This window comes from Homo sapiens, chromosome 5, assembly GCF_000001405.40.
Source record: "Homo sapiens chromosome 5, GRCh38.p14 Primary Assembly".
NCBI lineage: Eukaryota > Metazoa > Chordata > Mammalia > Primates > Hominidae > Homo > Homo sapiens.
Window position 1 is genome coordinate 124,576,226 of NC_000005.10, and position 278,204 is coordinate 124,854,429.

The 278,204-nt window shown below is 40.2% G+C and overlaps 1 protein-coding gene, 1 long non-coding RNA gene and 1 pseudogene across 12 annotated transcripts, besides 25 other annotated features; 1 reads left to right on the forward strand and 2 right to left on the reverse strand.

Moving 5' to 3' along the window:
* Positions 23,264 to 23,478: a silencer, noted in NCBI's record as "fragment chr5:123935182-123935396 (GRCh37/hg19 assembly coordinates)". NCBI's record gives its function as "represses an EF-1alpha promoter that drives an FKBP-Casp9 reporter gene in an ReSE screen in K562 erythroleukemia cells {active_cell/tissue: K562}" and the evidence as "EXISTENCE:reporter gene assay evidence [ECO:0000049][PMID:32094911]".
* Positions 23,582 to 23,641: an enhancer, noted in NCBI's record as "active region_23010". NCBI's record gives its function as "activates an Ori minimal core promoter by ATAC-STARR-seq in GM12878 lymphoblastoid cells {active_cell/tissue: GM12878}" and the evidence as "EXISTENCE:reporter gene assay evidence [ECO:0000049][PMID:35858748]".
* Positions 54,999 to 55,048: an enhancer, noted in NCBI's record as "active region_23011". NCBI's record gives its function as "activates an Ori minimal core promoter by ATAC-STARR-seq in GM12878 lymphoblastoid cells {active_cell/tissue: GM12878}" and the evidence as "EXISTENCE:reporter gene assay evidence [ECO:0000049][PMID:35858748]".
* Positions 55,911 to 56,205: a silencer, noted in NCBI's record as "tiled region #9682; K562 Repressive non-DNase unmatched - State 13:Ctcf". NCBI's record gives its function as "represses a minimal TATA promoter and a strong SV40 promoter by Sharpr-MPRA in K562 cells {active_cell/tissue: K562}" and the evidence as "EXISTENCE:reporter gene assay evidence [ECO:0000049][PMID:27701403]".
* Positions 60,690 to 172,599, reverse strand: ZNF608 (zinc finger protein 608). 10 transcript variants are annotated; one of them, NM_001385620.1, is made up of 11 exons: positions 169,970 to 170,414; positions 167,859 to 168,947; positions 124,789 to 125,044; positions 73,385 to 73,472; positions 70,454 to 72,908; positions 68,019 to 68,436; positions 67,286 to 67,458; positions 65,027 to 65,180; positions 62,908 to 62,989; positions 62,557 to 62,598; positions 60,690 to 61,681 (listed from the first exon to the last, which is right to left on the reverse strand). In NM_001385620.1, the coding sequence occupies exons 2-10, from the start codon at positions 168,762 to 168,764 to the stop codon at positions 62,595 to 62,597; spliced, it is 4,536 nt and encodes a 1,511-aa protein (NP_001372549.1). In that variant the 5' UTR covers positions 168,765 to 168,947; positions 169,970 to 170,414; the 3' UTR covers positions 60,690 to 61,681; positions 62,557 to 62,594. The 10 variants fall into 10 exon arrangements, with proteins under 10 accessions (NP_001372549.1, NP_001372548.1, NP_065798.2 ...); NM_001385619.1 differs by lacking the exons at positions 62,557 to 62,598; positions 169,970 to 170,414 and adding an exon at positions 172,308 to 172,599; NM_020747.3 differs by lacking the exon at positions 62,557 to 62,598.
* Positions 72,288 to 72,796: an enhancer, noted in NCBI's record as "H3K27ac-H3K4me1 hESC enhancer chr5:123984206-123984714 (GRCh37/hg19 assembly coordinates)". NCBI's record gives its function as "activates a minimal SCP1, AML or CMV promoter by ChIP-STARR-seq in naive H9 embryonic stem cells {active_cell/tissue: H9 hESC(naive)}" and the evidence as "EXISTENCE:reporter gene assay evidence [ECO:0000049][PMID:30033119]".
* Positions 75,809 to 75,858: an enhancer, noted in NCBI's record as "active region_23012". NCBI's record gives its function as "activates an Ori minimal core promoter by ATAC-STARR-seq in GM12878 lymphoblastoid cells {active_cell/tissue: GM12878}" and the evidence as "EXISTENCE:reporter gene assay evidence [ECO:0000049][PMID:35858748]".
* Positions 84,078 to 84,771: an enhancer, noted in NCBI's record as "OCT4-NANOG-H3K27ac hESC enhancer chr5:123995996-123996689 (GRCh37/hg19 assembly coordinates)". NCBI's record gives its function as "activates a minimal SCP1, AML or CMV promoter by ChIP-STARR-seq in naive H9 embryonic stem cells {active_cell/tissue: H9 hESC(naive)}" and the evidence as "EXISTENCE:reporter gene assay evidence [ECO:0000049][PMID:30033119]".
* Positions 86,211 to 86,728: an enhancer, noted in NCBI's record as "NANOG-H3K27ac hESC enhancer chr5:123998129-123998646 (GRCh37/hg19 assembly coordinates)". NCBI's record gives its function as "activates a minimal SCP1, AML or CMV promoter by ChIP-STARR-seq in naive H9 embryonic stem cells {active_cell/tissue: H9 hESC(naive)}" and the evidence as "EXISTENCE:reporter gene assay evidence [ECO:0000049][PMID:30033119]".
* Positions 132,869 to 133,608: an enhancer, noted in NCBI's record as "NANOG-H3K4me1 hESC enhancer chr5:124044787-124045526 (GRCh37/hg19 assembly coordinates)". NCBI's record gives its function as "activates a minimal SCP1, AML or CMV promoter by ChIP-STARR-seq in naive H9 embryonic stem cells {active_cell/tissue: H9 hESC(naive)}" and the evidence as "EXISTENCE:reporter gene assay evidence [ECO:0000049][PMID:30033119]".
* Positions 157,000 to 157,572: an enhancer, noted in NCBI's record as "NANOG hESC enhancer chr5:124068918-124069490 (GRCh37/hg19 assembly coordinates)". NCBI's record gives its function as "activates a minimal SCP1, AML or CMV promoter by ChIP-STARR-seq in naive H9 embryonic stem cells {active_cell/tissue: H9 hESC(naive)}" and the evidence as "EXISTENCE:reporter gene assay evidence [ECO:0000049][PMID:30033119]".
* Positions 161,205 to 161,814: an enhancer, noted in NCBI's record as "OCT4-NANOG-H3K4me1 hESC enhancer chr5:124073123-124073732 (GRCh37/hg19 assembly coordinates)". NCBI's record gives its function as "activates a minimal SCP1, AML or CMV promoter by ChIP-STARR-seq in naive and primed H9 embryonic stem cells {active_cell/tissue: H9 hESC(naive and primed)}" and the evidence as "EXISTENCE:reporter gene assay evidence [ECO:0000049][PMID:30033119]".
* Positions 162,423 to 163,030: an enhancer, noted in NCBI's record as "OCT4-NANOG-H3K27ac hESC enhancer chr5:124074341-124074948 (GRCh37/hg19 assembly coordinates)". NCBI's record gives its function as "activates a minimal SCP1, AML or CMV promoter by ChIP-STARR-seq in naive H9 embryonic stem cells {active_cell/tissue: H9 hESC(naive)}" and the evidence as "EXISTENCE:reporter gene assay evidence [ECO:0000049][PMID:30033119]".
* Positions 165,928 to 166,622: an enhancer, noted in NCBI's record as "NANOG-H3K27ac hESC enhancer chr5:124077846-124078540 (GRCh37/hg19 assembly coordinates)". NCBI's record gives its function as "activates a minimal SCP1, AML or CMV promoter by ChIP-STARR-seq in primed H9 embryonic stem cells {active_cell/tissue: H9 hESC(primed)}" and the evidence as "EXISTENCE:reporter gene assay evidence [ECO:0000049][PMID:30033119]".
* Positions 167,266 to 167,315: an enhancer, noted in NCBI's record as "active region_23013". NCBI's record gives its function as "activates an Ori minimal core promoter by ATAC-STARR-seq in GM12878 lymphoblastoid cells {active_cell/tissue: GM12878}" and the evidence as "EXISTENCE:reporter gene assay evidence [ECO:0000049][PMID:35858748]".
* Positions 167,706 to 167,785: an enhancer, noted in NCBI's record as "active region_23014". NCBI's record gives its function as "activates an Ori minimal core promoter by ATAC-STARR-seq in GM12878 lymphoblastoid cells {active_cell/tissue: GM12878}" and the evidence as "EXISTENCE:reporter gene assay evidence [ECO:0000049][PMID:35858748]".
* Positions 167,846 to 167,915: an enhancer, noted in NCBI's record as "active region_23015". NCBI's record gives its function as "activates an Ori minimal core promoter by ATAC-STARR-seq in GM12878 lymphoblastoid cells {active_cell/tissue: GM12878}" and the evidence as "EXISTENCE:reporter gene assay evidence [ECO:0000049][PMID:35858748]".
* Positions 168,013 to 168,706: an enhancer, noted in NCBI's record as "H3K27ac-H3K4me1 hESC enhancer chr5:124079931-124080624 (GRCh37/hg19 assembly coordinates)". NCBI's record gives its function as "activates a minimal SCP1, AML or CMV promoter by ChIP-STARR-seq in primed H9 embryonic stem cells {active_cell/tissue: H9 hESC(primed)}" and the evidence as "EXISTENCE:reporter gene assay evidence [ECO:0000049][PMID:30033119]".
* Positions 168,546 to 168,615: an enhancer, noted in NCBI's record as "active region_23016". NCBI's record gives its function as "activates an Ori minimal core promoter by ATAC-STARR-seq in GM12878 lymphoblastoid cells {active_cell/tissue: GM12878}" and the evidence as "EXISTENCE:reporter gene assay evidence [ECO:0000049][PMID:35858748]".
* Positions 170,655 to 171,653: an enhancer, noted in NCBI's record as "OCT4-NANOG-H3K27ac hESC enhancer chr5:124082573-124083571 (GRCh37/hg19 assembly coordinates)". NCBI's record gives its function as "activates a minimal SCP1, AML or CMV promoter by ChIP-STARR-seq in primed H9 embryonic stem cells {active_cell/tissue: H9 hESC(primed)}" and the evidence as "EXISTENCE:reporter gene assay evidence [ECO:0000049][PMID:30033119]".
* Positions 171,347 to 171,526: an enhancer, noted in NCBI's record as "active region_23017". NCBI's record gives its function as "activates an Ori minimal core promoter by ATAC-STARR-seq in GM12878 lymphoblastoid cells {active_cell/tissue: GM12878}" and the evidence as "EXISTENCE:reporter gene assay evidence [ECO:0000049][PMID:35858748]".
* Positions 171,654 to 172,652: an enhancer, noted in NCBI's record as "NANOG-H3K27ac hESC enhancer chr5:124083572-124084570 (GRCh37/hg19 assembly coordinates)". NCBI's record gives its function as "activates a minimal SCP1, AML or CMV promoter by ChIP-STARR-seq in primed H9 embryonic stem cells {active_cell/tissue: H9 hESC(primed)}" and the evidence as "EXISTENCE:reporter gene assay evidence [ECO:0000049][PMID:30033119]".
* Positions 171,654 to 172,771: a biological region, named in NCBI's record as "NANOG-H3K27ac hESC enhancer GRCh37_chr5:124083572-124084570".
* Positions 172,532 to 172,771: a silencer, noted in NCBI's record as "silent region_16278". NCBI's record gives its function as "represses an Ori minimal core promoter by ATAC-STARR-seq in GM12878 lymphoblastoid cells {active_cell/tissue: GM12878}" and the evidence as "EXISTENCE:reporter gene assay evidence [ECO:0000049][PMID:35858748]".
* Positions 174,945 to 175,543: an enhancer, noted in NCBI's record as "OCT4-NANOG-H3K27ac hESC enhancer chr5:124086863-124087461 (GRCh37/hg19 assembly coordinates)". NCBI's record gives its function as "activates a minimal SCP1, AML or CMV promoter by ChIP-STARR-seq in naive and primed H9 embryonic stem cells {active_cell/tissue: H9 hESC(naive and primed)}" and the evidence as "EXISTENCE:reporter gene assay evidence [ECO:0000049][PMID:30033119]".
* Positions 219,797 to 219,916: a silencer, noted in NCBI's record as "silent region_16279". NCBI's record gives its function as "represses an Ori minimal core promoter by ATAC-STARR-seq in GM12878 lymphoblastoid cells {active_cell/tissue: GM12878}" and the evidence as "EXISTENCE:reporter gene assay evidence [ECO:0000049][PMID:35858748]".
* On the forward strand, positions 220,641 to 225,873 carry LOC105379156 (uncharacterized). Of its 2 annotated transcripts, none has more exons than XR_948725.2 (3): positions 220,641 to 220,738; positions 224,191 to 224,306; positions 225,350 to 225,873. It is a non-coding gene; the product is annotated as an uncharacterized LOC105379156 (long non-coding RNA). The 2 variants fall into 2 exon arrangements; XR_948726.2 differs by lacking the exon at positions 220,641 to 220,738 and adding an exon at positions 223,116 to 223,237.
* On the reverse strand, positions 232,683 to 233,030 carry RPL28P3 (ribosomal protein L28 pseudogene 3; annotated as a pseudogene).

Sequence of the window (278,204 nt, forward strand, 5' to 3'; positions counted from 1 at the left end):
TCTTCATCTGAGTTTACTCAAAGCCAATCTAAAAGCAGTTCTATGTGGTGCATGACCTTGTCATTATAGGACAAGAATTGAGTTTGCTTTATCTGACAGTTTGCTCTGGATTTGCTTTTATACCTACTCATCAACCCCAAAGACAAAGAACTCTGTTTTAAGTGATAGAGGAGCAACTGAATGAGCCATGTTTCCCCGGGAATGCTCTAAAATTACCTTAGATGTTACATTTGATTTATTGATTGCTTCAAACCCAGAATCACAATTCCTCTAGCTTCCAATAAGCACTACCAAAGAGCACCTCAAACACATTGCCAAGATTTTCAGAGATGTTTTTCAGCCTGATTTTCTCTTTTGAGCTCCTGTGGGTACAAGAGCACGCCGTCTGGAACCACCAAGGGAAGAAAATCTTCCCTCTCTTGCTCTTAGGCAAGGCTATATTAAACAGAGTCAGACCAGCCTGGTGCTTAAGACACTAAAAGCAAATACACAGAGAGGAAGAGAGATAAGCTTAGCTTTAATTAATTTATCTAGAATTAGCAATCAGAAAATATAAAAAGAAATCCTTCTAATTTCAAAATACTTGCAAAGCTTGTGTTTTACAGCTTGCACTTAAGTTTTATTTCAAATCACATGAGAGACAGATATCAATTCATCCATCTAAACTCAAGATTTGTGCAGGTTACTGTATGCATGCTACGCCTCGATAAAAATGACATGGAGAGAAGGCCAAAAATGTCACCTGAATTTGTCATTACTTTGGGCTTCTGAAGGCCTTCCTCTTTATGGGAAGGCAATGAGCATTGGGGAAGTTACTCTGCCACTTTCAGCCCACCTTGAGCTCTAGGTTGGAGGCTTTGGGTGACTGACTTCTAAGAAAAGTGCTTGCATTCCCTGCAGGTTATTGTCTCTTAAACATCACAGGAACTTGGCTATATTTAGGGCAAACCACACAGTGGTTACACTACACTCTTGGTTAGGGCACACAAGTGGTAAGTATAGCATAGACCTGCCCACATGTGCCTCAGAACTGACCGTTCAGAGTGTGAAAGCAACAAACTCTTCTTGACATGGGCTCTTTGTTATCCACGGGTAGTTTTGGCAGCCTGCATGTAAAAACTGCCCATTTGCAAACATGTTATACATCAGCAAATGACCAAGTGGATTTTCTCAAGTATCAAAACCCACTGGGAGCCATTCAAAGTGTATAAATCCATTCATGCTCTCTTAAGGAAAATAGAATACACAAATATTTTCACAAATGATACTTATTTATTTTAATGAATGATATTTGTTTAAAATGATTAAACCTGCTGCTTTCCAGTCGTAAAGGCAAAGTTCTTGGACCCCAATGTCTCCCAGAAGCCTTCCCAAAGAGTAACTGTTCATTTTGGTAAGCAGTTCAGTAAACCTGTGTTAAATTAAAATGGAAACTAAAAGAGTAATGTCATTTGGAAGACTCTTGGTCTGCTGTCAGCATTTCTGAACACTTCACTTGGTACTGGGAAATCCTAAATGGTTCCCAATCTTTGATGGAGATCATCAAGGCACTGCTGGTACTGAAGATGTTCTAGCTTCTCACAAGTGCACAGACATGGCTTCAACCACACTTCTCTGCAAATCACAACTTGAAATTCGGTCTCCTCTTATCTTCCAATTGGCACTAAGCATTCTTTCAACAGTCTCATAAGCCATTTCTATCAAGAAGGAATTATTGTCTTTAACTATGGAAACGTAAGTCAGCTGCATTACATAATAATAACAGCAGTTGGCCTGGCACAATGGTTCATGCCTGTAATCCCAGCATTTTGGGAGGCCGAGGCGGGCAGATCACTTGAGGTCAGTAGTTCGAGATCAGCCTGGCCAACATAGTGAAACACTGTCTCCACTAAAAATACAAAAATTAGCCAGGTACGGTGGCACATGCCTGTAATCTCAGCTACTCGGGAGGCTGAGGAAGGAGAATTGCTTGAACCCGGGAGGCAGAGGTTGCAGTGAGCCAAGATCGTGCCATTGCACTCCAGCCCGGGTGACAGAATGAGATTCCATCTAAAAAAAAAACAAAAAACAAAAACCAAAAAAAAAACAATAACAGCAGTTATGTTATTTAAGGACATTACCACATAGGAGCAAGGGTATGCTCTGAAGTCCCTAGACTCACCAATTCGTATTTGAAAATTCAAAATTGGATGAGGGTGGAAGTACTACCACTTGGATATAAGAAAAGCTGGTTATTGAACAAGAAGATTTTTTTCTTAACAATAAAATTCACATGGAGCAGTTACTGGCACATCAGCATTCCCTCATGTAATCCCCCTAACAATGTGATTTAGGAAGCATAATCCCCATTTTACAGGTGAAGAAACTGAAGGTCAGGGAGGTCACAGAAATTCCCCAAGATAACACAATAAGTAACACAGTCAGGACTTCAGCCTCCCCATCTCTAAAACTCATTTTTTTCCCACCGTGTCACATTCAAGGCTCAGCTCCTCCATGCCCTTTGACCTATAGCCTTGACCTATTGTAGGAGAATTGCCCACATGGTTGTTTGGACTCTCTCAGTATTCTACATGAACTTCTTCTGTGGTACCTATAATACTTCACTGCAGTTTTTGTTTATGTGTCTGATAGACCATGAGTTCCCTAAAGACAGGTGTCTTGTCTTGTACATCTTTGTATTCCTGGCACTTACCACAATATCTGGCACAGGCAGGAATTTATTGAAAGATAACACTGATGTCAAATAAACATATATAAAGACACTCAAGTGCTCACGTAAATAAATGCAAAGTAAAGCAACAATGAAATTTGAGGGTTTTTTTAGCTACCATACTGGCTACTATGTTAGAACATTTTCTAACATTTAGTGTTTTCCAGGATGAGAAAAAAACAAGGACTCTCCTACTTCGTTGTTTAGCATAAAAATTAATACAAGTTTGAATAAATTGTTGGCAATACCTAGCAAAATTTTAAATGTACGCACCTCTTCTAGACATTTGTCTTTCAGATATACCCAAAAAATAGCACAAATATGTGTACAAGAATATTTATCATAGAATAGTTTGTAATACAAAAAAAAAAATGAAAACTTCCTCAATATCCTTAATAGGAAGCTGCTTAAATTGAATGATACATTCCTGTGTCAGAATACGACTATCTGATTGAGGGGCAGCCCAGTTGCTAAAAAAAAAAAAAGTTCTTTGTGTACTATGTACTGACATGGAGATAATATTTATATGTGTGGAAGTCTCCATAAAGTTATACAAGAAACTGATAGCTGTGGTTGCCTCCAGGGACTGGGATGCTGAGAGAGATTGAGTAGGAAAACGTTTTTCTTTCATTTTATATTCATAGTTATATTAATGATTTTACAACACTCATGTATTAATTTGATCATAATTATGCAAAATGTGGAATTTGATGAATGACATTATTGTTTTAAAGTCTGTAAAATGTTTGGCTCAATAAATGTCTATTCCTTACACCAATCACCAATAATGCTTTAAGACACAATGTGATGTTCTGAGGAGCACCACAGGACTTGGGGGTGGAGAATCAAGAGTTTTGTTTCAAATCCACTACTTGTATAAACTTATGAAAATCATACTAAACCTATCAGCTCCTCGTTTCATCACCTGCACAACAGGCAAAGTATCACCTACTTCATATGATCACTGACAATGGTCAGTGAATGAATAAACAGAAAAGCTATAACTTAACACCCAGCATATAGTAGATCACTAATAATGATAATGAATGCTCTACGTGCTTTGTTTCCCACAGACAGTCACTTTATTTCTTAGCCTTCTTCCCATGGGAGGAGCTCAGAGACTTAAAAAATAGAAAGAAAATCTAACTAGTTAATTTTGATACTTACAGTAGATGTGTTTAAGATCTGGAAATCAATGAAGGAGGACAAAGAAATAGCAGATTATAAAGAGATTCTTTTTTTTCTTTTTGGAGACAGGGTCTTGCTCTGTTGCCCAGGCTCAAGTGCAGTGACTCGATCTCGGCTCACTGCAACCTCCACCTCCTGGGTTCAAGCAATTCTCCTGCCTCAGCCTCCCAGTTAGCTGGGATTACAGGTGTGTGCCACCACACCTGGCTAATTTTTGCATTTTTTAGTAGAGATGGGGTTTCGTCCTGTTGGCCAGGCTGGTCTTGAACTCCTGACCTCAGGTGATCCACCCACCTCAGCCTCCCAAAGTGCTAGGATTAGGATTACAGGCATGAGCCACCCACACCCGGCTTTTTTTTTTTTCTTTTTTTTTTTTTTTTGAGACAGGGTCTTACTTTGTCATCCATGCTGGAGTGCAATGGCACAAACACAGCTCACTGCAGCCTTGACCTCCTGGGCTCAAGCAATCCTCCCACCTCAATCTCCCGAGTAACTGGGACTACAGATGTGTACCACCACACCCAGCTAATCTTAAAATTTTTGTAGAGACAGGGTCTTGCTATGTTGCCCAGTCTGGTCTCGAACTCCTGGCCTTAAGTGATCCTTCTGCCTCGGCCTCCCAAAGGGCTGGGATTACAGGCGTGAGCAACCATGTCCAGCTTTTAACAAGATTCACGGTGGATTTTATCGTTTCCACAATGGACAATGATTCCTGTTTGCCTTCTAGCTGAGAAAGTTAGGGGTAGCAAATCATTCTTAACTAGGGTGACCAACTTGTCCCAGTTTGAGAAATCCTGGATCCCAAATCTCCCCTCAGTCTTCAGGACAGTTGGTCACCCTTTAACTGCAATGACTTGCCTGATACTCAATCTCCTCCCCTCCCCTTCCCCAAAGCTCAGCTTCACCTGGGCTCATCCTGGCCCTTCCCCTTGAGGTGCTTTTCCAGCTTGAGAGAACCTCAGAAGAAGGCATAGCGAGCCCCTGTCCCATCAGGCAGCCTTTCCCAGCGGGGCAGGCAGGGCTTTTCTGAAGCCAAGCAGGGTGCCCCGGGCCTCATTTGCATGGCAATGCCCTTTCAGCAGTGCAGTGATTTCGTTGCTGGGCTGGTCTCTGAGCTCTGGGAACAAACGGAAAGGTTTGTGTGCGCTTGTGAATGCATGCCATTCTCTTTGCTTTGCTTTGCTATCTGTCACCTCAAATGGTGAGGGTTAGACAAACAGTTCCTTGAACTGTTTAAAGGAAAACTACCCCTGCCTAAACAAGGCAGACTTGGATTTTCTCATCCCAGGGATAATGATAAAGAGATTGGACTTTGGCCTGTGAATCCACATTCAGTGCCTATAGAGGGATTGAAAGTGAATTCACTTTTTCTTAAAAGTGGCCACCAAATTAAATAGAGAAAAGGCTTTGTTTAGGTTTGGGTTTGTGTTTCAGCTCCTCACAAGCCAGGCTTTCATGCATTCTGACTGTCCAGGTCAGCAACCAGAATGTGCCTGGCTCCACAGCTGGGCCTCTGCACGGCTTGTCTGGCTAAGTCCAGGCGCGCATATTATCCTATCCAAGCATCAGTAGGTATTCAGAGCAGACAATTAGTTCTTTGAAATCAACTGGAAAGCCAGCATTCCTGTGCTCCAGTGGGGAGGAGGGGGAGAAGAGGGCAACTTTTAGACTATTAAAACATCCATCATACAGCCCTTTGCTATCAGGGGCACCTCACAGGAAAGCAAAGGCGACAAAGCAAAGAGTATTAAACAGCTGCTTGTTCGTGATTCTGCTATGTCTCTAAAACCTCTCTGGCTCCTGCACTCCAAGCCCCAGTTGAATGGAAGAGAAGTGTCCTGTGCATCAACGTGTTCTTCAGGACACTTGTTCTTCTCTGCACTGACCAGGAATTTTCAATGCCGCCATGCAAGAATGGCGCTTTACTTAAAGACACTGCATTATGTTAAGCAGACAGTCTGTCATTACTTAGCAGCCACACTATACTGTGGATGCAGTCCTGTTGTTTTTATTAAAGGGGTTGTCAGGATCTATAATTCACACATCATTAACCGCTTCATTAAGAAGACAGCAGCCCTGTGGGCCCTAAACTTGTAGCAGTTTGAAGACAAAGCAAGTAAACACTCTCCTTAACTGAGCCAGAGAGGCGACCCCCACAACCCCCCACTGGTGGGAGTGTCTGAAGAAGTGCTGTTTTCTAGGAAGAAAGTTTTTTCAAACTCTGGAGCATAAATGTGCAAAACATATTCACTTAAAACTGATTTGATTTAAGTTAAAAGCATTACTTTGCAATGAGCTGCGCAATCCCACATCATTCATCAAAACCAAGCCATCACGGGCCGCAATGTGTGGTTACTTAAGCATTTTCATATGCCCTAGACTTTTTTTAATGGAACAAAAAGCAAGACCATGAAATACACAGAAGGGAAAACATCAAAAAATTTGTACATGGCCCATGACATTGGTATTCCTCTAACATGGATTTTACTAAGCATCACTTATATAAACAATGGCGCCAAATCCTGTTTTCTTTCATAATGCATGTTTTCTCAGCAGTAGTACTGCAGATCTTGAAATACAATATGGGGGCTCTAGTTTCCCAGTGAAATCATATGGTTGGTGTATTTCCTCAAAATAAGCTTGCCATATGGAACCAGCCCTGGAACAGGCCCAGATCAAACAGAAGTAGCTAAAGATCCTGCACCTCTTGAACCAGCCAACACAGCCAGTGAGAAGACCAGTCAGCCTTAATGATTTCTTTAGAGTCTATGCACTTAGGTCTCTGTATTGGACTTTCTCTAAAGTTTTTGTTTGAAGAAAGAATTCTGTGACTAAAATGAGTTGGAAATATACCGTGATGGGACTTTCTTGATTTTTTTTACCCTATCAAAACCTTCCTGTTCTTAATTGCCTTTTTTCTCGGAGCTCTACTAGGTAATTGGCTAAGTAAACCATACTATGCTAAAGCCAATGTAAGGGATAAAACATAATATGTTTGTGCTTTTCTGGATAACATTTGCATTTATACTTTAGTCTTCAACCTCCTAACCAAAGAGAGTTAAGCATGAATTTTAGGTTCCATGGCAGGGCTACTTGGCAAAATAGTTTTGCCGTAGGCATGAAGTACAGAAGAGACTTCTCAGTGCTTGAAATCATACCACCCAGCAATCACCAAGACAATGATTCTCCAAATGTGGTACCCATACCAGCAACATCAGCATTACCTGGGAATTTGCACATTCTTTGGCCACACCCCAGACCTACTCAATCAGAAATTCTGAGATCTGTGTTTTTAACCAGCCTTCCAAATGATTGTGATGCACGCAAAAGTTTGAGAACCACAGACATAGATTCATGTTCTAAGTTGTGTTACCTAGAAGCAGAGCCTGAGATGGGGATCCTTATGAAAGTGATTTATTAAGGACCGCCTCTCAGTAGAAATCTGTAAGAAAGGAAGTGGAGCAAAGAAAGGGACAGAGACAAGCAAGCACGTGATGTAAATTCAGGTGAAGCCTCTCCTTGGCCTGATTCACAGGAAGAGGATTCTAGAGCGCAAACCATGCAGCAGAGTTATCTCCCTTTGAAGCAAAGGGCTAACCTTTGTCATAAGCCCTTCTTAGTCACTAACTATAGGAAGGACAGAGGCTTCCCCAGTTGATGCCAGTTCTCTGGAGAAGGGAAAGTGGTTGTCATTAGCAGCCAAAAGTCACATAGCTGTGGGACAGGGGGGCCTGGGTGAGTGCTACTACTACCACCAATATAAAAAGTCAGCTTCAGCAATATACAAGCTCCACTACTTTCACTATGAATCAACTAGAGAATGACTCATCTACGCACTCTCAGTACCCAAGACAGTATTGGTTATGCAAATATGAAGCAGGAAACGCCTTAAACTCCAATCTGCACTGAACAGCCACCAGAAACCTAATCCACTTCAGTCATCTTTGAGTACTATCAACACTGGAATAAAGCTGATTTCAGAACCTGAAACCACAAGCCTCATAGTGCAGTGAGAGAACGTTTGAATTACTAGTTCCACACAACATGAGTTTTGGATGCTTGCATATCTAGTCCTCCTTTTGTAAATAAGAGCACCCTGATTTCCCTTGGGGTACTTAGCCCTTCCCCATTGTGTGCTGATCTTGGTGAAGCTGCAAATCACTGTGCCTGTCTTCTGCTAGACAAGGTGCAGGCGTGTGGCTCAGTCTGGGTTGACTGATTGCTTTCCTTGTAATTAAAATCTTAATTAGAGTGACACAACTGACTACGGTCAGAGCACATTCATAGCAGTGCTTGAGACTTGAAGAAATTCTTCATCAGTTCCTTCTGCCCAGGCCCTCAGAGGGCCTTTTTAAGTGGAATTGTTCTTAATTCCTCTAGATCCTTCCAGCCCCATATCCTGCCAGTAAATTCTCTTTTGCTTAAGTGAGTGGGTTTTGGTTGCTTGCAACCAAAGAATCCTGGCTGACCCTAGTTTCCAAATTCCTTGAGTTTGATGGTCTATTTTGTTTTAGTGTTATGGTTTTTATTCAGGTAAGAAGAATCCTGTTTCCATTATTTTCACTATGTAACAAACTACCTCAAAGCTTCATGGTATAAAATAGCTATTTTAATATGCTTATAGAGTCTGTGGGTCAGGACATAGCAAGGATGGTTTGTGTCTTCTCCAGAATTTTTTTTTAATTAGCCAGGCATGGTGGCACTCACCTGTATTCCCAGCTACTTGGGAAGCTGAGGAGGGAGGATCTCTTGAGCTGGTAAGTTTGAGGCTGCAGTGAGCTATAATCACACCACTGTACTCCAGCCTGGGCAACAAGGCAAGACCCCATCTCTTAAAAAAACATAAAAGAAAGTACATAAAGCTAAAAGGCAACTTTATGAACCCAATCACAATTTTAAAGGAATTTCTTCTAATTTCTCTTAATAGGATACACATACATTTAACATAGTATATATGTATGTGACATTTCTTTTTACTGGTAATGAAACAGGAGAGTTCCCTGATCCCCCTCATAGGACATGTAACAGATCTGTGACTCATCTGTTCCATCACTGCTGCTGCTCAAACTCCTGACTGGAGGGGGAGTACACAGACAGGCAGGTATAGTAATCAGGGTGAGTGCTGTGGGCTCCAGCCCCGTGTTTGGGGGTGTGCCTGCAGCCCCAGTGTTATAATGCTCCTTTAGCCTTGCTGTCTACAGAGAGCTTAAGTGTTAACCAGCTCAATGGACCCTCTGCCTTTTCACAAGGGCAGAAGGCCAGTGTGACAGCTTTCTGTATCCTGAGCTCTTGCCCAGCATCCTGGAAGAATCAGGTCACACACAGGCTTGAAGGATGAATGAGAGGTTTTATTGAGTGGTGGAGGTGGCTCTCAGTGGGAAGGATGGGGAGCTGGAAGGGGGAATGGAGTGGGAAGATGATCTTCCCCTGGAGTTTGGCCATCCAGCAGCTAAACTCCCCTCTGACCGCCCCCAGCCAAACTCCTCTCAGCATTCAGACATGCCTTCCCTTCTCTCTTTCTCTGCCACACCGTTCTGCTGTTCGTCTGCTTGTCTCCTGGTCTCCTTGTCTGCTCATCTCCTCATCAGCTTCTGGAGCCTGGGGTTTGCAGTTTACATGGGTACAGGATAGGGGGGTGTGGTGGGCCAAAAGGCAACTTTTTGGGCAGAAAACAGAAATGCCTGTTCCAAGTCAGGGCCATGGGTCTCCAGGCTTGAGGGTGGGGCCTTTGCTGGGGAACTGCCCTCTTCTACCCAGTATTTCCCTGTCTCCTGTCCATATCTCCATATCAGTAACACTCAGAGACCACACGGATTCATGCTCCCCTTTTGCAATAATACCCTGTGCTCCCCACTTTCAACCCTAAGAGTACTTGACTTTTCAGAGTATGAATAGCAGCTATAGAAGATTCACCTTTGGGATCTTTTAAATACAAAATGTGCTAACATTTAACATAGTTAAGGGAAACATTACATCGTCCCGAGTCACAAGCTACAATAATCGTGTCAGAAAGCAGAGTTTGCAGTCACTATTCTCCTGTTATTCTTTCTTGTTTCCTCTGAAGCAGAAGTTTTTATCCTACTGCGGCAGGTAAGCCCAGGGTAGTTCTCTGCCACATAGAAACTGAACATGGCAAGAATGGCTATTCTGTAATTTCAAGAATAAGATTGACTTTGCTTCTGAATGAAATTTGAATTTAATACATTTGCTTGAAGTAAACCGAATCCAGGCTAAATAAGAATCCATGTTGGAATTTTTTCAGAATGGCCTTCCAGTTTTCAGAAATGGTCTCAGCATCACCCTCGCAGCATTTCTCTCTGCTCCTTTTTCATTGAGGTGGATTGCAACTGAGTCAAATGAACTGAAGCGGAGCTTTCTGGGATGTTTACTTCATCTCTCTGACATTTTCACACTCATCCATTTCTTCCTGCTTTTTGGACTTTTATCCTTGAATTTGGTTATTTTGAACTTTAATTTTTGTCTTTTTTTTCTTTATCCGAACCACCAAGGGTCAATATTGGTTATTGTGGAGACATGCACCTTGTCCCAGAGACAAAGAAGCCTGTGGGAACAATCCCTGGTCACATCTCCTCAGCTTCTGCTTCGTCACTGTCAGAGTCACTCTAGTCTAGAAGGGAGAGATCAGGAAACCTCTGTAGCATGTTTTATGGGACTGCACACAAAGAATGCTAAGTAAAATGGATGATGTTGTATTGTATACTTTGATATTAACCTAAGAGTGCCAGGGAGAACGTAATTGATTGATGATATGCCGAAGATCCATTTGAATTGTGCTAAGCTCATTCATTTCAGCTTTGCTGACAATCTGAACAGAATATTTGTTAGCATAAAGTCAGTCTCTGCGTAAATGTAGTGTCAGCAGTGATATCGTACAGCCTTTTTGAGGCGAAATGTAAAAATTCTATCAACAATTTTTTTTTTTTTTTTTTGAGACCAAGTCTCACTCTTGTCCCCCAGGCTGGAGTGCAATGGCGTGATCTCAGCTCACTGCAACCTCTGCCTCCTGGGTTCAATCAATTATCCTGCCTCGGCCTCCCGAGTAGCTGGGATTACAGGCACCTGCCACCACTCCTGGCTAATTTTTGTATTTTTAGTAGAGACAGGGTTTCACCATGTTGGCCAGGCTGGTCTCAAACTCTTGACCTCAGGTGATCCACCCACCTCGGCCTCCCAAAGTGCTGGGATTATAGGCATGAGCCACCGCGCCTGGCCTCCATCAACAGTTTTCAAAGTAAATAAATCTAAATTTAAAAAATTTAAATCCATCCCTGTGAGCCCCTGTTGACATGGGTAGGTGACTCATACAACTATTTCTTTCTCTTTAATCATGTTGTGGCTGGTCAGTGTTATAGTCTCCAGGGGGAACTAATAGTCTGAAAAAATATATACACCCATATAGAGAGTTTAGTGATATGGGGAAGGGGGATTCTGATCAGAAAAAAAAAATTACAATAAAACGTGGATAACTACTTCACTTTGAGTCTTTTGTATATAGGTCACAAATTATGATACATCCTTGGTATAATTCATCAAAATATGCATGCTACAAAATTGCAGCTGGTGCAAAGGTATCATTAACCTTCATTTACAAACAATGTGTTCTCTTCTCCCTGAATCACCTCAAGTCATTCTATTTTATTTTCATGAATTGGCCTTTAATCTTCCACTGATACATTTATGTTATGCGAAGTCTGACAAGAGGAGATTACTGAAGATTTCCTATTTTTCTTTTACACAGCCTACTGAATGATGACTGTATTTGCTCATCAGAAAATCAAGTATGAGAACATTCTAATATTTGCCACTTTGAGGGACGCGTAAAGAGAGATTGGACTACCCCCCATCTTCCCCCAGCATGCACACACACACACACACACACACTCTTGCCATTGGCTTCAGTCTTAACCTAGAAACATTATTCCTAGAAAGAAGAGAAATAAACCTAGTGACATTAGTTATGTGGCTTTTCGTCTGAGAGAAGTAGCCAGAGAGTGTGTTGTTTCCTGATATAACACTGATTCACCCATTTTTATGTTGTAAACCAAAGTTGAGACAATTTCTCATAGTGCAGAAAATGTGACTTGATACTCCTAAATATCAGCTAGCAGCTCTGGGCTTAATTGCTGCTGCTTTGGTACTTCTACCGAATATATAGTTATGTTGATTTTGAAGTGTTTTCAAGATGCTCAGCAATTGCACAAAGATACTTGATTACAAAAATCAAGGAAGCTATTTCAAACTATAAGTAATAGCAAAATGTAACATCTCCGCCTTATACCAATAAGGTAAAGAGTACCTGAAACATGTTTGCACTTTTCAAAGATTTTCAGACCTTGATACTTCCAAGGCTTATTCTATAGGGTTTTTGTACTTAATATAATACAATTTTACAAGGCTTAGAGGCAAACCGTTAGAAACATATATTAAGCAGAAAATAGGAATACTTGTATCTTTTTTCTATGTGTTAGTTTTACCCTCTAACTAGATAGCTCCTTGGCATCTTGAAGTTTAATCTTCATATATATTTTGATGCAACACAAACTACTTATCACAATGTTATACTCAAAATTGCTTCTCTGTATTAAGTCCTTGATTGAGTGGATGCTGGTTCTGGCACTTCTGAGAGTAGATGGCATCTAGATCTTTTCCTGCTTCTTTGCTTTCCTTCCTTACTTTATCTAGTTATTTTCATATATATATATAATTTTATATATATAATTATATATATAATTTTATATATATAATTATATATATAATTATATATATATGTATAATTTCAACTTTTATTTTAGATTCAGTGGGCACATGCACGGGTTTGTTACATGGGTATATCATACGATGCTGAGGCATGGAGTATGATTGATCCCATCACCCAGCTACTGAGCATAGTACTCAATTGTTACTTTTTCAGCCTTGCTCCCCTCCCTCGCACCTCTAGTAGTCCCTAGTGTCCATTATTGTCATCTTTGTGTTTATGAGCACCCAATGTTTAGCTCTTACTTATAAGTGAGAACACATAGTATTTGACTTTCTGTTCTTGCCTTAATTCACTTAGGACAATGACCTCCAGCTGCATCTATGTTGCTGCAAAGACAGACATGATTTCGTCTTTTTTATAGCTACATAGTATTCCATGGTATATACGTACCACATTTTCTTTATTCAATCCACTATTGATGGGCAGCTAGGTTGATTCCATATCTTTGCTATTGTGAATAGTACTATGATTAACATATGACTACATGTGTCTTTTTGGTAGAACAATTTATTTTCTTTCGGATGTACACCCAGTAATGGGATTGCTGGGTCAAATAGTAGCTCTGTTTTAAGTTCCTTGAGAAATCGCCAAACTGCTTTCCACAATGTCTGAATTAATTTACATTCCCACCAACAGTATATAAGCATTCCCTTTCCTCCACAGCCTCGTCCACATCTATTGTTTTTTGACTTTATAGTAGCCTCTCTGACTAGAATGAGATAGTATCTCATTGTGGTTTTGATTTGCATATCTCTGATAATTAGTTATCAAGTGACTTTCAAATTCTTCTTTGAAACTTGGCAGATACATTTATAGGTAGAATGGGTCACTAGAAACATTTTCAATAGATGCATACAAGATAATTTTAAAGATGTGGGAAAAAGCTTATAAAATAACCTTAATCAATGGTGCCACAGTGTACAACTGGACAAGTCTCTTCATTTGCCAACCCACGGTTACTGAACCACTCAAAACCTGGAGAAACAGCTCAGAGCTCTGCTGAGGAATCATCCATCATTGGACCAACATTGTAATCTGACCTGAGAAGTGTCAATTATATTTTCTGTCTTACTGGAATTGTTTTTCGACTTCCTTTTTAACATTTTTCAAAATTTTAAAAATATACATACAATAAAATCATTCTTTTTAATGTAAAATGCTATGACTTTTGACAAATGCATAGAGCCATGTCGCTACCATCACAATGAGGTGACAGAACATTTTCCTGATCTTCTTCACTCTAAAAACCTCCCTTATGCTTCTCCTTTTCAGACAATGTCCTCATCCACCCCTAACTCCTGGCAACCACTGACCTATTCTCCATTTCTATAGTTTTACCTTTTGGGGAGTGCCATATAAATGGAATCATATAACATGTCACCTTTTAAATCTGGCTTATTTTACTAGCATAGTGCATTTGAGACTCATTTATCTTGTTGCATATATCAGTAGTTTACTCCTTTTCACTACTAAGTAGTATGCCATTGTATTGGATGTACTAAAACTTGATTATGCACTTCCCAGTTAAAGAACATTTGTTTTGTTTTGTTTTCTAGTTTGGAGAAATTATAAATAAAACTGCTATAAGCATTCATGTAGACTTTTTATTTGTTTTTATTTTGTTTTGTTTTTTTTGAGACAGAGTTTCACTCCCGTTGCACAGGCTGGAGTGCAATGCTACGATCCTGGCTCACCACAATCTCCGCCTCCTGGGTTCAAGCGATTCTCCTGCCTCAGCCTCCAAGTAGCTGGGATTAGAGGCATGCACCACCAAGCCTGGCTAATTTTGTATTTTTAGTGGAGATGGGTTTCTTCATGTTGGTCAGGCTGATCTTGAACTCCCGACCTCAGGTGATCCACCTGCTGTGGACTCCCAAAGTGCTGAGATTATAGGTGTGAGCCACTGTACCCAGCCTTCATGTAGACTTTTTAAAAAATCATTTCACTTGGTAAGTATGTAGAAGTGGAATTTCTGCATCATACAGGAAGTGTATGTTTAACTTGATAGGAAATTTACAAACTGTTTTCCAGAGATAAAAAAATTTCCAAGATAAAAAAATATTTATCTTGCATTTCCACCAACACTGTGAGAGTTCTAGTTGCTCTGCATTTTTGCCAGTGTTTTTTTTTAATAAATGTGTAATGTTAGCTTATTGTGGTTTTAATGAACATTTCCCTAATAACTACTGATGCTAAGCATCTTTTTGTGTGTTTACTTGCCATCAGTATATATTGTACCAAGAACAAGCTTAATAAGGGGGAAGCAGAAATGAGAGCGATCCTGTGATCACTGAGGTTGTGAGTATAAACGTGGGTCTTTAATTTCCCATTCTACTTCTCCTGAAACCTGTCTTCTCTTCTTCTCATCTGTAGATATCCATGAAATTGCCTTTTGGGATTCTTAAATTATCCCTTACTCTGTTACCTGAGTGAACCTTAGGGAGTTTCTGATCTTTGCCAACAAAACAACTTTAACAGGAATAACTCTGTACCCAGTATGATGGTCTTACTGAATGTGCGTGTGCATGCACAATTTTAAGTAACACAATGCAGGTAGATGGAGAAAACATGTAATTTCTTTCATCTATGGATGATCTGTTCCTCCCTTCCAGTACTCAGCTATCATTATTTGGGAAAACATTAACTAAGTGTCCTGTCAGGTATAACATTTAATCTGATTTTATAAATTAGACTGCTGCTTTAAGTAGTATGGAATAGAAATGCTAATATCTCAAGGTAAGAGGGGAGAGGTGAAGCTTACTCACCTCAGGGCAGAAAAGCCAAGTCAATTTCTTTCAGTTCTTCGGCCTCCCTTGCGCTTGGAGCAACGACCTCACCCCCTAGACACTACAGCCCCAAATGCCATTCATAGCATGTATCTGGTGGAGCTGGCAACCTGGTCTCTCAGCTTGGTTGGATAAGCTTGACATTCTAGACTTCTCTCAGGTCTTACATTTCCCACTGAGCCCCAGCTTGAGCTGTCAGCTCTACATCTTTTGTGACAGAGACACCCCGCCTCCACTCTGGTAACCCCATTTGACAGTCTCCACAGTCACGCTGGGTCCTTCTTTGCTCCACAGGGACCAAGGACTGCTCCAAAAAGATAAACTTGAAGACCTCTCTCTGCCTGAGCTTGCTGTACCACCATTTATTTTGCTGTGGCTTCACGTCTGATTGATACACAGTAGCCGGTGTGGCAACCTCCCCCATTCCCAAATGGGCATCAGGTGGAGAAGGTGGGAAAGACTCCTGTTATTCACCTCACTTTTCTAACTCACAGCGCATATCTGATGTTTTCTCTCTCCCAATTCTCTTTCCTTCTTTTTCCCCCAAACTCCCTGGACTGGAAGAGTGTTGTAATCTTCCTGACAGGCCCTCTATTAAGAAATTACCTATGGTCTAGTTCACTAAGTGTGGATTTTGACATGCTAAAAAATAAGGAAACAAAGTAATTTTGAATTATTTTTCTCCAAGAAATATCCTGATTTTCAAGACTATTGACTTGCTGTAAAATCATATCTTTGAATATCAAAAACTGAATATCACTGTGTTCCCTGTCTGCATTCCTGATAGATGGATAGGTGGGTACATTAGGCAGAATAAGGCCAAGGTCAAGTGCTTAGAAAAATAAAAGAAGCCACATCAAACAATTTTAAACTATTATGACCACCACACCCCTCTTACAGGCCCACTTGCATACATGCCCATACACACACACACACACACACACACACACACACACACACACACAGAGAGAGAGAGAGAAGTAAATACACATATTGAAAATTCCAAAAGACAACACATCAAATTGTCAATTGTGGCCGCCTCTGGGTGGTATGATAATAGCTGATTGTTTTTTCTTCTTTGTACTTTACAGAATTTTCATGAAATTCAATGATGTGCATTTATTCTTTCTGTAATTAAAAAAATTAAGATTTCCAAAACTCGACTGAAGTCTTGCTTCATTCAAGAAGCCTGGTCTATTAACTTCCCCATCCTAAATCCTAGTAATTACATTACGTGTTAAACATCCACCTAATATTTATTGTGCACTACTTAAATGGCAGTCTCTGTGCTGGGTGCAGCAGATTCAATGCCCAACAAGTCCAGTACACAGGGAGGATATTCAAACCATCAAGCAATCTTTATGGCCCAGATGACAACTAAACAGAATGGCCCCAGGCCAAAATGCTGGAGCCATGCCTGCAGGGCCTCAGTCTGTCCTTAGTTGCTGAGTCTGTGGGAAATAGCTGGGGCTCCTGGGGTAGAAGGGACACTGAAGTCATCACCTACTGGTACAGGAGTATTTCAATGTTTTAACAACTGGAACAGTCATACCAGTGTGTGCTAGCCCTACTCTCACACTCTGCTCTTACAGTGACGTAAACACTTTGCGGTGCTCAATGTGGCAAAAGGGCCAGTAAGGGAGCTAGAAGAACCCAGAGCATCTGATTGAGATGTCTCTCCTCCTCATTCGCACAACTGCATACCAGTAGATCTAGCATAGTTTTGGGGTTTTTTTGTTTGTTTGTTTGTTTGTTTGTTTGTTTGAGATGGAGTTTCGCTCCTGTTGCCCAGGCTGAAGTGCAATGGTGCGGTCTCGGCTCACTGCAACCTCTGCCTCCCCATTTGAAGTGCTTTTCCTGCCTCAGCCTCCGGAGTAGCTGGATTATAGGCATGCGCCACCACGTCTGGCTAATTTTTTGTATTTTTAGTAGAGACAGGGTTTCTCCGTGTTGGTCAGGCTGATCTCCAACTCCCAACCTCAATTGATCTGCCCGCCTCAGCCTCCCAAAGTGCTGGGATTACAGGCGTGAGCCACCCTGCCCGGCACCCTGACATAGTTTTTATTATGACTAATATATTACTTATAATTATCGTTGATTTACTTGCCTGTCTCCTCCCACCGGATTCTAAAATTCTTAAAAGTGCTGAAAATGTATTATTTATTTAAGTGTCTATCTGGCACAGTACCTGTCACAGGGTAGGCCTTTGAGAAACATTTGTTGAATAAATGAATTAAGTTTTAAGATTATGATTCCCCAAATCTGAAAGGAGAAACAGTTTTCCAAATGGAGTCCTCTGAGAAATAACCAAAGGATTCTGGATTAGCAATATTTGCTAAGATGCAACAGTTTGTTGGACAGTTGCTTGGGAAGTAGAAATGGTGCTGAGAGATAGGGCACCAGAAGATGGCAAGAACAGTAGAGAGATAATCAGGGAAGAAGGCAGGGGGAGCAAGTGTGGGGAAACAAGGGAAAAGAATTGTTCATTGTTGTGTGTGGAGCCACCATTCCACTTCAAAGCTGTACTGGGGATCCAGGGACAGACCCTACTGGAACACACACATGCATATGAGCACACACCTGTCCCAAAGGACAGCCTAAGGTGAGTTTTAAATTCTCAGTATGATATCGAAGTCTGGGTGTACTAAACCAAATGCAGTAAAAGCATATCTGAATACAAGCAAGAAGCCCGTTGCTTGATTAGCCAAGTGACCTTTCCACTTCATTTAGGGCATGGTGAGGAGAAAACTGCACCTAGGAGCTGTCTGCTGTCCCACACCCCCAGGGTTGGTGCAAGATTTATGTCCTGAGAGTCCTGCATAGCCCACAACAGCCTTATGTCCAGGACCTTTGAAATGCATGGATATGTGTCCTGCTTCTGGAACCTGGAAGGAGAGCGTCCTCACTAAGATAGATAAAAGCTGCCAGATTCCATGATTAAAGTCCTTCTCACTAAAGAACTGTATCAAAGAACTGTTCTTGCAGGGCGCAGTGGCTCATGCCTGTAATCCCAGCACTTTGGGAGGCAGAGGCGGGTTGATCACAAGATCAGGAGTTCGAGACCAGCCTGATCGACATGGTGAAACCCCGTCTCTACTAAAAATACAAAAATTACGCGGGCATGGTGGTGTGCACTTGTAATCCCAGCTACTCAGGAGGCTGAGGCAGGAGAATTGCTTGAACCTGGGAGGCAGAGGTTGCATTGAGCCAAGATCACGCCATTGCACTCCATCCTGGGCAACAGGGCGAGATTCCATCTCAAAAAAAAAAAAAAAGAACTGTTCTTTAGAGAGTCCCCCTGTTCTGATTTCCTATTTGGTGTCTGTATTTCATTCAGAAGGCTAACACTGTGGCCAAGCGTGGCCAGCAACTTCTCTGAAACGAGTTGAAGGCACAGTCAATGGGGCACTCTTGAGCTGTGAGCCACTGGGCACCCCTTCACTCACGTGGATTTCACTTAGAGCACTTTAAATTTCCAAATGAAATGCAACATTTTTGTTTTTTATGAAATGCTAGACTTAAAAGCTGGGAAAAACAAGACACCAGTCATGTCACCAAATCTAGTATTATTTTACTCTCAAAGATTATCAAGCCCAAAGCACACGGCACTGCCTCATTATTTAATCAATATAATATTCAATCCTCAAAGGATTTGTGGTGAAAAAATATTAAGATTATGTATTTTTTAAGAATGGTAAACACCAGGAGGAGGAAAGTACATCCTTGAAATACTCAATATATAAACATACACACACACACACACACACACACACACACACACACACACATATATATAATACATATTATTTATGTCTTCTAACCCCAGTTCAAGTTAATCTGCTTTCTTTGTATTCCCCGTAATGCCTTGCACAAATGATACACATGATAGGCATTCGATAAATCCATGTTGAATCTACTGCCACCTACTATCTGGTCCAGACAGTAGTTAAAAACATTTCTCATTGTGTGAGACAAATGCTATTGAAGGTGTGTGAAATGAAGTAGATCACAAACACAGCATTACATAACGCTAACTTACACAGTGAGCAAGTTATTCTATTTTCAGTTTTCTCTCAATCCTTCTGAATACATCAAGGAGAAAGTTGTTTTTCTTTTTTCCTTTTTTTTTTTTTTTTTTTGAGACAGAGTCTCACTCTGTTGCCTAGGCTGGAGTACAGTGGTGTGATCTCGGCTCACTGCAACCTCCGCCTACTGGGTTCAAGCAATTCTCCTGCCTCAGCCTCCCAAGTAGCAGGGACTACAGGTGCATGCCACCACTCCCAGCTAATTTTTTGTATTTTTAGTAGAGGCAGGGTTTCACCGTATTAGCCAAGATGGTCTTGATCTCCTGACCTTGTGATCCACCCACCTTGGCCTCCCAAAGTGCTCGGATTACAGGTGTGAGCCACTGCGCCTGGCCTTTTTTTTTTTTTTTTTTTTTTTTTGAGATGGTATCTCACTCTGTTGCCCAGGCTTGAGTGCAGTGGCGCAATCTTGGCTTACTGCAACCTCTGCCTCCTGGGTTCAAGCAGTTCTCCTGCCTCAGCCTCCCCAGTAGCTGGGACTACAGGCGCCCACCCACCATGCCCTGCTAATTTTTATATTTTTAGTAGAGACAGGGTTTCACCATGTTGGCCAGGCTGGTCTCGAACTCCTGACCTCAGGTGATCCACCTGTCTCGGCTTCCCAAAGTGCTGCGATTACAGGCGTGAGCCACCACACCCAGCCAAGGAGAAAGTTTTAGTTTGGCACTGGTATGCGGTTGCCACCTCTCTAACCCTGACATCTCTTTCAGAAAAAGAGAACAGGCCTCAAACTCAGATCCTTTTTAGCATTTAAAGTCTAAACTCCATTGTTTTGTCTCCACAGTTTTGAATGGAGTCTCCTATTTATAGCATGGGATATCTTGTTTCCTTCTATAATACATTTATTTAAATTAAAATGTAGGTCAACTTTTTTTAAGATTTGGTAAATTTTAGAAAAGTGGGTTCACAGATAACCCAAGTGGGTGAAGCACTGCTTGAAAGATATATTTTTTAAATTGTTTATCTCTAAACCCTGGTGAACATCTTTGGCCTGGAGCTTTGCATGCACAATCCATGGATCAACAGTAGTCAAGCTAGCACTAGTTCTGGAAAAGGGGTGAGGAGCAGGAAGAAGGAAGCAGTCTAGACAGTGATGCCAAAAACCAAAAAACCCAAAAACCCACGAGTTTCATAAACACACAAGTCCCCCATAAATCAACTCAAATACCCAGGCATGCCTCACTCACCCCTACCTCACAGACTGCTCTGTGGCCTGTCTCAGATCATTGCTTTACCTGATTTCACCGGAGTAAATGCTCAGCTGTGGAAGGGGCAGACCACATGACTCATCCTAGACAAACAGCCTCTGAAGATTTGGACCTCACTTTTCCTAACCATGACTCAACATATTGAAGCTCATTATTTGTATTTATCTTTGAGCTATGTTTGAAATGGAGATCACAGCCTCAATTTGGTGATCTTAAATGTTAGCAGAAACTAATCTAAATTCCTAGCGTTAGGAATTCCTGGGGAAATCAAACCAGGGAAATTACATGACACATGGCCAAGAATGTATGTAAGAAGTAATTACGCTGAAATTCCTTTGTTATCTATTAATATCAACTGCATGGCACTGTGTCAGCATGGGGATAAACAAGTGGCCCTGCTGGTTCAATTGTTCAATTCTTTCATTCGAAAGGAGATAAGACAAAACAATAGATTCCTCTTTGGGGAGAAATGGCCTCTTATTTTTGTGGTAAACAAAATAGCTTTTTGGATAAGTCCTTTCATCATTTGATCCATTGACGGCTGAGGTTAGAATTTCAAGATATTTATCCTGAACAGAAGTGGTAGGAGAGAAAAATAGCAGATGTAGAGTAAAAGGTGGTTCCAAATGTTAGGAATGAGATTTACAAGGGAGCAGGGTTAGAGCCAAAAGAAGTAAAAGTAAGGCAAGAGGACTAGAAATGAAGCTACCCAGGCTGACTGTCTTCAGGTAAAGATTAAAGGAGCTTAGACACTACCATAAGTCATTTAAATAATTGCACAAGAAGTAATTATTAAATACATTTTATTTGATTAATAAATATGTACAGATATATAAAATTGGTGCATGCTTAATTCTTCAAACCAGTCTTTTAGACTTTGCATTAATGGGATGCTCTAGCTAGTCTCTAAGAATAAAGCCGGTAGAATCCATGGTCATAATCCTGTCTGGTCTGCCAAAGACCTGGGTAACCCCAGTAACACTGACAACACAGCCAGGGAAGAAGTGGACTGCCACTTGCTACTTTGACATTTCAAATTTTATATTTTCAATAAAAACTGTGCTGTTGGCCGGGCACGGTGGCTCACGGCTGTAATCCCAGAATTTTGGGGGCTGACGTGGGTGAACTGCTTGAGCTCACAAGTTTGAGAACAGCCTGGGCAATGTAGCAAAACCCCACATGTCTACAAAAGATACAAAAATTAGCCGGGCATGCTGGTGCACACCTGTAGTCCCAGCTACTCAGGAGGCTGAGGTGGGAGGATGGTTTGAGCCCGGGAGGTGGAGGTTGAAGTGAGCCAAGATTGTGCCACTACACTCCAGCCTGGGTGATAGAGCCAGACCTTGTCTCAAAAACAAAACAAAACAACAACAACAAAACTGTGCTGTCATGGTTTTTGGAAAATATATTCACATACCACATGAGAATATATTTGAGATAAGTCAAAAGATCTTACTTATTTAAAGTAAGCCAATGGAAACCTTTCTTTCTTTGTTACCAATAAAGCTGCAGTAGAATAACTTCTAAATACAGACTAAATATACTTAAATATCATCCATATTATTATAAAGTTAAAATGAAGTTATATAAATAGTAATAAATACAACAAAGACAGTGACCAAGAAATTGATCATTTCTTATATGAGCTAGCAAGCATATCTCAAAGTCCTACACTGTACACTATAATTTGAATTTATTCCTCTGTAAAAAGTCATAATCCCACATTCCAGAGGTTTAAACTCCCCAAATCTGAGTGAGCAAATACCATGTAGTGAGGCTATTCTATACTTTCATAAATTTGATTTAAAAATTATATGTTAATATTTATGGTAAACTGTGCAATGAGGCAATGTAGATATCTATGCATAACCACAACTATAAAAGGGTAAGTCTGAGTCTTTTTTATTTGTTGACATATTTAAAGTGATTTTCATATGTTCAGATTTCACAAATATTGAATTTTACAAATGGAAATTACCTTGGAGATCCTCCTTGAAAAGACAGAAATCCAATAAAGTATAATTGTTAGACCTGGGAAACACCCTAGCTGGTATGCTACGCATTAGATATCTGACTTTGAGCAAAGTTCTTAGTTTGCTGAGATTCCATAGGAAACAGCAAAGCTAACTGTATTTACCTTTCAGGGCTTTTTTGAGGGTATGATGGAGTATTGCGTGTCAAGCTTGTAACACTGCCTGGCACAGAATACGGGCTTAATAAACACAAGCTGTTGTCATCAGTATCATCAACAATAGCTTCGTTAACCTAGAAAGGTTAAGTGAGGACTTGACCATGATCAAACAGCTGTAATAGTAAATGGCAGAGTTAGGGCTTGCATTAAGGTTTCCTGAATTTTCATACAGTGCTATTCCCACTAAACCACAACTGCCACTGATGTTTCATCCAGTTTTTAAGATCACATTTTTAAAAGACTGATTAATGTGGTGTACCCTGCAGCTTCTGTTCAGCTTCATTTCAACTTTTCAGTGAAGCCACGGGAACCGTGTGTGATGTGAGATGAAACTGCAGTTGAACGGGGTCTTTAAGCCCGTTAGAGAAATTTCTCTTGTGTTCCATTAGTTTAATTATGACATAGTTAAACAGACGCTGAGAAATTTCAAACCTGGGAACATTTGCCCACAGAGGCACGCAGGCCCTGGCAGTAGCTCTTAATCACATTCCTCAGTCAGGTGTCAAGCAGAACAGAGGCACAAGCACACAAGCAAGTTTTGTTTAGTATACCTCAAAAAGCCAGCCAAGTGGCAAATGTGGACATCTGTTCTAGACTGTGGCTGTCCTGTTTTTTCAGTCTAATCTGTCAAGATAACCATTTCCCCATTCTCTTAAACAAACACAGACTTCCTTGTTTAAACACTATAACAGTTCTAACAGAACACACAGCTTTTAATCATTCTGTGTTAAGTACACTGGCAAGAGTCTGAGAAAAGAATCAAAACATCTTAAATGTAAACTGGCTGATTTTGCTACTTTGCAAATCCCAGGAAACAGAAAAAAGAAACCTGAAATTCCAGATAAAAGGAGTACAACATTGTAGGAGAGACTGCAGTGAATTTTACATTTTTAATTGAATTGGAAATGCAATTGTGAACCCAGTTCAGCTTCTAATGAAAAGAGCGATCTGATCATGTTTTATTTTTTCTTCGAAGTTTTGCAAATTTAAGTTCATTTGTTCCAATGGTTTTGTATATATTTATAAAGGCAACACTAACGCTTGAGCAGAGTGATATTTTCAGGAAAGCTATTTAAACACAGAGCAAAGTTACTTCTCTACTAACTCTCTTGAAAGCCCTTTAGCATAAAGCTCTGTCATAGTGCAGAGCACATTTTTTTCCATATAATATTTGAGAATAAAAATGTGAAGGGTGGGGAGAAAACCTGTCACGGTGGAATAAGCAGGAATATTGACAACACTGAAGTTCGGGTGTGCTTCCTGAGCCTCGATACTTACTCTTCATTTCACTTGCAAAATATCCAGGCTCACCCTGAGATATGAAAAAGTTAAAATTTACATAAAACCTGTTATGTTTTCTACTTGGAGAAAAATGAGGGTTAAATAATCCAAACTCCGCTCGTGGCTCACGCCTGTAATCCCAGCACTTTGGGAGGCTGAGGCGGGAGGATCACTTGAGCCCAGGAGTTCAAGACCAGCCCTGGCAGTATAACGAGACCCCTGTCTCTACAGAAAATTTTAAAAATTAGCTGGGCACAGTGGTGAGCACCTGTAATTCCAGCTACTCAGGAAGCTGAGGTGGGAGGGTGGCTTGAGCCTGGGAGTTTGAGGCTGCGGTGAACTATGATTGCACTACTGCACTTCAGCCTGGGTGACAGGGAGACACTCTGTCTCTAAAAACATAAAAATAAAAATAAAATAATAATTCAAATTCTACATTGTCCATGCTTGAGTGTGGTTCATGGACAGGTTTTCATCCCAACCAACTTAAGGTCATATCCCGGTTCTATGACTTAATTGTGACTGTACACAAGTTAATAAACTTCTCTGAGCCTTTTCTATGAAATGAGGATAAAAAAGTATCTTACAGAGTTCTTGAGAAGATGAAAGAAGACACATTTGCAATGGTAAGTGCTTGATAAAGTTAGTACTTTTTTTTTTGAGATGGAGTCTCGCTCTGTCACCCAGGCTGGAGTGCAATGGTGCGATCTTGGCTCACTGCAACCTCCACTTCCCGGGTTCAAGCAATTCTCCTGCTTCAGCCTCCCGAGTAGTTGGGATTACAGGCACCCACCACCACACTCAGCTAATTTGTGTATTTTTAGAAGAGATGGGGTTTCGCCATGTTGGTCAGGCTGGTCTCGAACTCCCAACCTCAGGTGATCCACCAACTTCAGCCTCCCAAAGTGCTGGGATTACAGGTGTGAGCCACCGTGCCTGGCAAAGTTAGCACTTTATTTTATTTTATTTTATTTTATTTTTGAGATGGAGTCTCACTCTGTCGCCCAGGCTGGAGTGCAGTGGCACAATCTCGGCTCACTGCAAGCTCTGCCTCCTGGGTTCACGCCATTCTCCTGCCTCAGCCTCCTGAATCACCGGGACTACCGGCGCCCACCACCACGCCCAGCTAATTTTTGTATTTTTAGTAGAGACGGGGTTTCACCGTGTTAGCCAGGATGGTCTCGATCTCCTGACCTCGTGATCCACCCACCTCAGCCTCCCAAGGTGCTGGGACTACAGGCGTGAGCCACTGTGCCTGGCCAGTACTTATTATTAAGCAGAATATCCATTAACACCTGTCAAAATTGGACAAAGTCCCAACTGACATAAAATTCAGGTTTAATAAAGATTATATACAACATATGAATTACCAACTTCATAAAATTAGAAAATAATTTAACAGTCAAAAACTAAACCTGTTTAAGAGATTTAATGCCAGGAGTGTAAGTCTCATGTCCAATTCCTTAGGTGAATAAGTGGCCAGAATTTGCACAATTTTCACAGTCATCCTAACACCGCTAGCTGGGCCACAGTGGGACACAAGTGGGACCCCAGTCTAAAAACTCTGGCGTTTGGCTGCCTTGTAGACTGTGGTCCAACCACAGATGGCTTGACGGCACTAGTAGATTGGGACTGGCTGGCCAGTCAAATCTTCCACTTGAATGACAAAGTCAATCTTGACAGCAGTGGTAGCAAAGACCAACGGAAGCTTAGTTTCCATAATGGCAAAGTTCAGGAGTTGGGAGCAACAGGGTCCTGTGCTGAGGAGCCAAGGAGAAACTAGAAAAGAGGTAAAAATTCTGGTCCTCCAGGAGCTGGGGCAGTGTGGGAAATGGATTGTTTTTAATCATTCTTCATTTCCTTTTGAATCCTTACAATATATAGCCTAATTGAAGTAGCCTGGATATATATTAGTTGTTTTGCAACCTGAAAGAGTCTACCAGATCATTTTATCTTTGATGATTCGGAACACACTTGAAGATCTCAAAACACTTGAGGGTCAGAATTGTTTGCATCAGTTATCACGTAAGTATAGATGTCTAATTACTTCCTCTTGAGATTTTATGTCTATATTCTGATAGCTGCTACTAAGCGGTAGATCAGGACACTAATTGGGGTCTCTTGGGTCCAACCTATATACTTGATTTAAACAAATATTTATTAAGAAACTGCTATATGTAAGGCACACTGATAAATATTGTGAGCAGTTAACAAATAAATAAGAAGTTTCTCTGCCATCAAGAATATTACAACTTAATGGTATTTGACAAGTTCACAAGTACTATGAGATAGAATGTGATAAATGCTTTAAGAGAGAAGCAAAACTTTCACCATGATCCAGAGGAGGAAGAAATTACAGGCACTTGGGAGGAGAAACATGTCAGGAATCAGGAAAAGCTGTGGGAGGGCATGACTCTAAACACCTTGAAATCCAAGTGAAATTTTGACAGGAAAGGTGAAACCCATGATAGGGAGCAGGAAGAAGTATTGTTTGAGGAATAGCAAGAATCACTGATTGGCTGCTGTGTAGAGAACTTCTAGTAAGAGATAAAGATGGAAGGAAGCTTAAGGCCAGAAAATGAAGGACTTCAAGTGTCAGAATAAGGAATTCAGAATTTATTTAGTAAGTAATGGAGTCTGGTGAGGGTTTTGAGCAGGAAATGATACAATCAGCTGAGTTGGAGGCTGACACATGCTTCCACACTTGAATAACTTTTCTATAAAAGTATGACTTTATCAAAATCTTTATGAATAAAATAACACATACCTATAAAATATGAAGAGGCAATAGAAACACAATAGAGACTAAGACTGTAAATAGTATAACATCTAGGCATAATGTGTTATCCAATTTGCCTTATCAGAGAAAGATGTCAATTTTCTCTCCTAATAATCACTTGAAGCTGATTTCGCAACCATTATTCTCTTCTTCACAGAGCATGGAAAAAACTGGTCCTTCATCAGCTTCTCTCCCTAAGTTGCAGGATAAAGTAGTTATAAAGATTAGGAGCTAGATTGCCTTGAAACTGGAATTTTCATTCATAATTGGCTCAGCCCTTTTGGAGAGCAATCTGGCATGTGTATTAAAAGCTATGGATTAGCCATACCCATTAACCCAGTGTATCCACTTGCAGGTCTCTAGCCTCAGGACATTTTTAAAACAAGGAGAAAGTAATGTGAATTAATATAATCCAATATTATATAGTATAGGAACATATATGGCAATATGATTCACATAATATATAGTAATAAGATAGTATAGTTTACTTATATATATGTAAAAATCAATAAAAACTTAAATTTAAAAAAATAGGAAGACCTCTGTATATAAATGATGAACCATCTATTTCATGAACTGTTATACAGCTGTTTTAAATAATAATTATGAAAACTGGATTTAAAAAATCCAGCAATATGTCTAAGTATTAAAAAAAAGCATGATTACAAATCTATGTAAAAACAGATTTATACAAAAGAGACTTGATGACAACATATATTTTTTAAAAATACCAATTGTGTTGGAATAATTTTATTAAGGGGATGGGTTTTTTCCCTCATTTTGTTTTCCAAAATGCTATTATGTTGTCATAACTATCAAAGAGTTTTTTTTTTTTTAAAAAAAAAGGGATTAAGAACTGGGTGCAGTGGCTCACACCTCTAATCCCAGCACTTTGGGAGGCTGAGGCGGGCAGATCACCTGAGGTCAGGAGTTCAGGACCAGCCTGGCCAACATGGTGAAACCCCACCTCTACTAAAAATACAAAAATTAGCTGGGTGTGGTGGTGGGCACCTGTAGTCCCAGCTACTCGGAAGATTGAGACAGGAGAATCGCTTGAACCTGAGAGACAGAGGTTAGAGTGAGCTGAGATCATGCCATTGCACTCCAGCCTGGGTAACAGAGCAAGACTCTGTCTCAAAAAAAAAAAAAGGATTAAAAATAGATCTCTAAAAAGAAGCTAGTTAGTCCCTTTAAGGCATGTGAAGAAAGAATCAAGTGGCTGTGAGGGGTTTCTTTCCTGACAGATCCCATGGGAACTTAAGTTCCAAGAAAACCTGAAGCTGCCAAAGCCACATAGCACAGGATGAAAAATGAGCTCCACGATGATTTTGTCCTCTTTGATTCTTGCATGACAGTGCAATCAGAAGGGGACATGAAAGGAAAGGAGGACATGTGTGTGACATTTCATTGAGCTGTAGCTCTAGTGTGCACGAATCATCAGACTCCACTCTCCAAGGTCTACTCTCAAACGCTAGGCAGATTCTTGCTTCCTCCTTTCCTTTTCTTCCCTTAGGAATGAGAAATAGGAGATGAGTAACAGAATACTAGGAATAAAATCGATTTACTGGCTGATATTAGCAACATACATTTAGAAACAGAGCTATTTCATTCTCTTTTTAAGTAAACCAGTAAAAGTAAAATGTTTTCTGATCAATTAGGTCATCAGTTGAGACCATGATAAAGGCCTGCTTAAGTATTTTGTGAGTAGCAGGATGCAATATATATTTAATTGCTGGCTACAAATAGTCAAAGTATTATCTCTACGTTTCTTAGAATAATCTTATCTATAGAATAATTCATAATTCTACAATATGTACAGCAACTAAAAGAATTTTAAAAAGCATTACCATATAAAACACAGCAAATTAAATTACTATTTCACAAGGATTTAAATATTACTCCATAATTAATGTTCCCCATGTACTAAAACAGTTTTAAAGCAAAGATCTGACTCAAAGGCAATTAGTACTATTAAATGAAAGTTTTTGCTTTTGGGACTTTTCTTATTTACAAGATATTTTATCATTAATTTAAATTAGGCAACACTTAACTAGGTTGCTGACATGTATATTGTATAAGACAGAAACAAATATTCTTTTCTGAATTCACTTCTATGTGCAGCCACTTTCCACTGGTAGTTGGCTGTTCAGACCTGGTCCTGTGTGCTGGAGTTATTTTCTGGGTGTGCAAACATCTTTAACCCTGCTCCTTCTGACTATTGTGAGGAAGATATACAGAAAGAATGTAGAGTCTCGGCAGTATTTCGCACTTCATTCCGAGGAGGAGGCAAAGGTTAAGAATGAGGAAAATTAGGCAGACAACCATGTGTGGCCGAAAGAAAGGCTTACTATTCTGCAGAGGCCGATTTCCCTGACACAAAGAGAAGAAAGGCCCATGAATGAGATCATGTCAACTTCCTCTGCTTACATAGTAATGCTGGCCTTCTTTCCTTTCGGAAAAACAAGTCATCCATGCACCAGAGTTCAGGGCTGCATTGTAAAATGTTTCCGAACTCCCAGTGACAGCACACTGACACAGGTCCAAGGGACAGGTCCAAGCAAGCTTTTCCAGGCCTGGCCTAAGAGCCCTAGAGAATTCTCAGAGCCTATTTTCTGCATGTTGATGAAATCTAAACCTCTGATTATCCAACAGTCAATGAACTTCTGGAAACATGCTAAATGAATGGACTTGATTTTTCAAGGAGAGTCTTTCAAGAATCTCAAGATGGTGTTGGGCTGGCTTTGGGCTCAGTGATAAATTTTTACATGTTAAAGGGAGGTGATTCCGGTTTTTGGCAGTGTCCCTACTCACGGGGGACGAGACTCAGTAAAATCATTTCACAGATGAACTCTAAGTCAGAAAGAGTTTTTAAAATTATATTTTAATCCATGGATTAGTACACTCAATTTCTTTTATGATTATTTTTCTCGATAAATTATTTTTGCTCTCCAAGAGTGATTCTAGTTAGGGAATATGACATCAATTCCCAGAGTAGGCATTAACTCATGGTAGATTGGAAGGCTGAAGATCATAATATTTCATATAAAGAACGAGGTTCCTATAATCTAATGCTGAACAGCATTACACAATTGTTTTATGGGCAAATGGGCCTCTAAGTTACTGAACATTAAACAATAAGTAATATGTTGCTATGGAAATTCTACATTAAAATCAGATGTGTATAAATGTATTCATTTCAATATTTTTGTATGAAATTTTTTTTTTTTTGCTAAGTCTCTCTTTAAAAAAAATTGAAAAGGCACTGTAGCATTTTCATTGCTTTATGTCAGACTAATGCCCATCTCTGCTAAGGCAGAAATTACTGATAAGGGAATAGGGCATTATTCTAACAATACTTCCCACATTCCCTCCTCAAAGTAAGCTTCCCATGAGGTCAGGTATCCCTACAGACTGAGAGTGGTATTCTTTAGGGTTTCAGAAACAAAGCTATCTCACTCCAGGTAATTTGACAATACAGTAGATGCTCTGTTAACTCACCCCTAAATAGCCAAATTCCCAGACTAGCTGATATGTTCCCAGCCCTGATTCTTGGCCACGGCACACACATGTCTTGTCTCATCACAAACAGGCTCCTCTCTCCAGACAAAGTATCTGAACACCTTTGCTCTCATCATTTGTGTTATATACTTAGCAAGATAGGTTGTGTTTGTGCCCAAATCTGTTTATACGGGTTGTCTTTGTTATTATAAGTAGATGACTTATTTACTATTTAAAATAAACTGATAAAATTAAAGTGGTGGAAGAAAGAGATTTGTATTTTCTGTGAAAGAGGTGGGTTTTTTGGGTGTTTTTTTTTTTTAACATCATCAAATTAGGTGTGGAGGGCCGGGCGTCGTGGCTCACGCCTGTAATCCCAGCACTTTGGGAGGCTGAGGCGGGCAGATCACCTGAGGTCAGGAGTTTGAGACCAGCCTGGCCAACATGGCAAAACCCCATCTCTACTAAAAATATCAAAAAATTAGCCAGGTGTGGTGGTGGACACCTGTAGTCCCAACTACTCGGGAGGCTGAGGCAGGAGAATTGCTTGAACCTGGGAGGTTGCAGTGAGCCGAGATCGTGCCACTGTACTCCAGCCTGGGTGACTAAGCAAGACTCCATCTCAAAAAAAAAAAAAAAAAAAATTTGGTGTGGAGGAGAAAGCTATAAATGGCTGCTGGGATAGTATTAAAATTTAGGAAAATTTTGTTCTCATATTGCTTCAAAAGTTTCTTTAAGTTCTTGCTCCACTTAAAGGAAACCAAACCAAAGAAATCATGCAGTTGAGATGTGAATGCAAAAAAAGATGACGCAGAATATGAGTCAATGGGCCAGAAAGTGTTAGATTAAGGCATATTTATATGTTTTAAGGTAAAAGAAAACATGTAAGATATGCATGTACCATCTGATTCTGTTTTAATTGACTTTGTTTTTATTAACCCACATACTACCTACCAATTCTGATATCTTGAAACAGGAGGATTTCTACTGTAGTGTGTATCACACCCTAGAGTTTAAGAGCTAGAAAGCAGACATGGAATTCAGGAAGCGATTTCACTCAAAGCAAGAAAGGAGAACCTGAGCCTCAGTGATGACAGGAAAGTAGGAGGTGTACATAAGAGAAATTACAGAGTAGAAGTAACCCATTTGTGACCGTTTATGAGAAGGCATTAAGACTCCAAGGTTTGAGTGTGAGTGGGAGGTGGCACCTTGGAAAGACGTGGGGAGACCAGGAGAAGCATCTGGTTTAGTGCAGGAAAGGGGACTCAGGTTTTTGATTGATCGAGTTTGAGATGGACAAAGACCTTCAGGTAGAGATACGTGGATGCTGTTAGGAGGGAGTTAGAAACATAGTTCTATGGAAACATAGTTCTAGAAACATAGTTCTTAGGAAAGAGGTCAATAGTAGAAATACAGGTTTGGAAGTGGCAACATAGACAACAGCAACTGAAGTCCCAAGGATGAAAGAAACCTGAAGGAAAACCAACAAGAGAAGTGGCCTAAGGAAAAAAACAAAACAAAACTATGTTTGAGGGCAAACAGTTTAAGAAAAGCTGTAATACTAAGGAGATAAAAGAGCTGAAAAAACAAAGATGGGAATTACCATTGGACCAGGTCTCAGCATCCAAGGGAGGGGAGAGTTGGGGAAGGGGAAGATGGTCAGGGACATATGCTTCAGGGAAGTGTCACTTAGCCTGTCACCAGGCTCCAGTCATGGAAGCACTCTCAATAGAACATTAAGGGAATACACCAGATTTCAAAAGGTGAAGGATTGAGTATCTGGTGAGGAAGAAGAGTCAAGGGCCATTGTAAGCTCAAGAAGCTCAGAGTGAAGAGAAGGCAGATGGCATTATGCCTTTGTGGGGAAAGTTTGAGTGGTAGTGTTTAAGATAATGAAGGCTTTGGCTGACCATGTTTATGGGAGAAGGGAAGAAAGCATTAAACATACAGTTGGTGAGACAGTAAAAGAGAGGGACCCCGTGGGGGTAGACGAGGGAGAAGCAAGAGAGCCAGAAGGGGCAAACTTGGCAAAAAGGAAAGGGTCTTCTTTCTCCAAGATAGGAGCCAGGAAAGAGAAAGGGTAAAGAGAGGAGGAAAGTTAAAGTGTTCACATCCGCTAGCCTCCATTTTATTACTAAAGTCTCCTCACACAGTGGCCAAATCAATGTTTACTGAATAAACGTGTCTAAAGTCATCTGCTAAGTGAGATTATCAAGGATAGGACTGGGGATTGGAATTGATGCATAACATGTAAGAAGCATACTTACCAAATGGACAACTGATTGATTAGTACATTCAGTGAGATAACCTTTCAATGCCACATAAAGAATAAATTCCTGGACACGTACACCCTCCCAAGACTAATCCAGGAAGAAGTTGAATCTCTGAATACACCAATAAAAGGCTCTGAAATTGAGGCAATAATTAATAGCCTACCAACCAAAAAAAGTCCAGGACCAGATGGATTTGCAGCCGAATTCTACCGACGTACAAAGAGGAGCTGGTACCATTCCTTCTGAAACTATTCCAATCAACAGAAAAAGAGGGAATCCTCCCTAACTCATTTTATGAGGCCAGCATCATCCTGATACCAAAGCCTGGCAGAGACACAACAAAAAAGAGATTTTTAGACCAATATCCCTGATGAACATCGATGCAAAAATCCTCAATAAAATACTGGCAAACCGAATCCAGCAGCACATCAAAAAGCTTATCCACCACGATCAAGTTGGCTTCATCCCCGGGATTCGAGGCTGGTTTAACATATGCAAATCAATAAACTTAATCCATCACATAAACAGAACCAACAACAAAAACCACATGATTATCTCAAAAGATGCAGAAAAGGCCTTTGACAAAATTCAACAACGCTTCATGCTAAAAACTCTCAATAAACTAGGTATTGATGGAATGTATCTGAAAATAATAAGAGCTATTTATGACAAACCCACAGCCAATATCATGCTGAATGGGCAAAAACTGGAAGCATTTTGAAAACTGGCATAAGACAGGGATGCCCTCTCTCACCACTCCTATTCAACACAGTGTTGGAAGTTCTGGCCAGGGCAATCAGGCAAGATAAAGAAATAAATGGTATGCAATTAGGAAAAGAGGAAGTCAAATTGTCCCTGTTTGCAGATGATATGACTGTATATTTAGAAAACTTCATTGTCGCAGCCCACAATCTCCTTAAGCTGATAAGCAACTTCAACAAAGTCTCAGGATACAAAATCAATGTGCAAAAATCACAAGCATTCCTATACACCAATAACAGACAGACAGAGATCCAAATCATGAGTGAACTCCCATTCACAATTGCTACAAAGAGAATAAAATAACTAGGAATCCAACTTACAAGGAACGTGAAGGACCTCATCAAGGAGAACTGCAAACCACTGCTCAACAAAATAAAAGAGGACACAAACAAATGGAGGAACATTCCATGCTCATGGATAGGAAGAATCAATAACGTGAAAATGGCCATACTGCCCAAGGTAATTTATAGATTCAATGCCATCCCCATCAAGCTACCAACGACTTTCTTCACAGAATTGGAAAAAACTACTTTAAAGTTCATATGGAACCAAAAAAGAGCCCACATCGCCAAGTCAATCCTAAGCCAAAAGAACAAAGCTGGAGGCATCACACTACCTGACTTCAAACTATACTATGTGGCTACAGTAACCAAAACAGCATGTTACTGGTACCAAAACAGAGATATAGACCAATGGAACAGAACAGAGGCCTCAGAAATAACACTACCCATCTACAACCATCTGATCTTTGACAAACCTGACAAAAACAAGAAATGGGGAAAGGATTCCCTATTTAATAAATGGTGCTAGGAAAACTGGCTAGCCTTATTTAGAAAGTTGAAACTGGATCCCTTCCTTACACCTTATACAAAAATTAATTCAAGATGGATTAAAGACTTAAATGTTAGACCTAAAACCATGAAAACCCTGGAAGAAAACCTAGGCAATACCATTCAGGACATAGGCATGGGCAAGGACTTCATGACTAAAACACCAAAAGCAATGGCAACAAAAGCCAAAATTGACAAGTGGGATCTAATCAAACTAAAGAGCTCCTGCACAGCAAAAGAAACTACCATCAGAGTGAACAGACAACCTACAGAATGGGAGAAAATTTTTGCAATCTACCCATCTGACAAAGGGCTAATATCCAGAATCTACAAAGAACTCCAACAAATTTACAAGAAAAAGACAAACAACCCCATCAAAAAGTGGACAAAAGATATGAACAGACACTTCTCAAAAGAAGACATTTATGCAGCCAACAGACACATGAAAAAATGCTCATCATCACTGGTCAGAGAAATGCAAATCAAAAACCACAATGAGATATCATCTCACGCCAGTTAGAATGATGATCGTCAAAGTCAGGAAACAACAGATGCTGGAGAGGATGTGGAGAAATAGGAACACTTTTACACGGTTGGTGGGACTGTAAAATTAGTTCAACCATTGTGGAAGACAGTGTGGCAATTCCTCAAGGATCTAGAACTAGAAATACCATTTGACCCAGCCATCCCATTACTGGGTATATACCCAAAGGATTATAAATCATGCTACTATAAAGACACATGCCCACATATGTTTATTGTGGCACTATTCACAATAGCAAAGACTTGGAACCAACCCAAATGTCCATCAATGATAGACTAGATTAAGAAAATGTGGCACATATACACCATTGAATACTATGCAGCCATAAAAAAGGATGAGTTCATGTCCTCTGCAGGGACATGGATGAAGCTGGAAACCATCTTTCTCAGCAAACTATCACAAGGACAGAAAACCAAACATCACATGTTCTCACTCATAGGTGGGAATTGAACAATGAAAACACTTGGACACAGGGCAGGGAACATCACACACCGGGGCCTGTCAGGGGGTTGGGGGCTGAGGGAGGGATAGCATTAGGAGAAATACCTAATGTAAATGATGAGTTGATGGGTGCAGCAAACCAACATGGCACATGTATACCTATGTTACAAACCTGCACTTTATGCACATCATATACCCTAGAACTTAAAGTATAATAAAATAAATAAGTAAATAAAACACTACAAAAATAATTGTTATTGATTTTTTTTCAACCTGGGTAAATATTACATAAATGATCACAAGTACTGTTAGGACCAGAAAAGACTGAATTAAAAATTGCTGGTTTTCTCTCCAGGCTCTCTAGTCTGGTTGGGAAGAATGGATACCTAGAGACTCACTTTTCACAGTGACAAAAATGTTGGGACATTGGCCTAGGTAATAATAGCACAGTGGCTTAGGGAATCCATTTTAATGAATAAATTGCCCTTCTAATTCACACAGCATCGGCCCTAGCTCTTCTGCAAAAGGATTTTCTATAGTTATAGTTGGTGTTTTTAATGAGGCCTCATCAAGCTGTGTGAGATTTGCTTCTTGAAAAGCAGAGCCTTTTCTTGATAAGAATGACAATGTCCAGCTCCGCCTGTCAGAGAGGCCATCCAGCAGACCTTCCCTACTTATTCTCAGCCACTTAAAAAGGTGTCCAATTTAAACATGAAGCGGTTGGATTTGATTTTCCTTTTTAGAAACGTTGAACAGCCGAGACATTTAGAAGGTAATGTGATAGGACTCAGCCTTTACTAGGTTATTTCAATCTTATGCGGAAGCATTTCAACTGCATCGAGTAATCATGTAAGTTGAAAGAGACATTCTGTTTCTGGTGTACATGAACACCGCCCACACTGATCTTAAACGGATAGAAGGAAAATATGTTGTATGATTTGAAGAAATGGGAGGCCTTCCGATGCCCACCTCTCCCAAGATATCTCCCTCATAAGGCTGCCCAAGTCCCAGATAACCTTATTTCATTCCTGCTGAGGAGGTCACTGTAGTTTTATGAGTCACCATTAAAATGAGAATAACCCCAAGGGAGAAGATCATCGTTAACACTTTATATATTGGTATATCAAATTAATCAGCCTGTGAGCTGAGGAAATTAGACCCAGAACAATTAAGTACAGAAAGGCAAAGGAAGCAAGTAGTCTGACCCTAGATATACCAAGCAGGGGAGTAGTTCTGAGTGGCAAACTACCAGGGTGGAGGATCCTGAGCAGCCAGCCTGGTCCCCCAGAGCAGGTCTAGAAATAATTACATCAGCTGAACAGAGGAGTGCTTCCTTAACTTCCCACCCTAAACGCTGGTAGATCAGGTCCATTCCAGAAGAAACATATTTCATAAGGTCAGTTACCTTGTACCCCATAGTTAGCTTCACAGATGAAATTCAAGTCAATGACTCCCCTAATCTGTTTTCTCCTTTGGTTCAGATAAGACCAAAGCATAAGAAAGAGGGGATTAGGACAACAGGTGGACCATTAGACCAGATGATCCTTAGAATCTCTTCTAACATCAAGATCCTAGGATTGTGTAAAATATTGCTGAAAGTGTATGGGCCAAAGCTTAGAATTTCAAAGGTGTTTGGTTAGATAAGACAATCTTGCAATTGAGATTTTGATATTTTGTAACAAAGAAATTATCCTGCTTAATTTTCTATTATTTCTTGACTGATTTTGAGTAAAGAAATCAGCAGTTTGTAACTATATTCTATTTAGCAGTTGAGAGATTCCAACTCCTTCATATACCTTTTGTTTGTTTGTTTGTTTGTTTGTTTGAGACAGGGTCTTGCTCTGTTGGCCAGGCTGGAGCAAAGTGGCGTGATCATAACTCACTGTAGCTTCAATCTCCTGGGCTCAAGTGGTCATCCCACCTTAGCCTCACAGGTGGATGGGGCCACAGTCACATGTCACTACACCCAGATAATTTAAAAATTTTTTCGTAGAGGTGGGGTCTTGCTTGTTGCCCAGGCTGGTCTCAAACTCCTGGCCTCAGGTAATCCTCCTGCCTCAGCCTGCCCAAGGGCTAGGAAAGACATGAGCCATAGCACTGGGACCCTCGTGTACCTCTTCATGTTATTTTGAGATAGAAAAAGGAATAGGAAGGAGAAAATAATGTTTATTAAGCAACTATTAGGCACTTTAAATTAATTATTTTATCTAATTCTCTTTAATACACATTTTCTTTTGTTATCTCCATTTTATAGGAGAGATCATTGGTCTTATGGAGGTTAAATAACTTGCCTATGAACATAGAATCAGAGGGCACAGATTTAGAGTCTAACCAAATTTTTTATACCAAATCTCATGCTTCTTTAATATGCATTGTGTTCTATCTCATACTTTGAGTTGTAATATAGTTTTTTTTATTGATTCCACCAAATCACTCCACTTTCAAGGATGGAAGTCATGTGAGTTTTAAATGTAGCTGAAACCCAAGGACATTTCTGACCCGTATACTGGCCTTGCTAAGTACCCTTTATCAAATAAGGAAGTTTTATGGCTGTTCTATTCATATAAATAATTTCAATTCATTGAAATATAAACTATTAAAGAATTTTAAGTGCTAAATATTGAAATACAATCCTGTTTGTTTTAAAACATATGTTAAAACAAAGCAAAAATGCCATGGGGTCCTTTAGAAAAGAATGTAGTACTCTAAAATATTTCCAGTATGACTAATGTTGCATATCTAAATAGGATGCTTAAAAAAATGACTCTAGAAAGGTTAAGAATTCCTATTCATGTCACCATTGCAGATCTTTATTTACTTTGGTATTTAATTTAAATTTTTACTAATGTAATAAATAGATTACCCACAAATACGGTGACAGGCTTGCTAGCAATTATAAGATCATTTTTATTTTGTATTTCTTTTTAGAGACAAGGTCTCACTCTTGCTGGAGTGCAGTGGCGTGATCATAGCTCACTGCAGCCTCCATCTCCTGGGCTCAAGCTATCCTCCTGTCTCGACCTCCAGAGTACCTGGGATTATAGACTTGAGCCACCACACCCAGCTATAAGTCATATTCTCTGATACAGAGCAAACTAACAAAGTAAGCCATGCCTTTCCTTAAATTAAAGAAGAAGTATATTGTACCCCCCACACAATTTGAAATCATTTTTAAGAAACCTGTAGAAAGAAAATGATGTTCATTAAACTGGTTGACTCCATGAGGTCTGAGTCCTATAACCATGCTTCTCCAAATGTATGATTTTTCCTACAAGAAGAAACAAATAGAAATTGAGTAGTAATTACTTGAGGTTTTAACCTCTCTTCTGTAAGACTTGCTAAGAATAATAAGGCTCTGATCTTGCTTTAGTTCTTAGATTACATCCAGCTCTAGAATGTAACAGCCCCTTGAACTGCAGTTACCACATTCAGACTGTACCACCTAATGTGGTCCACCTCTATCCAGCCTTCCATTAATAAGCCCAATATGCTGAGTTTTTAGATTAAGAAGTGATAAAGCACAGAATTCATCTACTTTCTACGGATTTAAAGTGCTTAAACCAAAGGAGAAGGGGAGCTTAATTCCAAGAGCTGCTGATCTTTCTTGGGCCTTAACCAACCTTTTCTGAAAAAGATAGGTTCCAGATGAATCCCAGAGGTGGGATACTCATGCCAAATATTTCAAAATTCTGAACACACTTCTAAGTATCTACTGCTGTCCTATAACGATTTTTGACTTATTATCTTGGAGAAATTCTTATCCATGGATATATATCTGATTTCATAATAGACATCAATAGAGAAGTGGGATTTGCTTTGCAGAAATTCACTTTATAGCCAAATTTGCTAGCTGCACATATTTGATAAAGTGAGAGATAAGTTTATTTATGTTCATATTTATCATCTCTATATCTGCTTACCTCTCTGGGGTTCCTTCAGACAGAATCTGACAAAAGAAAATTGATATAGAGGAGAATGTGGTTAGTTCAAGAAATATGATAGACCTTATTTGGGAGAGCCCAGCATAACATTTATAACCATCTAGTAGAAGCCTTTCAAAGAGAGTGTATCATTTCACTGCCTCCCCACTTCCAATCTTCTCCACCTAAAAAATAAAGCTAACTAATAAAGAAAGTACTATTCTCATTGTGTTATTCTCGCCCCTATTTTACAGACTAGGAGATAAACGTTTAGTAATGTTATTTGATTTCCTCAAGATCACAAATTTAACAGTGCAGCAATAATCTTTTTATTTTTATTTTTATTTTTTTAAGTTCAGGGTTACAACTGTGGGTTTGTCATATAGGTAAACTTGTGTCACCAGAGTTGGTTGTACAGATTATTTCATCACTGAGGTATTAAGCCCAGTACCCATTAGTTATTTTTCCTGATCCCTCCTTCCAACCTCCTCCCTCCAAAAGGCCCCAGTGTGTGTTGTTCCCCTCTATATGCCCATATGGGTTCTCATTATTTAGCTCCCACTTATATCTTAAGGGAAAGATTCTTTCAGGCCTTTTAACCCCAAATTTTACCTTTCTTTCTCATTCATGAAACCACATTGTCTTGTTGGTTTCATCTAACAACTTAGTGACCATTTTTCTTCTCTTTCTTACATACAGTTCTACTTTCCTTTCCTTCTATTGAATTTCTCTTCTTCCTTCTTTACCCAACTGAGATAAAATAGTTTCTTGAACTCCAAACACTCTTTGTCTCTAAATTCTCTGATTAGAAATAAGATGCTAGCCAAGCTTTATTTCAGGTCAGAGCAGTCTTTATTCTGATTTGGAAAACTAAAACTGTGTGTAGTGGGGAGGGGCGGGAAAAGTAGGGGTAGAACAGTCCAGACATGCAGGTGGGATCTTTAAGTAGGACTCATAACAACAGCCCTTAAGAAACAGGAAGGAGACCTGAAGCTGCAGAGTCATTCATTTGAGCTTCAGATTATTCGCTTTCCTAACTAATCAATAATTGTTATAATTAAAATTGATAGCTGCAAATAACATGACAGAGGGCTTCTGCCAGAATACTGATTGTGTCTTTGGCTTGGAAAGATAGGCAGCAGCGTGGAACACTTATTTTCCAATTTGCTTTTAGCTGTGTGCAAATTGCTTTAGCTGTATCCAGCTGATTTAGACCTTGCCTGGAGGTGCACTAGATTAATTGGGAGCCACACATTCATTGTTTACAGAATGGACTCTGTAATTGGCGAAATTTGTTAGTGCCAGTTATAAAATAACTATATAGTTCTGTTTTTAGCTGTCATTTCATTACTCTTTCTGTTAGAGGGGAGGGGGGACAATTAGAACCCATCTGATGATTAAGATGGGCGCTTTTACATAAGGATTCAAAGGAACATGTCTACAGTCAATATTTTATCCAAGCAAACGTTAGTGTGAATATGGTATTGATTTTTTTCAAAAACTGAAAAAGTACTTGAGCACATAAAAGAATTTTTTCATCTTTGTTGTGACTGAGCCTTAGATAAGAGAGCCTATTTTGTTAGAACTATCAGCAGATTTTTCAAAATGATTCTTTGTTCTCTCTTCTAACTTCATTGGGTTAAATAGAACGAGCACTCTTTCTTGCTTACTGCAAATGAAAGAAATAAGAAAAATCCTGAAGTCACACTCAGGTGCCCTCCAGTTTGTCTTGTTTCTCCCACTTTCTTCTTTGGGTCACAGGGTACCATGGGGACATCCACACTGCCGACTTAAAATACCAGATGAATATGAATGAATATGAAAGTCATTTTTGGCAGAAGGGCATTTTTTAAGAGAAAAACCAGGTAGGCCAAGGACAAAACATAAGTTATAATTACAGATTAGGAAAACAAAAGTTTTTTTTTAGTCCCTTAAAAAGTGTCTTATGTCAATAGACTTAAATATGCGAAATGGTAAATTACATCTCCCACACAACTCGTAGATGTTGCAACGCATGCCAAATTGTACATGCTATTCTCACACATATTCAAAAACCATATATATACACAGAGATGTCACTCAGGACTCTGTCACCTGAGTGACAAAATCCCAACTCAAACTCATTTAAGTAAACAAACAAAGGAGTGGAAGAAGAGTGTGTTTATTAGTTTAGGTAACTAAAAAGTACAGAAGGAGACTGTTAGACACTACCGGATTTATGGGTTCAAAAAGGTATCATGACTCTCTTCTTCCATTTCTTGGCTCAATCTTATTGCCTGCTAGCTTCACTTTCAGAAAAGCTCTTACCCCATGGAGGTCCCTGTCAGACCCAGATTTATATTATATCTGTTCAGCAACTGCAATAAAAAGAAGATGATTCTTTCCTAATAGTTTCAGCAAAATCTCAGACCTATAGTGAGTTACTTGCCCACTTCCTGAACCACACATTATGGCCAGAAGGGTAGAGTATGCTTATCAACCACACCTGAGCCATGTGCTCGCCTGGGCTTAGAGTGAAGGAGGGCAGTCCCCCAAAGGAACACTGAGGTACTGTTACCAAAGAAAGTAGAAATGGACACCAGGCAGGGACAACAAAAAATGGCCACAACCCTACCCACACAAAAGTTACAGTAAACTATTAGGATCCTTAGTAGTACTGCTTAAACTTTTCATTCATTGGTGTCTTTGGGATCTCATTAAAACTAAACATCTTTTCCTGCAGAAAAATGCCTATGTGACCATGTCATGCAAGATGTTGCTTGCTATTTCAGATGGGTTCATGAATCCCTAGAGCCCAACCAGTAACACAGAAACTAGAAATCTTTCTGAAGGAAAAGATGCTTTTTAAAGTATCCCGTATTGTATCTAAGTCCCACAATTTTAGGTTTTTCTTTTCCTTCCAATGGCCTTTTTTCCCCCGAAGTAATTTTGTTTGTGAAGAATTCCTCCTATGCAGGTATTTGTTATCCTTATTATAGAAGGACGAAGGAGGGAGCAGGCCTTCAGTTCTTGCTTTCAGATTTTAGAAAAGAGAGGGGTTTGAAAGAAAACTCAGAAAAAAAAAAGAAAGAGAAAATTACCACAGTCCTAATGTTCAACTTTTATTGAACACTTTGCCCTTGAAGATAGAAGGAATTGTCATATTTCAAGACTAATAATTCTTATAAAAATGTATCATGTTCTGTAGCTATAGAATAAGATCAAAGTTAATGATAGGATGAGATAGTATCCTAAAAGTGAGTATTAACAAAAGACAAGATTAAAGATATGAATTTAAAAATATATAATATCAATTTCATACATGTACATAGAGAAATATCTAGAAAGTTGTATACTAACCAGTTGTATACTTACCAGGATACTAAAAGTGATCCTTTTTAAAGAGTTTAGGAGGAAGAATCAAAGAGACTTCTATTTCCTTCATTCTCACTTAGTTATATATGCCTTGTGCAATGAAAAAACTGTTTAATAAAAGTGAAAATGTTTAAAGTATGAGAGTAAAGATTTCTGATACAAACAAAATGACAATTTGGCCCAGAATTTCTCTTCTCCTGGAAACTGTATTGAGTAACAAGGACTATGGAAACAACTTTTTGGTAAAACTTGGGTACCAAGAACACTATATCAACTTATTGTTATTATTGCTGTCCCAAATAGCAGAGATTAGGCAGAGCCCCAAAGGAAGATGTTCTGGAAGCATCAGGGAACAGCCCAGCAAGGGATGAAGGAGCCCAAACTCACAGCACATCCCAAAAAGCATAAACATACATGAGCTGAAAATGAGAGGGATCCACTAAGAAGTGAAAAACGAAACAGAAGACTGCTGTGAGATGAAACAGAGCTACGATCATGCTATCAGGTTCAGAGAAGAAAAGAGAGCCTGCCGAGCACAGAGATATCATATTGAAGCAAAACGTCTCTAAGACAGCAAAAAAAAAAAAAAAAAAAAGAAGAAGAACCATTACAAAGCCTGGAATTTTATCTTGCCCTATTTCCTACTCCTAACAAAAACATCCTTTAAATAAGTGGTCTAGGAAAATGTAACCCAATCAATTACGTATAACATAATTAGTACAATGTGGTTTTAAAAACATTTTTACAGAACTAAAACTTAGAAATAGGTTTAAAAAAACACTCGTTAAAAAGATATTGCCATAGAGTAGATAAAATTCATAATCACAAAAGTATCGTGACTTTTTAAAGTAATAAAAAATTACCTCCATAAAGCAAGACTACAAAATAAAAATATAAGAACACAGAGAAGACTAAGCACCCAAGGGAGTATAAAATATCACTGATAGAACTTAGGAAATAAATACAAGAAAAAAATTAAAGAAATGAATTTTTCTAAATGGAAGGAGCAAAGGGGGAAATGGAAAAAACGCAAAAAGAAATATTAAAGATAGAAATGCAATAAGCTAACAAGATAGAAATTTTTTAAAAAATTAAAGACTTGTACAGAAAATAATGGTTATAAAAGACAAAATGTATCTAATTCATCTAGAAATCAAGGATATTCAATGTACACATAATTGGAATCTCCAAAGGTGGGAATGTAAAACAGAGCAAGTATTCTGAAACCATCAGCAAATAAACTTTCCTGAAATAAACAAAGATTTGTATCTACACATTCAAAAGGCACATTTTGTATTAGGGAAACCAAAATAGAACAATCAACACTGAGACATAACCTTTTCTTTTTTTTTTTTTTTTTTTTGAGACAGAGTTTTGCTCTTGTTGCGCAGGCTGGAGTGCAATGGCATGATCTCAGCTCACCACAACCTCTGCCTCCCAGGTTCAAGTGATTCTCCTGCCTCGGCCTCCCAAGTAGCTGGGATTACAGGCATGTGCCACCACACCCGGCTAGTTTTGTAATTTTAGTACAGACAGGGTTTCTCCATGTTGGTCAGGCTGGTTTCGAACTCCCAACCCCAGGTGATCTGCCTGCGTCGGCCTCCGAAACTGCTGGGATTACAGGCGTGAGCCACCATGCCCGGCAACATAATCTTTTTAACTCTGACATATGAAGTACCATAAGAGGGTACTTAGCCTATTATTAATAAAGATATCTATTCGTTTGCTACTCCATCTGAGCACTTTTCTAATAAAGTTATGGGAATTTTAAGATAAAGAAGTAATATTCTGCACAGCTAGGCAAAAAGATCACATCATTTACAGTAAGAATTTGGTTTCATTTTGTTTTAGGTGTGAACATGTTTTTATAACCTCTTAAAAATAATAAAAATTGAGAGGAGAAGGTAGAAGATAGAAAACAGGTGAGGACAAGGGAATGTTATTTAATATTGACCAAGTGGTGGAAGGGTTAGCACTACAAAGGCGACAACAAAAATGATAAGACTAAATTTGGAGGAAGGAGAGTACACAGAGAAGGAAAAGAACATCAACTAATCGTATCATGGATGATGGTAAGGAACAAAGAGGATGGGTGTTACTAAATAAAGGGAGCCTTGTACAAGGGAGGCTTTGGATGAAGAAGCCTTTGTATGGGGTAATTACACTTTTATATAACACAAGCAAGTTGTGCAAAATATTTGCACAAAAATATAAACCTTCTCAAATATCACAAGAATTACAATGTCAAAATTAGCAAAAAGATAACATAGTACAAAATAATATGACAGAACAGAGACAAACATATATTTTAGAGCCATAAATAAAATGAGCTAAATTTGAGTATTCAAAAAAAGTTTCTAAGAAACTTATCTCTACCCTTCCTAAAAGAGACACACCCAAAACAAATGATTCAGAAAGCTTGGGATGAAAAGGTTGGGCAAAGGTATTCAGGCAAATACAAAATACTTGCATATATATACAAAAGATCTAGGCTTGCCTCCATTGACATAGAAATATATGAGTATACGAGATGGCAATACAAGGCAATTGTTTTACATCAAGAGCTATCTTAAGCCTGCTTACCGTTCCTGGTCCCATCAGTGACTCCCAGTCCCTAGAGACTAAGCAGGAGAAAAGCAGGGAAGGTGGAAGGAAGCCTTTCTGTTACTCTGGGCATTAACTAATCACAAGTCCCTCACCAAACTCATTTCTCGCTAAACACGTAAGGAATATAAACTGCTCTTTTCAAAGCAGCAGCTCACAGTGCAGAGGAGTCCACTACTTGCTCCTAACTGCCCATCACAACGCATTCTTAAAATGATAAGACTTTCTCCATTACTTCAAAATAAGACATCTGCTAAAAGAACGTTAGATAGACAGCTTCACAATTGATATATTTAACTCCAAGATGTCTATTTTTAACTCTGAGATATTAAGTACCATAAGAGGGTACTTAGCCTATTATTAATAAAGATATCTATTTATTTTCTACTCCATTTGGGCACTTTTCTCATTAAGCCTGTAAGAATATGCATATAATGTTATGCTAGAATAAAATATTAATCGCTAATAGCCAAAGACAAATTTTGTATAAATCAAAGCCATTACCATCACGGTAAAAGATTATATAACTAATAAACATTCTCCCTTTATTTAATATATATTAAATTAATTGAATAGAAATAAATTAAATAGAGGTAGCAATACCAAAAGAGATAGAGATAATTTGGAGACACATCATGCCATATATTGTTGGTGAAAAAAAAGTCAGTTTATTTTTAAAGCGATTCATGTCTTTCATTTTAAAAAACCATAGTTCATAATTATATTAATTAACAATATTTCCTCCCCCCCAGACTACTTTTTTCCACTTCCCATTCATCATAAATCTCTGCTGCTAACAGTTTGAAATACTTTGCTTTCCAGGTTTTTCTCTCCAAATATAAATATACTGCACAAACACACGTACACATCTACACACAAACATACACATATATAAACATGTATTCATTGTTTTTTGTCTCTACAGAAATAAGATTGTACTCTTATAACCCTATACATAGTATCTAGCGAATTCACTTGTTAACAATATGTGATGGCCACTGTATCGTGTAAATACATGAAGACTTATTTCATCCTTTTCAAGGCAGTATACTGTGGCCCTGCTGTTACTAGAACACACTGATGGACATTTAGGTAGTTTTCAGTGATTTAAAATGATGCAATGAGCATTTTTGTACAGTGTCTTTGTGCAATTGAGGGTGAAGGGCTATAGACTATTTCCGAAAAGGAAATTATTATGTGCATTTACATTTTTGACAAATAGTGCCAAATTTGTCTCTAGTAAATTTCTCACCAACGGTGCAGGAATTTGCACCCACACACTCACCAACATTTAACCTTTGTCATACTGATAGATGAAAAAATAATCTGTTGTCCTTTTAATTCACTAAATGACCATCTTTTCATATTTTTCTCAGTCATCACAGTTTCTTTTCTGTTAACAGTTGTCTATACCCTTTGCTCATCTTTTCTGTGAGGTTGCTGGCTCAATGCTTTTTACAAATAATTTGAGTATAAAAATTGGCCGTTTGCCTGAGGTATATTTTGCAAATATTTTCCCGTTTCCTGTTTGCTATTTGACTTTATTTATGATGTTATTCCCCAAGTGCAACTTAAAATTTTTAAAATGTAATCAAATTATCCATCGTTTCCTATGTGGCTTCTGAATTTCATGCTATGCACAGAAGCACTGCTCCAATTCCAAGAATAGAAATAAATTCATCCACATTTTCTTCTAGTAGTGTGATACTTGCACTAAAAGTTTGATCCATCTGGAATTTATTTTGTTGTAAGGCATTATATAGGATTCCAGGCTAATTTTTTTCCATATGGCTAACCAATGTGTCAAGGTATATTTAGGGCACTAACATCTCACATTTGCTGGTCAAGTAATGTTTTATTACAAATACAGATAAAATTACCTTTATGTTTTCATGTATTAATTTTACTTATTAGTTTTATTTGCTTGTTCGTTTGTTCATTTGTTTTCTTAGACAGGGTCTCTCACTCTATTGCCCAGGCTGGAACGCAGTGGTGTGAACACGACTCACTGCAGCCAGCCTCCACCTCTTGGGCTAAAGTGATCCTCCCACCTCAGCTTCCTGAGTAGCTGGGACGACAAGCGTGTGCCACCATGCCTGGCAGAAACATTAACAGTACACTCTTGTTGTTTCATAAGTTTTATGATTTTTTTAAGAAACATATTCTGCAACTTACAAATAAATAAAATGCAATTGCTAGTTCTGTGTTACAGGAACATGAAAAAGGAATATTCCCTTAATTTCTTTTCAACAACAGACTCCAAAAAAAAGAAAAAAATGAAAACAATTATACTGCACAAAAACATTTTTAATTGACTCTTTTAGTAGATCTTAAATTGGCTTTCAGGGTTTTATATCAGATGAGATTGTTATGCCCTTTTGCTTCATAAACAAACACTGCAACACTGCTTTCTTTTTTTTTTTGAGACGGAGTTTTGCTCTTGTCACCCCAGGCTGGAGTGCAATGGCACAATCTCAGCTCACTGCAACCTCTGCTTCCCAGGTTCAAGAGATTCTCCTGCCTCAGCCTCCTGAGTAGCTGGGATTACAGGCACCTGCCACCATGCCAGATAATTTTATTTATTTATTTATTTATTTATTTTTGAGATGGAGTCTCACTCTGTCACCCAGGCTGGAATGCAATGGCACAGTCTCAGCTCACTGCAACTTCCGCCTCCCGTGTTCAAGTGATTCTCCCACCTCAGCCTCCCAAGTAGCTGGGACTACAGGCGTGTGCCACCACACCCTGCTAATTTTTGTATTTTTAGTAGAGATGAAGTGTCACCATGTTGGCCAGGGTGGTCTCGAACTCCTGACCTCAGATGATCCACCTGCCTTGGTCTCCCAAAGTGCTGAGATTACAGGCGTGAGCCACCGCACCTGGCTCAACATTTCTATTAGTAGGAAATATGTTGGTGTTCTGTCCCAGCTAACTCAAATCATGAAACTAGTGCAAAGTATAAAATATCATATTATTCAAAATATATTCAAATGGGCAGAAGGAAATAGATAAGGACTAACTGAAACAGGACATCCTGGGGGAAAAGCCAATTTTATTGTAAAAATTGAACAATCAGTTAAAAAGCAACCGTGTCCCTTGATCTTAAAGGTGCTAATTTATCTCCTCCTGTCTTGCAAACTTCTGCCATTAAACTTCCTTCCAGAGCTGGCTGGATCTGTTCTCTAGGCTGACCCATGGCTGCTCTTGCCCAGTCCCTTCTTTCACCCTGGGGTGGCTGCCTTATCCCACACTGTCTTCTCACCTTGGTATCATTGCAAAATCGAAATGACTGGTAGGCAAACAAGTGAAATTAATACCCATTATCCTTTCCCCCGCCAACCACCCATAACTCACATTCTCAGCAGCTTTTATAAAATACCACTCTACAAAGAAGCAGCTGGCACCATCTTCTATAATTTTTCTTACCTCCTGCCTTTCCTAAAATCTTCCATGCATGTGATAACGAATCATCTAAACAAGCAGCTCCTTCATTCTCTTTAAAGTAAAAATGAAGTTCTTACAAGAGTTTACAAGATCGTAATGAATGTGTCACCTTCCCCACCCAAGCACACACACAACTCTTGGGCTTCATGCAATGACCATTTGCTGAATTGAGAATATTCAATTCTGTTAGAGAAGGCAAAGAAATAAATGAAATTGATGCAAATCGTTAGATGTGTTAAGCATAATTAAATTATTTACCTGGGAGATACCTTAGAGGGATAAAGTAAGTAGAGCATATATGTGTGAACCTAGTTAGGAAGGAAAGGAAGAACCAAGTAAATACTAAATATTCATGATACCCCAAATATACATGAGAAACATGAAGCACTAAATATTTATTGTATCCTAAATATTAAATGAGGTCACGAAGCACTCACTATCCGTGAAGTCTTATCTCAGCCACTCAGTGACAACCATGCAGGGCCTCAGCTGCCCCCTACCCTGGAGATGCAAATAAAGCCCTTAACTGCTCATCAGGCTAATGCTACAGCCCTTGGCCAGGCTCTCCAATAGAGCAGACATGTGCTCACTCCAGGCACCTTCCGTCTTCTTCGTCCTCTACTTGGGCCCTCATAACCACATTACCAGAAGGAAAGCCTGAGGCAGCACAAAGACCGACAAGATATACAATCATTGTGTAACCCTATCAGGTCCTGTGGCCCTTCCATTTGCTTGTACTCCCCAGCCTAGGTGCATTAACTTACCGCATTGTTTTTTTTTTTTTGAGGCAGGGCCTGACTCTGTCGCCAAGGCTGGAGTATAGTGGTGCAATCATAGCTCACTGCAGCCTCAAACTCCTGGCCTCAAACAATCCTCCTGCCTCAGCCTCCCAAGTAGCTAGGACTACAAGTATGCACCACCATGCTCAGCTAATTTTTTAGTTTTGTTTGTTTGTTTGTTTGTTTGTAGAGACAAGGTCTCACTACATTGCCCAGGCTGGTCTTGAACTCCTGGCCTCAGGTGATCCTTCCACCTCGGCCTCTTGTGTTACTGGGATTACACATAAGAGCCACCATGGCTGGCCTCCACTCCATTTTATTCAACTTGCTTCTCACTATATGCTTTAGTTTAAATGCTTCAGCAAACTCTGATCTGTGCATTTTAAATCTGTGAGCTGCCTGTCCCACAATTACAGGATAGCATGCCTGGCTGTGTAGCTGAAGGTTACTGTTGCCTCAAGGTTGTGTCCACACGACACCTCATCTGCCATTCTGCCCCTCACCTGTATTCCAACCACAATGTTTCCCATGCTTTCCCTTAAACACTTCAGACACATTCTCACCTCAGGACCTTTGCACCTGCTCTTCCCTCTGCCTGAAACATTTCCTGAGACATCTGCATGACTTGCTCCTTTAGTGCCTTCAGATGTCTCTTCCCTGAACCTCCTACAGAAAATTATGTCATTTTCCCAACAACAATTTCCAATTCTCTAACACCAACTGGGTGTCCTACAACCCAGTTCAATTCGGACATTACTTGGAGTGAGTGCAGATCCACAGAGTTAAGGATTCAGTCCCACAAGACTTCCTTCACTTCAGGTGCCAGCCACAAACGGGGTCCCCAGACTACCTGCATTTCTGCCCAGCCAACTGCAAATTTGAGGCTTCTCATGATCCCCTTGTGGTTCAATAATTTGCAAAAGTGACTCACAGAACTCAGGAAAGAGTTATAATCTCAGTTTTATTATGAAGAATACAACACAGAACAGCCAAATAGAAGAGATGTGTAAGACAAGGTATGGAGACAGGGGTGGCACAGAGCCTCCATGCCCTCCCCAGGCATGCCACCACCCAGCACATGGGTTCAGCAGCCCCGTTCACCAGCTCCCTAAACCTTGTTTTTGAAGAGTTTTTATTGAAGGGTCATTATATAGCCATGGCTGATTAAATCACCAGCCATTGGTGACAGGACTCAATCTCCAGTCCTTCTTCCCTGCAAAAGTTCCAACCCTCTAATCACGAGGTTGGTTCCTCTGATGACCGGCCCCTTCCTGAAACTACCTAAGGGCCCGCCAAAAGTAACCTCATTAGCGTAAAGTCAGGTAAGGTACAAAAGGGTTCATTATGAAAAATAAAACCTTCTAGAGGTTGTGGGTGAGGCAAATTCTCAAAGAAAGGAGGCAGATCAATGGCATCTCTACTGTATCCTGACATGACATTTGCTCACTCATTCATCTGACAATACTTAAGTGCCTGTTTTAGGCGAAACACTGTTCTGGATGCTGGAGACAGAATAGTAGGAAAAAATGATTAGGTCCCTGCTCTTATGGAGTTTATATTCTAATGGCAGGAGAGGCCATAATCAGATACACGAACAAATATTTAACATGTCATTTGATGGTAAACAAAATGGAAAAAGTAAAGTACGACAAAAGAGGAAGCACTCAGGGAAAAGGGGGACATTTCTATTTTGTGGTATAAAAAATAAGTGTATATATATATATACTTGTATACACTATATATACACTATATAGTATATACATACATATATACACTATATAGTGTATATACATACATATATACACTATACATATATACATATATGTATATATGTGTGTATATATACATATATGTATATATGTGTGTGTATATATACATATATGTATATATGTGTGTATATATACATATATGTATATATGTGTGTATATATACATACATATGTATATATATACACATATATGTATATGTAGACTATATATACATATATATGCACATATATATGTATATGTAGTCCCTCTAGCTGACCCGAAAAGACCACTTGTTCACATGTATATATGTATATGGTCTTTGCCACCCCACAATTGCTGGCACAGAGCTCCTAAAACCCTTGGAATCACAGGAGTGTTGACAGTCCTATATAATTCCATACGCCTCTCCCAAATCCGGCCCAGCCACATTTGGTTATTCCTTGGATGGAAATCCACTGCACTTGGCACAGGAATTTGGAGTGCAAACTGAAAGGCTAGGTCAGTTAAATGATGGTGAGAAACGAGCCCTCGTGAGCTCCATAGCAATTTCAGGCCACGTTCAATTACAAGAATAGGGAAGTCACAAAGAGGTAGAAACGGTCTGTCTGCAGAAGCGGGAGAACGGGACAGAGACACCAAGAGAAGAAGGGGTAAGAGATTATGTGATATTTGAGCGAGATTTAGGGATTTTCTAGACACCAACAACCACTATGACCTGCCAATTCCCTTCCTATCCTTGGATAGTGAGACGGATTCTTATACGCTTTCAATAAACCTTCTTTGTAACTAAGCTGGTTTGCGTGAACTTCTGCTCCTAGTCATAAATATTCCTTCGACAAAGGGCTTAGATGAAAGTGGTGTGGGGAGTCAAAAGAAGCCAAAAATAGGAGCCAGCTTAGCAACTGTTCCCGCCCCACACTGCCCAGCCTCCACTCCCTCAGCAAGTTCATTCTATCCTGTGGCCCCTGGGCCTGGCCACTTCCATCCTTTCTCTTGAGAATCTGCAATTAGAACTGGAAGATGACAGAGAGTATTGCCAGTCAGGCGAGGTCATGTGTTTGGAGAATCAGAGAGAGCCAGTGTGCAGAGAGAGGAATGAGGCAGAGGAGGAGTAACAGCGACAAAACAAACCACGATGTGTGTGAGAGAGAAGCTTCCATGGTGCCTAGACCTCCCAGGTCCCACCAGTGCCAGCCCCTAGGAAGCTTGGACACACTTGCCACCCTTGCTCCTGTAAGAACCCCTCTGTTCTTACATCTGTCTACTTTGCTTACATTTGCTTGAATAGATTTCTGTGATTTACGCCTTAAACATCCTTGACCAAGGCACAGTGGCCCTGGAAAGCAGGAGGTACACAGGGGAGCCCTGCTAAGCATTCAGAGGGAGGCTTCCAGGCCTGCGGAGTTGCTGACATCGAGTGGGACAAGATTAGAGATTCTCAGCCTCCCAGGAGGATATCGCATTCATGTTAGGTGCCAATTCATCAATTTCCACCACTGGACGATGACAAGGGAGTCCCTCTAGCTGACCCGGGAAGGCCACTTGCTCACCCACCACACCCTGAGCACACCTCATCCACTGGAGTCAGTCAGAGGAATGTCCCTGGGCCCCATAGGCTTCCAGAAGCTACATTGCCACAGTGTGAGGACTGTCAAGCTGGAAGCCATTTAGAGGCTGGCTGCTCACAGGCACCGGGCGAGCTCGGCGCTGGCTCTCTCTGCTTCTGACTCCTCAGCTCCCTGCCAGTGCCTGACAGGGGTGGAGTGACTCACCGCATATCCCTACCTCTGAGCACATCTGTGGCTCCCCAGTGTCCCGTGATGGCCCAGCCCACAGCACCGCAGGGTCAGAGGCTTCCTCGGCTGTCTGCTGGGGCCTCTCCATGAGTCATCCCTGCTTCAGCCCTCAGCAGCCCTCAGCAGAGGGAACGGTCTGGTCACCAAGCTGTTGTCACAAAATCCACCTTTTATGGTCTGCCTCCCAGTATCTTATCACTGAGGGGATGGTGGGGGCTGGGGATGGCAGACACACGGGCACCTGGGGGTTTCTGAGGCTGAGCACAGCAGGCTCCCAGGTTTATGAGCTTTCGAGGCAGAGTCTCACAGTGAGTGCTTGTCTTCATGGCAGACCTTCTTGGCCAGCACTAGGTCTGCAGAGTTCAGCTTTGCTCAGCTTTACGGAGACATCTATGTGCTCATCCAGAGGTGGGAGGGGGTGCCCCACTCTGTCTATAAGTGGGAGAGGGCAGGGCCTGGGCACCCTATCCCCAGGACACAGGACCTGGGCACCCAGTACCTAGGCCCCTCACAGGTACTCAGGAAATACTTCCTGAATGAATTCTGTCTCATGACCTGCTCACCCACTTTCAAAATTCCTTCTTTTGAAGGAATTAACCCTACCCCAAGGGTTTGCAGTCACTAGATCTGCTGGGTGGGTCACTCGCCCACCACTCACCCAATCAGGGACAAATTCAGGTTGGTAGAGGGGCAGGAAAATGAGGCCAGTCCTTTTTCTTCTTCCCTACCAGACACATTCTGCTCTGCTGAGAGTGGAGAGAGGGCCAAAGGCAGAGAGGATTATGCCCCCACCCAGCTGGAAGTTCTAGGGGTTGCCCACCCATTCTTTCCCTTCCAGCAAGAGTGAGATGGCTTTCTGAGACTTGGTCAACGCCCTTTCCTAACGTTGATAACTCTAAGTCAGAGACCCCAAGCTAAAGCCTGGTTTCTCTTTCTCCTGAAGGAATCTCCCTTGTTCCTGATATGGTGAGATTCTCCCTCTGCCAGTGGGCTAATTTGTTCTTTCTCTTTCCAATTTTGGTATACCAGGGCTCAACGCTTGCCCTTCCTAACATTCCAGTCCCTTCACCCCTCCACCCACCCCTCCTAATTATGTCTAAATTCTAGTAAAAATGGTCCTGAGTTCCTCTTTTCTGTCCAGAGTGCAGAACTTGCTTTGGGGGAGAAGGTAGGTCCCTGTTCTTTCTTATAGGCTGTAAGTTCTGGGGAACCTCTGAAGAGCAGAGTGTGTGTGTGTGTGTGTGTGTGTGTGTGTGTGTGTGTGTGTGTATGCATGTGTGCGTGTGTGCTAGGGAATGGTGGAAGAGAGTGGCACCTTTCCTCCTACCCATAGAGTCTTACTCAGCTGTGTCATGGAAGAGAGAGAAAAGAAAGACGGTAGGTTTCTGAATCTCTTCATGTTCCTTCGGAACAGTGCGTTCAGTGCAGCCCTGTGCCCGCTATCCTAATTCTACCCAATCACCAGATTCTCTAAGGAAAAATCAGTTACAGCGGAGGGTCTCTGTGAGTTCTGCTGGAGTGTAAACAACTGTCTGCCTCCCACCAGCACCCATCCCAGACTCACACCTCAGGAGAACCCAGAGGACACTAAGAGATTCTACCACGTTTCACTGGCCTCAAAGAAAGTTTCATGCCTCAGACAAAACATTCATCCCCCCCTTCGTTCTCCCCAACAGAATCCTAGTTCTAAGCCATGAGCCACTCCTCCCATGCATGACTCAGGGGCAGATTCTCATCCTTCTTAGCCTGAGGAACTCATGGCAATCCCATTCTCTTCCTGTAATGTTTCAGGAGTCACCATGTGGCCTGGTTCTGGCCAAGGATATGGGAGAGATGCCTGCCAGAGGCATCTGAGGAAGGTTTCTTCCCTCCTAAGAGACACAGGAAGACACAGTTCTCTCCCCTGGACACTGATGTCTCCAGAGAGAGATCTGGAACTCATGTGGCCATAACACAGGGGACAAGCCCAAGGAAGACTGAGCAAAGAGTATCACAGAGAAGCAGAGTCAGCAGCATGCGGGATGATGTCTGGAGATTACCCTGCTCTTGGCTCAGCATTGGGGAGAGAACACATTTCCTTGCAGTTGATGGCAGTTTCAGTCATGGTTTCTGTTACAGGCAGCTGAAAACATCCAGCTGTACAGCAGCCTTGCTAGAAACAGTCTCCCTCTCCATGGTTATTACGCTGAAAGGTCATCCCTACTAGGCTAGGGATTCCACCCCACTTCCCCCACCCTGGAAAATTCCGATCTGGTCTAGGTTGGGTGGCTGGACTACCTTCTCTGGAGAGTGGTGAGGAAGATGGAACTACTTTCTCTTTCAGACCTATAGTTCAGTGACCTCCAGTGATTAAATGGGGCCAGGATGTCTTGATTCAGTGGCCCCTGCCACCCTTATTAGGAAGAATTTTTCAATCAATTTCTGTATTTTGCCCCAACACATACTATTTAGAGCAAAGTCCTCTGAGAAGCCAAGAAAAATCTAGGCATTCATTTTTTGAGGCTCTCACCATATCGAAATAAAGAAGCAATTTCAATATAACATTGCAGAAATTATAATTTAAATGTTTACATCTTGCAAGTAAGTATGTTTCACATATTCCCTTGTCCCTCAGTACACACAAAATACACTGGAGAAGGATCTGGTTAGGGGAGGGTATTTAAAGAGTTAAAGCTGAGGTTTGAGCATCCTTCTTTCTAATATTTTCAAAAATCCCCTGAGACAGTGAGAATGACATCATTTGTAGATAATTGAAAGTACAAATTTGGGGCCCTTTGTCAGAACGTTGGAATGACCCTTTGTAGGAGCCCATGATAGTCTCTGCCAGAATCACAAAAGCATCAGCCTTCCCACCAGCCTCTGACACCCAAGCACCAGTTCCCGTGAAGCCCAACTCTTGTATTCTGAGCTTCTAGTCATCAGATACATATGGTAGAGTATTGAAAGAGGCAAGGGCTGCCATGACAATGAGAAAACAAAAAAAAAGGTAACCTTTTCAGCAACCTCTGCCAGCAATGCACTGAAGAGCCGCTAGGCTCTCAGGATCCTGGGCCTGGAATGTGGAGTTTAACAAGGGCTTGATGCCTGGCTCCAGCACAGGCTGCACAGAGGCTTTGTCTCATAGCAGCCTGGAGAGACACACCATTATTTTCCCCTCTGAAATAATAAGCACTTTAGCAAAGGAAAATCTTGTCAATTCCCTAGGGAGTGTATTATCCCTTCTCTGAAGCAGTATAACATAGGGGTTATGGTCCTGTCACTTACACAGTGGTGTGAACTTGGGCAAATTACTTTAGCTTGATGCCTCAGTTTTTCCAGCTCTAAAATGCGAATAGTAATTGGGTGATTATGAGAACTAAATGAGTTCTTACATGTGAAGTGCAAAGTAAATATACTATAATTTTGATGATGGTCATTATACCAGTTGTAATATTGTATATTATACAGTAGAACTATTATACTATTGTTATTGTGTTAATACTGCCCAGGCAGAAAGGGATTTGTGTTGGGTGGTGTGGCAGGTAGAGTGGTAGCCCCCAAAGATGTCCATGTCCTAATCCCCAGAATCTGTGAAACGGTTGTTACGTGGCAAAGGGGAATTAAGATTGCAGATGGAACTAAAATTGTTAATCAGGTGACATTGAGAGAAGGAGATGATACTGGATTATTTGGATGGATTCTATCTAATCAAAGATCATTATAAGAGGGTGGCAGGAGAGCCAAAGATGTGATGATAGCATGAAAGTAAAAGAGAAAAAGATAACACCTCCATAAATCAGTAGAAAGTTGGGTCAATAAGTAACGATTCTGGTTCCCCAACTTTTCTGACTGAAGAAATCAGTGCTTTAAAACACTGAAGGTAAATAAATAACTTCCAAAGTTTCCAATAGTTGAAAGGAGGAATAGTGCCATGTTAAGTCTCCTTGCCTGAAATTGGGGGGTTGTGAGGGTGACACCCTTGAAAGTTATAGGGGTCATGATTTAGTCCCATAAGAGTTTAGTTTCTTGCAGAGGTGGCAAACAGCCTTCATGTTGCGTGTCAACTTTGGTCTGTTTTTTAGGGACTACTGGGAAAGCTGCACTGAGAAACTTGTTATGAGGTCTCACACACATTCAGGTGGAGAGAATGCGGCAATGATTAGCCACGTCCGTTATGGACACAGGAAAGAAGCTTTGTTCCATCGTACTACTTGCCATTCCAGGTAGACAGGAACATGACAACAGCTGGCCAAGGGTCAGGCTAGTCTGATCAGACCTAAACCTAGACTTGTCCATGGGTGTTATCATGCCTTGTGTTCATGATAGCCCTGGATACTTTAACTTTCTCCATATTGCAGATTTTGATGTTTCCTTTCATTTTATTTTCAAATGTCTAAGTGAAAAAAAAAAACTTCACTGAAATGTATAGTGTATGTGAGAATCTCTCAAAGTTTGTTCCTGTGTATGAAAGAAATGCCTCTCCCTGTGTGAAGAAAATCTGAATTCAATCCCAGCAACTCAATTAAGATTTATCCATTTTTTTCCAGGTTTTCCACTGACAGCCTTCATTCCAGAAGAAATAATATGTATTTTTAGTGGGCTAGCACTGCTAATTGACGTGCTGTGAAATGAATCCAGCCCTCAGATGTGGTTTTAAAATTGAATTCATCTTCAACCTAAAAGAACTACTAATTATTATGTTAAAATCTGGGTCATCCAATTCTTTTTAAAGAGCTAGAGGTCTGGTCCAACTTTATCCACATTGGTCAAATGAGCATCCCCATTCTGTTTACATCGAGTTACAAGGAAACATCGATGGCTTTCCTATCTCCAAAAGCAACAAAGAACGATAGAACTCAGCACTCTACCTGTGGGGCAGGGGCTAGGCATGAGTTCTAAATTTCATACGACCTGTTGGTTGTCACAATTTGTTGGGGAGGTTGCTACTGGTATCTCCAGAGTAGAGGTCAGGAGTACTGCTAAATATACTACAATGCACAGAACAGTTCCCCCACAGCAAAGAATTATCTGGTCCCATATGTCAATAGTGCCAAGGTTGAGAACTCACCCCTTGCTTTAAAGAGTGATTTTGTTAAGAAAAATGAAAAGTCAGACTGGGGGCCTTGCTTTGTTTTCTCTTCTAAAGTTAACTGAAAGTAAACAACATTTATGACTCAGGCTACTGCAAAAAGCAGGGAATGGATGACTGTGGTTAGTGACAAAAACAATAATAAATGGCTTTGCCTGTCTTGTCTCTTTCAGAGTCAGGGAAGGAATGAAATGACCAGTAATTATCATTTAAACTGCTGTTTTTATCCTGCATCAATCAGAGCTATTCATTCTGGTTACTCACAGACCCTTGGGCTGAAACCACACTAAATCAGGGTCACAGCCAGTGTGAATGTATAAGGCCACACGTTTTACTCTGCAAGTGTTAATGACCTGGGCTGAACAGCAATGGCAAGTTTCCATGAAAAAGTCATCTGAGATTGTAATCTAGGAATAAATGGTTCTGTATGGAGCCTATTACCTGGTTTTTAATATTCTGTATTCAAGGGGACCACAGCTGTAAACAACTCTTCACTCCCATTTCTCCATGAAGTTAATTTGCACTGTGTCAGCACTGCAGGCTTTTTGCATATGTTCAGGACAAGCTGATATGAGCAGGCCTGGAATGAGTAATGTTTAGTAAAATCAATAAACCCTATTATTAGTCACTAAGGGGACTGATTTTATGTCTATAAAAGTAAAACAATTAGAATGTATTAATGGCAGATTCATCATAGTAATATAATGGAGCCAAGTACACTTGTCTTTTGGGAATCTTTAATTTACCACTCGGTACTGACTATATACTCAGCCAGAGAAATGGCACACGTAATATAAATAAGCCCTGGCCTTTGGCAATTCATGTTGTCATCAGCAAAGACAACACTGTAACAGTAAGAGGAAGAAACAAAACTTCATTTAGTGATTAATGTAAACCAGTCACGAATAATGTTCCAGTAAAAGCCTAGGGGAAGAGCCTATTCAAATTGCAATGTGCTTTTGGTCATATATCTCTTTGTATTTATCAGCATTCCTGTTTATTACAGGAGCAGAGTTAAACATGGTCCAATGCAGCTATTTATAACCTGTTTACTTAACCACCTAATTAGAAGTGATTTTAAAAAGCCTGCTATGTAATAAACATACATCTAGTCATTTTGCAGCTGAAAGGTAAGATTGGCTTCCATATATATTATTAAGAGCAAGAAAATCATCAGGAATCCACAGTATCACCCAGCTACCAACAAGAACATGAAAATTCAGCTAGTGAAGATGTAAGTTGACCTTAGTTCTGCTTCTGTGCTTTGACAGTTAAGGGGTTGGTTAAGAACTGGATCAGCATGTAGGCAACCAACAGATACCCTGCCAACTATAGTCTGAACAGAGAAAACATACTTGCTTAACTGGTATAAGACAAATTACCTCAAGTCTTCAAGGATAATCAAGATGTCGTATAAAAACGAAAAAGCGTTGATAGCTTAAAAATGATGAAAAATATGTGAAATACTCTTATGTATAGGATTAAACACCACAAACGATATTTTTATAAATAACAGCTTGGATGAAATTCAAAAGAAAAACTGAAAACTAACAGAAAAATATCTTCTTACTGAAATCTATTAAGAACATAGACTAGATGTGTAAGCCAAGCAGCAAAGGCAATACTCTAAGGTGGTCTTTCAAAATCAAGGGAAACATTTCTTTTTGATTGCAAAATTCTATTCATTTCTGATGCAAAGGCCTCTAGGTAGAACTAACCAAATTATACCAAGACAAATTCCGTCAGCTTAAAGAACTTTTTAGTAAACCACGTGGTAGCACTGTCATTAGCAATTATAGTAAAATAATAAAAACTTACAGCTGGAATGGAGCACTGAAATCAACCAGTCCAAACATACAAAGCACACTCCCACCTTGGGGCTTCGGTACTTGCTCTTCCATGTCACTGCAGTGGTGTTCCCCCAGATGTCTGCATGGATCCCCCCCATCTCTTTAGTGGCCACTCTGTTTACAGTTACAAACTCCAGCACATATTCACTATGCCCCACTCCCATGCTTCATTTCTCTTCATTGCATTTATCAACCATCTAACATGCTCTATATATTATTCAGATATTTTATGATATGTTTATCCCACCCACCAAAAAATGAAAGCTCCATGAAGACAGGAATTTGTGTCTGCTTTGTTTACTGCAATATGCCAGAACCCAGTGCAGTGCTTGGGATAAAGCAGGCACTCAGTAAGTGTTTGTTCCAAGCAAAGAAGGGAGAGAAGAGGCAGTTAAAATTTGGCATAAAATATTCTAGTAAATCAATGTAATGACAGCTAACTGACTAAATGACTTTTTACATATTTTTCCTGTTATCCACATGTCATAACATTTGCATCTTTGAAGTATCATTCCATACCATAGAAACCTGTATCTACTAATTTCTAGTGATATCGTGCTCCATGTTTAGGGTAAATACCCTGTAAATGGGAATACATTCACCGAATTAAACACACTATTTGGTTGTTATACCTATGTATCCTATAAGAAAAGTTAATATCTGTTTACTGTATCTTATGCATTGGATATTAATAATATTAAGAAACCCTTCTTTGAAAATTAGAATGACTATCAGCCAGGTAGAAAATAACATGAGACAGACAAGAAGCCATTATTTAAAAAAAAAAAAACTTTTTAATTCTGATTGCCAAATTATTTAAGGCAGGTATAAAAAAGGAAAGCATTCAATATACATTTTACATAAAATAAACTAGATTACAGCATAAAACAAGTAACCAGGCAATGGCGTTAAAGTCTCTCTCTTCTAAAACTGGATAATTGTAAACATTAAAAAAAAAAAAAGACTGTAGAACTATTCAAGTAATAGAACAATCACAGATGTCTCTGGTACGCAGGCTATTGGGTTATTTGCCATTCAAGATTATCAAAAAATGACACCTCATTATTCACAGATGCTCATTATTTCCCCATTTTAATCTTTACATTATATACAACACAGTTTTTGTGGTACTGGCAACCCCATGCCTTCCAAAAGTACTTTTTCCACAATACACAAGTACAAACAGTGACTACAGGAACATTTTACACTGGTGCGTCTTTAACAGGAGCCACCAAATAGACATCTAAATTGTACCAAAGTGTCATCATCACAGTTAGCCTTTCTGAGGGGCTTATGGGAAATATGTGAAGGATATGCAAGGTTCAGGCACACTGATACATAACATTATTTATTTACAATTTTAAAGGAAAAGGAAAAGAAAGTAAGTAGCCTTTTGTGGCTAACACTTTTTAACATGACAAATACATTTTTAATTTCCTTTACTGAGTGGTTTGCGACGTGGCAGCAGACCCTGTGTGTGCGAGCCTGGTTACTGATACAAAAAGTAAAGAATATATTTATATTTATATATATATATATGTATATATACAGATATGTATACGTATATATATATAAAACAGAAGTTTAATTACAGCAACATTTGTTACTCTGTGATAAAATCTGTAATTTACAAAAATGAAATGACTGGTTTTTGCCTGCCATTAAGGCATTTCAAATTAACACCATGGAACTGATGTCTGTATAAAGCGCTTCCCCATGTGATCCAGTCACATGACAATGTACATGTCCAATCTTGTTATTCTCTGCAAAAGAAAAGCAAACCTTAGCACACGGTTCTATCAACATTTTGTTTGTTTGTTTTTTGAGTCGGAGTTTTGCTCTTGTTGCCCAGGCTAGAGTGCCATGGCTCAATCTCGGCTCACCGCAACCTCTGCCTCCTGGGTTCAAGTGATTCTCCTGCCTCAGCCTCCCGAGTAGCTGGGATTATAGGCATGTGCCACCATGCCTGGCTAATTTTATGTTTTTAGTAGAGAGGGGGTTTCTCCATGTTGGTCAGACTGGTCTCAAGCTCCTGACCTCAGGTGATCTGCCCACCTCGGCCTCCCAAAGTGCTGGGATTACAGGCATAAGCCACCACACCCGGCCAACAGTTTTTTTTTTTTTTAGTTTTGAGACAGAGTCTCACTCCATCACCTAGGCTGGAATGCAATGGTGCAATCTCAGCTTACTGCAACCTCCACCTCCTGGGTTCCAGCAATTCTCATGCCTCAGCCTCCCTAGTAGCTGGAATTACAGACGCACACCACCACGCCCAGCTAATTTTTGTATTTTTATTAGAGATGGGGTTTCACCATGTTGGCCAGGCTAGTCTGGAACTCCCGACCTCAGGTGATCCACCTGCATGAGCCTCCCAAAGTGGTGGGACTACAGGCATGGGCCATCATGCCCAGCCTCTATCAACATTTGGCACTGTAAACCAGAAAACCATAAGACCGATAGTCTTATTTTAATTCCATTCAAATGTGGAATTCAATTCCAGAGAAAGTGAATAAACATAAAGTAATGATATACATTGTGAAAAATATTAATTTTATAATATTAATAATTTAATTCCTTTAAATCATTTTCCTTCATAAAACTTAGGGAATAATTTAAAATATCAAAGAACAAACATTACCTTTAGCATTATGAAAATAAATGTCTCCATTTGCGACTTTATCTTTAAACATAATAAAACAAAGGGAGTCATGGTGAATTATTTTAGAAATGCCGTAAGGATAACCCAAGAAAATTTCAACTGTCTAAAAAACTAATCAGTTAATTACTAATCTATGTAACCCTTACAGAATGAGGTTCATGGAATTTAAGTTGCATGTGAAGCAACTTATATTGGCATAATAAACACATTCATTACAATGATATAAAACCCAAGGAGTTAAGTTTTTGGTCTAAAAATCCTGTACTTGCTTCCTCCCAACCATTAAGATATTTCTATCTACAACTAATTAAAAATGTAGAGGATATTTACCTTCTTTGTCCAGGAAACATTCCAGATGCAGATGCCTGGGCAGCCACCTGCTGAGAGGCAACAAGGGCAGCAGAGGTCAAGCCTAATGGGGAAAAAATGTAGAGTGTCTGTGATCTTTAGAAGGATAAGAGTAGATACAGGCCCAGTGGAGAAGGGCCGCAGACCTAGTAGCAGCATGGTGTCCTCTCCTAAACACACACATGAACTGTTTCATGCAGCAAGGACACAGTACAAACCATTTGGTCTATCTGCTATCTATCCTTTCTTGAATACTCTGCAGTTTTCTTAATAGCTATTCGAAGGAGATACAGCATTCCATCTCTCCGGCTCTGCATGGTGCTAAATGGTTTGCATGCATTCCCTGAATAGGAAGCTCAGGAGAAATAACAGATACCAGGTAACAACAGGAATCAAAAGTCACAGTGAATTACAGAAGCGGCATGCTATTTGCCTAGAATACAATACTTTCATAATAATTGTTATCACTTTAACATTTTCCCCAGTGACTGAACACAATGCATCCCATAAGATACACAGAATCAGTAAATCAAACTTAGAAATGCTCTTAACTTTCACCCTGCAAGACAAAGGTAGCAGTCAGAGACTGTAATAGCTCCAAATGGCATGATGTTGCCTAACAGAGAATTCTTTTAAATTCTATAGAAGACAGTCCTGGGGAAAAATAGAGTAAACAAATGCAAACCTAGGGAAGATTACTGTCTCCTTCTAGGTCTTTTATTTGGATATATTTTCTTTTCCCAGAGGTAACTTAAGACAGTACAATAACAATAATATTATCTTAAAAGAGACAATTGTTTTCTTCTCATATATACTTTATTTATATATAGATATAATGTGTTAGACTAGAAATAAAACCTCTTTCTCTTCCAAGTTCTTATTACACTCAATACAAATTGTTTAAGAAATAGGAAAGCTCTCTTTTAACACTACTAGATGACATCAACTAAAAAGACCTGAATAAATAAAAATGACCCCTTCACATTTGTATATCACTTCCCAGTTTTGGAAACACCTTCAAACATATTATCTTACTTTCTATTCACACAGTAGCATAAGAGGCAACTTGGCAAGTGCAATAGACTAAATTATGTCTCCTCAAAATATGTTGAAGCTCTAATCCACAATGTGATTAGATTTGGAGATGGGGCTTATAAGGAGGTAATTAAGGTTAAATCAGGTCATATGGGTGGGACCCTAATAGGGCATGATTAGTGTCCTTATAAGAAAGCACACGAGGGCTCCCCCCTGCCCCTTCCCCACCCACCAGCTCATGCACAAAGAAGAGGTCATATGAGCGCACAGCAAGACAGCAGCTGCACACAAGCCAGGAAGAGAGGCCTGAGCAGACGCTGGCTGTACTGGCACCCTGATCTTGAACTTCCAGCCTCCAGAACTGTGAGAAAATAAATTCCTGTTGTTTAAAGCCATGCAATCTGTGGTATTCTAGCAAGTTGTAAAGATGGTGCCACCACCCACCTACTATGAGATGACAAAGATGGGACAAATAATACATGCTCAACTAATGAACTACAAGGTGAAGATTCCCTCATATCAATCCTATGGCTTAAAACATGTTTCTCTTTCTCAATTCTCCCATTTAGTGAAGTCGCAGCAGTGAAGGGCTGTGAAGAACCCTCGAATGAGGTTATAAAAGTGTTAAACCTGATCACATTACTCCCATGATTTCCATGGGAAAAGAGCAACTTAAAAGGCATGCAGAAATCAGAACAAGTAATTTCACCAAAGCTTCCCACCATCCCTCCCTTTTTCTACAATTTTCCTGAAGTAGATATCTGATCTTCTGATTGTTATATTCAGTGCCCCAGACACTGGCCACCGCCCTCAGTCTGTGAGATAACAGTAAGCTGCCGATAACATCAACTGGTGACAATTATTAAGTGGTAGCCATTTCATGTCTCAATAGAATACAAAGATGTGGGAATAGCCTTAGCTGTGTCACTAGAAAATAAGTGTTAAAAACCCTCCTGAGAGCTAATGTGAACTCAAAGCTCAATATTTTTAAGATGTGAAATGCAATTTTAGCAACTGTTTTCCAAAGCAGAATGGACAAAGACACAGTAATGATAGAGCTGCTGACCTTGAAAAGGGTCATATTGACCCGGGATTAGCGGGTAACCCATGCCAACGTGGGTGTGGTGGTGCGTGTGCAGGTGCCGCTGGCCGAAGGGGGAGTGGCGATCCCTTTCCCTTTCTGCCTCCCGTTCCCGCTCAGCTGTAGCCTTTTCCACAGGCTGCAACAGAAAAGAGAAATTTTCCCCCTTCATGCTCTGAAAATCAACTTTTAAGAGTACTAAACCACCTTTGTCCCTTCGACAATATTGTGTTAATGATTAAAAAGTAAATATAAAGATACAATTCTTTAGTAACTAAAGAGAATTTCAAAAAACATGCATTAGTTTCAGTTGGAATTAAGCCAACACAAAAGAACTACTCCACCCAAAGTAAACCAAGTGACACCAATGTTTTCCTGAAATGACGGAAATAAGAGGATTTCTCTCTATATTCATTCATAATTGCAGGTTAAGAATTTACCCAATTGCTTCCCATAAACAACTTTTACAAAATAAGTAGTTTTGGAGATATCTTTAAGGTCAAGTTTTCTAATTACACTTGTATTTTGTGGAGAGAACATATCTCACAGTTTTAAACGTGTCTGTATACATTTTGTTCTACTGAAAAAACATGCTCTAAAGTTATATGCCAATATAAAGCACAAGAAATCACTGTCCTACACCCACATTTTGAATCTCTCAATTTTTGAACTCTCAAAGAGAAGGCCCCATCCTCCCAAACCATAGTTTGGGGTAAGGATGGTTCATTTCCTATGACTTTCTACCTTTACAGCCTAACCACCCTTTAACTAAAGTTATACTTCTCACTTAAAAGAAATCCTTGTACTAAGAAGGAGGACTCAGAAAAAGATTCAGAAATCCCCTTTTCTGGTTTCTCTATAGAGTTTCTGGTAGACTCACACACATTGCAGATACTATTATTTTAATTTACTTTAAACTCTTTCCTAGCCAAGCACCATCCTATTTTTGTTTAGTCTCTCTTCACAACAGTCTCTAGGACTAGAGCAGTCACCTTTTTTGGGGAAGAGCCATCTTTCACAGACATTGTATTACTTCAGCAGAGTTAAAGGGACATGACAAAGAGTCAAGGCCAGAAAACAGCAGACACAGCTCTCACTCCTAAGCCACATGACTTACTCTTGCAAATGAGCCTCACACTGTACAAGGCTCAAATTTGTGCCTTATTACATGTCACGGGCACTCAGCTTTGCTCGTGATGAACCCCCAACCATGAACACTGATGATGTGAATATGAAGGGTCAATACAAGTAGCAGAAACCTCAAATCTCTCCAGAAGTCAAGTTAACAACAAAGATAAGTGATGCAGATTAGGGAGCTTCTATTTATATCCATGCACATTGATGGGGAGCAGCACATCTGCCTAGATGGGGCTACTAGTTCCCATCAGTTACTGCCATGTCATTTTGAACCAGATTTTCTATTGTCTTTTTTTTTTTTTTTTTTTTTTTTGAGACAGAGCCTTGCTCTGTCGCCCACGCTAGAGTGCAGTGGCACAATCTCTGCTCACTGCAACCTCTGCCTCTCGGGCTCAAGCAAATCTCCTGCCTCAGCCTTCTGAGTAACTTGGATTACAGGTGCCCACTACCACTAGGCTACTTTTTGTATTTTTAGTAGAGACGGAGTTTCACCATATTGGCCAGGCTGGTCTCGAATTCCTGACCTCAGGTGATCTGCCCGCCTCGGCCTCCCAAAGTGCTGGGATTACAGGCAGTGGCTCACTCCCGGCCCAGATTTTCTATTGTCTTAAGAGAAAGAGGTGATCTGAACTTGCATGTAAAATGTCTGATTTTTAAAAGGTATCCTGCAAGAAAACATTTTTTGAAAAGCTTGATTTGCCCAAAAAGTCAACAGTTTGTAGCCTCTGAACTACTTACTTACCAAAATTATATAAAATATACTCCTCTGTTACCTAATTCCTCAATGTCTTATCAAACATATTTTGCACCAAAAGTTGGTTCCTATGAATTTAAATTTCCACCTAACAACCATCCTCCTGGGTAAGCAAGGTATACTAGATTTTGCAACAGAAAAGCTTGCTACTGCCATACGTGCTTTAACAATTTTCTCTCATGTGTGAAAGCGTCTTACTTTTGAACGCTCCATTCTTTACGTATTAGGATAAAACAGCATCCTGAAATCACAGCTGGGTTCCGAAACCATTTATATTTCAAGACTGTTCTCTAGCTTGTTCCCCTTTCTCCCCAAATCACAGTACTTTTAAATAACAACAAAAGGAGGCTTACAGCAGGAGACTTGCTGCGGTATTGGTTAGCATGCTGCTGGAGCAAATCCAGTGCTTTAGATTCAGTGGTTGTTTTCGTGTTGACGCTAGGGCTGGTATTGACTTTCTCTGTCTCTTCTCTCCCTGACATCTTCCCATAAACAGGATAATGAAATCCTGGAGAGAGATATGCCCCTGCAGATAAACAACAAATGCCACATCAAGTTACAGGCTATATCTTTAAAAAAAATCATTTGGGTTACATGAATTTGGGATAAGAGTCAAAGAGATCTTAAAATAGGGGGTTACATTAAGAATGGGCTACATCATCATTAAACTGTGTCTAGCTTCTCCAATTTTCTTCTCCCAGTTAATTCATCCTGATGAAGGGAGGTTATAAACAGAATTGAGCTTATAGCCATTTCATACATTTACGTGTCCGCTTAAGTGAAAGGAATAGTAACTATAATGATTATGACAGTAAGTGCTTAGAATATTTTTATAGGCAATAAAGTATCTGTCAGCCTAACAGCTATAGCAGACCATCAGAGACTATGGAAACTATGGCTGAGGATTCTTGACATTTCATTAAAAAAACTTATATTAAATCAGTTTTATCTTTGGGACTTTAAACAGCATAAAAACAAGGAAAACAAATGTCACTCTTGAAGCTTCTAATTTATCTTGAGTTTTTAACAGCTAATATTTGAACATCGCCTCTTTCCTCCAATATAGTCAGAACCGACAACACGTACCAGGATAACTGTGCATTAGGACGGGAGAAACAGCCCGGTATGCAGGATGGCTGGGGTCGTACATCTGTGGGTAAGGATAAGCATGCAAGTACTGTATGTATGACTGATGCTGACTCATGGGTGAGGAGACAGCCACTCTTGTTCCCCGAGAGTCCTTCCAGTTCACAGGAGTCTTTCGATCATCATTTTTCAGCTTGCTCTCCTCCATTGATTGAGAATCAGGATGCTTGGCCTCTTTGGGCTCCTCTTTAATGCTTGTTAACGATACAGGAAGGCTGGGCACACCACTCTCTTTATTAGGAGTTTTCCTCGGACTATCCTCTTTTAATTTCTTCTCTCTATCAAGTTCTTCTGACTTTTGCTGATCCAGATATTTGGGCTGGTATACATAATGATGCCATGTTCTTGAATCTGGGTCCTGATTTTTTTGTTTTAAAGAAAAAAAACCCAACAGATTTGTTTTAAAATTTCAATTTTAAAGAAAACTTGTTAATAATCATGACAGCACTAGCACTCTTAATTTTAATGCTAAGTTGACATTTATTTCTGTGCTAGACACTGTGCTAATTGCTTTACCTCCTTCTCTTACAAAGTAATAATGTCCCAGGTAGGCATTATTACTGATCCCCTGTACAGAAGATAAAACCAAAGTGTTTAAAGTTCAGGCAACATCAAGGTCATGCTGCTGCCCAGTCGTGGAGCTGGGCTTCAAACTCAGGTCTGCTGAAATTCAGAGCTGGGCCCTTAATGTCATTTCTCAACACTAAATAACATCCTCAGACATATTTAATTCTGTCTTCGTTTGCCTTTTAATATCTCACACAGGTGAAAAGAATGTTAAAAACTCCAACTCAAGCTAATAATAGTAAATTTAAGTAATTGCTATAGCTATTAACATCACTTAGGAGGAAAAACTCTTGGTTTCCTAATACATTTTCCTCATCTACTGCAGCTGAGGCTTAATATATTGGCTCACTTCTCATTACGTGTTAACATCTTAATCAAAACAAAATTTCAAATTAATAGCACACGTTATGGCTTCTCTATTGGAAAACAAAGCCATCTATCTATAAACCCCCAAAATTATATAAATCTTCTGCAGCCCTGTGAATTGACAGCCTGATTTATGCCTCTGTAAGTGGGGAAACTGAGAATCCTAAATGGCCTTTGTGATCCCCATCCCATTCATGATATAAACCCACTGGGGATTCAGGTTCTCAGAGAACATGCAAAGTTGTGCCTAAGTAAATGTGTGTGTGTGGGTGGCGGTGGTGGGGGCTGGTGGTTCTTGCTCTAATGCACCAGGGATTATCTAAGCATGGGGGTGAGGGTGGGAGTGGGGATGTGCAGTGCTGGGAAATAACCAGGATTAATGCTCACGGGGTTGCAGTGGGTCAGGATGTCTGAACCATGACAGAAGGTGCTAGTACATTTGTGGTTTCGTGGTGACCAATTTTCAGGTGTTCTCAAGCTGACTGACCCATGGGGCTCTGGGACAGCTGTTGAGGCCTGCCACCCAAACCTCCTCACCCTCCTCACAAACATTCAGCACTGAGCTCTGAGTTTTGGGGTACTTAATATAGGGAGTAAGACTGAAATCTAGGCATCTCTGACCCCATGTGAAAGAAATTTGGGCCCCAAATTCTATTAAAAAGATTAATGGGAAATGTGAATTCAGGGACCCAGTTTTTATTATCTTCAAAGAAGATGCTAGTAGAAATTTGAAAATGGAAAATAAATATTTCAGAGATAAGACTCAGAATCTCAGAGTTAGAAGAGAATTCAGCAGCCCCATTGTGGAAAGCCCTCGCCTTGGACTAAGAAATTAAGGGATCCTGGCCAGGCGCGGTGGCTCACGCCTGTAATCCCAGCACTTTGGGAGGCCAGGGTGGGCGGATCATGAGGTCAGGAGATCGAGACCATCTCGCTAACACGGTGAAACCCCATCTCTACTAAAAATACAAAAAATTAGCCGGGCATGGTGGCACGTGCCTGTAGTCCCAGCTACTCAGGAGGCTGACGCAGGAGAATCGCTTGAACGGAGGCGGAGGTTGCAGAGAGCCAAGATTGCACCACTGCACTCCAGCCTGGGTGACAGAGAGAGATTCCGTCTCAAAAAATTTAAAAAATTTAAAAAAAGAAATTAATGGACCTCATCAGAGTCACAGAGCAAGTTAGTGGCATGAAACACAAATCTGCAAAGCACCCATCCACAGTTCCTTTTACTATACACCATGACAAGAAAATACTGATAATGTACATTTTAGAGCTACATAGTAACTCCTGAGAATCTTAAGATATTTTTCAAGAGCAGAGGAAAAAACTAATATGGGTTTCTTTCCTGTGTCAGAAGTCTAACCAGATCAAGCCCAGACATGTATAATACAAGTCTCAGACTGCTCTCTCCCTGTTGGGGCCACGCTCCACAATCTTACTTGTTTAAATCTCGAGGTTGGGTCTACACCTGTCTGCTTCATAGAGTCCATGACAGACTTCATTTCTACAGCCTCCTTAATAAGCTGGTGGTTTTCCATCTGCTTAGCTTTGAAGCTGTCGGCCTGAAGCTGCTGCTGGTGATTGGAGAGAAGCTGCGATTTACCTGTCTCCTCAGTTTTATTAGGCACTGATGGCCCTAGTTTAGAATGGTTTTTGTTAGGCTCCGGAGTAGAGGGAGCTTTTGAGATTGTGGCCGATGGCATATTTTTCTGTTTAGTTTCCTCCTTGCCCAGCTCTTTCAAGGGGAGCTCACTTTTCCTTTCACAGTCTCCTCTCCCAGTCTGGGCCATTTTCTGCTCTGCCAGCCTCTGGTCCTCATAGTACTTCTCATACTGCTGTCTATAGGCAGGGCTGGTGGCCATCAGAGACTTCTGGTCCATATAGAGCCCATATGCATACTGGCCATAATAAAGTGACTGAGCCAGGGCAGGATGTCTTTGTGTGATCACCGACTGGTGCTGAGGCTGTAAGGATGCAGAATTGTGGTCCACTTTCTTAGAATCTAACTGCTCTGCCTTGTCTTTCTTTTCAGCATCTTCCTCAGACTCCTTCTTGATCTTCATTCCCTGCGTGCTCCCACTATTTCCAGCTGCAGGGGCACCGACCTGCCCAGGGTGCATGTAACTTGGAGAATAATAAGGATCATAGCTGTGGTAATAGGGAGAATGGGACTCTTTCAGTTGAGATGATTGTGCTGTAGTTGAAGAATGCCCTTTTACAACACTGTCCTTACTAGAAATAATATCTGATGGGGAACTGGCCTTTGATCTCATACCCTCCGACCTGCTGTCAGAACCACCATCGTCAGCAGCATCAGATATGTCTGAATAGGCCGGGCTGCTTGTCTTTGCAGCTGAACTCTCTGCCCCATTCTGGGTCAACACATGCAGAGGTGCCATTGGTGCCTGCCCGTTCACCAAAGTGCTGCATTCCAGCCTCGAGGCGCTCCCTATGGAAGGGCTGGGAGCGTTGTCTGTGAAAGTGTAAACCTTATCGGCCTCAGCTTTGATACTGGCCATGCGGCTCTCCTGAGACTCCGACAGTCCATTTGCCAGCCCTTCATTCTTGTTGAGATGATCCTTTAAAAAATGCCCAGGTAAATCTTTGCTGGCCCCCTTGGAGTCCTCTAGTTTCCCCAGCTTGGCATCCATTTTTGGGCTTCCCGTCTCTTTCCCTTCTTTGTCCTTTAGCTTTCGCTTCTCCTTTTTCTTTTTGTCTTTGAGTGACACCAGAGCTGGGTTCACGGTGATGGGCTCTCCCATAATTGTGGGCTTTGGTTGAATGGGTTTTAACGGAGGACTCTTTGGTGTAGCCTGAACAACAGTTGTTGTGAGGGAGGGCAGTCCGGGTATTGTCCCAGTGGTGGTCGTTGTAAAGGTTGCAGTGGGTATAGCGATTAGCTGCGGGGGAGTGGGGGCTGGGGCAGGGGCAATGGGCCGGGCACTTTTCAGTTTAGAGAGGTTTTTGTCCGTTTTGCAGTTGGTAGCTTTTTTGCCCTTTTCTTTATCTCCTAAATTTTTCTTGTCAATTAATCCTTCTGCTTCCAGTTTAGGCATCTCAGCAGCCAAACTGCCGTCTGCTGCCGAGCAACTGTCTAACGCAGCCGTCATGTTGGAGATTACTGGAAGGTTGTTCAGTTCATTGTTAAGGCCCTTCTTTTTGCCAGAATTCTTCCCAGCTTTAGCACCAATAATGGAACCTGGGCCATTGCTCATCAGCTCTCTCTTTCCCTTTGGGGTCCCAGGTGGGTTTCCAGCACCAGGGGATGCCGGTGCCTTCAACTGGTCATAAGCAGATACACTTGTGCTTGGCTCACTGCATTCAAGTGCCACATTACTCAATCCTTCCTCACAGTCCGAGATCTTGTCCTCACTGTCAGGCTCGAACTCCAGCTTGTTTTCTGGGTCTAAGTGTGCATGAGCCTGGTGGTACCTCAGGCCGTTAATGTGCTTGTACTTTTTGTTGCAGTTTGGGTGGGGACAGTCGATTAACACTGGAGAAGAGCAGCCTTGGTCCAAAAAAGTAGTCTCTGGTTTCCCTTGAGGGGTAGTGGGAGTGCTTCTGGAATTTGTGCGGACACGCTTTCCAGGCTTATTGTCCTCAGAGCTGGAGTTCAGGTCCAGCTCCATTGGAGGCTTGTTTTTCCTTTTGTTGGTGGAGGAAGGGCTGGCTTTGATATCCTCAGCAGCACAATTTGGGGGTGTCCTTCGTCCGCTGGCATTGAGGCTGCCCCGCCTCCCTTTCCCATTGGCCCCCCCTCTGTTCTTATTCTGCAGCCCTCTGGACTCTGTGAAGCTGGCCTCGGAGCCCGGGGCAGCAGCAGCAGACCTCGCTCTCTTCCCTCTGCCCCGGCCCCCTCTCATCTCCAGGTCACTTGTCGGTGACTCACAAAACCTATGGAAGCAAGTAACAGATGTGAAAATGAGCATCCCCAAAAGAGCCAGGTGAAATCACAAAGTACACAATGCAGTAAAGAGGAGTCAACACTCCAGTAGCTTCAGGGCTGGGCCCAGTCAAGGAAAAGACTGACAATTTCCAACACCTGCAAAAGAACAGGCGACCAAGGGCTTATATTCTTCCTCAGAAAAACCAAAGAAAAACAGCTCAAGTAGCTAGCTTCCAAACCAGTTCAAATTCCCACTTTGAGAAAAAATGAAAACAAAGACAGGAGAGAAGGGGTGGGGAGCAGAGATCTTCTGATAGAAAAGAAATTTAGCATCTGCATTTTACTGCGTTCAATCCTAAATTGCTCATTTCTCCTTTGCCTGGTTTCAATTACAGGCACACTTTTATGTATTATGAATCTCTCTCTACAGTTTCCCTGCAAAGAGAGGATGGGGAAGGAGAGAAATAAAAGGCCCTGTTCATACCTGGGAGGGGCCCAGTCGTGCTTGGTGCAGTCCAGTAGGGTTCCCACGTACGTTTTGTTCCTCCACGTGACATTGACCACTAGGACACCTGCAGGAGGCAGGGGATGAAAAAGGATCATAGTTACCACTGATTACTGTTATTTCCAGTTCACTTATTATTTTTTTCTCTTTTTTTTGCCAGCAAGTTCTATTCTCATTTGCTTTTAAAAGCTGTGGTTTGCATTCTTCCTCTTTCTGGTTTCAGTGACCTCAAGTTAAAACCCACAGGAAATAATGTGTGTTGTGCATTCGTGCGCGTGCGCATGTGGTACAAAGGAGTGAGACTGTGTGTGAGAGTGTAATCAAGATACTGCTGACAGAAGGAAATGGTTTTTGCCATGTCCTGCTGTAAAACAGCAACACTCACCTCTTAATTTTTCTATTATTACACATAATTGCTTTCGTTTGGCAAGCAGCCAATATAAACTAGCGCCAGTTACCAGTGCTTAAACCAGAGGGTGACTGAAAGGAATCGGTTTTGTTTCCAATTCAACAATATAAAATGATGGTGATTTTTATTAAGAAAAAATAATTATGCAGGTGCATAAAAATAGGCATAGACAGGAGAGTGGGGACTCAAGAGTCCAGATAGCAGACAATCAACTACGATTTCACTTCCCTAATCCTCCCCTCTTTGACTTTGTGAGACAGTAATCAGCCTGGGTACCGTATCTGTTTCAGTGTTTGGTTTTGTTTCATATTAAGGACTCCTAAAATAGCCCTCTTAAGAAAACAAATGTGCACAATAGATTTACTCTTGGGGTTATCTTTGGAGTCAACTTTGGTACGCATTTGCCTCAGAGGATTAGAAAAGAAATCTCAAAACTAACACACTCGTTTCCTGCAAGCCATTCTGCTTTTTCCAACTGCTTTTCAGACAGACAATTTAATTTAGCACTGCATCTGTGAATTACTAAACTTAAGTGTGCTTAGTATACCAAATGTCACAGAGAAAATATAATATCCTCTTTATTTCTGAGAGGACAAATGCCAAATTACAAAAATCACTTCTTTAAAGCATATTTTAATAGAACCTTGATTTTGAGACATACATAAATTATTAGGGTAAAGAAATAAAATATTTAACTGAGCCTTTGTTTTCTTTTCTGCATCTACCCCTACTCTTTCTTGGAAGCACCAGAAGACATTAGTCAAAATCTGTTTCTAGCTAGTTTGCTCACTTGCATTACCATTGCCATTGTGAATTTTACAGAAAACCTGTAGTGGGCTCCTTTACAGTAAGGGAAACCTGACAAGGTAAGACTCATTTCCTTGGGAACCTTTTAACAGCAGGTAAAATATTTCAATGGTTGGGACTCAAGTAATGGAGAACGATTTCTTTCCAAAGTCTCAAAAGGAGATTTTAAAATTGTTTCCCATATGGTCTATGTTGCTATTACTTAGGCAACAGCTGAATTATTTACTCTGTGTTAATTCAGTGTACTGTAGCAATAGGCTAGCAGGGGAAAGGCTAGGATGGAGCAAAGCAAGTATTTCCTCAAATCATAGCTGATTCCAATGAAATTCCCTCAGGAAATTTTTTTAAAACCATTGTGTATAAAATTTCCTATTGCGATGAGAATCCATGGTAATTAGGCATTTGGTCAAAATCTGCACAAGACAGAACAATTGGAGGAAAGGATTCTTTATGAACACATCCCTTCAGGAAAGGGGAGGGGGTGGGAGAGGAGGCAAAGGGGAAGACTGAGCTGGTTTTCTCATCATCTTCTCTCTGGGGCACTGTGTGTGGTGTCAAAGACCTTTGCAGCTGCTTAAAATTCTTTAGCATGTCAGCTATATTTACAGTGCAGGAATATATCTGTACTGCCAGAAGGTTACTGCATTTTAGCTTTAGATCCAATAGGCTGAATCACTGCGTTCCAGAGTCCCTGATGTAGCACAAATATATAATTAAAATTGCTTGAAAGGAAACATGAAAGAAACAACAAACCTTCCATTCTTGCAGTAATAAAATTAAAAACAGGAAAAGTCTGCACAGACACTTAACATTTGTCTGCAGTGAAAGGCTTTTGTTATTGCTTTTCCCCTAAGGGTTTCGCGTTTCCAGAGAACGCTGGCCGCGGATTGGCCGGCGCCCGCTGCGAGCACTCGCGTCTGATTGGCTGGGCCGAGGCGGCCGCCCGGAGCACAGAGGCAGCGGTCGGGTAGAGGTGAGCGTGGCGGAGGCAAAGGGACGCATCCCCCACGGCGCGCTGGCCGTGCGGGGCTAGAGGGCCGCCTGCGCTGCTCGGCTCCCTCGGTGCACGCGGGACACAGGCTCATTCGCACTAACGAGTCCGGCCGTGCAGTGAAAGCTTCGGTCTGCGTGACCGTGCTGCGCTCCCCGCGCCACGCGGCTCCACACAACACGCCGGCCCACGCAGAACCCTCAGAACGAAATTCACCGTCTCAATACAGGCTCAAGGGAAACCTGGAGTCTGAAAAAAGGAAGGGACCCAGGGCAGGCAATTAATCACTGGTTATCTGGGGCCACAGGTTGAAGCTGTCACAAAGGCTAATCTGCAGTTGCAACTTCCTCACTGTAAAATTATTCACATCTCCTGCTGCTCTTTCTGGAAGCCACACAAGCAGACCTCTTATCGAAGTACAAGTGATGCCGTTGTTATTTGCACTCGGAAGGAATCAAGTCCTGGAAAGAAAAATCCATTTTCAACCTCAAAGGGCCTAAATAAGTAACCCTTATTTTTCCAGAAGCACTCCGTATTTAAAATGCTCAAAACAAATGCTTTACACCCAAGGAGATTTTGAACAGTCTCCATCAAGCAGTGCTAATTAAATATGTGTGCTTGTGTCTATCTTTCTTTATATGTACGAGCCGCTTCACAATGCCACAGAGTGTTTAAATCTGCCCACAATTCACATCCGAATATATACAGGCACATGTTTACACAGCCAAATCTGCCACTCTATATTGGAATGAAGGCTTAAGGAATGTTTCTCATATAAACTACACAGTGTACTGTTTCTTTGTAAGAAGGTCTATGTTTAGACAACACCCCATTGTGAAGGGCCAAGTATAAAGGCGGTGTTTAGGTTCTAAAACTTGTAAATGATTTATCATTTTGCTGAAATCTCAAAATCTTGAACATTTTATAACCCACAGTCACATAAAGCAGACTACACTTACTGAAGGCATAAATGCCCATGATGAAAATTAGTTCTTTAAAAGTGCAAATTTGTATTTTATAAATCTGGGCATAAAGTTCTATTTCTCACATGTGAATTGGAAATAAGTGTACACTTATTCCAGAAAGATTAGTTTCTTTTCACGCACATTTATTCAAACATCTAGCCAGTGAGCTAGGTGTTGGGGACGTTCTATACAGGTACTTTTCATCTTTATATTCAAGTATTCTACCAGGTTTATTATTCTTCCCTTTCCACCCATGGACTGGGCCTGGCCTTTGTCAGAGAGCTAATGCCCTGTAACATTTCATCTGAGGCTTATTACTAATAAAGTAAGAATACAGCTGAAGAGTACAATGGATGGTTTGAGAGTGTGCTGACCACACACAGCTTTCTTCTTTGTACTGTTAACACTTTGTCTAAGATGCTGCCCCCAAAGGCCTATTACCTACAGAACATTTAATAAGAACAAGGTCTTTATTATATAACCTGAGCCTGTTACTTCCTCAAGCCAAAAAAGCCTGAGACCTCATAAGGATTTCAGTCAGTGTTCTGTTATGTCCTTTGTAAAGGGTTTCCAGGAAGATGTCAAGCCCAACAAACACTTATTGTGTGTGTCTACAGGGTACACATTAGGTGCCTATTTAGTGCTATGGAATCAACCATGTTTTACTTGGAGCTCCATCCAAACTCTGTACTTCAAGAGTCTGTGCATGAAAAGAACAGAAGAGACACAGGCATACACTGTGATGCACAAGTGGAAGTATAGTTTTGTCTATTACCTGCATTTTTACAGTAGGCCCCTTATGCTATCACGTCAGGCTAGACCCTGGATTTCATGTTCATGGTGCCCCCACCTAGACCAGTGATCCTAACCCTGCCCCCATCTGACTGGACCAGTGATGGGCACCTGGAGCAAAGGCAGCCAGCCCAACAGGGACTTATGTTGGGAATCTGAATGAGAAATATGGAAGTTCCAAAGAACTGGCAATAGGAGTAGAAGCCTAAAGCTTGCAAGATAGTAAGAGGCGTAAAGAACCATGATGGGCCAAAGTTCCAAGGGCGCAATAGCTATAAGACCAGGAAGCCAACTGCACTGTTGGTGCAACACCCTCAGGACTTTGTGTGCGTGTGTGTGTGTCCTTTTTCTCTCCAGCTTCATCACTGATAGAAGATTTCACCAGCACTCCCCCAGGATTGCCTATTTTCCAGCCATCTTGTTAAAAAGTTGTTCCTTGTGTTAAACTAAATTTGTCTTTGAATACCTTGGTCCTGGCTGAGCCTCCTGATACCCTGCAGATGCAGTCCACCCATCATCCACTCAACAGCCTTTCATCCAGGCAAGGATAATGACCATGTTGGCATTCTCCCCACCTCCTGCTCACTGTCTTTTTCCTATTTTTTTTTAATGAGATGGGCTCTCAGTATGTTGCCCAGGGTGGTCTTGAACTCCTGGCCTCAAGCAATCCTCCCCCGTCAGCCTCCCAAAATGCTGGGATTACAGTGTGACCCACCACACCCAGCCTCTATGTCTTCTTTACTCTCCAGCCTAGACAAGTTTCTTCAACCGTTCTTCATGTCACATTTTTAATTCCCCTAAAAGAAACCTTGAAGATGCCTTAGTCCAAATCCCTAGGGAAAGTTAAAGTTCCTAATGAATTAGAAGCAAATGGAGACAAATGCAAAGGTTCTCACTTCTGTGAATCCTTGCCCTAGACACACGCATACCAGGCACACTGCCAAAAGACAGCCATTCTCTCCTGGATCCCCACAGCACTGCATACACAGTTCTTGCCCTGATGGAAACGTACGAGCCATGTTTCCCTCCCCTTTCTGAGCTCACAACTAGACTCCTTCTCAGCCTCCCTATCAGTCCGATGCAGCCATGTGACTGAGTCCTACAGAAAGCAAGTGAGAGAACTGATGAATGTGGGCCACTTCCAGGCCTGGCCCATAAGAACCTCTCATCCCTTTCTGTCTGGCTGCAATGGAAATGGCTATTGTGATCTCGAAGTCCTCAGGATAAAGGTGGCAGAGTCTCCTTCATCTGGGACCCTGAATGACAAGGAGAACTTCCCAGGTCTGAACTTAAGGCTATTTGTCCTACCGTAATACATGGCCCCCATAATATTTTACTCTGCTTGTATACACAGTATGCCTAACTCTTCCAACTAGATGACACTCCTTGAAAATAGGAGCAGTGTCTGCACCCACAACCCCTGGCGGCACAGTGGCTACCTAATAGTGAGAATTCATTAAACACCTAGGAACTAACTACACGAGGACTGACGAGAGAGAGAGTCTAGACTGAATCCTACTCAGTGACTTCCTTTTATTACTACCATACTTTTTCAATAAGCATAATCTCCCACTAGTTTTATAGATGATAGACATTCTCTGTGGAGAGGCTTTGCTCCCAAGATGTTATAAATGTGGTTTATGAATTATTATTTCTGGTATTTGTGAAGCTGTTTCCTCAAGAACGGGGCAAATGCCTGATTTCCCAGTGGATTGACATAATTCTGTTTGTATTGAGTTTAAAGACTGCTTCAGAGTCTTTAAAGTGCCTCATCCCCGGGACAGAAGTCTTTGCCAAGCATCGCAAATGCTGAGTTTGGAATCAGACAGAAGTTTTTTTGAACTCTCTCAGACTACCACATCTGGATGCATTTGATGTGCATCCAGGCAGAAAACAGAAACCTCATTCGAATAACACCAAATGGTAACCCATTCATGCCATATGCCTTTAAAAAAGAAAGTTTACACATTTCTTTCCTTTTATATATTTTTTTCTAGTGAAACATTGGTGACAAAATGTCACAATATGCTGATTTCATGAGTACAGGATAAAATTCATATATTTCAGATATCATATTACCCTCCATTTTTACACAACGTGACTATTGTGCAAGGTATGATTTATCACCATTTCTTTGTTCAGGACTCCCTCCCCCCATTATTATGTTGTCGTCACTCTGTGGTATTCAATACTGGTACTTTGTAAAGGCTGAATCTTGTATAGCACAAGCTTCGCTGTTCCAGCCTCGGAGCTTATAACCTTCAGACAGATCCTTCTTCAAATATAATTATTTGGGAAAATTTAAAATGTACAACTAAGGTTGCTCATAAAATACCTGCCAGCCAAAAATCAGAGGGACTTTCCCATTACCTGTGCCAAGTATATATAGAGCACTAGGACAGGAAAAGTAAGTGTTGTCACATGACCATAAAATGCAGTATGTTTTTTTTTTAAAGAGCCCTACCGCTGGGCTGAATGTTTGAAGAGTCACTTTAAACACATCCTGTAATCAAACCATCTGGAACACAGTGCTGCGATTAGTCACCCTGAACATAGGGCTTTATCTGAACAAATAGTGTATGGCAATGGAGCTTGGGAGATAGGGCAGTACTAACAAAAGGAAGTGTAATGAAACACTTTATGCCCTAGTGTGCCGCCACCCCAGTCATAAACCCCAGAGACACACTGCTCTGGTGTTAATGTACTACTTTATGAAAGCACAGTGAGCTTAAAGATTAAAGGACTGAAGGGCTAAAAATTGCTGGTTTGGATAGATCTTCTCTGTCAGCGGCTGGAATATGTTGGCATCACTCTATCTGCGTTAATTATAACCTCTCAGATGACAGTTGAGCATTCCTATTAGGGTTTGGTGTTATTTTCAGGGCATTAGGAACAGGGTTTGTTTATGGGAGGGTAGTTACGATTCTTGGTTTGCCAGAGGTTAATCTGAACACAGACTTGTTTTTGGTTCATCTAAACCCAATCCACATACAACGACAACAAAAAATGAAACCTTAAGCAATAACAAAAGCAATGGAAAAATGCTGTTCTACTCTGCATTTTAAAACATGATAATCTTTCTTACTTGACTGTACTTATCTCTTTCAAAAGTACATTTGGTCATTGGTATACAATCTATGGAAATCCTTTTTTAAAAAAAAAATCTGAAAGGATTTTCCCCCTAAATACACAGAATAAGCCCTAAACACACACACACACACACACACACACACACACACACACACACACACACACACAGCTAAAGAAACCTTGTTTCCCCATGGGCCTTATGGTTTAATACACAAAAGAACACAGAGCCACTTCCATCACTGTCACCTCCCCTGCAGCCTTTGTTCTGAGGCCTGATGAGCTGTATTGATTTGGGAAAATCATTGAGCTTCTTTGGAAAACTAGACTCTCGCTTATTCACTGCCATCTATTTCTTTCCCATGAAGACAGGTGGTCAATATCCAGCTGACTGGTCAGCTAAAAGAAGCCCAAGCTGCTTTTTTCTTGCTTCCCTAGTAACATTATCATTTCCCACTTCTAGAAGATACAATGGCCTGTTAAGGAGTCTTGTGAGTAAGAAGAGGGAGCAGAAATAAGACTTTTATAAGGCACCACCGGTAACACTAAGATGCTGTCCCATATGTTCACGTGGGAGGCTGCACCGCACATATAGATGGTGACGATATTTTCACTGACCAAGTTTAAGCATCAGTGAAAACTTACAGGGCCCAAGATATAACATGAAAAGAAATACTAAATCAAAACAGATCATTAGAGACCAGGTGCAGTGGCTCACGCCTGTAATCCCTGCACTTTGGGAGGCCGAGGCGGGTGGCTCACGAGGTCAGGAGATCGAGACCATCCTGCCCAACACAGTGAAACCCAGTCTCTACTAAAAAATAAAAAAATAAAAAAATAAAAAATAGCCGGGCCTGGTGGTGGGCACCTGTAGTCCCAGCTACTCGGGAGGCGGAGGCAGGTGAATGGCGTGAACCCGGGAGGCAGAGCTTATAGTGACCTGAGATCGCACCACTGCACTCCAGCCTGGGCGACAGAGCGAGACTCCATCTCAAAAAAACAAACAAACAAACAAACAAAAACAGATCATTAGAGATCAATTAATGTTTACTGTGGAAAGACATGCTTTACTTCTTTTAAATAATCAAAACATATGTTCTACCAAGCAAGTGTCCTAGTTACAAAATGTCTTAGGTGTAATTTAGACATTTTAAGTAACAAAGAGCATCATAAAAAAAAATCACATGGAGATCTTTAGAAAGTAATTTTTAATCAGGAATTTTGATCAGTAACAAAAATATTTGCTTTTAAGTTAGGCAAACATACATATCCTAAAGCAACATTGCCCTTGATGACTTGAGGCCAGCTTTAAAATAAAATAAAATATATGTACTGCACCATTCATATACAATATGTACCCCTTATTGTGTAGACCGTTCCTCTAGTAGTTCCTGCTAAGGTTCCTGGAGTCCCTACTTTGGGGACAGGCAGGCAGAACAGGTTTCAGGTGATAGTGTTGGGGGAGGAGGGAAGAAGACAAGTCCCCTGAGCTTGCTTCAGCAAGGTCAGCAAGTCAGACATTTAACTGGGATGCATCAAAAGCCACCCCCTGTACCCCAAAAGGGATGGCCTTCATGCTGTGGTCCCTCAGCGCTCAGTCAACACACAGCAGGATGCAAGGGACAAAGGAGGACAGGAAGATAGAATCAAATAAAAAAATACAGTCTTCTGAGACAGACATTTGGAGCAATTCAAATGCATAAACTGAATATGTACATGTATAGAGTGTGTGTCTGTATACATTTGTACCAAGGGGTTTTATTTCTTGTCTTTGATTAAACTTCCTAGTAAGTAGCTGCCTCCTTTGAGGCTTAGTGCCACCAAACTAAGCAACAGCATCACTCTGATTTCTAATGCCAAGTTTGAAACTTAATTTTTCTCCTGCTCCTTGTCAGGCACCACTGGTTGGTCTGAAATCTGATGAGTTTGGATGACGATTTCTAGTGTGGGGCAGGTTTCTCAAACCCTCTCCTTTTTTAAAGCCAAATTTCCTCATTAGAGTAGCAGAATGCTTTCTCCTTCTCTTCCTCCTCCCTCTCTTTGTGGGAAGACAAAGGTTCAATGCCCACTGTAACAGAATTGACTCCCCTCCCCAATCCAGTCTCACAAGCTTGTATCATTAGCTTGTTAGGACACATTTTTCTTCTTTTAAATAAAAGTGTTAAAAAGTTTGGGAAAGGTATTTTGTAATTATTGAACTAGGCCTACTATGAGCCATAATAATGACACAGATCTTGTGGTATTACCTCCTAATGGTCATTCCTTTCCTAAGAGTGTTATTTTAGAAGACGGCTATTACAAGTGGCCCTGGGCACATAGCACAGGGCCAGGGTCTGTCAAAATGAGAGGGAAACAGCTTTCACTTACTCCCACTGTCAGACTCAGGAGGTCACTGAAGATAAGCAACTGAAAGAGTGCAGCCATTCAAATCATTGGTCCCAGTCCTTTCCTGCACTTAATATTAATTACAGGATTTTTTTTTTTTTAAGTTAACAACTCAGATACCCAAGCTCTCCACGATGCCATTACTTCGACTAGAAAAAAACAGGTAAAGAGAACAGCAAGCCAGACAAAAATAAATCATCCTTCAGGCAAAAACTCCCCCTCCATGCCACTCACCAAAAGACGAGTACTCTAGGACTAAAAGGGCGTAGAAGGGTGTAAAATGCTCTGAATTTGAGAAGTCATTAACAGCTATCTGCCACTTCCGTATTTTCTGTATCTGGCAGCATAGTCTGTTTCTTGCCCAATTCTTCCCCAGTGGCAGGAGCAAAGGAAGGAGGAGCAGGCAGGAAGGCAAAGTAATTACCAAGATGAATGAAACTGAAAGATGCAAAGGAAATAAAATGTAAGAATGAAAAATCTCATGCCTTGTGGGGAGGGATAGGCAAGGAAAAGGAAATAGGAGCTATTGTCTTCCTAACTCCTCTCATCACCTAGTTTTCCTCACAAACCCACCACCTCTTGTAGATCAGTAGGTCATGGGTGATTAGCAGAGTTCCAGGTTTAAATGCCATTGAATTGCTTGTCAAAATATGTGTAATACAACTACAGATTATAGGACTGTATCTTAAAGTAATTTCTTACCATCCCCAGTCCTTGAGCTGTAAGGAGACAGTGGGAACCAATTGACAATTATGCTCCACATCAAAAAGCTGCTACTGATCCATGTGTCTCACTGGGATTGAAGAGCCAGGCTTCCTATAAATTATGATGCTTTATTTAAAGTCAGAGCGCTTATTTGCTTTTGTGCCAGCTCTGGGCCCTTTTCATCTCTAGCTATACCGGGCCCAGGAGAGCATACATTCCTACCGCTCTGCTGGCCACCAGCTGTGTCCTCTGTAAATCATAAAACCTCTGAACAAGCTATTCTTTACAAAGGCCAACAACATTTACTGGAAATGATCACTCTGCTATTATTCCATTCACTGAAATTTAAAATAGCAATTTACAACAGCAGCCGAAAACAGAAGAACTGCCTCTCTTAACTCTGTGTGTGTGTGTGTGTGTGTGAGAGAGAGAATGGGAGAGATCTGCATGTATATGGCACACAAAGGGGTACATTTTGTGTGTCACCAAAAAGCCACCATCTTTGCAAATCTAGAAAGGAAACAAGGAATATGAATGTCAGAGAAACCAGACTCAGTTTCACCTTTGGCGGCAGGGTGAATGAGGCTTAAGTTGTTGGTGAACCTCCCTGTTCTTCCTGGAGGTGGCCATGCCCTGCAGGCAGTGTGGGAAGTAGTTCCCACATTCTGGTAGAGAAGCCACAGCATGTGGCTCAGGTTCAGAATGCAATAGGGAAAGCTGAAAGGATGAACTCTGCAGTCATTTCTGAGGAGTAGGAAGGAAGAAAGAATAAACAGTGGCCATCAAATGGAGCACCCTAAGCACCTGAAAGCATGTCTCTGGAGACAGAGGCAGACTCACCTGTTCACAACCAGCTTTGTAGCCGCTTCATCTTGAGCTAACCTAAACCTACCTGAGCCTCAGTTTCCTCATCTATAAAATGGGAGTAATATGGATATTAAATAAGATGTGATTTATGTAAAGTATTTAACATGAGCACTGGCATAAAGAAGCCACTCAGCATATGTACTACGGCGTCCTCATCTTTTAAACTCTCCTGTAACTCACCCAGGTCATAAGCTGAAGAATGGAAGGAGATGCCAAAATGCTATGAATTCCACACTCAGAAATGCAGCTGGCAGCAAGCCCTCCCGCATTCCTCCCAGGTGAAGCAAACTCAGTTATGCGCATCTACACTAATTATCCCACATTGCTGGTGACCAGGCTTACTATAAATGTGGCCTATCTTTCTTTTAGAATCTTAAGGGCTGCAAATTCCAACCTGAGGGACTTCTTTTATTATTTCTATACCCACCACCAATTTCAAATGATATAAAATTTATCTTTCCTAACCCATCCATTGTTTAAAGCAAACATTTCCTCTGACTACTCAATAGTAAAGGCAACTGAGAAATGCAGTTCTAAATCACTGAAGCCTCATCTCTGGACTATTTCAGGGTAAGAAAACCTCATTTCATGTTTTCAGGAACAGCTAACTGAATGCCTGACATTTGTCTAAATTACAAAAGCCAAAATTAAAGCTCCCCAGTACCGTGACAACAGAAATGAGACTCTGCAGCAAGGCTCTGGGGATGCAGATGGACAGAGCAGGTTAAACATGAACTCATCTTTCCAATTCCCATCTGGACCCACCAGTTTTCTTGACAGCACTCAGAGGCTGCCTTCCCACCCTCCCCCATTCCACATTCCAAAGTTCTTATCTTTCAGGGAAGAAAAAAAAAAAAAAGCCCCACAGAGTTACAAGTATTTCAATAACGTGCTTAGAGACCAGCTCTTTTCTGTAAACAAGCCTAATGAAGTGTGACTAATAGTGCTCTCCTCCAGCACAGGGAAGGTAAAAGGGCCTTTGTTAGCACTTACTGGAGCAAAGTCGTCATTTTGCTGGAGCAGAACAAAACTTAGCTGGTTATTGATTGACCAGCCTGCTCGGTGTCACTGCTTTACTGTCTATTTCTATATACTCTGTGTGTAAATACGTGTGTTTACACAGACACTGAGATCGTCTGTATACACACAGTCACACACAGCCAGCTAACCTTTCTCTGCAAACAGGATGAAGTGTTCAAGGCATCTAACTGAAATCTAATTCCTCTCCGATATTTGTATCTCTTCTAGTCCTTGATATCACCTAACATTTCTCTCCATGTTGTTAGTATCATAGTATCATGAACCTCAATTTCAGGGCCTGTAAACCAACCCTCCCCATGGACACTTAATAGTTTCCGAAGTCACTCTGATTTAACCTGACCTGGTTATTACATTCTAGAGGTGATTTTGTTTTTTCATGAATTCAAAATTGCTGCTGTTTCCTTTCCCCATTTCACTGATCAATTCTGAAACTCCTGAAATTTGGCTCCAAATGTTAACTGCTAAATAAATACTTCATGATGACTTAAATTGTCTTCTTCAATTGACGTTTGTCTTAAGTATTAATATACACAGCAGCGATGTTAGCAGGAAGATCTGAAGTTGGCTCTGACTTCTTTCTTGGATGACTGAGGAATTCAAGTCAAAACCTGCTTTCCTTGCGAATCTGAGCACAAATTTCCGTATAAATTATTGACTGCACTTTGGCCTCATCTGAAACATTAGCCCCACAGGCTGATAAGTTCTGACCCCAGGTGGCACATCAGCCCTCTCAGAAGAGGCAGGAACATTAGTGCTTCGCACTGGGGACTAAGGCGTGTGAGCCAATCAATCACACTCTCTGACAGCTTTTACTGCCTCTGTGCATTAGGCCCAAGTCAACCTCCAAGACTCCTATTGTTCGCATTATTCTCTTATTCTCTGGTCTCATGAAGTTAGGGTTAAGTCCAAGGCTTTAGCAAGAGAAAGGCTATTGTTAGTAACTCAGTCTTTATTGACTCTGACCTGCAGGGCAGCCGACTTCAAGCCTTTTCCAGAAAGTAATGCACTGTTAATTGCTGCTCATCATCAGCGTGTGTTTTATACACCTCTCTTCACTGAAAGAAAACCTGACCAAATATTTCAGCATCCTCCCAGGTTGCCTTGTAATTCTCTCAAGAGTTACAGACACACAGACACACACACACACACAGACACACACACTTCTGGACAAAAATCTGATTTGTACTCGCCACAGTCCCTGAACCAGTAAATCTAATACCAATGCAAACAGAATGTTTGGCTGGACAATGCTAACACTTGGGGGTTGCCACCTGGAACAATAAATAAATTTTTTCATGGCAAATATCTGTGGGGATTAGTATATAGGGCAGGAAAATGCCTGATGGAAGAATGAGGTAGAAACCTATTATTTCCTTCTGATGTCCTTTGCTTAAAATAACTAAAGATCTTTTTCAGTGGAAACTAGTAGCTCTATTTGTGAGCAGCCAGCAACAGACTGGATAGCCTCAGGGTGAAGAGTACAGCATTCCATTCAGGCTTCCTTTGAAGAAATTCAGCACTCTAAAGGGGTGGCAGAATTATTGGTCCAAAGGCTTTCCGGTTTTCTTTGAAAGAGAAAACAGGCAGCCCATTATCTCTTCTTACCCAAACAGGCCTCTCAGGGGAGACAGGAGGGAAAGGCGAGTGGTGTGGCCGTAGAAGGTACACACCAGAGCGTCCAGGTCTGTTGCTCACTGCAGTGGGGACCCAGACCTGGCCTACCACACAGCATGCACAAAACCTGCCCCACCCCACAAAACCTTGCTGTTCAAAGTGGTAAACGACAGGCTACAATGTGAATGCTTCAAGTGAGAAAGCACATGTTGACATTTCGGAAATCAAATTTCTTGGGTTCAGGGAAAAAGCACAAAAACCAAATGGTTTGGTTTTATACACAGCTTTTGATTGAGAAATTTTCAGCCACAAAAGACTTTGACATTTAGCCAAAGTATTATGCTATTAATACTTTATTTAGTACATCTCAGCATATGAATTAGTATATATGAATTAGTGCACACTTTCCCAAACCGGTGAGCAGAAAGCCATTTTAAATTCTGTTCCATTTGTGTGCTAGATAATGGATTGACTCCAAGATATGTGAAAGTAATACTAAATTTGATAAGCTTTCCAAAAAGGTACTGGTTAGGAGAACAATGCTTTCTGTCTTGATAAAGTCTCCTGGTGCGGCCGATTACATTTTCTGGTGCCATTCAGTTCTACTTAATTTTAATATTAGAGAGAATTAGATCAAGGAAACCTAAAATTTGCAATTAACCTTTTCCCTTTAAATTGTAGTCCTGTATCTGTAGCTTAAATTTTTAACAAATCCTTAATTTTTAACAAACAAGAATGCAACATCATAGCACATTAAGCTCATAACTACGATGGGCTAACAGGACCAAAACATATTTTGTAAAGCATTCAAAACAAAATAATAGCCTGTTCTTATATAATGAACTTTCTTGAGTCGTCCTATTTCTTATAGCCTAGAAATAAGTTAGGAAACAATTCAGAGGAAAAAAAACAAAATATACAAATAGCTGCTGAAAAAAGACACACTACAAATTTTAAGTCTTGAGTTAATAAAGATGGAAACTGCAGGAGGTCAAAATTGAAATCACTAAAAATGTAAGCCTATGGACAAACTGAACTCAGGATTTGCTCACTGAATCTTGGTGAAGTTGAAGTTGGGGCTTCCTCTGAAGCTTAAAAGAAGGCAATTCAAAACTAATAAAATAAGCATTATTTTACACACTAGGCAGTTAACATTTTTGTTATTGTCCCCAGGGGATAAAGACAGAAAATAAATATTAGGAACATTGATTGAGTGCTTTGCTATGCTATGTGTAGGTCGCAAGAATAAGTGTTTTTTATACAGCTTATCTCATTCATTCCTCAGAGCCTGTGTGTCAGGTCCTTTTATTATTGCTATTTTACTGATGAGCAAAGTAACTCTTGGAAAGCTTAACTGGCTGACTTGCCCCAGGTCAGAAAGTCAGAGATTTGGAGCACAGGCAGTCTGACTTCTGATACCATACTTCTAAATGCACTTTATAAGTTTACATAAACTTATTTATAAATAACACAGTGTCATGAAGGAATGGTGCATGTATGGATGGGGACCCACAAGGCTAAGGTCATCTTGATGATGATAGTGGTATGTTGGAGGCATGTGCTGCAGGTGGCAAGCATCTCTTCTCAATACCATGTTCAAGGCTGGGCGCAGTGGCTCACACCTGTAATCCCAGCACTTTGGGAGGCTGAGGTGGATGGATCACGAGGTCAGGAGTTTGAGACCAGCCTGGTCAACATAGTGAAACCCCGTCTCTACTAAAAATACAAAAAGTTAGCTGGGCTTGGTGGTGGGTGCCTGTAATCCCAGCTACTCAGGAGGCTGAGGTAGGGAGAATGGCTTAAACCCAGGAGGCGGAGGTTGCAGTGAGATGAGATTGTGCCATTGCACTCCAGCCTGGGCAACAGAGGGAGACTCCACCTCCCCCCAAAAAAAAAAAAAAATACCATGTTCAGTGACATCACACTGGAAACTTGAAACTGACCACGGTGGTGATATAATCACCAAAGAAAACAGCAAATGTTACAAATCAGGGCTCTCTCCCTGCAACTCCCACCACAGAGCCAGGTGTTAAATACTTACTGGCACACCAATGGTTATAAATTTAATTTGCTGAACTGCCATGCTTCAATCACATGAAATATTAAAATAAAGTACAACAGAGCCAAAAGAGCTCCTGCATTATAATTATGTTCCCCAGTCAAATATAAAAGTAAAAACTGGAAAGGTGAAAATTGTTCATCAGCTGCTTCTGATATCTTGTAAGTGAAGGAGCCTGTCTCAGTTGGTTCTTTCCTTTTTTAAAATAATCTGACGATATAGCTGTAAACAATTTGGTTTTATGTATTTCTATTTTTTTATTAGAAACTTTTGTGGAATAAGTAATCTCACAAGTCAAAGAAATCAGGAATCTTCCTGAGATTTCAGTAGCCATCCAGTTTTACTGGACTATTACAAAAGCAATTGATGAGGTACATTTGTCTCTCACCTGATGTAGAAGCTCTAAACACAGCCCATAACATGCCCAGCCATGGCAGATCCAGACTGTTGGCCTCTCCCACTACTCCTTGCAGTTTAATGAACAGTCATATCCAACAAATCTCCTCCCAATAGCCTGCCAGTGGTTATTCTCCCAGACTCTGGGCCCCAAAGAGGGATTTGTCATTGCTTAAAATAAATTTTACAGATGTAATAGATAAAGGCAATAAAGAAAACAGAGCTTTTATAAAACAAAGTTGACAGAGCAGAAAGCTATCTCTCCATAATGGGCATGTACGTTTGTGCGTACTAGGTTGCTTGTGTGTACCAAAGGGAAATAGACAATGAAGGTTAGGAGGCATGAAATGACAGCCTTCTTTGCCTTTCAGGGAACGTAAATTTTATTCACTGAACGTAAATCTTAAAGCCATAGTTTTCAATCTGCATGTGTGATCACCAGAAATTGATTTCAAAGAGATACAAAATTATTTAACGTGTTGCTTGGCAATGCAAATCCCAGGCTAGATAGTCAAGATTGTCAATAGTGGAAAATTCAGATGATGTTTCCTGTTGTGATCCTTGTTGGTACAGATTATTTTCATCTGCCTTTTGGTGAATGCGCCACTACTGGATGCAATCCATGTCCTCAAGCGGCCCATTGCTTCTAATAGGCACTTCCCTTGTACTAGCTGAAATACTAAAAGATAATTTTCTTTCCCAGTGTGCTTTTGGGTACCTCATGCTCTCCAAATAATACAAATAGAGTAGTTTCTTTTAAAATGTCAGGTCTTTAGGCTACTAGCAATCATGTACCTGGCTCCTAATACAAGGGAAAGAAATGGAAAGAAAAAAACTTCAATTTTCTTGCCTTCATAATATAGCAAAGGCACATTCCGCTCCCCCAGCCCTGGAAGATTAGTAACTCAATGTGACTACTTTTATCACAACTCAAATATCAAAATACAAACTGGGTTTGCTCTGTGTGTGTGTGTGTGTGTGTGTGTGTGTGTGTGTGTGTGTGTGTGTGTTTCATCTGTTTAACAATTTATGGCCTTTAATGCTTAACCCTAGTTAATTAAATTAGCCTAATTTTATGTAAAGACATATTTCAAAATAGAAACTTGGCAAATATGTAGAAATCCCAGTATGCAAGCATATATTCTATAAAATAGAACACAAAATAATGAAAAAATTTAATAAAAATTGTCATTCCAAAAACACATGGTCACAGTAACCAACAATGTAGGTGCGTGGAATCAATATATGAGTAAATATGGCCAGTACAGATGCAGAAGGTATCCTCTGGAGCAGCAGATTACAGAGACATAAATTTTCATCTACTTAATATAAATTAGCAATTCAATTCAAAGTAAAAATGAACTGCCTGATCCCTGAGTGCATGAAGTATTTAAGATCAACTCTTCAAGATAACATCTACTTAGACCGTATTCACAACCCCAGTCATTACATTAAAGAAATAAAGTTATTGGTATGGGTTTGGAAGTTAGGATGGCAGGAGGAATGGTGGGGGGCAAGAAATATCTTTTACAAAGCATTTATACATAAAGCACTGATCCCAACTACATGTGTTCCTATAGTTTAATTCCACCTGACCCCAGAGGAAAGCTGCTTCTGATAATCAGTGAAACTGGGCTCCTGGGGACAGAGTGTTCATTCTGTGCAAGTCCTGCACTGCATTCATCCCCTGAACACAGCTTCCTCCCACCCCCACCGTGGCTGGAAGAAAACAAGTGGCAACATCAACACCATTGTTGATAACTGTAAGAAGATCTACAAGTAGCAGGGTCTTCGATGTTGAAATTCCAAATTATAGACAGCATGCTGGCATGCTAATGACAGACACCCCTGTCTCTGCCTAGAACAAATATTATAACACTGGGAATTGCCCTTTTGTTTGTTTAATTTAACAAGTGCATATCATGCTGACTATGTTAGGCACTATTCAAAATGTCTTCCAAATATTAACTCTTTTAATCCTCCTAACCACCCAAACAAGAGGTACTATATTATGGTATCTCTATCGTACAACCGAGGTACAAGGAAGGCAATAAGTAACTGCCCAACATCACATAGGCAGTAATCTGTGGAACTAGGAAATGGAACCCAGTTTGTGACAATTACCCAGTATTCCCATGTAGAAGACACCGGTGCAAAGAGAGTGAACAGAAGACTCCTGGCCCTCAACTCAAGGGCTTTGCCCCTTGCTCTAGTTGGTCACGTGCTAAATATACATGACAAGGTACGTGAATCACACAATAAGCTTCACCATATCACATCTAGAACTCATATAAAATAAACACCAACAAACAAGCAACAAAGGCCAGGCATGGTGGCTCATGCCTGTAATACCAGAACTTTGGGAGGCCGAGGCAGGAGGATTCACTTGAGCTCAGGGGTTTGAGACCAGCCTGAGCAACATATGGAGACCTTCTCTATGCTTAAAAATATATATATATATATATATATTATATATATATATATTTTATATATATCTATATATACCGCAGGATGTAGTGGCTTGCACCTATAGTTCCAGCTACTTACAAGGCTGAGACCAGAGGATCATTTGAGCCTTGAGGTGACTGAGGTTGCAGTGAGGTATGATAATGAGACCCTGTCTCAAAACAAAACAAAACACCACACAGAAAAAAAAAAATCACGTAATTTTCAAGCACAAAAGAATCTTGGAGATCACTTATTCCATATTTGTCCTCCTTATCAAGAAGGAAACTAGGGCCCAGAGAGGTTAAATGGCTAGTCCTGGGCCCTAAAACTAATTGGAACAGAGCCAAAAACAGAGCCCAAACCACACTTGGATCTCTAACTTTCTTCTCTTCCAGTGATCCTTTGCCCCCACACAGCAGCCTCTGGGGTAGGTGGCCATCAGGACACCAGTTGCCTGGCTCTCAGCACTTCTCCAGTGAGCATAATGTTCCTTTAACGCCCATCACACAGCTGGGAGGCCTGACCCACGCCCAGGAGCCTTTCGGGAATTTTGCCCCAGTAAGACTAACACAAAGCTAAGTGATTAGAAATTGCTTTGGAGAATAGGGGGTTTAAGACAAGACTTCCTTGAGGTCTGGGTAAAGAAGGGGCCAATACACTAGGCAATAACCAAAGTCCTTCAGTTGGTGACACAGGAAGCAATTCATTTAATCAATCATTCAACCAATTCATTTAATCCTAAACTTCCTCATTAGCAAGACAGCCAAACCCAAATGTCTCAGATTTATGGCACATAAAGTAATTGAAGAGAAGGAACCAGAAGACTACCTATTGCAAAGGGCATACTGCTAAAATATAACCCATTTAGCACCATATTTAGTGCACTGAGAAGAAAAAAAAAATCGGATGGAGCAGTAGTGACTTTACTGCCTCTGGTAAATATGACCATAGACTTCCTGGGATAGCACCTTCATAAGACAGGGACACGTGGCAGACAAGAATGAACCTACTGACTCAGCATCCCCCACCGAAATCACATTACAAAATAGAGTTTATCTAAACTTGCATTGCAAGCCTCTTGCTCTACTTGCTTCATTTTATCACAAGGCTTACATAGCCACTCTGGCTGAAAGGTGGGGGGCTGCATCCTCAGATGCACACTGTCTGTGCTTTCCACAATGGAAGAAGAGGTGTTCTCAGCATGGCATCAGCCACCACACGGCCTGCTCTCATGGAGATGGTTCAGCACCCAGGGACCTGACGGGAACAGTGGACAGCATACAATACAATACTCAAAACAAATGGGCTGTCCCTGCCAAGTGAACGCTATAGGCTGCAAGGCACTAGCTTATTCCAAATGTTAAGAATCAGCTTCCATTTTTGGAGGAACTATAGCGTAGGTTTCAGAACCTGGGTCCCTGGTTCAAAAAATCCATGAATCCCTTCTCCCAAACACACACAAACACACACACACACACACACACACACACTCCTGGAGGATGGTATAGATGGGTTTCATACCTAGGCTTATCAGACTCCTGTGTTTTCCCAAAACTCGCCAGATGATAAAAATACACCTGAGTCCTTATTACAGATACTAATCCCTAGCTCTCCCCTAAGGATCCAAGGTGATTCTTATCAGAGCCACTAGGCTAACAGACTTTAAAGAAAAATGTACATTATACAAACTAAGATATACATAAACTGTGTTGAGTTTTCCCAGGAAAGAAATGGGGAATGATAATTTTGATTAATTACTTTCCAGTATTTTGGGGACTGGGTTGCAGGTGGGAGTAGGATATATTTGACTATTCCTTTAGAAGTCACTAAGGAGCCTGGAACAAGGCTGAGAGCTTTTTATCTGCCTGAGTCCTATGACAGGAGTATTAATACAACAGCTTTACTTGGTTTAAAGAAAGAATTATTTTACCACCCACACTAATCTCTTCTGGCAAGAGGCAGAATTCTGCTGTGGCTACTCACAAAAGATGACGGAGCCCAGCAATCCTTTCTTCACAGAGATAGAGGGGAATTTGGGACTTTTCAAAATATTAATATAATCTCACTTATTAAGATAAAATGATGTGCTAAATAAAGCACTGGAAATTTTCACAAGTGCAGCTATCCTTTTTCTTTCTTTCTTTTTTTTTTTAATGGAAAGGCTCTATAAGACTGCCCATTTTCACATCATAGCCTAAAATATGAACGTCTTGATATGCTATGTAAATGTGTGCTATTTTACCAGAAGTCAAATAACTGGACGAGTCACCACGCAAGATAAAATAAATTGTAGCTAAGAGAAAAAACTAATAGCAAGGCTCGCTTCTTCCTTGTCATAGGCGTGGATCCTCTGCCAGGGATGCCTATGTATGACGGTGAGTGTGCCTGAGGGTAACTCCTAACTCCACCTAATCACCCTACTTTAGAATCAGTTAACCAGTACACTTTTCATTAAGTTTATCAAAGGCCCTTTCTTTTCTTTTAAAACTATAAGAGACAGAGACAGAGAAAGGAAGGAAGAGAAGCAAACAAGCTTGCCTTTTCTATACCGTTCCATCACACAAAACCCTTCTTGTGAGGTCTTCAGAAATAACAATTCAGCAAAAAGTGACAGCAGAGCAACCACTGGGTCAGCCCTTATAAGTCGTTTTCAAAAAGCTGCTTTCAGTGAATCAATTTTCAATGTTGTTTCAGTTATTCTTAGATAGAAAACTTTCTACCCCCTCCCCTTCTCCTTTGGAAATTTGGTAACCATAGTTTCTGTATCCTGCTGAGACTTGATATGTAGAGCTGTATTCTACCTGCTATTAAGCTGCTGATAGCAGTGTTTCTGTTGCAATTTATGAGCAATGTCAGCTGAAGGCAGAGAGTATTGTACACACTATATTTTCCCAGCTGGAGATCTCCGTGAATGGAAAGCAAAAACATGAATACACATGCACTGTGGGCTTGAGGGAATAAAAAGGCAGAAAAGAGTCAGCAGGCTAAAATCAGGTGGGTGGTCCTGATTATAAACTAAGTAGATAATAAAATATTCAAAGGAAGCTCTAACTAAATAGTCAGAAATAGAGACACACAATATAAAGAGAAGCCCAGAAAGGTCTTTTTCTGCCTGTGTATCTCCTGCCCAATTCCTAGATCAGTAATGTGCCAAGACTCACCTTGCCACCTGGGGTTTTAAATAACTCACCATATCCGAAAGGTCATTTGAAACCACAAAAACAAATCCCATTCCACATTAAGTTTCTAATAACTACTACAGCACATGGTGAGAACACCAGATTTAATTTCTCAACCTTCTCTTCTAAATGTGTCTACCCACACAATACCTCAAGAGTCAAATTTGTCTCTTTTCCCTTAAACAAAAATATTTTATATGGAGAAAGAAACTAGGCTCATCTTTGGGGCTAAGAAACAGGCACATCATACTGTCCTGGGGCTTCTCTTTTTTTTTTTTTTTTTTTGAGACAGGGTCTCACCCCAGAGTGCAGTGGCAGGATGACATCACAACTCACTGCAGCCTCAACCTCCTGGGCTCAAGCCATCCTTCTAGCTCAGCCTCCCGAGTACCTGGGACTACAGGCATGAGCCACCACACCTGGCTAATTTTTTAAATTTTTTGTAGAGATGGGGGTCTCCCTATGTTGCCCAGGCTGGTATCGAACTCCTGGGCTCATGTGATCCACCTGCGTCAGCTTCCCAAACTGCTGGGATTACAGGCATGAGCCATTGTGTCCAGCCCCCTTGGGCTTCTTTATCATCAAGTACACAGAAAAGGTAACAGGCCTCAGAGAAGCCCAATTCTACAGAGAAAAAAAGAATCAAATAATGAATTAAGAAAGTATCCAGGAAAAACATTTTTAAAAAGTCATTCTTTCCCTAAGAATTCTACCGAGTAATACAACATAAAATATTAATAGGCACCTAGTTAAATAAACTTGATTTAACTCTCTCTCAGCCAAATATAATACAGAACTGGTTTGTCTGTGTCAGTGATTTCCAATCCTAGTGCTCATTAATTATAAGGGAGGTTTTGTTTCATTTTGTTTTTAAATAACCACAGCATGGCTGACTCCTAAATATTGTGATTTGGTTGATCTGGATCCCAAAGGCCACTTATTAAAAAAAAGGAATTCTTATGTTTAACCAGAGTTGAAAACCACTGGCCTATGCTCTTCCTCCATGGAAATAATGAATCTCTAAAGAACTAATAAACTAATCTAACTATGCCCTCAATTACCTCAGTAAGGCTAAGTTGACTGGGAAACAGGAAAACTGTCTCCTGATACTAAATGAAAAATGCATGCAAAATGAATAATTACAAAAAGCAAAAGGACCTTCACTTATTTTCACTGTAACATAGTTTAAGATGTTTCTCAAGTAACACTGGAACAGATCTTCAGTATAGTTGTTCAACTGTCTTCCTAATCAGAATTTAGTGTTTTGATTCAGACACTCATCTCATAGTACCAATAAAATAAAAATACTGAGCCTATTAAATTTACCAAGCCCAGAGCTAAACCAGGGGAAAAGTGATTACCAATTAAATAGCAACATGACATTCTTTGAAGGAACAGCCTTTTGATGTTACCTTCTCAAATGCTAAAAGGCAAAACTCTCAGATCTTAACCTTGTTCAGAGGAAGTCCAGAGAAAACAACTATGTCTCCTAAAAATTATTTCATCGGAAAAAAGTATGAGCCCAAGTCATTTATCATAGGCTTGTAGTGAGTATGAGGTGACAACAGTAAGTTCCTACTAAGTTAAGGTGACTCTCAAAGAAACAGGAAAAAAGGGTAACTGCAGTGGACTGGCTATTCTCAAACTGCAGAAAAAACATAACCCGAAAGACTGGGTACATGCAATTAATACATTTCTGGAGCCTCCAATAGCCAATGAGGGGGCCTAACTTAACTATCAGGTCCCAATACCCACCCCGCATCCCCACCATCAGTATGAGCATAGTTTGTGCATCCTTTCAAATGGATTCAGCACAAAGCTGCAAATGCTTGTTATTATTAAACTCAGTGTACTTAACTCACACCAGGAGAACTTTCTCCTACAAGAGATTGGAAATCTCTTACAAATGATTAGAAACACCAGACAATATGATGGTTATAGATAGAAATACAGATACGTAGATATCTCTCCCACTCTTAATTATTATGCAATTGGTTAACTAGTTGGTGGATTAAGCAGTTTGTACATTTTTTGGACACTGTAAAACATTTATATTTATCCTCCAACCACAAGAGATGGTCTTAAACTTTTAATTTATTTCCTAGTAAAAAAAATGTATAAACATTCTTACACAATGCTAGGCACATAATAGAATTCGATAGATTCTATTGAATGAGCTCAGCTTTTCATCTTTTTTTTTGTTGTTCATTTCTCTTTTTTAATATAATACTATATCTGAGTATGTCCTTAAAACAAAAATCATGAAAACAAAATAGAGTTAAACACAAACCAGACAACAGCTCAAAATTCAAAAAAGCCTAAATAGAAAATGGAGTAGGGGAGAGGAAACCTCAGGTATAATAAGACTTCTCATCAGTTTTGATGCATATTCCTATTATCAAATGCTTATCTCTAAATCGGCTGTTTATTTCAAGGATATATACAGCATGTAGTTTATGATCATTTAACTACAGAAAGAAAGCAATTATAATTGTTTCCTCACATGGCATAATTTGATGCCTTTTGCTGCTTATATACGTTTTCACTAAATATGAAATTTTTTTTTAATTATTCAAAAGATAGTATGTACTTGCAAAGCAAGTTTCTCTGCTCAGAGGCAAACCAGGTAAATTATGAGAAAATTCACTCATAAAGATAATAATTCTAGAAGTGGAATATTTACTGGGCCATGTTCCCCAAACTTGCATTATCATAAAAATCATCGTGGAGCTTGGCATTCCTCTAAACATTCTCCTGTAGATTCTGGTGTGGTATCCAGGAATCTGCATTTTAGCAAGCACTACACATTATAGGTAAATTGAATCATCAGGTAAAGTCAGACAAGGGCTAACCTATCTGTGTCTGGTACTATGTTCAAAGAGCCCATAATTGAGTGCAGTGGTTCAAAAACCGCTGCACATTGGAATCAACTGGGTGGTCTTTTAAGCTTTGATGCTCATACCCATTTAAATCAAATTCTGTGGAAATGGGGCCCAAATATCAGTAGGTTTTAACTTGCCTAGGTGATTCCAGTGGGCAGCCACATTGGTGAACTAATGTTCCAGCCTAGTTTAGTGGTTCTCAGTTCTCACTGCTCATCAGAATAACTTGTAGGAAGTTACAAACTAACTCATTAAAAAAATGCATAGACTGCATATTAAATCAATTAATTCAGAATATTTGACCATTAGGGCTGAGCCAATGCATTTTTTTTCTAAGTTCCTAAAATGATTTTGTGTGTTTGTTTTGCTTTGAGACAGAGTCTCCCTCTATCACCCAGTGTGGAGTGCAATGGTATAATCATAGCTCACGGCAGCCTCAAACTCCTAGGCTCAAGCAATCCTCCTACCTCAGCCTCCTGAGTAGCTTGGACTACATATATGCACCACCACACCTGGCTAATTTTTTTATTCTATTATTGTAGAGATAGGATCTTACTTTGTTGACAAGGTTGGTCTTGAACTCCTGGACTTAAGTGATCTTCTGCCTCACCTCCCCAAATGCTAGGATTACAGGGGTGAGCCGCCACACCCAGCCCTAAAATGACTTTAATATGCAGTCTAGATTGAGAAGAATGGGCCTAATCGATTCTAAGGTTAATCAAAAGTATTTAAACAACTTAATAAGCTTTTATCCAAACACGCTTTCTCTGCAAAGCACATGACTATGTTTGCCAAATACAACAACTAATTAAAAACAAATAAATTAAAAACAAAACAGTCTCTCCTTTGAAGGAGACTGCAACTCAGCTAGTCAGATAAAAATACACCCTGATGAAAAAACAAGAGGATATTAAAGAGTATCAGCAAGGGTGAAATTTACAGAAGGCTGAACACCTAAGTGCTAAGAAGAAAACTAAAAATGTTATTAGTAAGTTTCCAGTACATGTTAGCTAAGTGACAAATCATTCAAACGTGTGCAAATTCTTGACAAAAATTACTCAAGCTGACTTGGAGATCATGGATTTGAAATATAAAGTCTTCTGGAGCCTTCCAACCTAACTGATCCTTTTCTATTTGAAGACTGCTTTCTTCCTGCAGGAAAATTTACAAAAAACACTTTCAATCCACATTCCCTTCACAAACATTTAGGCTAGTATGGCCAGTGGCAGTTTAGGTATCTGTAACACATTCTCATAATAATGTTTCCATTTTTTATAGCAATATTGTATCCGTTAATATTTTATGTTTACTAAATCCTTAATCCCATTTTATAGACAGAAAAATAAGGCCTAAAGAGTTTAATGACTTGTTTAAATGACTCTTGTCCCTGTCAGGATTCATTCCATGAGACTACGGCCATCATTTTTTTAGAAATACCCTTAATCTATCTGTTATTTAAGGGAAATTCACTTTCTCCATCCATTTTTATGCTCTGCCCCCTCACGGCGTTAGGCACTTCTAGGTGCTTGGAATACAGTAGCGGACAAGACAGACTCCATGCCCACATGGGGCAAGAGAGATAATAACCAAGCAAGCAGCTATAATTTTAAGTACTAAATTCTTGATGAAAATAAGGCAAAGGTTTAGGAAGTAATAGGAGAGAGACTATTTTGGAAAAGGGAGTCAAGAAATGCCTTTCTGGGAGGTAGTATCTCTGCCAAGAGCTAAAAGACATGAGACAGCTGGCCACACAAAGGCCTGCTGGCAGCAAGGAGATGGGCTGCAGAAGTAGAGATGTAGCATTCTACTTGTTCAACAAAGCCTGTCTCAGAAGTCATACTTGAAAAATGGTACATATTTATTGAGAACTTAGTGTGTTCTCAACATTAAATGAAGTCAAAGAGATGTCATCAAAGGCCTTTGGTGAATGCTACTGGAGAGAAGTAACCAGAGAAGCCTAGAGCCATCTGAGGGGCGAGTGCAAACAATAAACGCTCTGTGAACCCAAGAAGGAGAGGTGAATGCAGCATATGGAAATGAAGTAGGCACTTCTTGGAGGTTTTCTTTTCCTTCTGTTTATCTTTCTGATCTTAAAATTCCATTTGACTCTTCAAGCTGTAGTTTTAACAAATATTAATGAAATGCATTTTGCAGAAGCAATGACTTATCTAGACCGCTATTAAGAGCAGACAAACAAAGCTCCTGTTCCTTTACACTATTGTGTAAATATGGAACTTTCTTTGAAGTGTGTAACAAAGTCATTTTATAATCTATAATACCTAAAATATTTTGTGACGTACCGTGTTAGCAAAACAAATCTTTAAAAAAAAATAGCCGCACACTATTTAAAGTAGATTGGTTTGTTTAACAACTGGCTTAGATACCAGGAGAAAGTGTGTGAAATAGTAAAGAACTGGCCACAACCCAAAAGTCCATGGGCACAAGAATGGATAAATAATAATGGTATATTCAAACAACATGATGCAGCATTAACAGTGAACTCATGCTTCATGTTGAGTGAAAAAAGCAAGTTGGAAAAATATACCATATGTGATTCCATTTATGCAAAGTGCAAAGCCATGCAAAACTAAGCAATGCATTATTTAGGAATTTAGAGGTATATGATAAAACATGGGAATAAAAACCACAAAATTCAGGATAGCGGCTATGTAGGGAGGGCAACAACCACAATAGGGTTAAGGAAGGATCACTGAGGGGTTAAAAAAGTCCTGAAAGTGAAATTTTCTATTACTTAATCTAGTGATAGGAAATATACGTTTGCTTTCATGTTGTTTCTTATATCTTATGCATATGTTTTAAAATATTATTTTGCATATATATTTAATGTTTAATAAGACAAGATTTTAACTGATTTAGGAAGAACTCAGATCTTCACCCAGATACATTCATGCTTGTTTCACATTTGTCTATAAATTCCTTTTCTTAAGCTTAAATTTAACATCCTTTCTTGCATTTATTCAATATTTTGGTGAACACAGCCTGAAGGAAAAGAAAAATAATCCCCCCCTTTGAAAGGGAAAACATCTTAAAACACAAAGTAAATTGTGAATGAAAACAGTTTTTCCCTGAGGAGCCATGGGAAACTGGAGCGAGAACTCTCCTCTTCTCCTCTTCAACTGAACACACAGTCTATGGTGTCCTGATCTGTTTGACATAGGACACAGCACAGGGTCTGTAAGGAACACTGCAGCAACATTCGCGTACAAGGGTATACTTTACAGGAAACCAAGGATTAATTTTCCCAAGGCTCACAGGCAAGTACTTCCAAAAAAGGGAAAAATACAACTATTACATATCCGTGCAAATCAAAATTCATAGAACAGTGGCAGGCAGCCAACCCAACTATTTCAGGTCTGCTCTCCCATCTGCTTGGCCTGTTAACTGTCGGAAAATACAAGCAAATCGCTTCTTCTGCAACTAATTCTCAATAGGGCTCCTAAAAACCAGACTCCATGATGCAACTTTAATAAGACAGAACAGCTTATTATGATCAATAGAGCAAAGCCTTCCAGCAGTTGCAAAGCCAAAAGCTAGCTCAAATGCCTCTTTGGTGGACACAGAGCACGAACACCACCCTTGCCCAGCACTGCAGAAGGCCCCGAGCCAGAAACACTCAGACACCAGGAAGCAGCTCTCAGTCCTTATTCCTCTCTGCAGATGAACCCAAAGGCGTTCTCATCCTGCTAGATTTTATTAGCCCCAATATATGGTAATTAATTTACTGCAGGCTCTTAATTCATAAATGGATCAAATAAAGCCTTACATGGCTTTTGGCAGCCAACCCTTACTAAATTATGGTGACTAGAAGTTTGTTCAAATGCTGCCCGTAAGTCAGCCCCTTCAGCTTGTAAAGTTCAATTAGAGAGTTCTTAGCTTATTGTGTGCCTTAAAGCTTCAAAGAAGGCATTATTCATGCCTTTTCCACCACCAAAAAAGGAAAGCTGGCAATGAAGCAATTCCTAGAATGTTGATCCAGGCATTACCAAGAAATCTTAAAACTTCAACTCTCAGTACCCAAAGGCCTCCACTTTGGGACAAAAATCCCATCAAATTGTAATAGACTAAAATTAATCTAATTAACTATGGAAATCCACATAATAATGAAATGGCTGACCAAGAATGCACAAATAGAACCACCTGGCAGAGTTTCTTTTTCTACATTCCCCTTCTAAGTGCCACTGATAGGTTCCTGTAAATGTAGTCTAAACAGACGGGGGACTTAACCGGAGGCCAGAAAAGGACAACTTGGAACTGCCATTCCCACCACAATGGGCTGCCATTCCGTTCCCATGCTCACATCTAGACTGGCAGGCAAAGCCAGGGGTGTCACTTGCCAAAGGTTTGAGTCTGGCTAGCATTTTCTGAGGGTGCGTGTTAGTTGATGTGTGTTTCCTTTGTATGCTGTCTACTTCTGCCAGGGCTGATGACAGCTCTGCCCAGGGCCCATGAGCCAAAAGCTTTCCCTCTGATTCTTCCTTTCCCAACAGGTAAGTGACTGGACTCTAGTGCTCCTTCCTGTGGGCTGTTCTGTGGTTGCCCTCAGATATGAAAAAAGATTGGTGTATTTTCCCAAGAGTACACCATTAAGTCAGAAAAGTCCTGGGCAACAAATCTCCAGGTCTGTCTGCAAAAAGAAGAATTTGGTCCTGCCAGTTCAGTAAACACCCCGGCCTTTCTTATTGCCGTGCAGCAGACTTACATGAAGGAGCAAGAAAACAATTCCACTGTGAGCTACTGCCGGGGAAGCCAAGGCTCTAAATCTCCTTGAAGTTGAAAACAAATTAGCAGCTTTGCCTGCATCAAGCTGGCCATCTGAAAGGAGGCTTCTTTTCACTCCAGCATTACAAACTGTGCTCCTCGAAGATAACACTTTTAAGGATATAAAAACGTTTCCTTCAGTTTACTGCCTGTCACCTATTTACTCAACTGGCAGAACAGCACGGACTCCATGCAACAAGCTCCCTCTGGGTGCCTGTGTAGGACTTGAGCAACATGGGAGGGAGCGGGGACAGAAGTGGGAAGATTGTTTTCAGTCAGGTTGAAGTCAAGTCATGAGTTCACTTGACTTCTCCTTCCTTCCCTTCCCTTCCTTCCTTCCTTCCCTCCCTCCTTCCTTCTTTCCTTTCTTCCTTCCTTCTTTTCCTCCCTCCCTCCCTCCTTCCTTCCTTCCTTCCTTCCTTCTGTCCTTCCTTCCTTCAGACAACACATATTTATTGGTAACAGCCAATGTGCTGGGCACCGGGGCTACATACATGGACAAGAGAGAGAAAAATCCCTGCCTCAGAGTAAGATATCAATGTGATATTTAAAATCACCTTTTACAGTCTCCACTCAAGGAAGGCAAGCAAGTACCTGTTATTATTCTGAAGTAGGTAGACTAAAGGAAAAAGCACCTTTCTAGGCTGAGAAGAAAAACTTGAAAATACAGGTGACTGAATGTGCTTTGGTTAAGATAGCAGAGTGCTTTGGAGCTCTGGGGAATACACCCTGCCCCGTGGCTTGGTGTTACCACAGAACATAGCAGTGTACCTTGGTTTTAAGGAGGTGTCTTCCATGCATCTGTCCCTTGTAGAAGGAAAGTGCTTATGAGATCTGTCTTTTCCTAGGACTTTGATTCTTAGAAGTGCAGATATTAAAGGGCTGGTCAACATTGAAAGAATTTGTGAAAAACCAGCTTGGCGAACAGCTCATGTTGATAAGTAAAGATAAAAACAGAGCTCAAGCCCAACATAATGATCTGGCAAGGACCTATAAGGGAGGGAGGTAGGGCTGGGTTAGGGGGACTCTGGCCATTCATATGCTGCTGTTTTAAGTCCCAAGCTTATAGTCTTCTGAAAACCAAGCATCGCTGAAGCCACATTTGAAAAAAAAATAGGCCAAGCAAACCACAATAATGATAAATTAAATGACTAGATCTCCGTAGAAGGATAATTATGATGGCACATTCCATATTGACTGAAATTATCTCTATTTCAGGTCATGGAATAAATAACAGCTATGAAGAAATTACAACAAAGAAATGTAAAGCTCTAAAAATTTTCTTATTTGTAAAATGGGGATATTATGGCCACAAAAAAAAAAAAGGAAGATTTAAGTCATAGTTTATAAAGTTTATATAATGAAGAGTGAATCCTTCACTCTCTTTTTTTCCAAAATTGGCACCAAGAAAGTTGGCTGCCAGCTGATCAGTGAAGCCTTTTCGGGGAAAACTGATAAAAGCAAGAGAAAAGGAATATGGGAATTGCAACTCTACAGAAATAATTGATCCAGGTCTGCCTATACCATCAACCAGTTCTACTGAAGCATGTAGAATTTCAAACTAGCTTCTCAGCGCACCACTCATAGAAGCAGACAGCCAACAGTCATAGGCATTTGAGGAAAGTCTCCAACAAAAAATACACATGACAAATCACACACATAAACAAAAAAGAAACTTAGACGAATTAAAAGCAATGCTGACAATAAAAAGAAGAAATTAGAAAAGCTAATTAAATATCTTCAGAGAAATGAGGAGATGCTTCATTCATGAAACTAGAATAGAAGGCTTTTTAAGAGAGCAATGCCAATAACCAAAATAGAAAATAAAAAGCGCTTAGAAATTAAAAACTACATGAGGGAAATGAAAAAGCAAAGATAAATTTGAAAAACTCTCCAGGCAGAAAATACAAAACGCATATAAACCAGAGTTTTGAAAAAGAAGGAGAAAGATCAGAAAAGAAGATTGGTAGAGGAGGTTCAACTTCTACATAAAATGAGTTCCAGAAAGAGAGAGCATGGAAATGGAAATTAATCCTTTCTAAAGAAATACATCTATAAAATTTCCAAAACTGCAGGACTTGAGTTTTCAACAAGAGGACCAAGCTCAGAACAACAGATTAAAAAAAGAATCCCAGGCCAGGTGCGGTGGCTCACGCCTGTAATCCCAACACTTTGGGAGGCCAAGGCGGGCACATCACTTGAGGTCAGGAGTTTGAGACCAGCCTGGTCAACATGGTGAAACCCCGTCTCTAATAAAAATACAAAAAAAAGTTAGCTGGGCGTGATGGTGGGAGCCTGTAATCCCAGCTACTCAAGAGGCTGAGGCAGGAGAATCACTTGAACTAAGGAGGCGAAGGTTTCAGTGAGCTGAGATTGTGCCACTGCACTCCAGCCTGGGTGACAGAGCGAGACTCCATCTCAAAAAATAGAAAAGAAAAGAAAAAAAGAATCCTAGCAACTCCGGAGGCTGAGCTGGGAGCATCACTTGAGGCCAGGAGTTCAAGACTACCTTTAAACTCCTAGGAAGATCCCATCTCTACAAAAAATAGAAAGAAAAAAAATTGGCCTAGCATGTTGGCACATGACTGTTAAGTCCCACCTATTTGAAAGCCTGAGGCAGGACGATCCCTTGAGCCTGGGAATTTGTGGCTGTAGTGTACTAGGACCATGCTACTCACTCTAGCCTAGGTGAAGGAACAAGTCCCTGACTCTAAAAAAGGACTCATGCTAAAGGATGGCATTGACATATGTCAGAATACTGGAAACAAAGAAAAGATGAAAGTTTCTGGGGTGGAGCAATAGGTATCAAATACAAGATCTGAAATCAGGAAGGACATTGGACTCCTCGGAGACAACACTGGGGAGCTCAAAGCAAAGGAGCATAATCTCCAGAAGTCTGAAGAAAAATGATTTTCAACCAAGTCTTCATGTGACCCCATTATCAATCAAGCATGAGGGTAGACAGAAGACATTTTTACGCGTTACATTTTTTAAGCATCTGAGCTTTCAAAATGTTGACTTCCCATGAATGCTTTTCTTTTCTTTTCTTTTTTGAGATGGAGTTTCGCTCTTGTTTCCCAGGCTAGAGTGCAATGGTGCAATCTCCTCTCACTGCAACCTCCGCCTCCCAGGTTCAAGCGATTCTCCTACCGCAGCCTCCCCAGTAGCTGGGCTTACAAGCGCCTGCTACCATGCCTGGCTAATTTTTCTACTTTTAGTAGAGACAGGGTTTCGCCATGTTGGCCAGCCTGGTCTCAAACTCCTGACCTCAGGTGATCCTTCCGCCTTGGCCTCCCAAAGTGCTGGGATTACAGGCGTGAGCCACTGTGCCCGGCCTACCATGAATCCTTTTTTAGGAAGCTATTGGAAAATGTGCACCACGAAAATGAAGGGATGGACCAAGAGAAATGAGTCAGGAAATAGTGTATCCAACATAAGAGGCAATGGCATCTTCAGAATGGTATACAAGAGATATTTCAGATTTTTATAGCTATGAATAATGCCTAAGCAATCAGTCCAGATTGGAGAAGGTCAGAAAACTCTGGGAGAGACTATCCCAAAAGATAAAACATATAGAACTTATACTTGGTGTATTTCAATACACCCAGAAGCAATTTATAATTCTGGCATGACAGTTGATGGTGAATCAGTGTGGATGCACAGAACACTAAGCAAACAAAAAAATAAGTTATTAACTTGTGGAAAAGAGTTGGATTAGAAAAGGTAATCATAGAACATGACTGTGCTGTAGTCATAATGTAAAAACTGAATATTGGCCTAACCATAATTACTTGTGGTGGGCAGCCTCATAATTACTTGTGATGGCCCCTAATGACCACTGCCTCTTGGCATTCACACTCTTGTGTGATGCCCTCCCCTGAGTGTGGGCTGAACTTACTTATAACGAACAGAAGTAATGAGCTATCATTTCTAACATTAAGTTATTCCAAGACTATGAATTCCATTTTGGGTGCTCTGTCTCTCTCTCTCTCTCTCTCTCTCCCCCTCTCTATCTGATCTTGCTGGGAAGCAAGCTGCCATGTTGTGAGCAGTCCTATGGAGAGGCCCACATGGCATAGCAAGTCAAATTGCCCCGTGAGGAATTAAAGCCTGCCAAAAACCATGTAAGGAAGCTTAGAAGTGGCTCCTTCATCTCCACTGGATGGGGTCTTCAGCTGACAGTAGCACCTGCCTACAGCCTGATTGAAACCTTCTGAGACAACCTGAGCCAGAGGCACCAGCTAAGTTGCTCCCAGATTCCTGACCCATGGAAACTGTGGGATATGTTTGTTGTTTTTAAGGTACTATCATCTAGAATAATGTGCTACATAGCAATGAAGAGCTCATAACTCATAATTATATTGGAAGTATGGGTGGTGGTAAAATATATTTGTGTTGGGGGAAAGGGTGAGTAAGGGAGCTAAATCATCACCTTCCATAATAAAAAGTTACTATAAAATACCTAAAACTGAAAAATAAATCAAGAAATATCCACATAAACATGTGTTTTCAAAATATAGAGGAAAATGCCAGTTCAAAGAGTTTAGTGAGTTGCTTCCGGAAAGTAGAAATTGGGTGAAGGGAAAGGTGAAATATGAAACTACTGTTCTTTGTTATGGGCCTTGTAGAGCTATGTGGCTGTTTAAACTATATAAACATATAACCTGAATAAAAGTTAAAAAGAAAATTCAACTACATTTATGTGTTAACTCTCGTGCATCCAATAAATTCTGTATTTCACAGTGGTCTTTTGAGCATTCTAAGGAATCTTAATACAAGGTATATATAAGTAGCACTAGAAGTCACTGGATCTGGTACAGGCACGTTAGACCAGGGGTTCCAAAACCTGCTAATGAAACTGGTAAGACTCTACCACTTAGGAATCTTATCAGATAATGTCTTTAATGGGTTCATTCTTCTTTGGAGTGTATCAGAGCATAAAATAAATGTCAGTCTACTCAAACCAGACCCTGCTTTACCTACAGAAGTGCTACTAGTTTAATAAATGATGTGAGTAAACAGAGTCCTAGAAACAGATCTATTTTTGGAGACTCAAGTCATGGCTACTCATTCAACAGGACTTTGCACTATGGCTAATGCCATCAGGGCTGACTATTTGCTAATAATTTTGTTTAGAATTCTTTAAGTCTGAAACGATGCTGGCATGAAGAGCACCTTAAGATCTTTACCACTCCTTTGCTACCTGATTCTGCCATGAAGAACACTCTAATATCTTAACACTCCTTTGCTACCTGAATTTCAGGTATCTTCAAGAGATTATTATGTACTCCAACCTCCACCCCTTCACTGTACACATGAGGAAAGTGAAGCCAGAGCCAAGAAAACACAGCCAGAGGGTACGAAAAGGGAGGTTGCAGCCCTGTTCTCTTGACACCTGATCCAGTGCTTTCTTCCAGGGTTCTTCTTTTCCCTTATAACTTATCAATCTTACCCATAAGTCCTAAGGCATTTCTGAACTACATCATATTTAGGTTATATAAAATGCATTAGTTTTCACAGTGGATGGGGGATAATGTCACCAAAAGGAGAGGACGCAACAGCAGGAATACTCTGAAAGAACTTCGTTAGGTCATCATATGTACATATATTTTTATAACAAATGGGCGTAGTGGGAAGTGAGAGTTCCCAACAGAAGCTCACCACTTAGTTTTCCTTTTCCTTTTAACTGGTCTCCCTTTTCCCTTCTTTTAAAACCAGTACACTATAGTAACCTCAAAGTTACAGCAATCACGCCATTTTGTTTTAATTCGGTTTTTCTCATGGTTTAGCTACAGGTCTTTTCTCAAAAACAGTTTGTCCAATAGTAGTCATAACTGAAATACCAAGAACTGTTGAGGATTCTGCAACAATACATTTTTTAAATCTGCTAAGTGGATAGCTGCTAGACTATTGCAGCCAAAGAATAAAGAATTTTTAAGCAAAATATTACAGATGCTTCTTGATTTATACAATCATGCCCTTTCAGAGGATCTTAATAAACACAGTATTTTGTATGAAATATAAATGCACTTTTTGCTTAGTTGTCATGAGGTATTATAAAGGCAAGTAACTTCTCACATGCTTTTGAAGTCACACACTATCAACTCCAAATACTTTTCACTATTCATGTATCCAAAAAAGAAGTTCATACGTAATAGAATTAAGGCTTTGGCTGCCTTCAAGTGAGTTTAATGTTTTCATTTTGGGCTCTAATCAATCTTATTATGCCTACCAACTGGCCTGGCACTCTTGCTACACTTTTGTTGCTTTTCATTAATGATCGGAATGAAATAAACGGGGGAATGACATAAAACACTGAACCATAGCAAGTTGTAGTGCCAGAATTCACAGAGCGAAAGAACAACACAAAATTAGGCTCCCTGACAATCCCCTAATATTCTTCTGTAAACACCAGACTATTCTTTTTACTTTCCAAAATACACAAACAATTTACCCCAAGGAATGCATGAAGTGACAGTTGCATACCCACTGGTAGAGTATCTGCATCTCCCTTGGGTAAAGTGTAGTGTAAAGCCTGACTCTCCTGATCAGGCGTAGTCAGGGTAGAGTCAAATCTAGAGGAAAAAAAAAAAAAACAACAACAGCAACTTATCAACAGACCCCAGGGGATCTGACTTAGCTGCCAGCCTGATTCTCCAGAGGAGGAACTCAGTACGCGGCCAGCCCACCTGATCCTGAAACCTTGAGGTGGGTATATGTGGTTAGAACAACTAGATCCCTCCCAAGCCATCACTAGAGCCACAGACCTCTGTGCTGTTAATTCTCCTTTGGACTCTGCCTTGATTTCTATGCAAGTCATAGATTCCCCCATACTTCATTTTCCTCACTGTGAGAAAATATAGATGGTGATGCTAAATCACAGCCTCAAATACTTAACAGTCACACTCAACATATGATGTGCTTTGTTGAAATTCCATACTTGGAAATGTGCTACTTGCAAGAAACTGCAAGCTAAGGAGGACTGGTATGGCTGATGATATTTATTTTAAGAAGACTTTTAATTCAAATGCCAAATATAAAGGGAGATTTCCTAGAGGGTGTATACTTCAGGGATTCTCTAGTAACTGGGAAATTTAAGGTAATGCTCTCCTTCTGAATCGTGGAAGATTAATGTGCAACCAATATAATTTTAAGTAGCTCACTCTATTCTGCTTCTTTAAAGCTGACCCTCCATTTCCTTAATCCCATTAGATTCTCTGTCCCTGTGAATGGGATAATGCCCTTCGGTCACCCTATCAGGCAGGAGTCTACGAAGAGACAAGTTCAACATGGTGCTACTGCTTTGCCATGAAGATTGTCCTGGTTCCTGGTCTATGGCCTCCTAATGTGTCTGCCCTTGAGTATTCAGACTTTTTGAACTGAAAGTGACTCTCACACACTTGCTTACTGCAGCCAGCTTCAAGAGGGAGCCAAGCCAATGCCCCAGTCCCAGTTGTGGCTCTTCTGTGTTTCTGGTACCCAGCCACACATGTTTGTCTGGACAATAAATAATTTTATATGTGCACTGTGTGCACTGTCTGGAACTGGCTGGCTTTTTGTATTCTGAAAAGTGACTAGGTCTTCTCATGAAGCTGAGGAAAACAGTGGAAAGCAGCTTTTGCAGGTTCTCTTTAAACAAGTTGGCCTCTGCTGCTGCTCAAGTGAAATAAGACACATTAAATGTTCTCAGTCAGCTCTGTCAACTTGAGTTACTTCAAAAGTTGTCTGTCAACATGGATATGAGGAAGACATCCACAAGACAGTATACAAACTGTGCAAAGGTACAAGTAAGTCCTCGAAGAGCTGGCAGGATCAAAACTGCCCACTGGGCCAGGAGAATACAAGGCATTGACTCTCTGAGGCACAGGAAGTGGTGGGCAATTTTTTTTCCTTGTTATGAAATATATAGTTGGAAACTACACTTGGGGTGTTTTTGTAAAAATATTTGGTGAATATCAAATTTTAAAAACATTTCACTTAATAAGCTGAATTAAGTTTCCACATTTCAGTCAAAACCTCAAACGGACAAGCAAATGTGTATTTATTTCCCTCACAGCATATTTTTTAAATAGCTAGTTATATTCATACACACGTAAACAGACTCAAAACTAGGAAAGACTAATAATATTAGATAAAACTAGAAATCCAGAAAGAACATACTTCCCACAGTCATTTTCTTTGGATGGTCTGTATCTCAGTTTTTCCATAAGAATAATGGGCCTAATTATGGGACTCATCTCCGTAAATGAGAAAATGCTAACTAGATGGTGTTGACAGAGCAACAGAAGGTTCTCCAGGCAAAAGTGTTTAATTGTTCAGATGCACCAAATGTGTCTTGTGTCACATAAAGGAAACAGCCACATTTCTGACACCCAAGGACTCAAATACTGTGAAAGAGTCTCAAATATATATATTGAAGACTTAAATATGAATGAATATCTATGGGTATAATGTGTATGTATATAATAAATGCTCAATTTACTATTCAATTCCAAGAAATTATCAAATGAGCAGTAAGCACCTTGCCTGCCTCACAGCACTTTTTTAACCTTCTTAGGTCTCCTGACTGGGTTATGTCAGACTTCGCTAGATACCCTGCAATTGTGCCCACGAGCCGAATTCCCCTTACTTTCTTTGTTGAGGACAGCTTTTGAAAATCCATGATATGACTTCTGTCATATTATAGTTCATTTTTCTTTTGCCAGGAAAATACCAGCCAAACTTATTTGAGATCAGAAAGGCCCCAGAAGGGCATATAGGAATGCTTTCGTAGATACTACTTTTAAAAACTACCTTGATGGTTCTTCCTCCTGCTGTAGTTATATACAGAAGAAGACAAGGGAAAAGAGACTACAAGAGGAAATAAAAGTAGCAGGGGGCAGGACAGCACTTGGGCATGCCAGGGAAAACTGCACACTGCATGCATCAAGTGACACATTATATATTATAAACAAATCATGAGACGCAAAATGCTTTCTAGAAAATCCTGTCCTTCATCCTTCTTTATTCTGAAAAAGCAGAATCCCAAAGAAAAATGTTTGCAGAGACAGCAACAAAAGTAAATCAGATTCCTTCCAGTTCAGAATGGATGTTTGACAGACTAATTTTCTCCCTTGAGTGTTTGAATTCTTCATATTTAAAAGTATCTTTTAACTTCCTTCACTTGGGAGAAAAAGAGCTGTAAGAGTCATTCTAGACACAAGCAGAAGTTAAGTCCCAACCTTTCTGTCATCCAGAGCAAAGCCCTCCATTGAGGCAGAGCCCAGCCGTGTGGTCTCTTGGGAGCATCACTTGCCCGCTTGCTTCCTCCTGCTGAACAATTTTGATTTTTACTATAAGGAGAAAGTCTCATTCCCTTTCTACCTAGGGTAGGACCCTGGATATGAACATTGAGAGCTATACATTTGACTTACAACTTCATCCCTTTGTCATCAAAATGTCAGCAAGTCCAAAGTTGGAAAGAATAACTGAGATGGGCAGTCTCATCCAGGAAATATAAACTGGTACAACTCTTAGGGGAAGCAGTTAGGCAATATGTGTTTCTACTACATTAGAAATGTTTGTATACTTCAACTCAGCAATTCAGTTTCCTGAAAATTGATCCCAGCATACAAATTCCAAATTCATAAAACAAAACAAAAAAACTTCATACACAAAGATATACTATGTAATCCTATTTATATTTATCTAAGAAGTTGAAAGCAATGTAAATATCCATTGTTAATGGAATTTAAATTAAATTAATCTTTGGTGTGTCCATTCCATGGAATATTTGATATTTTAAAAAATGCTTCCTAGAAAGTGTTTTCATAACATCAGAAATGCTTGTGTTTTAATGTTAAGATTAAAAGAAGGCAATATTTAAAAGTGTATCTACCTAGAACTACTAAGAAATTATAGCAAGGATGCAGGATATAAGGTTAATATACAAAAAGTCAATCAATTTCCTATACACCAATAATAAGTAGAATTTGAAATTAAAAACACAATAATATTTACATTAGCAATGAAAAAGGTGAAATACTTAGGTAGTATAAATGTAAAAGAAATACGTATAAGATGTATATGAGAAAAGCTAAAGACCAGGCATACTGGGTCATGCCCAAAATCCAGTGCTTTGAGAGGCCAAGATGGGAGGATCACTTGAGCCCAAGAGTTCAAGGTTACAGTGATACGCTTGTGATGTGCTTGATATGATTGTACTACTGCACTCCAGTTTGGGCAACTGAGCAAGACCCTGTCTCTAAAATAAATTTTTTTTAATTAGCCAGGTGTGGTGGTACACACCACCTGTAGTCCCAGCTACTCAGGAGGCTGAGAAGGGAGTATAGCTTCAGTCAAAAAGTTCAAACCTGCAATGTGCTATGATCACACCACTGCAATCCAGCATAGGTGACAGAGTTTAAGACCAGAGTAAGACCCTGTCCCTCAAAAAAAAAAAAAGAGAGAGACAGAGAGAGAAAGAACTGAAGAACTAGTTTCCAAAATATTCAAAGACCTTTTCAAATTCAATAATAAGAAAACAACTCTGTAAGAAAAATGGGCCAAAAACCTTAACAGTCAGCTCATCAAAAAAGATATACAGATGGCTGGTAAGTACCAGCAAAGAGGCTCCACATCATAAATTGTCAAGAAAGTTCACATTAAAACAATGAGATACCACTACACACCTATTAGAATGGTCAAAATCCACAACACTGACAACACCAAATGAACTCTCATTCATTTCTGGTGGGAATGCCAAACAGTATTGCCACTTTTCCAAAAAACAGTCTGGCAGGTTCTTACAAAACTAAACATACTCTTACCAGATGATCCTGCAATTGCACTCCCTGGTATTTACCCAAAGCAGTTAAAAACTTTATGTCCACACAAAAACCTACAAATGGATGTTTATAGCAGCTTTATTAATAATTGCCAACCTTGGAAGTTACCAAGATGTCTTTCAGGAGTGAATGGACAAATAAACCATGATACATCCAGACTCAATGAAATAATATTCAGTACTCCCAAGCATTGAGTTATTGAGCCACAAGAAGACATGGAAGAAACTTAAATGCATATTGCTAAGTAAAAGAAGCCAATCTGAAAAAGGCTACAGACAGTATGATTCCAACAATATGTCATCTTTAGAAAGAGCAAAACAATGGAGACAATAAAAAGATCAGTAGTTGCTAGGGATGGGGGAAGGAGAGATGAGTAAGTGGAGCACAGAAGATTTTTAGGGCAGTGCAAATACTCTGTATGAAACTACATAGTGAATACAGCTTATTATACATTTATCTAAACTCACTGATTGTATCACACCATGGGCAAACCCTAATATAAACTAGGAGCTTTGGGTGATGGTGTGTCAATTAGATTCACCAATTGTAACACATGTACCACTCTGGTGGGGAATGTTGATAATGGATACGCTATGCATGTGTAGGGGCAAGGGATATATGGGAAATTTTTGTACCTTCTTCTCGATTTTTCTGTGAACCTAAAACTGCTCTTACAAAACAGCCTTTTAAAAAAGTGTATCCAGGTCGGACACAGTGGTTCATGCCTGTAATTGCAGCACTTTGGGAGGCCAAGGCAGGAAGATCGCTTGAACCCAGGAGTTGAAGACCAGCCTGGGCAACATGGTGAGACCCCATCTCTACAAAAACACAAACAAAAAAAACCTTATCCACTGAATGATCTGAACTAAAGACACTAAGACAAAGGCAACAAAAGCAAAAATCGCCAAGTAACTAACAAGTAACATGTAACTAAAAAGATTCCACAGAGTAAAGGAAACAATGAACAGAGTAAAAGGAAAAAGAATGAAAAAATATTTATAAACTCTGTTTCTGACAAAAGGTTAATATCCAAAACAGGGACTCCTTCAAAGCAACAGAAAAACACACACACACACACACACACACACACACATAATGGAAAAGTGTGCAAAATTTTTTACACAACTTTTTTTACACAATTTTTCATTGGGTTATTTGTTATTTGCTATAATCCCAGGAACTCAAGAGGCCAAGATGGTAGGATCACTCGAGGCCAGGAGTTCAACACCAACCCGCACAACATAGTGAGACCCCCGTCTCAGCCAGGTATGGTGGCACACATCTGTAGGCCCATCCCAGCTACCTGGGAGACTGAGGCAGAAGGATCACTTGAGCCCAGGAGTTTGAGGCTGCACTCCAGGCTGGGTGACATAGCAAGACCCTGTCTCTTTTATTTAAAAAACAAAAACAAAACAAAAAAAAAAGGTGAGGGCTGGGGGAACCCTTGAATAGACTTTTCTCCAGAGGAGATACACAAATGGCCAACAAGTATGTGTGAAGATGCTCAGTGCTCAGCATCACTATCCACAAAGGAAATGCAATCAAAACCATGAGACACCATCTCATACCTGTTAGGATAGCCATTATTTAAAAAATCAAAAGATAACAATTCCACTTCTGAGTTATTTATCCAAACTGAAATCAGGATCTTGAAGAGATGTCTGTATTCCCATGTTCATCACAGCATTATTCACAATAGCCAACATATGAAAGCAACCTACGTGTCCATCAATGGGTGAATAAAGAAAATGCGGAATATACACACACTGGAATATTATTCAGCATGTCAAAAGGACATCCTATCATATGTGACACCATGCATGAGCCTTAAGGATATTACATCAAGTGAAATGAGCCAGTCACATAATTATTACACATATATGATGTATCTAAAGTAGTTGGCCAAGGCAGAAGCAGAGTGGAATGGTGGTTACCAGCAACTGTCGGTGGGTAAAAGGGGAAATTGCTGCTCAATAGGTATAAAGTTTTAGTTGTTCAAGATAACTAAGTTCTAGAGATCTGCAGTACAACACGGTACCTATGGTTAAGAATAAAAAAAAAAATCAAGAAAATGAACTAACATATGAAGTGGTCACCTAAATTGTGAGATTATAGAGTTTTTTCCCATCTACATTTTTACTTTTCTTCCCAAATCTCCTAAAATGGCATGTATTCCTTTTATAATTGAAAAATAAAAACCGTATTGAGGATATGAATGATTTGAGGGAAAAAGTATGTCAAATATTTTGTTCCTCCTTCCTTGTGCAGATTAATCTTACAATAACAAGGTTGGAAGCTGAAATATAATAAAATGTAATGAGATTTTATAATGGATTTTTAAAAATCAGTGACAAAGTAGATTTCTCTATTTTCAATTGTCTAGACCAAACTTAATTTAAAAGTAGCATATTCCTGACTAGAAAGCTACACTACTCAAACAGGTATCAAGACCATATCACTTTGTTCCACGAATTTATTCAACATTCAACAAATATGTATGGCGCACTGACTCTGTGCCAGGCGCTGGGGATCCAACAGTGAACAAAACAGATGGAATTTGTGCACTTAAGAAGCTCACAGCATAGTGGGGCTGAAAATGATGGTTTGTATACATCAACCCAGCTGAAGCTGATTCAAATACTACTGCCAAAATCAGATGCTAGAATTATAAAGAAATTCCTATCATTCCATGTTTAAAAATAAACTCCAGTTATTACATCACATTTGACTCCCTTTCCAAAGAGCACTTTGTAAAATAGACAGGAACTTTTGTGAAGGGGTAGACAGAAATCCAGAACACCCAGGAATTGTATGAAGAGCAAGGGCTCTGAAAGTCCAACCACAGTGTGTTCAAATTCAGACTCTCCCCCACTTGCCAGGTGTGCTGCCTGGCACAGATGAATCCCTTTCTAAGTCTCCTTTATTAAAATATAGATAATGACAGTGGGCTTATTTTGGCTTTTTTTCTGAGGATTAAAGGAAATCATGACCTGACAAGCATGCCTAGCACAATGCCTGGCACAAAGTAAGTACTCAACAAGCTAGTCCCTTCTATTGTCTACAAAACATACATGTTTACACATAAAAACAACAAAGAATCAAGGACAATGATGTAAAAGTCAACAAAATGGGGGGATTGGAGTAAGTGGTAATGACTGTTGAGGGTTACAGGGTTTCCTCTAGGGTGATAAAAAATGTTCTGAAATGAATTGCGGTGATGGTGGTACACCTCTGAATACACACAGAAAAAAACACTGAATTATACACCTTAAGTGCGTAGATTTTAAGTTATGTGAATTATATCTCAATAAAGCTGCTGTGAGAACTTATTTTTTAAATGTCAGTGGAATACTTTAATCAAATGCCTACCTATGATTACAAGCTATTCTTTGCAGCCAATGAGACCATCTCCATTTTGTAATTAGAAAATACATCTTCAGCTCAGTCACTATAATATTAAGACACTCAAGATTTTCTTACTAATTCCTTCTTTACAGGAAGAAGATTAAAAAGCAGAACAATACCACATATACACACAAATATTACAAGATAGCGCTTACATCTTTTACTATAACTAAGTCCTAAGAAAAAAAGTTTTAAAGTTTTCCATTATATATTCACATATAATAATAAACCTGGCTACAATATCAACCAACACAAAAAAAGAGGTAACAATGTCTTTACACAGTGAGTTTTAAACCTATTGGTTCATTACTTAGCACCTAATGTCACCACGAAAATATATACACAAATGACACCAAAAAACAAATATTTGATCTAAAAACATTAAACTGAATCCTACTCAACAGCAGCTTATTTTTCACATTGACAAGAGTTAAAGTGACGGTCTATGTTGTTGCTTTCCAACAAAATACACAATCACTCATCATATCCAAATTTGGCTGCATTCCCTCATCGGGAAAGCATAAAACAAGTAGGTCCAAGAGTAAAGCAAATCCAGGAAAATGGCACAAAACCCCGGACAATTCCTTCCTTTCTCTCCATTCAGTACGCCTTTGTTGACTGTCTATTGTACGCCTATGTGAAGACCTGTCTTCCATTTTTTTTTACCTTCTGTATTTTTCTGTGAAGCTGGTAACATTTCATTAATCTTTTTTTTTTTTTTTTTTTGAGAGAGAGTCTCGCTCTGTTGCCCAGGCTAGAGTGCAGTGGCGCGATCTCGGCTCACTGCAAGCTCTGCCTCCCGGTTTCACGCCATTCTCCTGCCTCAGCCTCCTGAGTAGCTGGGACTACAGGCGCCCGCCACCACGCTCGGCTAATTTTTTTTTTTTTTTTTTTTTTTTTGTATTTTTAGTAGAGACGGGGTTTCACCGTGTTAGCCAGATGGTCTCGATCTCCTGACCTCCTGATCCGCCCGCCTCGGCCTCCCAAATTGCTGGTATTACAGGCTTGAGCCACTGCGCCCGGCCCTCATTAATCTTAAAATGAAAATACCCTGATGAGTTTTGTTGTTTATTATGTATCCTTAATTCAATTTTATTTTTACTAAAAAAATTTTTTTTCATCAATGTACTCAGAATAGAGGTAACTAAGATGGTATATGGTCCAGTAAATATACAGATTTGATTCACTATTTGGGTTGCCTTTTCCATGTGAAAGTGGGTAGCACTTGTGTACTTCAGAAGTCCACTGCTACCCTGTGCTGCTCTGTTGACAACGGTGACGAACCTCAAGGAACCATCCACACCTTCTTTTTTTATTATTATACTTTAAGTTCTAGGGTACATGTGCACAACCTGCCAGTTTGTTACATATGTATACATGTGCCATGTTGGCGTGCTGCACCCATTAACTCGTCATTTACATTAGGTATATCTCCTAATGCTATCCCTCCCCCCTCCCCCACCCCATGACAGGCCTGGGTGTGTGATGTTCCCCATCCTGTGTCCAAGTGTCCTCATTGTTCAATTCCCACCTATGAGTGAGAACATGCGGTGTTTGGTTTTCTGTCCTTGCGACAGTTTGCTCAGAATGACGGGAACCATCCACACTTTCACTGACAACTTCCATGGCAAGATGGCCCAGGAAGCCGAGGGGAAAGTTCACAGCCAATACAGAGTGGCACTAACTAGTAGTTCTTCCAGCCCCTCAGAACTTCTGTAGAGTTCATGTTGAGGCTCACCACTTGACCCTTTTTCTCATTAGCATGGTAATTAAACAACCATGCTCACCTGCCCAACTCACACATTGGGGGCTGATTTATCTCCATTTAGCGCAGGAGTCATAAGAAGCATGCCCACTAGACATCTCAAGTTCCCCATTACTGCACTGTTATAATCGCCACTGACTTGGATAGGGGTAACGAAATACAGACATCTTATTCCTCTTGAGAGTCAAAGTTGAATTGATAAAGTCACTATGATATACCTCAATAAATAATATTTCACTCTGTAAAGTACTGTACCAACTCCATGCTGTTACTGAAAATACAAAGTAAGCCTGGATTAATGTTTAATCTCACCTCAAATTAATCAGAATTTCAAAAGAAAAGTTCTATTTTCAGTAGTAAGATTGGCAAGTAATACTGCAGAATGAGAATAACAATACCACAGATTCATTTTCCATTACATAGGATCATTTGCCTTTTAAATAATTAGCTTGAGGCTGAGTGAGATACCTCACTATAATCCCAGCACTTTGGGAGGCCAAGGCAGGTGGATTGCTTGAGCCCAGGGGTTCGAGACTAGCATGGGCAACATGGCAAAACCTCGTGTCTACAAAAAATACAAAAAAAAATGAGCTGGTGTGGTGGTATGCACCTGTGGTCCCAGCTATTTGGGAGGCTGAGGTGGGAGGACCACCTGAGCCCAGGAGATCAAGGCTATAGTGAGCCATGATCACAACAACTGCACTCCAGCCTGAGCGATGAACTGAGACCCTGTCTCAAAAAAAAAAAGAATTAGCTTGAACCTCCTCCTACATTGCACATTTAAATACTATCATCTTTATGACTTTGGAGATATAGGAGAAGCAGAAGAATTTTAGAACATCTCTGGTGATTTAAAAGAGAATCATTTCGGCCGGGCGGGGTGGCTCACGCCTGTAATCCCAGCACTTTGGGAGGCCAAGGCGGGTGGATCACCTGAGGTCAGGAGTTCGAGACCAGCCTGACCAACATGGAGAAACCCCGTCTCTACTAAAAATACAAAAATTATCGAGGTGTGGTGGCGCATGCCTGTAATCCCAGCTACTCAGGAGGCTGAGGCAGGAGAATTGCTTGAACCCGGGAGGTGGAGGTTGCAGTGGGCAAAGATCATGCCACTGCACTCCAGCCTGGGCAACAAGAGTGAAACTCCGTCTCAAGAAAAAAAAAAAAGGAAAAAAAGAGAGAGAGAGAATCATTTCTTTCTCCAATTAACTACCCTGAAAACACGGATTCCCAAAATCAGTTTCCTTCCTTGAAAAATGCATCAGGTGAAGAAGGTCCTCATACAAACAAGCATTCATCCTCTCACACCAGGTGCTGAGTCTTCTCATTAAAATGGTAGTCACTATCATAAGTTGCCCTTTGTATTTTCATTGCCCGCCAAAAACTCTGATTCTCTCAGCACATTCTATATTTGCTACATTAACAACTTTCCTTAATACTATGGGGTTCTGAGTCATCTAAAAAATAATTCAGCAGAGGCCACACAGAAATAGAAGTATTGCATTGGACTCACTTGAGAAATCAACAGTAGGGTCCACTCTTCCCATATCAATAAATTAGGAAGAGTGGTACTACCAGTTGTTTGTTAAGCCTCTTAAATCCTCTGTGGAGTTCATGTTGAGGAGCAAAGCCAGACCCTCTTCCTCATCAGCACAGTGATTAAACAACCCTGCTCACCTGCCATAGCATCTTGATAGACACTATCTGCTCTGTGAGGTAAGTAGGACGGGTGTCCCTATGTCCATTTTATACCTGGGAAAGTGAAGCAATAATACATGTGTCTTCCTTACAGAGAAAAAGTCAAGGAACTTGCAAAGGGCTAAGACATCAACTCTTTGCCATGAGACAGTGGTTCTCAACCTTGTTTGCACATTAGAATCACCTAGGGAGCTTTGACAAAACACCAATACCAAACCAGACCAAAATGCCAACCCAGACTAAACAAATGCCTGGGGTGGTGCCTGGGCATTAGTGGGTTTTAAAAGCTCCCAAGGTGATTCAAAGGCACAGCACCGAGAACCCTCTTTGGCAAGTACCACTTTTCTTTCTCTCACTTTCTTTTCTTCATGGCTTTACTTAACCAGTAAGAAAGTAAAAGCGTCGTGAATGATAGAGTGGCAGAGCAGTAGTAAATAACGGTCGGAATAACGGCGACAGATGCAGCTAAACCAAGTATGTTCTCAGGTAAGGCCAAAAAAAAAAAAAAAAGCCAATAAGAAACATGATTCAATAAAAATCAAAAGGAAACACATTCATAAAGGCTAAAAAGCCAAGTTCAGCACATATGTATTTACACATATTGCTATATACACCATGTTTTTTCTGGTTTGTTTTGTTATTTTTTTTTTAAAGAGCAAATTTTCAAACAAATGACTATACAGAGGCATGTGTGTCCCAAATGGCAGGAATAAATGCTAAGGAAATTCTTTCCAACATCTGTGAGTAATTTTGTACCATACATCATTGGTCCTATGCATTTACCTTAAAGAAAAAAGATCAGAGTAGAATTACCAAACATCCAAATGCAGTAATAGTTTTTCTCTCCTATTAGGCATGATCTGAAACCCACTAATTTTTTCCAGAGGGAACTTCACTAGTAACACTTTATTCCTGAGCACAACTTGGTTCTTAGACAACCAGTACTTCATGTACTGGCAGTAACACTAGGGGAAAGACTGACTAAAAGAATCCTCCTCTAATGAGAAACTCCAAACACAAGAAACAATTAAGTATTGAATGGGGATCCTCCTAGTCCAGTCTTGCGATTCCCAACCATCCAAATAAATCACAGTAATATTCAATATTCCCCCCAAAGAGTGCAGGCATGAACTCTTAAAATTCTAGGATCTTAAAACACACACACATATATGACCTTCACAGACATATGAACGCACGTAACAAATTAGGTTTGTGGAAAACACTACCAGTTACACAATACTCTCTCTCCAAGTGAAAATACCAGGGACGGGGTTTTATTCAACTCCATCTACAGGACATTAGTCAAAGGCACCTGACAGTTTTATAAATGCTCAACTTGAAGCTCTTTGTTAGTGAAACCTCACACTACAAAACTATTGTAGCTTACTCTCCCCTCCCCTTCTCCTGGAATCCCTCTCTTTCAGCTCTGCCAAATAACTGGCTCCCAATGTGTTTGTTCTGTGTCTCTCTTTGTTTCTCCCAAAAGGAAAAAATTAATGGTCAAGTGGGTTTAATTTTTAAATTGGTACAAGAGCTTTAAACACACTATAGTGAGAAAAATGCAAATGGAACGCTCTTGCAAATGGTTGCACATTAAACATACATCTTATGACCCAGGCCTTTACTAAGATGAGTTCTTAAATTCTTTGGAGGTCAGAAGTTTAGTTTATTCAGCAAGAATAACTCTATTAACAGCTCCAGCTCCTTCTTGTCACCACAGTAAACATCCACACATTCCAAATCCTGGAAAATGTGAGGCAGTAAAGAGAAGGCTGGGGCTGCCAACAGCCTGAAAACCTTCTAAAGCTATCAGTCCGCTGTACGAATGTACAAAGATATTCACAGAAATGGATGGAACAGAGCACGTATAAAGGCAGTTGGACTCAGGAGACCAGTTTTTCAGAGGACAGAGTGGAACTGGTGAGGCTTTATGTATATCACTATCAAATAATAACAACAGTAATAATACCTTACAGCTCTTTAAGCATATGCCCAGAATTCCACACCAACTTATGTACTGCTATAGTTTTTAAACCCAGATTTTTTTCCTAAATAATCTTATCTTTGAGAAGAGGCTAAGGTTAAAAGTCAAAACTAAGCAGACTTCTAAGCAAAGTGAAAAATAACCCAAGCTTTACAGCTGTTCCAGAAAGTTTGTGGCTAATTTTATAACATCTACCACCCAGTGAGGTCACACTGCAGGGACTTAGTCCTACTCCACACTTGAATAAATAAAATCATGACAAGCAATAAACTGATGGGAGTGCTAAGTCATAGCTAAGAAATGGGAAGACAGCATTTCACGCTAATGAGTAAATTATCCAAGTACAAAAAAATCTGATGTTCAAGTTTAGGGAAATTACCCTTACACTTTCCAAATATTTTTCTGTTCCTGAAAATGTGCACCTAAACAAATTCACTGTGACCTTATTAAGATCTTCAATACTTTTTTATACTTTTCACACTGAGTGTCAGTCTGAACGCCTTATCCACCATTTCCCTTAGAGAAAATCTAAGGGAAGGCAAACTGCACAACCCAAGAGAATAACATGATAGAAGCTTGCTCCCCACATGGGACCCCTTGTACTGGAGGGTGGCTGAACAGACAAGCAAGATGAGACAAATTCTGGCTCCTCCTACATCAGTTCCTCCCAATGTGGTTCCACAGTATAGTTTCAAATGGCTTCCCAGAATATCTGAAAAACCCAAATTAAAAGTACAAAATGAAAGAAGAGACCCAAAACTCAAAAATTTCTAAAGCCAAAAAAGTAAATTTTAATCACTTCCCTCTGAGCAAACAAAAGCTGACCATAGCTACTTTCAGTCCTTTTCTCTGATTCTTTCTTGTGTATTGTCTTTATTTATACTTACCAGTGCTATCTACAAATATTTTTATTTAACTACGAAACATATCGCACAAGAGTATATTTAATGTAATATGTAGAATTCAGAGTTCTCTAACAACCTTTGTTTTCTACCTTGAAACAGCTTGAGCTGTTTTCTATCTTTTAAGAATTATACTCAACACTTGTCATCTGATTTTCATTTATTTTTATCTTCTTCTTTCATTTCCCAGTTTGTCACTATCCTTAACTATTTTTTCTCAACTACTTCTTGCCCAGCAATTACCCTCAATATTCCCCATCCACTCAGCCACTTTTGAATACATTTCACCTTCTCCCTTTGAGTTTCGGCCCTCAGTTTTTCTCCCTTGATTCAGAGGAATCTGATGAATAATTGTGAGTCTCAGACCCTTCTTGTTACCCTCATCCTGCCCTTACTCCTCTGGCAAATGACCATGATATCAACAACTGTCATCTCCCTTATCTTTGACCGATCTAACTTACAGAGAAAAAAAAGTTCCCCCACCCCTTCATTTTTCTTTGTTCTCTGGTCCACTCTGAAGCACCCTGGAGCATGCTTCTTCCTTATCTCTTCTACTCTACTCACTCCCCAATGGAGCACTACAGATCTTCTTGGTAGTTAGTTTTCAATTATTGGTTGGCTTGTTAGTGACACTGGCCATATGAAACACTTCATACCTGGTGGTCATGTGCTATGAGACATGGTCAACCATGATTTGGATCCACTATCAGCATGGCATATGCTCTGATTTATATTCCAATAGCAATGATAGATTAATCCTGATCCATTTCCTTTGAACCTTGTTTCTCTTGTGGCTAATGGATTGCATTTGCCAAATGGCTTGCCGAGTTAAGGAACAGAAAAGGTTTTACGTCTCTGGCCATAGAAGAGAAGTGACCGGCTTACTAGGGCTTAAGTCTTTGGCCCTGGCCTCATTACTTCTGAGCACCAGCTGGCCACAGCCACATCATGACAATGATCCTCACTATGTGCAAGAACCTTGGCTCAATTCAGAAAGTAAATATAAGCCTCTACAACACAAAAACAACCATGTCAAGACAGACACATTTGTTGGCACCCTAAGAATTAAATAAACTTGAGATCTATCTCCCTTCCTAATTTCCACAATACCTTTTAGGGGAAGAGTAAACCCTCACCTGCTTCTCACAGTCCTTCCATGTTAGCACTTAAAGAGGAGAATCACTTTTAGAAACACCCAACTCATCTGCAATTTAAAAGCAGCCATGCACAAGAAGACAAACACGGCTCTTACTTCCAACACAAATCCAGAGAGCGGAAATAAAAAACACTTTCCATTCCTCTCTGAATACCGCAAAACAAATTCTCCTCACAGGTGGACATAAATACATCATGGGGAAGAGGGCATCGGGAAATATATAAAAATAAATTGTATTTACCTTCTTCTGTTTCATGCCACACGATCCCTTCCAAATTCACACTGGTCCCAGGTTCACAGGGCCCAAGACACTCTGGCTCTGTCACTACTCCAACTTCACATGTATTGACACCCACAGAACGAGTCCGAACCAAAAGCTGTTCAACCGGTGCTGCAATATTGGATGAAGATGGGGAAAAGTAGGAGGGTAGAATCTGAGGCGTGAGACTGCTGGAAATCGGCGGTGGTGGCGCTGGCACTGTAAACAGGGGGTCAACCTGAAAGACAGACAGGCTTACTGCAGTAGTGCTGCATTCCGTGAATTCCTTTTAATGCAATTTGCTTATATCACTTCTAGAATATATCACCATTCCAAATTCCATTTGCAATTATAATATGCTTTGAGTGTTTTAATGGTGCCAAAATATAAAGGAGAATAGAAATGAGCATTTTGTTTTTTCATGCCAAATAAGCTAAACATGAGAGCGCTAGCTCCCTGAATCATAAGCAGGTTTTCAGTGTCCTTCTCCTTCTAAATTCATCATTGGACAACCGTTAGCCTCAGCAGACGTGAATGAAACATGTTTTGCAAAATTAAGGCTACTTCTCACATGTAATGAAATCTCACTTTAAAAATTATAACAGTTTCTAAAGGAGAAACTCCAGTAAACACTAAAAATTTAAGTATAAGAGATGAAATAAAATTGTTTTCAAAGAACTTTATAAACCATAATGAATTAAATCACTACTAAAATATATTAGCTTTGCTGAATATATAAATACATAAACTTTACAATCTACACCGAAACACAAAAACTGGATATTGTTAGCATGTATTAAGCATCAACTCCTAATTAAGCATTCTATTGCAAAGTTTAGCAGAATTCATATAAGGGGGGAGATAAATGCATGTGCCCAACATCAACATAACTTGAGTTTTTCCAATGCACAAATTCTTCCGTGGTTAAACTGGTAAAGATCCCTAATGAGTTTGATTAAGGCTCAGTCACCACCTCTCTAAATACAGGAAATGTAAATCGCAGCCAACTACAAGATCTTGTGGTGCAATGGCATCCCCTTTGCACCGCTATCCCCAGGAGAGCAGCAAAAGAGTTCTTCATCACAAAAAGTTTAAAAGTCTGGCCATAATGAAACCAAAGGCTATGCCATGTACTAAACAGTACATTCATTTGGCCCATTGTAACAACTGCTAGGACTGCTACAGATAGCTTTGACCCTGATTATTGGTTGTGAAAATGCCACACACAAAGCCCATTTGTACCAAGACTCCAGATTACCTATGTCTTTGTGTTGCACATAGAAACGGCCTACATTTAAGGGATGACACCTTGCATGTATTATCAGTTGGGCTAACAAATCCTATATGTAAAAAGGGCGCATCGAAGATCATTCTGGTAAAATATTATCTTATTCTGCTGTTCACTGTAAGTTATCTTTTGTAGCCACTTGGCTGCAGGCGTAATAGTATATAGTCTTTGTTGGGTTTTGGTTTTTTTTTTTGAAAAGAAACAAAACAAAAAGAGTGTATTTCAAGAGTCATATGAGGAAGTGTGCTCCTAGTTAAACAGCTGAAGCAGTCATCTGTGTGGGCTCCTTGTTCATATGACTGTAGGAACTATTTCTACAGTTTGCATTTCACTAAAATGATAAACTGACGTTCACTTGCCTGAGTGATCCAAGATGCAACAGAACAGCCTTTCACCCATCTGCATGTTAAAAAAACTTAATTTCCTGCTCTCAAAGCTGCCATAAAACTTCTTTTGCTCCACGCTTTTTATTGTTCTGCATTCTTGATCACAGAGCCCAGGAAAGAAAAGCATTTAACAGCCCCAAACCCCAGATACTGTGATTTATGCTTTTGTGTAAATGTAGCTTAATGTGGATCAAAGTTCACACTGATAGTTCTTATTTTAAAACTGAGCTGACAAATGAACAAAGGGGTTCTGAGAGAGGAAATTTAAGGGGGGAAAAAAAACAATGCTACCTAGTAGTCTTTATTACAACTAAAAGACTGTCTGAGATTAGAATCACTTTCCAGAATTAAAAGTAAAGACCAAAGAAAATTATAAACCAGTGGTTTTTTTTTTGCATGCTTTCCAGCTTCTTAATTTGTATAGTTAGTTGTAAACTGACTGCAATTCGATGTCACATGTATAAATTGAAAAGAAAAAATAGAACATTATTCTGAAAATATTCTTCACATCACCTGATCAACAGCCTACATTAATACCAAGAGAACAAACGTAGCTTGAATAGGATGCATAGGAAAATGAAATAAAATTAGAGATGAGTCTTATAGCGTATCAGTTCTCTGATTTGGAGGTGAGAACACAATGGGGCAATGACAGTTATGGTGGCAAGACATACTAACACTAGGATTGGCGCCAACTCTGATATTAACTAGCTTATGACCCTGGAGAGTCATTCAACCTCTCTGAGGCCCATTTTCCTCAACTAGAAAACACATTCCTGGCCAGGTGTAGTGGCTCACACTTGTAATCCCAACATTGTGGGAGCTCCAAGAAGGAGTATCACTTCAGGCTGGGAGTTGGAGACCAGCCTGAGCAACACAGCAAGACCCCCATCCCTATAAAAAAGTATTTAAAAATTAGCCAGGCATGGTGGCATGCGAGTAGTCCCAGATACTCGAGAGGCTGAGGTGGGAGGAACAACTGAGCCCAAGAATTCAAGGCAGCAGTGAGCTATGATCATGCCATGGCGCTACAGCCTGGGCAACAAAGCAAGCCCCTGTCCCTTAAAAACAACAACAACAGCAACAACAAATGCACTTTTCAGCCGCCTAATATTGATGACATATCCTATCACAACAGCTTCTAGACTAAATCCTTATTTCAACATAACTCCATCTATAGATATATTTGCATGCAGAAACACACACACACCCCTCTCTCTCTCTCTCATATTTATGTAATTTCCAAGTTCAAATTTCTATGGAATCTGGATGCCTTGAGGGGAGAAGCCAGAGTACTCTGGGCCTACTTGTAAGTTAATTGTGTTTGTTACCATTAACACAATTCAAATGTAACATGAAAGTTGAACTGATATTTATAGCAAGAACTTTTGAGTCCAGTTCAACATGTTTTAAAATGAGAAAGCTAAGGTTCAGAGAGTTTGACTATAAATATACACTTAATCATAAATAGCACTCCGATGTGATAATAGTCTTTAGACTATTTAAGGCTTTTAAGGCTTAAACCTGACAGTTACTATTGTTTTGAGGTTCACATCTTTGACTTGCACAAGTGAATTTCTTCGTTTCTTCACTGTAGTATCGGCTTCTCATGGTGGCTCAGAACTGCCACTCCCATAGGTACCAGACCAGCACTACCAGTGAGAGGAGAACCAAATGAGAGGAGAATCGCAGTTTCTCCCCATTCACTGTGAGATGTCGGGATTGGGGAGGAGGTGGAGCACAAAGTCTCCCCGTGTGGTCTACCATAGGCCCCTCTTCCTTAGAGGTCGCCAGCAAGAACAGGATTTGCAGGTGGGGATTACAGCCACTCCCAGAGGTGTTTTTATTTGGCAGGTATGTTACTTTTTAAAACATTCCAGTTTTTTTTAGCAACACTTTAATAAATTAGGAAAGAATTTAAATTTCTCCTATTTCGTAAAATAATTATTGGATTATGTGCTCTCCTGGGCCCACATTCCTCATGGCATCAACTGACAGAACTGAGCTTCACTGCAGCCTTGCCACGTGACTTGCCCAACCAGAGAATGCTGGAGTTTGTGCTTCCACCCTCTGCCTGAAACAATCACAGAATGTCGCCTAGCCCAACCTACTCAGTCGAGAGAAAACTGTGGCCCATATTTGTACAAGTGTAATAAGCTGTCTCTAGTGGCAGCCTAGGTACACATAAAACGATGGCATCCCACAAGCAGAAAATTGACAGGAGTTCAACATACACTGGGAAACAGAAGAAGGGTGGAAGGGAAGTAATTCAAAGAGTGTGGCCAATTCTTTCTGCTAGGTAAGAATTTCCCCCCAAAAGGTTTCAGTTCTCTTGTGTATCTCAGTGTCAAACGTGAAGTCACATGTATCATATGTAAAGGAGGATTTTAAAGCATTTTCAGTAGTTATTTTTGCCTTATACAAAAGATCAACTCCACTGCACCCTGGTTTCTCAGGTCAGTGATCCATACACTGAACCATAATTTCTTCAGCCAATGAAGGTCATTAAGGCAGAGGGTGGCAACAGTTTCCACAAGGACTCCCTCCAGTGAGGAGGCAGCATACCAGGACTTGAACCTCTGGTTCTGTTAGCAGACAGAATTGGGTTCAAATGCTGACCCTGTCAGTACTTGCTGTGTGGAACCCTGAGCAAGTTACCGCGCTTCTCTTCTCTAAGACTCAGTGTCTAGTTCTAAGAAATGGGAGTAATAATAACAATTACCCCCACAAGCGTTGCAGTGAAGACTCAGTGAGATAATCCGTGCAAAGTGAATGCTCAGCATAGTGCTTAGGTCAGTAAACACTGGCTTAAAAGTCCCTGGTCTGATATTATAGTTCCCTAACCCTGCACCCAACCTTCCAAAGCTCCTTTTTATATCCTACTATATTTAACATAAATCTATAATCCCCTCCAAATGCATGGTTAAGTGCAATTAAAGTATGTTAAAAATACAAGAAAGGGGGCTTAACCTTGAGAAGCTCAGCCTGGGGAAATACTGCTTCTTTCATACACTGACATCTGGCAGCAGTCAACTGGCTTAACCCACCTCCATTTTACAATTTTATGGCAATGATGGGATCACCATGAAGGCCCTGATGAGTCCCGTACTACTACAGAATCTCCTCCTCCTAATCTCTAGTTGCAGCTTTTTCTCATGCACTGCTGCCCTAACAGTCAGCTCACCTCAACTCTTATCACACATCCACCCAATAATTACTACACACCTGCCATTTGCCAGGCACCGTGCAACCTGCTAGAACAAGAGTGGCCCAAACAGACCAGGTCCCTGCCCTTCTGGACTGACTGTGTAGTGGGCAAGACTGTGACACTGGTCAGATAATCATACAAATATAGCAAAATTACAAGGATAATTGTAGAACTACAACCAAAGGAACTTTCATGGTGGCCTGAGAGCAAAAAGTAGCGTGTTAATGGAAGACAGGGTGGGGCAGGGATCTGTCTTCACTGGGGGTTGGAATCCAGCTCTACTGTTAGCTACAAAACCTTAAGCAAGTAGTTTGATCGCTCTGGGGAATCAGTGCCTTCATCTGTAAAACGGAAATAACATCTGGCTCATGTGACTACTACAGAAGATCATACAAATAACTTTAGCTCAGGGCCTGGTAGAAGGTAGCACTCAATAAACAGGGGCTATTGCTATTGTCAATATTAGTATCATTATTACAAATATATCTGAGACCTGAAATCGATAGGTGGTTTGGCCCTATGGGACCAAATGCTAGTATTTGCTACATTCAAAGGCAATTCACAAGAGGCAACAACAAATCCCTTTCTGAGGGGAGAAACACTAATATAGTTCTAATCAGATATTCCTCATTTAAAAATCAGTGGGGGATTATTAGTCTAATAATACTAACAACTGGAATAAAATATCAGAATAGAGAACTGGCCTGTTTTAGCAATGGTTTCTTTGTCAAAGCTCTTTTCTGTCATCTTGATAGGACACTGATGTAACCTATTAGAACCCAAAAAAAGAGGAAAGCAGGAAAGCAGCCATCTCCACTGGAAAAAAAAGACCCATAAGTCTAACAGCTGGTGGTGGCAGCCTGTCAAACCGAGGAAAGTTAATGTCAAGAACAGACGCGCGGCAGTCTCTCACTGTTATTTTTGCATGATTATTCCCAGGTGTTAGTGCATGCTGAGCAGTAGCCTGGCTATTTATCACGCGAGAGAGCCTAAGAGCATGGGAGGGGGAGCAGGGAGGCTGAAGGGAGGCAGGGAAGAAAAGGTTATTTACACAGAGAGCGGCACTTAGTGTGTGTAATCAGAGGGCTGGGTTGGGGGCGGGCAATCTGCAGGGAAACCCTGGCAATATTTTCTCCGTTCACCTTCTTTCAAGGGCTTCCTGAGTGCTGATGGGCAAGGAAGGATCCAAAGCTGGAGTGTTGGTGGGGACAGCTTTTCATCACTGGGGCATTTCACTGTGTTGGTCAGTGATGCTTTCAGTACCAGGAAACCGACAGCCAGTGAGGATAGGTGGCCAGGGTAGGGCTGGAGAGTGCTCCCTCGAGCACTCCTGCTCCACCCAGACCCAACAAAGAGACATTCAGGTGGCTCTGCTGCCAGGTAGAAGGAGAAGGCGAAACCCAGGACTGCCGAGAAGCAAGCCTCCAGAAGGCAGAGAGATTCCCTCCTTTACCTGGGATCAGGTCTAAACCCTGACAGGGAAGCTTGCCACAGCTTTCTCACGTCTATTGCCAAAAATATCCACACCGATCCTGCTATTAACCCCTCAATCCCGGGATCACCAACAACCAGAGGGGGAATGGTGTTTTACTTTGCTCAGAGCCAATATTGTTATAGTCTATGAGAATGCTGGGGCACGATTACTTAATGTTCACGTTTTCTCCATATCCTGGTATTGGGCTGTTTTATGAGATTGCCCATAGTCACCTCTTCATTTAAAAAGCATTAGAAAGAGACTCCACTACTACGTAGGGGAAATCACAGCTCTTTAGAGGCGACCACTGCTGCAGTCTCTTACTTTGCATTTTAACCACCCTTTTTCTGCCTGACGTCACTGCTTCTTTAGCAAAGCAGGGGAAGCTTTAAAAACCATTTCCTTAAATTAGGCACTGATCTTTTCTCCAGAACTAATCATTGAGGCTGAATTTCCATCCCTAAAGGACAAACCTGTAACAACTGAATTTTGGTCACTTCTAATTCTGCCTTTTCGTAAATGTGATGGAGACAACTCTTCCTTTCAGAACCATGATCAAAGCAATTTACGCTTTGCAGCTTGCTGAGAAAACAACATGGGCAAATTCTCACAAAGGGTCTAAGGTACCAGACTTTTTCCGCCTCCTTTAATTCTCACAACATTCCTGTTTTATAGAAGCAGAAACTGAAGATCTCAGAGGATGGGCCACTTTATCTAAGGAGCTGAAATTCAAGACCAAAGCTCTCTGATCTTAAAGTCCATGGGCTTTCTCATAAAAATAGTAACATCAGCAGCTACTTTTTAACACATACAACATAGAGGAATTATAACTGTCTTACCACATATAGTGTAGGAGGGATTATACTGTGCATTCTCTCTTTTGATCTTTACAAAATTGTTAAGGGAAGTATTTTACAGATGAGGAAAAGGAAACGTGGGAAAAGTTAAGTAACTTAAAAGGTCACTCAGGGTCGGTGGCTGAGCCAGAATTTGACCCCACATTGGTCTAACATCAAACGCAAACCCTTCTAAATGTAAAATAGAAGATGAGATGGAAAGAAATCTTTCTCCATGGGTAATTTCTGGCCCTTTTCTGTATGTTGGAAGCAATATACCTGAATCACCCTTTATTACCCATAGTTCAGAATAGTGAATCTCAGGCTTGCAAGCAAATAATACAATCCCTTCAGAAACCTCACTTTAAAACCTTACTGAAACCAAAGCTCAGCTTTTGTTTTATTGTTGTTGTTTTAAATCATCCAATTCTAAAACTACCGTTATGCACAGACTGGGAATTATATTGCCATTTCCACTTTCTCATTATCAGGTATGAAGACCAACCCTGCCCTCAAGTGCTGTTCAGGCTTAGCAGCTGATCTGGTAGGACTTGGCCTGGGGATGGACCAGGGCTCTGGCCCCAAGGCCAGTGGGGCCAAGACGGATGCTTCCACCTCCAGCCAGAACCCCCACCATGCCAAAATTCCAGAATGCCAAAAATCCAAGGCCCGGTGCAGTGGCTCACGCCTGTAATCCCAGCACTTTGGGAGGCCAAGGCGGGTAGATCACCTGTGGTCAGGAGTTCAAGACCAGCCTGACCAACATGGAAAAACCCAGTCTCTACTAAAAATACAAAAATTAGCTGGGCGTGGTAGCGGCTCCTGTAATCCCAGCTACTCGGGAGGCTGAGGCAGGAGAATTGCTTGAACCCAGGAGGCGGAGATTGCAGTGGGCCGAGACTGCACCATTGCCCTCCAGCCTGGGCAACAGAGAGAGACTCTGTCTCAAAAAAAAAAAAAAAAAAAAAAAAAAAATCTGGGTTCTGCATGGTACTGCTTTGGGGTGGAGAGGAAAGGGGGTCACTGACTCTTCGTGTCTGACTGCCAGAAGGATCCCTATATGCAGGTCACAAAGCAAGAGAATGTACACAGCTACATGTGTAAAATACGCTTTAAACAGCAGTGACTATTTTTAACTTCATTCTCTAGCCATGACAGTTTTCAAAGCAAAACAGAAGGTACTGAGTATGTAAAGATGGAATATAATTAAACTACTCTACTCAATGTCTTAAATTTCTTTTGTTATGAAGCCAAATTAAATTCCTCCCTCAAAGGCCTTGAACTGTGTAGAGTTCCATAGCTAAGCGATATTGGTGGAGGCGGAGCAGACACAGGGACTCTTTTCTACCACACCACATCAGTTGTCACATACTTAGCCTCAGTTGTGTTCTTTGAAAACCTGTCCTACTGCTGAGCCACAGATACTTAATCTGTTTCAAAAGTGCCGCTGACATCTTTCACTGCTCAGAGAGCTGTGTGTGCTTTAAATAGTGGCAGTAAATGATCAGTGTTTTCATATCTTGTTCATAAGAGTTCTCTGATTTCCTCTCATCCCATTTCCAAAGACACTTAAAGCACAAAAATAAGCCACAAAGAAAGGAGACCATCGTAAAGGCACTAAAAAAGCCTGTGTTCTTGGATTAATCCTTTGCACAAGGCCCTTTGTACAAAGCTGAATTCCTGAAAAGTTCCATGCAAATTCCATTTCTATCAATTAGATCTTGTTCCCAATCCCTTAAAAGTGAAAGTTTTTAAAAAGAAAGTTCAGTGGTAAATTCTGGATGTTGCTAAACATGGTTGCGCCTACATTAGCCAATAAATCAATTTCAAAACACATGAATAATGCATGTATCTTAGTTGATATTGGTCATTGATAAATACATTGTCCTTGTGTGACCCTTATTTCTCCTTGAAATTAGGTTGAAATCAGGGAAAGGTTAGAAGTCTCTCATCCTTATGCTTCTGGATGCAGACATGATTTTAAGAAGAAAGAAAGGCAGGAAGAAAGGAAAGAAAAGCCCATTTTGGAAACCACCGTATTCCGATTTCTCTCAGCTTAACATCAGTCATTTTTCTTACCTTCTTTTAGGGAATCTCACTTGCAACCACCTAAAAGGAGTATTTTCAACTAAAATTTTACACATTTGAATTACAAACTCAAAACATGCTGGTCATAACAAATTAAATGACAAGGAAGTGCCTGAGTCACACTGTATGGGAGCTATGTGGTGTATAAAGCTATGCGGTGAGCTGAGATCCATGTAAAGGGAAGGCCACAGAAGCACCCAAAGCATCGTGGGTCGGCTACAGAAGAAGACAATTTTGACTCCCTGTACAGGACACTATCTTGGTACCACTCACTTTCCTCCCTGCAAAATCTGAATATTGCTCACATATATTCAACATATGTCCAAGAAGCTTCTTATGTATGTCTCCTGCCTCTTCTTTCCATACCTCCCAAATGTTGATCCAAAACACTGATCAATTTTAATAAATTAAGCAAAGTTTTGAAAATGTGATTTCATTCTGAATCACAGTTAAGCAACTGGGTAAAGCTCTCCATACTTTATCACAGAGATGGAATGGTTAGAGAGAACATGACAAAGCTTCCCCATACACCATCTCTATACATGCATGTATATGGTATTTCCATCCATATGTAATACTTAGCTACATATCTATTGTCAAGGACTCTTTAAAGAAACATTCATTTTTACTACAGCTCTAGAGAAAGGCAAGGGTGGGTTTTCTCATCTGATTGTGTAAACTGAAGAAACTTAGTCTTAAGAGATAAGTTACTTCTCAGGGTCAGGAGCAAAAACAAGAGGCCACAGCCTGTCCCAATGAGGTCTATCATGCCCCCTACCAAGTTCTAAACCATAAACCACTTTTAAAAGTTTCTTCTCACAGAGGCCTACACAAAAAAAAGCTGCTTGCTCACAGGTCCAGAATTCGGTTTCCCCACCTTGAGAACACAGCAGATTTTATTAATAAAAGTCAACAGATCACTCTCCAGAGAGAACCTCTCTTCTAACAGTTTCTTGTGTGTTCTTTCAGAAATTTTATACATATAGAAACATACAGAGGAAGAAGGAATAACTTTTCATTTTATAGCCTTCTATGCTGCTTAAATTTTGACATGACCATATACTATTTTACCATTTTTTAAACTAACTTTTTAATGAAAAGATGCTAAGGCATTCCACTTTAGAGTAAAAGTAAAGCAGAGAGGAGAGGGTAGATGCTTGAAGACTATTATTTCAACTCCTCATGCAGAGGTCCTGAAATCCACAAGTGAGTCCAAGGTGGCATAAGGACCTAGTTTGTGTGACAGGAATCATGTATTAACCCCAGGCCCTCCCCTTTAGATGGGTTGCCGTTTAAGCCGCCTCACTGTTGGGGAAGTCATTCCTTCATCCAACAAGTTTTTGCCAGGTGCCACAATGTGCCAAAGGTGGGGAGATGAGCAGTGGCCGCAGAGCCAAATGTGGTCAGAGCTGAAGGTGGTCAGTTAAGCCCAGGGCATTGTGGGAGCACCAAGGGGGTGGGGCAGGGACAGGGAGAGCTGAGGCTGGAATATCAGAGAATTCACAAGAGCCCAGGCCAGGCTAAGAATCTGGGGGGTTATTATGAAGTTGGAAGTGGGCACTGAGGATTTTAAAGTAGGGGCACGGAAGGATTCGATTGTTAATGTGGTAAAAAGCACACTGGAAGCCATGGGAAAACAGATGAGACAGGGCAAGACTGGAGGAAGGAAGACAAGAAACCATTACCAATTAGCCGGGTGTAGGTGTGTGCCTATAATCCCAGGTACTCGGGAGGCTGAGGCAGGAGAATCACTTGAACCCAGGAGGCAGAGGTTGCAGTGAGCTGAGATCGCACCATTGCACTCCAGCCCGGGCAACAAAGCCAGACTCCATCACAAAACATAAAAAAAGAAGCCATTGCAGTACTCCAAGAAGACCTGGCACCCGTGGTGGGGTGGGGGGATAGGGAGGAGAGATCAGACTCGGGAAGGTGGCAGAAGAGGACAAACTCAAGATGTGCCCCAGCGGTCTGTTTCAGTTGGTGACAGTGTCATGGCCTGGGATGGGGAGGATGGGCAGAGGATCGCCTGTTGGGCAACGTCTATCAGGCGAATGGACAGAATTAGATCATTCTAGATCATCTCTGTGACCCCTGGCAGAAAGAAAGTAATGAAGCCAGTGGAGTGGCTGAGTTGGCTCAGGGAAAATGCAAAGAATGTAAAGAGAAGGGCCAAAACCCTGTAGACCCCAATAGTGATGGGGCACAAAGAGTGAGAAGGAGCAGAGTGGCTGGAGAGGGACTGGCAAACCTGGAAAGTGGGGTGACTAATCTATGGAGTGGGGCTCTAAGAGTACCAAGGTCTGGGCAGTCTGGTGTCCAATGACACCAATGGAGAAGCCACGAGGAGACAGTGCCCACCCACCCTGTGGAGTTGGCCCAGGGTCCCTGCTTTCCCTCCAGCTACCAGAAGAACAAAGCGGCTGGCTTTTTAAAACCTGTAGATTCCTAATAATTCCCTTAATTTTACCCTAACAGCCACTGGCAGCCTCACAGTGTTGCCCCTACACCAACCTGGAACCTTTTGTTTCAATTTAGGTGAAAAAATGACTCCACACCATGCTGCAAGTCACCTATTTTTCCATTAGATGACTCATGATCTTTGAGAAACCAGATCCCATCCCAAATGCCATGTCCCTTAATCTTTGTATGTCACTGATGGCCAAGATAATGAGCCCTTCATTTCAGGAAGCTAAATAACAAAAGTAATGGGGATCCTAAATAAGCTTTTTCAAACCTCTATCCCCACCCACCACCTGATTCGGGCCTTCCCAGCATGACGTCCAAGGCACATGCCCCTTAATCACCACTGGTCCCTGAACAGAGAGAAACTCTCTCTCCTTCCCTTCTCTCTTACTACTCTTCTATCTTTATGTTCACTAGTTCCCTAAGGTGGTTCCACCCTACAAATCCCATTTGAACATCTTCCCTTTCCAGTCTTAGAGCAATGAGCCTTTATGAGAAGGAATATCCAGGGCAAGTAACCCTGCTTAGGGATTTCTCAGTCCACAGTCTAGTTAAAAGGTCACCAAATGATGGCCCACGGTCCAAATCTGGCCCACTGTCTGTTTTCCTAAGGCCTGAAAGCTAAGAATGTTTTCTACAGATGAATTTTTGCAGTCAATGTAATGACAGCAAACATTAACTTTGAACACTTATTAAGTGGAATGTTATTCTCTCCCACAAAAAGAATTTCATACTTCTCATCAGTAGATCTGTATTACCAAAAATTGTGCTCAATAATTGTCATTGGATTTTAAATTTTGTCAATTAAAAAATTCTGTGGAAATTTGTTTTCTCTCTTGTTATCCAAGTGCCTACATAATATCCGTGATGTTGCCTCTTGGCCTGCAAAGCCTAAAGTATTTACTATCAGCCATTTACAGAAAAAATTTGCCAATCCTTGCTCTACTGAATTCAAGAGCTCATTTAGGTTCACTCTTGGACGTTAATATCTGTTGGTGGAGAGGGGGAGGGGAAGTTAACAGTATGTTGGAACAGGGCAGGAAGGAAGTGAAAAAGGAAGTAGGGAGTGGACAGAAGTGTAGGAGATTTTAAAAGTAAACATATAGATCCATCTCTGAATGAAAAATAATAATAAATGTACCTACTACTACCTAACTCTCTTAAAAAAACCTAGGAGTCATAAACCAAAAGAGATATGAGGAGCCACATTCCAGTTCTAACTTAAGCAGTCATAACATAAAACATTAAATATTTATTGAACATCTTTTTATTATACCAGCCATTGTGCTGGGTGCTAATGACAACCAAGACAGACAAGATCCCTCCCTTCACGGAGCTGACAAAGAAGTAAACTTTTTTAAAAAAAACAACATTGTCAATCTATGATACGTCTCTATTCCCAAAAGAAGAAACAACCATCCTATGTAATTGCAATGTGTTTTTGGTAACATTTTCAGTTTGAAAACCAGGATATTTTATCTTAATTGCCCCATAAGTGAATGAATTACATGAAAAAATCAAGTTCTCAAACACATTCTGTTGAGGACTAGAAATGAAACAAGCCCTCCTAGAAACTTGGAGTTCTTTCATCCAGAAGTCTAGTCATGGATGCACAACTAAGACCATCAGTCCCAGAAGCTACTTCTCACAGAGGATGACAGGTCAATGTCACACATCACATGTCTCACTAATGCTTTTGAACTGGGTAATATAGTGTAATAAATAGGAGTGTGGTCTCTGTGCTTCAATCTCAGATCATTTACTTACTAGTATAATCTTGAAAATTTACTTAACCTTTCTAAGCCTCAATTTCCTCACCTATAAAGTGGAGATTATAGTATTACCTAATTGTATTTAATGTAATAGACATATCAAACAAGAGATCCTACATAAAGCCCGTCGTAGTATCTCTATCATATAAGTGCTCAACAAATGTTAGTTATTATTGTCCTTGCCAATACCAATCTCAGTAACACATGTTCATAGGGCTTGCTTAATTTGTCACATGGCTAAACCAACACATTAAAAACATACTGCTGTAGTCTCTGAAAACCAGATGACAGTTTTCAAATTAAATGAAACACTTCAAAATACCTGGGGATGAATTTATAATTGAATATTTAAGGTTCTTTAGAACCAACTACATAGTAAGATTTTATTTGGAGGTAACAGTGATTTTTCTTCTTCTAAAAGCTGACATCCTAGGAGAAATCCCAGCCTAAGAATGAGATCAGGATCTTCTGCTTCTAGTGTTAACATCCATAAGAATTAAGAATGCTTGCTTCAGCTATTTCATAGGGGTACTTCAAGAATCAAATGAAATGGACTCTATGAAAATGCTTCCTCAGCTATTTTATAGGGGTACTTCAAGAATTAAATGAAACAACCTCTATGAAAATGGTCTCAAAAGAATGCCCAAATGTAAATAAAAATAAATGTTATTAACCATTTATTCTTGCACAGTTACCAAGTCAGCTCATTTACTCTTTAACACACAAAAAAAAATGATGCCACAAAGAAATGAAGGATAGCAGGGGTGGTAAACAGGATCACGCTCTCTTGGCATCACGTTTCCAGAATATTTATTATTTATTTTTACAAATGTGTCTAATATCCAAGTACAAGCACCCCACGGGTGACAGAGCTTGCCATATCTGCAGCAAAATAATTATTTCTATTATGCACTCCCTTAACCATTAAAATAATTTCTAGCTAGTTGACAAACACCTGCAATATAGTTTTAGCATTATCTAGACTACATTTAAATCAAGTTGATTTGAATCATGATTTAAATCAGTCAAGAAAAACTATTATCTTCTAAAATTAAAAAATGCATGCTTATTTTTTGCCATAATGGTAATATACACACTTCATAAAGCTCATAGATACATGTACGTATACTGCTTTTAAACAGAAAATATTATTTTTAAGTGGTGTAAAAAATCTTTTCAAATGTTATCATTATTTTTATTTTTAATATTACCAACCAGCCCTTACTTATGCATACATATCTTACGTAATGAAAACCATACTCCATAACTTTTAATGCATTTTTCTCATATTTTATAGCTGCATTACTCTAATATAGGCCGGGCGCGGTGGCTCACGCCTGTAATCCCAGCACCTTGGGAGGCCGAGGCGGGCGGATCACGAGGTCAGGAGATGGAGACCATCCTGGCTAACACGGTGAAACCCTGTCTCTACTAAAAATACAAAAAATTAGCCGGGCGTGGTGGCGGGCACCTGTAGTCCCAGCTACTGGGGAGGCTGAGGCAGGAGAATGGCCTGAACCCGGGAGGCGGAGCTGGCAGTGAGCCGAGATCGCGCCACTGCACTCCAGCCTGGGCGACAGAGCGAGAATCCGTCTCAAAAAAAAAAAAAAAAAAAAAGAAAAGAAAGAAACTCTAATATAGTTGCTTTACGTATCAAAACTAAATGAAGCATCTATTTAAATCACTGAATGGCTATCTTCTCTAAGTTAATCATGGGTATTTTTCCATAGCACATTAAAATCTAATAACCATAACCAAAACAACTTAAATTTAAATTGTTTCATTTAATAAAAAAAAAAAGAGGGGATTTCCTTCAACCACAAGTCATTTAAATAAGCAGCTTAGTTAAGCACCTTTGTTCATCAATGTTAATACTTATCAATAAACATTTATTCCCTGACTATAGTGCTTATTTTAATTACAGCCCTAAAATATACTAGGAAAAAGTAGTGCTCATGTCAAAGCCACTCTTAGGAAGTTGGGAAATAAACTTGCCACCTAGATTTAAGGTCTAAAAGTACTGGATATAAAAGGAAGTACTCAGTTAAATCTTACATGACTTTTGTTTTGGTGGAGTGGGGTAGGGTAGGATAGGTGAAATTTTTTCAGGTAGCTTTAGTGTTAAGTGCATTCTCCTGCATTCTTGCATTCTAGAGCTCTAATAACTCTTTAAACTTTAATAAGTTATTATTAGCCCCACTCCCAATCTTGGTCACAGAACATAATTTTATTCTGAGTAAAAGTTGTACATTTTGGCCGGGCATGGTGGCTCACGCCTGTAATTCCAGCAGTTTGGGAGGCCGAGGCAGGCGAATCACCTGAGGTCGGGAGTTGGAGACCAGCTTGACCAACCTGGAGAAACCCCGTCTCTACAAAAATACAAAATTAGCCGGGCCATGGTGGTGCATGCCTATAATCCCAGCTACTCAGGAGGCTGAGGCAGGAGAATCACTTGAACCTGGGAGACGGAGGTTGCAGTGAGCCAAGATGACACCATTGCACTCCAGTCTGGGCGACAACAGCAAAACTCCATCTCAAAATAAAGTAAATTTTGATTAAATATTTACCCTCTGACACATTTTAAAATTATATAAACTTCTCTTAAAAGAAATGTGATTTTTAAAATTCATTTTTGCTGGCCAGGAGCAATGGCTCATGCCTGTAACCCCAGCATTTTGGGAGGCCTAGGTGGGCGAATCACCTGAGGTCGGGAGTTCGAGACCCACCTGGCCAACATAGAGAAACCCTGTCTCTACTAAAAATTAAAAAAAAAAATTAGCCAGGCATGGTGGCAAGCACCTGTAATCCCAGCTACTGGGGAGGCTGAGGCAGGAGAATTGCTTGAACCCAAGAGGCGGAAATTGCAGTGAGCCAAGATTGCGCCACTGCACTCCAGCCTGGGCGACAGAGCGAGACTCCACCTTAAATAAATAAATAAATAAATTCATTTTTTAAAAATCACAAACCATTCTGATTTAACCATTTCTTTGCAATCTAATATTTGATCTCAAAAATTAAGCAAAGATTAACTAATGTTAGCAAAAAGGCTTTTTTGAGGCTCTGAAACAATACAGTCCAAGGACATGCAAAATAAAGAGCAATAAAATGAGCTTAGATATCATTTAGTCCTTTTTTGTTGTTGTTTTAGTTTTATAAATGAGGAAAGTTAACTCAAGACCACAGGAGTTTGTAGCCAATAAAGACCCAAAACTTAGCAGAAGTTCTCAAAGCCCACCATGTGCATGCGACATGCAACCTGGTTTCATCTCTGCAGTACACAGAGTTCTGGACAGATGGGGGACTCTGGGTGTGTCTGTGGCCAGGCAAGTGTCCCTATAGGGGCAGCGAAGGAGGAAAATGAATCCTATGGCTGGCACCTTTTCCTCTTATAAATCCTTTTTGCTTTCTCTTGCCTGTCTATAAAGCAGAATCACACCTTGACGCAGGGGCTCAACACATAACATGGCTGAGCAATTGGTGCTCTCTCACTACTCCACCCTGTCACAATCTGAGCACAGGCCCACATTCTGCAAACTTCCTTGCTGGTGGCCTCTTCTCTTCTTCTTTCAAAGTGGCATGGCACCAGATGCCATGGCCCCATTCCATTTACCTTGGAGTAGGTAGCAAAAGCAAAACTGGGACCTGCCATCCCAACTTGTACATCTTCCCACTGAAAGCAGGTCATCTTTCTCTGCTTAGCACTCTTTAAATGCCTTGTTAGGGGAACAAAAAAATTCTCTTTCACATGCGTTAAAAAGTCTAATATTTTGTCAAACAGAAATGAAAAATAAACCTAATCTAAGCTGTCAAAGAATCATGAAATGCCTCTGGCACTTCCATCAAAGTATGCAGAATTGTACGAACTCTTTGAAGAAATGAAACTGCAGTTTATCAAGTGTGATTTATAAGCAACACTGATTTAGCTGGTAGATAACACTGCTGTCTAATCATTAGTAGTCAGACAACAGCCATGTGAACACATCAATTATGGGCCACTGCCAAAAGCCCTTGAGATCTTGGAGATTAACAGCCAATCCTCTGTTTTACAAGCTCACATCAAAAAGAATATTAATAAGAGGAGGGGCGATGTGAAAGCTTGTCAGAGTAATTCAGCCACTAAAACAAGGCATTTTTTTTTCCTCTCTTCTCTGTTGAATTGGCCCAAGGAAGAAGCTGGCATCAGCTACAAAGTGCAATGCTGCCAATTTCTTGGAAAATGTTTTTCACTAGCATATGGGAACTTGTAAGGGTCTGCAAAACCGCTATTTGGTGAATAAAGACAGGCAAGCCTTCTCCATGTCCCTTTTTAATGCTGGAATGAAACAAATGGAGTCATTATTAAATTATTTTTAAATTAACATGCACAATAGGAAATCCACTGGCTTTTTCTCTACCCTCAAAATCAGAAATTTTGTAAAATCTCATTACATATATGCCATTTTTAATACTTCTGCCTTCCACCAATATGTAACTAAGAGAAACTACTAGTACGGACCTGCACATTAATGAGTTTCTTGAAATTAACATGGTTCTTTTCAATGTAGAACAAAAATCAAAATGTGTGCCAAGTGCTTACATTTTTTCTTTCCAACTATTTGAAGAAGACAGATATAAATCCCACTGATATTTCTGCAATTAGAATTAAACTAGCTCTGACAACCCATACATAGAAAGCACTTGCAAAAATGTATGTCACAGGCACAGCGTTCGTTTCAGTGATGTCTGTATTTAACACACACACCAGTGAGGATTGCTATATTTTTGTAAATGATCAGACTAAACCAAACAGCTGGCAACTAACAGTTTAGTGGGGTTCCAGCAGGCTCCCTAATGTATGAACATAAGCCACACTGCGAAATGTGTGGCCTGGGTTTCCCTGCCACTTACAGATTTGTTTGCATTCATATCTGTAGAACACTATATTTACAAAGTGTTTTCCTGTTACTTCATTTGTTGTTCACCACTTCAAAATCAGCATGGGGTGGTGGGAAAAACATTAGGAGAGGAAAAAGAAGCATGGGGTTCCTATTGCTTCTCAGTAGTTAAGCTATTTGCCCCCTAAGTCAGTTACTTAATTCAAGGGCTTGTTGACAAGCAATGGTTAAATCAAAGATTCTTTATGTGGGGATCAAAGATTCTTAATCTGGGGTTCAAAGATTTGTGGGGCCTCAGAAACCTTGTAATTACAGAAGCAAAGGTTTCTGCGTTTGTGTACTTTCTCTCTTCCTTTTCCTGGAGAGAGAGTCCATACATGCCCAGTAAAATCCTAACCTACCTAGGAGATGAGAACTGACCCAGTGGCAAATTCAAGGGCAAGAGCTGTGCTTCTTCTTCATTACAATGCATACTCAATAAACATTTGCTAGACTAAAAGCACAGGCATTCATTCTAAACCTCAGTTTCTTCACCTGTGAGCCAGAGCAATGACATACTCTCTTATGATCGTTGAAGTCTGTCAAAACAACAACAACAACAATAACAAAACAACCAACAGGAGTATGGCTTTGGAAGTACTTAAACATAATTTAAGGTGCTACTGAATTCAACAAATGTTCCTTGGGCAGCTAGATGCCAGGCACTGTATAGAGATTACAAATTATTCATTGTATTTTTTATTTTAGAAAAGAAATAGCCTTCTCAGTAAGTAATTTATCTGAGCGAATGTATTTGGGGGCAAGCGGGGTGTCTCAAAAAGGAAACTCTTCCTAGGCTTTGTTGATACTGTATTAGAAGCTCACCACAAAAGATGTTAGATTTCTTGTTAATAGGTGTCATCATCTTCTTTTATAATATATCTGACTATGAGGTTTCTCTATCACCTTTCTGATTATGAAGTTTCTTTTTTCTACCACTTTTCTGGCAAAAATTGTGAATGGTAAGAAATATAAAACTTAGTAGAGGCTCTACAAAAACCACAACCATGCTATAGCTATCTAACACAGCAACACCGGAATTCATTCAGGTGAAACAGACTTTCATGGTAAACATGTATAGCTTCAATCTGTTAAATGTATACTGAAAAGTATACTTTTTGGAAAAATAAATTTTAATAACATGTTGTGTTTAACGGGCAACTTCCAGGTAAAAATAAATCCAACCACTGTTCTTTTCAACAACAATTATGGCTATGAATGACCTATGATTAAAGTGTCAGAATGGGCCGCACTTCATGTTCTTACACAAATTTCAACAGAGATAAAGGGGCCAAATTCATGCCTGAGCTCATAATATCTAATTACACTCCCAACTCCTGGGCTGGCTTTTTTTTCCTTTTTCTTTATCTTCTCCCCCACCCCCACCCCGCAAATTAAATCATTAACTTGGTTTAAACAACTTTCCCAAGGTCACACCTAAGCTATATGTTATAATAAACGCTTCTCTCTTACTTTTGAATAATGACTTAAAGAAAAAAGTAGCATTTCATTTTAGCCCTGAAAGTCATGTGGATAACAAAGAAATCATCAGACAAAAATCTGCCTAATGCAGATTTTTGCAAACAGGATGCCATGACAGTTTGTTATTCTGAGAGCATGACCCTTCTGAATAAGTCATCTTTATTCTTTAAAACTCAATAGGCATGCTCTACCAAACTGGGGAAACCAGGTGCAATATAACTGATTATACAGATGACAATACTGTTAAAGAATTAAAAATGTCACATAAATGCAAGATAGATAATTCCCATCAATGTTTTTGCCAACGATCTCTACATGGAAGAAAAGACAAAAGATGTGGACCCCATGGAGACAGTTTTAAGGCTCTTTTTTCCTCTGTAACCCTACTAAAAGAGAATCCAATTCAACAAATATTGACTGAGCATTTCCTGTAAGAGGGCTCAGTGCTAGGCGCTGGGGAGATAAAAACAAATAAGATGGCATCCATGCCCTCAGGGGTTCCAGGCTGGCAGGGGAAACATGCGCTCACACACCACAGAACAAAACAGCAAAAGTGTAGATAAACGACATGTGTTTCCAGAGCAATAAATAGAAATGGGGGAAATTACAACTGTTTTGGAACAGTAAAGATAGTCAGACAACATAACCAAGAAGCAACTAAGGCTCAGAGCCAGTAGCTGTTGCCCAAGGGTCATAAAAGAACTCAGAGCCAGGCCGGGCACAGTGGCTCACGCCTGTAATCTCAACACTTTGGGAGGCTGAGGCGGGTGGATCGTCTGAGGTCAGGGGTTCAAGACCAGCCTGGCCAACATGGTGAAACCCCATCTCTACTTTAAAAATACAAAAATTACCCAGGCGAGGTGGCGGGCGCCTGTCATCCCAGCTACTCGGAAGGAAGGCTGTAGCAGGAGAATTGCTTGAACCAAGGAAGCCGAGGTTACAGTGAGCCGAGATCGTACCACTGCACTCCAGCCTGGGCGACAGAATGAGACTCTGTCTCAAAAAAAAAAAAAAAAAAAAAAAAAAAAAAAGAACTCAAAGCCAAATCATCAAGTGGGACCAGTCCCCCAATTCCCAGTTCTAGAGCTTCTCTCCCTGGATCATGACCCAGGTAGAAATCAAGAGTAAAAGGTCTGCAGGAGGGAACAATCTACCTAAAGGCCACATGTGGCCAACATCAGCAGGACTTACTGGCTACCTCCACACTGAGAGCACAAGAGCAACATGGCAATTTTCTGAAGCCCAGCTGACTAGAAGAGATGACCTGCATAGATCAGACCTATAGCAGTAATACTTACAACTTCATGCTTTATACACTCCCAAAACGTTTCCCCCTGCCTCCATGGCAATTATCTACATTCTACTAAACCAAAATGGCTAACTAAGCAAAGCTATGGCTCATCTTTACTACTTAAGCAATTCATTTGTGCAGGGATGTTTCTGCCCTAAGATTCCGGGAAACATCAGTAAGTGTATTTACCGGCTGTAAATATTCCTAGGGCTGGAGCTGCAAATCATTAGTCCTTTTGCCTCCCATTTGACCAAGTACACTAATTAACCACCTGTAAAACACCTTAATGAAGTCATATTTAAAGCAATACTGTGATGATTTTTCTATAAATAAACCCTTAAAATACACACACACACACACACACACACACACACACACACACACACACGCAAGAAATTCTAATAACTATTCCTAACATCTCCCTTTTGAGAAAGGGCAGGGAGGTGGGGGTTGAGGGTTGGAGAAGATATCTTCAAATAAGCTATCTGAAGCTTTTGCTAAATGCATACAAAGGAGCCAACCTTTAGAGTTGGAGAATCAGAATAGGGGTTAGGAAGCCTGAGACTGAATATTTGTGGAAATGAAAACAATTAAGCACTCTTCGGATAATTCAGATGCACAGCTATGATTAAGAAATAATATTTATATTAAGAGTTCAATAATTCTGTATACTGGATCAAAAATTATTTAAGTAGAAATACGACCCCCAAACCCAAGAAGGTATGTATCATAACTTCCAGTTAAAGACCATAAAAATAGTTCAACTACCATAAAAGCAGTAGGAGACTTTAAAAAAAAAATTTTTTTTTTTTTTTTGAGACAAGGTCTTTCTGTGTTTCCCAGGCTGGAGTGCAGTGGCACGATCTTGGCTCACTGCAGCCTCCGCCTCCCCAGTTCAAGCAATTCTCGGTTCTCAGCCTCTCAAATAGGTGGGATTACAGGCACGCGACACCACTCCCAGCTACAAGGTTTCTCCATATTGGCCAGGCTGGTTTTGCATTCCTGGTCTCAGGTGATTCACCCGCCTCTGCCTCCCAAAGTACTGGGATTATAGGCGTGAGCCGCGCCCTGCCTTATAGTCAGATTTATAATTCATTGCCTTTTATGGCTAAGGGGTTTTGTATTGGTTTAGGGAGACATTTCTTACTCCAAGGTTAATAAATAAAAATGTTTGGCTGGGCACAGTGGCTCACCCCTGTAATCCCAGCACTTTGGGAGGCCAAGGTGGGTGGATCACCTGAGGCCAGGAGTTCAGGACCAGCCCAGCCAACATGGTGAAACCCCATCTCTACTAGAAGTACAAAAATTAACCAGTCATGGTGGTGGGCACCTGTAATTCCAGCCACTCGAGAGGCTGAGGCAGGAGAATCACTTGAACCCAGGAGGCAGAGGTTGCAATGACCAGAGATCGTGCCACTGCACTCCAGCCTGGGTGATGGAGTGAGACGCTGACTCCATCAATCAATGAATCTGACTATACAGTTTAAGATATTTGCACGGAGTAGGGGGAGGAACAGCATAAACAGAATCAAACGACAAATGAAGAGATGGGAAAAAATATTTGCAAAGCACATAAAAAAATTTGCAAAACACATGAAAAAATTATATATTTAATTATTATACACTGAAATACTTTAAAATAAGAAATGGCCAACAACTCACTAGATAATCAAAGGTTATAAATTATCAATATTTAGGAAAATAAATACAATGGCTTGTACCCATGAAAAATGCAAATTAAAATAATAGATTACTATCAGATTAGCACAGATTAAAGCCAGAAAATTATAACTCACAGTATTAAATTGTAGAAACTACAGGCAATTCATGTTCCACCATTGCTGGGAATGCAAACGGATGCAATCAAGTTGGGGGGCAATTAAATTTTGAAACACACATGTGCAAAGATGTTCAAAGGAACATTTTAAAGGTGCAGATCAGTTTCTTTAATATGCTGTGATTTGTATAAGGGGACAAAAATATAAATATATATTCTTGAACATACGGGGACTATTTCGAGGACATACAAAACTGTTCAAAATAATTGGCTCTAGGGAACAGTCTGGGGGGCATAAGGGGGAAGTAAAACCTACTTTTCATTATATAACATTTTAGTGTAGTTTGAACTTTTACCAATTTCTGACCTCTTTTTTTAATTTAAAAAAAATAGTCAAAAAGTAATAAATGCAACTAATTTCTCAGGGCTCTGGACCAGTCTCCTAAGTAGGAGACATGGTCAAACCCAGGGAGTATGCAAAGAGTGCAAAAAAAAAAAAAAAAAAAGACTGGCATTTCTATTTATATTATTACCTCATCATTTCCAATTTTTTGTTATTTGTAACTTTAGTAAACATCAGCTATATTAATTCAACAGCACGTGTGTGTGTGTGTGTGTGTGTGTGTACACAACCAGAGACACCTGGAATACGTTCTCTGGGGAAAGTAATACTCTTTCAATTAATGTCTTCAGAGAAAGGTACCATTTTGTCCACTCTCTGAAAAAGGACTCAGTATTTACGATCTTGCATGTGAAATCAGTTAATATAATTCACACGGGGTAACATCATCTCCCTCAACCACTGAGAAATGAGAATGAAATCAAAAGCCAGAGGTTAAGCTTAGGATCAGTTCCCACACACTGAGATACGTTTAGAACTTAAGTCACAGCCTGTCCCTCCTCTGCGCAAAGCCCCCCAGTCTCTCCCACCTTTCTGAGTCTTACTTGGTTCTGGAAGGCTCTCTGGAGCCTGGCCTCAAGCTCCATCTTAGATTTCATCTTCTGGAACTCTCCTCTCTCCCTCATCCAGCTTCAGTCACTCTGGTGTCTCCTCAAACACACCAAATACACTCTCCCTCTCCTCGACCCCCGGGGGGATTGTACACAGGTCCTGGGTCTAAAAAGTTCCCTCCACAAGGGGGCCAAATGGCTCCTAACTGTACTCAGGTCCCTACTCAAACATAAACAAATAAAATTCTTCTTTTCCACCATCTCTTTCTACCACCTTCTCCTGCTTGATTCTCCCTTATAGCACGTAACGCCAACCAAAATATATTTATTTGTCTGGAATAAATTTGAATATAAGCTTCATGATAGCAGAGACTTGGTTTCTTCACTACTGTACCTCCAGGACCCAGACTGTGCTAGGCATATAATAGACATTCAAAAAAATGTTTGCTGAGGAAATATTTTTACTAGGTATTTTTGCTGGGTAAACAAAGTAAGGAATGAATAAAGGAATGAACAAATGAAAGAACAGATTGAGACCTGCTTTTATACCTCCCCCATTCTAATTATTTTTGCTGTCAGAACACAAAATGGCCAAAGCTTCTAAACTGTAGGAGGAGGCAAGGAAATGAATATTTAACTGCTGTCTATGACATGTGTATTTTTTTTAATCCCTTAACACAGCAACAATACCCTGCACAGTGATAAAATGAAAACGCTCTAGTTTTTTCCTAGAAAAAACTGTACCACTCCTAAATCTGTACATATTCTCTGACTTTCTCCTGTTATAATGGAGGACTGTCCTAGCTCCAGAGACCCATGGATGCACCCTATTTCAGGACACTGTCTCCTCTCTCTCTCTAGTATGGACAGCTCTTCTCCACCCCTCTCTCATCATTCCCATCAGCATACAAACAGGCTGTGAGAGTTCTCCACTTTAAAAAATGACAGATATTCCCTGATCTCTTTGCCCCTTATAGAAAAGGGTGCTATATTCATAGTGTCCTGTTTTTTCTCACCTCCCACAAAAAATCCAAGCACTCTAATCAAACTTTTTATTTCCCCATCACTACCCTTTACCCCAGAAACGATTTGTGCTAATGTCACCAAAAATCAATTCTGAGTCTCATTTTAACCTGACTTCTTGGCAGCAATTGACACAGCTGATCACACCTTCCTTGCTAGAATTTCTTCCATTGCTTTCCAGAAACACCAGACTGGCTGGGTTTTCTTCCCCCTCAATGGACACGGCGCTGGCTCCTACTGCTCCATAGCCCACCTCTGGGCCCTAGTCTTTTCCATTGGAACTAACTCTAGAGGTGACCTCTTCCAGCCCAATAACTTTAAAGCCCACCTATTTGCCCATAGGTGTCTCCAGCCCTGGCCTTCCTGTGGAAGGACCATAATCACTTGGCAGCCACAGGATATATCAAAAATGAGTCACAACTCTTGATTCCATCCACCTCCAAAATCCAGGTATTTTCCTTAATTCTCATTCTTTCACAACTCCACATATATCCATATCCTCATTATCTCAGGACAACGTGACCATTTCTTGCCACTTCCCACCACTTCCATGCCTACCAAAGAAGCCTATCTTCTCTCACCAGGACCACTGAAAAAGTCTTGCAACTGATTTCCCTTGTCCTCTTCTTGCCTCTCTACAGTCAATTCTCTATACAACAGTCAACAGTAAGATTTGTTTAAAAAAAAAAAAAAAAAAAAAAGTCACTGCCTTGCTCAAAATTCTGAAATGGTTTCTCATCGCATTCAAGCTAAAATCCAAATTCCTTACCATGGCCTACAAGGCCCTGCATGACCTGGCCTCTGCCCAACTCCGAGTCCAATCTGGACATGGGCTGTGCGCCCAACACATATGTGTTACCTGAGTGGATTTAACAGCATGTGCAGTCGGTCAAGAAACAGACTAGGAAGCATCTCCAGACAAAAAAAAAGTGCAAACATCCAACCAACTGGGATTCCGGGCTTTGGATCCTCTCTCAATTCAGCATCAGTTGCTGTATCTGCTCTTTCTCTCCCATCTCAAGCTTGTACTTAACACAGGCCTCTACCCTGTAACAGAGCTTCAAAATCACAGTGAGATCCTACACTTCAACTTCATCCCTTTACCTATAGTTCCTAGCACCAAAGGTCTTACAGTGACAGCAACAGAGTTTTGCAACAAGTGGGCAAATCTCCTCCAGTAAATTTCTTCTCCACTGTGTTCTAAATGTGCCAGGATTTTCAATAGAAAATTTCACAACCCTGTGCTCTGTCAACTCTAAAACCCTCTCCTCTCCCCAAGTCAAGGCTTCAGAGGAAATAAAAAAGTATCACTGCTTATACAGGCTGTACTGAGTTTATCACATCCATTATCTTTCTGACTTCTGTCCTTGGGATTCCAGTTGGTCTTGACCTTGTATAGCTGCCCTCACAGTATCTTTGTCAGTTTATGCATACTACTTCTATTATTTCTCTTTCTCAAATCAATTTCATTGGGTATGTTAGAAATATGCAGAAATTCTAGAAATGAATGTATATGTAAAAAGATATTAACAAATATGGAAAAAAGAAATATATAACATATATACTACTCTCAAGATGGTATCAATCCTCAAGATCTCATTTTCTTATTAGGTCCTTATTGAACTTCACTTCTTAGTTATAAAAGTCCCTTAAAAAAAAAAATCAGACCAAAAAAAAAAAAAAAAAACCACACACATCAGATACAGCTTCAGCCTCATCAGTTGTATCTTGTTGCCAGCTCCAGGTATCCTTTTTTTTTTTTTTTTTTTTTTTAAGACAGAGTTTCATTCTTGTTGCCCAGGCTAGAGTGCAATGGCATGACCTCGGCTCACCACAACCTCCATCTCCCGGGTTAAAGCGATTCTCTTGCCTCAGCCTCCCAAGTAGCTGGGATTACAGGCATGTGCCACCATGCCCGACTAATTTTGTATTTTTAGTAGAGACAGGGTTTGTCCATGTTGGTCGGGCTGGTCTCGAACTCTCGACCTCAGGTGATCTGCCCGCCTCGGCTTCCCAAAGTCCTGGGATTACAGGGGGTGAGCCACTGTGCCGGGCCCCAAGTATCTTAAGAAACATCTGTAAAGGAGGTTCTCTCCAAACACAGCTTTACAAATAGGCAGAAGAGATGACTGCCCAAAGGTGTGATTTAAGACACCAGGAAAGCTCTTATGCCTCTCCTCCTATTAGACCAGTCCCTACCTTTGAATTCCATACCTTGGTCTTGAAAAGTCGACTCACGATGGGATTGAGGTGCTATCTTAAAATCACCTTAAGGGTCATTCAATAGGTTGGTATTGGAGGGCAAAGCTCTTGATAAATGGAGAAAAAAATAGGCTTTAGGTGGATAGGAACATATCAGAAAGATATTTTCAGGAGGAATTTAGCCAAGGGGATCAAAGCAAAGATCACCTCTGCTTTGGGGTGGCTGACATTTTGTTTATCTAGCTCTCCCATGCTGCTGGCAATAATAATAGCCTCACAGACATGTACAGTACTCACTCCTCCACAGGAAGCACCTTCTCTTGACCTATCTTACGCAGATTTTCCATAATCTGAAAATCACTATCCCAACATGTCTGGCCTTCTGCTTATCTTCGTTACCATGCAAGACAACCTCAAACTCGTTCCTTAGCCATTTTTAAATGCTGAAGACTCAATAATCAAATATGACAGCAATTGATATATGATAAATACATATACATTTAGCTCATTCTCTATAGTTCCTGAATATTATTAAATATGTTGATTTATAAATATTTGGGCATATTTCCACTCTAGTGCAAGAAATATATCCATGTTGCTTGCGTTGTAGACTCTAGTACCATAAACCCCACCCACTTAAACAATGCGGACTTTATCAACAGCCCCATAACCTCACCTTCTGTCCTATTTCCTAAACCCCATGACACATCACTCTTCTTTCTCTTCTTATAATTCCAAGTAACATAAATAAAATTCACTATAGAACCCTATTAGCCCACCAACTTCAAAAGCTAATTTATGGGCCCAAGATTTAGGTCAGCAGTATTCTAACTTTACAAAAGGGGAGGAGACCAATTTCTGCCCTTTAAGCGCTCATCTGCACAGGAAGCAACCAGAAGGAGGAGGTCCCTGAGTCGCTTTAAAAGCATCAGTTCTGATTACCGTACTCATTCTGGCATGGCCATCAAATGCAAGAAGTGTGAAGAAGAAATGGATGCTGTTTTAAAAGAAGGCTCGTCCTGACACAGCACACTGATCACCATCTCACTGTCCCTTTCACAAGCTTACTCCGTCTTTGAGCTTCACAGCTGCAGTTTGGGAAGAACAGGCTAGCCCAGGCCTCCAAGAGCATCCCAGAGAGGAAGACCAGCCAATGGAGGTCCTGAGTGAGAGGGACATTTGCCCTAATGTTTGGTGAGGTACCTAACAATGCCCCTAAACCAAGGATAGCGAGTGGCAGCAAAGTGGTATCACACTGGAGCGGAAACCTATTCTGAGCCCGGGAGAGGCTAAACACTCACATTTAGGAAACACTTAAGAACAGAACATAGTAAATCCTTAAACATTAAAAATTACTCCTCTTGTAGGTTGTATTGGTTCGTGCTGTTACAACAAATTCTTTAAGCTGTTCCTTGACTGTAAATACTGTACTTCTATATGTGTATATGTTTAAGTATATATATCTATGTGTGTTTATAAATATAAAATATACATATATGCTATATTTAGTGATCTGTGGTTACTTTTATTTCTTTTTTGTTGTTTACTTGTTGTTTCCCACACTCCCCCAAAGGGTACTTTGAAATCTTTCCAGTTTTTACAATTAAACCTAACCATCTGGACAAAAATCTTCACATTCACTAAATTAGTCACAGATTTTGTGGGTAAGCTGAGAAAGTAAATGCTATGCTCAGTGCTAGGATTTAAACCACATCTACCACAGCAAAACACTCTCTCTCCAATAATCTCTCCAATTATGCACGCACATTCAGGCTCAAATAACATGGAAGCAACTACACCTCACTGCACAGATTTGTACAATTAGTATTATTCCTTAGATCCTGAAGCAACAACAAATCCAAAGTAAAATTATTCAAAAAGCTTTCAGAATTTATTTTACAGACAAAAGATAAAACAGTACCTATTTTTTCACCACCATTTAACTTCCTCCTACTACTGGTGTGTGCTGGCAAGCTGCTCACCAAATGCACAAGTGATTTGAAGAGATCTGTGTTTATGTGTTAAACACTGGCAACAATGTGATTTGAATACATAGGGCATTTTCTAGATTTTTCAAGTGTAAAAAGGCTTCCACCCTCTTCAGAGTTTACTTTAAGTGTCAAAAAAGGAAAATTTAACATGTTTAAGACCCAATATACTTACAGAGCTGAAATCCAACAAGGGCAAGTGATTTCGTGTTGTCATCCAATCACCAGTATATAGCTATAGATATTACAAAATTTCTATCAGTCTAAAACTAGACAGGATTATCTGCTGGAAGTAACTCTTGCAGATGTACTGACTCCAGGTAAATGGAAAAGACTGGTTTTTACAAGGAAATAATGTACAGGAATTTATAGCAGGCTTACGGATGCAAATGCTAGTGTTTCAAAGGAGACTTTAAGCCTTTAATGTGAGCTAAGATAGAGAGTATTAGACTTTGGTGTAAACAGGTTTATAGAAATCATTTTCAGAGTGTCTTAGGTTGGCATTTTTCCTTTCACATTTTATATGGGCAACAAAAAGGATCCACGTCTGTAGTATACAGAACAGGTTAGAGAGGAGAAGCAAGAGACAAGAACTCTTGTTAATATTAAATTGTGAGGGGCCGAAAGCTCAGCACTTACTCTCCATTCTTTATGCTACATGTGAGCACATATTAAACTTACTGAAATAAATTTGTATTTCGGGGGGTTGTTTTTTAAATCCTCAGAAGCATTCATAGAGTGGAGGCACTGACAATTTGGTAAAAAGCTTTCTTTCCAGGAAGGATTAAAACTGTAGAGCAATTTCAAGATTGCAAAGCTTCTAGGCTGTCACAAATATTAAGAGAAGCCATGTTTATCTTTGCACTTTTGTTTTGGTTTGCTAAGTAAACCTAGACTGAGCATTCAGTCAACCAAAGAAATCACATGTAGGTGAGCATCTGCAGGTTTTCCTACTGGTAAGACATGATTTTTTTTTATAACTTTAAAAAGATGTGTTTACACAAATTTAGTCTACTTAGTGACTATGGCAGTGTTATTGTTTTTTGGGTTTTTTTGAGACGGAGTCTCGCTCTGTGGCCCAGGCTGGTGTGCAGTGGCACGATGTCAGCTCACTGCAACCTCTGCCTCCCGGGTTCAAGCGATTCTCCTGTTGCAGCTTCCTGAGTAGCTGGGGTTATAGGTGCGAACCACCACACCTGGCTAATTTTTGTATTCTTTTAGTACAGACGGGGTTTCACCATGTTGGTCAGGCTGGTCTCGAACTCCTGACCTCGTGATCCGCCCACCTCAGCCTTCCAAAGTGCTGGGATTACAGGCGTGAGCCACCGCGCCCAGCCAACTGACACAAGATTTAAAAGTTTGGAGTTTTAGGCCAGGAGTGGTGGCTCATGCCTATAATCTCAGCATTTTGGGAGGCTGAGGCGGGCAGATTACCTGAGGCCAGGAGTTCGAGACTAGCCTGGCCAACATGGTGAAACCCCATCTCAACTAAAAATACAAAAATTAGCCAGGCGTGCTGGTGGGTGTCTGTAATCCCAGATACTCGGGAGGCTGAGGCAAGAGAATCGCTTGGACCCGGGAGGCGGAGGTTGCAGCGAGCCGAGATCGTGCCACTGCACTCCAGCCTGGGCGACAAAGCAAGACTCCATCTCAAAAAACAAAAAAAAAGTTTGGAGTTTTAGACATTAACAGAAGTAAAATCCAGTCTCTTTCCTCACTAATACGGAAAATATTAACAGGAAAGAATCAGGAATGAGCAATGGCACATTAAAAAGTAAGTAGCAGTTTGACAAAACTGAAACTACTTAGACCTAATTTTTTACACTCTCTTTGCTCCCCAATTCCTACAATCCTCTTGTTCACCGCCCCTCAGAAGAAATAGATCTATAAAATGAAGCTATCAGCCATTATTTGGATTCAAAAATCATGCCATTTCAAAAGGATCATGATACCAAAATAATAAATAATACCAGAACTTAAAGCTAGGAGAAAAACAAAACAAGATCACCTAAAGCCAATTCAGATATTTAAAAGTTCAATGTATCAAATATGCATCAATAAACAAATGATTTTAATGTTACAGAAGAAATGGGCTTTTTCATGGCATGCATCCTGAGTTATCAAAAAGAGAGACAGTTTATACACAAAAGAGCAGATTAAGATAAAGGGTTTCACTCCCAAGATTAAAGTAAAAATAAAAACAGTGAGTTGAGGAGTGTTTAGAATGATACTTCTAGAAAATAATGCTAGGTCTTTCCAGAAACCTATTTATTCACAATAAGATTAGAAGGACAAACTGCAACTACAACATGGACAAATGCCATGATTTCTGGTCTTCTAGTCCTTAGGAAAGGGGTTTTTTTGTTTGTTCAAAAAAAAAAAAAAAAGACATACTGACATTCAGGCTGCCAGGCAACTGCTTTTCCCCCTCCAAAACTGCTGTACCACTTCACTGCTGTTGCTGGAGAGTCCCTTTCTATTCAGAAACAGGGCTACTAACTAATGAAATCATGGGGAATTTCTATAAATGGTCCCAATTATTCAAGAGAATGCATTGTCTAGGGCCCTTGCAACAAAAGCTCTACCCCAACCACCCTCTTTCCCACACACCTTTCTTCTACTTTTTACTCCCTAGCTCCACCACCACCATTCCTCCTTAAGTGAGCAAACAGGAAGATTCAGCAAGTCTTCTAGCCCCTCTCTCAGCTAAAAGAACCTTGAGAGTTTTGCTTCCTGACCAGGGAGCACAGAAATAATCTGCCTCCCCACCTTCTTCCCTCCCTCTATACAGCTTAAAAGATGCACTTGGCTAGGCAGTTCTCTCCATTAAACAATTCATTCTTCTTTTGCCTTCTTTGTGAAAAAAAAAAAGGGTAAAAACAGCTGAGCATGATCACAAAACATAACACTGGGCATTCAATTTCTGTACCTTACGGCCTCATTCTTTCACCTCATCCATAGGATTTGGCGACCAAGTAAATCTTAATCTGCAAACAAATGGTTTGCTCTCCAATTAAACCATTCATTCTCTCTATCTCTCTCTCTTTTTTTTTTTTTTTTTTTTTTTCTGTTTGGCGGCTACCCAACCCAAAGACTTCTAGGTTCTTCCATTATTTAGCTCTCCCAATGGTTAAAAAGCAATAAGCTCATTTGGAGTTTATAAAACTATGCACCATCAACAAAAGCATGTAATGCTTCCAAGATGCACAGTGGCTTCTACAAGCACAATGAGGAGCTGTGTGTAGTCTCTCCCCAAACAAAAATGCCCAGGCCCCAATTAAGCACCCTGGGGGCTTTCAAAGCAGTTATGCTAAGTTGCAAATACAGCAAGATCCACTTGAACTCCAACTGTCTTGTGTGCTTTTCCTCCCAAGGTAGGGAAAAAGCCGGGGCAGACTGACCTCATTAAAGGGTAATTAGTGAACCCCAGGACTTGAGGGGCTACCACAATCATTGCTATTGTGAGCATTTCACTACAGGGCCACTAATTTTTTCATTTTTTTAACCCAGGAGGTCTCTGCAATCTGAAGGCCCAACATTTTAAATTTTTAAGGATTTCAATCTGGCTGTTTTTTTCTACTACTAGTCATTGAGTAAGAAGAAAGGAAGCAATACAAAGAGCACTCCGACTTCTTTTGTGGAATTCTGGCATATCTAAAAATAAGTTTTTAGAAAACCATTTAAATAACATATACCCTATATATCTAAGAAATAATTTTGAATAGGTTTTGTTGAAACAAAATGAAATAAATTCTCCACCTCCTGATTAGAGATTCAAAGTGGCACATAAAAGAGCATTAGAAATCAATCAATATAGGGTTTTATGATTATATATGATAAAGATGTTTAAAAAAAACTCATGCATCCATTTACATGTGCAGTTCTTACTCAGAAACTAATACACAGTGATGCGATCAACATAACCACTTTACCATCAATAAAATCCTTCACACCTCTTTAAAGCCCATTATTACTGTTGATATCAATCTGCCAAGATGCTTGAGGACTAAATTCTACTATAAAAGGCACCAGTAAATTTCGCCGTTTACATTAAGAGTAGCACCTTTTCACAAATACTAATCCACTGCCTTGGTACTAAAATTCTCCAGTACTTGAGAAAGCAGTCTTTAAGGCAAGTAATAAAATGGTTGTCTTAACTTGACATTCTCAGCAACCAAGATTTAAACAACTCTAATATTTACATATAATCAGGGGGATCAACATCTTTGTTAAAAAAAATCACTGAAAGAGAGGAAATGGAGTTGGGGTGATAAGTGATGATCACCCTCTATACAGAACCACCCCGAAGCCCAGAACTAGGTCCATTCTCCTAACACTGGCGTACGGAGGGACTGGGAAGACCAAAGTCACAGGAACCCACCTACTATACTGATCTCAGTACAACCACCCCAGCCGCTCGCTGAGGGAGGGTGTGCTCCAGAGACCTACACAAAAACTTGGGTACACATTAATGCCCACAGTAACTTATTTAATGCTACCCTTAGATTTGTGCCAAGCCAATTAATCACTCAATTCGTTTATTTGGGTTTACAGCTTTTGAATATTGAATGAAAGAATTTAAACGTGTGGAACAAAAGTCTTTGTGTTTTGGCCAAAGTATACTTAAACTATATTTAGAAGGAAATGTGTCTGTATATTTCTCTTTTATTAAAACACTGCATAGGGACCGTTCCTTAGCCAAACATCCTTGTTTTATTTTAGAAATACTACAAAATTTATTTGCATTACTTAAACATATGCAATACATTTTGGGAAATCTTGAAAAGATGGAAAAGTCTTATTAAGTGATGGGGGGCAACCATAGTTGCTTTGTTTTGTTTTAATGTACCCAGTATATTCGGCTTTCGGGAAAAAATGCAAATCCTGGAAGTCATTCCAAACAGTTGGAAACTCTTCCTCTTAAAGTAAATCCAAGGGCTCAAAAAATAAATATTCAAGAGCATTAATTTGTTTCTAGATGTGTGCGTGCAAGTAAAACAGCAGTCATAATGTGGAAATTTCAGTCACATTTTGCAACTAATTGGAAGCAGATTAGAATTCTGCCTCAGGGGAACGTTGTCAAACTAGAAGCTGGAGCAAATGAAGAAAGAGGTGAAGGCGTCGTGAAGAGCTGACAGATTTACAGCGCTCAGGGCCATAAACGGGTCCCTGGCGGGAAGAAGGGCGCGTTCCCGGCTGCACGCCCCCGCCGCCCCGTCGGGAACGCGCAGCCCCGGGCCCGAGGTGCCAGCGGCCACGCCCCCAGGAGCCCAGGGCCCTCCATCTGCTCCCATAGCGAAAACAATAAAGGGACCTGCTGAAGAAACCAGTGCGACTGATAAGATAGAAAACCTGCACACTGATAAACTGGAGGATGCAAAAGTCAAAGGGAGAGAAGGCTTCTTTATTTTAAGAATGGGGGAAGGGGAGAGCAAAAGAAAGCAGATTGTGGAGGATAATACAGCAATGGAGTAATGTTTGGAAACAGCTGCTCCCTTTCTACTTCAGTGTCTGGCATCTGCTGCGGCATCATGGGAAAGGCTGGTGAAAGATTTGGGCAGGGAATGTAAATGGAGACAATTGACCAAATGGAGTTGGATGCGGAGAGGCTCAACTGCTCTGTTTTAACATCATGTTGCTCCCTTTTGGGGGCAGAAACAAACAATATTACTTAACTCAAATTACACCTTTAGAGAAGTTTAAAAATTTGGGAATACGAATCGCTTTTCAATTACTGAAGATGTCAAACGATACAAGGGGATAAAATCTAGCTGCAGCCTCCACTTCTCAAAATGTTGAGCTCATCTTCCACACAACTTCACAGAAAAGCTAAAAGGAAGTAGTTTCCTCTGTGTTTCACTTATTTTGAAAAAAAAAAAACATGTTTAATCACCACTGCTTACTTCTTAACTGGCTCAAGGGATAGTTTCTATTTGTTGTGCCTATTTTCCCCTTCGTTGCAAAGATTCAGCTCTAATTTCATTTCCATCACAAAAGAATTGGCAAATAACTAAAGCACGGGAACACATAACTAAAGTGCGGCTGTGCTAGTCATAAGCCTATAATAAAGCACAGATTTGATAGCATTATCCATGTACTGTGGTGAACCACACACAAATAAACAGTTCTCCATGAAGAATGAAAACCCAAGGCTTCAACCCTTCCAGTTCAAACATTTTTGTTGTTTTTAACATGAGCCATCCATAAAATCAGCCAAGGAAGTGACAGGAAATCCAGAAGTAAACTGGTCTGGCTATGCACGCTTTGGAAAAAAAAGTTAGAAGATGCTTTCCAACTCATCCTGATGATGTGTGAGGTGAATAATGGATAAAACTGTAAAATCTAGGTACAAAAACAAAAGGTACTTTTATGCCAGCTGAATCCAAACACATGATGAGTGTAGTTTAAAAAAAAAAAAGTACATTTCCTCCAGCATGGGGAAAATTTTCTAACCTAACTAGGAACAACTTAGACACAACCTTTGAACCTTCAGTGACTAATGCGAAGGACAAAAAGGTATACCAAAAGCGGCCAGAGGGCCAGATGTGCTTTTCCTAAGAAACTAAACCAGGAGTTTTCTTTAATCAAAAGGACAAACAGTGACTTCCAGGAGTTTATGAAAGTGTGACCAATTGGAACTTTGTCGTCTGTTGCTAATTGAGGCATATAAAAGAGTCCACTTCTTAAAACATACTACTAACACTTTTTTTAAAAATTCTCTGCCACATGACAAAAACCAGAATCGAGTTGACTGGTAGAAGATCAGTGCAACCAAAGACCAAGCTATTATTTCAAACTGTCAGGGGAAGGCAGTAAAATTGCTACCAGGTCTCCTTAAGTTACCCTTCAATGAAAAGAAGCCATCAGGGAAATAAGAGGAAAAGAAAACACATCAAAACCTTAAAAGTCCCTTTAAGTAAAATTATACGTCTGTGGCACCATGCCATCTGCTCTCTGGTTAGCATAATAAGCCAATTCCACAACCTAAATATCTGCTTTCTGAAATCATTATGTACAACACAAAATATAATCAATATATTTTTACTTGCTTTTTAAACTGTAAAAGCTACATTCATGTGGCATTATTGGAATATGCCTAAATGTCCCTGCAGACACATTTTTCTTAAGGTGCTAGCTGACAATGAGGATTCCCAGGAGGCAGAAAGCTCAGTAGTTGGGTTGGAATAGTCACAGTGAATGATATTCAAACTAGGTCGGGGGGTGGAAATGAGAAAGAAGAGTAAGTGGCTTTGAAAAATCCACAGAAGTATTTGTTCATCATTTCAAACCTATTTGTTCTAACCGAAACACCTTTTCCTTTGAGTTCTTTATTACAGTTACAATATATACCTTTAAGTTTTCATTTAGTTTCACTGGGGGGAAAAGCCTTCTGAATACCAGATGGGATCCCTGTGGTTCAAGGCCCACAGACCTAGCAAAATATAAGTATTTGCTTTGTGATCATTTCAGTTCTTAAGGCAAAACCCATCATCTTTTCTACTACATTCCCAAAGGTATTTCCAAGAAAAATTTAGCAAATATGCAAAATTCAGCTTTAGGAGCAAAGTCTCACTTTGGATATGCAAGAGGTTGCATATCCTTTGAGCTCTCAAAATAACATTACAAACAGCCCAACTGCTGGTCAATCAACTATGAATAGTTTAACAACCTTTCATTCAGTTGCAAAGGCTTTGTTCCCATTGCCAAAACCTTGAGCTTAAATTAAAAAGAACTTGTGACAGGGAGCAAGTAGTCACTAGTGAAACTGCAGTTGGGAGAAAGAATTAGACACAGAGGGAGAGGTCCATATATTCTGCAACAGAGTGGAACGTAAAACCAACAGTGAACATTTTTTAAAGAATAAAACCCATACTAACTAAATACTCCCAATCCAACATCTGTATATGCAGTTACAACATTTATATACACACACCTATGACATACCAGTTACAGGGCACCAATATCATACACATATTACTTACTCTCTAATGACAGTCTAAGTCATCACTGAGGCAGGGAGCTCACCTGTTCTCCATCCCTTTAATCTTCAATGACTACATTAGGAGAGTATTATGATCATTTATCAACAAGAATCCTAGCGAAGAAGGGTTATTTTCCCTAAGATGTTGCTAACAAGGATAGCCCAGTATTTCCTTAGTTCTGACTTCCATATAACACAGGAATGTAATACAAGTAATTTAGGAATAAAGTGTTTTGTATTCAAGCAAAACCCTTGATGTTCAGATTGCTGGCAAGTTCAGAGTGCTGGCAATCAAAACTATGTTGTGCTGCAGTAATTACTATGAAAAACTTCCAGTGCTTAATATTAAAGAATAGAATAACATGATCCTGCCACCTCTTCTACACCTCTAGAGTGTGTTCAATGTGGCAATTATCTTCCTTCAAGAAGCAGAGAGTTTAAACTGCATTGAAACTCAATTATACTCATGACTTTTGAAAACATACACTCCAAGTCAGGTTTCATCACATTCAAATCACTGCACAATATCTTATGAAACAGATTTTATCCCCCTCCCACAAGACATCTTCAAGCATAAAAATGACTTATTTTCAGCTCTGTACCCACTTTTCACTTTATTAAAGTAGAGGGATGGCTGAGCAATGCTGAAAGACAAAGAAGGATCTCAACTGATAAAAACAATTCAACGTGCAGCTCTCCCACACGTCATTACCCAGGCAGCCTAGAGCTGCCACCACGTTAAAAAACCAGATCACACACTTGTTAACAAAAAACACATTACTTTGCTACTTTTAAGAATGCAAAGAACTAGGAGTAGTAGATTTATGATTTAAGTGCTTGTGGCTAAAATAGCTTTCCAATTATCAAGGGCCTCTTAGGAAGAGCAAGAATGCATTATGTGTTAATGACCACAACCAGGGGTCCCTTTCTCGACTCTTTTGTCAGAACCCAAGCAGATCCTCCCCGCAGCTTCACCATTAACATGTCTGTTTCCTGTCAGGCCACTCAGAGATAATGTCATTTATCTCAGGGAGGCACAAGCCCAGTCATTAGCTTCAATAAAAGACCTCAAACAAAGGCCGGATAATGTTTTACCCAGGGCTCTAACTAAACCCAGAACCAAGATTCTTAGTGTCTAAAAGTCAAGGACTCAAAAGTTACCCTTCCTTAAAAGGATATTTTCCTCATTATCAACAATCCTAGATTACAGCTCTGAACAAGAGCAAGGTCTATGTATAGTAAACACCAGTCCACAGCAATATCACACACAATTAGATTAACTGATAAACGCTGACCAGAGTTGGCGTGAGAGCCTTTTCCCCTCCTTGCCTCCAGGGGGAAAATTGACAGAATAATTCAAGTACTGACTAAATAGTCAGATCTTTGGAAAAGCTGACCGCTCATTGTGATTGCCTGCAGGAACTGTATAACCATTATAAAGTGTTCAATGGCTGGGCTTCTGGAAATCTTTTAAATAAAAGTGGAACTGGTTAAAATAAATGCAGGAACATGTGTTTTCACAGTGTTGCTCATATTACTGCAATTTCAAGTTTCTATGAAGTACCAGGTGAACTTTTTTAAATTAAAAAAGAATACACGCGCACACACAGACACCGTCGAAACTGGAGCAAATCGCAGCCATTCAATCCCTCTTTTTCACGCTGAAAACGAAGAACAGATGGTACTTTCCATGTTGTTCGAATCTGGTTATTGAACACCTCTGTGGTTAGGGAGATTTCTGCTTAGCACTTTCGGCATACATTTCATTTACTAACTATAAAATGCTGCTTAGGAAAAATAAGTCTTTATAACAGTCTAATTAAAACCATCTTGCAGCCAAGCAATTTCACTTGAAGAGCATTCTTAACCTCACGACATTTGGACTATCAATCCCTCCCCCCACCGTTTTTTACAGACTATTTGCAAAGTTATTAAAAGTTGCAAAACATTATTTATCTCCTATAGGACAATCTTGATCAGTTATGCATATTCCTTCTCTCTCCAGCAAAGCAAACGGATTTCACACACCAAAGTCAGAATTCAGTGATGGGTCTGATTACACAAATACCTAAGTTCCATGTGTTCTTGGGGAAAGGGCAGCCCCCTCCCTCAAAAAGCCCTGTCACCCTGTGAGGAGGCCTATAGAAAAGTAAGGAGCTGGATCAATGCTGATTTGGACGCCACCCTTAGTTACCAACGTCTTTAACAGCTAAACCTCTTATGTAGCTTTCAAAACAGTTTGCTGTCCGACAACAATGGACTCTGTTCTTTAATTATAGCAAGTGACCCCTCTGCCCTTTTATTTCACAGTAGATACACTACACTCTAGGCAGAATTCATATGGGACACTATATTTGAAAAAAAAAAAAAGCATAATGTCCACAAAACTCATTAATCAAAATATGTTCTTAAACTGCTCACACTCACTTAGAAAATGTGCCAGAATTCCCTGGTGAAGTATAAAAAGGACTCTACAAAAGAATAAAATAAAATGAATGATATCCTTTATGGACAGGTCCATTTGTAGACACCACCTTTATGACCAGGGCCATCTTAATGAAAGCAATATGATATTACAGAAATAATTCTCTTCCCTGAATAGGTATTGAGACACAACTATATGACCTCTTGTGCCTTTCACTTCTGTTTAAGTATCAGCCACTTTTAGGATTTTTGAGTTTTTGTATATATTTTTGAATTTTCCAGAAATCAAATAAACCCATCAACTTTACATATAAACTGTTTATTTATAAAGCCCAGCTGAATGCCTCCCTATCTGATAAGTCAAAACTGTAAGATGGCTAGGAGGATACATAAAGAAGAGCTTCAATACAAGGCTATTATGCTTCACAAGAAAGGAGGGGAAGGTGGAGAGGCAGGTTTTAACAACCAAAAGCCAACCCATCAAATCTACTTATTCAGACATGTCACTGGTGGCTTAACCACAAAATGGGCTACAGAAATATAGCTCAAACATCTTAGAATTATGGCATGTTTTGATTTTGTTCACGTATTAAGGGAGTGGCGACTTTTACAACATACTTGTGGTTTCCACATAAAGGAGTAGAACACTCATTGATTTAATTAGGTTTCATAAGGTCCAATTTATCATGTTTTACATGACTTTGTGTAGTGAAGAAACAGAATAAACAGACCAAAAATAGACATTTAAGCATGCATGCTATGAAAATTAACCGGTGACAGCAAGTCTTATGAATCTCCTGTGAACCTTCCAACCAGAAAAAAAAAAAAAAAAAAAAAAAAATGCACACACACATACACTCCCCCCTTTGGTTTTCACATGTGGCCCCTCACGAGCCACATCTGATTGCTGAAAATTAATAATCTTCACTCTCCAGGCACTTACTCTTCACAAACTCAGATAATCAAGCCAGGCTGAAGGAAATTAAAACACTGTATAAAATGTCAAAAAACCTCAGTGTTGAAATATTTTTTCAGGTGAAGCTTCTGGTCCTACTAAATCTTTACTTTCTAAATAGGTATTCTCACATCAGTAGGAAGCATTTTCTAAATTGATGCCTAATTTGATGCAACCACTAGTTAGTGGAATTAGAGTTACTTTCCTGGGTGGCATTCATGCAAGGGAGTGCCATTTCTGTGTGCCAAGGATGAAAGCATTCTTAAGAGAAGTCATTCTCAGGGTGAAGTGGGGGTGGGGAGGAAAGCCTTAAGGAATAATGTTTGAGATCCTGAGCCAACGCCCAACTTGACAGAGAATGGCCAACACTACAGGATCCAAGCCCCTGGATCCAAGCCTTTGAGGGGCCCCTGTGCCAACTCCAGTGGCTAAGATTGGTGGCACAGCTTCCTCTGGTATAGGATCAGAAGTGAATCTAAATTGCAGTGTGCTTTCTTCCCTCCCCCACCCCAGATCCACCATGACTTGTTTGCTCTTCATTTATGTAATTCATATTTATCACATTTATACTGCTCTAACTGAAGATGAGTTGCATGTATATGAATAATTTAATTCTTCCATTCTTCACCCAGTTTCCTCTGTGACTGGAAAGTGAAAAGAACACACAAAAACTGGAGAAACGACACCACGCTCTAATCTCAGTTGCCATGACAGCAGCCTTTTAGATACTGAAATGTTCCGATTGCCAGCTAAACAAAATTGTTGAATGTGAACATTTGGCTGGAAGATTAAAAGGCTAAGGGGAATGCAAAAGGGCAGTACCTCCCACATTCCAAGCAGCCAGTGAATCCAATCAAATGGCTCTGACTCCTTAACCACAGCCATTGTGAGCACTGGATTAGGGCAATTCATCTAGATAGTTAAAGCAGATTAGAACTGCAATTTGAAGACTATTGGCAACAAAAGTAAATGCCCTACTGTACTAAGTAATAAGAAGATTTCAGAACACCTTTTAGCGGAAATAATGTGAAACTACACATTTAAATATAAGACTCAAAACCCGGAATTTTCAAAAATTCATTTATATTCATTAATGTACCTGACCAAGAGGATATGAATTTATAAGCGTTTGGAGGCATTTTGCAAATTTGGCATTATCTACACCTTAATGTGCCTCTATCAACTTTTAAAAATCAAAACTTTACTCCTATACTCCAACTTAAATCCTGAACACAAAAACAAGAATATAAAAGTTTAAGTAGCAGTGAACCATTTTACACAGAAATAATTCTCCAAAGACATATTATCACCACTTACAATCCCAATCGCCAACTATAGCAAAAAAAAATCAAAATTATTTAATAAGGATGTTCCCCAACAACCATGCCACAACCCACATGACAGAAAGCTTGCTTCTGCAAGGCACAACCTGTAGAATTAATATGAAGATTAATTTCATAGAAATATCACACACACACCCCTAACTCCTTCCCAACCTGCCTAGTGGACAGAACACCTTCTGTTCCCAAACATTAGTCAATGTGGTCTATGACTAAGCAGCAAAACATGGTGTGGGTGTCGGGGCAGGCAGTTCTTCCAAGGCAGTGTCTAACTATAGACTTGTACAAAGAAGGGGAGAAGGGTCCAAATGGTCTAAATCAACCATCCACACCGTTTAAATGCAGCACATAATTCTATATTCCAATTCACTCAACCGTCTACATCCCCTTTGGCTACATTTTCACATTTCACGAGTATCAGTCCAGCAAGTCTGTTTTATTCTTCTTAGCAGCCGTCCAGCTCCCCAGTCAGGTATCCAAGTGATAACACTCTTAAATCTCTAGCTAAGAACTGGGTGAGGGAACAGGGGTAGAGTGCTAACAGCCACCAAAACCATCGAGTTTTTCTGCAGTTATGAAACCAATGACCCAACACATCAAGCTTGGGGTTTCATTCAGGACCAATAACAAGAACTCATTCAAGGATATCCTTTCACAGTACTATTTTGGAGACAGTAAGAAAAAATAAAAGGGATGAGGTCTGTAGAATGTAAATTCGAATCCTCGACATTCCTCTCCAGGGAGGGAACTTGAACCTTGCACCTAAGGACACATTACCCGCAATACTAGGATGAATAAATTAAAATAGAAAACTGTTCCCCTTAAGGAAGAAAGCAGGACAAGAGTCAAGAGGGTGCATGAGCAGGTTTTCTATTAAAAGCACACGGCAACCTGCTGACTAGTGAGGAACCGATCTACAGGGCAAAAGGTACTTAGAACACTCAGGCCCTCCCACCTGGGAACCCAAACACTAGCATCACAAGCAGCAGCAGCAGCAGCAGCAGCAGCAAGGACAGCAGAAGCAAGAGCCAAACACTGCACCCAAGTAGGCTCCCCCATATCAAATTTTAATATAAAGGATGCATATCATAGAAATCTCACAAAGAACCAGAAAGCATAAAGTGTAAGGCACACAGAGGCACACCCCCACACACCCACACAAATGCACACAGAGGAGAGTAGGACATCTAGGAAGGCGACTTTATCCTACCTTCTCAGTTTTCAGTTTCTTGATTCGCCTGTGGCTCTCCTCCTCCTCCTCTTCCTTCTTTACCAACATAGAGTTTCCCATGAGCCCTGAATCCGGGGCACTTTTGCTAACTTCCCCTGCAGCGGCGACGCTGCCACTCCCAGTGCCCCCGCAGTGGAAGGGGCTCGCGCCACCTCCATTGCTCTTGGCCCCAAAGCCATAGAGGTGCCCCCCGGAAGGGGCCTGGCTGCCACTGCCATTCTGGTGGCCCTGAAGCAGGTCGTGCTTGTCCTTCCTGGATTTCCCCGCATCCTTATCCCGCTTGGCGCCTCGGCTGCTCTGGCTTTTACCTGGCTTCTCCTCTTTGCTTTTCCCACAGGAGCCTGCCCCCGCGGTGGCGGCAGAGGTGCTGGTGCTGGTACTATTGCTGTTTGGGTTGCCGCTGCCGCCGCTGCTCACACTTTGACCCAGCGCTGAATTCATGCCAGTTGCCTCTCCAGGGCGCCCTTGGACTTCCTGCCTCTTGCCAGTGCTGCTGATCTCGGGAATCCCATACAAGGCAGCAGAAGGCAGAGATTTATTAGCATCCTTAGAAGTTTTACTCCTTTTCACTTTTGATTTGCTGGTCTCTTTGTGTGAATTCCCCTGGGGAGCAGAGGCCTGAACAGAAGCAAATTTTAGGCCATCAGCTAAGGCTGCGGTAGCACCAGCCCCACTGGAGGCCGGACCTCCACAATCCTTGGAGTTGCTGCTACTAGTGGTGGTGGTGGAATTATTCATCTCAAATTTCTGTCTGTCCTTCTCCAAATCAGCGTCCAAATCAATTATTAAATTTCCAACCCCGATTTCCCAATCATCGCCACTGTCATAAGTATCAACTGTATTTGGATCCACACCTTTTCCTGCAGTAGAAATGTTCACTGACATCCTGAAGATGAGCTCTCTAGAATAAAAATCCGATGAACTTTTCTTTGGAGATGAGGGGACATTCGTTTATCTCCGCTGGGCTTTCTCTCAAAGAAAAAAAAAATCTTCTAATCTTCCTCTTCTTTTTCCTGCCCCACGAATGTGTCCAGGGATTTTACACCCTCAGTCCAGGTCCACCTTTTCCTGTGAAGGGGGGGGGAAAAGTCGAATATTTCTTGTCTGGGTGTTACCAGAATAAAAAACGATTAGTATTGGGGAATCAGTAAAGGGGACAGGGAAGGATGGAGAGTAAGGTGGCTCATGTATTGTCCTCACAGTCCAATATCAGGTTTAAAGGAAAATAACCAAACCCGAAAAATAAACCTATGACAGTAAGCATCTTACGGTAGCTAAAAAGAAAATCCCTTTATCAACAACACAAGGATAATCACCTTTTTAAAAGCATTAAATTATCTTAAGGATCTGATTCAAGTCCAGAAAGGTTTTTGTGTTCTTTTTTAAAGTTTAGGATTTCAGTCTGGCACATGTGATATCTCAACCCCAGAAACACAGCCTGAACACTCAGACAAGAAGGAAGAACACAGCTTTAAACATCCCTAAACATGTCCTAGATCTTGCAATTTAGAAGACCAGACCCTGGAAGTTCTGAGGCTAGTTTTCAGAATAGAATGTTGCTAAATTTTCCTTATTTCTAATTTAGGTTTCAGTACTTCTTTTTACAAATTGTCTGGGCAATCTGTTTTTTGTTCCTAGTAAGGAACAGAAAAAACAACCAATAACTGCCCCCAACACACACACATACCTCCCTCCTATCCTCTTTTCCCAAACAGCTTCTACAATTTCTTTTTTGAAATATGCATGTCTTTTAAGAGCATTTCTCTCTAGAAAAGACAGTGTTATATAAAAAGTTAAATACCTGCCTTTTGAGAAAAAAATACATTTAAACAATTCTACCATATTCCTAGGTCAGAGAATTGCTCACTCTCTTAAATACGGTGCTACTGACTGTACAGAAAACTGATTAAGACATACACTTTAAGTGATCTGCGCCAAGGTGGCCTCAATGACCGCAAATGAGTGTGTTTGACAAAGAGCAGTTAAAACGGTTTTTAAAGGGATCAGCCCCTTTTTAACAGTTGATTGTCAAGAAAAAAATAAATAAATATACATACACACACACATACACACACACAGACATTGCTTACCTTTTAATCCTTTATCATTTTTTAATTAGGCCAGCAAATCAAAATGCCTTTCCCACTCCACTCGGCAAACAAGCCTGTGCCTCATTTTACTTAAACACCAAATGATCAAGAAGGAAGAAACCAAATAACACATCTCAGCCAGAATAATCACTCGATAACATTATTCCACCTCCCCACCCCCCTTTTGGCAAACGAATCAGTCCTTTTCTCCTTAAAAAAAATGTGTCACTGTACAGCTGGAAAATAATGTTTCACATTCACAACAGAAGCACCAAAGGTTTTTTTTTCCTCTTAACAAGCATCGAGAATAATAGTTTTTTAAAAAACAGAGAGTTTAGAGAAAAAAGTTTTCCCAACTTCTCATTCCGCCTTCAGTTCCAGACTTCAGAGTCACCGTGATCAGTAATGATCCCATGTAGCAAACCTACAGGCGTCCGCTAGTAACGAGACAGAATGTGCTAACATCGGGATAAATTAGTGAAAGGGAAGAAAGAATAAGAAGAAAGGACTGAAAATCTGGGCTGGATTCCGCCTGTTAGTCGGGAAGTGGCATTTTTCCGCCCGTCCTGACAGATTTGATTTCTTGAACTAACTTAAGAGAAAAGGAGGGGGGGAGTAGAGGGAGGAGGAGGAGAAGAAAGGGTGGGATGAGAAACTGGGCAAGAGGAGAAAAAGAAAGGTGTGGAGGAGGAGACAGCAGATGATTCAGTGAGCTGATAAACCAGTTATAACAGCATTCGCTCGGGGCGGGGGGCGGGGGGCTTGGGGCGGTGGGGTGGGGAAAATAACGGCGTTTAAAATGGGCTCAGTCTTCGAAACCTAAAGGATGTGATGTTTTCCTGTCTTATGTTGTTTTAAGAAAAAGGAACTGAGTTCCTAGTATAGCTCCCGAGGGGAGTGGAATCCTCTGTCGCTCAGGTCAGCCAGTCATGTGGTAATTCGATAATTAGAGTCAAAATAAGGTTTTTGTTTTCTTTTTTTTTTTTTTTAAGGCGACCCTTTTCGGGAGTTTTTCCCTCTTATACTCGCAGCAAACGGTGTGTCTCCCTTTTATTTATTTTTTCTCTCCTCTCCCTTCGCCCAGCCCCTCCTGTGTTTAGTCAGATGGCCCCGGAGCTTGGCTTAGTATTTTTAATTAGCTGGCGTTTGGAAGCTAAAAGCAGTAATGAATTGTTGATGGATTGGAAGTGGAGAGTCGCTTTGCTGGAAATGTCGGGGCTGGGAGAGGGGGATGGGCGAGTTAGTAACAACCAACCATCTAAAAGGAGCGATTTTGTTACAGTGCAAGCCTTTCACATCACGTGAGGATCAAGGGCTCAATTGGTTGTCGTGAGAACAAAAATGGTGACAAGCGTATCAAGAAAATACTGATCTGGTCTTTAAAAAAAAAAAAGCTGAAAGTCTCTCCCCTCCCCCTGCACACACTCCCCCAACCTCCTCCCCCCGCCCCCCCGCAGTGGGCGAAGCTACAAGTTATGAATGTGAAACATTTCTCGGAGATCTAGGATCTCCGAAGTTCGGAAGGAGCGAAATGTAATGAGCACAAGAGCAAAGCAGATGTTTTAAAGAAACACTTTATAAACCTTTCCTCAACTTATCTCCAATTTGTCGGCTTTCCCAAGGGGCCAGGGACGGGGACGCCTGGGGGAGGGAGAAGGGTATCTCCGAGCTACTTGGATTTTAGGGACCCCCACTTCATGTATTAAACAAAGAAAAACCTTTTGCTTGCTCCCCAGCCTGGTCCTGTAATAAATACACCATTGTTACTATTTGTGGGTTTGTTTGGGTTGGGTGGGGCTTTTATTTTTTCTCTTAATGGTATTTTTGTTGCTTGCTTTTTTAAGGAGATGGCGAATGGTAATTATAACCATTACATGTAATGAGTGACTATTCCCTTGTTTAATATTAAATTATCGGGCACTGGGATCTGACAGGAGACAGAAATCGGCTTGTTCTGCCCTTGCCCCCATTTTCCTGGATCGCTTTGGGAGGGGGGTCTGCCCAGCTAGGACAGAAGAGGGAGGGAGTAAGGTGAGCTAGAGAATTGACACTGCAGACCAGGATATGCAACTGTGTCACTTTTATTCTCCTTTGGGTTAGAGCCCAAAAGCTAATTTCCTCTAAGTTACCCCGAGTGCCCAGTCAAGCTTAATTTGTGTGAAGTTACAAATGCTTCACCCTCCACTGAATAAAATTCACCCTTCTTGGGTTGTTGTTCTAAATGCAAAAGCCAAACCCTGTAACTAGTTCCTCATTTCTATGCATAAAACTCGCACATTCCCCTGCATGAAGTCCCCGCTAAGTGCTATATAGAGACACACCACGCAACCGTACTTACGGTCTGTATTGGATCGAGTTGACCTTTTCCTTCTAACTGCATTGAATGTGTTTGGTTGCAGCCGCTTTATTTTGGAAATTATAATCTCTTCAACAAATTTATTATTAAAGAAGATGGACCATCAAATGTCACAGACCGTCCTGTGTATTTTTTATAAAAGCAAAAATTAAAATTTAAAAAAAGCAAAACAAAAATCCCCCTGGTGCACACACACAACAAGCTTGTTCTGCAACACTAAATCAGGACTGAAACACAACACACACACAGGGGGAGTGGAGCAAAAGAAGCTCTCAGCCTCTATACCTGAAAGGGACTTTTCTTTGTTCCCAGTGCCCTTTCGCATCGGGCCAATCAGAGAGCAGCTTTTATGAAACTGGGCTCTCTCATTGGCTAGCTGCTTTCTCTTGGCTACTGTAGGGGGTTGAGATATACACACGTATAAAACACACACTGAGAGCGGGTGGGGGTGCTGTGGGGGGTGGTTGTGGAGACAAAGCGTTTTATTTTCCAACCAGATTGGGGTTGAGGAACCTCCCGCAGTAAGAAGGCAAAAAAATGGTGCGCCCCTTTCAATTACTACATCATTCACATAAAACACTTATTTATTAAAACAAATCTCAAACAGGCTGCGAGGAGAGGATGTCGGTAAATACAAGTTTGATTGTGTTATCTTGGGGGAAATAATGTATGTGATCGCTCGGTGGCAGAGAGAAGCCAAACGAGCCGCTAGCGCGTAGCGAAGAGAAAAGGGAGGCTGGCTGTGTGGAACTGACTGCGAGCATTTTGCCGGCTTCCCTTCCTTGTTCCAAGGACTTCGCAGCCCAACTCCCAAGACTGATTTTCTGTATTGCAGCTTCTGGCTTTCAACCCTCCCCCCACCACTTTGCCCTTCCTGCAGTTTTTTTTTTTTTTCTTCCCTGTGTCTCTCTTTTTACTCGCTGATTAAATAAGAAAAATCGATCTGCGGGTAAAGGCGATGGTGGGGAAACAAGTAACCCTTTTGTTTCCAGGGCTCTGGTCTACAGGCACTGAAGTGTGAACGCAGGCGACCATTTAACCAACACTATGTGAATGGTTCTTCCCTGGAATTAGTAACAAATCTTTTCCACCTGGTGTTATGTGACTCCAAAAAAGAAAAACTTAATATTAAAATAAGGCCCCAGCTAAACATAGTAACACCTCGGGCCAGCCTCATCTTTTAAAAAATCGACTTATGAAAGTTAAATGTACTAGGAAGATTAACTGTTAAACAGTCCCAGTACACGTATTTAAACTGTGGAAGGGTCAGAATTCCTCTTCCCCCATATCTTTAACCCCACTGGTGGGGAAGGGGGCATCATGAATCCTCTGAATGCTACATCTACAATCCACAAACACAGAAATATTTTAGAATTTATTGTAGGACAAATGCCAGCAACCAAGTTAATGAGACTCAGCTCATAGGATAAGAGAGGTTAATATGAAATAACAAGTTTAACATTTTACTATAACAGCTAACATATTTAAGCTAATGTATTTACATATATTAAGCCTTTAGAGTACATTTAATTTTTAATTTTTTATTGTTACCTTCATTGTTTTTAGAAGCTACAATATGGACATTTGAAAGTCAAAGGTTACTGTAAACTGAAAGCATCATGATCCCAAGTTTTAAAGATCCAGTACTACTGGGATTGTAATTTCCACGTGACAATTGTAATTTAAGGTTGTGTCTTAACTGAGTCATATGGACATGTAAAGTGAATGAGTGCTAGCAGAAGACAGCTTCTGATGTAAATATTCAGTGATGACTTCGTGGATCAATAAAAATATTTATGTCACATATTTTAAATAATGGCTATTGACTCATGTTTGAGCTTTCAATATATTTAGTCCATAAAAAAATTGCCAATTAGCTGTTTCACTACCATAAATGAACTAGATTTGAGGCTGCAAATAGTAATAAACAGCAGTTTCCACCCTTTATTGGGACATATAAACCAGAGGAATGCAATCTGTACTAGTCCTTAGCTCTCCCTAAGTCAATTTGTATTCAAATCAAAGCTGTACTTTAACAAATAAAATGGGCAAATTAGGGATCTGATATCTACCTAGCCTCCATTTTAGCTTTGAGATTTGTTTTATATTTTTGAATATACAGATTTTACATTTGTGTATGCCCCATTGATAAGAATACAGCACCATACTGTTTTTTAACTTTTCTTCTTCTAAAAGAGTGATTTCTCAAAGGATCAGATCACTCTTGGGCACTTCCTGTGTCCCTGGGGTGTCATCTACATCTCAGCCTTTGGAAGCCCATGCCTACCCCATATGTTATATTAGTTTGGAAATAATATATAGGTAGTTCTTAAAAGAATGGGACATTTAAAAATGAGACCTAGTGAAGCTGGAGAAGATTGGAGTTCCTCCAATACAAAACAAATTACAGCGTCTGCAGCACAGATGAAGTCTAACTAAAACCAAAGTTTAGGGTTTGTAATAATCAAATAATCTAATCTAACCCGAGCTTCAACACTTAAACCCAAACCTTAAACCTTTCTGAGAAACCCTACTGGCCCAAGATGAAGGCTTAGGCCCGACTCTACCACATATTTAACCCAAACCATTTTGATAAATTAAAGTATTTCCTTCCATTCCAACATCTCCACACTCCATTTACACCCCACCCCCACCTCCTTCCTCCCAGGTTCTTCCAGGAGACTTTTGAATAAACCAGTGTTGTCAGACTGGCTTTTCTTGTGTTTGTTTTGTTTTGTTTTGTTTGACAAAGGGGCCAATCAAAAGGCATCAGAGGACCATCAGCTAATTGATGACTGAAACTAAGACAATTAACTACCAGTTTTGAAAATCAGAGCTACTCCTCTCACAAAATTGGGAAGTTTTCTGTATTTATAGAGATGAAAATGTTATCTTAATCTCTCATCAAGGTAACTAGGAACCTATTTGTCACCATTCTAATATCCACATGCATATACTTCATAATATCAATACACTACTGTATAATATAAGCACTATGTAATTTTACACCTTAGTGTCTACTCAGAGATGTGGTAGAAAGGAGGAGATGTCAGGAAATGAGTATTTGGAACAGAGGGGTGGAAGGAGCATGAGGATAGTGTAAAAGGGGCATTTAAAAAGTATCATCCAGCTCTTTGGAGGCCGACGTGGGCGGATCACCTGAGGTCGGGAGTTTGAGACTCGCCTGACCAACATGGAGAAACCGCCATCTCTACTAAAAATACAAAATTAGCCAGGCGTGGTGGTGCATGCCTGTAATCCCAGCTACTCGGGAGGCTGAGGCAGGAGAATTGCTTGAACCTAGGAGGCAGAGGTTGCAGCAAGCCGAGATCGCGCCATTGAACTGCAGCCTGGGCAACAAGAGCAAAACTCCATCTCAAAAACAAACAAACAAACAAACAAACAAAACAGTATCATCCCCCTCCAACAACCTCCACTACCCGCTCCTTGGATCTCAAGATCAGCTCTGCCCCTGCTTGTACTACATCATTGTTAAGGTCATCAAAAGGTCCCTTTCCTCCTTTTTTAAAGACAGACGATCTCAATGCTGAGGAGGCCAGGGGCTTCTAGCAGTAACACAGGAAAACATGGTGATCTTTCTTTGGTGCCTATTTCCTCTGATTTAGGGTATATTATTAAAGATCAAAGATTATTTCTTGGGCTAGGCCCAGTGACTCATGCTTGTAATCCCAGCACTTTGGGAAGCTGAGGCTGGAGGATCGCTTGAAACCAGGAATTCAAGACCAGCCTGCTCAGCATAGCGAGACCCTGTCTCTATAAAATTTTTTTTTCTTTTTTTTTTTCTTTTTGAGTCAGTCTCACTCTGTCGCCCAGGCTGGAATGCTGTGGCACCATCTCAGCTCACTACAACCTCCACCTGCCGGGTTCAAGGGATTCTTCTGCCTCAGCCTCCTGAGTACATGAGATTACAGGTGTGCGCCACCACGCTTGGCTAATTTTTGTATTTTAGTAGAGACGGGGTTTCACCATGTTGGTCAGGCTGATCTCAAATTCCTGACCTCGTGATCCTCCCGCCTCAGCCACCCAAAGTGCTGGGATTACAGGTGTGAGCCACCGTGCTCGGCTACAAAAAATTTTTAAAAAGTTAGCCAGGCGTGGTGGCACATGCCTATGTCCTAGCTACTCTGGAGGCTGAGGTGGGAGGATCATTAACGGCCAGGAGTTGGAGGCTGCAGTAAGCTATGATCATACTGCTATACTCCAGTCTGGGCAACAGAATGAGAACATGTCTAAATATATATCTATTTCTCCAGTTTTTGTGTATTTGTAAGGGAGTCTATTCCTAGGCCTACCTTTTCTATATTTATGCCAACATTGACACTTGAGATCTACTCAGGATCAAGGGAAAAAGTGGAAAACAAAGTTATAAAAAATGAAACCAACATGGAAATGGGGTTAATTTATAGGAAAAAGAACTTAATTTAGACATAATGAGAAACTTACTGGCTATCCCAGAGGATTATGGAGAAAGATTCTTATCTCTCTGGGTTTGCTTATCAACAGGATGGCCTCAAGGCAGTGGGCAGGTGTCCTGCCCTGGTTTCTAGGGAATACAGTTGATGACTTATTAAACACCCACACAAACACAAGAAGGTCTTTGCTTTTTTTCCCTACAGGTAACATCCTGACTTGCTAAAGGTCCTCTAGAAAAAACACTGTCTCTACTTTTTCACACCTGCATGCTAAATCCAATTTAAGTTTCTGGGTAGTACTTTAAACAATATCCATTTCCCAGGCTGGATGTGGTGACTCATGCATGTAATCTCAACACTTTTAGAGGCTGGGGTGAGAAGATGCCTTGAGCCCAGAAGTGCAAGACCAGCCTGGGCAACATAGGGTGACCCCGTCTCTATATAAAATCAAAAAAACTAGTCAGGCAAGGTGGTCTATAATGCCAGCTACTCAGGAGGCTGAGGCAAAAGGATCACCTGAGCCCAGGAGGTCGAGGCTGCAGTGAGCCATAATCACGCCACTGCACTCTAGCCTGGGCAACAGAGCCGGACCCTGTCTTTTTAAAAAAACAAAAATATCCATTTCTGGATAACTGTTGCCAAAAGGAGACGAGCAGTGTTGTTCTTGGTCAAACATTTGACGTTTTGCATTATCCTGAAATATCACTGGAACAAGACAAAGCACTAAGAGCCTTGTCTACCGTGGAAAGAAGGGCCCCTGCACACCATAACATTTCAGGTCCTTTTGGGGAGCATGAAGGGTCTCAGAGAAGAAAAACATCAACAATGTTCTCCCTGCCATGAAAGACTGTGGGACATTTCCAATATACATTTTGTAAATACGACTATTTACACACATCGTATTACTCTGCTATGTTAACTTTTCAAGATACTTCTATGCCCTATTAATTCACCTTCAGTTTAAATTCCTTAGAGTATAACAAAAAGACCCTCCACCCAAGGGAGGGAAAGTAATAACTGTCTTGACATGTCTTTACAATACAGTTTACCTTAAACAAGTTGCGATGATATAGAGCAAATATTACGTGAATTTATTTAAGACTACAATGCATTTAATTAGTAAAGCAATATAAAGTTGAAGAACTTTATATACTTATAAACCCTCTATGTTTATGTAATTCCTCATATAGTCTCTAATCCTCCATCTTAAAATAATCAAAATAAAAAGCAGCAAATTGTCTTTTTTATGCCTTGCAGCTCTAGAGAACCTAGCAAAATATGGCAAAACAATGTGATCTTTAAAGGAAAACATTTGTATACTGCTCTCATTAAGAGAAGTGCAATGTAGGTCAGTGTTAAGTATCTGAAATTGTACCTCCGCTTGGCTCGGGCTTTTGTGGTGTGGTGTGTGCAGCTATATCTGAGTGGGTGCTCAAGCAAGGTCTGAGGATCAGTTAGCAAAGTAAGGCAATTTACATCTCGTGTAATGAAACCATTTCTGGAAAAGGATTTTTCTTTTATGCCAGCAGAGACTGGCTGCATAAAGAAGATCAAAACACAAGCTACATTAAAAAAAAAAAAAAAAAAAAGAACTACTTATTGGAGATTTCTGTTGCTGGTTTTATTACAATATGTATTTTACAGATTTAGGTAATAGCCCTGATTTTTCAAATCGACCTCTGTTTAGACACGTTTCACTTTCGGCTGTTTCTTGTCTGTAAAATTACAGTCATTTGCACGTTATTACAGTGAGTAGGAGACAGATTGTATTTAGCATTGGGTGGGGGAAGGGTTATTATGGGAAGTGATCTGCTAAGGTCAGCACATAATTTCAGCCTGAAGAAAATTGCTTCTGAATGGCTGGTCTGTTAGCTAGCCAAGGAATAGTCACTGGGAGAGACTGCAAAATACTTCTGCTTAATCTGCATTATAGAGTTATTCTCATTTCCAGATAGATGGCCCGTAGATACAGTGTTTGTAAAACTAAATTTAAAAACTTGTAGGTGAAATGTTGTCACTGCTCTATTTGAATTCAAAACAATTACAACAAAATGCAATACGATCAAGCACAGGAAGATCAAGAGGCAGCAGGATCCAGCCATTACGTTCCACTCCATCTTTCTCCTTTGCCTCCATTTCTCTGCTTCTTCTTTTGTCATTTTTAAAATCCTTATGACTTCATGACAGTAGATTTTTACATATGTGTAAAAATTGAGAGCAATACCAAACACATTGATACATGTATCTCCAACTTTCACACATATATGACTGCAGGAAAACAAAATGCCTAAATTAGTTTCTTTTTGGAGAGTGGCATAATTCCCTCAAGTGTGAAAGCACTAAATATACTTTTGATGCTAGAATTTAAGGATTTTTTTCACATTTTATAAAAATATATTCTATTTGTGCACATTTTCTAAAGCTGACAGAAGAACAAAGCAGTGATACTTATCAGAAACAGTAACCCCTGCCTAATTTTAATATTTAAATCCAACCCTTATGCATCACCTGGGAAGTCTTAACATATTTGGTTAGATGAAATCAGGAGACCAAAGTTTATTTTAAAGAAGAATAAAAGAGTTCCGTTATACTCGGCTCCTTTGGCTGTTGAATATCACTTTTGTTGTGAACAACTGTGCCTCTTTTGTTTTCAAAACAAGCTTTCCTAAAGAATGAATCACTACAATCATTTGGAGAATATGCAATAAACAACAGAAAGCCAGAAAGTTGTTTTGCTATTTTCTCAGCAGAGCCTTTCCTCCCCTTCCTCACAGCTCAGCGGTGCCTCCAGTCCACCAGCCAATCATCATTATGGAAATGTGGTTCTCAGCCCCCTGATTGGCTGACTTCTGGTCCAGGATGTTTAAGGTTTCTACAGCTCATCACATGCATTGCCTGCCAGACTGCTCTGTGGACCTTTTTCTACTATGAATATTTTAATCATCTTTTATTTTCCTTTCTTTTCCTTTCTGTCCTTCTGTCCTCTTTTTTAAGATTCTTAAAATCATTTAAGGAAGCACCTTGTATTTTCTTGCAAACACCTTTAAAATGTAATGATCTGTTAAGAATAGAGTTGAATATACGAGAACATGTTTTCTAACCATATTTTAATGTTTTCTGTTTATTTGGGTTTTAATGATGTGTCTTTGGATTTTAGAGGGGTCCCATGAAAGTTAAATGAACAAACATATGCTTTAATTTTTATAATTCTAAACATAATGTCTCCCAAAAAGAATTTTATTGAGATATTTACAAGTCAAAACATTAAATTAAAAAACCTTTAATACTGAAAAGTAATCTTTCAGGTAAAGGAGACAATGTATTTTTTCATAATTAAAACATTGCCTTTTATTTGTAATTTTAAAAGATGTTTTAAACATTAACACTCTTGGCCGGGTGCTGTGGCATACGCCTGTAATCCCAGCAGTTTGGGAGGCCGAGGCAGGTGGATCGCTTGGGGTTAGGAGTTCGAGACCAGCCTGGCCAACACGGTGAAACCCCGTCTCTACTAAAAATACAAAAATTAGCTGGGCATTATGGCAGCTGCCTGTAATCCCAGCTACTCAGGAGTCTGAGGCAGGGGAATCACTTGAACCTGGGAGGCAGAGGTTGCAGTGAGCCAAGATCATGCCACTGCACTCCAGAACTCCAGTCTGGACAACAAAGCGAGACTCTGTCTCAAAAAAAAAAAAAAAGGAAGTTAACACTCCTATAGTGTATTAAGGATGCACAACTCTTTCAAGCTTGTTGTTGTTGTTGTTGTTGTCGGGGTTTTTTGTTTTGTTTTGTTTTGTTTTGTATTTTTGGAGACAGAATCTCACTCTGTCACCCAGGCTGGATTGCAGAGGCATGATCGAAGCTCACTGCAGCCTCAACCTCCTGGGCTCAAGCAATCCTACCTCAGCCTCCTGAGTAGCTGGGACCACAGGCATGCACCACCACAGCCAGCTAGTTTCTTTATATTTGTAAAGAAGGGTGTCTCCTATGTTGCCCAGGCTGGTCTCAAACTGCTGGGCTCAAGGGATCCTCTTGCCTCGGCCTCCCAAAATGCTGGGATTATAAGCATGAGCCACCACGCCCAGCCTGAAATAGGTTTGTAATTCAAGTGAATAATAGTAGGAAATACATGTGTGATTTACTATGTTCCAAAAAGTCTTCTTAATTATTTATATGTATTAATTTATTTAATCTTCATAGCAGGCAAGTGAAATAAGTAGTATTAGCATCAGAATGAGGAAACTGAGACACAGAAATCATGTAATTTGTCTAAATTTTCCAGCCAAATCTTGGTCCAGCCAAGATTTAATATAGGAAGCCTGTATGCTTAACCACTGCACCAGGACTATTATAAAAGAACAAAACTCCAGACAACATTGCCATTCTTTTTGTTGAGTGCAGGAACATTAACAGGTGACCAAGGACTTCTTTTCCTGAAAGAAATGCAGTTAACAAGCAATGTGCTAACTTTTTTCCAACATAGAACAACTCTATGCCAAACTGAAGATATGGCACATTTGATCAGATACATGCAAATTCTGCGAGAAATTGTATCACTTCTGGTCCTTATACTCAGGATATTTTTTAAAAATCAATTTTCTTCTTATCACTTAATTGAAAAAAAAAGTTTTTGGTCACATCTTTGGATCTGAGAAAAATTTTAAACATTTAAGAAATATTCCCATAATAGTGAGGCAGCCAGGTGGGAGGGGGTCCCTGGAGAAACTCCAACCAGCCTGCCCAATGAGATGGAGCCTCACCAACGTGAAGTTCAGGACATTTGCAGCAGGGAGGAACCTTGCCTTACCTTTTCCTGTGTGGAACCTGGGATCCAAGCTGCTGGTGAGCAGCACTCTATCTGCCAGAGTCCTTGTTTCCCCCTTTTCTTCCTTTTCACCCAATAAAACCCTGCTTCACTCACCCTTCAAACCATCTGGGAACCTAAATTTTCATGGCCGTGGGACGGAAAAGGACCCTGTTGTTAGCTGAACCAAGGAAAAGTCTTACCACAATAGGTGGCAGAGTGAGGTTAAAAAATGACATAAAGCTGGCCATTATTGGGACTGGTGGTTTGTTGATAGGGATCATAATATTCGTTTTTGTTTTTGTTTTTGTTTTTTTTTTTTTTTTTTGGAACGGAGTCTTGCTCTGTCGCCCAGGCTGGAGTGCAGAGGTACGATCTCGGCTCACTGTAAGCTCTGCCTCCCGAGTTCACGCCATTCTCCTGCCTCAGCCTCCTGAGTAGCTGGGACTACAGGCACCCGCCACCACGCCCAGCTTTTTGTTTTTTTTTTTTGTTTGTTTTTTTTTGTATTTTTTAGTAGAGATGGGGTTTCACCGTGTTGGCCAGGATGGTCTTAATCTCCTGACCTCGTGATCCGCCCGCCTCGGCCTCCCAAAGTGCTGGGATTACAGGCGTGAGCCACCGTGCCCCCCTGGGATCATAATATTCTTTATGTAATACATGCGCTTACATACGCACACACACTTTTGAAAATTTCTATGTTAAAAACTGGGGCCAGTTGAAAGGCTCATTCCTATAATCCCAACACTTTGGGGGGCCAAGGCGAGAGGATTGCTTGAGGCCAGGAGTTCGAGACCAGACTGGGCAATATAACAAGACCGTGTCTCTACAAAAAATTTCAAAAATTAGGTGAATGTGGTGACACATGCCTGTAGTCCCAGCTACTTGAGAGACTGAGGCAGGAGGATCACTTGAGCCCAGGAGTTCAAGGCTCATTACGGTGAGCTATGCCACTGTACTCCAATCTGGGCAAAAGAGCAAGACCCTGTCTCAAACAAACAAACAAACAAAAAGCTACCGTGCCTTGGAGAAGGAAGGAGCTATTCAGAAACACAATTTATCCCTTGGATTTAGAACAGTTTTTGCATTAATCCAACAGGGTAAAATGACTTTACTGTATATACAAACAAGCAGCAGATTACACCTGTAGCCTACCCTTTGTTTACACAGGTTTTTGTTTGTTTGTTTTGAGTCCAATTTACTTGCAAGGCCATATACGTTGAAAATCTGTAACGTGCTATTTATATTTTCTTTTTTTCTTGAGACGGAGTCTGGCTCTGTCACCCAGGCTGGAGTGCAATGGCGCTATCTCGGCTCACTGCCACCTCCGCCTCCTGGGTTCAAGCGATTCTCCTGCCTCAGTATCCCAAGTAGCTGGGATTACAGGCATGCACTGCTACGCATGGTTAATTTTTGTATTTTTAGTAGAGAAGAGGTTTCACTATGTTGGCCAGGCTGGTCACGAACTCCTGACCTCAAGTGATCCACCCATCTCAGCCTCCCAAAGTACTGGGATTACAGGCGTAGGCCACCGCGCCTAGCCGCTATTTATATTTTCAACATGTGTCTAGGAGACTCAGTTGAACAGTTTATAACTTCCTTGCACAAACTTTTTTTTTTTTTTTTGAGACAGAGTTTCGCTCTTTCACCCAAGCTGGAGTGCCATGGCGGAATCTCAGCTCACTGCAACCTCCGCCTCCCGAGTTCAAGCAATCCTCCTGCCTCAGCCTTCTGAGTAGCTGGGATTACAGGTGTGTGCCACCATGCCCAGCTAATTTTTGTATTTTTAGTAGAGACAGGGTTTCACCATGTCGGTCAGGCTGGTCTCAAACTCCTGACCTTGTGATCCGCCCGCCTGGGCCTCCCAAAGTGCTGGGATTTGCAGGCATGAGTCACCACATCTGGCTCATTCATTTTCTTTAAAATAAAGAAAAAATTTGGTAGTTTAGATTTCTTCAGTACATGTTTTCTGTCTTATTCAAAGAAATAGAGTTGTAAAAATGAAACACACAATTCAGACACAGAATTAAATTCTTTTTTTTTTTTCTAAGGCAGGCTCTTGCTCTGTCGCCACAGCTGGAGTGCAGTGGCATGATCATAGCTCACTGCAGCCTTGAAATCCTGGGCCTAAGCCATTCTTCCGCCTCAGCCTCCTGAGTAGCTGGGACTACAGGTGCATGCCACCACACCTGGCTAATTTTTTAATTTTCATTTTTGTAGAGATGGGGATCTTGCTTTGCTGACAAGGCTGGTCTTGAACTCCTGGACTTAAGCAATCCTCCTGCCTTGGCCTCCCAAAGCACTGGAATTACAAGGAGGAGCCACCATGCCTATCCAGAATTAAATTCTTTAAATAAAATAGCAGCATACAGTGAAAGACGCTATATAATATAAGCAAAATTGAACAGAATTAGACTAAATGAAGAGAAAAATGTTTAATCTTTTCACAAAGAGGTCTAAGACATCGACATTAAAAAGGGCATTGAAAAAGATAAAATCGTGGTAACAGTTACTATTCTTAACAAATAGGATATAATTTTGTGAAATAATGAGATTATAACACAAGGAGTCACTGATAAAACTGTTATAGCAGGAAATGGATAAATCATTAAATATAATGAGATTTAACTATCACTGTAAGAGAAATGATATGTAATTAGAAAAAGGAACAGAATATAAAAAGAAAGCAATGTCTCTATCCATGGTTCCACATTAGTAAAAGTCTAGTGATAAAGAGGGAAGTATCTCTGAGTCTATTAATAAATTATAGACCCAGTTTTCATTAATTATAATAACAATGGTCCTTCCAAATTCAAACTCATCTTCTATCATCCTTTCATTTTTAAGAAACACCTGTATAGCACTTACTCAGTGCAAGGCACTATACTAAGCATTTTACAAATATCAACTCATTTCCTGTAATTAAGTTTGAGCTATCCATGTAGTAACTCAAAAATCCTCTATTGTGTTATGCAAGGTTCAAAGAAGATATGAAAAAGAAAAGACATCATCTCTGCCCTTGAGAGGCTTTGAGTTTCCTAGAGGAGATAAGACACCCAACTATGAAAAGAATGTGATTTATGATAATAAGTAGAAAAAGCATTGCTTTGGGGGAAAAGGAAAAGCTAACTTTATCTAAGGAGTCAGTATAGATTCTAGAAACAAAGTAGGTTAAATTGTTAAACCACATTAGAATGGAGATTGTATTTCCAAGCAGAGGAAATATAATGACCATACATGTAGTGGCAAGAAAGAATGGGGCCCCAGTGTTGTCCAGCATGGCTAGATCTTAGGGGTCTTAAAGGGAAGGAATGCTGGTCAGGCTGTAGGCTGAAGTCTTATTGTAGATAGGGTCATTATGAACTGGCACAACGGTGTTCTGTTGAGGGAACAATGGACGCTGACATCAGGCCATGCTCTGCTCACCAGGCTGAGTGCCCTGGCTCTGTGCTATGTCACCCTAACGAAGGGCAATCTTTTGTAATGTATGTCAAACTGTGCTCTCATCCAGACTGGATTACACAGCTGCCTTTACCCCCTTTAGAGGAGCGTTTCAGTTTATCAGAGGACAATGGCCTACCCCTAGTAGGGACTATGGAAAATTCTTGAATCTCTTATCACTTTCAGTTTTTTACTGATGTATATAAAAAGAAAAGACAGAAAAGTTCCAGGAGATAGTAATGGATCATATCATATCATATATGCCTGGGCAAGTTCTTGAAAATTGTAATGCTCAAAACATTTGTTAAATTAATGAATTTATATTGAACTTCTATATGTGTAAATAGTAGAGAGAATGGATTCCCCAAAAATGTAAGGGGCAGTAATGAATCACAAGCAGCTCAGGATGTATTGACATATACTGAAGCCAATGAGTATATTCACTGGACAAAAGATAACAATAAACATGTATTAAGACAACTCGGAATTTAGAAATCCTCAAATTAGAAAGTGCAAATTCTGCAAGAATATTTTACAGCCAAATTAAATAAACTAATGAAGGCAGAGAGAGGTCTTTATGAATGAAAACCTGTTGAGAGACAGGTCCTTATGAATCAAAACATGTTGAATGAAACAAAAGTTAATGTCAAGAAACGGAACATAGAGTCAAAAATGGGATCCCTAGAGAACAACAACATCTAAGTTGTCAAGGAAGATATTCTGGATAAATAAATAAATAAATAATAATCTAAATATGGGGCAAAAAATAAAAGGTCTTGAATGAGAGAGAAGAGAGATTTTCTTTTCTTTCTTTTTTTGTTTTTCTTTTTCTTTTTTTTTTTTTGAGAAGAAGTCTAGCTCTGTCGCCTAGGATGGAGTGCAGTGACTCAAGCTTGGCTCACTGCAACCTCCGTCTCCCAGGTTCAAGTGATTCTTCTGCCTCAGCCTCCTTAGTAGCTGGGACTACAGGCGCCCGTCACCACGCCCAGCTAATTTTTTGTATTTTTATTACAGACGGGGTTTCACCATGTTGACCAGGCTGGTCTCGATCTCCTGACCCAGTGATCTGCCCACTTCAGCCTCCCAAAGTGCTGGGATTACAGGCATGAGCCACGGCGCCCGGCCGAGAAGAGAGATTTTCTAAAGCTAGGGAAGGTACAGCTCTGAAGAGAGAGTGACCAACAATTCCAAATGCATCAGGGAAATCAAGTAAGTTTCGGATGGAAAAGCCTCCATTGGTTTTTTTGGAGAAGTCATGGGTGATCTTAAAAGGAGCAATGTCAGTGAAATGGTAGCAATAACCCTTTCACTACAATGGGTTTGGGACTGAAATAGGCAGGAACAAGTAGATCAAATGAAGTCTACTCCTAGAAGCTTGTTGGTTGAAAGCAAAGAGAGAGCATCATTTTTAGAAAAAGAGTCTGGGAAAAGGCTTTTGTTGTTGTTTACCTACTATGAAACAGCCTTCAACATTCTTTTTTTTTTTTTTTTTTTGAGACAGAGTCTTGCTCTGTCGCCCAGTCTGGAGTGTAGTGGCGCAATCTCAGCTCACTGAAAACTCTGCCTCCCGGGTTCAAGCGATTCTCCTGCCTCAGCCTCCTGAGTAGCTGGGATTACAGGCGCACGTCACCATGCCCGGCTAATTTTTGTATTTTTAGTAGAGAGGGGGTTTTATCATGTTGGCTAGGATGGTCTCAATCTCTTGACCTAGTGATCCGCCCACCTCAACCTCCCAAAGTGCTGGGATTATAGGCGTGAGCCACCTCGCCCGGCTGACTTTCTTAACATGCCGAGAGAAAAGAGTCAGTAGAGACGGGCTGGCCATGGTGGCTCACACCTGTAATCCCAGCAGTTTGGGAGCCGAGGCGGGCAGATCACCTGAGGTCAGGAGTTCGAGACCAGTCTGGCCAACATGGCGAAACCCTGTCTCTACTAAAAATACAAAAATTAGCCAGGTGTGATGGTGGATGTCTGCAATCCCAGCTACTCAGGAGGCTGAGGCTGGAGAATCGCTTGAACCCGAGAGGAAGAGGTTGCAGTGAGCTGAGATCATGCCATTGCACTCCAGCCTTAGGGGCAGAGTGAAACTTCGTCTCAAAAAGAAGAAGGACACAGTGGACTTTGGATACTCGGGGGAAAAGGTGGGAAGGGTGTGAGGGATAAAAGACTACAAATTGGGTTCAGTGTATACTGCTCGAATGATGGGTGCACCAAACTCTCACAAATCACCGCTAAAGAACTTACTCATGTAACCACACACCACCTGTTCCCCAATAACTTGTGGAAATACATTTTTTTTTTAAAAAAAGAAATGCCTGTTCAAGGTTTTATCCTAGTAACAAATGCTATGCAAAAGGAAAGGAAGGCAGCTGCATACAATGTGAATATATTCCCCACACCCAGGCCCTTTGGTAGGCCTTGCGTTACCTAGGGCTCCTCTCCGACTTGAACTCACAAACTAGAGGCTGTCTTATTTTGTTTGGAAAGAAGTTAGAGCAATAATCTGGAGGCAAAAAGCCTTTGCTTCCTGCTGTTCAATTGATGTGGCAAAGGAGCAAGGAGTTGGACCCTACTAGTGTAGCTCTTTCAAATGTGGTTCTTTGGTACTTGGACGATTACTGTGGATCCTGTATTGCACTTCCTATATGTTAGGTTATTGTTGGTATTACTGATACCACATTTGTGGTAGCTTTCTTCTGTTTGTGTTTTTCTCTACTGGTTTTTCCTCTTTCAGGAATTTCTCAAGATAATATGGTGCTCTTATGGTAACCCATGTTGCCTTATAGCACTTTTTTTTTTTTTTTTTTTTTTTTTCTGGAGACAGAGTCTCACTCCGTTGCCGAGGCTGGAGTGCAGTGGCGCGATCTCGGCTCACTGCAACCTCTGCCTCCTGGGTTCAAGCGATTCTTCTGCCTCAGCCTCCCGAGTAGCTGGGATTACAGGCATACGCCACCACACTCAGCTAATTTTGTGTATTTAGTAGAGACAGGGCTTCACCATGTTAGCCAGGCTAATCTCGAACTCCCGACCTCAGGTGATCCACCCGCCTCGGTCTCCCAAAGTGCTGGGATTACAGGCGTGAGCCACCGCGCCTGGCCAATATGGGGCTCTTATGGTAACCGAAGTTTCTTTGTAGCAGTCTTAAAGGCTATTTTCTGTCATTTCAGTGGAGCTTGGGTTGTTGAAAAAACTATATAGGCATACTGAGGCCATTATCTTGATGTAATCCCTATTGGGTTTTAAATTGAAGAAATACGTAAAAATAATTATGTTTGTCTCATAAAGTAAAAATATTACTACTAATAAATGCATTATTCAGGTGTATATAAAGCAAAAAAGAATAAGTTTCCTTCCAAATCTCCTTCTAACCATACTCTCTTATCCAGTAGAAATGTTTCTCTGTGATTTACTATATTCCCTTGCATATTTTGTTTCCATGCATCTATAAGTGTATACATGATATGCAGTTTTTTTCTTGCAAAAACTAGAATTTCTCTATTACAGCTTTTTCTGCAATTACTTTTTCACTTAAGACTATATGATAAACATCTTCCCAGATCAGTACATATAAATGAGCTCATTCTTTTTATGGCTGCATGATATCATTGAGATGGAAATACTGTAATTTACTATATCAGTTCTCCAAGTGATGAATATTTAGGTTGTTTTGAAAAAGCTTATGGTTTAATTCAACATCTCAAATAGTTATTAAGGTGTTATATGTATCGGGGTATCAAATAACATCTTATATCATAACAGAAAATATTATTAAACTATTCAGTATGAAAAATGAAGACTATTCCAGGAAAAGTCATTTAGTTGTCTCTCTTATGCTTAGGATTAAAATTATTAGGCAGAAAAAACTAAGTAACAGTGGCCATGGCTGAGCATGAAAGCAAACATCACATTAAATATTTGCTTTCCGTGGGTCATTTGAGGTTCTGTCAACTCTAAACACATTGCCTTAAACTGTTGGAAATCTAAAAATAGTTGTACTACTGCTTTCCTTTTTGTTCCTTATTCGTCTCATATCAGTTTACCTGATGTGAGATGTTTTGTTCTAATATTTATTTAAGCACTCTCTGTGTGCCAGGCATTGTACTAAATCTTTAGCCACAGTATTTTGCTTAACCCATACACCATCCAAGAAAAGTGTTATCCCCATTTTTAAATTAGATTTTGTTCAAATCCTAGCTCTGTTCTTTGTTAGCTCTGTGGCCTTGTGCCAGTCATATAACTTCCCTGAGCTTTGTGTTCCTCATAGAAAATAATGAGAACCATACTCTAGTACTCAATCATTTACAAACGTTTATTGAGTTCCTACTGTGTGTCAGGCACTGAGTAACAAGGTTGTTTGAAAGATTCAATGAACTCATGCTTCTAAAATTGTACCTGGCACAAAATATGCTTTCAAATGATAAATATCAGGTTGGTACAAAAGTAATTGTGGTTTTTGCAATGTAATAGTAATATTATTTTTTAAATGTATTTATTTATTTATTTTGAGACCAGGTTATGAAACTGGCTAATTTTTGTATTTTTGGTAGAGACAAGGTTTCACCATGTTGCCAAGGCTGGTCTCGAACACCTGGGCTCAAGGAATCCACCCGCCCTCAGCCTCCCAAAGTTCTGGGATTCCAGGCGTGAGCTACTGTGCCTGGCCTGTAATAGTAATACTATTATTGTGGCTAGAAAGACACCAAGCTTGAATTTGAATGCAAGTCTATATGAGTCCAAGGCCTCCTCTTTTTTCTTCATGTTATCTTCCCAAAACCAGGGTCATGTGACTATACCTGTAATTCACCATTTGTTTCACTGGTTTTTGCAATCTAAATCATACAGTTCTTTCAAGGCTAAAAAGTAAATCAAGCCCACCATAGTTTTTATGCTGGGGACTACTACCCCAAATCATTTTTTACTTCTCTTATTTGTTTTTTTTTTTTTTTTTTTTTTTTGCACTGTACACTACACGATCTAGTTAGTTCTCCATGGGTTGTCATATATTTTTTCTCTAAGCTATAAAAGTTAGCTGGCACTATTCACAATAGCAAAGACTTGGAACCAACCCAATTGTCCAACAATGATAGACTGGATTAAGAAAATGTGGCACACATACACCATGGAATACTATGCAGCCATAAAAAATGGTGAGTTCATGTCCTTTGTAGGTACATGGATGAAGCTGGAAACCATCATTCTCAGCAAACTATCACAAGGACAAAAAACCAAACACCGCATGTTCTCACTCATAGGTGGGAATTGAACAATGAGAACACATGGACACTGGAAGGGGAACATCACAACCGGGGACAGTTGTGGGGTCGGGGGATGGGGGAGAGAGAGCATTAGGAGATATACCTAATGCTAAATGACAAGTTAACAGGTGCAGCACACCAACATGGCACATGTATTCATATGTTACAAACCTGCACGTTGTGCACATGTACCCTAAAACTTAAAGTATAATAATTAAAAAAAAAAAAGAAAGAAAACTCCACCAAAAAAAAAAAGTTATCTTGGGCTAGCATAACAAACGAGATACATTGGGAGACTTAAGCAACAGAAATTTGTTTTTTTCACAATTCTGGAGGCTAATAGTCTCAGATCAAGATCTGGGATGGTTGGTTACTGGTGAGCATTTTCTTCCTGGCTTGCAAACAGCTCCATTCTCCCTGTGTCTTTATGTGGTGAAAAGAGAGAGAGGCAGAGGGCTCTCTGATGTCTCTTCTTATAGGACACCAATGCTATTGGATCAAGGCCCTATGCATATGATCTCATTCACCCTCAATTACTTCCTTAGAGGCTTCAACTCTAAATACAGCCACGTTGGAAGTTAGGGCATCAACATATGAATTTGGGGGAGACACAAACATTCAGTGCATAACCAAGTGCCTTCTTAAATGTATCTTGTCTTTCAAGACTTCAAGCAGAGAGACAGTATTGCATTTTTGACTTCTTTTATGTTTCTTGCAAAGGGCTTAGCTGTGACTAGACATGTAGTAGACTGAGCAATATACAAATGAAATCTATTTTACAAAATTTGCAAATCAAAATAAATGGAAGGACAATCACTATGATACATGGGTTCATGGATACTACTGTGAAAGAGGTCAGTGATAGAAGACTGAAGAAAGGGCAAACATTTAAAACTTCTAGGCTCTTTGACATTGAAATATATATATATATATACATATATATATACACACATATATATACATATATATATACACACATATATATACATATATATATACACACATATATATATATATATATTTTTTTTTTGAGATAGAGTTTCACTCTTGTTGCCCAGGCTGGAGTGCAATGGCATGATCTCATGATCTCAGTTCACCGCAACCTCCGCCTCCCAGGTTCAAGCGATTCTCCTGCTTCAGCCTCCCGAATAGCTAGGATTACAGGCATGTGCCACCACATTGGGAAAATTTTTTGTATTTTTAGTAGAGATGGGGTTTTCCCATGTTGGTCAGGTTGGTTTTGAACTCCCGACCTCAGGAGATCCTCCCGCCTCAGCCTCCCAAAATGCTGGGATTACAGGGGTGAGCTACCGCACTCGGCCTGACATTGAAAGAGATTAATGCCAATGCCCATGATGTTACAGTAATAAAATTAGGAAGGTGAGTGTAAATCAGCAAGAGTAAACATCAGTCTAATAGTATTCAGAGTGGTAAATAGCAGGAACGTTACAGTTCAAATGGTAACCACCACTTCCCAGAAAGAGGAATGCTTTTCTTTTTCCACTAGAATCTTGGAGTTTGCTTGTTATTTTTAACTGACTATCAGATGGTTTCCTCACCAGGGCCCATGTTGATGAAGGTAGTAGGGCACTAAAGCCAAGCATAACAAGAATTTTTTTTCTTTTTTCTTTTTTTATTTTTTGGATACAGAGTCTCACTCTGTCACCCAGGAGGGAGTGCAGTGGCGTGATCTTGGCTCAATGCAACCTTCACCTCCCAGGTTCAAGTGATCCTTCCATCTCAGCCTCCCGAGTAGTTGGGACCACAGGCATGTGTCATCATGCCCGGCTAAATGTTTTTTTTTGTATTTTTAGTAGAGACGGGTTTTAGCCATGTTGCCTAGGCTAGTCTCAAACTCCTGAGCTCAAGCAATCTACCCGCCTTGGCCTCCCAAAGTCCTGGGATTACAGGTATGAGCCACCACCCTGGCCAGGATTTTTATCTTCAGCAACACACCACATCTGAAACTCTGAACTGCAAACACCTACCTGTATATCTTTTCATAAGAATATAAACACATATATATACTTTTCTATTTTTATTTTTATATAACAAATTATTTGACTATTCTCCCCAAACAAAGCAATGTGGTCAATGGGTAAGAGATCTCTTACAGCAGTGAAGAATTTGGTGATCGGCACCTAGTGGAGTGAGTGAGCTGGCTGAGAATGGGGACAGGAACCATGGAAATAACCCTGGATTCAGAGTTAGAATCCTGGGTTCTTGTCCTAGTTGTCACTAATCAACGGTGGTGCCTAGGGCAAGCCACTTCAGTTTTCTGCTGTGCCCTAGTTTTTCTTGTTATAAATTGGGACAATAAGGCTTGCCCTACTTATCTCATTCATTTGTTGTGAGGGTCATACAAGTTAATGTGTGAATGTGCTTTTAAGACAAAAAGCCATCCACAAATGCAATGCATTTTCATTTTTTATGTTGTCTAGTGAAACTATCAAATAAACATGTAGTTGGATGATACTCCATCTTGACGGCTGTGGATTATACAAACAGACATAATAAATTGCTAATATTATACCCCCAAATTTTATTACCAGTATGAATTGACAGAGGGATAAAAACAGTTGTATACAGATGAGGCTAAGAGTATGTTAGAAAATGATATATTAGACACTGATAGCTTTAGGAGATGCTGAGATAAAGGTGTAATAGCAAATGTGCAATCTAGATCAGTTAGTCTAGCATTTGATAAAATAATAGTGAAGTTGAATGCTTTGCTACAGTGGTTATTTTTAAAATTTAACCTGAGGAAGTATGAAAGTAAATAAAAGTTTTCATCATTAGAACTATATCCTTCCTTCCTTTCTCTCTTTCTTTCCTTCCTTCCTTCCTTCTTTCCTTCCTTCCTTCCTTCCTTCCTTCCTTCCCTCCCTCCCTCCCTCCCTCCCTCCCTCCCTCCCTCCCTCCCTCCCTCCTTTCTTTCTTTCTTTCTTTCTTTCTTTCTTTCTTTCTTTCTTTCTTTCTTTCTTTCTTTCTTTCTTTCTTTGATACAGGGTCTCACTCCTGTTACTCAGGCTGGAGTGCAGTGGCATGATCACAGTTCACTGCAGCCTCTACTTCCTGGGCTCAGGTGGAACTCCCACTTCAGCCTCCTGAGTAGCTAAGACTACAGGTGTGCATCACCACACTGGGCTATTTTTTTGTATTTTTAGTAGAGATGGGGTTTTGCCATATTGCCCAGGCTGGTCTCGAACTCTTGGACACAAGTGACCTGCCCTCCTCAGCCTCCCAAAATGTTGGGATTACAGGCATGAGCTACCACTTGCAGCCAGAACCAAATATTTTTAATTGGAAAAGACCTTAGAGAATATTCTAACCCAAACTCCCGTAATTTTGTAGACGAAAACATGGAAACTCAGCTTGCTTGTTCCTTGTCAAAGGTCACACATCAAAGATACTGGCAAGATTAATCTAATATTCTGGATAATCAGAGCTATCTTTGAAACCATTTTTCAAGCCCAAAGTGAGAGACTCACTCAAAGTGGTAGCTAGATTAAGAATCTGGGATTCCAAAGTAGGACAAGATGGACAATGCTGGCATGGCTGGGCTGGGAGATAAAATGAAGCTTATGGATAGCCAGGTGTAAAGACAAGTTGGTTGAATGATCCACTCCTGTAAAAAGGTAGAAATGGGTCAATTAAATTCTAAAGGAAAGAATAAAGTATCTGAAGGGAGACCTTGAGCTGAAGACAATGTAGGCACAAAAAGTAAATACCAGAAGTTAGGACAGGCTAGCCAAAATAGGTTTGGGAACAAGGGCAACAAGAGAATCATGATACTAATTCTAATGAGTCTCACTCTGTCACCCAGGGTGGAGTGCAGTGGCACAATGTTGGCTCACTGCAACCTGCACATCCTGAGTTCAAGTGATTCTCCTATCTCATCCTCCCAAGTAGCTGGGATTACAGGTGTCCACCACCATGCCCGGCTAATTTTGTATTTTTAGTAAAGTTGGGGTTTCACCATGTTGGCCATGCTGGTCTCAAACTCCTGACCTCAAGTGATCCTCTGGCCTCGGCCTCCCAAAGTGCTAAGATTACAGGCATGAGCCACTGTGCCTGGCCTCATCATTTTGTTCTTAAAATATATTTTAAAAAAGAAGATAGAAACTGTTATCCCATTTTAGGGAGGAGGAAATGGAGGCATAATGGGAGAGTTGGAGCTTAATTAACCTGCATAAGTCTAAAATCCACATTCTTTACTACTATGGTCTATGAACTCCAAAATAGGAAAAAAGAGAAGACATATACCGGATTTGGCAAGACCAGTCTTTGATCCATAGGCTTGTTGTTAAGGGTGCAGTGTATGGCTCCCAAAAGCTATCAAAGCGTTTGAATATAATATCCAGAACCTACATCCAACTCTTGTTTCAAAATTATGCTTAGCTTGTAAGTTATCATCTTGCACTAATTCTGGGCCATCATTTGTCTTAGTTTTCTTTGTAATGCGGATGTGATAAAGTGGCAGTAGAGAGTCATTGGACATCGGCTTGCAATTAATTCCAGTGGATTGACGTTTATACCAAACTGCAATCAAAATAATCAGGTCATTTGTATACTAGTTAAATATTTACAAAATTATAGAATCAGAAGTCTATCAAATGTTGATGTATGTGTTTAGAATAACTGAGACCCATTCATTAATTCTTTCAACAAATATTTATTGAAAATCTACCGTGTGCCAGGCTTTGCTCTAGGAACCAGGGATGCTAAAGTTCCTGCTTTCATGAAGTTTATATTCTAGTGAAGTTGAGAAATAATATGTAAACAGGTAATAACATATAATAATTTTAGATGGTAATAAATGCTGTAAAGAAGATAGAAAATTATGATATGAGGGAATGTGATGGGAGCAGGAAGAATTTTAACCCTCTAACTGCCCTCCCACCACTTCGTTAAAAATCCATGAGGGTCTTCCTTTCGTAACTGTAGAATATTCCTCTGAATTGGGTTTAAAATAAGCCTCAAAAAATATACTTGCATTAGTGGGAATATTAAATAAGCATTGTCCATATGAAATAGGACTAGCCCCAGAAAAACCATGTCTTGGTTCTGTGTGACGGAGGGACCCACAGGAGTAAAGTGCACTTGTCATTTTGCACTTCTTCATTGGCCATTTGCTGCATTCTCTTTCAGGGTAACACAACCCTGGGATCCCAGTGAGCTTTTGAAGACTGATGAAATAACTGGCTGCTGTGGTCTGGTTAGTTCACAAGGAAAGGCACAGGATGTAAAATTTCCATGTTTTATCATATCCATCCATAAAATTAGGCTAACGAATTGATAATATAAACTGGCATTCTGAAGTTATCATCAAGAAACTCCCAATATTGGCTGGATCATTTTCATAATGTTGCCATTTCATTTTCATAAGCAAAGAGACCCCATTTGGAAAATAGTGCCTCTTATGCTTTATCATGTAAATGCAAACCACTGTTGAAGTTGAGACACATAATGCTATGGAAGTGCAGAGACCTTGTTTTTGCAAACTGACAGCTCCTATTGTGTCTCTCTGATTAATATGGAAGTGATGAATGCAAATCTTACGACTTCATTTGATATCAGCTATGGTAAAAATTTGACTCATAATATTGTTTTCATGAAAAAAATCATTAAGAATCAAGTTTGGGAGAATAAGATCGGGGATGGGGAGAGAAGTTGTGAGGTAGGAAGGGAAGAGAAATGTGAAGAAGAGTCTTAACAAAGTCAGCAAAAAGAGGGACCTGTAAGGAGATTATTCAACCTTTGGGCACTGATTATGTGCATATGTATCTCTCTTATAAAGAGAGGTCTTTGTATCAGATTGACATGGAAACCTGGATGGATACCACACTCTTCTGTGGAAGGTGCTTCTTTTACAAAAACAGAACCAGCAAGGATAGTCTACTTTGAAAGATGTCATTTAGTTTGGGCCAAAATTACCCAGGCTTCAGTTGGGAGAGCTGTCCCAAGTGTTTTTTCTTAGAACCAGCACAAGAAATGTATTTTCTTTCAGTTGGTTCAAAATCCCTGTGGGATAGAGGCACCATCAAATGCAGATTGACATCTATTTGTAGCACAACCAGAAAGGCAGTTTCATTCTGAATTATTTAACATGGCAACATTTTGCACATATAAATCATGTCCAGCTTTATTAGATTAGGCCAATTGAAGAAATATATACACCTGCCTGTCATGTAAAGCCCTTTATCTTGGGGAGTAGACTTCCCAGGGGGACTTCCCAGGAAGTAAATTGAATACTGAGTGGTTTTTTCAGTGATGGGGCCTGAATTGAAAATTGAAATTCCTGCATGGACATCAAATTCACATAAAAAATGAGAATCTAGTTTATCTCTTTTGGTTACCAGGGTACTAATCACTCTAGAAATTTGGATTTACATGACTATGGCCCTTCTGTGCCCTTTATGTTGGAGCTGGGCCCTGTCAATGTGATAATGTTCATAAGGCCCTTTGAGGTCTTCAGATGAAAGGCATTCTACAAACACAAACTATCACTTGCATAAATCAATCAAGTAGCTTGATATTATTTCTCTCCATCTTTGGGTTTGCCAGAATGAGACAGAAGATAGCAAATGCTATATAGTGAGATGAAAGCATAGAGATTAATAGGCGACTTCTTTGTAATCAGATAAGGCATGATGATGCACAGTTGATAGACTTGATTTCTGTTACAGGAAAAAAAAAATACACCCAGGGTTGTTCTCATTGTATTCACAAAATCTCAGAGGGCAATCTCTTTCCTAAAAACAGGCTGCATCTTAAATAACTGCACCATGTTAAAGCTCTTCCTAATTTAAGTTCAGAAAAAAAAAATCACTTAGTGCCACATATGGGCACAGCATTGAGAAAATGGGATTTTATTTCTTCTCCCTCTCACTCCCCCTTCTTAGACCCAGTGCCATTATTTTGGAGAGCTGAGAGGTGGAGAATGAAAAAGCCATTGGTCTCAGTTTTCCTGCCACAATGGCCTTTTATGAGAGGGATTAGATACGCCAAGAACTGGTGCAGCATTCACTGGTGCCCCGAACGACAATCTGGAAAAAAGACGATAAAAATCAGTTTGTCATAAGGTTAAATCACCAAAGACTTCCCAGATTGGTTTTTCAGATTGTTTTTTCTTTGGAAAGAAGATAAAAAAAAAAAAAAAGAAAAGAAAGAAATATGGGCTAAAAGCTGATTTTTTTTCTTTTCTTTTTTTCCCCTCAGTGCAAGATGTAGCATTCAAAAAACATGTTGAGTGAGTTGAAGCATTAAAAAGATCAGTCTTTGGCTGTTGAATGAAAGACTGTTGTGTGTGTGACTCACATACTAAATGGAAACCTGCCTTCAAAGCCTATTTTACTGCCTAATTATATATACACAAAATGTAGCTGTCTGTTTCAATCAAATCATAGGAAAAGGAATAAAACTCCCCTAAAGATGCAATTTTCATGGTTTGTCATAACCTTAGAAACACTGCTAATGTAAAAGGAGGAAGTACAGCTGCATGGTCCAGATAAGGTTCCAGTAATTGTTTTTCTTTTAATTATTACTTTATAAAGACATTATACCTCCTACTCTGAAGAAGAAAAATTAGTGTCCTGTCTCTTCTTTTTTTTTTTTTTTTTTCCCTCCCTTTCCATTTTCACACCAAGCTTGTTGATATGCATTTGAGCTGTGGCTAGAAGCCAGCGTAGCTATGGAAATAATAATTTAAGTAACCACCATAACTACAGGCTTTCAGAGGGTTTCAGGGAGGAAACCTTTTCTAAATTTATGTTCTGAATTGAGTAGAGCTTTCCAAAGCACAAAATAGAGTGCCAGGGATTGAGATAAAGTGCTTAGACCTAAACAACTGTTTGCACTTGGCTTTCATGGAAATACTTTCAGTTCATAATAGCTAATGTACTTATTTTTAAAAATTAGCAATTGCATGGGCATTTTTATTCTTGTCATCTTCACTGAAGAATAATGTAATAAAATACACAAAAGGCTCCCCCCTCAACATCTTATAATGTACAGATTTTTTTTACAATAACCAGAAATTGTAAAGTTTAATAAGCCATTACTAATTTACATATTTTCATAGATTCAAATCATTAAAATGCAATGATATTTTAATGGCTTAATAATATATCTAATTGCAGATTAAAACTTTCTAACACTGGAGATAGCATTGAACATACCACCAAGGGACTCCAAGTGCATAATTCAGTAAGAATTGACAGCTTCTGACATTTCTTACGAAAACAGAGTTCATCACAGAATGAGTAAAATGATTATCTTGCAATATGCATTTTTTTAAAAAGTTATAATTTTAACTACACGTACCACCCTTCCCCTTAATCTCTTCCTGCCTACCCCTAGTTCCGTCTCCAGCCCTATTGAGTTTGGGACCTGCTCTATGAATCCACAGAGTAAACAACTTAGCTGAGAATTCTGTGATAATTAAGCAGATATGATCACAAAGCTACTCTCAATGACTCTGAGAAATCCTTGGGTATGAGAGATATGCTAACAAATAAGAAACACGCAAAAACTGAGTGAGTTTATACTCTAGAAATCACTGCCCATACCCCAAATTCCAAAATGGGGTTTGGGACCTGTTAAAAGGAAACATACAATGTTTGTAGCAGCAGTATTCACAATAGCCAAAAGGTGGAAACAACCCATGTCCATCACAGACAAATGGCTAAAATGGAGGCACAAATGGAGGGACAAATGGCTAAACAAATTTAAGTATGTCCATATAATGGAATATTATTCAACTACAATAAGGAACAAAACACTGATATATGCTGCAATGTGGATGAACCTCAGAAACATTATGCTAAGTAAAAGAAGCCAGAGAGAAAAGGTCATATATCATATGATTCAATGATACGAAGTATTCAGAATAGGTAAATCCATAGACACAGAAAGCAGATTGGTTGTTGTCAGAGACTAAGGGGAGGAGAGAATGGGATGTAACTGCTTAATGGGTATGAGGTTTTATTTTGGAGTGATGAAAATGTTTTGGAACTAGATAGAGATGGTAATTGAACATTGTGAATGTACTGAATGCCACTGGTTCTTCACTTTAAAATTGTTAATTTTATGTTATGTGCATTTCACCTAAGTGAAAAAAACCATGATCTCATCACTCTCATTCACTCACTCACTCAATCTTCATTATGACTTCAAGGAGCATATATATTTACTACTGACAATGTGTCAGGCACTGTGGTAGGCACGGGGGGAGTAATGTTGAATCAGCTAAGAAAGCCTCATGGAGCTTACCTTCTGGTTGGAGGAACAAAGTGAAAAAACCAAATCAAACAAATATGATCATTATAAATGCTTATGTGAGAAGTAATGACTAAGTTGGTGGTCTGGGGCAGATTAGCTAGGGAAGTCACTGAAAGCCTTTCTAAGGAAATGATAGTTGAATTCGGACATAAAAAAGAAGCCATACATGGGAAATTACTGGGGGAGAGAATAACATATACAAAGCATAAGTTCTTCTTGTTACGGGAAAAGAAAGGAGTTCAATAATAGTAAACAAAGTGAGTTAAATGTATAAAGTGAAGTCAGAGAGGTAAGCAGATACCAGGTTATGTAGGACATGTTCAGAAACTTGAATTTTATTCTAATTGTGATGAGAAGATATTATTAGAGGGTTTTTTTGACATACAAAAAGCTGTACATATTTATTGTATACAACTTGATGAGATATTACAGAGTTTAAAGCAGAAAAGTGACATGCACTTTTTAAAAGATCACTGTTGCTAACTCATGAAGAATTAATTGGAGGGTGGCCATTGTAGACATAGACTATCAGGCTACTGTGGTTGTGCAGAAGCAAGATGATGATGGCCTGGACCAGGATGCTGGCAGTGAAGAGGGAGAGGAATGGACAGATTCAAGTTCTATTTTGGAGGCAGGCCCATCAGAACCTGTTAATGGATTGAGTGGGTAAAAGGTAATTAAAAAGGAAGCATCACAAACTACACATAAGGTTTTGGCCTGGGCAGCTGGGTAGATTTTGGTGTCACTTCCAGAGATGGGGGGTTGTATTAGTTTTCTATTACTGATGTAACAAAATACCATAAATTTAGCAGCTCAGGACAATACAAATTCAATATCTTGCAGTTCTATAGGTCAGAAGTCTGACCTGAGTCTCACTGGGCTAAAATCCAAGCATCAGCAGGACTGTTTCTTTCTGGAGGTTCTAGGGGAGGATCTGTTTCCTTGTCAATCCCAGCTTTTAGAGACTAGCAGCATTTTTAAACTCATAGCCTTCTTCCTCCATCTTCAGAGCCAACAAAGGTGGCTCTTGCATGTAATCTCTTTGAGCTTCCTTCTGTTATCACATCTCCTTCGGACCACAACTGGGAAATGTTTTTTGCTTTTGAGGATTAGATTGGGCTCACCTTGATAATCATGCTGCTATCTTTCTGGCTCTGTTTCCCATTGTCACAGCTCCTTCTCTGTCAGGCTTCTTCATTCCACTTTTAAGGACTCTTGTGATGACGTTAGCTCTATTCAGATAATCTAGAATAATCTCCTCATCTCAAAGTTCTCAATCGTAACTGCAATGTCCCTTTTGCCATGTAAGGTAATACATTCATCGGTTCCGGGTATTGGCATGTGGACATCCTTGGGAGGGACGTTATTCTGCCTACCACAGGGATAATTGAGAGATAACTGGGTTTAAGATGGAAAATTAAGATTTAAATTTGAGACTCTCAAGAGGCATCCAAGTGGAATGTCAAATAGGTAGTTGGATCTCCACTTGGAATTATGTCTAAAGTTTGCAAGGGAGGTCTTGGCTAACAGGTATAAATGTAAGAGGTGTGGTATTTAAAGCCACAGGGAACTAGATTATCTAGAGAAGGCCGGGTGTGGTGGCTCACACCTGTAATCCCAGCACTTTGGGAGGCCGAAGCAGGCAGATCATGAGGTCAAGAGATCGAGACCATCCTGGCGAACATGGTGAAACCTCGTCTTTACTAAAAATACAAAAAATTTAGCTGGGCATGGTGGCGTGCACCTGTAGTCCCAGCTACTCGGGAGGCTGAGGCAGGAGAATCGCTTGAACCTGGGAAGCGGAGTTTGCAGTGATCCGAGATTGTGCCTCTGCACTCCAGCTTGGTAACAGAGTGAGATTCCATCAAAAATAAAAAATAAAAAATAAAAAAAAGATTATTTGGAGGAACAATGAGATAGAGAAGAAAGCCTAGGACCAAACCCTAAAGCACTTCAGCATTTAGAATTTGGGTTGAGTAGGGGGACCAGTGAAAGAGAATAAAAGAAAATCAGTGAATTAGGAAGCAAAGCATTAAAAAAAATGGTATTTCAGAAGCTAATAGAAGAAGAAAAACTTTTTTTTTTCCTCAACCTCCCTGGCTCAAGTGATCCTCCCACCTCAGCCTCCCAAATAGCTGGGACCACAGGCGTGTGCCACCATGCCTGGCTAATTTTTTATTTTTTGTAGAGACTGGGTCTCTCTGTGTTACCCAGGCTGGCCTCAAATTCCTGGGCTCAAGTGATCCTCCTGCCTTGGCCTCCCAAAGTGCTGGGATTATAGGCATGAGCCATCTTGTCCAGCCTTAGAAAAGCATTTTAAGTAAGAAGTTCTTAAAAGTACCAGAGAGATGGAGTAAGAATAGGTCAGACAGGTGATCTTTAAATTTAGCAACAAGAAAACCATTGGTAAACTTGCTTAAAGATGTTTCGGTGGTGTTGGGATGAACATGAGAAAATAGGGAATACGAAATTAGACAATGCTCTGAGTAAGTTTGGCTATGAAGGGGAAGAGGGAAGTGAGGCAACATTTTTGTAGGTGCTTTTGTAAAATCGGAGAAGAGTTTTGGTGTTTTGTTTTTAAGATGGAGTCTCACTCTTGTCACCCAGGCTGGAGTGCGGTGGCCGATCTCGGCTTACTGCAACCTCCGCCTCCTGGGTTCAAATGATTCTCCTGCCTCAGCCTCCTGAGTAGCTGGGATTATAGGCACCTCCCACCACACCGGCTAATTTTTGTATTTTTAGTAGAGACAGAGTTTCATCACGTTGGCCAGGCCAATCCCGAACTCTTGACTTCTGGTGATCCACCCACCTCAGCCTCCCAAGGTGCTGGGATTATAGGCATGAGCCACCACACCCAGACTGTTTTATTTTAAAGAAGGGACATACTAAGGTTGGTGGTTCTCAAACTGTGGTCCCCAGACCAGCAACATCAACATCAGCTGGGAAATTATTAGAAATGCAAATTTTTGGCTCCCACCTCAGAACTGTTGAATGAGAAGCTCTGGGAATGAAACGCAGAAATCTGGGTTTTAACAAGGCCTCCAGATGATTTTGAAGCCAAATCAGGTTTGAGAACTGTGATGGTTAATATTAGGTGTCAACTTGATTGGATTGAAGGATGCCTAGATGGCTGGTAAAGTACTGTTTCTGGGTGTGTTTGTGAAGGTGTTGCCAGAGGAGATTGACATTTGAGTCAGTGGACTGGGAGAAGAAGACCCACCCTCAGTGTAGGTGAGCACCATCCAATCACTGCCAGCATAGCTAGAACAAAGCAGGTAAAAGAAACCTTGCTTGCTGAGTCTTCTGGCTTTCCTCTTTTTCCCATGCTGCATGCTTCCTTCCTTTCCTCCTGCCCTTGGTCATCAGGCTCCAGGTTCTTCGGCCTTTGTGTTCTTAGACTTAAACCAGTGGTTTGCCAGGCACTCTCAGGCCTTTGGCCACAGACTGAAGACTGCACTGTGGGCTTCCCTGCTTTTGAGGGTTTTGGACTTGAACTGAGCCAATATTGGTTCCTTTTTTTCCCCAGCTTGCAGACAGCTTATCATGGGACTTTACATTGTGATCGTGTGAGCCAATTCTCCTTAATAAACTCCTATATATGTATATCCTATCAGTTCTGTCCCTCTGGAGAACCCTGACTAATACAAGAACCAATACTACAGTTGTGAGGGCTATGATCTGATGAAAGAAGGAGGGGCTGTTATTACTGAAGAGTGGAAATGCCTAAAGTCTGCAACAAGATGCAAGGAGTTAATTTAGGAAGTCCTAATAGAAGGATGTAACATCGATTGAATCAAGAATATTTTCCCTTGGTGAAAATAAGTAAGATAAAGTTGTAGGTAAAGTTGCAGATCAGTCAACTGAAGAGGAAAACAAGTCATGACAAACCTAGTTTCCTTTTATTTTTAGAAATAGGATTGGTTAAATAGGTAGGTAGAAAAGGGAATTCTGTAAATATTTGATATTTATTTATTGAGACAAGTTTTCTTTCTGTTACACAGGCTGGAGTGCAATGGCGCAGTCATAGGTTACTGCAGCCTCAAAGTCCTGGGCACAAGTTTTCCTACCATCTCAGCCTCCCAAGTAGCTAGGACTATAGCAGTGCACCCCATGTCTGGCTAATTTTTACATTTTTTGTAGAGACTGGGTCTTGCTATGTATCCCAGGCTGCTCTCGAACTCCTGGCCTCAAGAGATCCTCTCACCTCAGCCTAATATTTAATATTTTGATTTCAACAAGACATATGACAAATTGCCAACGACATCCTCAGAAAAGGTAGAGACACGAAAAGTGGGGAATAGGAGAGTTGAGTAAGAGTGGCTGGTTCAACTCAGGGGGAGATTTTTAGCGGTACAATAGTGGCATGTCTCTCTTTCAGGACTTCCCTGTCCAACATTTTATCATCTACTTTGCTGAAGACAGAGGAAATGTGCTTTTCAAATTTGAATTTGGCACAAAACTGGGAAAGCAAGCAAATGTGTTTGGTGACATAATGTGGATTCAGAAAAATTCCGACAAATTTGAATGATGAGCCAGAAACTGAAGAGAAATCTGAGTGAGGACAAAGATTATGTATTTTATGGTATTTAAAAATGATTTTTAATGACAATTTGGGGATGGGATAAGCTTAAGATTTGTATTAAGAGTCATTTATAGGTGAAAATAGGACTTTTAGTTGCCTATAAGTTCTATATGAACCAAGAAGTTCCACCTTAGGCTGCATCGACGAAAGTCAAGTAATCACATCAAGAGTTACTTCTATCCTTCTCTAATGATCATCAAATATACCAGAAAGATTGTGCACAGTACTAGAGGACTTTGGGGGCTAGAAGACATCATGCATCTACACAGGCATGAGTGCAGTGAAAAGTCTGAAAGCCATATTATAGCAGGAATTTTGAAATGACTTTGACTGCATTCAATCATGCGGCAAGCATTTCTTGAGCCAGACATAGTTCTATGTGCTGAGCACAGACTGGAAGACCAAAATCTTTATTCTGTCTTGTGGTACTTATAAACTTACTGGATGAAAACAGACTATAAATAAGAAAATAAATGAAACTGATAATTTTAAATAGTGATAATTGCTGTGAATAAATAAAACACGATGGGCCGGGCGCAGTGGCTCACGCCTGTAATCCCAGCACTTTGGGAGGCCAAGGTAGGCGGATCACGAGGTCAGGAGATCGAGACCATCCTGGCTAACACAGTGAAACCCCATCTCTATTAAAAATACAAAAAAATTATCTGGGTGTGCTGGCAGGCGCCTGTAGTCCCAGCTACTTGGGAGGCTGAGGCAGGAGAATGGTGTGAACCTGGGAGGCAGAGATTGCAGTGAGCCGAGATCACGCCGCTGCATTCCAGCCTGGGCAACAGAGTGAGACTCTCTCTCAAAAAATAACAACAACAAAAAAGGAATAAAACACGATGACAAGAGAGGTACAGGAATAGAGTAGGGCAGGTAACATTTAATAGAGAGGCTGAGGAATGTCTTTCTAAGGATAGGGCACTGGAGCTAAAGCTGGACAGGCTAGATGTCAACTTTGCTACAATCTGGGTGCAAAGCATTTATTGCAGAAGAAACAGTATATGAAAAGACAGCAAGGCAGGAATAAGCATGGTGCCTTGGAGGAAGAGAAAGAGGGCCAAGGTAACTGAAGTACAGAAAGTGAGGGGAGCAAGGCTGTCAGAGATGTGGGCAGGGGTGAGATCAGTTAGGCTCTTCTAGGCCATGTTTATGAGTTTAGATTTCATTCTGAGGAAAAGAGGAAAGTCCTAAAAAGAAAATGATAAGATCAGAGCTATGTTTTAAAAATATCATTTGGGCTTTTATGTAGAGAATAAATTGTTGAGGAATTGGAAGACAAGATGGTCTGAGGAGATGGGGTGGGAGACGAGGAGGAAGGTCAGAGCCATGATCCCAGGGAGAGCTGATGGTGGCGCTGCTAAGAGACAACGCTCGAGGTGGTCAATTTTTAGCCACTCTACAAACAGAAACTGCAAACCATACAGTTATTACAATCATGGGAAAAGTCAATGGATAAAAGGGAATAGAAAGGAATTGACGTCAGATAAAAAAAAAAAACACATGGGTGGACAGATTTTATAAATACCTTCCACCATAATGAAAAAAATCTTAAACCTTGCAGGGGCAAAATGATCACTTCACACATACTTAAAAAATATTTGCTCTTTGAAAAGGGATCTCATACAATAAAACATCATTGCCCTGATAAGACAATCCTATACTTAATGTAAAGCTTAAGATTTGCTACAAAAAAGTCTAAAATCTTTTCAAATGTCAACACGTTGGACTCTTCTTCACACACGGAATACTTTGAGGTCTCGAAATCTCCTTGGTCTCTCCACACCATGCCCCATTATCTCACCTAACAAGCACCTCTTACTCCCATTTCTTTCTCTGTGAACGGGACCGCTAGTGTCTCAGGAACCCAGGGTAGAGACACAGAGGGTTACCGCTGATTCTCCACTTTGCTTCACTCTACCCTGATTGCATCCGTAACCATGGCCTTTGTTCTATCTACTGTCCCCATTATTTTTTCCTACTACTACTTTCTATTTTCCTCTTTGCAGCAATTCTTGTTATCCTTGATTTACCCCACTCCAGGTCTCCAAACTTTCTATATATACCTGTAGAAATAGTTCCTTGATCAAATTCAGTGATGTCATTCAACAGGTACCTGGTGTATCATTAAGTCTCCATGGCTGCTTCAACTGAGCATTCAAGACCTTGTGTCATAAGATTGAGTCTACCTTATCTTACACCCTTACCATTTCTAAGCCCTAGTGACCTAGCCAACAAAGAGAAGGAAATTATAGTGTTCATAACAATGTTAAATTCCATGTATTATTATCCCCATTTCATAAAGAAGGTAGTTTGCAAGATGGCTACAATAATTCCTCCCATTCCTATGTTCACACCTTTTTGCAATGTGACTTTGCCTTTCTTCTCATCAAGAGATAGTTTCTTTCTCTACCCTTTTTTTTTTGTTGTTTTGGTTTTTTATTTTTATTTATTTTTATTTTTTTTTAAGATGTGTTTCACTCTTGTTGCCCAGGCTGGAGTGCAATGGCATGATCTTGGCTCACGGCAACCTCTGCATCCCGGGTTCAAGCGATTCTCCTGCCTCAACCTCCTGAGTGGCTGGGACTACAGGCACCCGCCATCACGCCCGGCTACTTTTTGTATTTTTAGTAGGGATGGGGTTTCACCATATTGGCCAGGGTGGTCTCGACCTCCTGACCTTGTGATCTGCCCGCCTCAGCCTCCCAAAGTGCTGGGATCACAGGTGTGAGCCACTGCGCCTGGCTTGTTTTGGGTTTTTTTGAGAAGGGTCTCACTTTTTCACCCAGGCTGGAGTGCAGTGACATGCACATGGCTCGCTGAAACCTTGACTTCTTGGGCTCAAGTGGTCTTCCTGTCCAGCTAAATTTTGTGTGTTTTGTAGAGATGGGGTTTCATCATGTTGCCCAGGTTTTTCTCCACACTTGGAATCTGGGCTTGGCCATGAGACTTGCTTTGGTCAATGGGACATTAGCAAATGTAATGCAAACATCGGTTTAAAAAGTGTTTGTAGATGGGTTTGTGCTTTTTTGCTTGTGGTTGCCATCCTGAGATGATTGTGTGAATGCGCCCAAGCTAGGCTGCTGGTTATGGGAAAGAGAAGTGAGATGCCCCAGGCAGACATGTGCGTGAGACCATCTTCAATCAGGCATACCCTAGTTGAGTCACTGTCTGACTATATCCTCATACCTGACCTTAGGAGAGATCAGAAGAACTGCCCCATGGAGCCTAGTCCAATGAGCTGACCCACACAATCATGAGAAAACAAAATGATTACTGTCTTAAGCCTACTAAATTTTGGGCTGTTTTGTTACACAGCAACAAATAAATAACTGCCAGTGGGAGGTTTGAAGAGTTGCTCACAATTTCATAGGAAGTAAAGTGCTGGAGCCGGAAATCCAACCAAGTCTGCTGACTGCACTGGCTGTTATTTTGCCAGGACCTACACTACTTCCCCCAACGTGTCCCCAAAGAACTGTCCGCAAAGTTAAACTATATGTTGGTGAAAATTGTATAATTGCACATTTAGTGAAAATCCAAACTCAGGGGAACAGTTCTCAGAAGAACTGGGTATGTGGCAATGCTGTTTGTCTGTGAAATTGAGCAATGTCTTTTAAAATGCTCTGCCAAAAAATAGGTTTGCCCTAGATTTGGGGAAAAAAATCTCTGACTCACTTTTCTGTGCCTCTAGAAAACAAAATACCTTTGCCAGCAGCCTTTTCCCATTCTTTTATGAATCCTCCAAACAACAACACAGGCTTTGGGCTAGGAAGTGGCCCTAGTCCTTTTGCTCTAGGGATTGCTGGGCAAGATTTCTCTTGGGTAGCTAGAATACTTGCATGGAAGAGCCAGAAGAATCTTGAGCTCTGTGATAATGATAAGCATCTTGAAAATCACAGGTTGTTTTTCATTCGTTTATTATTTATTTATTTATTTTTGTATTTTTCTGAGACAGAGTCTCACTCTGTCGCCCAGGCTGAAGTGCAGTGGTGCCATCTCGGCTCACTGCAACCTCCACCTCCCGAGTTCAAACAATTCTCCTGCCTCAGCCTCCCGAGTAGCTGGGATTCCAGGTGCACGCCACCACTCCGGCTAATTTTTATATTTTTAGTATTGATGGGGTTTCACCATGTTGGCCAGGCTGGTCTCGAACTCCTGACCTCATGATCCGCCCACCTCGGCCTCCCAAAGTCCCGAGATTACAGTTGTGAGCCACCATGCCAGGACCAGGGTTTCTATGTGTTGTGTGTGTAGTGAACTCTGTCTTGGACAGAGAAAGCTTGAGTTTCCAGGATAACAGATCTATCACTCTGTAGGTTTCTGGAAGGTAGCCTTTTCCCAAATATTTAAGTAGATGCATGTAGTGTGAACTAGTTTTTATATTATTCCAAACAAAGCCTAATTAGAAGGATAAGTATATTATCTTGGAAATTTTAAAGCTATTAATAGAGCTAGAACTAGGTTTTCTATTACATCATTCTCTGGTTTGGAGTCTCTGGACCATTGCAATGCGGAGAAATGGGAAAAGCACGAGCTCTGAATAGGAGAGAATTAGGATGGTATCCTAGTTACAATGTCACAAGATCTTGAGGCTTGAGGGGTCTTTGACAATAACGTAACTGTTAAAATTTGAGTATTAAATAATGTAATGTCTTTAAAGGGCTTAGTACATCATCTGGGCGCTTGGGGGTTCTAAATATGTGTCAGCTCCTGTGATAGTTAATACTGAGTGTCAACTTGATTGGATTGAAGGATGCAAAGTATTGATCCTGGGTGTGTCTGTGAGGGTGTTGCCAAAGGAGATTAACATTTGAGTCAGTGGGCTGGGAAAGCCAGACCCACTCTTAATCTGGGTGGGCACCATCTAATCAGCTGCCAGCACGGCCAGGATATAGAACAGGCAGAAAAATGTGAAAAGGCTAGACTGGCCTAGCCTCCCAGGCTGCATCTTTCTCCCGTGCTGGAAGCTTCTTGCCCTCAAACATCAGACTCCAAGTTCTTTAGCTTTGGGACTTGGACTGGCTACCTTGCTGCTCAGCTTGCAGACAACCTATTGTGGGACCTTGTGATTATGTGAGTTAATACTACTAAATAAACTTCCCTTTACATACATATATCCTATTAGTTCTGTCCCTCTAGAGAACCCTGACTAATACAGCTCCTGAGCATGTTATAATGTTATAATTAAAAACAACAACAATATTTACATATTATTATTATTTTTGAGATAGAGTTTTGCTCTTGTTGCCCAGGCTGGAGTGCAATGGTGCGATCTCAGCTCACTGCAACCTCTGCCTCTGGGGTTCAAGTGATTAGCTTGCCTCAGCCTCCCAAGTAGCTGGGATTACAGGCATCCACCACCATGCCCAGCTAGTTTTTGTATTTTGAATAGAGACGGGTTTTAACCATGTTGGCCAGGCTGGTCTCAAACTCCTGACCTCAGGTGATCCTCCTGCCTCGGCCTCCTAAAATGCTAGGATTATAGGCGTGAGCCACCGTGCCTGGCCGGCATTATTATTTTTTGAATAGCAGAAATTAAACATGGTTGGGGTGGGGGGCGGCAAATACGTTTTAAAATCCATCTTCTTTTTTTTTCTTTTTTTTTTTTTTTGAGATGGAGACTTGCTCTGTTGCCCAGGCTGGAATGCAGTGGCACTATCTCAACTCATGGCAACCTCTGCTTCCCTGGTTCAAGTGATTCTCCTGGTTCATCCTCTGGAGTAGCTGGGATTACAGGTGCCCATCACCACGCCTGGCTAATTTTTGTATTTTTAGTAGAGACAGGGTTTCACCATGTTGGCTATGGCTGGTCTCAAACTCCCAACCTCAAATGATCCGCCCACCTTGGCCTCCCAAAGTGTTGGGATTACAGGCATGAGCCACTGCGCTTGGCTAAAAATGAATCTTTTTTTTTTTTTTTTTTTGAGATGGAGTCTTGCTCTCCCACCCAGGCTGGAGTGCAGTGGCGCAACCTCGGCTCATTGCAACTTCCGCCTCCTGGGTTCAAGCAATTCTCTTGCCTCAGCCTCCTGTGTAGCTGGGATTACAGGCGCACGCCACCACACCCAGCTAATTTTTGTATTTTTAGTAGAAATGGGGTTTTGCCATGTTGGCCAGGCTGGTGTCAAACTGCTGAGCTCAGGTGATCCACCCGCCTCGGCCTCCTAAACTGCTGGGATTACTGGTGTGAGCCACCACATCTGGCCCTAAAAATGAGTCTTAATGCTACATCATGAATTAACCTTGAAAACATTATGCTAAGTAAAATAAGACATAAAAGAACAAATATTGTATAATTCCACTATGTGAGGTACCTAAAATAGGCAAATTCTTAGAGACAGAATGGCAAATAGAGGTTACTAGAGGCTGAGGGGAGGGGGAAAGAGGAATTATTATTTATTTTATTTATTTATTTTTATTTTATGTATTTATTTTTTTTGAGATAGAGTCTCGATCTATCCCCCAGGCTGGAGTGCAGTGGCACAATCTTGGCTCACTGCAACCTCTGCCTCCTGGGTTCAAGCAATTCTCTGCCTCAGCCTCCCGAGTAGCTGGGATTACAGGCGCCCACCACCACGCCTGGAAAATTTTTTTGTATTTTTAGTAGAGATAGGGTTTCACCATCTTGGCCAGGCTGGTCTTGAACTCCTGACCTCGTGATCCACCTGCCTCAGCTTCCCAATGTGCTGGGATTACAGGTGTGAGCCACCGCGCCTGGCCTGTTTACTGTTTTGTGGGTACAGAGTTTCAGGTTGAAATGATGAAAAAGTAATGGAGATGGATGGATGGTTGCACAAAATTATGAATGTACTAATGCCACTGAATGGTACACTTAGAAATGGTCAAAATGGTAAATTTTATATTATGTATATCTTACTACAATTAAAACAAAAATTTTAAAGCAAATCTTTATTAAGGATCACACAAATGCTGAGCACTTTCTTATGTGTTATTGAGGACATTAAAAACAAAAAGCCTCCAATTCTAGGAAGATAGTGTCAAGACAGCTTGGGAGGTTAGCTTTGAATGTTAAATACTTCTTTTTAATATCCATTTTCTTTGTCTTCATCTCTGAATCAGGCTGAATGAGAATTGATGGATTAGAAAGTTGGCTCTACCTCTGTGCTTAGGTTAAGCTCTCAAAGATGAGCTTATCCATTCTCTCATTGACTCCACTTGAATCTATTTCACCCTAAGCTGAAATGTACATCTGGAAGAACGTAGACCAATAGATACCTGAATGGGCTCAAAAATTAGATACAGGGAAGGTGTTAATTTGGTGACTATGTCAGCATTCTCACAATTCTGACAAGAAATTCCACTCAGTCTGGCTTAAGCAAAAAAGGGCTCATGCACATGAAATAGTTCTGATTTTGTTTTTTGTTGTTGTTGTTGTTGTTGTTGTTTTTCTTTTTGAGATGGAGTCTTGCTCTGTCACCCAGGCTGGAGTGCAGTGGCACGATCTTGGCCCACTGCAACCTCTGCCTCCCAGGTTTAAGTGATTCTCCTCCTCCAGCATCCCCAGTAGCTGGGACTACAGGCACGTGCCATCATAACCGGCTAATTTTTTGCATTTTTAGTGGAGACGGGGTTTCACGGTGTTAGCCAGGATGGTCTCAATCTCCTGACCTCGTCAATTGCCTGCCTTGGCCTCCCAAAGTGCTGGGATTACAGGCATGAGCCACCGAGCCTAGCCAAAATAGTTTTGACTTTGGAGGAGACTTGACCTACTGTTCCAGTGATGTCGCTAAGGGGCTGAGTGCTCCTTCCCTCCATTCTGCCTGCCTTGTTTCTGCCTTTCTCTTCAGGTTCCACATGACAGACCTCAACAACTCCAAGCTCATGACTTCTGGTTGCAGAACACCCAAAGCAATTTCTGATTTCACATCCTTACACCACATTAACCATGAGCTCCTTTTGGGAGCTCTCAGGAAGAGTGAGGGAGCTTCTTTTTCCCAAAGTCTCAGCAAACATCTCTTCACATCTCATTGGCTCTGATTGGGTCACACATTCATCCCTGAGCTCTTCACTGTAGCCAGGGAGATGGGTATGCCAATTGGTTTAAGGCAGGGTTAGAGTCTCTTCGGGGCTACATTGTAATCTATATGTAAATGGGTCCCCCTGAAGTTGTGCAAAACACAGTGTGTCCAGCCAATCACAATGGCAACCTAAGAATTTATCTTATCCTTTCCCAAAGAGTAGAGTATTCACTCTTTGAGTGCAAGGATTGTGTCACCATCTTCTCTTTTTTGTTTGTTTGTTTGTTGTTTGTTTTTGAGACAGAGTCTTGCTCTGTCACCCAGGTTGGAGTGCAGTGGCGCGATCTCAGCTCACTGAAACCTCCTCCTCCTGGGTTCAAGCGATTCTCCTGCCTCAGCCTCCCAAGTAGCTGGGATTATAGGCGCACGCCACCATGCCCGGCTAATTTTTGTATTTTTAGTAGAGACGGGGTTTCATCATGTTGGTCAGCCTGGTCTCCAACTCCTGACCTCGTGATCTGCCCTTCTCAGCCTCCCAAAGTGCTGGGATTACAGGCGTGAGCCACCACGCCCAGCCTGTGTCACCAACTTCTATCCACTCATAGCATCTGACACATTATGGCTGCTTGGTGAGTACTTATGAATGAATGAATTATTGTATGAGTTCACAGAAAACTCATTGAAAAGTATAAATCTTCCTTCTGAATTTAACATAAAATTATTATTTTTCCAATGGTTTCTTGCTACTGGATGATTAACAGTTCTTAATTTTCAGTATTAACAAAGATGAGGCAAAGCACGGATGAATATGATTTCAGTCTTCTGCTCTATTAGAAGATCATACTTTCGTACTTCACATTTGTTATATTTAGGTTTAAGTGAAAATTCAGTCATTGCAATTCAAATCTCCATCAGCAGAGACTAAGCTGTTAACCTGGGCCTTCTCTCCACACTCAACTGGGGAAAGACAACACTGACTCAGATGGTTCTTGCGTCAGTAGTAGTTAGACTGTAAACACTAACTTTGTGTGTATTTTTACGATTTAATTTCCTCTTTTTATGGGAGCATAAAATGTATTTTTAAAAATAAGCAAATCTTTAATGAAAGTGTAGGATGGTTGACATGGGAAGTGTATAAATCTGTCACCTACAATATAAGCACATATTTAAATATGCATATTATGAACATTTAAAGCTGCAATGGTTCAAAATAATGTTAGCCTCTTATGTGAAACATTACTCTATAAATATGAGCCCACTAGCATCTTAAATACAGATTGCATTATATATAAGCAACCAATATAAAATATTTTCAATCTAATATTTATTCTCAAATTTTGTCTTTAAGAAATTATTATTCTATGTCTCAAGTTTACTTTGTAAATAGAAAAAAAAAACATAAAAATTCCTCAAGCCTCTAATGTTTTTCTTAATGTAAAAACTATCACAAAAAAATGGGAAATAGTTTTTCTCCCATAAAATATTCCCTGGACTCTCTCTCCTTCTTTTTCTACTTTTTTGCCTGTAATAGTCTTATCTTCCTCTATGACTTAAACAATCAAGAATAAGTTGATGACCCCCAAATCAATGTATCCAGCCCTGTTGTCACTCATGAGTGCCATAACATCCTAACAGAAATCACCATTCCCATGACCTTCCATGCCTTGGTCCATGGCATTATCATCTGCTTATTTGACACAACCAAATCCCTTGGCATCTTCTTAGATTCCTTTTGCTCCACCGTCCACCCTCTGGCTCCCTTCCGGAACTCTATTGACTAGTTCTGTCATATCTGGCTCCACAGTGTTTCTCTCCACTCTATGGGTTTAAGCTGTTATCACGGCTTTTCTGGATGACTTGTACTCTCTTCCACTTTGGAGACAGTGATTCTAGTTTCTTACCAACTAATCTGCCATCCAACCTGCCTTTGCCCCAAATAATCATTTTCCAATACAATCTGATTATTCTAACTTTTCTGCTTCAAATTCTTCACAGTTTTCTCATTCCTTTTAGAATAAAGTACATGTTCAAAGACTTTTGCAATCTGGCTCCAAGATACTGTACAATCTCATCTTCTACCACGCCTTCCAACTCTCCTACACAGTCTTGCTTTCTGCCCCAGCCCCAACAGATTACTCATCAGTCTATGAACACTCACTAAGGCTTTATGTTGTTTCCTATGTCTAGATTGCTTTTCTCATCTTTCTCCCTGTCTGAAGTTAACTTCGGTGTTTTCTGATTTCCCATCACAATCAGCCATTCTCCCTTCTGTACTCACACCAAATCATGTTCCCAGTGCACATGGTATTAGTGGTATTAGTGCTCCTGGTTGGGTTATGCACTTATTGGAGGAGGCAGAGAGAGGGAGGGCTATGTCTCATTCATCTTGGCATGGACAGCTCCTAGCAGGTGCCTGGTGTTTAGTATGTACTAAAAGATGTTTGGTGAATGAGTCTTTATTTTGAATGCTCAGAAAGACCTTAAATTTGACTTATAAGCTTTCAGAAATAGGAAAAAGGCCTACAGATTCATAGCAGTTGTATGACTACATGTGGTAAAAGCGAGCAAGTTATATCCAAGACAGACTGCAGCAAGGTAAACCCATTTAGCTACAGTCCCTTCTCTGTCTTTTAAGACATGTCTAATTTGAGATCCCTTTCACGTGCTCCCCTTCCAAGGTTTAATGTATGTGATTAATCTTGACTTGCCTTAATACTGCTAGGAATGTGGCAATGACCTCAGCTGAACACTGGCAAAGTGATTAATGTTACATGAACTGGATAAGGTGGTTTTTTTTTTCCCCCTCTGCTCTAGCTCCTGAATAAACACATTCATGCAAGATTCGGTTGCAGACCTTTGCTCGATGGAAAATGTACCATGATTTCAAAGAGTAATGTTTCAGATGCAATAAACAACGTTAAAGGAAACACGGTCCTTGTTAAAGAAAATGCTGTTTCAGGCTAAAGTCCCAGTGATCATAAAAGATATATGATGCAATAAACAAAATGAACCATAGGCAGACAGGTCCATTCGATGACTAACCACTGATTGAATTTTCCAACACATTTAGACTTTCTAAGAGATAAACTATTCACAAAAGGTTCGTGTTAAATATAAGGCTGTCATTTCCTTTTTATGTTTCTAGAGGGGTCTGAGAACAGTAGAGGATATTCCTTCTTTTTTTCTTTTTTTTTTTCTATTGGTTGTTTGTGGTTTTGAATTTTTTATGATGTGAGAAGACTGGCAAACAGTTGCTATGATTGTCAAATGCCTTAAATCAAGAAGAGAGAATGCAATAAAACACAGTTTCCATGGTAACACATTGTAACCTAGTACCTCTGGATTATGAGCCAGCTCACATCTATGATCATTACTTGTTGACAGGCATAAATTGAGCCTAAAAGCATTAATTTTAGAGATAAAACTAGAATGTGTAGCTTAGTTTTAATAATGTTTAAATATTTCCAAGGTAGTGGCAGCAAATCAACTCTGGTTGTGTTATTATTTAAATAATGTTAATAAACTAACCACAAATACTTTTTGAAAATGTACAAGCTTTTCTCTAAAAATGGTGTAACATCTGTGTATGCAGTTGGTCCTCCACATTCCTGGGTTCCACATCCATGGATTTAATCAACCTCGGGTTGAAAATGTTGGGGAAAAAAAGACCCACAAAATTGCCAAAAGCAAAAGTTGAATTTGCCACCCGCCGAGCATTGTGTTGAATTCACGTGAATGTGGTGATGTGTAGGCATTGTATTAAGTATTATAAGTGATCTAGAGATAACTTAAAGTATATGAGAGAATGTGTGTAAGTTATATGCAAATACTAGGTTATTCTGTGCAAGGGACAGAGCATGTGCAGATTTTGGTACAATTCCACATAGATACTGAGGGACAACTGTATAGTCTTGAGGCTGCAAGTGGTAGCTGACGTGTTTTTGATGGAGTTTAAATAATCTGAAATCAACAATGATATGGAATGATAGCCAGACATTTTAAGGAAGGAATGTTGTTCAATATGGACAAATTCCTAAACATCTTGATAGTAGAGTAACTCCTAGAACTCTTGTAGGACATTCACACACAATAATTTTTAGTAGACATAAGTTCCTTTTCCTCTTTTTAAGGAGCCTGAGATAAAATGTGGATGATCACATGCTTTTTTTTTTTTTTTTTTTTGAGACGGAGTCTCCCTCTGTCACCCAGGCCAAGAGTGCAGTGGCGCCATCTTGGCTCACTTGCAAGCTCCGCCTCCTGGGTTCACGCCATTCTCCTGCCTCAGCCTCCCGGTAGCTGAGACTACAGGCGCCCGCCACTACGCCCGGCTAATTTTTTGTATTTTTAGTAGAGACGGGGTTTCGCCGTGTTAGCCAGGATGGTCTCGATCTCCTGACTTTGTGATCCGCGCACCTCGGCCTCCCAAAGTGCTGGGATTACAGGTGTGAGCTACCGCGCCCGGCCGATCACATGCTTTTTACACATTCACTTCCATGTCCTCATCAGAAGCACTCACACTACCGTCAAACATTTAAGGTTAAAACAAAGATTACGTTATGTGTAGCAGTTACCCATTAACCAATATAGTTAACAAGACAATTTTTTTTCCAAGGCTGCTTGTGACACTTCTAAATATATCTTTATGACAATCAAGATAATCTTGGCCAGGTGCAGTAACTCATGCCTCTCATCCCAGCACTTTGGGAGGCCAAGGCAGGAGGACTGCTTGAGCCCAGGAGTTCAAGACAAGCTTGGGCAACATGACAAGACCTCATCTCTACAGAAAATAAAAAACAAACAAAAAATAGCCAGCTGTGGTGGTGCACACCTGTGGCCTCAGCTACTCAGAAGACTGAGGCAGGAGGATTGCTTGAGCCTGGGAGATTGAGGCTGCAATGAGCCGTGTTCACATCACTGCACTCCAGCCTATGTGACAGAGCAAGACATTGTCTCAAAAGAAGTAAAAAACAAAACAACAAAAAAAAGAGATAATCTGATATGATATGATATGATATGATTTAATATGATACAATAATAAGAATTGGTCCATTTTCTCAACATCTAGACTTTATGTAAGAGTTCACTTTTTTCCTCTGGCAACTTCTGAGCTCCCTTTCCTTACTAAAGCTTTTACAGTGAGTGTGGGATAAACAAGGAGAGACAGATTGCTCTTCCTCTAAGTGTGCCTTTCACTGCCCTGAGCCTCAGAAAAGCAGAGAGTGACCAGCACACCTCAGTTGCCTTTTCTGTACACTTGGGATTAGACCTATTTCATAAGGTTGTTTTAAGCACTTATTGAGACGGACACTTGTGGAGAACTTAGAACAGTACTTGGTGCATAGTAAGCCCTCCATGAAGGTTAGCCCCTGTAGGGGGTAATGCTTTGTCTAGCATTGCGCTTCCCACTCAGTTGTGCCTAGTAAATGTTTGTTAAATTGAATAAGCCTATTTGCCCAATTGGCTATTACAAGAGTGCTTATTGTAAAACTAATTTTGCAGGAATATGTAACATTTTCAGGAAATCTGATTACATTGCTTTTATTCACTTGCAACTTACCTGTCAGAGATTCACAAAACGCTTCAGTTATCAGAGCTCATGGAGTTGTGTAATAATTGTATCTTCTGGTATTGCTAAGTTTTAGAATCAAATCCTTGGGAATACTGCAGGGTATCTGAACCAATCTAACACAGACTAGTCTTTAACCTATTGACCTGAGAAGGATACCTATTTCAGAATCTGCCATACTTTCAAGCAATGACTCAGAAGCTTGCTAGCTACTTCTGTTTTGTTTTTTCGGTTCTTTGAATTTAGATTTTTTTTTTTTTTTTTTTTTTTTTTTTTTAGACAGAGTCTCACTCTGTGGCCAGGCTGGAGTGCAGTGGCGTGATCTCGGCTCACTGCAAGCCCTGCCTCCCAGGTTCAAGCAATTCTCCTGCCTCAGACTCCCGAGTAGCTGGGACTACAGGCATGCGCCACCACGCCCGGCTAAATTTTGTTGTTGTTGTTGTTGTTGTTTATTGAGATGGAGTCTCACTCTGTCATCAGGCTGGAGTGCAGTGGTGCAAGCTCGGCTCAATGCAACCTCCGCCTCCCGAGTTCAAGTGATTCTCCTGCCTCAGCCTCCTGAGTAGCTGGGACTACAGGTGTCCACCACCACGCTCAGCTAATTTTTTGTATTTTTAGTAGAGGCGAGGTTTCACCATGTTGGCTAAGATGGTCTCAGTCTCTTGACCTCGTGATCTACCCGCCTCGGCCTCCCAAAGTGCTGGGATTACAGGCATGAGGCCACCATGAAATTTTTGTATTTTTAATAGAGATGGGGTTTCACTGTGTTGGCCAGGATGATGGTCTTGATCTCTTGACCTCGTGATCTGCCTGCCTTAGTCCCCCAAAGTGCTGGAATTACAGGCATGAGCCACCACGCCTGGCCTTGAGTTTAGCTTTTTAAGGATAAAATTATTTTAAGAACAAAGAAAGCAATTTTCTTCCATTCTAATTGCTATAGACCCTGGAATATGTCAACATGATATTTAGTTAGTCTAAAAAAAATTAAGACATTGACCCATGCATATCCAGCTTTGAACACTAAATACCACTTGGCATTCTTTTTATTTATCTCTAGTCATTTTCCTTTCACCTTCCCCAAAGCATACTCCCAAGTGTAACCATCTTCTTAATCTCACTCTCTATTTTTAAAATATCAGTCACTGTTCTTGTTCTGTAGACACATAGAAAATAAAAACTATCATTTGATAACCTGCTCTTTTTTTAAAACAGTTTCCGAACGTACAGTTGACACTTGAACAACTTGGGGGATGGGATGTCACTCCCTGCCCAGTTAAAAATCCTCATATGACTTTTGATTCCTCCCAAAATTTACTAATAGTCAGCTATTGACTGGAATCCTTACTTACAACATAAACAGGTGATTAACACATTCTGTATGTTATATGTATTATATACTGTATTCTTACAATGATGTAGGTTAGAGAAAAGCAAACATTAAGAAAATCATAAGGAAGATAAAATATATTTACTATTCATTAAGTGGAAATGAATCATCATAAAGCTCTTTACCCTTGCCATCTTCACACTGAGTAGGGTGAGGAGGAGAATGAAGAGGAGGGGTTGGTCTTGCTGTCTCAGGGGTGGTAGAAGCAGAAAAAATATCCATGTATAAGTGGACTTGCAAAGTTCAAACTCATGCTGTTCAAGGGTGAACTGTACAAGAAAGTGCTGAAGCACAGTGCTAGCTACATGCAAAGCCACCAACAAATGTTAGTCCCTTAGTTTAAAAGAAGGCGTTTTCTAGCTTAGAGTAAGGAGTTTCCTAATGCACAGGAATCAGTGTTCTTTTTTCTTTAGGATTAACCATTCAACCTATATGCACTCATCAGTTCCTTACTGTTTTCTCTCAGTTGTGGTTTTATCATTTGTTTCCATTTCTCTATTTTCAGGGTGTTTCTCTCTCTCTCTCTCTCTCTCTCTCCTGATTCTTTCTCATTATAGTCTTTCTTATCCAAACCTAGTCTTCGTCCAGAGTTCCTATCTCAATGAAAGCACCATCATTCCTATCAGAAGTTTAGGTATTATCTGCCCTTCCTGCTCTTAACCATTTCATCTCCTCTGCACCCCCCACCCCCTGCATTTTGGGCTCAATGGGATGTGGGTTTGTAGTTGAAAAATGACTTTGCAGGTGGTGGTATGATGCTGCTTTTATTCGTGTGTTTGTCTTAATTTAGACTATGTTCTAATGCAGGGATCCCCAACCCCCAGGCTGCAGACTGGTACTGTGCCTCACAGCAGGAGGTGAAGGGAAGGTAGTAGCATTACTACCTGAGCTCAGCCTCGAGTCAGGTCAGCCACGGCATTAGATTCTCATAGGAGTGTGAATCCTATTGTGAACTGTGAATGTGAAGGATCTAGGTTGCATGCTCCTCATGAGTATCTAATGCCTGATAACCCCAACCCAACCCTCCACCCTCACCTTCCCATCCGTGGAAAAATTGTCTTTTGAAAAACTGGTTCCTGTTCCCAAAAAGGTTGGGGACCACTGTTCTGAAGTTTTTTTGGGGGAAAGAAAACATTTAGAACGTGGGAGGGTGGGATTGGGGGTGGGAGAGATTATTTCATAATTGCATTCTCATTTTTAGATTATTGCTAATATACTCTCACCTTTGGACTGGTCCTGAAAGAATTTCCCCATTGTAGGAGCTACATTTCCTTTATAACAATTATTTAGTGGTGACTGATGTTCCACTGAAAAAACACCATTCTCTTAATGAGACTGTCACTATTTCACAGTTCCTTTTGCTCTCTGTGTGGGACAAGGCCCAGGATGTCATACTGCCTGAGAGATTTCACTACCAAACAAATCTTAACCACCATGGGCTGGCCTAAGGAAGCAAGAGTGTGTTTGTAGTCAACTCAGAGTTACTGTGTTTCTGGGTGACCTGGAGCAATGTGACTTCATGTTTGGGGTGTTGTTGCTCACTGTACATCTCTTCTTCACCCCAGGGAAGAACCTGACCCAAAAGGGCAGCAGGCAATAGGTGAAAGGCTATACTAAGCCTTTCCCAGTAAGGTCAGCCAATTGAGTGCTGCATACATCCAAGCTGCCTTTAACCTTTTCCTAGGTAAGTCAACACAAAATAGTTTTTCTTCTTTCTATATTCCTGTATTCTTTTCATTGTATAAGAATATTTTATGGTGATAGAGGCGAGAGAAACTCTAGGCAAATGGGCAGGTTCGCCCCACCTTCAAGCTGAAAAGCCTGAAGCCCAAGGGCCAAAGTGAGAACTTCTGTCCCTGTTTGCCCTCTCTCTCCTGATTGGTTCTTTCTGAATAATTTTTTTTTTTTTTTGAGATGGAGTCTTGTTCTGTCACCAAGGCTGGAGTGCATTGTCACAATCTCAGTTCACTGAAACCTCTACCTCCCGGATTCAAGCAATTCTCCTGCCTCAGCCTCCTGAGTATCTGGGACTACAAGTGCACGTCACCACATCTAGCTAATTTTTTGTATTTTTAGTAGAGACAGGGTTTCACCATGTTGGCCAGGCTGCACTTGAACTCCTGGCCTCAGGTGATCTGCCTGCCTCAGCTTCCCAAAGTCCTGGGATTACAGGCATGAGTCACCCCACGCCCTGCCCCACATCCTGTGCCTACAAAGATCTGCAACTCAGCTGGTAGAGATGAGAAGCAGCTGGACATCAAGGAGAGGCAACTTGACTTCAGGGACAATGGCTGGATGTTGGAGAGAGGCAATTTGACTTTGGAGGAGAGAAGCAGACAGACAACTTGACTTCAGGAGAGAGCAACCTGCACTTCCCATCCGCTTTCCAGCTCCCCTTTCCACTGAGAGCTGCTTTCATCACTCAATAAAGTTTTCTGCATTCACCGTCCTTCAATTCATCCACATGACCTCATTCTTCTTGGGCACCAGACAAGAATTCAGAACCACCAAATGCGGATACTCAAAAAGGCTGTCACACTGGCCCTTTGCCCTTGCTGGTGGAGGACAGCCACCCCACGCAATGAGGAAAAAGGCTTACTGAGCTGATAACACTCTGCTGTTTGTGGACGGCAGAGCTAAAAGAGCATTGTAATACACCTCTGGGGCCTTAGGGTCACCCCCACCCGGACGTCACCGCAGGGCCTACACAGAGTTTGCGTCTGCTGTTGCCAAAGCAGCCAGCTGGTTCCTGCGCTCCATTACCTACGTGCTCCCTTCGGCGGGGGTGGAGCATGGTGGACTGAGTAAATGGGGCATCCCTGTCATGAGTCCCATAAAGCGTTCAAGAAAATATCCTACATCAATGGGATACTGGAACATAGTTAAAAACTAAGGAAATCTAAATAAATTATGAACTCGAGTTAAAAACAAGAGCGTTTGTACTTGGTCTCCGTACTATCTATATTAATGAAATGAAATGCTGATCCTGCTGTTGTTTCCCAAATTTTCCGTAAAATGGCATAGTTTTTCTTTTCTGGAGACTTTTGGAAGCTTGCAGTAAAGGAAAACAATGGCCTAACCAATGGCCTAGTTTGCGTGCCAGAGACCCATGATCTCCTGACAACTCTCCTGTTCAGCTTCTCAGGTGCAGTGCTCAGTGTTGACTTCCAGATGTTGACTTATGCTAGAGAATATTAAATTGAAGTCTACTGAGGGCTCTGGGTCAATCCCTGCATTTACCTAAAAGACAACACAGTATTAGAAGTCACTTCTACTCCTGAACCTTAATACCCCATTATTCTGATAATTAAACTTTTTTTTTTTAAATCACAGCTTTCCAACTTTCTATTCTAAAAAATTATTTCAAGGACAAGACCTCTGGGTTTATTATTTCCATATACCTGGACAATAGCTGATGCTTGCTGAATGATGGTTAATTTTTATTTTTGAGACAGAGTCACACTCTGTCGCCCAGGCTGGAGTGCAGTGGCACGATCTCAGCTCACTGCAACCTCCACTCCCTGGGTTCCAACAATTTTTCTGCCTCAGCCTCCCGAGTAGCTGGGATTATAGGCGCTTGTCACCACGCCCAGTTAACTTTTTGTATTTTTAGTAGAGATGGGGTTTCACCATGTTGGTCAGGCTGGACTTGAACTCCTGGCCTCAAATGATCCACCCACCTTGGCCTCCCAAGGTGCTGGGATTACAGGCGTGAGTCACGACACCTGGCCAATGATGTTTAATTTAAACTGCCCTCAATTTATTATCTGAGAAGTGCATACAAATAGGCAGGACGAAATAGCCAGTCAGCATAATGACATCACATTTCTTCTTTGGCACTTAAGAGAAAGAATCTGTAGAACTTAATTTGCAATGTCTCTAACCTGCTTTTGGAAAATGGACCCACCATCACTTTGAGAACAAAATGATGGTTGAAATTCAGATCCATCCAGATGAGGTGAGAAAAGGAAGAGCTGTTTTGCATCTTGCTCTTGTGCTGCCTCCTTTCATCATTAGTAATTCTAGCCTTCTCTTACCTGATCACGCAGGGACACATGATCTGAATGCACCATGGAAAACTCCCCAAATGCAAAGGAAATTAAAGGGGCTCCCTACTCTTTGTCTATGGATGAAGTTATGGACATTCTGAACCAAATCCACCTCTTCTACTTATTCAAATTTTGTCAGTATAAACATTTTTTTGTTCTCATTGTTCTAACACTATGTAGAGGAGATAATTTACATGAAAGTAATTATGTTGCTATATTTAGTAGTGCACTCTCTATCCATTCCTTAAATTGCTTTTATTTAAAACATTGAATGGGCCTTTAAACACTTGGAACGCATGTGTATAGTACTATTTTTTTTGTTGTCGTTGTTGAGACGGAGTCTTGCTCTGTCGCCCAGGCTGGAGTGCAGTGGCGCGATCTCGGCTCACTGCAAGCTCCGCCTCCCAGGTTCACGCCATTCTCCTGCCTCAGCCTCCCGAGTAGCTGGGACTACAGGCGCCCGCCATCACGCCCGGCTAATTTTCTGTACATTTAGTAGAGTCGGGGTTTCACCATGTTAGCCAGGATGGTCTTGATCTCCTGACCTCGTGATCCACCCGCCTCGGCCTCCCAAAGTGCTGGGATTACGCGCCCGGCAATATGTATAGTACTATTTAAAACATGACATCCAGAAAGCAGCCCTATTTTGATACAGTTTGTGTACCTCATAGCTTTTGGGGAAGCGCAGAGGAGAAAAAAATATCTCTAAACTTCCTTTTTAAACAATGTATTGCGGCCGGGTGCAGTGGATCACGCCTGTAATCCCAGCACTTTGGGAGGCCGAGGCAGGCGGATCACCTGAGGTCAGGAATTCGAGACCAGCCTGGCCAACATGGTGAAACTCCGTCTCTACTAAAAATACAAAATTAGCTGGGCGTGGTGGTGCATGCCTGTAATTCTAGCTACTCAAGAGGCTGAGGCAGGAGAATCGCTTCAGCCTGGGAGGCGGAGGTTGCAAAGAGCCAAGATCGTGCCATTGCACTCCAGCCTGGGTGACAAGAGCAACACTGTCTCAAAACAACAACAACAACAAAAACACCAATGTATTGTGACAGAGGAAAAATATCGTTTCCTCACCCATTGCTAGGTTCACCGTGAGGCCTCTATAAGGAAAGATGGATTAAAGAAAAGGATAGACTTATTTAACACACGTTTTATGTGACACGGGAACCTTCATACGGAAATGAAGACCTGAAGAAACAGGTAAACCAGTGTTTTTTTTGTTGTTGTTTTTCTGTTTTTTTTAAGACAGCGTCTTGCTTTGTTGCCCAGGCTGGAGTGCAGTGGTGTGATTTTGGTATCTGTGGGCATCTTGGAATGAATTTTCCATGGACACCAAGGGACAACTGTATTTTAGTATACATCTCTAAAAGACAAGGACTCTTTCTCTTTTTTTTTTTTTTTTTTTTTTTTGAGATGGAGTCTTGCTCTGTTGCCAGGCTAGAATGCCGTGGCGCGATCTTGGCTCACTGAAACCTCTGCCTCCCAGGTTTGAACCTATGATTTTCCTGCCTCAGCCTCCTGAGTAGCTGGGACTATAGGCGTGTGCCACCACACCAGGCTAATTTTTGTATTTTTAGTAGAGACGGGGTTTCACCATGTTGGTCAGGGTGGTCTCAAACTCCTGACCTCATGATCCGCCTGCCTCGGCCTCCCAAAGTTCTGGAATTACAGGCGTGAGCCACCACGTCTGGCCAACCTGTGTATGTTTTAATGCTAAGCTGGATGAGTAAGTGGATAGTTGTGAAGAAGTATGATTGGGTTAAAAAGTATGATCTAATGGTAATAAACTTGGGGTTGGGGAACTCAGCAACATCTGCCTCAGATTCTTTTCTGTGTCCCTATGCCTTCGGAGATAAAGATGTTCCTTTCTTTTAAGTGTAGGCAGGGAACCTCTGACGTGAGTGTCTTAACGACCTGCTTCACGGAAAGGTTAGAAAATCCTTCCTAGGTTTTAGGACCTGCATCAGAAGAGAAGGGTGGGAGACGGTCTGGGATACTTTCTTGCTTCTACTATTTTCTCAAATTCTTTCAGCTTAAAATATTTAATATGCCAAGGCACCATATCTTGGGTGTAATGTGTCTTGAACCCTAGCAATGTACTCTTAGAAGGAAGCTTCTATTTTATTGGCTTTCTCTTCCCACAAGCAAATGATTATTTTCATTTTCTTTATATATTTTACCCAGCTACCAGAAGTGGTTTCAAAAAAAAATCTGACATTGATTTATTTTTCTTCTTCCCTCAGGTTAAAACAATGAAAAGAAAGCAACTATTCTGTTGGACTGAACAATTTATTTGAAACTTTGACTTCACAAAGACTCAAGTAGCATTCTTTCATTTGTTTCATGGTGTTAGTTGGTTTAACCTTTTTTGACTTGTCCGAGCACAGTGAATTCACTGCCCACGGGGAGTTTGCTGACCATCTGCTCTATGTCATGTAGAAAAGCCACAGGGCCTTTCTTCCTTTCCTGGTGTCCGTAGTTCCAGAAGGATTTAGTCAAGATAAAATTGCCTCCCATCTTGAGTTGATGTGTTTGAATGTAAGAGTTACCTTTGGAGGGGAAAAGAAATAACTTTTTTTTTTTTAATCTATCATTAAGTTCATGGCTTGGGCCCTAATAACAAAGGACAGATTAACAAGAGAAAAGCATACACATTTATTTAATATAAGTTTTATGTGACATGAGAGCATTCATAAAGAAATGAAGGCCTAAAGAAATAGAGAAACTTGGAGATTTTTATGCTGAGGTTTGATTAAGTGTGATTGGACGACAAAAGGGCATGATCTAATGGTAATAAAAATTAAGAATTAAGGGGGAATTAAGCAAGGTCTGTTTGTTCATATTCTTCTCTGTGTCCCTGTGTCCTCAGAGGTAAGGATGGTCCTTTTCTCTGTGTTTGAAAGGATATTTTTTGAATGAAGGTCTCATGCCCTGCTCCATGGAAGAAGAGTGAGGGGAAGAGGAGAATGGCTCTTCTGCTTCTGCTGTTTTCTCAAATACCATGATGCCATATTTGGGGGGCAGCATGTCCTGAACCCCACTACCTTGTTTCTTTCAAAAGTAATTCCAGTTTAGTATCTTGGAGGGTTATAAAGCTTCACTAAATAGAATGTCTATTACACCCTGACCCTCTGGAGGCCTTCTTTCCTCCATCTGCATTATCAATCCCTGGTGATTCTCACAATCGTCCTAGAACCTCCAAAGAGTTCTCCACTTTTATTTTCTTTTTCACATTTCATTTTAGTTGCTGAGCTAAGCCTGAATTGGCATTTCCATAAACTCCCCTTTCATAGCTATAAATAATTATATTTCCTTTAGTCCAGTCTACTTACAATGTTGTGGTTTTAAAAAAATAAATTAAAATTTAAAAAGACTTCAGTTTGGGATTTCAACTTATCATTTTATGTATTTTCGATTTTTGTGGAGGGAGGGAAGTGTAGAAGAGAGGAAAATAAAGCCAAAGTATAAAACTGCAGGAACGGCGTGTATGAGAGCATTTTCCACCATTATAATGGAACTAGAATACATATGCCCTGAAAAGTTAGAAAAAAAAAAAGACCACATTAGATTTCCAGTGGAGGCGGCGGCAGAGCTTTAGATATAAAGCTTCTTTTTACTCCTACTCTTTATGGGCATGGGTTTAAAATGGTATTTTTATTAACAAAGTAGTTCTATCAGGGAGGCATCCTGGGCATGCCGGTGCACCAGCTGATTCCCCTCTTAGTCTCTATTTCTAGTCTTCCTTATCCTATTCTTCCCTATTTTTATTTCTCTAGTTCCCATTTTTTCCTTTTGACCTTCCTGTCCCTGCAATGTGCGCATTGGTTCTTAGCCCTTGGTGAACCAGGCTCTAAACAGTTTCATGACTCTTAAACCACGTCAAGAAAATCACAAAGGATTCCTTAAAGGATCAGGAAGTGTTACTGTATCTATAAAGACTGCACATAGCTGAATTTCTAGGTCTCCTCAAATCTGAATTTCAACTTCAAAAAGCAGTTGAACAGGACTTCTATTTGTTTAGTGCATTTATTAGATGGCTTGATGCAGGTCAAAGGGGGTGTGATTCTATTTTGAAAGTATCTCAGCTGATTTTTGTTCACACCTAGGCCCCCACTGACATTTTTTCCTAGATATCCATTGAAAAATCAGAAATTGCAATGAAATGCTGTATTCCACATGAAGCTGTAGGGGAGCGAAAATATCTTTTCCTCATCCATTGCTAGGTTCATGGCTAAGACCCCCATAACAAAAGATGGACTAACAAGAGAAAAATAAATAAATTTATTTGAGTTTTATGTGACATGAGAGCCTTCCTAAGGTAATGAAGACCTGAAGAAACAGGTAAACCTGTGTATTTTTTATGCTGGATTTAATAAGTAGATAGTTGTGGAGAAGTATGATTGGATTAAAAAGTATGATCTGATGATAATATACTAGGGAGACTTAGCGAGGCCTGTTTTCTTAGATTCTTCTCTGTATCCCTGTGTCTTCAGAGATAAGGATATTCCTTTCCTCCAGGCGTAGGAGGCAGTCTCTCACATGCAGGTCTTACGTTCTGCTTCAGGGGAAGGTCAAAAAATCCTTTCTAGGTTTTTTGACCTTCCTTCCTTCAGGAAGGAAGGGTGGGAGAAGGTCAGACAGACCTTCCTGTTTCTGCCATCTTCTCACATTCCTTCAGCTTAAAATACTTAGTATGCAAGATGCCATATTTTGGGGGAGTGGTTTCTGAACCCCATGAAAACTATTTGCATTGCAGAAAAAAAAAACAGCTTCAATGGGAAACTATGCATCATCTGGTACACTACACCCTTCCTATTATCTGATTCTAGCCTTTCCTTGTCTTTGAGTTATTTTACAACCCTGTATCTTGCAGGTAACTGATAGACATGCACATTCTGCCCTGTCTAATATAGGTTCAATTGACTTCCTCCCCCTACCTGTGGAAAAACTGGTTTTATTCCATTTGCATGCTAATTTCAATATTCCTGATCTTTAAATATGTCTCTTCACATTCTCTTGAACCAGTTATAATATCTTCTGCATTCCGTCTTTGATTAATGGCTAGAATCAAATCTTTAACATGTTCATTTTTATATCTGTATGAGGGTCGTGATTTCACCCTTCTTTTGAAAATTATCTTGTAATGCCATTCTCCCTAGCCTTTATTCATCATTCATTTCCTAACTCTGATAGTTCTTTTTATTTTTAGAGAGGGTGATTATGCTTCCTGAATTCTGCATTTGATGAGCATAAATATTTTTACAGGCATGATGGGCCACAACATTTGGAATTGGGATGTCCCAGAAAATCTGATACGTGTGACTGTACAACAATATTTCTCATAGAACTATAGAGATGGAAAAGGTCTTAAGTTCTTCTTGTCTCCTTCATTACAGGAACAAAACTAATAAAAATCCAGAGAAATGGAGAATTTTTTCAAGATTGCAGAGATTTTGAGTAGTAACAGAATTGTGTATGAACCTGCTGGGGCTCAGAACATGATACTCCAAAGTATGGTGCTTTGGCATGCTGACTACTTTGAACTAAAGGAGATTGAAAGGCCTCAGAAGCAAGGTCTCTCTGAGCTTTTCCTGCTCCCCTGTCCCTCACTTCTTTTTAGTGAGCCATAGAAACCAGAATTCTTCTCCCTCAAAGCAAGCCAAAATCTTAGAAAGGTCACTCCCTCTCTTCTCCCTTGAAGACTACCATTCCATAAGGGTCCTATCCCATACCTGGGAGGAAGAAATGTTACACAGAGAGGCCAAAAAGAATCTAAACAGACAAGCCTTGCTGGGCTCCTACCATTCCCAGTCTATTACCATTAGATCATACTCTTTGGTCCAATCACATTTCCATATGCCTTGTCCATTCTTCATTAAATCTAAGCATAAAAATAAACAGCTTTCCTCGGGTCTTTGGGTCTTCTTTTCTGACAGTTCCCATGTTACGTAAAACTTTGATTGAATACGTTTGTTATGGTTTTGTCTCGTTAATCTCTTTTGTTATAGGAGTGTCCCTTATGATGGATGAGGAAAGTTATTATATCTTTTCTCCCTTGCAAACCCAAGACTGGCTAATTCCGGATTTCAGGGTCTTTTTTACTACAGTAAACTCTTTCTAAAGTGGGGCTAATAATATGAACCTAAAAACTAATGTAACAGTTAAATGACATCTGAATCTGAAGAACCTAATACCATGCCTCACTCATAGCAGAGGCTTCTGGTGTTCTCTCTCAATGAATACAATAAAATGAGAAAGCAAATGGCACCATTTCTGTGTCTGCTTGGTCAGCCAGTCTCGTTAACTCATAGGCACACTTCACATCTCATTTATGTTTCCCAGAATGATTAGACACATAATAAATGCTCGATAAAATTTTGTTGAATAGAATTGATTTGAGCAGAATGAGCAGTTATGTGAAGGAACCACAGCTGATTTTAAACAAAGACTCTTTTAACTCTAGAGATTGAAGGGAGAGCATGTTCTCATTGTGAATTGTACCCTAATCCTTACATCAACCATAAATTCTAAAAATAATCAAACTAGATTTTTGGTGAATGATTTATCATCTAGAACAATTGTGTTTTCTTTTAAATTTAAATTTAAGTTTTTTCTTTTTTTAGAGACAGGGTCCTGCTCTGTCTCTCAGCTGGAGTTCAGTGGTACAATCATAATTCATTGCGGCCTGCAACTCCTGGGCTCAAGCAATCCTCCTGCCTCAGCCTCCCAAGTAGCTAGGACTATAGGTACACACCACCTCACTTGGCTAATTTTTATATTTTTTTTGTAGAGAAGGGGTCTTGCTTTGTTGCTCAGGCTGGTCTTGAACTCTTGGCTTCAAGTGATCTTCCCACCTGGGGCTCCCAATGTGTGGGGATTTCAGGCTTGAGCCACCACCCACCCGGCTGCAATTGTAACCAAATATCCTGACCTACTTTCTGCTGAAAATCACCCTACTTTCCTCTTTACATAGAAATATTATCACAAATCCCTTTGAATGAGCAACTGCCTATTTTAGGAAATCAGTGACTGTACTTATATTGGTTACGGCTTCCTTCCTCAGCAAATATTCCCAGGTTGATCTTCAGTTCAGGCGAATGACGCTGGGCAGTATTCGCAAAGGCCCTCTATAGTATAGATGCCTGAGAGCTCTTTAGGCTGTGTGCTAACAATATTTTGATATACTCTGTTTTTCTCCCCCCTAGCTGTTTCCTTTACTGCCTGAGCTGTTTGGTCATGTCTGAACTGCTGCTGATGAAGCCTTTTCTGGCAGGTTGCCCGGGGAGCAGCTCTCCTGTAGATTCCGCCTCTCTCCAGGAGTTGCCTGCCTTCAGTATAATGGGCAACATTGAAAGCAGCAAGGCGTTCGGTCGACAAGGTCAGAGTGCCTTTCATTCCTGCAATAATCAACCAGTGTAGCTCTTCCTCAGACCTGGGGAGAGAGAAGATAGAGGTCAAAAGAGCAATTACATTTCACATTGACTCCAGAAAAGGCCTGGATCACAAGACTGAAAAGAAAAACGGATTCTAGCCTCATTCTTATCCATTCCTTTTCTGGCCATTTTTGTTATTAACACTGCCCTGAAACCATAACAAGTTTTAGCTTGATGACGTGAAAAACGCATTTTCTGCCTGCAGATGAGATCTTTCTTCTTAGACATTTAGCACTGTCAGCATATTGCAAAAGAATGCAAATGAGCTGCAGGATCTATAACCAGAGACAGTAAGCAAAGGCCATTAATTATGTTTTTAAAAAATGTTAACCCTAGCAGACTGTATAACAAGCAATTGTGCTAATTTCAATCTGTAATCAGTCCCAACATTAGCATAACTTTATTTATTTAGCATTAAGGCAACAATTTAGAGAATATAATTTAGTTGGAAATGTCAGTAATTTTGCAGTGGCAGATTGTTGTTACAAAGCTACCTCTATTTGACCTTACAGCTGCCAGGACTAATTACTTTAATTGCATTAATTGCACTGACCATTCTGGTGTTTAATGTAGTTGCTGTTACTCTTTAACCATTGAGCAGATCAGCCTGGCTGAATTCTCAGTAAAATGGGCCAATGCTCCTTTCTAAATCTCCTTTGATTCTTTTCTGCATTTTGAGAGCCCAGATAATTCACAGATTGCTAGTGTTCTCACTGAGACCATGAATTCTGAGGAGAGCTCTTGAAGGAAATAAAAATCTGTACTATATTACTGTATTTCCTAATGGATTCTTATTGCTCACTGCTGACTCGATTAAAGTACAATTAGTTCACTAATGACAAAGAAATGTGTAAGAAATGTTTGTGTCAGTTTCAACAGTAGATTAAAACTCCTTTATTTCACATTTTGGAATGAATTCCTATGAACAAGTCTGTATTCTTATTTCTGCCTTATAGACTGAACCCATAGCTTTCCCTAGGATTGGACTCAACACAAATTGAAATACACAGCTATGTCCTAATTTAAGATCTATGGCTTTGGGAATCTATAAAATAGATATTTCCTCCTGACAAGGAAAGTTTCACAGGACATTTAATAAATACTTTACTACCAGTGATACATCTATTAGTCAAAATGAAGAGCACTTGAAATATCTTTTTTTTTTTTGATACAGAGTTTCGCTCTTGTTGCCCAGGCTGGAGTGCAATGGCACAATCTTGGCTCACCACAACCTCCGCCTCCTGGTTTCAAGCGATTCTCCTGCCTCAGCCTCTCAGGTAGCTGGGATTACAGGCATGCGCCACCATGCCCAGCTAAATTTGTATTTTTAGTAGAGACGGGGTTTCTCCATGTTGATCAGGCTGGTCTTGAACTCCCGACCTCAGGTGATCTGCCTGCCTCGGCCTCCCAAAGTGCTGAGATTACTGGAGTGAGCCACGGCGCCAGGCCTGAAATATCCATTTTTATACATGAAATTATGGGCTTATGGGGCTTGGGCATGGTAGCTCATGCCTGTAATCCCACCACTTTGGGAGGCTGAGGTGGGAGGATCGCTTCAAACCAGGCGCTTGAGACCAACCTGGGCAACATAGAAAGATCATGCCTCTACAAAAAATAAAAATAAAAAATAAAAAATTAGCTGGGCGTAGTGGCCACACCTGTAGTCCTAGCGACTCAGTAGGCTGAGGTAGGAGGATTACTTGAGTTCAGGAGGTCGAAGTTACAGTGAGCTATGATCATGAACTGAAAACTGGGCAACAGAGCGAGACCCTGTCACTATACACACACACACACACACACACACACACACACACACACACACACACATATATATACACACATACATATATATACACATGTATGTATATACTCCGAAAGTCAGAAAAACTAGACTCAGCCAGTTCATCTGTCTACTGAAAGCAGGCAGCAGCTCCTCCTTGCTTCTTCCAGATGACCCTCAAATCTCTGGTTAAACATTTTAACTTTTTTAATTTTTTATTTTATTATTATAATTTTTTTTGAGAAAGCCAGCTGACTTTTTATTGCTTTGGGGGCAGGGACTCAGGAGTTCTTGGTGGGGCGGGTCCGCTTCCTCTTCACCATTACAGGCTTCCGGCTGTGCAGGGCGCTGGCCCTGCGGATGGCAGCCATGCGCAGGTCAGGGCATACTTGTTCTTCAGTATCGTGTGTCTGATGCTGCTGAGCGTGGCGCGAGCATTCTTGTTGATGGTGGTCCGCACATAGGAGGTGGCAGGCTTCCGCTGGCTGGATCTCCGCTTCATGACCACCACACCTCTGCTGTCGGCTGCAGGCTCCACGCCCACAGTCTTGCGGTGAATCAGCCCTTTTTAGCGAAGGAGTTGCGGGCCTTCAAGTTATTGGGCTCTGTGCTGTCTGTCTACTTCTTCCTCTTGATCAGGAAACTGGAGCAGTTCCTCACGACCATCCATTGCAGATGCGCAGACATGGCGGCGGCTTCTCTCGCAGCGGCCTCAGGGGCAATTTAAAAGGTAACACAGATTACTTTGTTCAACGATTTGAATTCCGAAACATTCTTTAATATAACAATATATATCTATCTGTTTTATTATAACTATTATTCACTGGATAATAATATTAATAATAACCAACATGCATTGTGTGACTGCTATGTTCCGGGCACTGTTTTAGGCGCTTGATGTGTATTAATTCATTTCATCCTCCCAACAATTCTATGCAATTATTATTATTAATGTTATTATACATAAAAGGTAATGTAATTCACAGTAGGGCCGGAATTTTAACCCTCATATTTGGGTCTAGAGCTTCTGAGCTTGACCTTGATGCTACATTGCCTCAGAATTGGATGACATTCTTCCTCTAAGGCTACACAGAATTGATAACCAGATTTCCTGCTATGTCAGTTAACTCCTAGCTAGCCATCTTTGATTCCTCATCTGGCAGAGTTCAGTTTGGCAACATTTTTCTTTAAAGTGAGGCACCCGGGTCTGAATACAATTTTCACACTCCAAACATGCAGAGTATTTCTTCAGGCTAAGCGCTACTCGTCTGAAGTTCTCAGCCCATATGTCACTTCCTTCTCCTGACCCCCCAGTCGGCCTTAGGAAGCCTCAGCATCAGCTCTGGTAGTACCACAAGGCTTTCTTTACTGGCATTAACACCCTGAAATTGAAGAATTAATCCAGATTCCCTGCCTTTCACAGGGACGGGAGGGGTGGCTCTATCCACAGTTTTCAACAGTTTCACTGTTAACTAATCAATCCCACACAAAACAAAACAAAACAAAATTCACAAAACTCTTGATTCCTTCAGATTTCAGCTCTATATTCAGATTACATGGTATCCCTAGAATGAGGAGGCAAATGAATAGCTCTACAGGTGTGTGGTTTTTTTGTTTTGTTTTGTTTTTAATTCATCTCTGGATCCTCACCAGGTGTGGAGCACTCATTGGAGACTTTCTGACAGGTAGTAAACCCTTCAGACATAGTGTTTATACCTTCCTCCAAGGCCCCTTTATAGCCAGCTATTTCCCTGAAAATAACCTGTGACTCTGATGAACCCGGATTCTCACTATGTCTCCAACACAGCTCCACTTTCTGTCTGCATGAATAGACTCATGTGGTTGCTCTCCCCTTTCCCATCCTCTTTGCTTTCTGCTTCCACAAAAGATGTGTGGAATCCTTTCCTTCTGTAAGTTCACCTTAAGCAGCACATCCAGTGCTTTTCTAGAGCCTTTGCAGTGGGTTATTCTGTCATTTCTGCCCTCTCAGCGCCTCTCCCCTGTGCCTCCTTTGCTCTGTTCCTCTGGACTGCCTCACTGTGTCCTTATTTCTTGTGTGGGCCATCACAGTAGTTGCCCAGCTTCCGGCTTCCAGTTTTCTTCACACTGCTGGCACTCGCCTATGGAAAATCACCCTGGGGCTCCCTGCCTGATAGAGAACACTTTTTGTCTGCAGTTGTCAGCCACATCTGCATTTTCAGTCTGAAGGTCATTCTTCTAGTGGAAAAGACAGAAGCAAAATGGAGTTAAGACATTCTATTTTCTCTTTGTCTCATTACCATTACATCATAATCTCTTAGAAATGTGGCTAACAGTTCCTTGTTGTTCTTACTCTGTACACATTAGTAAAAGTCATTTTTTAACCTTTTATTCAGCAAAATTGTGCTTATTTTTCACTTTATTCTATATGACACTATTCTTCTAGGTTTGTGCTATTGCATTGCTTTTGTTCTGGGCTACAAGTTCTTTGATCTTTGAAACATGCCTTTTGATATCTGAGCTCCAAGGAGAGTTCCCAAGCAACCATATTGATTTCTTTAGTTTTTCTTCCATATCTGGCTAATTTTTATTATATAGTTAGAATTTAATTTTCTAGTCCTTCTGGACCTATTTATACTCTTCTAGAAAACCCTCTGGCCATGGGACCAAACATATATTTTCTTTTAACTTTTTGAAATGTGCCTTTCCATAGTCTAGGATGTGTGTCAGATACTGCTCAGCCTGTCTATCTTTTGCTCAGATGGATTTTAAGGCTCTCTTACTTTCTCCCAAGGTTCTCAGCATTTCTTTGTTCTAAACCTGTTCTTTCTTGAAGATCGGACTCAAGTTCAGAGTGTCCTGCAAAGTTCAAGTTGACAGACTACATCTATTTATTTGCTCCAACTTCTGTTCCTGGAGGTGAGACGGGTCCCAAATCCTACACTGCTTAGTGATGATAGTTGGTCACACCAAGCTTTGGCTCCTGTGCACAGGCACTAGCAAAGAATACCAAGGAGCAAGGATGACAGCTACAGGGGAGGTACCCAGCCTCTTTACACTGGAATGAAGGCCGCCAGGTCAATGTGTTATCCGACATAAATGAATGTGGTCTCCTTTGCCCAGAGGTGTTCCTTTGATGGTATAGAGAAGGAGATGGCAAAGCAGAGGAGGCAAGGGGACCAACATGGGAGGAAGAGAAAGCAATGAGGGGTGGGGTGGGGAGGTGGGGGACTACCATCTACTGAGACTTTATTTTGTGCCAGGCACTGTGCTAGGCATTTACACACACCTATCACTTATTTCTCCTAATACTACTGTAACACATAGGGAAACCGAGCATGATATAAGTTGACTTCTGACAGTCACAGAGCTAAGGAATGTGAAAACCAGGAATTAAACCTATATTTGAAGATGACAGTTAGGATAACAACAGTAACACAATGCCAAAAAAACAAAACCAGAAACATACAGTTCATTGCAATACAGGTATCTCAAGTCATGTGCGTCACAAAAATAATAACCTTATAAAAAAGATATACGTGTACGTCAAAGCCTTATGACAAATTTCAAGAGAATAGCTATTTTACCTTACATTATTAATAATTTTGATGTATATTACTAGAATTTTGTTGTATCTACTTTGTTGAAAATTGTACCCTTTATTTGAATATTTTTGCTGGGCAGAGTTTTTTGTTTATTTTTAGTTTTAAATCCTATTGATGATACTTCTTAGCCAAATGGGAAGAAAAATAAATAACACCATAGGGATAGTTACATACTTTGTGACCTATAAAGGAACTAGTCTTCTTGGTACATTACTGTCAGCTAAACATATAAATGTTCTTTGAAAAGTCTGCTTCTAGATGTTAATGGAGGTATTGATTTTCACCTCTGTCTTTTTTTGATAATGCCTATTTACTGTGCTACCTCCTCATCTCCATTCTGAGCTCTGCTCTCTCAAGTGTTAGTGTCAGAGGCAAGTGCCAAAACCTAGGTGACTAAGTGGGTGTCAAGCCAGCTGCAGAAACAGAGGGAAGACTTAACTAATGGCACAGGTCTTCTAAGTCAATGGACCCTGTCTCTCCTAATTTCATTATCAATTCACCACAGGAACCTGACAGAGTCCGTATGCTAAGTCAAATTCAAAAGCTCAAAAATGAAAAGGGAAAAAAAATCCATTTTCAGAGTCAGGTAAAAACATCATAATTCAGAGAAAATCTTTAGTATTGATTGATAGCCGCAGACTCCTGTCCAAAGGTTTCCTCTTTAAATTAAGAATACTAATGATTTCTCATGCTGAAATTAATAATCCCAAAGCTGCACATATTCAAAAAAGACACTAATTGTTGTACTTCAACCAGGAAGTGCCAGTGAGCAGATGCCTAACCTGTTTCCTTCAGTGACTGAGGCTGATGACGTGTCATGGTGTTCCTGAGAATCATATGCTTCCCTGGGAGGCATTCTTGTGTTTGCCAAGAGGCCACCAATTTGAGACGGAATATCCTGTTTGTTGAGGCTTCTATAACATATGATCCAATGGCTCTCTGATAAACAGATTTGTTTAAGACAAAAGTTCTTGCCTAAGTCATTTGGAGACTGAATTGTGCTTGTGGAGGAGGCGACGCAGACCCCACATGGAGACAAGCCAGGGCGGTCTGGGGCTAGAGCAAGGCACTGATCAGTTCCAGAGGAAACCAGAGCTTTCCAGATAGCCACAAAGAATTGAAACCAGGAGAGAGGAAATAGCTATTTGTGGGGAATAGGAAATTGATATTGAGAGGAAATTGATACAGAAAGATACACAGATATAGTCATTTTGCTACTATTTTCATTTATTCTGTGCTATTGTATATATTTGTGTAAGCCACATGAAAATATTTTTAGAATTGTGTAAGGGTATGAATGAATAGGTAAAGTCTCTTTAAAATATTTTAATTTTTTTTTTTTTTTTGAGAGAAAGTCTCGTTCTGTTGCCTAGGTTGGAGTGCAGTGGCGTGATCTCAGCTCACTGCAACCTCTGCCTCCTGTGTGCAAGCTATTCTCCTGCCTCAGCCTCCCGAGTAACTGGGATTGCAGGTGTGTGCCACCATGCCCAGCTAATTTTTTCTATTTTTAGTAGAGACGGGATTTCACCATGTTGGCCAGGCTGGTCTTGAACTGCTGACCTCAAGTGATCCACCTGCCTTGGCCTCCCAAAGTGCCAGGATTACAGACATGAGCTATTGCACTCAGCCCGTTTTAAGTTATTTTACTGGCAAATACTATCATTAGAAATTAGGCCAGGTGCAGTGGCTCACAACTGTAATCCTAACAGTTTGGGAGGCTGATGTGGGAGGATTACTTAAGGCCAGGAGTTTGAGATGAGCCTGAGCAACATGATGAGACCTCACCTCTACAAATAATAATAATAAAAAAATTAGCCGTGTATGGTGGCACATGCCTGTAGTGCTAGCTACTCGTGAGGCCGAGGCAGGAGGATCTTGTGAGCCCAAGAGTTCAAGGCTGCAGTGAGCTACGATCATGCCACTGCACTCCAGTGCACTCAGTGACACACAGTGAGACCCTGTCTCAAAACATAAAAATAATAAAAAAAAACTTTGTTAGAAGTAAGTAACTTTGTTAGAGGAAAAGAGTAGTTAGAAACCTTTCCAGAGTTCCCTTACAGAAAAAAAGATAAAGAGGTACCTATGTTACTAGTTAGTTACCCATCTGTTTCTAGAAAGCTTTTTGTGTCAAAATATTGGAGTCTTTTGCAACAGCCTCAGAATTTGTTTTTTGGGGTAAGCCTACCATTTTGATTGGTGCACACATTAAAGAAATTTAAATTTAAAATGTATGCTCGAATACCCTTCTGTTCATCTATGTATTATGGGACTTTACTGTTTCTATTGTAATTAGTCATTCATATGCTATCTTCCCCACCAGAATGAGTTCCTGGTGGGATCACAAAGTCTCTAACCCCTGTAAAAGTCCCTAGAACAGAGAAAGTACACAGTAGACACTCTCTGGGGATTAAGTTATACAGTGTAACTATTTTGCAGAATAGTTACAAGGATTAAATAAGATGACATAAAATCCAACATGTATCTACAATAAATCACAATAGGAATTCAACTGTTAGTTCTCTCCCTTTCTTTGAACTAAAGAAAAGATATTTTTCAATTTGTAAAGCAGCGTAGAACACGAAATATCAAGTTTCACCTAAAAAATATATATATTCTATAGAACTTGGTTTGCTTTTAAGAATGATCATATTTGAGGCCAGGCGCAGTGGCTCACGCCTGTAATCCCAGCACTTTGGGAGGCTGAGGTGGATCACTGCAAGCCAGGAGTTTGAAACTAGCCTGGTCAACATGATGAAACCCTGTCTCTACTAAAAATACAAAATTTAGACTGGCATGGTGGTGCGCACCTGTAATCCCAGCTTCTTGGGAGGCTCAGGCAGGAGAATCACTTGAACCTGGGAGGCTGAGGTTGCAGTGAGCCGAGATCGCATCACTGCACTCCAGCCTGGGTGAAGAGGGAGACTCCATCCAAAAAAAAATCATATTTGATATATTTGGAAATTTAAAGCCTAGGGAGATGGACGGGAACAGAAAAAAAATTGGAAAACAGAAAATTTGGCTTTCTTGGCCGGGCGCAGTGGCTCACACCTGTAATCCCAGCACTTTGGGAGGCCGAGGCGGGCGGCTCACGAGGTCAGGAGATTGAGACCATCCTGGCTAACACGGTGAAACCCTGTCTCTACTAAAAATACAAAAAATTAGCCAGGCGTCGTGGCGGGTGCCTGTAGTCCCAGCTTCTCGGGAGGCTGAGGCAGGAGAATGGCGTGAATCCAGGAGGCGGAGCTTGCAGTACGCCGAGATCAAGCCACTGCACTCCAGCCTGGGCGACAGAGCGAGACTCCGTCTCAAAAAAAAAAAAAAAAGAAAGAAAATTTGGCTTTCTTCTTATCAATGCTTTGTGGGGAAACAGCCTTAGGAAACGGTTGGCCTCCCTTCTTCCAGCCTCTCTTGTCACTGCCTGGAACTAATCTGGATCTTTTGGTCCATCTTGGATGTACCTCCAGGCCACAGGCCCAAACTAAGGCTGAGGTACTTTAAAGGAGCAATGGGAGGTTTGGTGCCAATGGCTCAGATAAATATTTTCTCAGACTAAGTCACTTATACTGCATGAATTCCATGGATGAGACAGCCTCTGAGCTCTTCCTCTGGAGAGTTGCCTAGCATTTCCACCTTGCAAACAGATAAGCTTTTCCTCTGAAGTCAGGGCTGCTGAGGAACATCTATTTCTCCAGGTGTTATAAGGATAGGAAACCCCTGTAGAAGAAAATGCAACGTTGATATACAGAGGGAGGGAGCAGCAATTTGCACCTAAAATGTTTTTAGTCAGTTAAGGCCAAGCTATGGCTTTGGGCTCATAGGAGGAACAATTCCCCAGATATGGTAGACATAGAGATTTGTCAGACAATTTATGTGCAGGTTTAAAAATATCCTATGTGAAATACAAATAAAAAAGATAGTAACTGCTGTGCCACAAGTGGTCTGGTCTACTCTTGTGAAAATGACCATTAGGCTACACTGAATTTTCTTTGTGATTGATTTCCATCAGACCATAACTAGCTACAAAAGTGTGACCGAAGGATGTTTCTTTCTGAAAACAATGTCTACCGTTTTAATGATTTCCAAGCACATCTTTCTCCATGAAACTTCTAATCTCTTTAAATTGCTAGTGAAAGGGGTTTTAAAACATCTAGTTACTGATTCCTGCTTCTTAGAGCTGTAATTCAAAGAGGAGCAGTGCCTCTGATCACTTAGAAGAGACTTTGAGAAGTACCTCTACAAAGACATCTTAAAGTAAACAGAGCAATCTTACTCTGGTCTCTGTCTGTCACTGAGGCATACGTGTGGGAGGACTGATGGCAAACAGCACGGAGCTGATTTCAGTTACAAATAATTTAATCGTTTCTTCTTTCAAGGGGAAGCCAAACAAGGTTCTCCGGAATTTTCTCTGTCTATCAACAAAATGATCTGGTCATCTATGTTCTTTCATTTCAAAAACTGGGACATATTCCAGACTCTGTGGTCTGTCCAGAAATCCCAAAAAATGAGTCCAAGAATCTGAGTCAGGTGTTAGCACCGACCAATTTGTTGGCCTCAGGGTTTTCATTAAAAAGGCAATATGGGCTGGGTGCGGTGGCTCACACCCGTAATCCCAGCACTCTGGGAGGCCTAGGGAGGAGGATTGCCTGAGACCATGAGTTTGAGACCAGTGTGGGCAACACAGTAAGATGCCCCCCACCCCCTATCTCTACAAAAAGAAAAAAGTCAGTATGTTTAAATATCACTCTGACAACCAATTCTAAACACTTTTGGCTCTATTCAACCTAAAGATTGATATTTGACCATATAGATTAATAGTTCTCATTGTCTGCACTTCAGAAACACTGAAGACCTTAATAAAGAAAAGAAAAACGAAGGGAAGAGAATAATATAGATACATAATGAAAAAAATTCAATCCACACAAAAAAGTATACAGTGAATTAATGCTCTCTCCCATCCAAGCTTCAGTTTTCCAGTCTCTAACTCTCTTTCAACTGGGATTAAAAAACATACAGATGCCCAAACCTCCCCTCATTCCCACTGGGTCAGTATCCTCTGGCATGGGTACTTCTGGTAAGTTCCCTGGGTGATCCTATTGCCCAATCAGATTAAGAACCACTGACTTTGATGGTGTGGCAGAATTCCTGGACCTCATGCTGGTGGGAACAGTATAAGATGCGTGGGTCTGGGGACTCACTGAGTATCAGACTTTAGAATTGGAGAACCCTTATTATGTGCACTTGTTAGGGTGAAAAGGTTTTGTGGTACTTGCTTAAGAGGCAGTTTAATATAGTCAAGACAAAACAACACTACAACAAAACAAACTTATGACTTGGGATGTAAGAAAAATCACTAGATATGACTTTACCAATACTTCGTTGTATGACATTGCCATCACATTGGAAAACTTAGGAGGCTGAAGTAAATGAAAGTGTAATGTTTACCTTGCTAATATTCTGTAGTGTAAAAGGTAGATGACCTACCCTGGATCAATCTATACTTTTTTCCTAACACTACCTGGTTTTGTTCAGGTACCTAAGCCCTCTGACATAGCCCAAAAACTTCAAGGGAAGCTGACTCCCACATGGCCTATGGGTGAGGCGGATTGATTGAGGGATAAGTCCTTTTCTCTTTAGGAATGGGTATATGATCCAGTTCCAGAAAATATAAGATGCTGACAGATTTGTAGGAAGTTTCTGAAACTATGAGGATCTAGTTCCTCCCTCCCACCAAATGTGAACAAGAAAGCACCAGAACTCTGACTGGTACTGTGGCCATTCTGTGATTAACGTGGAGTGGACTTTAGTACTGGGCTTTCACTCTGAAGGCAGAGTGAACAGACTAATAGAACCCAGACCCAGGTCGATGTATTGAACGATGTCATCCAACAATGCTGAAGCCCTCACTATATCTGGACTTTCTGATAGATGAGCCAATAAATCTATTGTTTAAACAATTCTGAGCTTAGTTTTCTGTTACTTGAAGCTGAAATCCACCTCAGTAATCCGTCTTATTTAAGTCTAAATCCCTCACTCAAGGTCTTAATTCATTCCCTGCTTTCAGGTATCTTTCATTAGCTTCTTGGCAATTTACCTTGTTTTTATGTTTTTTTTTTTTTTTTTTCAGTTTTATGACCTCCACTCACCCTGATAACTTAGTGACTACTAATCTGCCATTTTTATCATCTCTTCTCTGCCTACTCTTGGCCCATCACAAATTAGCATTTAGACGCGTTGAAGTTTACGTGTATATATCTATATAGCTCTTGTTCACAGTAAGGGGATACTTTACTAGTGACAAGTGGAGAGGAAGCTAATGTACAGTCAGTCACCCATTTTAGAAATCTAAATTGGAAATTGTAAAAGAAATTTCCAATGTCCACTTCCTAGCTTTAATTAAGTAAAGGACCATTTGAATCCTGATGCTAAAGGATCAAGAAATAGATTATTTCATGCAGAATGTAAAAGTTCTTTCTTCTTACCTTGGGGAACTGATTTTATAGGAATTCAGGGGAAGGAAGGGAGGGAGGGAGGGGAAAATCCATTTTTTTCCTAGTTTTACATCTCAGGGCGTTTTCACGTATAACTTCAGTTAAGTCTTACAACAAGTCTGCAAGGTAAGTAACTTTTATCTCCACTTTATGTTTGGGGGCAACTGAAGCTTAAATAAATAATGTTCTCAAGGCCACTCAAATGTGTGTCAGAGCCAGATTTACACCAAGGACTGTAAGACTCCAGAGTCATATATTCTCTACAACTTAAACCTCATCAGCTCTTTGCCCTATCCCTGGCAAGTTTTTCTGACTTTTGCAGTCTTCTCCAGTGGTCTCTTTACTGAGCAAGTGGTCAGTGTCATGGCGACGGCCTTCTAGCTTTGGGCTGCTTGTGGCTTCCATTCCTGGGTAGTTCTGCCCTTCTCCTCAGGCCCTTGGAAGCCAGTGATAACGCCCGGCTGCTTCTCTCCCAGGCAACTCTGGTAAATACAAGGTCACTGAATAAATGGCTGGTTCCCATCAAATATTTCCCTGACTTGATTCCCCTACCATACTTCGGTGGTCTTGTGGTCGCCACATATGAAATTATAGCCCTGGTTATAGTCACCAACCTGGTCTTGTGGATCGTTGCAATTGATTGAATTGTTCACAAATACCCACTACTTGTTTTTATGCTGCATATTTTCTCTGTTTTCTCTTAAGTAATATGTCTCAGCTCTTAGTGAAACCTGCCACAGTGCCCAGGAACACACATTTATATACTCTCTGACATGTCAAGCTTAAAGTATGATGAATCACCCTGAGCAGGCTGGGGTGGCTCTCTTTTTAGAATTATTCCCAACCACGACATCAGAACACTGTAATAATATGGAGAGAAAGTGGATGGGAAGAAGCATTGACAACAAGGAAAGAAAGAAGGGAGGGAGGGAGGGAAACAGATCTGGAATGGTTGAACCTATAGAACTGCTGATACGATTTTATCAATTCTATTTACATAGACATTGTTTTGGCTCAGTGATGTCAATATCAGTACTTCTGAAAATTATATTTAGAGGGTAACAATGTAACGAGATCTAGACATCAACTCAAAGATAAAAGCAGAATTTTCTTTTGGAGTTGCCAGGGGGCATCTGGCCATTCTTATTGAAAAAAGCAATGTCCTGATTTTCTTATTTCTCTCCCACTACTTTACCACCCCCAGTAGTTTGAGGGACATGGGGAAGGAAGAGCACAGATCTCCACATTTCTTGAATGTTTCTCATATGCTAGGAATGTTCATGTCTGTGAATTCATTTGATCATCACAAAAACTGTTCAGTGAAGGTAGGTGAAAATTATTATCCCTGTTTTTTGTCCTTAAGATAAGGGAGGCACATAGAAATTGAGTAATGTTCCCTACCATTGCTAGTGAGTGACTAAGTGGAGACTTGGACCTCCTCTTGTACCAGGCCCTTTGATATGGTTTGGCTGTGTCCCCACCCAAATCTCATCTTGACTGTAGCTGCCATAATCCCCACATGTTGTGGGAGGGATCAGGTGGGAGGTAATTGAATCATGGGAGTGGGTCTTTCCTATGCTGTTCTCATGATAGCGAATAAATCTCATGAGATCTGATGGTTTTATAAAGGTGACTTCCCCTGCACAGGCTCTCTTGCCTGCCGCCACGTAAGACATGCCTTTGCCCCTCCTTCACCTTCTGCCATGATTGTGAGGCCTCCTCAGCCATGTGAAACTGTGAATTCATTAAATCTCTTTCTCTTTATAAATTACCTAGTCTCAGGTATGTCTTTATTAGCAGCATGAGAACAGACTAACACACCCTTCACGTGCATTGTCTCATTTAATTTACACAACACTTTGATGAGGTAGGTAAAATTCTCTCATAGTTCTGGAGGCCAGAAGTCTAAAATCAAGGTGTCAGCAGGGCCATTCGCCCTTCAACGGCCCTAGAAGAGAATCCTTCCTTGCTTATTCCAGTTTATGGTGGCTCCTTGTGTTCCTTGCCGTGTGCCTCTGTTTTCATGTGGCCTTCTTTCCTGTGTCTCTGTGCCTTCTATTCTGTCTCTCCCAAGACACTTTCATTAGCTGAAGGCCAACTCTAATCCAGTATGAGCTCATCTTGGTCTTTTTTTTTTTTTTTTTTTGAGATGGAGTCTCGCTCTGTCGCCCAGGCTGGAGTGCAGTGGCATGATCTCGGCTCACTGCAAGTTTTGCCTCCCGGGTTGACTTTTTTTTTTTTTTTTTTTTTTTTTTTGAGACAGGGTCTCACTCTGTCTCCCAGGCTAGAGTGCTGTGGTGTGATCTGGGCTCACTGCAAGCTCTGCCTCCTGGGTTCACACCATTCTCCTGCCTCAGTCTCCCGAGTAGCTGGGACTACAGGCCCCCATCACCATGCCTGGCTAATTTTTTGTATTTTTAGTAGAGATGGGGTTTCACTGTGTTAGCCAGGATGGTCTTGATCTCTTGACCTCGTGATCCGCCCACCTTGGCCTCCCAAAGTGCTGGGATTACAGGCGTGAGGCCACCAAGCCCAGCCAATCATTTTCTTAATTATATCTGCAAAGACCCTTTTTCCAAATTAGATCACATTCTGAGATTCAGGATGGACAAGGATTTTGGGGAAATACTACTCCATCCACTAGAGGAGGTCAGGAAATCGTACGCTTAAGTTCACAGCTATGTGGCTAAGAATCTAATTACTACCCTTGTTTATTTGATACTAAGTCTTGTTTATAACCACTTCAGAGACAACCCTGGGGATACACAGAGTTAAGTCGTGGGCTTTGCATGGGGCTCAAAGATTTGCAATAATAGTTAGAAAGGAGAGCTAGAATAACAGTTAACTAAAATTAATGTGGCTCTATTTGAGGGCCCCCCACCTAGCAAGTGTGGTAGTGTGGAAATGATAAAAACTGCATGAAGATCTTTGGTGAAACAATCAAAGCTGAAGAACCATGTCTTAGGGGACTCTATTGGGAAAGGGATTAATGTAATGGAGACTATGACAAGTTACTGTGATGGCATAGAACTTAATGCTAAGGCAATAAAGTGAGAAGCTCCCAAGAGTTCACAGGCTTAGAAAATAAATACAAGAGTAGAAGATTTTAAATGAATTAGTGAACACAACATTCTTGGATATTCTTAAGCATTTAAGAAGATCGATAAAAATTAGGAATTACTTTTTTGCACTGTGCTTCTTTAGTGGAGATACATTTGCAAAACTGGTCTTAATTTTAGTCATTGATTTGTAAATATTATACACGGATTATATAGAACTTAGTAGAAATTTCTAGCCGTTCTGCTGTAAGTTTTCTACCCTCTTTCCCAAATCTTGGGAAGAAAAATCATGATTCAGAAATTAGGAGAAAGAATCAAAGAAAGGTCAGAAAAGGTGGAGGGGAGGAGAGGGCATCGAACCAATCTAGCTAATGAAAAACACAGACAAGAAATATGATAACATGGAAATCAGATTTACAATGGTGAATTAAGTCTAAAATTCAAAAGCAGTCTTTACAGTCACTTGCGAAACATTTTTCTTTGATTTCCTTACAAACTTCCTTCTGTTGATAAATTGCAGCATTTTCACCATGGAATGGTTAAGCACTACATTTGGGGCATCCATCACTGAGCGAATCATCCAAATCTAACAAAATGAACATTGTGGTAGTGCTGCTGCAATTCTAATGCCCTGGGAGTCTTCAAGGTGCTCCAGAGAAAGAAAAGGAAAAACTCTGTTGTCAAATGTTTGGAATCAATTAAATCAAAGTAAGACGATCTTGGATTGTATTTATGAAGTCATAAAAACATTTTATCAAAACAGTCATCTAGAGAGTACTCAAGAAACTAAAAATAGAACTACCATATGATCCAGCAATCCCACCTGTGAGTACATATCCAAAAGAAGTGAAATCAATATATTGAGGCAACATCTGCACACCTAAGTTCATTGTAGCATTATTCACAATAGCCAGGATATGGAAATGACCTAGTGTCCATCAGTGGATGAATGGATAAGGAAAATGTGGTATATACACACAATGAAATACTACTCAGCCTTAAAAAAAAAGGGGGGGGGATATCCTGTCATTTGCAACAACATGGATGAATCTAGAGGACATTATGCTAAGTGAAATAAGCCAGGCACAGAAAGACAAATACTGTATGATCTCACTTATATGTGGGATCCAATAAAGTTGAACTATGGTTACCAGCGGCTGGGGTGGGGTAAAAGGATGGGAATGGAGGAAATGTGGAATTGTTAATTAAAGGGTACAAAGTTTCAGAGAGACAGGGAAGTTAGGTTTTGAGATCTATTGCACAGCAGGGTGACTCTAGTTAATAATAACTAGGAGAGTAAATTTCATACGTCTCACCATAAAAAATGATAGGGAAGGTAGATGATGGATATGTGAATCAGTTTGATTTAATCATGCCATGTTGTGTACATATATCAAAACATCACATTGTACCCCATAAATGTGCACAATTATGATTTGTGAATCAAAATAATTTTAATACTAAATTTTTAAATTTCTTCAGGTACCTCAGAAAGGACTCTCTTTCATTAAGAAGTATAGAAAGTGTTTATATATATGTGTCTACTTATGAGGCTAAGAGGGAAAATGTGTTTTTATTTAAGCCTGCCGTTTAAACAATGGAGAGAATAGGCCATCCATTAAGAGTTTGATCCCATCCAACTAGCATCATGTATGAGAACTTATTTGTCCCTTTCACATTTATACTCTAGCCCTGATTTTGCTTGGCAACTTACTGGAGAATTTTCAGTATCTTGAAAGCTCCTTAGTATTTTGAGAATGGCACTGAATTGTTTCCCTTGTAACAGATTTAGCAAGTGAAAAATGGAGGGTTTTTTTTCCCCTCATTTTCAGACATAATCTTGGCAGAATGTTTAAAAGAAAGATAAACAAAATGTCAGGAACACTTACAAAAGAACACTGCAACAGAGATGCAAGAGGTGGCAGGGAACAGAATAAATGGATATTGTCATACAGATGGCAGCTGCTGCTAGATTGTCCAATACAGTGATATTTAGTTTTCTTCCATGGACACTGAACTCGTTTCAAATAGCCCTGACACGGCAAAAGTGGAAAGGAAGCGCCTTTCCTTTTCTTCTCTGCCACATGGGGTAAGTCATAAAGTCATTCTTGGTACCACGGACTCATCTATTTCCAGAGAGGTTATGAGTGTAAGTGGGAGAATAAATGTTTAGCTTCCCAAATCACCTTGTTCCCTGGGAGGTTTCATCAAACCTAGCAGAATCTGTATGGATGCTCCAAATCTGTCTGTTCTAAGCACCCACAGATGTTTTCTCTTGGCACTCATAATAAGGATCTAGGATTAAATGTTACCATTTAATAATTAATTCCATTCAAACTCTCCCTCCCTTCTGTTGAAGGCTGGCACTCTGGTATAACTGCTGATGTGCTGACATCCTGGAACACCCGAAGTGCTGATTTCCATGCTATTTGTAACATTATATTCAGGATAAAAGTACTTTAATTTCCCAAGATGTAGTATTGTAGTTTTCATAAACTGGACCATATGCTGGGATGTGTTCATACACCTGCAGTTAGTTACATTTATATGTAAAAGTTGTCAGTTGATTTCTTTCAAAGAAATTGAGAATGTGGATTCTCTAACATTCTCCTAAATTATTTTCAATGTGAAATCCCTATGCCTTTATTAGACATATAATATGTTATCACAGAATTATACAAGACTCCTGTTTCTGAATCAGGAATCATCGTCCTCTTTTAAATCACACTACACATCTATAAAATTTTAACATTTGAGGAATCTGAGTGAGAGGTATCCATATAGTCTTTATATTATTTTCTCAACTTTTTGGTAATTCTGAAGTTATTTCAACACAAATCATTAAAAAATTACACTAAATATATGAAGTAGCTTGGTATATTCTTTTAAAATAAAACATCTTCTGTTTTATCTAAAAAAATCTGTCATTTTATATACAGAAAACATGTAGTTTAAAGGTTCTACCCCGCTACCTATAGAAACATAAAGTAACAGATATGTTTGTTGTGTAACTAACAAGGTCACAGGCTGTTCAGCTGCTGGAGCAAACTCGATTAAGCCCGTGATAATCTTTTGAAAGATTGTAATTTATCTCCATTTGAAGGGCATTATCTTAGTTCTTCAGCTATCACAGGGAGCAAGGGTAACAAATATTCAGTGATGAATTTTTGAAAGCTGTAGTCAGATCTTGTTCTCTTAAACCCTTCTAAAGGGCTGTCAAAAGGCAATGAAATAAAAATTGTCAAATTTATCCACAGACTTACATAATGGCTGTTATCTGAGAAAGTGGTTTATGATTCATACAGTCACTACCTTTACTTAAGCAATTTCTTGTTTGTGTTAGATTGAAAACAATCTGTTCCCATTGCTCACGTGGGAGAGATTACCACAAAAGGCTCTTGTTTACTTGCAATAAGAAGCTATGAGACACAAAATCCATGAAGAGGGGATCTATACTCTCAAAACAGTGTGGTACTTTCATTAAGGGTCAGCATTATTGACCACCTTTTTACCGTGTTTTCTTGATTTAAATGTAGATTTTGGAGTCTACAAGTAGCTTTGAATATTTGAAATGGATTTTGAAACTAATTTTTAAGGAGGACGAGAGGAAAATAACTGATTTAGTATCTTCTGCATGGTAGGGGCTCTGCTTGGTAAACAGGTTATTTTTATTGAATTTTGCGAACAACTCCCATGAGGTATATATGATTTACATCTTACAAATAAGCACATTAAACACGGAAGCTGAAGTACACAGCACCCATTCACATTGTGAAGTCATTGAGAATTGAATTGGGGAAATATTCACCACAAAGATATATCTTTCCACTACTATCTATGCTTGCAACTGTTTGTATTTTCTTCCACTTTCTGTTGCTTATAACAGAATACCTGAAACTAGGTAAATTATAAAGAAAATGAATTTATTTCTTATAATTATGGAGGCCAAGAAGTCCAAGATCTAGGGGCTGCACCTGGCGAGAGCCTTCTTGCTGCTAGGACTCTCTACAGAGTCCCCAGGTGGTGCAGGGCATCACATGGTGAGGCGGCTGAGCATGCTAGCTCAGGTCTCTCTTCCTCTTTTTATAAAGCCACCAGTCCCACTCCAGTGATAACCCATTAATCCATGAACCCATTAATCCATACATAGATTAATCCATTAAGGATGGCAGAGCCCTTATAACCCAATCAACTTAAAATTTCCACCTGTCAATACTGCCACATTGGGAATTAAATTTCCATGTGGGTTTTAGAGGGGATAAATGTTCAAACCCTAGCAGTTTTAAAAATGTTTTTGTACAATTTTGTCCGATCATTTGCTCAAGTGAGTGATTTTTTTCCCATCTATGCTGAGAACAGTTTCTTTGAGGTGCAATATTGCTATGATGTAGATATTCAAGTGGCCTGAAAAGCCTCAGTAACACTCAGTAAGTGTGGCCTCACTGATTCTCAAAAGAGTAAAATAAAAGTGGGGGATGGGGAGGGAGAAGAGGAACTGATAGGCCATTCCAGTGTCTTGTGTATTTAGAATGCACAGACCCACTAGCTTTAAAATATTACTTTATGTAACTTAACTTTTTGCTAGTTAGACTTGGGAAGGGTGATGAGAGAGATGGAGTATGGCAAGAGTAGTGTAAGAGACATACAATTCAACTTTCTGTAAAAAAGTAAATGCATAATCTTTATACACGGTTTTTCAGTTGTCTGTAAAGCCAACCACATAATTAGGCCAAGTTATTTGAGCACAGGAGAGAGACCAAGACTACCTTGTATTTTTGATAGACTTGGTTTAACTTAAAAATGGAGAATGACTAAGACAGGCTTATAAACATTAAAGTAATTTAGAAACTTACATATTTACAAATTAAATGCTTTTACCCACAAAATATCAAATGCAGCATAATTATGCTATTCATAAGATAGTAATAGGATTAAATTTTTTTTTTTTTTGAGACAGAGTCTCACTCTGTCACCCAGGTTGGAGTGCAATGGCATGATCTTGGCTCACTGCAACCTCCGTCTCCCAGGTTCAAGTGATACTCTTGCCTCAGCCTCCTGAATAGCTGGGATTACAGGTGCGTGCCACCACGCCGGGCTACTTTTTATATTTTTAGTAGAGATGGGTTTTCACCATGTTGGCCAAGCTGGTCTTGAACTCCTGACCTCGTGATCTGTCCACCTTGGCTGCCAAAAGTGCTGGGATTACAAGGCATGAGCCACTGAGCCTGGCCTAAAAATATTTTTATTTGTAATGTAGTACAGGTGGTGTGGTCTAGTAATAAGAAGTAAGCTTGAAGTAGGGTACTAGTCACACAATTGTGTACATTTGTCAAAATTTATAAAATTGTGTACTTCAAAAGGGTAAATTATTTCTTGATGTAAATTTTACTTCAATAAACCAGACTTTTCTCTTTTTTTTTGAGACGGAGTTTCGCGATTCTTGTGCCTCAGCCTCCCGAGTAGCTGGGATTACAGGCGCCCGCCACTACACCTGGCTAATTTTCTTTGTATTTTTAGTAGAGATGGGGTTTCTCCATGTTGGCCAGGCTGTTCTGGAACTCCTGACCTCAGGTGATCTGCCCACCTCAGCCTCCCAAAGTGCTGGGATTACAGGTTGAGCCACGCCTGCTTTCTAAGGCCCTAAAGATCTTCATGAATATTGGTGGCATTATTTTGTGTTGGTCAATTCCATGAGAGGGTCTACACTGGATCTTCTAAACTTCTTAGATCCTCTTTCATCTTGAGAGTAGTTATAGAGGTTCTCTAGAAGCTCAGCTTTTTGGTGGCAGCTTTTTGGGGCATAATCTTCACTAAATACAAGAACATTTCTACCTTGGGCCTATCCTGAAAAAAATGAGGGGCAAAGCTGACCTACCTGGAAAAGCATATTTGTTCAATTATTGTTCCTTTTGCTTAGAGAGGAACAATTGCTTTTCAGATTCATTTCTTCTGTGGATAGACACAATTTTAGAGTTAATTACTCTTCAAAATAAAGTTCAGACTCTCAAAAACAAATCTTACTAAATCCGTAGTAAAAACAATGTTACTATACTTGAAGCCTTTGACAGAGCGATAGATACATAAATTTTCCTTTAGACTAGAGAAGTATTTACAGTCTCTTAACTAGTTATTCTTATTCCTAATTATGGATTTATTTTATTATATGAAATTCATTTGCAAACTAATTGTATAGAACTAACAAAATATCCCAGACATTATGGATTTCTTCAGTTGTTTAAATTTCAGTTTATAAATTTGGTAATAAGTCAGTCCTTGTGTCATATATAAAAATAGAGTAAGCTATATTATCACATTTCTCCAGAAAATTGGCTGAAGTCTGTTATCAGTCAGTTAAAATAAAAATGCACAAGTATGTGGAAATACCATTCTTTTCTATGAAATTTAGCCAACCTTAGAAATAATTACATAATGTTAATGGACCACGAAATTTCTAAAATCCTCTAAAGTTTCACCTAGATGATTTTGGTACTTATCTCTGGTAGGGATGCCCTGCTCTTTTTCTATATCAGAGGGATTTTATTGAGTTTCCTCTTTTTTTTTTTTTTTTGGTTCAGGTATGATGATAGGGCTGGCCTGAACCAGCTTGTTCATTAGTAATTTCTCCAGTGGGAGAAATCTGTAGGGCTACTACGTAGACCAGGAGCATGCCAACTAGTGCAATGGATTGTTCCTACGAACTGATTTTCCATTTTTAGGATTTTGGTGAGCTGATTGTTAAACACAGTCATTCTTCAAAATTAGATTATGCAAGTTTTAAATTAAATAAATGATGTTAAAACAAAGATAATATATTAAAATCGACCACCTCTTAATTATTTCCATGTTCTTGAGGTTATCTCCATCTATTGTAAGTGTATGATAGAAATGTAATATAATGGTGTACTGCTTCATCTTTCCCCAACTCTGTGTGCAATGACATTGCCTTGGTAGCTTGAAACTGACCATCATAGATGGGAAATCAGCAACACAAAAACTCGAACTGTCTATCCTCCCACACTGTAAACATCTATCCTTTCTTGTCCCCAAGGGCTGTTAGCATTTACCAGCACATTTAACAGCTTTCTATTTAAAGCTAATGGGACAAAAAAAACAAAACAAGCAAAACCACACACACACACACACAAACCCCCAGGATATCTAAGCCCTATGACTGTAACCTCTCCTACCCATACTACTGAATATAGTTAGTAGGTATTATCATTACACAACTCTATTTATAGAAACTATCCATTCATCCATCCCTTCATTTATTCAATATCTACTTAGTGTTGTTATGTAAAGTGTTGTGCTAAGCATTGCTGTAATGGGGGTGGGAGGTAAGTAGATACTATACAACTCAACAAAGAAACTGTTGAGTAATGGAAAGAACACGAGCTTTGGATTCAGAAGGATCTGGCATATGAATACAACCAGTTAGAGTGACCAAGAACTCTGCATTGGAACATTTGGTCATGCTGCAACTATAATACTGAACAGTTTTGAAAACTTGGGCTAGTTACTTTGCATCTCTGAAACAGTTTTACCATGTGCGGGAAAAAGCCATTTTTTAAGAGCCTTTGTGAGGATTAGGATTATATATGGGCACCCTGTTTAGGACAGTGCCTACATAGGTAGGCAGTTAGGACAGTGCCTTACATATGTAATATGCTCAATGAATGAGAGCTTTCAGAATTAGTCACAATAAAATCCAATATAAAATAGGCAAAGAACACTTTTGCAGGAGTTGAGATATAAGGTTTTTTTCTTGTTTTTTGGGTTTTTTTTTTTGAGACAGAGTCTTGCTCTGTTGCCAGGCTGGAGTGCAGTGGCGCAATCTCGGCTCACTGCAACCTCCACCTCCTGGGTTCAAGCGAGTCTCCTGCCTCAGCCTCCTGAGTATCTGGGACTACAAGCGCCCACCACCATGCCCAGATAATTTTTAGAGACGGAGTTTCACCATGTTGGCCAGGATGGTCTCGATCTCTTGACCTCATGATCGCCCACCTCAGCCTGTATCTTGCCCATTATCAAACTATTTCTTGCTGCCATATTCTTTTCTAGTATTTGACATCTTGATTTTCAGAACCTGGTCAATCTTACCATAAAAACCTAGCTGCCATTTCACACCTCTGCTCTGACTGGCTCAAGGCCTGCTCTTCTTTAATGCCTATAGCTGGGCAGAATGAAGCAGGTATTTAAATACTGATCTCTAAATATTTTAATAGAATGATGTATGTGTTCAGCTTATCTATTAGTGGGGTAAATTGTAATGCGAGAAGAGAAAATCAAGTTACAATACCTACATTGCAGATTTTCAGTGAGGCTTAAAAGGCATGAAAAATTCCCTAATGTTAGTAAATACTCAAGAAATGCTGGTTAATATTTCTACTTCTGGTCAATTGCTTTCCAAGTCGAAACAGCTGATAAAATTCTATACATTATACATTATGTTATTCATATTATGAAAATGTTAAGTCTTTCATTTCACAATATTATTAGCCAAGAGAATAAAGGTTTGTAGTGACTTAAAGATCTTGAAAAGCGACATACTGTTTTGTTTAAGAGGGAGGAAAAAGTCCACATAGAAGGTGATTAAAAAATACCCACATTGATCATCAATCAAACCATAAAGGGAATATAAGAAGAGCATCACTCGGCCGGGCATGGTGGCTCACACCTGTAACCCCAGCACTTTGGGAGGCCGAGGAACATGGATCACAAGGTCAGGAGATCGAGACCATCCTGGCTAATACAGTGAAACCCCATCTCTAGTAAAAATACAAAAAGTTAGCCAGGCGTGGTGGTGGGCGCGTGTAGTCCCAGCTACTCGGCAGGCTGAGGCAGGAGAATGGCATGAACCCGGGAGGCAGAGCGTGCAGTGAGCCGAGATCGCGCCACTGCACTCTAGCCTGGGTAACAGAGTGAGACTCCATCTCAAATTAAAAAAAAAAGAAAAAAAAGAGAAAAGCATCCCTATTGTTTGGAAGCCTTTTGCATAGTAGGTAAAAATATAATTTTGAATAGATATTAAAATTAGACACATGCAAACATTGATCTCACTGTTGAGGAAGTGGCTTCAAGAAAAGCTTAAATTGTTCACCTTCCCCTTCCTTCAGGGGAATTACTCTTATTATTCTTATTTTGTGTCTTGATACCATAATGCTGTGATCATAGATGCTGAATGATCACTCCTTTTTGGGGAAAAATGTGAGGAAACTGAATGGCTCCCTGGAGAAACCCTTTGGTGACAGGTAGCAAATCTGGTGTCTTAGCCTCCAAAGTAGCCCCCAGTCATCTTCACCTCCTGGTGTCCACACTTTTGTGTAGTTTCCTCTCCCATTGAATCACAGCTGCTCAGCATGGCTAATTAAGTATGGCAAAAGTGATGGTGTATGATTTCTGAACCTAGGTAATGAAGGGTGGGTTTTTAGATAAAATACAGTATATCCAATTAACTTTGAATTTCAGATAATAAAAATTTAGTGTGTGTCCCAAATATTGCATGTGTCATGCTTATACTAACACTTCATTTATTATTTACCTGAAATTCAAATTTAACTGGGTGTTATGTAGTTTTATTTGTGAAACCTGGCAGCCCTATAAAGGGCATTTTGGCTTCCACCTTCTTCTTTTAAATTGCTGTTTATGTTGTGAGGACACTCAAATAGACTTGTGGATAGACCCAGTGTGGAGAGGAGCTGAGGCTTCCTACCACTAGCCAGCAGCGATCTGCTGCCTATGTGAGACGGCAACCTTGGGACCACTGTTATGGCTCAGATATCTCTTTATGTAACACAATTTGTCTCTTACTTCTTGTTTGTTTGATTATATCCTTAGTGGCTACTCTAGCCTGTGGGTTCCACTAGAACAGTTATATGAGTTTTGCTCCCCATTGTGCCCAAGTGCTTAGTACACCACAGTGCCAGGCACTTGATTGGTTTCAGTTTTGTAAAATGATGTAAAATGTGCTCTGAGCCTCACTGTCTTCATCTATAAGAAGGGATAAAAATGGTATCCACCTTATAGGGCTGGTGTGAAGATTAAATGAGTTAATATGCTTAGAAATGTGCCTGGTACATAAGTTCCAAGGCTCAGTACACATGGGAAGAAGCTTCCTTCTCAATAATTAGCTTGCAATAGAATCACCTGGAGGTCTGGTTAAAACTCTAATTACTCTGATTACTGGGCCTCAACCTCCTGAGATTTTGATTAAGTAGGTCTGGGAGTGGCCAGGTGATGCTGACACTGCTAATTTTGGGACTGAGCCTCTGCTTTAGCTTAATGCTTTCCATGACTGTGACCATGCTGTGAGAGTGCCTTCTCATTTCTGTTTATAAATGATTTGTGTTGGCTGGGTGCAGACCTCAGCTCCAGCAGAGCTGTCAAGAGTGTGAAGTCTGATTTCTCTTAACTCAAGCAGGCATAGAAGTCTCTGATTTATTTCTGGCTATAATCAATACCTCTAGGCTAAGGGATGATCTTAGCCAGCAGGAAGTCTAAAATAGTAGAAAGATAGCAGCCTCTGTTCTAAATTCAGAGGTGAGCTCTGTTCAACTACTGCCATTTTTGCTGGCTCCTGGGCCCTGATCTTAGCCTGTTTGAAGTGCTAAATATATACATTCAGCTGAAGTCCTCACTGTACTCCAGTGTGGGGGGAAATTTCCTAGTAAATAATCCTGTAGTGGATCAGACACAAATGTTTTGTGGCCTCCTAATTGGCACAAGTTTAAAGTATTAAAGAGAACCTACAAGCATTTCCTATCATTAAACCCCTTTCCAGGTCACAAACATCTCCCAAAGTAGTGTAGGAGAGAAAAACTTTTCCTCTACTGTCTTCAGTTATTTGCTTGAGGCCTATAATTAAACTAATAAAAGATCAACAGGAGAAAAGGTATACACATTTTGTGAACATTTTTACTTGCATAGGGGCTTCACAGAAAAGAAATGAAAACCCAAAGAGGTGGTTAGACCTGGTGACTTATATACCATTTTAACAAAGGGTGATAAATTGTGGAGAAATGACTAAACAAAGGAAAAAGGGATTTGGGATCCTAAGTGTGATAAATTGTGAAAGTGACTAGGAAATGTAGATAAGTTTTGTTTTGTAAAGTTTGTTATGCAGACTTGGGTTGTCTCTGGTGATAAGAATTGTCTCTGGAGTTGCTCCCTTTTTCCTTGTAGAAAGAAGGGAACATCTTTACAAAGGAAATCTATGCCCTGCTTTTAGACAGAAAGGGGGAGGGCAGAGAGCTCTTCCTGTTTCTGCTGTTTCTCAATTGCCTTCAACTAAAAATAATCCTTACGCTAAAGTAGCATATTTGGGTTAGCATATTCTGATCCCTTTCAGCAGTATTTCTCAAACTAACCAACTTTCTTCCTTCCTTCCTTCTCTTTTCTTTTCTTCCTTCCTTTTTCTGTGTTTTCAAACAGGGTCTCCCTTTGTCACCCAGGCTGGAGTGCAGTAGTATGATCTAGGCTCACTGTAGCATTGATCTCCTGAGCTCAAGCAGTTATCCCACATCAGCCTCTTGAGTAGCTAGGGCTACAGGTGCATGCTAGTCCATCTGGCTAATTTTTAATATTTTTTTAGAGATGGGGTTTCACCATGTCGCTCAGGCTGGTTTAGAACTCCTGGGCTCAAGGAGTCTTCCCTGCCTGGGCCTTTCAAAGTGCTGGGATTTCAGGCATGAGCCATGATGTCTGGCAAGACTTTTATGTTCATACAAATCACCTGAAGTTTTTGTTAAAATACTGACTCTGATTCAGTAGATCTGGGCTGGAGCCTTGACATTCCACATTTCTAAGAAGCTCCTTAGTGGTACCATATCAAGGAAGGTTTTGAGCCTCATTACAGAGCAACTGAACATGAATTTAGCGGGAGTAGAGTGCAGGTGCCAGGCACCAAGTATTAGACCCTGCTACACAGTGAGGGTTGAGGATCACTGCTCTACATTCAGATGCTTGATGTCATTGTTTATTTTTGCCAGTGTACACTTCCACCATCCATGTAGCCTAGCCTGTACTACTTTTTTATTCCTACAGGACCCAGGACAAATGGAATCTTTGCCTTCCTAAGCCCTACAGGCACCTATTTTAAATTCAAGCAAACATCAACATCAAGGGAGCCAAGCACTACACAAACTGTATATTTGGAAAGAAAATGGTGTATTTATTGCTTATGCCCTTAAAGGAAAAATGGGACAAACCATTTGAAATCAGAAGGTACTAAAAATTACGAGATATGCAGTCCCCACACTGTGTTCCCTGCAATTTGGCCACAGGAATTCTCTGAGTGGCCTTTGCTTAGCTCCATCTCTGGGTAGGATGGGCCTTTGGCCATCCATGTTACACTTTGATCCTGACTCAGCTCTTATCTTTTCTATACATTTAAGTCCCTTCAGAGGTTCAAGTCTACTCTAGGTTAATACCTCAGGCCTTTCAGGCACATAAGTAATATTTTTAAAAAAAGCATCCTCATATACAGAAAATTTCCCCCAAATTTATCCTTCTTTGTAACATATCTATGATCTCACATTTAAATGTTATCACACTTACAGCAAAGGCAATGCTAAGAGGAAAGTTCGTAGCCTTAAATGTCTTCATCAAAAAGTCTGAAAGAGCACAAACAGGCAATCTAAGGTCATGGCTCAAGGAACTAGAGAAACAAACAAACCAAACCCAAACCCAGCAGAAGAAAGGGAATAACCAAGATCAGAGCAGAACTAAATGAAATTGAAACAAACAAACAAACAAAAAACAAAGACAAATGAAACAAAAAACTTGTTCTTTGAAAAATATAAATAAAATTGATAGACCATTAGCAAGATTAACCAAGGAAAGAAGAGAGAAGATCTAAATAAGCTCAGTTAGAAATGAAATGAGAGATATTACAACTGATACCACAGAAATACAGATCATTCAAGGCTACTATGAACACTTTTTCACATATAAACTAGAAAACCTAGAGGAGATGGATAAATTCCTGGAAAGATACAACCCTCTTAGCTTAAATCAGAAAGAATTAGAAGCCCTGAACAGACCAATAACAAGCAGAGAGATTGAAGTAGTAATAAAAATATTACCAACAACAACAACAAAAAGTCCTGGACCAGATGGATTCACAGCTGAATTCTACCAGACATTCAAAGAATTGGTACCAATTCTATTGACACTATTCCACAAGATAGAGAAAGAGGGAATCCTCCCTAAATAATTTTATGAAGCCAGTACCACCCTAATACACAAACCAGGGAAGGACATAACAAAAAAAGAAAACTACAGACTAATGTCTCTGATGAACATAGATGCAAAAATCCTCAACAAAATACTAGTTAACTGAATCCAACAGCATATCAAAAAGGTAATCTACCATGATCAAGTGGGTTTCATATCATGAATGCAGGGATGATTTAACATGCACAAGTCAATAAATGTGATACACCACATAAACAGAATTAGAAAAAAAATCACATGGTCATCTCAATAGAGGCAGAAAAAGCATTTGACAAAGTCCAGCATCACTTTATGATTAAAACCTTCAGCAAAATCAGCATACAAAGGACATACCTCAATGTAATAAAAGCCATCTATGACAAACCCCCACAGCCAACATAACACTGAATGGAGAAAAGTTGAAAGCATTCCCTGTGAAAACTGGAACGAGACAAGGATGCTCACTCTCACCACTTCTATTCAATATAGTACTGAAATTCCTAGCCAGAGCAATCAGACAAGAGAAAGAAATGGCATCAAATCAGTAAAGAGAAAGTCAAATTGTCACTGTTTGCAGATGATCTCATTGTATACCTAGAAAACCCTAAAGACTCCTCCAGAAAGCTCCTGGAATTGATAAATGAATTCAGCAAAGTTTCAGGATATAAAATTAATGTACACAAATCACTAGCTCTGCTGCACACCAACAGCAACCAAGCTGAGAATGAAATCAAGAACTCAATCCCTTTATGATAGCTGCAAAAAAATAAAATAAAATACTTAGGAATATACTTAACCAAGGAGGTGAAAGACCTGTACGAGGAAAACTACAAAACACTGCTGAAAGAAATCATAGATGACACAAATGGAAACACATCCATGCTCATGGATGGATAGAATCAATATTGTGAAAATGACCATACTGCCAAAAGCAATCTACAGATTCAATGCAATTCCCATCAAAATACCACCATCATTCTTCACCAAAAAAAAAAAAAAAAAAAAAAAAAAAAAAAATCTTAAAATTCATATGGAACCTAAAAAGAGCCTGCATAGCTAAAGCAAGACTAAGCAAAAAGGGCTGGGTGCGGTGGCTCACGCCTGTAATCCCATCACTTTGGGAGGCTGAGGTGGGCAGATCACCTAAGGTCAGGAGTTTGAAACCAGCCTGGCCAACATGATGAGCCCCTGTGTCTACTGAAAATACAAAAATTAGCCAGGCATGGTGGCAGGTGCTTGTAATCCCAGCTACTAGAGAGGCTGAGGCAGGAGAATCACTTGAACCCCAGGAGGCTTTGGTTTCAATGAGCCGAAATCACACCATTGCACTCTAGCCTGGGCGACAAGAGCAAAACTCTGTCTCAAAATACACACAAACACACACACACACACAAACAAACAAAAAACAACAACAACAACAACAAAAACTAAGCAAAAAGAACAAATCTGGAGGCATCACATTACCTGACTTCAAACTATACTATAAGGCTCTAGTTACCAAAACAGTGCGGTACTGGTATAAAAATAGCCACATAGCCCAACGGAACAGAAGAGAGAACACACAAATAAACCCAAATACTTAGAGCCAAATGATCTTCAACAGAGCAAACAAAAACATAAAGTGGGGGAAGGGACACTCTATTCAACAAGTGGTGCTGAGATAATTGGCTAGCCACATGTAGGAGAATGAAACTGGATCCTCATTTCTCACCTTATATAAAAATCAACTCAAGATGGATCAAGGACTCAAATCTAAGACCTGAAACCAAAAATTCTAGAAGATAACATCAGAAAAACCCTTCTAGACATTGGCTTAGGCAAAGATATCGTGACCAGGAACCCAAAAGCAAATGCAACAAAAGCAAAGATAAATAGGTGTGACTTAATTAAACTAAAGAGCGTTTTGCATGGCAAAAGGAACATTCAGCAGAGTAAACAGACAACCCATAAAGTGGGAGAAGATCTTCACAATCTATACATCTGACAAAGGACTAATATCCAGAATCTACAAGGAACTCAAACAAATAGCAAGAAAAAAACAGTCTTATCAAAAAGTGGGCTAAGGACATGAATAGACAGTTCTCAAAAGAAGATATACAAATGGCCAACAAACACATGAAAAAATGCTCAGCATCACTAATGATCAGGGAAATGGAAATCAAAACCACAATGCAATACCACCTTACTCCTGCAAGAATGGGAATAATAAAAAAATAATAGATGTTGGCGTGGATACAGTGAAAGGGGAATACTTGTACACTGCTGGTGGGAACGTAAACTAGTACAACCACTATGGAAAACAGTGTGGAGATTCCTTAAAGAACTAAAAGTATAACTACCATTTGACCCAGCAATCCCACTACTGGGTATCTACCCAGAAAAAAAGAGGTCATTATAAGAAAAAGATACTTTCACATGCATGTTTATAGCAGCACAACTTGCAGTTGTGAAAACGTGGAACCAACCCAAATGCCCATCAATCAACAAGTGGATACAGAAACTATGGAATATATATATATATATTAGAATAGAATAGAATATTATATATATCATAATATATACTCATACATACATTATATATAATATATATATCATATATTACATATGATATATACATGATAGAATACTACTCAGCCATAAAATGGAATGAATTAATGGCATTTGTAGCAACCTGAATGGGATTAGGGAGTATTATTCTAGGGGAAGTAACTCAGGAATAGAAAATCAAACATTATGTGTCCTCAATCATAAGTGGGAGCTAAGCTATGAGGATGCAAAGGTGTAAGAATGATACAATGGGCCGAGTGTGGTGGCTCACATCTGTATTCCCAGCACTTTGGGAAGCCAAGGTGGAATTGGATCACCTGAGGTCAGGAGTTTGAGACCAGCCTGGCCAACATGAAACCCCATCTCTACTAAAAATATGAGAATTAGCTGGGCATGGTGGCACACACCTGTAGTCTCACTTACTTGGGAAGATAAGGCAGGAGAATCGCTTGAACCCAGGAGGCAGAGGTTGCAGTGAGCTGAGACCGTGCCACTGTACTCCAGCCTAGATGACAGAGACTCTGTCTCAAAAAAAAAAAAAAAAAAAAATACAATAGACTTTGGGGGAAAGGGTGGGAATGGGGTGAGGGATAAAAGACTACAAATTGGGTACAGTGTACACTGCTCGGGTGATAGGTGCACCAAAATCTCACAAATTACCACTAAAGAACTTACTCATGTAACCAAATACCATTCCAAATACCAAATAATGTTCCCCCAAAACCTATGGAAATAAAAATTTAAAAAATAAATAGAAATACAAAATATAAAAAAAATCAAATGTAGCAAAAGAAATGTTACCACCCATATTGAGGGTGTGAAACCTCAATTCACGATTATTTTTGAGAAAAAAACTGTTTAATTGTAAGCCCACCTTGAAAAGGAGGCTTCTAGCATATCACATTTCTCTGTTACCCTTATTCATGTTCCAAGGCTAGACTGAGAAGACTTTCTCCTTTGTTAACAAAATACAGCTTCTCATTTGGAAAACTGCCAAGCAGATACAAAGTAGTGATCCACCTGCCTTGGCCTCCCAAAGTGCCTCTTCTTCTCTAATTTAAGTTTTCTTAGAAGGTTTTGGTGATTCTAATATGTACTCATACGTATTCAAGTGAAATGCTATACCAAAGTGGGGAGCAGAGTGCAAAAAAGGAAATTTCATTATGCACAAAATAGAAAATCAACCTCAAAACCAGACTTCTCATAACAGAAAATGGATCTGTACAACTGGCGATCATTTGCCATCAAAGATGAATTTTAAAATATTTTGTTTTAAGAATCATTTTATAAATGATAAATAAGCCAGAGGAAGAAGATAAAAATCACTTAGAAACTCATCACCAAAGATGGCCACTGCATCCATTTTGGCATCTGTTTTCCAGGCTTTATTCTATATCTATCTAAATCTATGTCTACACATGTATATATATACACATATATATGAATATGGAGAATTTTTTCCAAAAATGAGATAATACAGACAATTATAATTTAAATTCATTGTGAATTACCATCTTCCAATTATTAATTTATTAGAGCTTTTTCAGTTGAATTAATATGGCTAATATCTCAACATTTTCTTATTTTATTCTTGGTAACTTACACATTCATTTCTCTGTGCAAGGATTGTGTACATAGTGATTACTTAATAGTGTCCATTTCATTTAAATTACAATTGGCTTTACTAAACACTTCAGGAGCCCCAGCTTTAACATTTCATGTTTCTTGTCTTTAAAAATGTAAGCCTAATTTTTACTGTACCAAGTAATGTAAATTTCACTTCATTTCCATCATTTCTTCAAGGAATGAGGGTTGGAAATGAAAATCTTTGTTCTTAGGAATTACTTACTGCATGAAGAAAAACAATTAGTATCTTACACATGGGAAACAAATAATGCATCCGATGAAAATAAAGAGAAATTTAAATTATGATTTACTGCTTATGAAAATGACTTTGTTTATGAAATGAAGTTTGGCAATCTCTCAATGAATACAGTAATTTAAGTAAATTTTGCATTAAGAATGAATTATAGTGAGGATTTTCTATTGTGACATGGTAAGATTTTAATGGCCATTTGTTTTGAAGCAAGTCTCTGAAAAGAATTGGTCAAGTGCCAGAAGCTCATTGTAATGACAAATTGCTCACAATGAATTGCTTTGAAAGAAAACACTACTTTTTGTTTTTGAAACAAATTTATATAAGGGCTAGACTTATTCCAGTATCTATAAATAATATTATCTGACCATAAGCTTAAGAGGGCCAATTTTATCTTTTCTAGTTTGTGACTTTCAGATGTTACTAAACCTTCTACCTATGTTCTTTGTGGCTGCAGAGTTGAGTAATGTGTTATCATTGCTAGTGATGTATTACTCTTTCACATGCCCTTATTATGCAAACATACAAGACTTTGTTGATTAGTTTAAGTTTTGTAGTTCTTTAAAGTGGTCATTAAAATATGAGGTTTTCTCTCCCTTTGTTCCACTCTTTGAGGATTCAGAATTGTCCATATGTTTTTAATAGGTCATCTTCAGAGTTTCAATTCCTAAAATAAATAAAAAACCTTTTTCTCAAGCTCTACATTGATTTACAAAGACAACTGTTGTTAAAATTGTAATTACCTGTATTTCAAGTAATGTTATTTGTAATATGAATTACATAAAATCAATGAGAATACAAATTAATATTGTCCATTTTCACAAATGAGTAAGATGGCTGCCAATTTTTAAAAGCAAACATGTGTCTTCATTTGATTAATAGTTCTAGAATTACATTGATGGATTCAAGGAAAAAACAGAGAACTGGGAGCAAAGTAATCATTTATTTTTGAAACCCTAAATCTGCTTCTGACTTGGTTGCCTTACTCATCTTGGACCTATATCCATGGACCATCTCTAGGGCCAGACCCAAGTCATGTAGGGTTTGATGCTTATACAATTTTGGAGGCTCTCTTCAAGAAAATAGTTTAAAAAATATTTTACTTTTGCAAAATTTACAAAAATAGTTGACCACATTAACTCAATATCAGGGCTTCTCACTGAGCCACAAAAGGGCATGATGAAGCCGTGATGCAAATGATGAGCCTGAAGATTAAGCTTCATTACACGGTAAATCCACCTCTGGACTTATATGCATAAAAAACTGGAATATGCATCTGTAGTAACTCTCCCCATTAGAAGATTTATTTGTGTGTGGCTTGTGGAAATCAGTTTTATTACTTAGTCATGTTATCTAGAAAAAGCACTGGGGAAAAATCATATATTGATGAATTAGTGAAAGATTTTGCGCAGCACATAGCAGTGGACTTTGTGGAATCACTATGTGGCCAATTTGATTCTACTAGGAGGACGGCTGGTACAATTTTAGAGTTCTTGGTGACTAACCATTATCATGGTTATTTAAAAACAACAACAAATTAAAAAACAGTTAATTTTTGTTTTGCTATATAAATTAAACCTTGACTAGGATCTTCAAATTTATTGGTTGCTTTGTACTGCAAACTAGTTTACTTGATCACATTTATGGATAGATAAGTAATAATACCAGGCAGTTTATACCATGGTCAAATACACAGCAGAGAAAAGCCAATACTACTATAATCACAGATGAAAGAAATCCTGAAATCCTGTAGAATCTGGAGAAGACCTCACGGAAGTGGTGGGATTGAGTTTTACAGAAAGAGTAAGTGTATGTTTTAAACAGCAGAAATTATCTCAATCCTGGTGGCAACATCTGTTCTGGGGGTAAAGAAGAGAAGAGTTTCACCAAAATAGCAGGTCTCTGTGAAAGGAACTTATGGATGTCCATTTCAAAGAATAGAGAAAGGCCATATTATTAAAAGAAAAGGGCATTAAAATCAAACTGAAAGTCTGGGTTTCAATGTCAATGCTTTTTCAAAGTGTGGTCTCTACTCCAACAGCCTCATCCTCACCTGAAGCATGTTATATATGTAAATTATCAGGCCCCACTCCAGTCCCACTGGATCTGAAACGGTGGAATGGGGCTGAGCGAACTGTTTTAGTAAGCCCTCCAGGTGATTTTGATGCTCACTGGAGAACGATGCTCTAAATGATATGAAGCTGCAGATTTCTGAAAGGTATGTAAAGTGATGTTTCTGTAGGATTAAGGTGGCAACTGTGGTTTAGATTGGATAGAGAAGAGATTGGAGGCAGGAAAGTCTATTTTAAAACATAACATCTTAATCAGCATAACATATATATACTATCATACCTGCTGCTGAATTCCAAAGCTGTTCTTTGTCAGGGTTTTAGCATCTTCATTTTGTGCTACAACATATTATGTTGTGGCAATATACCTTAGTGAGCCTGCTTTAAATTATTTAACAATCAAGTAAATGCTTTCATTTTATTACAGTGAAAGCTAATTTAATGACTTTTAGCTAGTAACTAGTAGGAGGAAACTCCATCTTTGCACAAAAAACAATAAAAATCCAGCAACCTTATAAATATACATCAGATAGATGGGGGACCATTTTTAGGTCATGAATTTGCATTATTTAAGAGAGCTTTAACAGAGACTCTCCTTCCCTAGACATAATAGTTTCAAATAAACATGTGCGAACTTGCAGTACTATGGGTTGTTTACGAGAGAGGGAGTGGAGAAAACGGAGAGAGAGGACAGAGATAGTGGTTATTCTGAAGAGCGAATGAGAGAGTGGGGGAGCAGAAGAGTGACGAGAAGAAAATGAAAGAAGAAAAATGCAGCAAGAGTATAAAAATTATGTGCCTTAAAAATCAGATCCATCAGCCATTTGGTCTCAGTGGATTAGTAGAGTAGGGAAGCCATCTGCCTAGAAGCACTTGGTAATGAGCAACAGCTAGAACCGTCCAGTTGCAAAGAACTCATGCTTCTGTGCCTCAGGGCAAAAAATGACTGTAATGCTGCTGGATGGCCGCCCTTTAAGTGTTTTCTTAAGTTTGAAATCTTGGCACTTTTTATTTATCCATCTATAGAAAACCTGCTGTGTGAGAACCTCGCAGCAAATGTACTTATGGAACCCCATGTGTGAAGTGATATTGTTTACATAAGGCTTACACAATTTGAGAATAACGCAATTTGACAGAAGAGACAGGTTGATGAAATGTCTGTGGGTTTTTTTTTTTTTTTTTGGCATTATAGTTGAGTGGGTAGAACATAGCCATGGGAAAGCCGAGAGCTGGCCCCAGTTTCTGGCTCTGTTACTGACATCCTGTATGTTTCAGGGCAAGAGACATGGCTTCATCCCCATATCCGTTCTAGAGCTGGACGGGGGGCAGAGGGGTGCAAGGGATTGATTGTACATGGCTCCAGCACTTTTATCTTTTATAAGATGAGGAAAGTTATCCAACAGATAACTTCCAAGCCACATGTGCCACGGGCAGTCTCCCCTCAGGTTAGGATGTAAAAAGAGAGCCTGTCATCAAGACCAAAACTTGAATATTGTTAGTGTTGGAACTGCATGGAGCAGCTGGTCAGGGAAGTAGGGTGGAGGCCTGGGAGAGTGTGATAAGAAAGGTCATGCTTGGTGTGGAAATTGGTAGGACTCTGGAATAAGTGCCCAAAAGCATTAGGCAAGTTGCAAGGGCCTTCGGCTGGAGAAGAGACCCAGAATCAGAGCACACCCGTGAGTTACGGTAAAATCAAGGCAGTGGGACCAACCCTGGAGGTGGTTAAGGAGCGAGGAGGGCGTGGTAAGGGAGTAATGATCACATGTACCCAGGGTTCACTAAATGCCAGGTACAGATTCAGCACTTTGACTATATTAATTCATTTAATCATCACAAACCCTCATGAAGTAGTACTATTATAATCCCCATTTTACAGATGAGCAAACTGAGGCACACCAAGGTTAAGATGATAGCATTGGTAGTGGCTTAAAGGCTGAGCATTTGGGCTAGCTCCTGGCACTTCACAGGAATGGAAGAGGTGGGGTGAGGTAGATTTATGTGTGTAGATCAGAAATAAAGTTCCCAGTACACAGGTTAACTCTGTGGTCCAATCAGAAGGCTTCCTGCACACTTCCTGTAAGGGTGCTAGCCAAGTCCAGAATGTGAAAGACTTATAGTAGAGCAGTTTCTCACCTCTCCCGACTCAGAGAATAGCGGCTGCGTGAATCTGTTTTACCACTCCAGGCCGATCCTGCCACTGTGATGCTCTGCCAGGCCTGGGAGACAGGAGATTGGTGGCCTCTGCACCAGTTTGGGGAGAGTGGGCTCGGTAGCATTACAAAACCACAGACTTACACAAACTCTGTGTTTACCCAACAGAAAACGAAGTGGAAAGTTTGCAATTATGTAGCTTATTTGAACCAAGCAGTCATCCAAACCGGGTAATTTGACTCTCAGACATAAACCGGTTACAGTAGAGAAGGGTTGAAAATGTGTTTCTCTCTCTCTGACACACACACATACACACACACACACACACAAAGCTTTGTTTGAGTAAAATGCAATTTGAAAACCTCACTTGAGTAACATAGTTGTTGAGATTCTTTTAGCTAAACTGTACTTTCAGAAGAGTAAGGCAGTGTACAATTTTGAAGAATAACACTTTAATATATTGCCAAAGCTCACAATGCTTACGGTGATACTACAGGTGAATTCGTTTCTCTTTTCAGATAGAATATAACCTGCAAAGATCCTTGGAGCATTCATTTTTCTATTAATTACTTCTTTTGAAAAACACAAGTTGGGCCGGGCATGGTGGCTCACGCCTGTAATCCCAGGACTTTGGGAGGCCGAGGCGGGTGGATCACGAGGTCAGGAGTTTAAGACCAGCCTGGCCAAGATGGTGAAACCCCGTCTTTACTAAAAATTAAAAAAAAAAAAAAATTAGTTGGGTTTGGTGGTGGGCGTCTGTAATCCCAGCTACTCGGGAGGCTGAGGCAGAAAATTGCTTGAACCAGGGAGGCAGAGGTTGCAGTGAGCCGAGATTGTGCCACTGCACTCCGGCCTGGGCGACAGAGTGAGACTTCGTCTCAAAAAAAAAAACAAACACAAGTTGCTTTTCAAATGAATTTCTTATTAGTTTCCTCTTCCCTACATCTGAGCAAAAAAATTTCAGAATTTAAAAAGTAAAGTTAAATTTTAAAAGTACGTCAGACTTGGAATCTGGCCCTGGACCATCATGAACTATCTCATAAGCTTTGGTGAGTCAATGTCCTGAGTCGACTGGAGCCATTAAACCATGGAATTTTAGAACTGGAATGGAGACTTAATAATTACATAATTATAAGTAGAGGTTTTTATTTTACAAATGAGGAAACTAGAGCACAAATTACTCTTACAAGCTCACAAGGGGAAGTCGCAGAGATGAGTCTATTCTTTCCACTGTCTTATGCAGTTGCTTTGCTACCTACTAGTATTGAAATGTTTTCCAAATATTTCTAAAGTTTTTTTTTCCTCACATATAAAATAAACACTAGTACTCAGTTTTACCACTTAAAAATTGCATGAAAGGCCGGGCGCAGTGGCTTACGCCTGTAATCCCAGCACTTTGGGAGGCTGAGACAGGTGGATCATGAGGTCAGGAGATCGAGACCATCCTAGCCAACAGGGTGAAACCCTGTCTCTACTAAAAATACAAAAAAAAAAAAAAAAAAAAAATTAGCTGGGCGTGGTGGTGGGTGCCTGTAGTCCCAGCTACTCGGGAGGCTGAGGCAGGAGAATGACGTGAACTCAGGAGGCGGAGGTTGCAGTGAGCCGAGATTGCGCCACTGCACTCCAGCCTGGGCGACAGAGCGAGACTGTCTCAAAAAAAAAAAAAAAAATTGCATGGAAAACAAAAGAATTGAAAGCATGGACTTGGAGAGATGTTTGCACACCCATGTTCAATTATTCACAATAGCCAAAAGGTGGAAGCAGCCCAAGAGTCCATAGATAGATAATGGATAAACACAGTGTGGTATAGACACACAGTGTGTTAAAAAGGAAGGAAATTCTAACACACACTACAACATAGATGGACCTTGAGGACATTGATGTTAAGTGAAATAAGCCAGTCATGAAAGGATACTATATGATTCCTCTTAGGTGAGGTACCTAGAGTGGTCAAATTCATAGACAGAAAGTAGAATGGTGGTTGCCAGGAACTGAGGAGGAGGGGAAATTGGAAGTCATTGTTTAATAGATTCTAAGTTTAAGTTGGGGAAGATGAAAAAGTTCTGGAAATAAATGGTGGTAATGGCTGCACAAGAAATAAATATACTTAATGTCACTGGACTGGTTCCTTAAAAATAGGATGGGCCGGGCATGGTGGTTCACGCCTGTAATCCTAGAACTTTGGAAAGCCGAGGTGGGTGGATCACCTGAGGTTCAGGAGTTCGAGACCAGCCTGGCCAACATGGTGAAACCCCGTCTCTACTAAAAACACAAACATTAGCCAGGTGTGGCGGGCGTCTGTAATCCCAGCTACTTGGGAGGCTGAGGCAGGAGAATCGCTTGAACTTGGGAGGCAGAGGTTGCAGTGAGTGGAGATCAGGCCACTTCATTCCAGCCTGGGCGAAAAGAGTGAAACTCCGTCTCAAAAAAAACCAGAAAAGAAACAACGACAACAACAAAAATAGTCAGGATGGTAAATTTTATGTTATGTGTATTTTACCGCAATAGTTTTAAAAAGTACATAGGAAACCATTATCTTTGCTCTAGGTGAAAAGACTGGCAAAGTTCTCATGATTGTGCCATTGTTTCATTCTTTAAAAGAACTATGTTTGATGAGTCTTTTAATATAATGTTTTCATGAAAGTGATGCTTTCAGTTTATCAAACTGTCCTATAAATAAAATTTGAATATGTACTTGATCCGCTTAAGTAGTTTTACATTGTAGATTTATTAAATCTATTTGGTAAAGGGGAAAAGGTTAGGAATGTATTTATTTCCATGGACAGACAGCATAGAAATTTAAGAATGTAAGGTGCTGGGGTCTTCATTTCAGAGCTGGATGTGTTTGCCGTAATTGCATTTGTGCATTTTGGACAAACATGTCCAACATACCTGTGAACAAAGATTCGAGGAAAGATATAGTAAATTCTAAGTTGTTCCACTAGCAAATTGTCAGTTAGAAATTCTAACAAAGGCCGGGCATGGTGGCTCACGCCTACAATCCCAGCACTTTGGGAGGCTGAGATGGGCGGATCACAAGGTCAGGAGATCGAGACCATCCTGGCTAACACGGTGAAATCCCATGTCTACTAAAAATACAAAAAATTAGCCAGGCATGATGGCGGGCGCCCGTAGTCCCAGCTACTCGGGAGGCTGAGGCAGGAAAATGGCGTGAACCCAGGAGGCGGAGCTTGCAGTGAGCCGAGATCAAACCACTGCGCTCCAGCCTGGTTGACAGAGCGAGACTCCGTCTCAAAAAAAAAAAAAAAGAAATTCTACCAAGAAAGCTGGAGGCTAAATTCTAATTATTAGACTTATGCTCTCATGATAAGAAAACAATTTATTATTACGTGCTGCTTTAACCAAAATATAGCATGGGACCTGCAGACTCTGACATGACTCATTTTTCTAAAGTAAGTGATGAAAGTATATAACTTTTACTGAACATTTTCAACGACCATTTCAATTTATTTTAAAAATTGTATAATTGGCTAGACGCGGTGGCTCTTGCCTGAATCCCAGTACTTGGGGCCAAAGTGGAAGGTTTGCTTGAGTACAGGAGTTTGAGAAATGCCTGGGCAACATGGTGAAACGATCTCTCCACAAAAACTGCAGAAACTAGCTGGGTGTTGTAATGTGCACCTGTAGGCCCAGCTACTCGGGGGCTGAGGTGGGAGAATCACTGGAGCCGGGGATTGAAGCTGCAGTGAGCTGTGATCACGCAACTACACTCCAACCTGTGGGAAAGAGAGAAATCCTGTCTCAATAAATAAATAAAAATAAATAAATAAATAAATAAATAATTTGTATAATCTTTGTCTAGTTCGGGCACAGTGGCTCATTCCTGTAATCCCAGCACTTTGGGAGGCCAAGGTGGGTGGATTACCTGAGGTCAGGAGTTGGAGACCAGCCTGGCCAACATGGTGAAACCCCATCTTTACTAAAAAATACCAAAAATTAGCTGAGTATGGTGGTGGGTGCCTGAAATCCTAGCTACTCGGGAGGCTGCGGCAGAAGAATCGCTTGAACCCAAGAGGTAGAGGTTGCAGTGAGCCGAGATCGCATCACTGCTCTCCAGCCTGAGCAACAAGAGCAAGACTTCGTCTCAAAAAAAAAAAAAAAAAAAAAAAAATCTTTGTCTATGCTTACTTCAGGGGTCATTGTAAGTATTATTAGCAAATTGTTTTTATTTCAAATGGGAAAATACTATATAAGAACAAAGTCTGTTGTTCATTTTTGTATGTCACCTGTAATGGAGATTTCTTAATGATTAATAATAATTAAACAAAACTCTTATTAAGCCAACATTTAAATCCAGCTTTTCACGAGTTGCTAATATGGTGTTAAGCTCTATTAATTCTTTTTTTTTCAAATGTTTAGAACTTGTGACATATCTGAAAGGCAAATTTGGCATTAAACCAACATTTTACTATTGTCAGCTCTACAGAGTCAATATATCATATTCCCAGAAGAGTAGGTTGTGTTCCTCTTTGCCTCAAACATCATTAACAAAACTGACAGCGAAGCACTAATTCAGAAGTGTTCCAGTAGTTGTTGATGTGCAAAGCAGAAAGGACTGAGTATGATTGTCAGATGTCAAGCTGGGTTTCCATCACTGACACATAAAAAACGTGTACAGTTTGACTTGTAAAGAGGGCCCCGACTGATAAGAACATTGTAGGCTAAAAAAATATAAGAAAGATACAATTATGTCACCTTTTTGGAACTTTTCTTTTTTTAAATCATAAAAAGGAATTGGAGAAAACAGAAGATTAAACAAAAATTACAAAGATGCTTTAGGGACAAAGAGAACGAAAGGTTTCATACAGAAAAAATTACATTTTTGTCTTCTTTTATCTTTTACTTAAAAAAAGTTCAACATTCCCCTATTTGTGATATTGCTATAGGCAGCTTGACTGTTTTTTAGATTCGTTTCTTCTAGGTCTGTGAGCGTTTCCATACAGATGTAGGTTTCAACTCTTTCCTCCAGTTCCAAAGTGAGACAAGCATGTGTCTTCATGTCATGCATTTCCCTAACAGGGTTCTGATGACTTCTATTGGAGATCTCAAACATAGATTTTCTTTTTTTTTAAGAGACTTCTAGAATTCCTTACTTATTGTTCTTTACTCTTCCAAGTGCTAGGAGATAAAGACAAGGCTGGTTGCTCATGTAATATCAACCTTTCCCCCACCTTCCTCCCTAATATAACCCTCATTTTGTGTAGAGAAGAGATTTGCCCCTGCTGAAAAGCTATTTCTCATCACCCTTTCTTACCCACCCTCCCACCCTCCTCATCATCTCTCTCACAAATCCTCACTCCTCCCAGTCACACTTTGTAGCTAGAGGTGGCCACGAGACAGTTTGGGTCACTGCTATGTAGGGGAAAGTTACTGGGTAGGGCTTCTAGACAAGCTCTTTCAAGGACACCAACTCAGCTGGTGGCTCCTTCTGCCCTTTGCCTTCCTCTTCTTCCTGCTCAGAATGGGGTCATAAATTTGCATCGGAGCAGCTATCGTGGGACCCTAAGGAGAGGAACTCACCCTAAGGACATGCTGAGTAGAAATAGAAAAGAGCCTGGATCACTACCTGCTGCCTGGAAACACCGCATCAGCTCTGAACAGCTTACCTCCAGACTTCTGGCTACATTATAATAATAGTACCTCAAATTTAAGTTCCCTCTTTTCAGCTTCCTGTTACTTACAGGCAAGTTCACTTCCTACTCACAGGAATATTTTAGAGCAGAAAATTCAGAAACAAAATACACCAGAGCCTTTAATGAATGGTATTTCCCTAGGCTAACTTGCTTAATTATGAGGATGTTTAGTTAATACACAAATTATGAAGCTTGAAATAATTGGCTCTGATCAGCATCCTCATTATTATCATTAAAGAGAGTTTTATTCAGAACTCATTTGCATGAGGAAGCTTGCTCGGTTATTTACCTGGTGAATGGTTTTCTACACTGTAAATCTGTTTCTGGCTTGGAAATCATTGAGGAGCATCTGTAAATGGGTGACTTGCTCTGAGCTCTTGCTGTTTTTAAGAGGGTTGTTACAAATACTTTTATCTTCAAGTGACTTGAAGATTATTTAGGAACACTTGATGTGATTTAATATCTTTATATATTAAAGCAAATTCAAAGTTGTCACTATCATTACATCATTTATAATAATGTCATTCTCACTCCAATTCTTGTATGCTTTCTTGAGTGGGATTGAAAATGATGGAGTTACAGTTAGCAAGCTGGAAATTTCTTCTCACTCTGGGCAGGCCCATGGGTGTTTCACATGATGAATATCATCTGTTCTGTTCCATGAGGCAGAAAAAACAAAAGTTGAGAACTGCTTTATACACAAAGAACAAAACCCCTTAATGAGTACCTTTAGCAGTACCTCGGCAGCTGATGGGAGCTCTGTTCTAGTTATTCTTGGTGGGCATGGGAGAGAGGGGAGTTGGGTTTCAATCCTCCAGGGGTGTATCATTTTCTCAAGGGCGAGAGCTTGGAGCTTTTTATGTTTACCATAAGTGGTGTGGAATAAGAGTTGAAAATACTGCCGTAGAGCCTTTGTGTACTATGTCTCTCTTGGCTTATATCCAATCTAAAGAATTGGTGGTGGTGCCCTGAATCTTCACTGAGTTAAGTTTTGTGAGATTGTGCTCAGGCCCAGCCTGGGGTGAGTATAATGACTGCCTTCCTGGCCTCTGGGCTTGGCACTCCTTGCCCGCTCCCCCTCCCTGCCTTACCCTTTTGTTGCTTTGGGCACTTATGTTGAGCTCATTTCCATTAGCCTGTGTAAAGAACCTGGGCCAATTTCTCTGCACTACCACTACATCTTCGGCATTGTATACATCCCTATTTATTTCTAATCTGTATGAGTTGGGATTAGTTTCAGCTGCAGATAATAGTGAACCCTCAACAGTGGCTTAAACAATATAAAAGTTTAATTCTCTTTGAAGTAAAGTAAATCTGGAGGTAGCGAGTCAAGGACTGGCATGGTTTCTTCTCATTTTCTGCTCCACCTTTCCTAGGAGTGGTCTGCAGTTTCATGTTCTGTACGGCAGGATAAAGTAGATAGAACAAAGGGCGGGGCGTGGTGGCTCATGCCTGTAATCTCGGCACTTTGGGAGGCCAAGGCAGATGGATCACGAGGTCAAGAGATCGAGACCATCCTGGCCAACATGGTGAAATCCCGTCTCTACTAAAAGTACAAAAATTAGCTGGGCGTGGTGGCACACGCCTGTAGTCCCAGCTACTGGGGAGGCTGAGGCAGGAGAATCACTTGAACCCAGGAGGTGGAGGTTGCAGTGAGCCGAGATCGCACCACTACACTCCAACCTGGAGACAGAGCGAGACTCCGTCTCAAAAAAAAAAAAAAAAAAAGAAAAAAGGGCTCACTCCCTGCATTTTGAGGGAACGTTCTGTAAACACTGTACAACACTTTGGTTTCATATCATTGGCCAGAACTTCTTCACATGGTCACATCAAACTTAAAGAGGGGGCTGAAAAGTAGGGTGTTATGTCTGGGCTCATGGATAAATAAAGTTGGGATCTGCTACTAGAGAAGGGGAGAATGACTATTAGGAAGCAATCAGCTTTTGTCGCTGCCATTTGCAAGTCACTATAATTGAGGGTGTGGTTATTTGTAAATGCACTGATTGCAACATACAGGCTGTAACCCTTGATCAATTTAGCACCTGAAATGCCTTCTCCACTTCCAAGGGATTTATGGAAGACAGATGTTAGTTAGTTACCAGCCATAGGGGTTTACATTTTCTCCACTGGGTTTGTTTGTCTTGATTCTATAGATGAAAGGGCTCTAATTTATCTTTTTTTGCTCCCAGGCTCATTGCATTCAGTGAAATTGATTTTCAGACAGGATACACCTGTTCTTCCCCTGACATTTTGGGTACTTGCTTCTTTCTTTGCTTTTCTTCCTCCCTCCTTCCCCTCCCTCCCTCCCTCCCTTCCTTCCTTCCTACCTTGCTTCTTTCCTTCCTTCCTTTCTTCCTTCCTTCCTTCCTTCCTTCCTTCCTTCCTTCCTTCCTTCCTTCCTTCCTTCTTTCCTTCCTTCCTTTCGAGACGGAGTCTGGCTCTGTCTCCCAGGCTGGAGTGCAGTGGTGTGATCTTGGCTCACTGTAACCTCTGCCTCCTGGGTTCAAGCAAGCCTCCACAGTAGCTGGGATTACAGGCGCGCACCACCATGCCCAGCTAATTTTTGTATTTTTAGTAGAGACGAGGTTTCACCACGTTAGCCAGGCTGGTCTTGAACTCCTGACCTCAAGTGGTCCACTTGCCTTGGCCTCCCAAAGTGCTGGGATTACGGGCATGAGCCACCGTGCCCGGTGGCTTATTTCTGAAGATTATCAGGATGCTCTTCAAGTGCAGATCCCTTCGTGGGACACACTTTAGTAGCCTGGTCATGCCATGTATTAAAGAGCTCTGGTTTCTATCTAGAGAAGGAATAAAAACTGGAATACCGTGAAAGTAGTAAAAAAGTTCTAGAACCTCCAGGTTGCATAAAGAATGCCATGTTAGGGATTATTAGTGGCAATTACTAAGCACAGGACATATGTTTGTCTCAAAGGCAGTGATGACATCCTTTTGCTACTCTCCCAAACAGCCAAAATCCCAAAGCATCGCCTGTCCAGTGACCCCCAGAGACCCATCATAAGACATTGTAGTTGGCTTGGACTATTCCAGATTTTCTGAACTTGCCTAACAAATTTCAGTATTTAAAATATTTATTAGCTATAGTTCTATTTTAGAAGGGATAGGATTTCAGGAACAGATTAAGGCATGAGGGAAGGGTAATTCTGAGAATGAAGATAATACACATACTTAAGAAGAAAATAAAGAAGAAATTCTTTTTCTTGATTCATTCAACTATTGTGAGGATCATGGTGTTCTAATTTATTTGGTTTTGGATATTTGAATAAAACAGTACATTGTTCACCCAAACTTTAAGAGTTTTTGCTATCTTAAAAGATTATAAGTCTTTTCATTTTAAGTCCATATGACTGAAGGCATCACATTGTCACAAGAATAGAGATACATTTTAACAACTGCTCAGCAATTCCTACATGACTCTCTTTAATTCAGCTCAATTCATTTCACTGCAATAAATCAATGGAATTAAATTTAAACTCTGATCAATTCTTTGGAGGAGGTGCAAAAGGAGACTATTTTTATTCAAGGACTACATGCACAGGAAACAAATATATTAGACAGGTTATGTCTAAATACAAAGGTGTTTGCAATAGGACATTATTGTATCTGCATCACAGTGTTTCATTCTAACTGGATTCGTAGAGGGGAGTCCCCGAAATACCATCAGGAGATGATGCCTGATAGCTGATATGGATACATCATGCTCTTTTGCAAAGGTGAAAATTGGATTCGTTATTTATAGAAAGAGTAGTCAAAATATTTTCATCAAAATTTCACTTATGCATGCAGAATATTATATATCAATTAATATTAATCATGGTTGTCAGTGGGTAGAAAGATTTCAGTGCTTCTATTTTATCTCTTATGTTTTTGTGTATTGTTGGGACTATTTCGAACATATGAGTATAAATGCAGCATATGACATTTTTCATCATTGTTAAAAAAATCAGAGTATTAAATTAATGATGTCTTAGAAGTCGGTCATCACCACTGAATTAATGGTTTGCTTTGTTCATTCTCTTTTTTCTTTATTCTACTTCGTTCTCTAAAAAATTCTAAAGAAGTCCTGTTAAAATAAGCAAAATGCAGCTGTGGCTCATGCTTGTAATCCCAGCACTTTGGGAGGCTGAGTTGGGCAGATCACTTGAGTCCAGAACTTTGAGACCAGCCTGGGCAATGTGGTGAAACCCTGTCTCTACAAAAAATACAAAAAGTTAGCTGGGCATAGTGGTGTGTGCTTGTATTCCAAGCTACCTGAGAGGCTGAGGTGGGAGGATTGCTTATGCCAGGGCAGCAGAAGTTTCAGTGAGCTGAGATCATCCCACTATACTCTAGCCTGGGCAACAGAATAAAATCCTGTCTCAAAAAACAACAAACAAACAAACACACAAAAGCATAATGCAAGTAATAAAAATCAGGGTCGACTCTTCGGCATTGTGGTTCCTGAATGGAATGCTCATCGGTCATGCCATGGTCCCATTTGTTGGTCATGACCACTGAAATTGTGGGCCTGAGACTGCTTCAGTGTTTGGGCTTCTAGCACACTGCAGGACACTCAATGAATCCATAACAGACTTCACAAGTTTTTAGTTCTCATTCATTCCAGTGATAATTTCAGGTGGAGAAAATGATTTAAGGAAATCTTTCTATGCTAATAGTAAAAAACCAAAGGAGGAAAGCTTATTACAGTTTAATAGCTGAAAGACTGATCTGGGGTTTCTGATTATTGGTAACAGCAAAGGGCAAGGAAGCAAAGTGGCAACAACTTTCACTCATTCAAAACTTGGCTTTGCCAGTTAAGTGGCTCTCAGCTTCAGTTAACTTACCCGTAAAACAGGGTTGATGATATTTGTATCTACCTTAAAGAAATGTTGTCAGGCCGGGCACGGTGGCTCACCCCTGTAATCCTAGTACTTTGGGAGGCCGAGGCGGGCGGATCACCTGAGGTCAGGAGTTCGAGACCAGCCTGACCAACATGGAGAAACCCCGTCTCTACTAAAAATACAAAATTAGCCGGGTGTGGTGGCACATGCCTGTATTCCCAGCTACTCGGGAGGCTGAGGCAGGAAAATCGCTTGAAACTGGGAGGCAGAGCTTGTGGTGAGCCAAGATTGTGCACCATTGCTCTCCAGCCTGGGCAACAAGAGCGAAACTCTGTCTCAAAAAAAAATACAGAAAGAAAGAAAAAAAAAATATTGTCAAGATTGAGATAATGTGTGCAAAGTATTTT

Bases quoted from the DNA above. Each gene is read 5' to 3' on its own strand.
- ZNF608 (NM_001385619.1), bottom strand. From the start codon at position 168,764: ATGTCAGTGAACATTTCTACTGCAGGAAAAGGTGTGGATCCAAATACA. The intron at 65,181-67,285 runs GTAAGCCTCCTT...TTTCTGTTGCAG, and splicing joins ACCGCAGCAAGTCTCCTGCT to CCTGTGGAAAAGGCTACAGC. The intron at 62,990-65,026 runs GTCAGCAGCTCT...TTTCCCCATTAG, and splicing joins TCAATATGACCCTTTTCAAG to GCTTGACCTCTGCTGCCCTT.